Here is a 239412-nt window from a genome sequence, read left to right as displayed (position 1 = left end):
TATGGTTTCTAAATACATTCCACTTCCTATTAAACTATATATCTGACTGCAAATGGGCTATGCAGTTCCTGGGTTCTATCGCAATTCTAAAGCCATTTTCCTGACATCCTGTTTTCTTGAAAGTATAGAATTTCAGAGACATATCTTGAAGAAAGCTGGAGGTGACTTGGAAAAAAATTGTTCAAGATCTGTTGCCTCCCTAGAAAAAAATACGTAATAGGATTTGTATTGCAAGTGCAACGTCCAAGCTTTAAACACCCCGTAAGGTTTGCTTAGTTACTTGTGTGTTTGTCTTGATGAAAAATTAAGGCTTTGGATCCAGCCCAGATCCACTTTGCATAAGACTTAAGAATGCAAGGGAGGGAAGCGAAGGTGAGTTGATCCAGTGCAACTTAGGGCAAACCACGCCTGAGGCTGGCACCTTCAGTGAGCCACCTGGCACTGGTAGCTGAGAATAGCCAGTGCAAGTGACCTATCAATCAGGAACCTCTTCTCCATGAAATGGCTTAAGGCGGGAGCAGCAACAGGAAATCATCAGCTCACTGACTAAACTGGATTAAAGAACCTTTTGCATCACTGCAGTGGCACAAGGGAACATAGCTGGGCTTGGATTCATTTGGAAACAAGTCAGACAGAGCTAGAGCCCTGGCCCAACAGTGGTCCCTTTGTGGGTGGTTTGATTTTGGTCCTAATATCTGTGTTCCTTACATCATCACTGCTATATTATTTTCCACTGCTTGTGTGGTGTTCATTGTTAGACATTCCTTAAACTACTTACCCTCCAGCTCTAATATTCTTTTGGTATCTTTAAAGAGGGGTAATGATGTACCTTGTAATTCTGATTGTTTGGAAAGCTCCCATACGATTCTCATTTGCATACTAACCTCCACTCCGTGAATAGGGATATTGGAACCAAGGGGTGTTTTTCTGTATTCACGGTGATAAGAGCTTATGTTTCATATTTGCCTTGATCAACTGGGGTATTATCATGTTTCAATTTTAGTTTTAACTTAGGCATTTGTTGAAGAAATTTTTTAAAATGTGGTTAAGTAAATTGGTTGTCTATTAATGCAGCTTCTAATAGAAGATTTCCCACTAGGTTCCTAATTCAGTGCTTTAGCATACTTTTGAATCAGGCCATAGGTGGTAAACAGGTTAAAGCTTCAACCTCTTGCTCATAAACTGGGACAGATGGTTTGTGGCAACCAGCACCTTCCTTACCAATATGCAGAATATGCAGCTGCATAGAGCACCCAAAAAGGTGGGGTACCATTGGGTCTTAATATCCACCTCTCCCCCCACCTCTTTTTTTCCCTGTTGGGTGGCTCTGCTTCCTCTGGAGATGATCTAAGTTAACTTAGAAGTGAAAAAGCCTCCCCAATCTATTAGCAGACATTGAACCTGTGGAAGAGCCATTCAAGTGGTAATGAAGCCATTTAACATGCATTTGCCAACCCAAGGTATATACTGTCAATTTCTGAATTTACTGTGTTAATCTACAGGACCTTAGTTTAAAATTTGATTTAAAATATTTCATTAGTGTGTTGCTGAAGATTTTAAAATCACAATTCTAAAATTGTTATCCCTCCTCCCCCACTCCAGACTGCTGTAGGGACACTGTCGGGGGCCTCCCCTCGTGCTTGGGGTTGCCACCCCCATCCAGGGCATAATTCAGCCCACTCAAGCCCAGGCCCGAAGCGCGATGCCCCTTTTTTAGGGGAAATACGGCCTCCCAGGCCAGTCCTTAATACACAGGCCCTGAAGCCTAGTCCCAAAGTCCACTGCCCCTGCAGTAGGGGAAATATTGCCTCCTGGCCCAGTCCTTAATACGCAGGTCCTGAAGCCTAGTCCCAAAGTCCACTGCCCCTGAAGTAGGGGAAATACGGCCTCCTGGCCTAGTCCTTTAGGCTGTGTCCAGACTCAGGGGTTTTTTCGAAAAAAGTAGCCTGCGTCTAGACTGTAGCCACGTTCTTTCGAAATTAAATCGAAAGAACGCGGCTTTTCTTTCAACGGCGGTAAACCTAATTTTACGAGGAAGAACGCCTTTTTTCGAAAGTGCTCTTTTGAAAAAAGGCATTCTTGAATGCAAACAGGGGTTTTTTGAAAGAGAGCATCCAGACTGCCTGGGTGCTCTCTTTCGAAAAAGCGGCTTGCAGTCTAGATGCTCTCTTTCGAAAGAGGCTTTTTCGAAAGTATCTTTCAAAAAAGCCTCTTTCGAAAGAGGCTTGCTGTCTAGACATAGCTTTAGTGTGCAGGCCTTGCGGCCTAGTCCGTTAGCCCAGCCACCCCTCACCGGGGTTCAGGGCAGCAGAGGTAGGGGGGCCCGGGCCCTCCCTCTCCACCAGGCCTATCAGCGGCGGGTGGCTCCCACCACTGGCTCACGGGGGTTCCTCCCCGCAACGCACCGAGCCCTCAAGGGCTTTTCTAACTCCCTGCCCTGGGTTGCTTCCTACCCCCTTCCCCCGGCCCGTAGTGGTCTCACCAGTCGGCGTGAGTCGCGTAGCAGTCGCGGCACTTCCCCAGTTGGCGTCGGGGCTGGGGAGTGGCCGGTCCAGTGCCTGGGTCACGGGGGGGGGGGGGAGGGGTCGGCTAGCAGCTCCGTTGTTGCGGTTGAGCTCGGCTTGGGACTGGCAGTGGCCGATCCAGTAGGCCTGGCAACTCCCTCTCTGGCAGTACGGTCTGCGCCTCATGCCATTGGGCGCTAACTTCAGCTCTGGCCGCGGTCTGCCCCTTCGGAGCAGGCCGGCAGTCTTTCATACCCCAGTCCTCCTAGGAGCATGCCAAGTAGGGCTGTATGGGTGGAGCCCTCTCCGCCCCCGGCACCAGGTGGCTTCCCTGGGCTTGAGTGCGGGGCAGGGCCGCCCCATCACAGACACCAATTTAATAGTACTGTGTAAGGACCCATAAATCCTAGAGACGTCCTTGGTGACAACGGTAGGTTTTTCCATTCCCACTACAGAGTGGAAAGTGCCACCTGCTGATATAGGGTAAGAAAACTCATCTCTTAAATTATCAGAGTTCCCAATCTATTGAAGGCTTGAAGCCCAAGGGTGAGGCCTCTGAGAAGCATAATTATAAGATTAAGTACTTTTCCCATATGAGAAGAAAAGGATTTCAGCCAATCAACTCCTAAAGAAATCGATATTCTCTCAGAAATGACAAAAATAAAAGTATAATTAATACACAATAGGCCACATTTTCTGTGAATGGAGACCAACTATGTATGCAACAGTATAGAGTATGAAAGTATAGAGAAAGCCACCACAACATTTGTTCAGTTATTTATCCCTGTGAGGTAGTCAGGACTCTATACATTCTTCAGCACGTTAAACCTAAATTTTGCACAGAGTCTTCCTGATTTCCTTAGTATACAGGTTATGTTTTGCACCACTGAGAATAATATTGCCACCCTCAAAAAAGCAGCCTCGGAAAGGGTACAGTGAAGCCTTGAACTTCAAAGAAAGAAAAAAGTTCAGTATAAGTAAATTAAATTAGAGAGATCACAATGTGATTTATCTTCTCCATTACTTCAATCATAGCATTATCATGTTGTCATAATACCTTTTATGGTAATGAGACAACTCAGAAATTAATTAACATTATGCCAGATTCTCAGCTAGTGTAAACGGAGACATTTCCATTTAAGTCTATATATATATAGAGAGAGAGAGAATATATAACTATATAAATTATATATTTATATTTATATTTATTTATACCAACTGATCTAGCCCATTGTATTTTTATTCTCTGTTGTATTGAGAGGAAGAGGTTCTGCAGCTCCAAATTATTTATTTTTAAAGTAGTCTATCAAATTACATATATGGTGTGTAATTTTAGTGTCTCCACATGCAAGTAAAAAAATGCAGTGTTCTCAAGTGGAGTAAGTGCAATCTCAGTCATGCTACTGATTTACTCTGTGACCTGAGGTAAGTCATTTAACCTTTCTGTAACTGTCTCCCTCTCTGTACATCTAGGAAAATAATACTTACCTACATCCCAGGAGTTTTGTAGGATTAATTGGTTAATGTTAATAAAGCACTTGAAAATGTAAACCACTATGTAAGTGTTAAATATTATTATTAAATTAAACTGAGATTATGCACAAGTCTTACAGATGATAGTGAAGTGGTGGTGTAAGATCCCAATATGCATATTATAGTGGTACATATATGTAGGACTTGAAAGAAAATTCACTACAGAGAGACGTGTTATTTATACACTGATTTATGTGACCAGAATTTACACCACAGAACACTCAAGGTTTTGCACACTCATTAGCAGAATTACTGGACAATGTTTATTCAAGGCTAAACAATCCTTGAACAGTTTCACAATATGCTAAGTAAAACAGGCTTTCCTTAAGCATCAAGGATTCTTTTCTTACACTGCATGAAGCAGGAATGTCTTTATTGCAGACAATAAAGGAAAACATTCTTTGTTTAACTTCTCTTATCACCCTTTTACTGTGGACAATGGTTTTGTGTTTCATAATGATGTGGAAGACCCCAGTGTCATACTACAACTAATACTGTTTTAATTAATTTTTTATACCTTCATCTTACGTAGTTCTTTTTCCTTGTTAATCTGCCTGTTCTGCTCAGTGTGTTGTGTGCAACTTCACAGCTCCCACATTGTAGAGCTGGTTCACAATGCTGTGCCCCAGCACTTTTAGGTATGTCTCCATCAGTTCTTGAAAACTAGAGAGACACAGGCCTGATGTGTAATTGGATGGCAGGCCGAGAAGAGCTCAGATGCTGCAGCTGTTTTAATAGGCAACCACAGTAAACAGTACTCCCGACCTGTGTTATCACTCTAGATAGATTTGGTGAACTGTGAACTGACGAAGACTGTTTCCAGTCTTCAGTTTCCAGCAAGACTCAAAAGCTCAAATTCATCCTTTCAAAGTCCAAATGCAGGAAGGAATGTATGATTGAAAATAAGGGGCACAAACAAGTATTTACGCACAAAACTGAAAATGTTCTGTGCTTTCATTATGAAACGGTACATTCCTTAAATATCAATAACACTTCATTATTATTCTTTCCTGGCATAAATAGTTCTCATAGGCTGTGTCTAGACTGGCATGATTTTGCAGAAATACTTTTAACGGAAAAGTTTTTCCATTAAAAGTATTTCTGCAAAAGCACGTTTAGATTGGCACGGATGCTTTTGCGCAAAAAGTGTTTTTGCGCAAAAGCATTCGTGGCCAGTCTAGACACGATTTTGCTCAAGAAAGCCCCGATCGCCATTTTAGCAATCGGGGTTTTTTTGCGCAAAACAGTTCTTCCCTGTCTACACTGGCCCTCTTGCACACGTATTCTTGCGCAAGAGGGCTTTCTCCCGAGCGGGAGCATGAAAGTATTTGCGCAAGAAGCACTGATTCTGTACATTACAAAGTCAGTGCTCTTGCACAAATTCAAGAAGCCAGTGTAGACAGCTGGCAAGTTTTTGCGCAAACGCAGATATTTAAATCCCGGACTTCATTTGCAACTCGGGTTGCCTGATTTACCTACCTAGCTCGAATTAATGAGCTAGCGTAGTCATACCCATAGAGGCACATCAAGTCGGCACCTTAGAGTCATAAGTTAGTGAAGGCCCCTAGAATGATTAGAATTTGAAAAACATTATTAAACCTGTAGCATAAAAAGCAGCAAAAGGAAGAATGCAAAATAAAGTAGGCTTCCTGTGTTTTATTTTGTTTCTTACATCCTCCTGTAAGTTACTGGTGAAAGCCAACTGATTCCTGTACCCAGTTATGAAGTGAAAGTCAACCAGCACAATCACGCATGTGTTCAGTCCAATAGGCAAATTTTGTTTATTGCCAGTCCATTCTGGCAATAATACATACCAGATCAGAGCCCTGACAGATGAGGTAAATTAATTTGGATATCCTCATGGCTTAGTCCATAGCAAGTCTTCTGAACTCCAGAGAAAGTGGAAAGTGAGATGCAGACTAGATTTGGGGGTGGACGGGACCTGGTGGAATATTTCTTTTATCATCATTATTAGGTTATATCTGGATTATATTATATGATGGAGATCAAGTTGAACTTATATTGAATATGTAACTTTTTATATAATGTCAAAGATACCTAGAGCTTAGGACAGATGGTCATTGGCAGATATGTTATACAATATATTAAATAATGCTATTATGTGATTTTTACCTCGCAGGTGCTATAGTAATTAAATAAGCTAAGAAGATATATTAATTAGCTCTGGTTTTGATTCTCACATATCTTTCAAGTCCTTTGAATAAGTACAATAAATGTCCTGCTGAGTCATTCCATGGTACTTTGGATCTACAGCTGCATCATTTATGATGTCACATATAAAGCTGGATGGAAAAAAACATAATTATGTTTTATTTCAAATCAAAATCCTCGATCGAGTTTAGGACTTCATTCCTTCCAGAGCATTACAACTTAGTGTAATGGCATATGACAGTATTGGCATTTTTGGCATGACTTCTTCTGGCTAGCTCAACATTCTGAAAAAATGAATAGTGTTTTCCCTCTGTGATTGAAAGGGTTAAATAGTACCAATTCATTACCACTCACAGAAGGATTTATTTTGTTCTCCTAAATCAGTTTTATTCCACATTTTTATTATTCCCTTGGATCAGCTCTTCCAATTGAAATCAATACAAGTGCAAGTGACACAATCAATCTAGATATTTGATTATGGATTTGAGACCCCCAGTCCTGCTCAGTGCTCTTTAGCTAGTCTCTTTCTGATAGCTTCCCTTGAGAACTGAACATTCATATTGGCAACCATGAATTATGAACACAGATTCAGAAACCAGATAATCATTTCTATACTGATGATTTCTCTTGGAAGGATGATGGAGACATTAAAATATAAAGACTTAGTACGCTCTCTCCTGAAATAAAGGGAATTTACAGGACCTCATGGATCATCTATAACCCCCCCCCCCAAATAAATAGATGAAATCAATGGTGCCAGTACATCACAGATGATATAAACATTGTTTATTATTTGCTACTTTCCAGTCATTTGTATACATTTTTGGTTCTCATGAGAGACTAAACCTTGTTGGGGAGGTGGAGGAGGTACAATGCCAAGGCAGCAGTAGATGGAGGCATTATGCTCCCTGTGAAGTGGATGGATTATGCAGAATGTATTGTTAAGCTTTTTTAAAAGCTGTAACAAATTGCCTGTGCTGCCAGTAGATCTAATAGTATCAGTGTCATCTGAAGAAGTGGGTTTTTCCCACGAAAGCTCATGATACCATCTACATATTTTGTTAGTCTTTAAGGTGCTACTAGACTCTGTTGTTTTTTCAGTTTTTCCAGTTACAGACTAACTTGGCTGTCCCTCTGAAGCTGGTAGTATTGTAGATAGTCCTGGTTGGTCCTGCCAATTTATTCACAGAGCAATCAGATTTTTCTTCCCCCCTGCACAGCTTTCTGGAAGACCTGCAACCTCTCATAAGAACATGAGAATGACCATACTGGATTGGGCATTGGTCCATCTAGACCATTCATTTGATGGTGAGCAATACCAGAAGCTTCAGAGGTAATCAGAACAGGGCAATTTTCCAGTGATCCATCCTTTGTCATCCAGTCCGAGCTTCTGGAAATCAGATGTTTATGGATACCCAGAGCTTTAGGTTTGAATCTCTGACTGTCTGGGTAGCCATTGATGCTCCAGGAGCTTCTCTAATTTTTCTTAAGCCAGTTATACTTTTGTTCTATTTTTGGCTATGAATTCCACAGGTTGACTGCAATACATGAAGGAGTGCTTCCTTATGTTTGTTTTTAACCTGCTCCCTATTCATTTCATTGTGTGACGCCTGGTTCTTAAGGGATAAATAACACTTCCTTATTCATTTTTTCTGCATCATTTATGACTTTTATAGACCTCAATCAGATCTTCCCTTGGTGGTCTCTTTTTTCTAAGTTGAAGAGTCTCAGTCTTTTAATTCTCTTCATAGAAATTGTTCCATGCCCTTAACAATTTTTGTGCCCTTCTTGGTACTTTCTCCAATTCTCATGTGTCTTTTTTGAGATGGGGCAACTAGAATTGCATGAAGGATTCAGGATGAGGGATTATATAATGGTATTATTATATTTTAAGGCTTATTATCTACGGGTATGTCTACACTACCACCCTAGTTCGAACTGTCCGCTGCCCGCGTGTTCCGTCGCTTTGCTCCCCGTCCCCCTGGTCTGTAGACCAGGGGGACGGGGAGCAAAGCAGAGCAAAGCCAAAGAGCACGTGGGCAGTGGACAGCCCAGACGCGTCTGGGCTGTCCGCTGCCCGCGTGCTCCGCCGCTTTGCTTCCTCTCCCTGGTCTGCTGGAGACCAGGGAGATGGCCCCGTTCGTAACTGCGGATCCGACGTAAGTCGGATCCGCGTAACTCGGGGAGTGCTTGTAACTATTTCAAAATAAACGTTATTCCCTGAGGAAAGCCGGAATACAGATTTCAAAATAATGGGCTTGGTAGTGTGGTTGCTCTGCTTATTATTTCAAAATAAGGGGGGGTTATTTTGAAATAACTCCCTAGTGTAGACTGAGTCTCAGTCTCCTGCAATGAGGGGCCATATCTCCTTTCTCTTTATTTTTTAAATATTCTTTACCTTTCATTTTAAAAACTATGACATTCTTTAATTATCATCGAAACATGTTAAAAAAGGTAAAAGTGCCTTCAGTTCAAGGATCCTACAAAAGTTGGGGACTATTCACTATTAATAAGAGTAGGTACTCATTTGGGATTGATAGTGGTAGTTGGATTTGCCATTTTATCACCATTAACTTGGAGCAACTCATCTTTTATAAGGAGCTCTTATAACATCCGGCCACCCTCTCCAAACCCTCAAAATGAGAACAAGGGTAGCTTGAGATAAGAGATGCTCTAAATTACAGAGTACAATTTCAAGGCTTGAGACCATGATCTATGTGTATGAACAGCACATCTACCAACTCCAAGAGCAGAGGAACAAATAGCTGCTCAATTGATTGAGAAAAAGGTGGCAGTGCACTCATGTGGAAAAATAACAGTTTGTAGAAAAGAGGAACAATAACTCAAACTGAAAAACAGAAAACTCACACTTTAAAAATTGTTATGTTGCTTGGGAAGGCACTGAAAAAACAGTTATTAGGAAGAGATATCTACCCATACAATGGCTGGGAAGGGAAATATTGTCTTTTCATTTCTAAATGTCATAAAATCAATCTTTTGCTTTCTGTTTTTAATTGTTAAATACTATGCTAGAAATGCAAAGACAGGAGGCCATGATGGAGGGAGGATTTTAGGTGGGAGTAGACATGCAGTGTGGACTTTGGGAATGGGATTGATCAGTGCCGGACAATAGGGTAGAATTAACAGAAGAGAGAACTAAGGGAGGGAGGAAGTCTCCTTGGTCACATTACTTTCTCCAGCAGTGCTCAGTAGCACAGAACCAGGAACAAAAAGAAATACAAGTCTGGAGTTGGGCAGGTGGATTTTTGGTCACAGAGAAAGACAAAAAAAGAGAGAGCAGAGTGAAGGGAAGCAACAACTGAAACAGGAGAGGAGAGCAAACAGGGCAAAGGGGGTCTGAGCTCAGTGGAGAAGTCAGGGGTTTCAATGGTTTGGAGGTTGTGGAAGGGCCAAGCAGGGAGAGAGCTGATGGAAGTTGGTAAGGGTATTGAAGGAGGTTAGAAAATGGTATCATGGACATTAAGAGATCACATAGAGAGAATGTTGTATGAGGGCAAGTTCAACTGAGTGACCATTTCTGTAAGGGGAGGGAGTTGATACAAGGCTTGTGATCAAATGAAGAGGGGAGGTCAAGGAGGCGAGTGGCTAACTGGTAAGGCAGGAGATCCTTCTGGAGGATTGTTGTTGAAGTTGAAGGTGAGGGATTGTGAGAGGAAACAGAGGTTTTGTGGAGTTTTAGATTTTCCTTCATAGGACAGAAATTGAATCCTATGTCATTTATCTCATCATGTGCTTTATATTCACAATTAATTTATGTTGAAGTCTAAATACAATTTAGGTCCAGTATTTGTCTACACCAAAGCTCCATATGCTCAGTAAAGTGTTTGCATTGAAAATGTATTAATTTAGTTATGAAGGACCCTAGTAGTAGTAGTAGTAGTAGTAATAATAATAATAATATGTCCAATGTTCCTTTAGAAGTGTGTACCTACTTGGTAGAGAATGTACTTTGCCATTTTCTATACAAGATGCAGTGTTTCAATTTAACATGTTTTCTACGTTAACGTATACACTTTTATCCAGATGGGGAAGGCTACCTTAAAAGAGACACATTCTCTCAAAAATGCAGTTTTTGAATGTTAGAAGAATATATTTGGTTTATTTTACTTCCTTTCTCATTATAGCCTTAGTCATGAGAATGGTTTCATGTTATGCCATTTTCCGTTCTTGTTACAACCATTGTCAAATGAATAAGATATCAGAATGCTAATGCCTAATACAGAGTATTCTGTGTCTGCTAGTACAATACTGTACTACTGTAACCTTTGCAATATTATGTATTCTGATTGGCTGTCCATTTCACCTCTTTCCCACAAGTTAATAAGGCCGTAAAAAGGAAAGAACTTGAAATGGCCAGCCAGTCAAATTACAGAATATTGAAAAGGTCAGAGCAGTACACCACACAGAAAAAAAATTATGGAATATATGAGGCATTAAAATTCTTGTGACAATGATTATAACAGGAATGGAAAAGGATACCCATTTATGTTATTTCAATCTAGTGAACCCCATAGGATGATGTACCCAGGACAGCATTAATTTACGCACCACCAAGCTGCATGAATTTTATGCACCTATTTACACTGGTATTCAATAAAAAGGATGTGCAGCTGCTTTGGAACCCCATTTGAACTGTAATTCTAATGGTAGAGACCCTTCAAATAGAAACACGCACCAATGAGAATGTTATGTAAAGCTTTACGCTTTTTTTTCAGTGATTTAGAGGAGGAACGCATATATGTTATAAAAGAATGTTTTACTACTCTTTTTCCTGTTCTGCATATTTTTCTGTGCATATGGATTGATATTCTTTTTTTTAAAGAGAAAGTGAGAAAGTAAAAAAAATGTGAACAGTGATCTTTGTACATTTTTAGGACCATTCCATAGCTACCATGTGATTTCTAGCTTTAAAAAAATAGTTCCCTACATATTATTACTACATTCTATCTTTGTGTCAAAAATTATTATTGCTGCACTGTACCTCTGTTTACTGAGTCTTCCTTGTCCAAACCCCATAGACAGATTGACCCCCTGTGTGTGTCTATGATTTTCCTGCAACCACTGGAGCCAATGTCTGTACTCAAGTTGTACTTAATCAGAAAAATGTAGCTCAAATGTCATTTGTATGTGTTGGTACCATCCTCTATTCCCTTCTTCCTCTATTTCCAGCCAATTGTACCAAGCAGGGAATGTGACACTCCACAAGACCTTGCTGAGGCATAATAGCTCTTCCAGGCGAACTTCTCAACTAAGCAAAATTTGCTGCATTGATGGAAAAAAATGACACTTTAAAAACAGGCTGTGGGGATTATACAGAACCAAGTCTTTCTTTTGTACCCTACAGTACATCACATAGCATTTTCTTCCAGTTTTATAGTTGTGTGGGAATCCTGCTCCCACTGAAGACTGGGCATTCATTATACATTGTTGAGATGAGTCCCAAAGGAGAGAAATCTTTAGCTGGAGCAGTTTTGAGTATCATACCAATGACATGCTCAAACACAGAGATGGTAGGGATAGAGCTATATTAAGGCACAAACCTCATGATCCAATGAGGGTAGCAGAAGTAAGTTAAGTGAAGGGACAGTGTGGCTGCATCCACGTGTCTGGGAGGGGAAGAATGATGAGGACTTCCCCTGGTGTAAAAGTCTTCATTTTAACTGATTTTGATATTATTTACCGTGTTTTTGCACCAATGTAACTTCACTGACATTGGTGGAGTTATTCCAGTGAGTGAAGTAACTCCACTGATGCCAGTGGAGTTACATTGGTGCACAACCACTGTAAATGATATCAGAACCAGGCAGGGCTGGGGAGAGAAGGAGCAGAGCATGACTTGAAGATGGTTCTTTTGGGAATGAGTGAGAAAGGTCAAGGAACCTGGGGAAACCAGAGATGGTGAGGAAGAGCTATACACATATGTGTGCAGGGGTTCTCATCTCTTCAAAGAGAGCAAGTCATCTGGAGCAGGTCTGGCAAGCTCTGGATGGAGCTATTTTCTTCCTATCTGATCATGCTCTTCTTGAACCGGCTTGTCAGCAAGGTGACCGTGGCAGTTTTTCTATAGAAACACCAGTGATTGGTCATGCCCTGTACTATGAGGAACTGACTGTTTGCTCAAAGTGAAACAATTGCCTTTAAGGATTTACCAGTGTTTCAAGCAATTGCTTGTCTGGGGATATAGCACCTTCTATAGAAAGCTGAGATTGAAACTGGGAGTGAGGTGGAGGAAAAGACATACATGAAAACTGGAAAGAGAGATGGACTATCTACTTATACTCCCAAATAGGTCTAAGTTGAGGCAGACTAGGCAGGAATGGCATAGGGTGATATGAAATGCTTATCAAGGTAGCACTTTCTGTCAGGCTGAACCAATGCAGCTGCATTTTCCAGCCCACTGAAAGCAAAGTTTATGCAGTGAAAAGTGGTAAAGCTACACATTGCATGTCACACCCAGCAGGAGCAATTTGAGGACCTGCATTTTAAAAGTATTCTAATATTTTATTTTTGCCACTAACCGTAAGTAGCATGGCTGACCATGGCAATACGGAACTCTTCATCCGGGGATATAGTTTAGGTTAGGAAAATGGTCAGTGCACCTCAGTTTTTAAATATATTAAGCAGTGGAGAATGTGAATTACCATGTTGTCTACCTCATTGTAAATGTGTGAGTTCATTTTTGAGCTGAATAAAATGGTTATATAATTACATACTTCTCATAATTATCAAGTAATTATATACTTCTTATAATTGCCGAGTAATCATTCTGCTATAACTAGAACTTAATGTTACAACTAATTGTATAATTACTGTGTATTAATGCTGTTATCCTGGCAACTTAAAATAAAATGTTGCTTTGTTTATTTTTTCCCCACTAAACCATATTTTTAAAAATAAGATAATAATGCTTGTTATCTAGCTGGAAAGAGATTTTTTTTTAAGGAACACAAGTAAATGGGAAGGGAAATCACGTGTGTACATCTAGAGATTGGATAGTATAGCATGAAAAGTGTTAACACATTTAAAAACCCTAGGGTAGACTTAAGGGGCTCGTCTACACTGGCCCCTTTTCCGGAAGGGGCATGTTAATTTCACCTATCGTAGTAGGGAAATCCACGGGGGATTTAAATATCCCCGCGGCATTTAAATAAAAATGTCCGCCGCTTTTTTCCGGCTTTTAAAAAAGCCGGAAAAGAGCGTCTACACTGGCCCCGATCCTCCGGAAAAAGCGCCCTTTTCCGGAGGCTCTTATTCCTACTTTGAAGGGGTCTCCTGGATCCTGACAGCACCCCAATGGACCCCCAGATGGCAGCCTGCAGCAAGTGCAGCTGGGCTGATGGCAACGACCCCACGAGATGCACCGGCGTGCCCAGGGGCAGCTCTGGCTCCATGTGGCCAAGTGCTGTGTTGTCCCGAGTGCAGGCACTCAGGGCACTGCTTTGCTGTCCCTCATCGAGGTAGACAAGCAAGTGGGAAACCCTGAAAACTGTCTGGAGTGGGAGTAGGGTCCCTTTAAGCACAGAGCTCAGTTAGCCTCAGGCAGTAGCCCCACACACTAGGTCCTAATCTGATGCCCTGCCGGCACTGGTTCCAGCCAGCCTTAACTTCTGTTCAGGGTCAACTCAGTGTGGACTTGCTATTTTGAAATAGCAAAACGCTATTTCGAAATAGTTTTTGTGTCTAGATGTGGTATTTAGAATTAGCTTAATTCGAATTAACTATTTCAAATTAAGTTATTTCAAAATAGTGCTGTAGTGTAGACATAACCAAAGTTCAACTGAAAACCCCATAGACCCTTTTGAACACTTCGTAAAATTGATCACATCTGACCCACATACTTTTCAATCAATATTTGCAGTTCTCACATATGAAAATGAAAGTGCTTTGATGGAAGTACAAATTTCTAGGGAGAAATCATGTCCCTCTTAAGTCAATGAGAGTTTTTCCTTTGTCTTCTGTGGGGCCAGGATTTCATCCCTACACTTTTTAAATTATCCTAATAATTTGAACTTGCACTGAAATCATCTCTGAAACAACTGTTAGAACATTAATGACTCCTAAATACTGGCCCATGGCTTCAGCTTAAAGAAATCTATTTTGTACACATATAGTTAGTTCTTCTTATTTTCTTTTTTTTTTGGTATCTTGCAAACATCACAGTCTTGTGGTGAAGAAAGGAGAAAATTGGGCCAAAATATTAAATGTTCAAATGGAGTCATCACTTGCTCCCATTGAAGTAAACGGCAAAATCCCCATTTGCACCATTAGCATCAGAACTTGGTCCATAAAGAATAGGAATTGCAGGAAGCACAAAACCTAACTACTTTTCTCTACTTCTTTATTTTAACAGATGATGCTAATTACACTATTGTAAATGGCACAAGGATCTTACACAGCAGCAAAGAATCCAATGTATGGGTGCCTATTAGAGGACTGATTCCATTTTCTAACTACACTGTAAAAGTGAATGCTTCCAATAGCCAAGGCAGCTTGATAAGTGAGTCCATAACAATAGCCATGCCTCCAGGGGGTAAGTACAAAAAAAGTTCTGTTACGCTGCATGTTACATATATAATGCTATGTTCTGCTATGTAAGGGTACGTCTACACTACAACGTTAATTCGAACTAACTTAGTTAGAATTAGTTAATTTGAACTAAGCTAATTTGAACTAACGGATCTAGACTAAAAAACTAGTTCGAATTAGCGTCTCCGCAGGCTGCCATCTGGGGAGAGGGGGCAATTGGGGGGCTGCAGGAGAGCTTCCATCCCCAGAAGCCCGCAGAGCCAGCCCAGTCCTCCCCATCGGGGGCTCGTGCCCCAGTCCTCCCTCACCTTCTTCCACTTACCCTTCCCTAGCCCCTCTTCTTGATGGACAAAATAAAGATAACGTGTGGACAAAACTAGAAACTCTGTTTATTTAACAAAACTCGGGGAAACTGGGAAAAGGAGGTGGGAGAGGGGAAGAGAGAGGGTGGGAGAGGGGAGGGGGAAAACTGGGAGGAGGGAGCTGAAAGGGGGAAGCAAGGGAAAGGAGGGGGTGGGGAAACTCAAGGATCAGGGGTGGGGGTCTCGCCGGGCCAACCGCCTCCCAGCACAGTGAGGGAGGGGGCCTCGGCGTCCCCGGGGGGATGGGGTGGAGGGTGCGGAGGTTGAGGTGGGGGGTGTGAACATTGAGGAAGAGGTTGTGGGGGTTGAGGAGGGAGAGGTGGGAGGGGGGGCAGGAGTGGGAGGAGGGACAGCAGTTGGGGGGGCAGCAGGCGCAGGACCAGCACGGGGCACCATGCTCTGCAGCAGGAGCTGCAGGTTGGTGCTCAGCCCTCGGAGCTCAGCCAGCAGCTCGTGGTGGACCTGCAGGTCTTCCCTCATCCAGGCCTGTAGTGTGCGGTGCACGGCTCGCAGGGCCCCCAGGTGCTGGTCCCGGTACTCCTGCTCCGTGCTGGCGGTCCGGAGCAGGCCGCGGGTGCGGGAGCATGTCCCGGGCGGGGTGGTGCGCCCTGCACAAGCAGCTGGTGCAGCTGTAGAGAAAGAAGAGAAGTGGTCAGTTCTCCCTGGGGACGCAGAGGATGATGCCCAGCCCCCTCCCCAAGTCCGCAACGTGAGGGTGACCATGTCCTGCACCGTCATAGCCGCTGTGCTTGTACAGAGGCCATGGTCAGGATGTCTGGCTCTCCCCGGGACTGGGAGCTGCCCCAAGACCGCACCCATGTCCCTGTGCCATGTATAGTGTGGCCGGGGCGGCGGGGGGGAGGGGAGATGTCCCCTGCCTCTGTGTAGAGGGGACATGTGAAGGGAAAGCATCCTGCTGGGTCCTGCCCCGGGGTTGGGAGCATGTCACGTCTCTTTGCACAAGCATGTGCCTATTGGGCAATGGCCCCTGGGTGTCACGCAGCTGGAGCCACCTGCCCAAGGGTGGCATGGCACGTGCTCGCACGTGCACAGGTGTCTGCGTGATCCGTGGAAGGCATGGCCCACGCATGCGGTCTCTGGTCTCCCTCCCCCCCCCCCCCAAACTACTTAATTCAAACTACTTACCCGGTACGGTCTCCCTGGACGACCCTGCTGGAACAGCTGGTGGTGGCCCCTCTGGTGCGCCCAGGTCAGGGCCCTCTGGTCCCGGCTCGATGTCCCCCGGGCTGGCACGGACCACCCTGCCCCCCAAGAGTTGGTGGAGGGCAGCGAAGTAGGGGCAGGTGGCAGCCCCTGCAGCGGTGCCGCCCCTTGTGGCCCTGGCGTACCCCTGCTGCAGCTGTTTCACCTTAATTTGCACCTGCTTCTGGGTGCGCCTGTGTCCCCTGCTGGCCATGGCGGCTGCTATGCGGCCATAGACGGCCGCATTCCTCCTCCTAGTGCGGAGATCATGGACATTGGGGGCCTGCCCCCAAACCTCAATGAGGTCCATGACCTCTGCACTAGACCAGGAGGCCACGCGCCGTCTACGGCCCCTGGCTGGCCCCTGGGTGCTTGGGGACTGGGCAGGGGACGGCTCACTGCCACTGGCTACCTGGCTCATTGTGGGGCCACTGGCTCAGGGGCAGAGATTGCTGGCAGGGCTGGCTGACTCCAGTGCCGTCTGGCCAGAGTCTACCCCTTTAAGGGCCCGGGGCTGGGGGAGAGGAGAAGAGTTTTCCTGGTTGTGCCTAGAGAGGCCACCAGGGGGAACCTGGGAAGGGCTAGCCTCCCACTAGTTTGAACTAAAGGGCTACACAGCCCTTAGTTCGAACTAGTAAGTTCGAACTAGGCTTAATCCTCGTAAAATGAGGTTTACCTAGTTCGAACTAAGCGCTCCGTTAGTTTGAATTAAGTTCGAACTAATGGAGCGCTAGTGTAGCGCCTATGAAAGTTAGTTCGAACTAACATCCGTTAGTTCGAACTAACTTTGTAGTGTAGACATACCCTTATTCTGTTGAACACATAGTTTATTGTTGCAACTGAGTATTTGGAGTTCTGAGGAATGTTTGGATTAGCAACTGCTATGTGCAAAACTGTTAGGTTAGGTTATATTACCATATTACAAATTATAAGCTATGAAAGAAGTAGATATCTATAAAATAACCCAAGAATGGTTTGAAATATCCTTCATACCACAGCTGAACAAATACCTCCAAACATATGTGGATACTCACTGAAATGAAGCTTGAATTCACCTCAGATGGGTTTGAGTCATTTTTGTATTGTCTTTACATAAATATTCTAATGAATTACTTTTTTTAGCAGAAATGTTTGCAGAAACAGTAAAACTTCAGTGAATACTCCTAAAAGTGAATTTTGAACCCATAAATGAGAGTTAAACAACAAGGTGATCTAAGTAGTATACTTATGGAACAAAGGAACAGAAACAAGGCAAGGGGCCTACATATACAGTCAAAAGTACCCAACACAGCACAAATATCAAATAATACAACAATATATTTTGAAAAGAGTGTACTGACCAAATGATTTCTAGATAAATGTGTTGCAAATAACTTTGACTAAAGAAAAAATGTAAACTGTGTATGGCCAATTCTTGAACAGAAAAAGTGTGTTACATAATATAGCCTACACTTCAACTAGTAAACTCGTCTTTATCCAACGCTAAGATACAATTTTGAAGGAAGGAAGCAAAACCCTGACAATTTCAGAAAATGAAAAGATACAAAATCTCTGAAGATAGGCAAGGATGTGCACAAGTTTATGATAGCCATTAGGATATACTTTCTTTCATCATTAGATTGTTGTTGATTACAATTAGGAAACTTATAGCTTTGAAATTATCTTTTTTATGACCTTGTGGTAGTTTAAAAGCAATACCTCATTGATTAAATAGGTTTTAGTTCATGCTTCCTTTTACTTAATGATCTGAAAACATATTATCCTGATTTACACATAAAATCATGCTGAAAAGCATGTGGCATTCACTAGAATATGTGTGTTTAAGTAGAATTAAATTAGCACTGAGAGTTATTAAAGAAATCTTCCATACCATTTTCTAGTGGACTGTGATCCATACTGAAATGAATAATAAATGAACCAGTGCAGATGAGAGATGTACTGATATATATGACATTCTCTAATCCATATTTATCTTTCCATTATGCTTTATTATAATCACTGTTTGATTAAAGTATGATAACATTCTAATCCATAATGATGTATTCTAAGTATAATAGCTATTTATCAGTGGGCCAAATACTGTACATTGAAGTTATTGGATGGAATATTGGCCCCATCGAAATAAATGAAAAATTTGCCATTGACTTCATAGGGGCTGGGATTTCATTCACTGATATTAGTGGGGGTTTTGCTTGACCCTGAGGAATGAAACAAAGCTACAGGATATATATCTAAAAGCGGTGGGTCAAATTCTGGTATGATTTATTCCCACGCATGTCCTTGAACTGTGTACATGATGGTGGGATTTGACCCTATCTTTGACCCATCTTTTAACCTCCAGGTATAGGGGTTGAGTCCTAAATATATAAAGATTAATTTATAGTGATTTAGTGGGTGCAGAACTGTAGCATTAACTTTTAAAGAGTACGAAAAACCTCTACTTTTCAAAATATGCATTATAGAGAATACATTATAGTGTATGACCAAAGACCATAAATCAGGTGGAAAGATAGTGAACAAATGAGAATTCTATCTTAATAGTCACAACAAATCAATAGTATTAAATAGTGTGTGTGGTGGTGGTGGGGGGGGGGAGTTTGGTTGCTTCGCTAATTTTCAGACAAGGTACCTTTCTTTTATTTGTTTTGGTTTTTTGTTTTAAATATATTATATTTTAATAAGCTATGTGCTGTTATGCATGTTGGTCTCACCAGTGATTTAAGAAAATATATCATCTTAATTTTGGGAAATGCAGTTCTTTGAATTTACTTAAAATACTAAACCAAGTTGCAATGCTTAAATTCAACTCTTAAAAAAACCCTCTTAGAAATAAAGATTATATTTTATATAAGAGCTAGACTAGAATTGCAATTCAGGTTCAAGAGTTCTTCAAAAAGAATTAAAAAATAAAATAAAAATTGAATCCAAATGTTAATCCATAAATATGAAACTTTCTTTTGACCTTTACCCTGTAGTGGTCTGGAGTTACTAATGGGGTTAGGATTTCAACTCTTAATGGGACTTGGTGCATTAGTGTTTTGTATGCATGGAATTCAGCATTCAGTTTAATAAGTGGTTGACATTGGTGATGTCCCTTAATTTGCTTAAATCTAATTGGCTCTTTTATCAGTCAAACCTGTATGGATTGGCAATTGATCAGAAAGGGTCAGCCATGACTGTGCATGTAGTTAAATGATGGAACCACGAGTTAAAGTCACTTTTGCATAATAATAAGCTGAAACCAGGAGAACAAATTATCTTAGAGTTGGAAGGCAAAGAAAGCAGAGAAGTTTTGCAGGATGTTCAAGTTCAGAACAAAGGCATTATGGAGTGTATAAATTTTAAATACACTGCATTTTGCCTCAAGACCTAAAGCTTTTTTTTTCCAGATGAACTGAAATCTTGTCTGAAACTGTCTTTGTACATCAAAGAACTGCACAGAAAGCAAAAAGAGACAGAAGAAGCATAAAAGGGCATAGTTTAAAATGATTAGTGACAAATTTCATACCGCAGAGGTAGAAACAGATTTCTTCTGAGTTTTATATTTTCCCAAAAAGAATAAATTCATTCTATTTATCTTATCCTAAACTGCTTTTATAGAAATTGTAAAAGGTACTGTGTTAACAAGTCACAGTACCAGTTTGAGGTTTAAACTAATAACAAATGCTGGAAACAAAATTGTTTTAAAATTAATTGAATTCACAAAATGCATTTTGAAAATGATATCAAAAAATAAAATTATAAACTTCAAACAATATCTTCTTTACATGGCATGTATGTATTTATAATTATTAATTATTTGTGATATGATAGAGCCCAAAGGCCTTGTTCAGTATCAGGATGACACTGCGTTAGGTGGTGTACAGAGAGGAAGATGCGTACAATCACTGATGCAAAGAGCTTCCAATCCAGTTAGACAAAAAACAGTTGATGTGTTATGGAAGGTGTTACAATAGCTTGTATTTGTAAAATGGAGACAATAATACTTGTTCTCATTTGTCCGTTGTTTTGTCCCTTTAGATTGTAAGCAAAGGTTCTCTCTTAACATACAATTGTACCAAGCCCAGTCAGTGAAATGATAATAAAAATAATGGATGATTATAATAAATTAAATCATCTGAGCAAAATGGTTAGGCTGGTGGAAGATATTCTCATTGTGCTAGATTTGTGACCTATATTTGCATGTTTGTTTTATTTCTATTGCAAGCACTTTTAAAGATTGTGTTCTTTATTTTTTTTCAAGGCACTTAGAGTTGAAGTGTGAGAGATGAAAGGATTGTAGGAATGAGATAGGGGAACTGAGAGAGGAAATAGAAAGGGAAGAGTGAAAGGAAGAAAGGTGAGCACAGCTGAGGATATGTCTACACTACAGATTTTTTTCAGAAAAACGGCCGTTTTTCAAAAAAAAGCTCAAATATGTCCACACTTTAATTGCATTCTTTTGAAAGAAAATCAAAAGAACAGAGGGGTTTTTCCAACATTGGTAATCCTCGTTCTATAAGAAAGAAGCCTTTTTGTGAAAGAGCTCTTTTGGAAAAAGACGTGTGGGGACGGAGAAGAGGGAGTTCTTTCGAAAGAAGAGGAAAGAGGAAAAAGCACAAGTGTCCTGGTGACCATTCCATCCATAGTAATCACAGCTTACATGCAAGAGAGCATCCATTCAGTGTGGACGCTATCTTTCAAAAAAGCAGATCGCTTTTTCGATGTGCTTTGGCAGTGTGGATACGCTTTTTTGGAAGAAGATTTTGCCGAAGATTTCTTCCAGAAAAGCTTCTTCTGAAAGAAGCCTGCGGTCTAGACATAGTCTGAAAGGCAGAGTGAGCCTGGGGAGATACTGGGTTGTTGTGAGAGAGGGGCAGGATGACTGTCAATGGCAAGAAGTTAGATAAGGAGGAAATCTCCAGAGGGGAGTGAATGGTGATTCAGGAGTTCATGAAGGCTTTTTCCAGGTTGCTGGTGTTTTGTTCCAATTGGACAGAGGAGGGGAGACTAGTTGCTTTGTGTAAGGAACCCACTAGGCTCGTGGGCTCCTTCCAGTTGTTGCTCTTGTTCCCATGTAAAAGAGGGAAGGGAAGCCACTAGAACTGGGTGGAACATTCTCAGTGAAACTGTTCTTCATCTGTTTGACAGCGTATGTATGTACCCCACAGAGGCTCTGGCAGGGTTAAAATGGACTTGAGAAGGAAATTAATAATGTACCTGGCAGAGAGAGAAAGCCAGCCAAGCTAATTGACAATGAAGCCTAGCTAAAGAGGGACTGGTTGCAGAGGTGCTGACTTCCTGCATTCCTTGGGGTTGCTTGACCTCCACTCTGCCCTTGGCCCCACCCCCATTCCACCCCTTCCCTCAAGTTCACCACCATGCCTCCTCCCACCCCTGCCACATTCCCTTCCCCTGCCTCTTCCTGTCCCCCCAATCTCCCACTCACCCTCAACATTTCCTGCATGTCACTGAACAGCTGATTGCAGTAGGTGGGAGGGAGACAGGCTGATCTGGAGGGTGTGGGGGAGCACCAAACTAACAGCAGTTACACATACCAGGCCATGAGAAGGTGCTCCTGCTGTGACCGGCCCCCCTGAACAATGAGGAAATGCCATTTACTTGAAATTGAAACTCTTTATGGAAATATCCCACTCAAAAAAACAAACAAAACCTTTCAGGTAAAGTTTCTCAAGTCCAGGACTGAATGTTTGGCCCAAACCAGAGAGAGAGAAAAAAAAATCTGACTTTATAGCTTTGGGTTAAGGCCCTTTCCTGGGATGTGTAGACTCAAGTTCAAGTTCCTGCTCCAATAAATATTTAGTTAAATTTATACAAACTGGAACCATTCCAACAAAAAGGATTGAGAGAGGCCCACTCTAGAATATCCAGTAGCAGTGGTAGGGGCATTCACTTGGACTTACACTGGCCTGAATCAGGCAGAGCAGACACTTGACCTAGGGCTTCCCATGTTCCAGGTAAATACCTGACCACCAGGCTATTAGCAATTCCAAGAAGGGAACCAGTCTCTGGATTTTTTTATTGGTAGCATAAAAAATTCCTTATTCCATCCTGATGGCAAATGGGGAGTCTTTCGAAATCTCCAGTTTAGCAGCAGATTGTATTTTTAACTGAAAAGCTGTCATCATATAGACTTGTCAGTCCTATTCAACTGTATATAAAAAAGTGCACAATTTGGATGATGTATGCAATTCATATCTAATCTCAAACCAATTTGTATACCCTTTTTTCATTCATTGTAACTTTTTCCGAGACACTTAAGAACTCCTAGTAGTCATCATGCTTTATTTGATAAACTAGCCATGATTCTTGTATTGATACCATTCTACAATAAAAATATTTTAATTCCTAGTGAAAAATATATAGAAAATGTGTGAGAATGCACATCAAGAATTTGTCCTTTCAGCTGTTTCCACCTATGTACAAGTTGTAGGGATGGGAACCTATATTTTATGTTCCTACGCAGGGGTGGATAAGAGTGCTGTGGGGCCCCGGGCAGCACAATTTCACAGCCCCCCCCTTTGACACGGCGCATGCGCGGGGCTTCTGCAAGCACAGGGCCTGGGGCAACCACCCCGCTCGTTCTGCCCCAAATCCACTGCTGTTCCTACGGGAGCATGATTTGAGCCCTATTCTACAAAGCTCTTTTTATTTTATTTTGGACAACTCTTACTTCTGAAGAACTACGAAATGGCATTTTCATAAATTGGGAGTTGAGGCCAATTTCTGGGGTTTGTACTTCCTGCATGAAGGCATCTTGATTGTAGAGGTTATTCTACATATAAAACATTTGACTAAAGTGCCAAGCTTATGCTAGTGAACACAGCTGAGGAAGCTTTGAAGTTCTTCTGTTAGCAGTGGACTTCACCTCTAGCAAAGTTCTGCCAACCTAATATATTAACATATTCTCATGTGGTTTACAGAAGGGGGAAAAAATTAAGGGACTTTCTTACGAGCTTCCTGAGGGCAAAAATAGAAGAGAGGGGAGAAATTGAAACTGCTATTGTATCTCTTCACCAGGGGATAAAGAGAGAGAGAGAGAGAGAGAGAGAGAGAGAGACTGTTCTTTAAGAATCATTGCCATGAAAGAATCTTGCCTTTGTGTCTTTCCTTTTGGAGTCAAATAGCCCCAAATGGATGGCATTCTGTTTTGTTTGGACATAAATTTTTAAAAAGGTATTTCTTCATTTTGGAGTCATGTCTGTCACTGGCTATTGACCTCTCCCTACGTAATTTATCATGATCTTTCTGCTTGTGAAGGAGCTTCCTCAGTGCAGTTCTCTTATGGTTCGCCAGCTGGGCACGCAGGAGAAAGTAAGCAACTCCATGATGAGGGGTGAAATAACTTGTTCCTTTCTCAAGGCAGCAGGGAACCTATGATTGCCAGTGCATCCATGCATTGTCTGGTCTGCAAATATCAAAGCATAGCTAGTCATGAGCCCTTACTGACAGTAGTGGTGGATGCTGACCCCCATGCATCTTCTCATCCTGACTTTCTTTCTGTGCCTGTGTGGTTATACACACACATGAATACATATGAATTACACTTTTGTCTCTGACTTTGTGTCTGTGTGCAGACCCTTACCTCTCTTTCTGACATAAACAAACAAACACACACAAAATCCCTAATGTTCAAAACTGGTCAGGGATTGGCTTTCCACTGAAGTTTCTATCCTAATAACTCATGTTGAGAGAATAAGATAAAGGGGGGAACAGAGTAGTGACCCATCTCAAGTCAGACATTCACTAATTAAGCCTCTGAAAATACACTCTTCTTAAGCAATTGTTCTCACTTTATGGATGCAGATGCTTACCTTCTGCACCAACCTCAGACATGCAGGCACTGGGCTTTCACAGGTCACTAAAGCTGAATTTGGTCCTAGGCCACAAAGCGAGTCAGAGTCTGAGCAGAGAACTCAAATTATTGCCTGATGATAGATTCTCTAGACTCTTCTTTGGGAAGGTGAATGTTGGCACTATGATTGGAAAATGCAAAATGCTGTTGTTTACTGTTGCCAGTTTTGGACATTTACCTGGTGGTTTCATTACCTAACATAATCTTTAATGAGAGTTTACTCTTCAGTGGGGTTACTGCAGTTACTCTTCAGTGGGGGGGGGGGGGTTCTGTTCTCAGATGTTTTGAGGGCTCTATAGAACTATATCTCAGCCAGTTCTTCTTAGGAAAAGTATCATGTTCCAAGTATTGTGTGAAAACTCAGCCAGGAGTCTCCTGTTGACTATAGTGTAAGTCAGGAAGCTAAAAAACCTCCACTATCTTTTTGAAGACTTATTCCTTAAAATCAATGCTGTGGTCTCTTGGTTTCAAAACAGGGAGAATTTAAAAAGTTCTTGAAAAACAATAGAGGACAACTGGAATGAATGTTCTTGTGAGACTCCCTTCCTATAACTTAACCTGTTGTCCTTCTCACTACTGCAGGGTTGGCAGTAGTGCCCTCTGCTTATGTTTTGGGATGATGGGAAAAAATCAGCCAACTTATCTTGGACTTGAATGCATGAAACATTACCATCAATTAGGTGTCCCCAGCCAATTTTTGAATAAGAAACCAGTATGAAAATCCTTTGTAATCAAGGTACAGGCAATCCCCGAGTTACGCGGATCCGACTTATGTCGGATCCGCACTTACAAACGGGGCCCTCTCCCTGGTCTCCAGCAGACCAGGGAGAGGAAGCAAAGCGGCGGAACACGCGGGCAGTGGGCAGCCCAGACGCGTCTGGGCTGCCTGCTGCCCACGTGTTCCGCCGCTTTGCTCCCCGTCCCCCTGGTCTGCAGACCAATGGGACGGGGAGCAAAGCAGAGCAAAGCCGCGGAGCCCGAGGGCAGCAGGACAGCCACGGCGCGTCTGGGCTGTCCCGCTGCCCCCGTGCTCCGCCGCTTTGCTCCGGGCGCCTGTGGTACAGCAGCTGGGGCGCTGCCGGTTGGTCCCGTAGTGCCGCTCTGGCTTCCTGCAGTCAGTGCCGGTTGGTCCCGTAGTGCCACTCTGGCTTCCTGTAGTCAGCCACTGGTCAGTTTCAGCAGCGGCTGACTTGGGGACGCCTGGGGCAGAGCAGCTGGGGTGCTGTTGGGTTGGTCCAGTAGCGCTGCCGCTGGACCAACCCAGCAGCACCCCAGCTGCTCTGTCCCAGGCGTCCTGATTCAGCCACTGCTGGTCAGTTTCAGCAGCGGCTGAATCAGGACGCCTGGGGCAGAGCAGCTTGGGTGCTGCTGGGTTGGTCCAGCGGCAGCGCTACTGGACCAACCCAACAGCACCCCAGCTGCTCTGCCCCAGGCGTCCCCAAGTCAGCCGCTGCTGAAACTGACCAGTGGCTGACTACAGGAAGCCCCTGCCCCGGGCTTCCTGGAATCAGCCGCTGATCAGTTTCAGCAGCAGCTGACTTGGGGATGCCTGGGGTTCTTAAGTTGAATCTGTATGTAAGTCAGAACTGGTGTCCAGATTCAGCCACTGTTGAAACTGATCAGTTTCAGCAGCGGCTGAATCTGGACGCCAGTTCCGACTTACATACAGATTCAACTTAAGAACAAACCTACAGTCCCTATCTTGTATGTAACCTGGGGACTGCCTGAACTGAGGAGCAGATCTTCAATGGTAGGCATTGAGTACAATCTTCTATTAATTTAAATGAAGCTATGACAGTTAGCAACCAGCAGAAGACCTGCTGTTAGCAATGCATTAATGAATATATGGTCTATGTGTAATATGTCTTTAACAATAGAGTATTAATAAATGAATATCATATCTGATAATTGTTTTGAGACGGATGACTAGAAAGCTTTGTAGACACAGTTGTTGATGAGCAAGCCTAGTTCTTCTGCCCCAGAAAACCAGGAACTGGATTATGACTGTGTCAGTCTGCTTCCTGGTGTCAGCCGACAGTCAGGGCAGTGAGTGGTGTGTGTGTGTGTATACTATACACCCGAGACTTTAACTGCTGAGACCAGGGTCCCTTGCAGTGGGCAACCTGGAAGAGGTTGATGGGCGCCCCAATAAGTGTACAGAAAGAGCTTATTATTACACTTCAGATTTTAGCTGCTAGAATCTGTGATTCCTTCACAGCGGGCAGCCTCGGGGAGTCTGAGAAGTGCCCCAACGGATTTTGCCACCTGGGTGTGACACAAATCCAAACGCCCAACCTCTTCCTATACTGTCCCTAATGACTGGCTGAAGTTCTTTTTAAATTGTGCCTGGTTCTGTTACAGCAACTGAAAGAGTCAGGTTAAAACTTAAACATTTACAGGTTTATTGAGGAAGCTTATAAATCATATGGTTGCAATGGCTATTGTTCTATTTCTTAACTGCTGACAAATATATATATATAGAGAGAGAAAAAAAATGGTTACAAAGAAGATAAAGATAGGAAATAGAAAATAATGGTACCAAATGACAACTTAATCTTTAAAGAGCTCTATTCTATGCATGCACTATAACAAAAGGACACAGACAGGTACAATTTTTACCCCCTTCTGCGTCACTCAATCCCAGCGTGTCAGGCCAGGATCGGGCCCTCAATTCCTCAGAAAGACGAAAATACGAGATGGGCGTCCCCATGGAACCTCGGGAGGTCAAACACCTAACCTGACCAGCAGGTAGAGGGCAGATTGACACTCAAAAGAGAGTGTGCTGCTGTACCACCTTATATACCCGTTGGGTCACGTATTTTCTCTTTCTTATCTGTAATGCCAAATGGTGCTGGTCTGTCTTTTGTGAGACCAGCTCTTACAAGGGAGTTGTGAACTTAATTTACACTTGTAAGAGAGAGTTGAGAGGATTAAATTGGAAGTACTGGACATTCTTTTTCTCAGTGGGAAATTCCTCTCCCAGGGACTGTGTGTGTTCGAATCAACATGGGTGCCAGCCGGGCACTTCTTGCAGCCTCGAGCTCAGTTTATTTCCTTAATCATTACTCAGAGTCAGAGGAACTCTCATATCCTGGTCTCACATCAAAGCAGATCAAAGCTTAATGGCTATGCTGATTTTCTTATTGTTCCTTCTCTGCCCTGTATACAGACATCTCAGAGGGCAAGCAAGATTGTTTGAGATGGGGGAGGGGGGGCTGTTTGGCTACACCTGGTTCCCTTTTTCTTCAGCTTATCTAGCCCTGAATTTCATATGGATTATTTCCCTTGGTGTCCTGTCTAAGAAGAACCATATTTCTGTATTCAGCATTATTATTCTTAGATATTGACAATGGCTATGATTAATCATTGGTAGCTCACATGATAATGCAAAAAAATTAATTGTGATTAATTGTGATTTTAATTGTGCTTTTAACCATAAACTACCAATTGACATTTACTAAATATTTTTGGATTTTTTTTTCATTTTCAAATATATGGATTTCAATAACAGCACAGAATACAAAGTGTACACTCTTACTTTCTGTGATTTTCATTACAAATATTTGCACTGTAAAAATGGTAAACAAAAGAAATTGTATTTTTCAGTTCACCTCATGCAAGTCTCATATTACAATCTTTTTATAGTGAAAGTGCATGAAAGTACAACATACAAATGTCGAATTATTTTGGTTACAAAACTGCAGTCAACAAACTTGTTTACATTTATGGGAGATAATTCTGTCCACTTTTATTTACATTGTCACCAGAAAGTGAGAACAGACACTTGAATTGGACTTTTGTAGCCAGCACGCAAAGTATTTGCATGCCAGATGTGCTAAACATTCATATATCCCTTTGTTTTTTGTCCACGATTCCAGAGGACAGGCTGCTGATGCTCGTTAAAAAAATAACATGTTAAATGTGTGACTGAACTCTTTGGAGAGAACTGTGTATCTCCAACTCTATTTTTTCTGCATTTAAATTTCATGCTATTGCAGCTCCGGATGATGACTCAGCAGATGTGGATCATTTTAAGAAAACCTTTGATACAGATAAGTCAAAATAAAAAGAAGGTATCAATGTGAGATTTCGAAAGATAGCTACAACTCTCAACCCAAAGCTTTAAGACTTGGAAGTGATTTCCAGAATTTGAAAGGGACAAGGTATGGCACAAGCTTTCAGAAGTCTTAAAAGAGCAACATTCTGATGCAGAAACTACTGAACATAAGCTACCAGAAAAAGAAAATCAGCCTCCGGCTGGTGGCATCTTACTCAAATGATGAAAATGAACATGTGCTGGTCTACTCTGCTTTGGATTGTTGTGGAGCAGAACCCATCATCATCATGGACACGTCCTCTAGAATGTCAGTTGAAGCATGAAGCGATATATAAATCTTTAGTGCATCAGGCATGTAAATATCTTGTTAGGAAGGCTACAACAGAGTCACATGAATGACTTTTTCACACTTTCACACAACACGGTACGTCTGCACAGCAACATTATTTTAAAATAACTAGCGTTATTTTGAAATAATTTAGTCTGCGTCTACACAGTAGGCAGTTATTTCAAAATAATGTCAAAATACTGCCAAGCTGGAGGACTTCTTACTCCGACTCCTGTAACCCTTCTTGTACGAGGAGTAAGGGAAGTCAGAGGAAGAGTGCTCTATTTCGAAATAAGTACTGTGTAGATGCTCCCAATTTTGAAATGAGCTATTTTGAAATAAGCAGCGCAATTGATGTAACTCAATTTGCATAACTTATTTTGAGTTAAGCCCTGCTGTGTAGAGGCACCCTGAGTGAACAAGAAAATAAGCAGCATTGTCTCCTGCAAATGTAAACAAACTTGTTTGTCTGAGAAAATGGCTGAACAAAAAATAGGACTGCAGGCCCTTGTAGGCTCTTAGGTTTTATATTGTTTTATTGTTGAACAAAGCTATTTTTGTACATAATGCTACATTTGAAAGTTCAACTTTCATAATAAAGAAATTTCACTATAGGACTTGTATGAGGTGAATTGAAGAATACTATTTCCTTGGTTTTTATTAGCGCAAATATTTATAAACAAAAATAAAGTGAGCACTGTCCATTTTGTAATCTGTATTGTAACTGAAATCAATATATTGGAAAATGTAGAAAACATAAAAAATATTACAATAGTGTCTTACTATTGTTTAATACTATGATAAATCACCATTAATCTTTTCAATCATGCAAGTAATCATGATTAATTTTTTAATCGCTTGACAGCCCTAATGTTGATATACTCCTGCAAATTTAACTTACAGCTTCTTTACGTGTGGACCTGAATCTGTTCCCTTCGCTCAGAGCAAGTATTATTTCTCAGAGTAAGTTTCAGAATTTGGTCCTAAATTGTTTTTTTTTCCTAATATTTATTCATTTATGGATACTGACACTGTGATACCAGACTGCATTGTGAGGAGAGCAATATAGCATAATAGTTGGCAGTTTTGAAAAGTGATAAGAATTCTTATTTACTCTGTACATTTGACAGTTTGGGTTTATCAGGCTGGATCTCACTTGTTACATGGGGATCTCACTTGTTACATCACTTGTTACATAAGGATCTCACTTACTACATGAATAAATTATTAATAATTTCTAATAATTACTTATAATTACATTGACTAATAATTACATTGACATTGTGTTTTGCTATTTTTCTAATTGTAACATTACTGTTCTGATCCTACTGTCTGCATCTAGATCTTCTATTGTTAGTTCAGCGTGCCAGTCCATAGCAGGCTTGGGTGACGTAAGCAAAACTGCTCTACAGTATGAATGGTCACTGGTTCTGTTACATTAATTACTCTGAATCCCTGTGATATGCACACATTTTCCCCCATTAGCACTTCATTCACAAGCACATTTTGAGAAGAGAAAAAGCTGCAGAGTGTGGTGGTTTGCTCTTTGTGGAGCTGACTCTTATCACTTTATATCTGAATGTACAGAAAGCTGCTAACAATTGTGATATATTAAATTATAACTGAGAACTAATTCAGGGATCAAAGATGCACTTTGGGAGAGATCACTTTACCTGGTAGGAAAATCATTACGTTTTTTTTCCCAGTCTCATATATTTATACTGTCTGTCTTGGAAATATCATTCCCTAAAGTTTCTGAATCTTGATGTTTAATTGAACACAGAGGTCTTTGAGCAGCACAATGGGAGCAGAGGCCTGGCTTGCTGGTAGAGCTGTGTGGAAAGAAATTGAAGTGTACATGTTTTTTCTCATTTATCAAAGAGGCTCAAGAATATAATCTGACATTTTATATCAAATAAATTATGAACTGTGTACCAATGGGAACAACAACCAAATTAGACGTTTCTTTACAAAAAGAGAAGAAAAATAGGTTCTTAATAAAATATACAATGATTTTTGGTATTTTGTCTGAACCTGCCATACTCTGTAGTTTTCTTTTGTAAGCTACAATATATATACTACTTCAAAGGGTATATGTTTTATAGAGAATTAATTGAAGGTATGTAGGTTAAGATAATTCACAAACTAGAATTTCCCCTTAATATTGTTGTTTTAATGGGTTAGTTTTCAGACTCATTCACCTCTTGCAAGCAGGAAATGATATTCTCAATACTAAAAAATGGAGTTTTTCTGTGGAAAGTTTTACGATAATTTCTTAGTTTCCATTTGCTAAAATAGAGTTGTAATTAAAGGGAGATTTTGAGAAAGCTAAGACCTGGAAGATACTACTAAGCTATGTAGGGGTAAATTTTCAAAGAACTATGCTGGCAGTAGTTTTAGGTGCATGGCTCCCATGTCCATTAAATGGACAAATCTTCCTATGACCAGGGAAAGGGGAGGAGGTAAAGATCCCATGATGTCAATGAGAACCAAGTTACACCAATTTAATGCTGCAGTGCTGTATCCCTAAATTGCAAGGTAGATTGGAAGGGAATAGCTAAAATCCCATGCATTCTTTGGAAATGTACCCCTTCTTCTTTATGGTGCTTTTCAGTATACATTTTTTTATGCACCAAATCCAAGAACAGGCTGTCATTCTAATGCACCAAAAATTTAACTTTACCTAGATAAATTTCACAAGATGAAGGAAGTTGGCATTTCTGTAATCTCATAGTCTTCCTCTTTGTACATCACACAGAGTACTAAATGGGGCCTGGCCATTCAAAGGGGCCTAGAACTCTGGCCATTGCTGCTGCTAGATTCTTGGGCACTTTAAATCACCACTAGAGCTCCATGCTGTGTGCTCCAGGTAGCACTGAGGGCTGACTACCCTTGACCCGGCCCCTTCCACTCTCAGCCCCACCCCTTCCAGAAGTGCAAAGCCAGGCTCCTCCCCACCATATCAGGGAGAAGTGGAAGCTATCTGCTCTGCTGTACCCATTAACATATTTCACAGTATCTGAATTATAGGAAAGCTAAGCTACCTTTATTTCATTATAATACCACCTTGAGGCTCATGAGCCAAAGGCCTGTGATGTGTATAATGCACATTGCACACATTAAAGGATAGTCCTTCCCCTAAAAAACTCACAATCTAAACACAGACCAATATCAATTGGGAAAAAAGTAGTATTGTTCTCCTCATTTAATAAATGAGGATCTAAGGTCAGAGAAACTAATACTTTGGTCCTGAAAACCCTTACCAATGTGCCTAGCTTTCAGTGCCTGCGTAGTGCTGTGAACAGTATCCTCATTGTTATGGTTAAGCACACGAGTAAAGGTTTGTGGGATTGGAGCCCTTCTATCATACAACTTGTGGATACTAAAATACCTATTGCTGCATGCTGTTGAATGCATGATGATCATAAATTAACAGCTGTGAATTACACATAAAGACAGATTAAAGGATTAAAATAACATTTCAAAAATCAATTTTTTTTAGTCAGTGTCCCAGAGGAAAACTGCTACTAAAGACCTCCACAAAATGCCAAAAAAAGAACAGGCAATGACTAAAACAAAAAGAAAGGCACAACTCAGAGAGCAGGACAAGAGGAAGTAGTATCAGCTATGAGTGGGCCAGCAAAGACATCCTTTTCTAAATAATACATTGTGATAGCAGAGGTCAAATTTGGGATCTACAAGTATACGATGGATAATGTGCAATAGTGACACTGTGGATAGAATAAGATGCCTGGGTACATAATTGCAGAGAAAAACCCAAGAATACTGGGGGGTGTTATACAATGAATAAGTGAGATATTTTGATGGAAGGAGTTAAAAGAGAAACCAGAATGTCTCTAGTGCACCTGTGAAGATGAGACACAGAAAAAGCAATCTTCTGTTTTGGCAGGAGATAAAGGTTTATAACTACCGTGCCCTTCTAGTGATGACATATGGCCCAACAACATGGTCTCTCACAGAGTAAATGAAACAAAAACATGTGCCTATACCAAGAATTATGGAGAAAGCAAGGATAGGAATTATTCGGACAGAACAAATGCCAAGGTAACAGGCATGCTTCAGGAAAAACAAGAGAAACAAATGTCAAGGTGCAGAACGTATTGCCAGAAAAAGTGACTAGAATATCATGGTCTTAGAATGGACACCTAAGAGAAAATGAATCAGAGGTGGCTAAACAATAATGCAGTGAAATAAAGGAATGAAGTGTGTGAATTAGATCTGGAAAAGGGCAAGAGTGAACATGACTTAAGGAGACATTCATCCAAAGACACACTGGCAGAAACCGTTATCATTGCAATAGCTCTTCAGTGTTACAGCACAAACTGTGAAGAGCCAATTCCTTCCGCAGTAGTTAATCTGCTGTTACACTTTGCATTCACACATGTATAAGGAAAACATTTGGATGAGAAGCAAATGCAGCACCTGTGTTATTTTTTAATATTTTTCATGTGCAGATGTAGCATGGTAGTAGACTTACATTTGCATAGCTAAAAACTCTTGTGCTTGCTTTCTGCAAATTCAATAGATGACAAGAATGAGGCATATTTCTGATCTCAGTTGCAACCAGAATAAATCTAGAGTAACTTTATTGGAATTGCTCTGAATTTAAACCCACTTAATGGAGATTAGAATATAGGCCTATTCTCATTAAGTTATGTGGCATCGTATTAAAGTGTGATATAATGCAGACCTATTTAATGGATATAATACTTTATCGTTCTGATAATTATGATCACTTTTTTGACTGTACTTGAAAATTCCTTCTGTTTTTGGGAGAGATTGCCCTATGGACAATGGGCGTACTCTTGTAACTGGCTAAATATCTATCAAAGCAGTAGAATCTTTACAAATACAAGAAACATTTACAGTGCAGCTACTGTATAAAGGTCTTTTCATTCTTAGTCATCTCTGAAAATCTTAGAGATCTATCATTAGTTCCTTTTCTGTTGAGAGAACTGAGGCACATATCTTAAGTGACTCGCCAAAGGACACTTAGCAGGTCAGTAACAGAGCTGGGAAGAGAATGGCTATCTTGGACTATGTCTTCACAGCAGTGTTATTTCAGAACATCAGTTATTCCGAAATAACATAGTCTGCGATTATACTGCAAGCAGTTATATTGCTAATGTCAAAATAATGTCATATTGGAGGACTTCTTACTCAGACTCCTGTATCTCTCATTTTATGAGGAGTAAGGGATGTTGGAGGAAGAGTGTTCTTCCTTTGACTTACTGCTGTGTAGACAGCACCAAAAGCCAAAATAAGCTATTTCGTCTCAAGCTATGCAATTGACGTACCTGAAGTTGTGTAGCTTATTTCAGCTTTGGCTCTTCTGTGTAGATGTGCCCTTAGTTCATATTCCTGTGTCTTAGTGTCTGGACAGCATTTTCTCCCAAAACTGGTCTTGCCAGTTTAAGCTATTTATTATGAGTATTCCTTACTCATTTGCTCTCACAATGAAATAATTAAGGTAGACATGCAATTAAAGACTTTCCCTCCATTCTTTATACTATTTTGTGGATAAAGCATGATTTTTTTACCAGGCCAATTCAGGATTTACTGGACAATATGTTGATTCAGTAGGTTGCAAATGGAGTGGTTGCCTCCTGAGGGTCATATTAAAGCTTGAGGGGAGCTTTCTGAGCAACATTGCATCTTAAAGACAATATTTCAAGTTGATAGATACATGGCTCTTCTGTTAAGAATCTGCAGCTGAATTATTGGTGGTCCCCGCCTATTGCTTGGGTTCGAAGGAGCCTTTTGGGGATCAGAGTAAGACAAAAGGGATTAAACGGAGGGAAATATTATATTAAAGATCTCAGTTATGGGAGTAGCTGAAATAACCAGAATATCTTCCATCTGCAATTTAGAATGATCAGGTTGTTTTGGAAACACTTTGAAGTTTTAATGATCAAAATGTGACCAATTTTAAAAGCACCTTTCTTACTACGACAGAGATTCAAAAGTGCTTTATTCCTGTAGTCTTCTTTTATGTCCTCTTTTTGTGTTTTTAACAGGGCATAAAAATGAAATTCTCAGAAAGATCCAGGATATCCTTTATACAAAAGTCATATTTTGCACATGCTAACATTTGAAAAGCTCAAAGGAATATAATTAGCCCTTAAGTCAACAGACCTATGCAGGAGATTAGTTTGGACCCAATTCCTCTACTGTTTCATGGCACCAGGGCAATATCAGATAATTGACCCTCCTACTTCGATTATCTAGGGATTCTAGGCAACTAAATTCATATCTGTATTGTGAATAGTTGACTCTTAAACAGCTACATCTTCATCTCTTGAATACTACCATAATAACTAATAAAGATCTATATTTAGAGTTTATTTGATGCTTTTCATTTTTGATTCTCAATGGACTTACAAAGGAGACAAGTATCATTGTCCTCATTTTACTGATGAGATATTTAAGTCATATAAAGATGGAGAGTTGCCTAAAGTCACACATAGCAGACTATAAGCAGAGTTTAGAATAAGCTCAGTTCAGTGACTCAGCCGATGGACCATACTGTCTCCTTAACAGGTAATATTTTATTTTCATAATGCTTTCCTCAAGTGTAACTGTGTGAACACCAATTTCTTGGCCAAATTATCCTGTAGTTAATTATATTTGCTTACCTGAATTCCCCCTGTGGTAACTAGTGGTAGTATACTCTGGTCTTGATCTATGTAGAGCTTGTGTATTTACTCAAAACAGTTGTTCCATTTCAACGTCAGGTACAATTTAAAATTGAATGCGAAGGTGCCCTACCTCACAGAGAGGTTGTGTGGCTTAATTAGTGAGTGTTTGTAAAAGCATTCTGAGGTCCTCTGATGAAAAGCACTATAGTACTGCCAAGTATTTTTATTTTAATTGCTATTTACTTTTGTTCTCATTTTGTTCAAGGCACTTTACAAATGAACGGTAAAATAATGAATGACTGTATGTCTGTGTACTGTATTTAGTGCAAACAAGTTTCATAGCTTATATTGCATGGCCAAATTCAGATTTTAGTTTATTTCCTTGACATTAATGTCTCTGGATTTACACCAATATATGGTAAGTGAGAGGAGAACTTAATTAATAAACTCTACCAAAAAAGGATTCAAGCATCATGTGGTCCTAATGTCTGTTTTTTGCTACTTGGAGATACCTATTCTTCACATGGTTTACGAAGATCATAAAACTAAATTACAATGTACTGCTTACCAAAGTGCCCAGTTTAGTAATTCTGCCAATCAATTGCAGTTCCTTAACATAGGTGCCAGCCAGCATGCTGCCTTTCAAATGTACTGAACTAGAGATTGATTTACAGCAATCTTTCACGGGCTTGGTACCAGAAAAAGAGACCAGCAATGAAAAGTTTCTATTTGGATGACCACCAAATTATGCAAATGGTAACCACTGAAGCATCAAAGACACAAGCCTTTTACAAAAGTTTAAATGAAAAAAAAATCAAATAGTCCAACATTTCTAACTTACTGAAAATATGTAATTTCAGCATTGAATATACAAATGTCAAATGACTTATACATGGCAGTTTTATGAAGGAAGTTAGTCCTTCATAATGAGAAAAACATAAGGTCGCAATTTTAGCTGGTGTAAATCCACATAACTGCTTTTATTTCAGAGGGATTGCACCAACTGATACCAGCTGAAAAGCTGCCTCAGACCTAGGAATAGGGCTGCATCTGTGATTCCTGTGCCCATACAATAAAAGTTAGAGTCAATCAAATGGAACAAATTCATGTCCAAATTCTCAGATTTTGGTGGATCTATGTTCATTTATACCCAGCTGAATATCTGACATGCTAAATGTTGTATCAAGTTTTTCACGAGAGAAGAGCAGGGGCATTTGAATAAGGTGCCTGACTTCACTGCACTGCTTCTCACAGGGTATTTCTACACTACAAAGTTAATTCGAACTAACAGACGTTAGTTCGAATTAACTTTCATAGGCGCTACACATGCAAACCGCTAGTTCGAACTTAATTCGAACTAGCGGTGCGCTTAATTCGAACTAGGTAAACCTCATTCCACGAGGACTAATGCCTAGTTCGAATTAACTAGTTCGAATTAAGGGATGTGTAGCCACTTCATTTGAATTAGTGGGAGGCTAGCCCTCCCCAGGTTTCCCTGGTGGCCACTCTGGGCACTACCAGGGAAACTCTTCTGCCCTCCTCCCGGCCCCGGAGCCATTAAAGGGGCACGGGCTGGCTACGGTGCCCGTGCCAGGTGCAAGCCTGCCAGTACCCAGCCAGCAGACCCTGCACCTGGCACGGCTTGAGCCAGCCACCCGCTGCCACCCAGCCCTCCGCCTCTTCCCGGGACCAGGCTGGCGGCTCCCGGGAGCCTGCACAGGTCCACAAGAGGCGGGCACCCACCTGGTCTAGTGAGAACATCGTGGACCTCATCCACGACCTCTGCACTAGGCACAGGAAAGTGGCCGTCTAGGGCAGGAGAGCTGCCAGCCTGGCCACCCAGGAGCAGATGTGCATGAAAATCAGGGTGGTCCAGTGAGACCTCTGACCCTGAGCCCTGAGCTTAGAATGGCCGTACTGGGTCAGACCAAAGGTCCATCTAGCCCAATAGCCTGTCTGCCGACAGTGGCCAACACTAGGGACGCTGGAGGGGATGGATCGAAACAATGACCAAGCCATTTGTCTCGTGCCATCCATCTTCCACAAACAGAGGCCGGGGACACCATTTCTACCCCTGGCTAATACCACTCCATCAACCCAACCTCCATGAATTGATCTCACTTCTCTTTAAACTCTGTTCTAGTTCTAGCCTTCACAGCCTCCTGCAGCAAGGAGTTCCACAGGTTGACTATTTGCTTTGTGAAGAAAAACTTTCTGTTATTAGTTTGAAGCCTGCTACCCATTCATTTCATTTGGTGTCCTCTAGTCCTTCTATTATGGGAACTAATGAAGAACTTTTCTTTATGCACCCTCTCCACCCCACTCGTGCTTTTATAGACCTCTATCATATCCCCCCTCCGTCTCCTCTTTTCTAAGCTGAGAAGTCCCAGTCTGTTTAGCCTCTCTTCATATGGGACCTGTTCCAAACCCCTGATCATTTCAGTTGCCCTCCCCTCTCCCACTCTCTCTCTTCCCCTCTCCCACCTCCTTTTCCCAGTCTCCCCAAGTTTTGTTCAATAAAGAGTTTCTATTTTTGAACACACATGTCATTTATTTTGTACATCAGGAAGGGGGGCTAGGGAGGGGTAAGTGGAAGGAGGTGAGGGAGGAATGGGGTACGAGCCCCCAATGGGGAGGACTGTGGTGGCTCTGCGGGCTTCTCGGGGTGGAAGCTCTCCTGCAGCTCCCCAATTGACCCCCCAGATGGCAGCCTGCGGCAAGTGCAGCCGGGCTGATGGCCGAGTGCTGTGATGTGCCGAGTGTGGGCACTCAGGGCACTCCAAGCCAGGACTGCTTTGCAACGGGGAACCCCTGAGAACTGTCTGTCCGGGGTGGGAGTCAGGTCTCTTTAAGCACAGCCCTCGGCTAGCCTGAGACAGCAGCTCCACGCTCTAAGTCCTACTCTGATGCCCTGCCGGCACTGCTTCCGGCCATCCTTAACCTCGGTTCAGGGTCCACTCAATGTGGACATGCTAGTTCGAATTAGCTAATTTGAATTAGTGCGCCCAGACTTAAAAACTGGTTTGAATTAGCGTTTTGCTTAGTTCGAATTAACTAATTCGAACTAAGTTAGTTCGAATTAGCGCTGTAGTGTAGACATACCCACACTGAGTAATGCCGTGGACCCCAACTCAGTGCCCACGGAGGCCATGGCGCCCGCCGGGCTCTTTACATGCGCCCGCGGAGCAATCTGGGCTGGCAGGTGCCAGCCCCGGGCGCATGGCCGGTCCCGCCCCCGGGGGCGCCGCGCGTGCCCTTGCCGGCTCCAGCTCCGGCCTTGGCCCCGCCCCCGGGGGCACCGCGTGTGCCCTTGCTGGCTCCGGCCTTGGCCCCGCCCCCGGGGGCACCGCGCATGCCCTGGCCCCGGCCCCGGCCTTGGCCCCGCGGCGCTTACGGCGCGCCGGACCCGGGCGCGCGGCGCTTGCCGGGGGGCACCGGCCCCGGGCGCGTGGCTATGGGGGGGCCCCGCCCCCGGGCATGCGGCTGGGGGGGGGCCGCCCCCGGGCGGGCAAGTGTCCCCGCCACCTGGCGCCCGGCGGGCGAACGGCCACGCCCCCTGGCACCTGCCAACCTGAAAAGGTTGGGGACCACTGGAGTAATGCTTCCTCGATGAGATGTTTCTTTGACTCCAATGTGAGTAAAATTGGCAGGATCAGGCTCAGAGAGAGAGGAGCTGATAAACTAGGAGGTGAGGAAAAGAAAGTTACATCTAAATTCCTTTTGGTGTTTTGGGGTTGCTCTCAACCCAGTGATACTACATAATAGTGTAATGTCTTAGAAAAAAACATAAAGTAGTAGTTCAGTAATGAAAATGTTAAATTAAATGGACCATGTTAACATTGCTGTTGATCCTGAGGAACAGTTTTTCCAGTATATAGAGCATTTTGATTCCATACAGCATATGTTCTCCACAGTTTTCTCTGCTCTAATTCTTCCATGTTTTTCGACAGCTCCAGATGGCATGCTGCCTCCAAGGCTTTCATCTGCCACGCCGACCAGTCTTCAGGTTGTCTGGTCTACACCAGCTCGCAATAATGCTCCAGGCTTACCCAGTTACCGACTCCAGATGAGGCCTAAGCATTACACTGATGATATTCTAGAGTATGCAAACAATAAAAATACTGTAAATTGATAGTTAAGAGAAGTAACATTTTTTTAGAGATAGCTCACCCCTTGGGTGGCTGTTGTCTTCTCTTCCCCTCCCCCAATTTGTATATTTAGCTTTATAACTTATTCTTCATTTCTTTCCAGGTTATTTTCCTCTCCCTCTGCTTCCTTAAGCTACATAGTCAAAGATCTTCAACCATATACAGAGTATGAGATGAGAATGATAGTCTCCAATGGTTATGGTAATACATATAGTGACTGGACTTCAATGATTACAGCAGAGGACAGTAAGTAGCCTGCAAAAATACCCATTCTGTTCCCACTTATTTAAACATTTGTTAGCAGATAATACAAATGCATGTACTTCTGCTGGCTAAACTACCATTGCATATGATTTCTTTTTCTTTTATCTCATTGTATTAGCTTAATAGTAATAGCATATTTTTCTCCCTGAGAGCTTAGCTACAGTAATAGAACAGCTAAAAATATTGTCTGAGTTGTGTGAACTGTTGATTAAAAGGATAAAAAGGAATATTTTTCAGAGAAATGCCTCATTTCATTATATAATATCTCTCTGTTCACATATGCCCCTGTGCAGATAGAGAAACATATTTATTAGTGCGGATAGTTATATAAAGTGAGGAGACTTGCATATTTTGATCTAGATTCTCATTTAATTTACATCAGTCAATGTATGGAAATAAGTGGTAAATGAAAATAAAGCCTTGTCTTGTTCAGATTGTAAACAAGAACGTTCTTTCTTTTGTGGTCACTGGGTTGATGCCACCTTAGCAGTGCGACAGCTTTCTGTAGAACTTTGTATATTGCTGATTCAAACAAGTGATCGGTAAGAAAATGGCAGAGTTTATCATTGACCAATCCACCACTTCTGGCATTAATTGGTTCCTATTTTGAAAATTTACTCTACTTGCATTTGTCCGACAATCCTGTGCTTTGATAAAGCTAGGGATGTGAATGTAGCCATTTTAACTGGTGGTATATGTTGCACAGATACTAGATGCGATATAAAAACAACATATCTGCAGTTACCAAGCACACAAATACACGTTCCTCAGCTGCTTTTTTCAGATATACCATAGTAGGAAACCAGTGGTTGTATAATGAAGGTATCTAGTAAGCAGAGCCATATGGAAGTGTGCTGTTGCTTATGAAAAATGTTTTGTTGAATTTTCAAATCATTAGCTATATCAGAACAATCAAAATCTTTGCCTATGAGATCCTCCTGTCATAAAACTCTTTTAATAAGCAAGAGAAATTCTGAGATAATATGTTGCAATGAAAAAAAAAGTCCCAGTTTTTTGGTCCTGCTTTCCCTTTTACTCCAGATTTACACTAGTGTGAAAACAGAATCTAGACTTAAAGTAATAGAATAAGGATATCAACTATCCAACATTTGTGGCTCCTCATTGTTCCCAATGTGTGTGGCTCCACATTGTTTCTCTAGTCTGTATTCAAAATATATCTCAAAGAGAATTATATCTTAATATATCGTCAGCTGAAAACATGTTTACAGTTGAGCAAAGAATTCACTAGTGGTAACTTATCTGACAAATTTAGGTCCCAATCTTGGAAACACATGTGTGCTTAAATTTAAACACTGGAGTAGCCTCATTGATTTAAATTGGACTACTCACCTGAATGCATTAAATTCAGTGTATGAGTCAATTTTTGCAAAAAGCAGAGACTTAGCGTCTTTTCTACCTCTGAAGATTTCTTATCAAATCATAATTCTCTTTAATGAGCTTGTTGTATAAAATTACTTACTACATTTTTTTAACACTGGCTTGACCGAACAGTTATCTGTGAATATTGGCTCTTCAGACTATAATAGCTGAGAATGGTCAGGTAGATCACATGGTATTGTTGTTGTTTTTTTCCTGTGTGAGATGAGTGCACATTGAGCTCTGTCATTGATTGATGTATGAGTTTACAATAGGTTTTTGCAAATATTAGTTTGTGTATCTTCTAAATATGCTTTTTGGGTGAAATTCACTCTTGCTCAGAGAACTTTTTCAAGACCTATGGTGCACTTTATTCCCACTTAAGCCCATGAATTGGATGCTACTGGTGCATGGGACTTGTGCCTTCTGTACAGGAGTAAATTTATCTTCTGTAGACATTTTTATGAAAAATGTGATTGCATGAATGTAGGTAGAAGAGACAAAAAGAATGTGATGTGGGAAAGGTGAATTCATTTAAACATTTGCAGAAAAATTAATGGAAAGCTTTCCATTGATATTTGCCCAGCTCTAATTTTTTGAGACTCACTATTCAATGGCTTCTTAAACTGTTAAAGCTACATCGGGATTTGCATCTTGAAAAACACTGTATTTGTAGTGCAGTCATAAACTCTGTCTTCTCAGTGACCATGCGTTTCATTCCCATGCCCTGCTCCATTTGCATTTGTAAAAAATAAATGCTGATATATCTCTAGTAGCCAAAAATTTCTGTGTTTGTAATTTACCTGCACAGCTTGCACCTTTGTGTTGGTAACAGAGGGCTCTGTATTTTTGGTGGCATTATGGAAGACTGCCATCTCTGAGAGGATGTTCAATTCAGTTGACAAAGACTGAATGATTGGCAATGAGCATAAGTAGTATTTCTGTCAAGTCTTCAATGTGTTGCTTATAAAGCCACCTATACTGACAGCTTATTGCCAGAACTACATTTAATACCTGGTCTTTCTAACCAATATCCTCTGACTTTTTAAAGAGCAATTTTGACAGTTGAAATTTCCTGTATCTCTTATCCTGGTAAAATACAGAAATGTTCCCATGTTCATATTTGAGTTTTACCCTACAAATACATGCCTCTGTAGTTTAATTAAAGCACAAAATATCCATAGAAAGATCATGTATTTAGGTATATTAGCCTGATCAATTTGTATAAATTGCTATAACTCTGCCATACAATTACACTAAGTTATACCAGATGAGGATTTGACCATATATATTTTATGTATAATAGCTGATTTCATCTGTCTAGCAAGAAATCAGAAAAGATGAGAGGAAATTCAGTAAACATCACCAGAAAAAGTCTGTTGTCTGAGGGAAATTTGTATAATATAAAGATAGATGCTGAAGAGAATGTTAATAGATATTTCAAATATTTTTTCATTTACATCAGACTGACACCAGTAACTGATTTCATGCATTTTTAAAAGTCTAACCTGCCAGTGCCAAATAACAATAATGTACATTTCCTATGAATATTTTAAAACCTGTTAAACATGTGTTAATAAAAGATGTTTGTTCCAGTGATCTTGGCCAGCATAATGTCAAACTACCAGACAAATACAAACAATTCATGAAGTTTCTGTTTTCAGTTACTAGGGTGTAAATCTGGAGTAACTCTATTAAAAACAGAAGAACTACTCTGGATTTATGGTGAGCATCTGAGATCAGAATTTCATGCACTGCTTTTAAGAATAAAATGGAATCTCTCCTCCTCGAGTATACAGAATTAAGATATTCATCTCATGTAATGCTTTTCTTTCATGGTGAATATTCTGGACAGCCTGAGAAGGGGAGCTGCCAGGGAGTTAGTTATATCTCTTGAAGCCAGTTTTATTCCTGATCTTGAAACCATTTTTTTTTGTTGCCAGCCCCATCCCCCTTCACATCTTCAAAGTAGTCTTAAAAGTATTCCTCCACAGTTTATAACCATCCACATGGAGAGTGGCTCTAACCATGAGAACTTATTGTAACCATCAAGGCAAAATGAGAGGCAAAAAGCCTAAAGAGGAAGATCCTGTTGCACTTGGAATATCTGGCTCTGTCACCCAAAGTCATGTACATCCCCCTTAACAACAGGAGTCGAGCTGAAAAGCTCAGCTTCTCCTGGTTCATTTTTCATTATTTGGCATCTAGCCAACAAGTGTTGGATGAGGTTGCCTGGTAATTCCTTGACCAGGTGGATTTGCCCAACAGGAAGTGAACAGAATTTCAAGTTGGCATCGGTGAGCCTGGAGAGTGGACATCTTGTTGTTCTTCTGGTCAGATGCCTAGAAAGGTGGACACCCAAGGAACAGTTCTATTTTTGTCCAGGTGATCATAGCTCCTAAGGCATATGTCAGGATGTCAGTTGTGGATTTTAGCATTATCTCAGAATTTTATTCACTGAACAGTCTTCCAAAGACTGTCCACATCTCAAACTCACTGCGTGAAACCCTAAGTGGCTAAATCATAAGAGTTATTCACAGGAGCTGATAAATTTCTTCTTTACATACAGGCAACACTGCCAGTGTTATTTACTTGTTATTGACATTCATCTGACGAAGTGAGTCTTTGCCCACGAAAGTTTATGCTCCAACACTTCAGTTAGTCTATAAGGTGCCACTTTTACTTGATATTCACGATCATTTTGAAAAATACAACTCCCCTCTACTGGTAACAACACACATTTGAACATTTCTTCCAGCAGCTTGTCATAAAGACCCATGATCTAGTTTTCTCACAGTGCTACTGAGCTGCTTCACACACACTTCTTTATCTTTCTGAAGGAAACAGCTCTTCAAAGGGCTTTAACCCTGTGCACAATGGAACAATGTAGTTTAATTCCAGTTCACATTCTTACTCCCTTTGAGTCCATGGGGGAAATGTCTTTAAAGCACACCTTTCTTTTGGCCATTCCTTCAGCAGGAAGCTTTCTCTCAGGCAACCTAGCCTCCATTTTTTTCTGGATCAGATGACTCTAAGGCTACCCCCTGATTTCAAACCTAAGTCTCATGCTCATTCACAAGAGGTAAAGGCAGAACATAGCGGTTATACAATAGTTGTTCAGCATGAGATCCCTACAGTGCCTTTGCTTGTGCCCTGGTTTTATGGGACTAAGTGTGGATGATAGATGGAAGGGATCCTTAAGGAATCCATTTTGAGGCACTTGAAAGAGAGGAAAGTGATTAGGAATAGTCAGCATGGGTTCACAAAGGGCAAGTTGTGCCTGACCAATCTGATTAGCTTCTATGATGAGGTAACTGGCTCTGTGGACATGGGGAAGTCAGTGGATGTGATACACCTTAACTTTAGCAAGACTTTTGATATGGTCTCCCACAATATTCTTGCCAGCAAGTTAAGGGAATGTGGATTGGATAAATGGACGGTAAGATGGATGGAAAGATGGCTAGAAGGCCGGGCCGGGTTGATTTAGTTGGGATTGGTCCTGCCTAAAGCAGGGTGCTGGACTTGATCTGAGGTCTTTTCCAGTTCTATGATTCTATGAGTCTATGATTTTACTAATAGCCAGTTTGTCCTTATAGGAAAAATCATTTAATTTGTATTTATTTTATTCATTTAGATAGTGCCTATCAATGTAGGGCTATTACCTCATATGATTATCTGAAATGGCCATGTTCAGATGATCCTTGGTTGAGATTAAGAAAAAAAAATTGTTTTCCTTCAATAATCTGTTATAGTGTCATTGCGGGAAAAAGTCCTGTCAGCATAGGCAAAAGTATTACTCTTCTATATTCGTGACTCCATATAAAGGATCATACATCTTCATATTACATTGTAGCTAAGGGTAAGAGTAAGATAATATCATGAGTAAGGAAGGAATTCTCTGAATCATGCTGAGGCTAATTGACAACGGGAACATGGTCCTTTTGTGGCCAGAACTCGGCTTGCCCCTGGATAGAACCAATAGTTATTGCAGTTTGTAACTGACACAACATTTTATCAATGTTTATAACTTCACCAGCAAGAGGCCTCAGAAAAAAAAATATCTGGCTTACAATGAAGAGGGGTCTATTCTACTTAGGTGGAGGGCTTCCAATCAAAGCATGTAACTCTCATCAACTTTAATGAGCAGTAACCCAGCTACCTCTCCCAGATGAATGGATAGAGCCATATACACACCTGGGTGGGTGAGTAAGCTCCCTCAAATCTGTACAGGTAAGTATCTAAGCACACATGTTTCTAGGCTGGTGATTAAAAAAAGATTAATGACAATTCTATGCCTTCATTTTAAGTAGAGTCTGAACTTTTGAAGTAGATGAACAAAATAGCCTTCCATAAAAGATAATTTCATTTGCCAAAATGAAATTACTATCCAATTGTAATGTTGTAATGAAATGGCTTGAAATATGAATCAGAGATCTTCAGAAAAAAAGATGCTCCCTGTTCCTGTGTTCAATAGTTAGTTCTATAAACAATTATATCTGAGTAAAGAGCGCCATGATTTTATTTTTATCATTGGCAGGCTGAGCTGTGTAGCTGTCATACTTTGCAGTCTTTCCTCCAGTGACAACCACATTGACAACATGTTATACTCCACATTGATTTTACAGTTAAGGAGCTGATTGTGATATATAGGGATTTTAAGAATTCAGCTGAGAGGCTGACTTTTGCCTTTTATCATTCCATTAAAATTTTATAACCATCTTTTTCATGTCATTTCATCCATGAATTCTTACTTTAGAAAGTGATAGCTACTGCTGTGAGCATAACTTTCCTCATGTTCAGAGCTTTTTATTGTATTAGCAAACTACCCCAATTATAGTTAATGCTCATGTTTTACATAATTGTGGTGACCCTTTCAACCAAGCAGTATCATGCTAGTTGATTTGTATATAGAATTAGATGATTTTGCTTGTCATTTAAAAAGAAGCTACACTGCATGTGTTCCGGGGACCGGGATTTAACGCTTCCTTATCCAGTGGGGCCAATTAAGCATCTCTCAAATGTCTTGTCTGAATAGAGAGAGTTTTAAGTCTCTCTTTTTAAAAGGCCAGCAGGGAATGTATAGGCAGATATGTTAGCTACCAAAAAAAGTATTTGTTTGAAAAAAAATTGCAAAATTGAAGATAAGCATCTCTTCTCATACATTATAACAGATTGTCTTTAAGGAATATGTTTAAACTCTGTGGGGGTTTGGAGCAAAGTTCATCTAATTATCACAAATGTTTCACCTATTATGCTAGCAACTTATTCAGTAGAAATAAAAGGCTTATCCCTTCTATCACAACAGAGAACAGGCTGCCTGATTATAATTTTGTTCCCCTGCAAAAGTTCACAGTGTGATAGCTTGTATATGAGGCATAATTAAATAAAATGCTGGTATACAGCTCAGTAGAAAATATTGTATCTTTCAACTTTTAAAAAAGCTTCAATCCCCCACCGCTGATTTTCAAGATCTTAAATCTCAAAAGACAATTCTCTCCTTCCAGGCAAAATGGTTATTTTAAAGAATACAAATTTGCTTTAATCTGGAAAAAATAATAAATTCTAAATTACGTGCTAAAGCCTGCTCCAAAAGACAAACTGACTGCTTTTGCACAGATATAAGTAATATCAGGATGTGGCTGATCCTCAGAGCACATTTTTTTTCATAATTAAGAATGCAAAGGTTCAAATTCATCTTAGAGTACACGAATATAAAACTGGAGTGTTCCACTCAAATGTGACTGAGCAGAACTTGGCCTGTGATCTGAAAAATGTTTAATAGAAATTTCTTTGTGATATAATGGGTGGTGAAAAGAAAACCCTTTCCCCTGTTTTACAAATCTGAAAATGACACAGATATTTCTGACCCAGTTCTGTTTTGTTGCACTGATTTTAATACCAGAATAATTCCATTGAATGTGGTGGAATCACCTTGATTTATGTCTATGTATGTGAGAGCAGAATCAGGTCCCCTGCCTGCTTTGTCTACTCTCCAAAGGTAAAGAAAGACCTATGCTTTGTGCAGATATGTTTGCATTTCATAATTAGCAAGAGTGATGACATCATTTTAAAGCATGTACATAAAAAAAAAATGTTTTTTCTCCATAAAGTGGCTTTTCCTTATGCTTAGGATTTCATTTGCACGTCACTGTGAAGTAAGTGGTTGCATTACAGACAATTGAATATGGAAATCTGTATATGCTAATACAGTAAAACATATAACAGTCACCGATTACAAGAGCTGAATTTTAAACCATTTGGTATTTGAAACTTACAAAAAGCAACCCCACAAATAGCAAAGCTATTTTAAACAATTATGAAATCCAAGTATATCTTTTTATAAGTTTTTTCAATAAAATCTAATGTTCACAGAAAAATCTCATAAATGTCAAAATTGCTGTGGGCAGAATAGAGGGAAATAGTATTATCTTGATCTGCTGTAGCAATTTATAGATTTCAGGATGTGGTTTATAAGAATGCTAAATGTTCTGGAATTACAGCTGTTACTGATCAGTGATTGAGCCAGATTTGTGTTATTGCACCATGTTCTTGCTTGTACCTAGAGAGCAGTAAAGCCTCAATATAATAAAAAGCACCTGCATTTTAAATGAAATTTCAATTGAAAAACTTAACAGCCCTTCAAATTGCAGAATTTAACGCAGCCCAGTAAAGCTTAAATAACACTTTGCCTCCACAGGCTGAGGGTTTTGCATTCAAGGTGACTTGATTGTGTCGCTTGGTGAAATTATTTACAATTAAGGAATTTCTCTGGAGGGCTACAGAGTATTTGCTGTTCCACAACACCTATGCAGGCATATGGTCGGTCTTTTTCTGTATTCATGGAGGCTCCTGAACCTTTATGATAATTGAATCAGTTAGAGTGCTGAGTGGAGCAAGCATAAAACCTGTTAACCTAAAGGTCAGATCTGTGCATTGTTTATTTATCAGTAGGTGAAAGAGCTAAATCGGCAGCTTCTGTCACAGTCACAGTAAAAAATCACCTATAAAATTAACAGGGAGTAGATAAATTGCAAAAAATGGATTAGAATTATAAACAGAATGAACTAAAATATTGGCTATATAATGAGAGTTGCGGAAGAGGTTTATTGAGCTGTAAAATATGCAGCTTTGTTATGACTGTTATTGGTTGTAATTAGTAGCTGGTGCTCTAGAAAATATCAGCAAAAGCTAGACCTATGGTTCTAAACTCTTATGCGGTCTTACATTTTCCCTCCAGGTTAACAGAATTCAACATAGTATTATTGAGAGATCGGGTTTGCTTTTGTGTTTGGGGTATTTTTAATAAGCAACCTGTCATTGAAAAGGACTCCATACACATTCAGCAGAGCCTTTTAAACAGTTGGGCCTACATTCCAAAGGGGAATAGAATATTCAGTTAATCTAAACCTCTTTTGTCATCTGAGCCTTGTACTTTCCCTTGATTGCTAACTCTGCCTTTGATAAATACAACTTTTGAGATTTTTTTAATCTTTAAAAACAATTTTTTTTTATTATAGAGCCTGGTCCTATAGACCCACCATTACTATTGAATGTTAAATCTAGGAAAACAGACATCATCTGGCAGCACCCTTCAAAGCCAAATGGCAATATAATTCATTACAACATTTACCAAAATGACCAACTGCATGCTACGGTGGCAGGAACCTGGTCTAATTGCACTGTATATCACCTGCGTCCTTACACGGTCCATCAGTTTCAAGTAGAAGGCTGCACCTCCAAAGGATGCTCCCTTTCCCCCAAGGCCCCAGCTATACAGACTCTCCCAGATGCACCTGAAGACATCCCTGCTCCACAGCTATATTCGGACACACCAACATCCGTGTATATATCATGGCAACCCCCTGTTCTTCCAAATGGCGTGGTGGAAAACTTTACAATAGAAAGAAGGGTGAAAGGAACAGAACAAGTGTCTACTCTCGTGACTCTACCACATAATCATTCCACAAGCTATGTTGACCAGAGTGCGGCTCTTAGCCCTTGGAAGGAGTATGAGTACAGAATACTGGTGAGCACCCTTAACGGAGGTACTAACAGCAGTGCTTGGACAGCAGTTACCACCAGACCTTCAAGACCTGCTGGTGTTCAGCCACCTAAAGTAGAGGTGCTGGGGCCCGATTCGGTTAAGGTAGGTTTAATTTGTGTTATCTGACAATTTTTACATATTTTCCATATAAGAGTGTGTATTTGACAGGGACAACTACTGGCTGAGCTAATAGATTTTATTGCTGGTGGGGGTGGATGAATGTTAGTTTTGAGCCAGAGATCAGATACTATCTTTCATTCAGCTTCAGTTTGAGACACTTTCATTTTTCTTATGCACCTGAAATATTTGGATTATCGCAAAAGGGATATTTAGTTTTCATCATCTAGTCAGACTTAAATAGTCCAGGAAACAAATTACAGAAAAAAAACTCTGTAAACTTCATTAAAATACTAAGAAAGTTACAAGTTATAAATATTTACACTTTTAATAAAGAATCACAGATCCTTTTTCTAGGGAAAAGGAAGTAAAAGGCTAAGGAAGTAAAAATAACAGCATGAATCCTCCGAATTAGGAAACAAGTAGCCTGACAGGACTAGCTAGGAAGTTTTCAATTATTCACATTGTTCAATTGGGAATGAGCTCTAGAGGACAGGATAACTACCATTGTTTTGGCTTGCATACAAACTTCATTCAAGGGAAATTAGTGTAACCAAACAAGAGGGATTTTTGTAGCTAAGAAGCCTCTTTTGTGTAAATACACACATGCTTCCATGGATTCAGTCTTGTACTAATGCCAAAAGTATTGGTACAGTAGCTTGCTCACTAGAGCACAAAACAAAGGACATTTGCATAAGACTGAAGTTCATCTGTTAGAATTATGGTTTTTGTTTAAAATGTATTTTGTTTCAAAAGGTAAATATAAAGTGGAGTTATCCAGGCAGCATAAATAGTTTGAGGATATGAATTTAACTGCTAATTTTTCCATTCTTCATCCAGAATATGAAGCTTTGATAAGAGTTATCCACTTTGAAACAACGAAACATGAGTTGTTTAAATTATATGTGAGCATCTACGGAATAACATGTTACCATTCACATTAATATACTGGTTATCATAAGAATGAATAATGATTGACCACTGCTTGGATTGCAAAGTGCTGCCATACTCTCTTTTAAGAATTTGTGCTGCATATTTTCAGGTGATTTCAGAGGCAACTATGTACATTTTTAAGACACATCTTAATGATCAACACAATTCATAACAAACGATCCTTTCATGGATTTGCTAGGAATAGGAACAATAAGAGGGAGTAAAATATATTGTACAGGCAATGGTTGTAATTCAGCAAGTTATTAAGCACATGCCTAACTTTGACTTAAGTCTTTATAACAGTAAAATAAGTCGCTGCTTGCCTTTCATGCTGACTCCAAGGACATAAAGTTATACTCCTTTTACATTTGAAATTTCTTTTTCCATTATAGATTCAATACATTCCATTCCATTTTTAAAAATGTATCAAATTATTATTGGTCCTGTTTGTGATTTTCCTTGGAATCTAAGGTACTCACTAATAAGAAATTGAGTCTTCCTCTGTTTCAAATCCAAAATATCAGGGATCTACTGTTCCTTAAAAAACATTTAGATAAGTTCTCTCGTTGAGACCCAAGTTTGATAGCACACACCTGCATTTCATTCTGTAATAATTCAGTTTCAATATAAGAATACTTTTTCAGAGTTTGGTGACTCATCAGACAGCTCAGTTGGGTATTTATACCTTCTTGCTTTCCTAGGGAAACAACACTCCTGGGATCTAACAGTAAGCAAACCCATGCCAGCATGTCTCACTGAAACAGAAGATTCACTGCAATGCTATTTTGAAATAACTAGGGCTATTCCAAAATAACTTAATCCACATCTACATAGCAGGCAGATATTTTGAAATAGTGTCAAAATACTGTCAAGTTGGAGGACTTCTTATCCAATTCCTGTTACCCTCATGGTATGAGGAATAAGAGAAGACGGAGGAAGAGTGCTCTATTTCAAAATAAGTATTGTGAGACGCTCCCTATTTTGAAATAAGCTATGCAATTGATGTAGCTCAATTTGCGTACCTTATTTCGAGTTAAGCCCTGCTATGTAGACCCCTAGTCTCTCATTAACTTTCTCAGCCCTTTAAGGTCTATGTTGTACAGCCTCCTGAATGAGCTGGGTGTATTTTGTGCCAGTTGCTGCTATAGCAGTCTCAGGCTTTCTTTTTCTCTTTGTGAGTCTATTGAATCTTCTGTTTCAGTGAGACATACTGGCATGGGTTTGCTTACTGTTAGATCACAGGAGTGCTATTCCCTGTTTCTGACTTTAAATCATTATTTCAAATGGAGTAGGTCTAACTATGAAAAATAGTCAATAAAATGTAAACGTTCATTATGAAAGATGAAACTTCATTGTGTACGTCTTTTCAAATACACTTGTGTGTGTGTTTGTAAAATCTCTCTCTTAATCCTTCTGAGTAATGTGACTCTTGCCCTGTACCAGTGCTGTGGTGAATTCTTCGGAACCTGGCTGCCTTTTGTGTTAAACACTGTTGAGTTTAGGAGAGTGGAATAGGTGACATAACACAACACAAGTTTTCCACACACAAGACAGAGTCATTCAAGATCTGCTGATTCATACTGGTCTTATTTCTTAGCTGCAACATTATCTGCAGTTCTCTACTGAAGAATACTGTCGAACCTCTTAGGGACAGAAAGCATTTATCACAATATTGCCAAAAGAAATGAAGCAAAATTGTGTAATTAGATACTTGAAGAGCATGCCGCAGTAAATAATTCAAGAGAGCTTGGGCACATCAAATGTTGCTTGCACAAAAAACAGTAGATTTGTTATATCTAATTTAAGGCCAAGTCCTGCACCAACTGAAATAACAGACTAAATGTGATAGCTACTCATTCCAGCAAATGTTTAACATTTAAATACATTTCGGCAGTTGGTGAGTGGTAGACTCAATCTATACAGTTTATAAGCCTACTGTTGTCAAATGTCCAAACTTACCACAGGATTGCTATCTGAGAGACCCAGAGGCTTCTTGCTCTCTGTTCTCCTTCAGAGGAACACATTTGCTGAATGTGGGTGGGGAGGAGAAGGCAGAGATGCAGTTCAGCCCTTTCATGCTCCCACAGCTTGCATAGTGGGGTTAGCACACCAATAAACAGCTTTGTCTGTTGACTACTTTAGGATTTTCATGTAAGCATGGGAAAGGTTTGAAGCCTCTCTGTGACCATTACTGTTGTAGTGAGGTCATATCCTAGCTAGGTGGAGGGGGAAAAAAAGAGGAAAAGCACTTTGGCATGAAGTTGACTTCTGCACCCTTTACATAGCCTCCCGCCAAAACCAACCCTCCTCTGTGCAGCAGAACCACACCAGTTTTGCTGCCAGGTGCACAGGCATGGAGATTGGTTCAGGACTTGTCCCTGAAGGATTGCACTGTATTCTGAAAAGGGGTAGGTGAATCTGGCTCTGATAACTTTACCTTGGTAAACTGAGCCACAAAATCTTCATGAATACTGCAGCAGATTAATGCTCGAAACATGCTTGTGCTGTGTAAGACTCTTGTCATATTAAATATCTACAGTGGCAACTCTTACACGAAGAGTGGAAAATAAGCAATCTCTTCAGAAGTGAACCAGCATGAGACTTTAATTACTTCTTGCCCTAGAGAGAGCTGTCCTTCCAGGGTAGAGCTGAAGGTATTGTAGAAGGGCACAGTGGGAAAGGTTATATTGAGAGGCTCTTTAACTGAGCCAAGGATGTGAATCAATAGAGGCTTTCAGTTGTCAGTGCAACCAATCCCTAAACCACGAGTGCAAATATTTACTTAAACTAGTAAAAAAAGAGAATTTATTATAAAGAGAAACATATTTCCATTCTTTTATTTAGTCATAAAATCAATATAAATGATTTTGTGATGTGAAGAATTCAAAGTGCTGTAACATGGTAATCACTGGAGTAGACAGCTTATTTTCATAGGCGTAAGCCTTCACTGTACAAAAAGGGAAAATGTCAGTACCCCATCCGCTGTCTTGGCATAAACACTTCTGATGCTATATATATTCTTTTTTATATTTAATTTTAATCAGAATGGCCTTATGCCTCCCAATATCATTCTGCTTGCTTTCATTTGTGCAGAAAAAAGTGTAAAGGTGCTATAATTTTTAAATGATGCATTTCTGTGACACCTGCATGATATTCTTTAATATTTGCTGAATTGATAATGTTCATGCGAGCAGAGTATACTGAGCAATAAACTGCTTTTGTGGCTGATTAAATGCCAAAGTGACGTGGAGATATGCAGCAACTGGAAAAGTCATTTATTCAGTGTATTCTAGTGCTGTGAACATTATTCCTGTTACACAAGATTTGCTATTCACTATCTTACAGAAGTGAAAAAGAAATTGGTTCTTTTCTTTTGAGGGTTGCAAATGCTGCATGCCTCATTCTCACTCCTGGTGGGAGAGGTCCAGGTTGGATATTAGGAAAAACTATTTCACTAGGAGAGTGGTGAAGCACTGGAATGGGTTACCTAGGGAAGTAGTGGAGTCTCCATCCCTAGAAGTGTTTAAGTCTCGGCTTGACAAAGCCCTGGCCGGGTTGATTTAGTTGGAATTGGTCCTGCCTAGAGCAGGGGGCTAGACTTGATGACCTTCTGAGGTCTTTTCCAGTTCTATGATTCTATGACTCTTCATGGTGGCATGGCATTGGGGAGTGTATTTAGGTTGATCAGCTTGAGAAGAGTCCTGTTTGCACAGTGAATAATGGTTTAAGGGAGTACTCTGTGTGGATAAAGAATTAAGAGACAGGACACATTGAATTAGATTCCCCATTTTTGTTAAATTATGTTTTCTTGCACTAGATTTCACCCATCTAACTTGCAGTAGGCAGGGGTTACAACTGAGGATGACAGTTTTAACCCCTACCAGAAGATTCACAGGAGATCTGCAAGTAGAGGCTTCTGTGAAAATGTAGCTGCCATCTTGGAGGGCTTTCTGGCTTACTCTAAAAGGTGGAATGGATCCTGTACTTTGCCCAGTTCACTATATCAAAGGGAAGGAATAATGCTGTGCTTTTCTGGCCTGAGAAGCTGAAATTCTTGTCTTACAGCATAGTTGATAGTATAGCTTTGGAATATTTTTGCAATCAGGTAAAATCCCTTCAAGGTAAAAACTCTGTCCCCTATAACACACATTTCTTTCCTCCAAATTAGATCTCAGATGCCAAATGCAGAGAACAATAACCTATTCTAGTGCCAAATATACAGCTCCTCCTTTGGTAGAGGTGGCTCTCTAGCATCCCAAAATGGTTCATTTCTGCCCCATCCCCCCTGAAGAGCACCCTTTACCCCCAAATATTTCCCTGAAGGAAGGGTGTAATCTTTCTTAATTCATCTTATAGTTCTCGTTCGTTATTTGTCTGTCTCTTCTGTCTCAGCCCCACTGCCATCCATCTCTACAGACTGGAAGTAGCTGCAACTAAGAAGGTAGATGCTCTCCAATTGAGACTGAATAGTGAACATTTGGCCTGTCCTCTCGAAAGCAATCTTCCTTTGCACCAGGGTGACCCTTCTTTACTACATAATGCTTCACTTTTTTAAAGTGACCGCTTTTCTAAGGCTGACTACTTGGTTACATTCATATAATTAAACATAAAGAGAAACAATTATTATAATTGTTATTGTTATTATAATTGTTGTTCTTTTTTTGGACTTGAGGAATTTAGTGATCGGGACTCTTAAAATTGCTGCTGTTCTGCAAACAGTCCTGGAAATGAGGATCTCAGTGAAGTTAAATGCTTGCTACAGTTAGACCAATGTTAGTCAGTCCAGTTACAGCTGGCCTATATAAGTGAAAGACAGTTATTTTTCATATCATGGAGTTACAGTTGTATTATGGGGAATTATCTTCCCGTTCAGCTTGGTGCCTGGCTCTAAGACTCCCACCATCCCTTGCTGGGATCATTGGTATGAAGTGCTAAGAGAAGTCCATTGTATGGGGATTCCAAAGAGGAAGCTGGCTCCTGTGGCCAAATTATTAAAATTACATTGTGCCAGTATCTCCCACTAACTGACTCTTCAGTGTTTTACTTCTCAGATCACTTTGTGCCAGATAAAAGCTCTCATGGTCCCATCTCCCATCCCTCTTAAGATCCCTGTCTACCACTGCTTCATTCTCAAATTGCTTCATCCTGCAGACTGCTGCAAAGGTCTCTGCTGAGCTCCACTAGGCTAAAGATAATAATAATCACTTGGTATCTACCCTTGTATGTTACCGGGTTAAAAGAAGATGCAACAAGAAGACCTACAGGTGTCATCTTGGGGGGGGGGGGAACCCTACAGGTCTGTTCCAGTTTTACATAGGTGTGCCCTGTGCTTTGGGGAAATGGAACCAAAGAACCATCAATCCTTGTGTGAAGATTGCCTTGTAATGCTGCTAAGGTCAGTGAGACCTTGGTTTATTTGCCACACAAGTGCTGCTTGAGCAAGTTGAGCTACTGTAACACCCTTAGGAGCACTCTTAACGTGTACACCTGAGATTTTTCTACATTTCAGGGTAGTGATTTCCTTCACAGCTTGCTCATCTGGGGCATGCCATGCAGTAGAGTGACTTGGAAAAAACTAATCAGAACCTAATCAGCATATTCCCCTGCATTGAACAATATTAGTGAAAAAGTATCAGGTTCTGTAATAGTTATATATGCTCATACAGAAATGGTATTTCCATTTCTCTAGTTTTCAGTGTAAGTGCTTCTCAGACCATTTGTACGGGCAACTGATCATTGCAGACTTGGTCCTGCTGCCTTCGTGTATGTGTAGCTCTGACTGAAGTGAATGGAAATTGTGTGTGCATGAGAATTAGAGGAAATAAATGAAAGTGAGTCAATTAAATGGGTGGGATTTCTGTTAAAAAAAAAAAAAAGGAAGTATGGCTGTCTCTGTACCTATAGAAATATAATAGATTTTATTGGAGAATATTTATGGAGTGGCTGATTAGCCTCTCTGAACTAAATACATCTTGTTCAACACAGCAATCCATTTCTCTCCTTTAATCATATTATTGGAGGTAGAATAAAAGAGCTGGATCATTCAATCTGACCAACAGAGTAATTTCAAAAAATTAAGAACTTCAGGGTATGTCTACACTACCCCCCTAGTTCAAACTAGGAGGGTAATGTAGGCATACCACACTTGCAAATGAAGCCCGGGATTTGAATTTCCTGGGCTTCATTTGCATAAGCGGGGAGCCGCCATTTTTAAAACCCTGCTGGTTCGAACCCCGTGCAGCTTCCTATTCCGAACTACCGGTACACCTCGTTCCGCGGGGTTCGAACCAGCGGGGTTTTAAAAATGGCGGCTCCCCGCTTATGCAAATGAAGCCCGGGAAATTCAAATCCCGGGCTTCATTTGTAAGTGCGGTATGCCTACATTACCCCGCTAGTTCGAACTAGCGGGGTAGTGTAGACATACCCTCAGTGTGTTGGTCTGTCCTTACAAGTCTTGCTAATTACCAGAGAGAGATGCATGTTATTGGATGTACTGTACCCTCTTAGACTGAATCAGGATAGATTCCAACTCCTGACACAATTCCACTTTAGTTTTCTTATAAATGAGGAAACAATTTCTAGTGGAAAACTTCCTCACTGTATTTGTTACGAAGTGCTAACATAATCCAGTGGTTAGAACACAGGGCCAGAAATTAGGAGAGCGGGGTTCTATTTACCTATGTCTTGCTATGTGATATTGGATATGACCCTTAATCTCTTTCTGATTTGGTTCATCTCCATACATATTTTAGAGTGTCTGTCTGTCTGAGTCCATCTGTCAGTTAGCCTGTGTGTCTGTGAGTCCATTTGTTCAAGAACTCCTCCTAAACACTAAGAGCTAGAGCTATCAAATTTGGTATGCAGCTTCTTCTTATCCTACCTTAAAGAAAGGTCAGCATTTGGTTATGCCAGAAAAAACATGAAATCCCTGGAATGGGACTGATTTCCATAACATGGAAAGGAATGGGGCAGAGAGTAGAGATGTGATACTCACAGTGGTCACTGGAACATGGGGAGAGAACACACACACACACACACACACACACACACACACACACACACACACACACACACACACACACACACACACACACCCTCTCCCATGTGGATGGGGTGACCGATTGACCCGGCCTGTATTGCTGGCACTTTCTACCCTCCATGTCTGGCTGAGCCCCCAGGACAGACTCATTTCTTCTGGTACCTGGGGTCATGTCTTCCTGAGGTAACATGGAAAAGGATGTAATAATATGAAGGAACAGTGAGGCTGGAGGGTGGGCATGAAGTGGTATAGCATGGAGGGGAGAGCAGGGGATCAAGTAAAGGACTGATGGGTGAGCAGCAAAGGCAACAAGTCACTCATTGCCATCTGGCACCAGCTCACACGCACCAGCCACTGCTGCTTGCAGCTCGCAGTCAGTGCTGGACAGAACTGGGACAGGGGCAGGGTCCAGCTGACTGACAGCTGGCATGCAGCAATGGCTGCACTGATGGGCCATCGGGGGAGTGGATGGCCCCGTGCATTGCAGATTTGTCTCTCCACCACTGCAGATTTGCACACTCACCACCATCAGCCACTGGCTCCACACACCCCTCCAGTCACTGCTGGTGGGTGGACAGCTGGCAAGCAAGGATCAGGCCAGCACTAGGACCCACCAGTACTGATGGGTAGAGGGGAGGAAGAAAATACAGGACAACTTGCCCATTTATAAGAGAAAATTGGAACACCTGGTCACCCTAGGCTTCCTCATCTGCACCCTCTCTCATAGCCTCCATGGTGAGCTGCAATGGATATAAAAACGACTGCTGTTTCCAACATAGGCTGAACTCTTCTGCTCTCATGCAGAAGATTCTGACCACAGATTCAGGGTAAAGAGGAGAGAAGGTCCCATAGTTTCATAGTGAATATAAGCCAGGCTGGCTCTGCCTTCTTTATATATATCACATAGTTCAGTCAGTCACTTGACCTTGTCCTTGATTTGTTATTGACGCGTATAGGCCACTGCTTTTTATGACAGAAAAGTTTGCCTGGGGTGTAATTGCATTGTATATTCTGCTCCATCCTTCTTCCCAGGTGTCATCTCTAGTTCAAGACAGGCCAGCTCCCTAATATACATGAGCATTATCCCAAATTTAAATCCCTCCTTTTTCTTCCATCTTGATTTTAGATAGACTGGCATCCCTAATAATCAATAAAATACTGCTCAGAGGGAATCGGGCTTGGTGAGACTCTGACTCAACTTGGTTTTTCATGCTCCTGAGGACTAACATCATTGTGCCTGGTTTGCAATGTTTCACTCTCTTTGCAATTTGCATTACAAGATAAATTACCTACTCTAATTTAGACAGAGGTGGGATCTTATTCACGTATTGTACAGCATCCAGCACAGTGTCAATACCTAACACATCGTGTAGAATCACATTTTAGAATTCTTTCATTTTCAATAGATAGCACCCCATCAGGGTGAGATTCAGATGCTGACATGTTAGGGGAGCAGCTGTTGTTCCCAGGCGTTCATAACCTCCCATCCCACCAAGGGGTGGGACGTAGCACTGCTCCTGTTTTATTGAACGCGTTTTGTTGTGTGCTGCTAAAGGATTTGTTAACAGTCCGAAGTTCAGCCATGACACACTAGCAGGAGCCTCACCTGCACCAGAACCAGGCTCCTGTCAACCCGCTGAGCACAGCTGGCCCTGATGGAAGCTGTCAGATTGTCTGCACCATCTGATTGGCTGAAGGAGACAGCAGGCTGATACTCAGCTCAATGCAGCAGCAGTCCAGTGGGTGCTCAGTGCCTGTTGCCTGACTTGATCCTGTCTCTATCTCCCACCCGAGCCTGCATCTACTTCTGCTCCACCGTCTTTGGGACCTCCGACTCCCCAGCTCAGACCCTCAGCTTCGCCTTCTGACTGTGATCCTTCAGCTTAGGCTTTGGTTTCTGACTCCCAACCCCAATCTCCTAGTAGACCTTCTGACTGTGATTCTGGGTTGAGCTTTGGTGTTCCTCTCACAGTGACAATCTTTGACTTTGCACTAAGACCCACATCATCTGGATTCAGCTCTGTTAGGCCAGACTGCCCATGACTCAGTCATGGTACAAATTGACCGTTCTGAGGTAACTTCCTGTTAAAGAGAAGTCCTGTTAAATCCTCAGTGTCACCAAAGGTATCATGTACAGTTCTTCTTTTAGAAGTCTACTTCCATTAAACAGCCCAGACTAGTCAGTCCTTTGAGTGCTCATTTAAGACAGTTAAGGTTTAACTTTGCTAATGACTGAAAATAAAGCATTTGAATAAAACTTATTCAATTCTTATTTAGGCAGAACTTAAAGTGAAATGCAGACTTGAGAATTGAGTCCTGAATTAGTTACAAAATATAATTGTGGATGAGCCCCTGAGTCTGGCATGCTGCCTCCTTCAGGGACAAATATGAGTCTCACGTGGAATGTGGACCCCCCCCCCCCTTCTCCTCTCACGCACAATGTATCTGATCAGTTGTGCTGTATTGTTCATGCACATGAGATTAAATGTTCTTTCCGGGACATGGGAAATTACAACACAAAATTTACTAACCTGGCTGTTTTCTACCTAAATTTTAAAATGAAACCTTCAAGTTTTATATTATCCATACTCTTGCACTACTTAAATACAGAGAGAATGTATATCAACTCTCCCAGAAAGAGATTTGGCTTTTTTGCATAAAGGAGGAAAGTAGTAAAAGGTCTTTGAAGTAGATCAACTAAGAAAGATGCAAAATCTTCCTCTACCTTCAGGCTGTGTCTAGACTGCATCCCTCTGCCAAAAGAGGGATGCAATCAAGCACTTCGGAAGTGCAAATTATTTAAATATCCCGGGCTTCATTTGCATACTCACATTATGATGCTGTGCCGATCAGGCTCAGTGTCGAAAGTGAAAGTAAACTGTAGCTGCGGTTCTGCCGCATTACCGCTGACAGTACGGGCTTTTCCGGCAGATCCTGTACTCCTCATTTTTTACAGGATCTGCTGGAAAAGCCCCGTGGTCGGCAGAAACGTGGCAGAACCACGGCTATACTTCACTTTCACTTTCGACACTGAGCCTGATCGACACAGTGTCGGAATGTGAGTATTCAAATGAAGCCCGGGATATTTAAATCCCAGGCTCATTTGCACTTCTGAGGTGCTTGATTTTCATCCCTCTGTCGGCAGAGGGATGCAGTCTAGACCTAGCCTCAGTTATCTGCTAGCATTGTTTGGCTTGTGATGCTATCTTCATTTCCTTAATGAAGAACCAACTTTTCTGTCCCTCCCTGTTCTGGAGCTGAATTGGGGTGGAATTGGTTTCTGGCACAAGTCAGAACAGTGACAGAACCAGTATAATTTACTCTCTAAGGCAGGGGTTTGCAACCTATGGATCTGGAGCCAAATATGGCTCAGTATGGCACCAAACATTGCTCTTTGATCATTCCCAAAATGCATGCAACTTTTTAAATTAACATGAAAAATGAATTCAAAAATTTAAAAACGCATTATTACTTATGTAGCTTGAATGCATGTGTAAGAGAGCTACTGGGTCTAAAGGCAGCACCCCCTTTTGGCTCAATGGGCCACCTGTTCCAGAAGCAGTTCGCCTTGGCCTTCTCCTTCCCCCTGGCCCTCCCCTTATTAGTGTCCTTCTTAACAAAATCCACAGTTCTGCTTGGGAAGAACCATCCAAGCCTTTAATTAGGTCCACAACTTTCCAGCAAATATATCAATTATCTTTTCCCTCCCCTCCCCACTTTTTTCAACAACCAGAGTGGGATCGGGAAGGTAGGGGGACCCGGGCCCGCCCTCACCACCGGGTCCTGACCCAGGGCCCTAAGGGTAGGAGAACACACTCCCTCCACCCCTATATGGTCGATGGGGACCCCGCCTGTAACACGCTGACCCATGGGCCTTTTAAGACCCTGCCCTGGGTCCCTTCCTACAAGCTGTGCTGCACACCTCTCTGCCAGTCTCACCTCTCCCACCAGTCCTCCACCTTCCTTACAGACTAAGATTCAGGGACCCCCGTGAGATGCTCCCCGGTCCCGGCACTCTCGAGGAAGGGGCCGGTTACCTCTCCTCCCTGGCGTCTCTGTGCCAAACCTCCTCATCCCTACTCAGCAGCAAGCCTCCTTTAAAAGACGTGCTGCAACACCACGGTCCGGTCGGCGGTACAGTCCTGCCCCTCCCCTCTTGCAGGGGGACGGGATGTAGGCCTTGTAGTCCTGGCATGCCGATGCCTGCACACGCCTCACACCGTGGTATTGCCTGTTGGGGCAGCATCGGGCCTGCTCACCAGACGAGCTCGCCGACCCCCCCATGCCATTCTCACACGGCCGCATCTCAGCTCCCTCCTTCCCCCACTGGGGCAGTGCCGCTGGAGTGCAGAGCCTGGAGGCGCCAGCAGAGTGTGCGTGAACCTGAATTTGACCAGTTATGATGTAAATTTCAAAGAAATGTGCAAAAACATTCATCAGCAGAAGTTCCATTAAATAAAGTCTGTGGCTGTGTCTACACTGGCAAGTTATTCCGGAAAATCAGCTGCTTTTCCGGAAAAATTTGTTAGCTGTCTACACTGGCCGCTTGAATTTCTGGAAAAGCACTGACAATCTAATGTAAAATCATCAGTGCTTTTCCGGAAAAACTATGCTGCTCCCGTTTGGGCAAAAGTCTTTTTCCAGAAAACTGTTCTGGAAAAGGGCCAGTGGAGACAGCACAGTAGTGTTTTCCGCAAAAAAGCCCGTATCGCGAAAATGACGATTGGGGCTTTTTTGAGGAAAAGCGCGTCTAGATTGGCCATGGATGCTTTTCCGGAAAAAGTGCTTTTCCGGAAAAGCATCCTGCCAATCTAGACACGCTTTTCCAAAAATGCTTTTAACGGAAAACTTTTCCGTTAAAAGCATTTCCGGAAAATCATGCCAGTGTAGACGTAGCCTGTGAGTATAATGTTTCATTTATGCTATTGTTAATCATTATGTCAATTATCAATAACATTACATTGTATATTTTCAGTCATGCACATGGGCATTTTTATATGGCTCTTTGTTAACCACTTGTTCTGAATTTTGATGTAATTTGGCTCTTTGGTTTGCAAAAGTTGCGACGCCTGCTCTAAGGGCATGTCTATACTAGGAAATTATTTTGAAATAAGTTAAATCAAAATGAGGACTTTCGAAAAAACAAAATTTAAATAGCATGTCCCCACTATGGGGGAACATGGAAATTGCTCGGAATTATTTTGAAATAGCGCGTCTACCCTGATTGGAGCTTGCCTCAGATTTAGAGCCCCCAGAATCACTCGGGGAGGGCACCAGAGGGGTGGATACTTCCTGTGGCTGCTTGGTCAGGCAAGCTATAACATGTGCTTTCAGGGGCTCCTCACTACAGCCATGTCTCATGTGCTGCTCCACCACTGCCTGCTCCCTTGTGGAACACAAAACCTAGCCAGTGCGCTCTGTCTGCCCTTGTGGATGCTTTAGCATTGACACCATGGAGCCAGGGCTGCTCCAAAGCAGGGCCAAGCTCATGGGCCTTGTGTGGCACCTCATGGTGCAATTTGTCTAGACTGCCCACCTGCTGCTCCAGCCTGCAGGACAACCACCAGCCTGAACTGGAAGACCTCTCCACCCATGTCTTGGCACTCCTGCTGCAGCAAATGCCCCTCATGCCCCTGGACACCATTGAACTCCACTTCTGGCAGAGGGAGACCAGTTCTGACTGCTGGGACCACATTGTCCTGCAGTGATGGGATAACCAGCAGTGGCTCTAGAACTTCCACATGTGGAAGGCCACCTTCCTGGGACTCTGCAGGGCACCTGACTGCAGCCTGACATCCATGTGCAGAAGGGCTCCATGGAAGTTCGCCATGCCAGACAGCTACTGCTCCTTTGGGAACCAGTTTGACATGGGGAAGTCCACCATCAGTGCCACTCTCCTGCAAGAAGCCAAAGCCATCAAACACATGCTGCTATGTAGGGTTGTCCTCTGGGCAACGTAGACACCATTGTGGATGGCTTTGCCGCCATGGGTTTCCCCAACTGTGGAGCAGAGGGCATAAATGGCACCCATATCCCCATCCTGACCCCCAGTCATCATGTATGTCTACACTACCCCCCTAGTTCGAACTAGGGGGGGTAATGTAGTCATACGGAGTTGCAAATGAAGCCCGGAATTTGTATTTCCCGGGCTTCATTTGCATAAAGCCGGCCGGCGCCATTTTTAAATCCCAGCTAGTTCGGACTGCGTGCCGCGCGGCTACATGCGGCACAAACTAGCTAGTTCGGATTAGGCTTCCTAATCAGAACTAGCTGTACGCCACCACGAGGCGTACAGCTAGTTCGGATTAGGAAGCCTAATCTGAACTAGCTAGTTCGTGCCGCGTGTAGCCGCGCAGCACGCAGTCCGAACTAGCCGGCATTTAAAAATGGCACCGGCCGGCTTTATGCAAATGAAGCCCGGGAAATTCAAATCCCGGGCTTCATTTGCAACTCCGTATGACTACATTACCCCCCCTAGTTCGAACTATGGGGGTAGTGTAGACATACCCTGTGTCTACATAAACAGGAATGATGTTGTGCATGGTGCTGAAGGCCCTCATGGACCACAAGTGATGCTTCACTGACATCAGCGTTGATTGGTGGGGGAAGGTGCACAATGCCCACCTCTTCTGGAACTCATACGTGTTCTGAAAGATGGATGCTGGTACTTTTTTCCACTTTTTACCACATCATCAGGGTCAAGGATGTGGACATGCCCATCTGCATCCTGTAAGATGCAGCCTTCCCCTTGTTCCTTTGGCTTACGAAGCCCTGCACATGCTACCTGGACCAAGGAGCACTTCAACACCAGGATGAGCAGGTGGACTGTACATTGACCGCTAAAAGGGGAGGTTCTGGAATCTCCTCACCTACCTGGACCTCAATGAGTGCAACATTCCCTTCATGGTAGTGACCTGCTGTGTGCTGTGCAACCTTTTTAAGAGCAAGGGGGAGACTTTCCTGTCATGGTGGGGGGACAGAGGATGAATGGCTGGCCAGAACGTACAAGCAGCTGGACACCAGTGCCATTCGACAAGCACATCAAGGGGCTGTTCTCATCCAGAAGGCTTTGAGGGAGAGTTTCAGCCAACACCAGCTGTGAGACTGCCCCCTGTGCCATTATACATGGGATCCCAGCATTTCCCCATATGCCTTTCCTTCCCCCGATCTCTCCCTTCCCCTGCACTACCTCCCTTCTGCCACCCCTCAGAGCAAATAAAAAAGCTTTTTTTTAATTTGAAAAAACAAGTCTCTTTGTTAGGGGGATATAAAACAGGGGAGGGACTGAGGAAAGAACCTGGAATGGGGGAGGCATGAAGAGGGAGAGGGGGCTCAGGGATGGGGCTGAGACTGGCACCTGTCTCAGTCAGCTAAGGAGGTTTTCGCTGGCCTTGAAATCCCACTGCCTCATGTTCTGGGGCCCCCGCAGCTCCTGAGGGGGCAAAAGAAGGGAAGCCATGGGGAGGTGTTTAGGTGGGGAGGTGGCTGGTGGCCCTCTCAATGCACTAAGCCATGTGCTCCATCACCAAGGTGACGGAGGAGCACATGGCCTTATGCTGGTGCACCAGCTAGTCCCAGGTGGCTTTCCACTCCTCCCAGTCAGCCCAGCACTCCTACCGGCAAGGGCCCACTCCCGGCACTTCTCATCAAGCTCCCAGATGAGGAACTGGAAGCAGGACATCTGCTTATACATCAGATCTTCCCACATTTCCTCTAGCAGATCCCACTGAGTTGGGGCAATGGCGTGGAAGGTGGTGGACACATCATGCTTATAGCTGGCCCAGCTATGAAGAAAAGCTATAAGGGAAGTCATCCCAAGAGGCAGGCATTGGAAAATGCCAGCCAGGTCAGAAGCCTGTGGGCAGAATGGAAGAGGTGAATGGGACAGCTCGGCTTCCTTCTGTGTCCGGCACTGGCAGCATCCTGCAGAGAGAACTTCTTTTCCTGCCCGCTAGGGGTAGGGGTTATGGGGTGAGGGATGAATGGCAGATGTTACTTGCCAGAGAGAGTGCTACTGGGGTCTCCTCATCTTCCTCCCCTTAGCAGATTCCCATGCACAAGGTCAGTGTCCTCCAAATCACCACACTGGACCAGGAGCGGATGAAACCTGAGTGTGGACATGACCCCGTGCCATATGTGGCACTGCTGTGTGGTTTCATGACCTCAGACTCCTTAGTGGTGGCTTCTTGTGGGAAGGTGTCCCACCATGGAGGCTGGAATAAGGCAGGTTTCACCAGAAATCTTGTGAGATCCTCGATGAGGTCCAGGATCTCCGCGCTAGTCTAGGCCCATGTCCTCCTGAGTCCCTGGCCAATGGCAGCTGAGGGTGCTGCAGGAGTGCTGGCAGCCATGAGGGGCTCAGAGGGAGTGCTGGCGGTCTGCCATCACTCCCTCTGCTGATGCCATCATGGGGCTGGCAAAGCTCTCCACATGCCATAAGCTCTTTTCCTGCAGCCTGCTGCTTTAAGCTCTGCAGGAGAAGTGGAGCAGTGGAGCTGGCAGGTGTGGCCACAAGTGCAGCTGTGAGAGGCCTCTGCAGGCCAATTATTTTGAATTAGCAACACTGGAGCATCCACACTAACGATATTTTGAAATAACAATTTTGAAATAAACATTATTCCCTGAGGAAAACAGGTACAAGTACAGATTTCAAAATTACCAGCCCCTTATTTTGAAATATGGGCTTGGTAGTGTGGACGCTCCACTTCTTATTTTGAAATAAGGAAGGTTATTCCGAAATAACTCCCTAGTGTAGACCAGGGCTAAGGGTCCCTGTATATAGTTGATAACGGTAAGCCAGCCAGGCCAGCATAACACTTTCATCCTAACAAAGGAATCAGTTTCCTCTTGAGAAAAGCTTACAGTCCACTTTGTACTGTTGCAGTGGAGCAAAGAGGATTTAGTCTGAACCTAGGGCCCATTATTATCTCTATCTGCCTGACACTAGTCTGTGAATTCACAATGCAATCTAGCTCCTATTGGAATTAGCTTGTCCAATGAGAGTTGGTTCAGTCCCGCAGAGTGAATACGGACAAATCTATGTCAAGTTACTAATTAATCAGGCAAAAACAAAAATTATTCACACCACAAGTTAACAAGACTGCAAGAAAAATAGGAATTGTATTTTGTTTTGTTTAAATTTGTTGTCTTGTTAAGACCAATTTACATGTAAAACAACAGATGTAATGTGAAAAGCAGCATGTGAATATAGTTACAACACATTATTGTAGCTTTTACTGAAAAATCAAAACATTAATGGGTATGGGTAGATGATTTCTTTTTGTGCCTTGGTAAGTAAAACTATGAGCTTTTACTGATAGCGTACATAGCAGAATATGGTACACATAGGTACCACCAGTACATTACAATACAAGTGTGTGTATGTGAGTGTGTGTATGTATATAAAATAGTAATTAATCCTGCATTACAATAGTATCTGAGCACCTTGCACTTTTTCCTGAATTTATCCCCAGCAACCCTATGAGGCAAGAGAGTATTATCCCTATTTGACAGATGGGAGGTGGTTTAAGGTTCAGAGAAATTAAGTGGGTTTTTTTAAAGCAAAAACTGCATAGAAGAATCTGTTGTTTGTGTCTCTGAATACCTACCCCAAGAGACAGGCCCACAGTCCAAGTCTCTTAAGTCTCCGATTTGTAGGCCCATTTTAACTGTGTTATTTCTGCATTGCCATTGCGAGTGGGTCTGACTCTAAGAATGCCTTTACTTTCTCAGGTGTCTTGGAAACCGCCTCTCATACTGAATGGAGAAATGCTTAGCTATGAGATCCGCATGCCTGACCCTCGAATTACTATCAACAGCAACATTTCATCAATGCAAAACCACGTGGTGACCAATCTGATCCCTTTCACAAACTATTCTGTCACTATCGTCGCTTGTTCTAGAGGCAATGGTTTTCTGGGAGGCTGCACAGAGAGTTTACCTACATCTGTGACTACCCATCCATCAATTCCTCAGGGCATTAGCCCCTTGTCAGTGACTCCAATAAGTGAATCATTTATTGCCATTTCCTGGCAACAGCCCTCTAGGCCCAATGGACCACATTTGAGGTGAGGTATAGCAATGTGTAACTTAAGGGTGAATAACACTGGATTTGTATCTTCACAGGAGTTCTGGAAATGTGCATGCCCCAAAATGGAATGTCATACCTCTGGAGATCCATGAGGTAAATGTCATTTCCACGTTTAATTCACAAGTGAGACCAGAAACTTCCTCAGCTTACCCATGTCCAGTCCAGAGAGCACACCATGAACAATGACAGCTCTGTGCCATGATTTCCCATTTTTTTGGCTTCTACAGGATCTGAAAAAAAGGGAGAGGAGCTGGCACAGCTCATGCTGTGCTCTCTGGGCTGGATTTAGGTAAATTGAGCACAGCTCTAGTCTCACTTGTGAATTAAACACGGAAGTGACATTTACCTCGTGGTATGGCTGAAAGGAACATCAGAACGTTCCTACATTCTCCTGAACTCAGCCAGCAGGGCAAACCATTTTGGATTAATGTTTGAGTCAGCATTAATTTCTATAGGTTCTGCCTCTACTCTGTAAAAATCCAGTGGGTTTACACCACAGAAAAGAAGGGAACCCTTTGTAGTTGTCAGTGCAGTGTCATCCAAGAGGCTAAACAAAAGGAGGGCAGAATACAATGCAAATCCAGCTTTAACACATATAACCCTGAACTCCCCATGCATCCAGAGTTCCACGCAGATCTCAGGGGAGTCGCAGATTTTGTGGGCTGAAACACCAGCCAATATTTGGTGGTGGTTTGTGGGAACAGACCACCCCTTAGGGAAGAATTAGGAGAAAACTCAGTGAGTATAAACTCAGGGAGCCCCTGTATTTGACATCGGTTTTGTCTACCCAGAGGAAAATAGGATTGTTTATGATTTGGTAAGATGAAATGTGACTGCTTTATGTTGTGTTTTGTTCATGGTGGTATATATCTATTATGTATTTGAAAGAGTCAGTCTCGCTCTCCGTCCATCTGTTTGTTCAAGAACTCTGTTTGGCACTCAGGGCTGCACCCTTCCACGCTGCCCCATCAGTGTATACAAACTCAGATCTGGAGAGTTCTGGGAGAAAGAGGGGATGTTCTAGCTCTATGTTCATCAAAAGATTGCTCCAAAGGCTGTTAACATGACTATGGGACTTTCCATTGATTCCAGTAGCTTTTGGATTAAGCCTCAAATCTTTGACCTCACATTCTTGCCTTTCAGGAGGTTGTACCAGTTCTGCTAGTTAAGCAATAAACCATAATTAAGTTTCAGAGGGGTAGCCGTGTTAGTCTGAATCTGCAAAAGCGACGAGGAGTCCTGTGGCACCTTATAGACTAACTGAAGTGTAGGAGCATAAGCTTTCGTGGGCAAAGACCCACTTCGTCAGATGCATTTGACGAAGTGGGTCTTTGCCCACGAAAGCTTATGCTCCTACACTTCAGTTAGTCTATAAGGTGCCACAGGACTCCTCGTCGCTTTTGCATAATTAAGTTGTAATTTCACCAAAATGTTCTGATGACTTCACCTCCCCAAAGAAATTTTCTCATCAAGGATTGTCAATGTTTGGGAATCCAAGGAGAAAATGTAACTGTTTTATTAGACAAAGTCCTGGCACATTCTGTCTAATATAATTCAAAGGCTAATCATGAGAAATATTAAAATCTTTTTGAACATTGGATGGTGATGGACTGTAAATCACATTCACTGGCAGCTGCTGCTGCTGCAGACGTCTTGCTCCATCAAGCCATATTGAGCAGCTGCTTTCGTGGGGTTTCTGGGTGGGAGCAACATGGCACACTATTCAGGAAATGAAGTTTGCAGATGTAGGTCATGTTGAATTACTTCAATCATCAGTGGTCAAATGGCCATGTTGTCGACGCTACAGAAATGTTCATTGCTTTTCAAAGGTTTTGAATGTCTTTATGTAATAGGGTTCATTCAGAAATAGTGTGTTCTAATTAAGTATTAAGAAAGACAGGAAGGAAGCTGTGAAAAATGCTGTGGTGTAATAATATATGCCTGTAAAAATGTGCTAGGTGGGAAGCAAAATATCGAATTCCTCAATGCATGGACTAGTTTGTGTGATGCCCTGTGCCAGGAGAATGGAGGATGTCAATTTCATTTATTTCATAAATGGCAAAGCATGGATTCAATTCAAATATCCATCCCTGCATGTCCTCCTGTATAACTCCCAAGGCAACCTCACACAGAAAGGAGTTCTCACCTCTTCCAAGTCCTGCTTGCTCTCCTCTGATCTTCTGTCTTGTCCCTGCCCTAAAGGAACCAGGAATCTCGCTCCTTTTCTCCCCCCACTCATCCACAATTTATTTACCACTAGAAGATTTACCCATTATTGCTTGGGTCCTCAACTCAATCAGGCTGCCCTGGGAAAAGAGGACTATCCCAGACCTCTCTCACTGCAGCAGCTTAGAGCCAGGTGAAAAGCGCCTCTCCATGGCCACTGCAACTTCATCAGGCACAGCCAGTAAGGGGTATATGTCCCTCAGCTGAGGCAGATCCAGGTTCGTCAGCCCCCGGAGCTCCTCAGCTAGAGTGAGGAATGTAGCAAACTATGCGCATTCCTCTCACTCCATGATGAAGGGGAACAGCCAGCAGTGGCTAGAGGTACGAGGCTCAGCTTTCGGGGGAGCATGCCCCCAACCAGCCCCTTTCACCTGCCTGGTGATTCTGATTCTTTTTTGCATGGTTTTATGAGAAGCAATCCCATTCCAAGCACAATCAAAGTAATACACATTCTGAATATGAAGAAGTATACTGAATTTGGTCCTAGTTCTTACCATTTAGGAGTTCTTGAACAGACAGACAGGCAGACACACACAAACTCTTAAATTTATAGTAAATTACTCAGGTTTGAAGTGTAGCTATTATTTAGGTTTAAGGTATAGCAGCATGTAATTTAAGGATGGATAACACCAAGTTTGTATCTTCTCAGGAAATGTGCAAATCCCAGTACAGGGAGTCCCCGACTTACACGGATCCGACTTATGTCAGCTCCGCACTTACGAACGGGGCTTTTCTCGCCCCAGAGCTCGCGGGCGGCGGGACCGCCCAGAGCGCAGCGGTCCCGCCACCACGTCCTCCGGGGCGAGAAAAGCTGCTCCGGGTCTCCCTGGTGTGCTGGGGGGGACTCCCCAGCACAGCATGGAGACCCGAGCAAAGCCGCACAGGCGGCGGGGTCCCCCGCCTCTACAGCTTTGCTCCTGTCTCCCTGCTGTGCTGGGGGGGACTCCCAGCACAGCAGGAAGACAGGAGCAAAGCCGCAGAGGCGGCGGGACCTCTGCGCCTCCGCAGCTTTGCTCGGGTCTCCCTGGTCTGCCGGGGGGGAGGGGGCGCAGCTAGTGCACCCCCCCCCAGGAGACCAGGCTTTTGTTGCGGGACATGTGGGGTAGAGCAGCTGGGGTGCTGCCGGGTTGGTCCTGCGGGGACCTACCCGGCAGTGCCCCAGCTGTTCTGTCACAGGAGTCCAGATTCAGCCGCTGTTGAAACTGATCAGCAGCTGATTCCAGGAAGCCGGGGGCAGAGCAACTCTGCCTAGGGCTTCCTGTAGTCAGCCGCTGATCAGTTTCAGCAGCGGCTGAATCTGGAGCCTGTTCCGACTTGCATACAAATTCAACTTAAGAACAAACCTATAGTCCCTATCTTGTACGTAACCCGGGGACTGCCTGTAATAAAATTCTATAGTGACTTGGTACTTTTGAAATTTGTGTTAGACTGTACCTCATTCAGCCAGAAAAGACCAGGCTTGCGTAACTTAAGATGGATCTGAAATGTCTTCTCATAAACCTCAAACACTGTGACAAACCCTGGCTAGTTGCAGAGAAGGCAGTTGGTTCAATAAAATGGTCATACATTAAAACTCTGATTCTTTTTTCTTTCAAAGTATATTAAGTAATTGAGTGTTTTACACCTGGAAACATTAAAAAAATTATCTGCAAAACTTTACAGCTGTAAAAACAAAATAATGTGAGAGTTTAAAAAAATAACAAACAATCCCCCCTAATTTTTGTGTAATAACATTAGTTGAGATAATCCCAGTGTTCTGCTTGTCTTTTGTGTTAGATATGAGCTCCTGAGACGTAAAATCCGGCAACCACTTGCATCAAATCCCCCTGAAGATTTAAATCTGTGGCACAATATTTACTCAGGAACTCAGTGGTTTTATGAAGATAAGGGTCTTAGCAGGTGAGATTACAAAAACTATAAAAAAACCCAAATGCTGGCACTTTGTATAGTGCATGTTCAATAGTTCAAAGTGTTCCTTGTGTCTTTATGTTGTGAACGTATTAGTTGTGTAATGAAACATTCTCTGTCATGTTGGCATTAACCATTCTGACATGCATGAGTTTATTTTCATTTTGTCACTCTTGAATCTTGCACATAGTATCTTGCTGTAAAAGATCAAGTGAAACTGACTATATGAAAGGAATTGTGAGCTTTTACCTGTTCATACAGTCAAACCTTTTACATCCACTGTAAATGCACAGACTGAGTGAATCGCTGAGAAGTTCTAATTCAGATGGATTAAAACTTGGTGTCAGAGCATTATTTTTCAATACTTTTTTAAATTGCTAACATTGATTATTGTCTCAATATTTCCAAACTCAGCAACAGATATGGAAAGCATTCCTAGCTCGAACTTAAATACAGCTTTGTGGTGACTATTTCAGTAGTCTATGCTTATGTCATGGATCCATGTAACCTGGTCCATCCCCAACCTGCAGCCAGTCCCTTGGGAGTGACCCTATTAGTATGCCAGTCCCACATGGCCTACACAGTTCTCTTGGGACAGGCCTACAGCCTTTACAATTCTCAAGCTATGTCTTTTGGTGGCAGAGAGACTTGTTTTTCTCTCTGTAGCTTCTTGCAGCAAATCCAGCCAGGCCAGACCCCTGCAAATCCAGCCAGGCCAGACCCGGCTTGTGTTGTACCCTTCCAATGTGCAATGCCCTGAGTAAGTATTTGCAGCAACACAAGGCAGCTTTTTCTAAACAAGATAATTTATTTTAATCACCTGGGTTGTAGAATCTTAAACCATTAGATTAGCATACAGGAGCAAGGAGCTGCTGTAAAATCCATCTTGGCTCTCTCTCTAGGGAGGCCTACACATGCAATGGTGTGGAGAATGTCTGTACTCTACGGCTGTGTCTACACTGGCATGAATTTCCGGAAATGCTTAAAACAGAATCGTTTTCGTTATAAGTATTTCCAGAAAAAGAGCGTCTACATTGGCAGGATGCTTTTCCGGAAAAGACTACTGGGCTGTCTACACTGGCCCTTTTCCAGAACAGTGTTCCGGAATAAGGACTTATGCCCGAGCGGGAGCAGCGTAGCTTTTCCGGAATAGCGGCTGATTTTGTACAGTAGAGCATCGTTGCTTTTCCAGAAATTCAAGGGCCGGTGTAGACAGCTCGCAGCTTATTCCGGAAAAGCAGCTGATTTTCCGGAATAAGTGGCCCAGTGTAGACACAGCCAACATGTGTAGACCTACCCAGAGAGAGAGCCAAGCTGGGTTTTACAGCAGTCTGACTGGATTTCTCTGTCTCTGCTTCTCTATGTCCAGACACCAAAGCGATAAGGTGCCATGTGGCTCTGAGCTGGGTTTAAGACACTTGCCCAGCTAGCACAAGTATAAATGACCTTGTGTAGGGTAGGTGCTGCTTAGGGGAGTAGAGACATGACTAAACTGTAGAGTATATACCCTATGCATTCTCTGAAGCCGAGTAGTGCTTATACTATCCACACTGGAACTTTTAGCAGTGCAGTGTCTCAGACTCCAGCAAAGAGGAGGCAGTTTCTCCACTGCATTGAAAGACATCGGCAGGGGGCAGTGATGAGCTATGCACTATGTTAGTGGTTCCCAACCTTTTTTATACAGTGGACCGGCAAACCCATTCACCAACTTTTGACAGACTGGCAACGTTGTATTTGCATGCTAGTGTAAATCATGAATATGCATATATGGAAATAGAATGTTACTGGTCTGCCAAAAGCCCCAGCCCCCAGAGTTGCCACGAACAGCTGGCTTCAGCTCCAGCCATCACCATGTGGTGGGTGGCTGCCACAGCTGAAACTGGCAGTTTGTGGCAGTTCTGGTGCCCGGGGCTGGGGTACATGCTGGTCCCCTGAGCCCTCCAGTGCTAACCCTAAACTAGAGCCCCACCCCACCCCTCCACTACCCCCAGCACTAGGCACTGACCCCATAGTCCCCTTCACCCATTCCCCCCATTGCCAGTCTCCCACCCTCAGACCCCCAGTGCCAGCCCCCATCCCAAAAGCCCCAGTGCTATCCCCCCACCTGTTAGTGCCCCCCATCTCCAGACCCCCAGTGCCAGCCTCCTTTTTGCAAAGCCCCACTGCACCCAATCCCTCCAATGCCAGCCCCCATTCCCAAATATTAGCACCATCTCTAGAGCCCCCCACTGCTAGCCCAGCCCCCAGATTCCCCCAGTGCCACCCCCACACTCTGAGCCCCCCAGCACTAGCTCTGCCCCCAGAGCCTCCAATGTCTGCCCCACCCCCGTCATCTAGCCTTGTGCTTCCTCCCAGACACCAGCTGAGTGCTGCTGCCCAGGTTGCAGCTGCTCTAAGGCTGCTGTGCTTAGCTCCATGCAGCCCTTCCACCATGCAGCAAACCGCTCTTCCACATCCGGGCAAAGATCCCAACCTTGCCCGGCACTATTTGGCTTAGAGGCAGAGCAGGGCTCTCCTTTCCCAGCAGCCACAGTGGAGTGGAGTGGAGCGGAGGCGCTGGGTGATGTACCCAAGGCCCAGCAGCCAGTGGTTCGTGGCCCAGCACCAGTCTGCAGACCAGTGGTTGAGAACCACTGCACTATGCACCACAGTGAGTGTGAACTCAGCCTGCTTTTCAGTGCAGCGTGTGCCCTACATGCCTCTGCAAGTGTTAACAAAGGGTCTATCTCTCTTCCTCTGGGCTTGTCAACACTTAACAGTGCTGCAGGAGCACAGTTGCAGCTCCTAGAGAAGATGCTACCTACACTGACAGGAGAGCGTCTCCTCCCGGCCTAGGTTCTCCTCCTTCCTGAGACATGATAGCTATGTCCAGGGTTCCTTTTGACATAGCACTGCCTACAATGTGATGGTCAGTATCACTGAGCCACTCAGGCGTGTTGATTTTCCACTGTCCTGAGAGAGTAATTATACCAACATTATGTGCCTAGTGTAAAATTTCTGCCTTAACTCCAGCTCAGAATCACATGGTACCTCTTCCCTTTGGTCTCCAGCCCAGGGTTTTGCTCTGCTCCCCTGCAGCAAGTAGGGAGGAAATCACCTTCCTTTTGGATGCTAGTCAACGAGGCTGACTGCATTCCAGCCACTGGTGTTTCTGTTCCCTCTGGATATGTCTACACTTGCACTCTCTTTCGAGAGAGGAATGCAAATGAAGACATTTGAAATTGCAAAAGAAGCGGGGATTTAAATATCCTGCGCTTCATTTGCATATTTGCATTATGGTGCTATTTCAAAATAGCACTATTTCGAAATAACAGATGTTGTTAAGACTTGGTTAATTTGAGAGAAAACTCTTCTTTCAAAATAACCCTTATTCCTCAAACAGTGTGTCTAGACTACTGGGTTTTTTCAAAAAAAACTTCCCCTGCATCTAGACTGCTGCCACATTCTTTCAAAAGTAAATCAAAAGAACGTGGCAGCTTTTTCAACCGCGGAAAACCTCGTTTTATGAGGAAGAACGCCTCTTTTTGAAAGTGTTCTTTCAAAAAAAGGTGCTATGTAATGCAAACTGTGCTTTTTTGAAAGAGAGCATCCAGACTGCCTGGGTGCTCTCTTTCGAAAAAGCGGCTTGCTTTTTTGAAAGTACTGCTTGTAGTCTAGATGGCCTTTTTCAAAAGAGGCTTTTTCAAAAGTATCTTTCGAAAAAGCCTCTTTCGAAAGATGCTTGCTGTCTAGACGTAGCCACAATGAGGTTTACCAGTTATTTCGAGAGAAGGGTTTTCTCTCGAAATAACCATGTCTTAACAGCATCTGTTATTTTGAAATAGTGCTATTTCGAAATAGTGCCATAATGTGCATATGCAAATGAAGCATGGGATATTTAAATCCCAGCTTCATTTGCAATTTCAAATGTCTTCATTTGTATCCCTCTCTTAAAAGAGAGTGCGAATGTAGACATATCCTCCGTGTCATCCTCTATTCACAAGTGTAGACTCAGGCCTGCTGATAGAGTTCATAGCAATGCAAACCCAAAAGGGGAAACTAAGGCATGCATAAGACTCATAAAAATATTTCCAAAATTCTGGCATTTGTCACAACTTCAACTGAAAGAGCTGTTAGATAATGGTAGGGAAAAAGGAAAGATGAAACCTGGGTTTGCTTCTCATTATGCTACAATCTTATTGCATGATCTTTGATAAGTCACTTCACCTTGCACATCAGTTTTCCCATCTCTAAAATGAAGATAATATTACCTGCCTTTGAACGGTATTTTGAGAACCTTCAGTAAAAGCTGCTTGTTGCTCCCTAAAAGGATTCACCATGGATGAGTGTGTGTCATAGGCAAAAGTCATAGGGTAGCTGTAGCCTTTATGTCCAAGTTCCCGTAACTTCTAAGGAAGGAGTATGGAACATATGGCAATGATTGAAATGTTGGACATGGTAATTAGAATGCACCAGTTTTTCAAAAGTGATCATCACAACAACTGGTGAGCTTTTCAGAATAGCTTAGCTTTCATTTGGGCATGTAATGAATTAGATTTTCAAAAAGTCTCAGCACAACTAGGTTCTCTTTTCAATAGAAGCTTCTCGGGGGGATTTAGCTCTTTTGAAAATATGGCTTTTTTTTTAGGCGCCTAAATTAGAATTGGTGGGTGCCAAGGTATGTTCAAAATGTGGCCTAGTATCTGTTTTAATACAATGTGTCACAGTAGAGAAAAGAAGCACAGGAAATTCACATTTTTCCAATGCAATCTCCAAATATTCTGTATTTATTGGATGTTCCACTATCATATTGACATAAGTATATTTCATAGTGATGTTATTAAAATCAACATTTGGATTAGATTATTCCATCTTTTTCTAATTATACCAATGTTAACCGTTTTCTCATTTTTATAATACAAATAGCAAATTACAAAACACTACCTATGTATATTAAGATACCTTTTGAACAGCTGAAGAACGAGAGTGTGATAGTTATTTCCTCTAATTGGTCATTGTCAGTTTGGCTTCTAACAATTTGAGTAGGTCAGAGTATAGTTGTAGAGGAAATTATAAACTGGATTTGCAATCTTAGTTGCTCTGGCCCAGATCTTCAAAGGCATTTAGTTGCCTCTCTCCTACTGATTTCTTTGTTACGTTTTTGTTATGGTTATTGCAGAAGGGCAGCGGATGTATTAAGAATAGCTATCACAAGCACTGTTCTGGAATTTGACATTGAATTTTTGAAATGGGGAGCAGCGAAACATCACTGGATTAATCCAAACTTTGGCAATTTGCCACTTTCATAATTACATCCTGAACTGAGCTATATCACATCACCCCAGAAATAATAAATAGGAAGAAATGAAAAATAGTATTTTGTATTTGTTACCATGTTAGTGTTAGCCAAGTATTTTCACCAAACACGCAATGATTCTATTACAGATTTTGCATATGCTCAAATAGTGCACCAAGGTAGCTTTAGAGAAAAAGCAAGGCTTGTCTGACACTGCTTGAAGGATAATGCTGAGTGTTTTGTGTCTGAAATGTGATAAAATCAGTATTTTCTTCTTTTGTGAGGATTATTTTTTTAAATGTCTTAGGTACACAACATATGAGTATAAACTCATAGTACACAATGAAGCAGGATATACATCAAGTGAGGAAGTGATTGGTACTACATTAGCAGGATTTCCAAAGAAGGGGAGTAGCCTCACTGTGCAAACTCTTAATCATACAGCTATAGAAGTGGAATGGTCAAAGCCAAGTAAGTGTACTTAGTATTTGTTACACTAATTAAATATTAACCTGTCATCAGTTATGGCGGTCTGCATTTCTCTCTCAGGACACAAAATCCTTATTTTAATTAACTTATTGCACTCGCTGTCTCTGAAAGGACCCTAAAGAAGGTGGAAAGAACATGAACATTTTGCAAAGTTTGGTCACATTTTTACTACACATTCTTTTAATGAGGGGTGGGGAAAAAAGAGAATTTAAACATGTGAAGGTTCTTTTCAATCCATAAAGGAAGAGTACATAGTGTTGTCTTTATGTATATTTTTGTCTCTTTGTATGGGATTTACAGGTTTCTTCAGCATGAGTGACTTTGTAAGTCTTGCTACTTGCTCACTTATTATTCTGCCTCTTAATATGAAAATCTACTATTACAGAAGTGGAAAACTTCTTCATAACTTATATGCAAATTATTTTGAAAGGACTGCCTGGTGGTGCTTAATAAATATAGGCTCTTTGTTTTATAATTGCATGCCTGAAGTAAGCATGCTTATAAAACCTGACAAACCTAATAGATCTGAAGCAGCTCACTGAAGTTTCATTATGTTAGTAATCTAAATCTCTGACCTGTTGGCTGTAGATAATTCCACCTGGTTTTATTTTCATTCATACTTAAAAAACATTTTCTCAATATCTCTTTATGAATACAAAGGTTTAGCTTCAAGTGAGGGTTAGTAATAGAAAGCCTTGTTGCAAATTATCATCTTACTTCATTGTTAAATATGTTACACTGAACAAATTAACTATTCTGAATCGATATAATATTCCTTATTTTTATAATATTAGTTTCTAAATCTTTTCCTTGGTTTGTCAGCACCAAGGAAGACCTTAAAATAGCTTGCCTCAATATCCTTCTATTAGAGGGAAAATATACTGAGAATGGCTGACTTTTGGGGTGTGTCTACACAGCAACATTATTTCAAAATAACTTAGTCCACGTCTACAAAGCAGGCAGTTATTTAGAAATAATGTCAAAATACTGTCAAGCTGGAGGACTTCTTACTCTGACTCCTGTAATCCTCATTGTATGAGGAGTAAGGAAAGTCAGAGGAAGAGTGTTCTATTTCGAAATAAGTGTTGTATAGACACTGCCAATCTTGAAATAAGCTATTTTGAAATAAGCTACGCAATTGATGTAGCTCAATTTCCGTAACTTATTTCAAGTTAAGCCCTGCTGTGTACACGCACCCTGGGACTTAGAGTCTGATCCTTTACCAATGAAACAGGTGAAAATAAAGCAGGTTCAGACCTTTAATTATGAATTTCTGCCACCAAAAAGAGGCAGTGTCTAATAGAAAACATGTTTGCCTTCAACTTCTGATGATGTCATCATTTTATGTCAGCAGGCCTGGTTGTGTTCCCCTTGAAGAGCTATTGATATTTTTTACTACCCTAAACTACAATGCTGTGTATCAGAAAAGTACCTTATTCCATGTAAAGCAATATATATAAGGATTGGTCAGAATTTTTCTGTTGAACCTTTTTTATTTTATTGTTTTAGTTTGCTGGATGATGGGATAGTGTTGTGACTGATCTGATCTGAAGTTGGGGGCTACGTTAGACTGCCATGATTTTCCACAAATGCTTTTAACGGAACAGTTTTTCTGTTAAAAGCATTTGCGGAAAAGAGCATCTAGATTGGCATGGATGCTTTTGCACAAAAGCACTTTTTGCGGAAAAGCGTCCGTGCCAATCTAGACATGGTTTTGCGCAAGAAAGCCCTGATCACCATTTTCGCCATTGGGGCTTTTTTGCGCAAAACAGGTTTTGCGCAAGAGGGCTTTTTCCCGAGTGGGAGCATCATAGTATTTGCGCGAGAACACTGACAATCTTACATTAGATCGTCAGTGTTCTTGCGCAAATTCAAGTGGCCAGTGTAGACAGCTGGCAAGTTTTTCCGCAAAAGCAAATGCTTTTGCGGAATAACTTGCCAGTCTAGACGCAGCCGTATTGTTTATCATTGATAAGATAATTGCTCCCCTGCCCCTTCTCAGGAAGTTTACAGGAGGTGCATGAAAACCTCAGCTTCATGGCTGTCCCTGTACAATGAGTGTTCCTCTATCTTGCAGCCAGTGTTATTATACTAGGTTTGGAAGCACTGTTACCCACACAAATTTCTCTTGTCCTTCCACACTTCAGGGACACATACCTTTACCCAGTTCCTAGGGCCCAAGGTACAACCCTGTTAATGTAAACACCCCACCTTACCCAATTCCTAGGGCTCAGGGCATAACTTCCTGTGGGTCTGCAGGATCTTTTGCCACTGAAAGAGCCTTACTCAGTAGTATTTTTATTCTCTATTTGTTGACAATTCCCAAGCAAGCAGAATACACATGCTAAGCATACAGTGTCATGCTCACTATTCCTGATAAAGGCAGACAGACATCCCCTGTTGGCTAGGCAAGGTCAGTCTCTCTGGATCTTAGCTGCTGCATGACATAGTCATGCAGAGGAGTTCTGGCAGCTCTGGTCTTAGGCTGTCTTGGAGGTGAGTTCTTCTTCCAGTCTTCCCTCCTTCTTCTTGGTGTTCCTTTCTTCCTTTCCCTTTTCCTTTTCTTCTTTTTTCCTCTTTCCCTTTTCCTGCTGGTCTCCTTGGACCCCAGTTTATTTAGTGAAAAAAGTCCTGACTAGCTATACTTTAACCAATTTTTAGTATAATTTTACTAACCAATTGTAACATACTGTAACAGAATTACCTAACCGATCATACCCCATCACTTCAGTTGATTTACACCTAGCAAAAAAACTTATACAGCAGACAGAAATAATTAGCAACCAGACAGGCTGTGTCCAGACTCGAGGGTTTTTTTGAAAAAAGTAGCCTTTTTTCGAAAAAACTTCTCCTGCGTCTAGACTACAGCCGCGTTCTTTCGAAATTAAATCAAAAGAACACGGCTTTTCTTTCGATGGCGGAAAACCTAATTCACGAGGAAGAACACCTTTTTTCGAAAGTGCTCTTTCGAAAAAAGGCATTCTTGAATGCAAACAGGGCTTTTTTGAAAGAGAGCGTCCAGACTGCCTGGGTGCTCTCTTTCGAAAAAGCAGCTTGCTTTATCGAAAGTACTGCTTGCAGTCTAGACACTCTTTTTCGAAAGAGGCTTTTTCGAAAGATACTTTCGAAAAAGCCTCTTTCGAAAGAGGCTTGCAGTCTAGATGTAGCCACAGAGGTCACACAGACAAACAATAGGAAAGTAAGAACAATAATCATAGAGTGGGGATTACACAACCTCAACTATTGATAACCAGTTTCTTGCCAGATGAAATGCTGTTAAGCTGCGTTTTCTCTGCCCATCTTGAGATCTATTTCTTTGTCAGTGGGTGCCATTAGGACAGGATCTCCTTCTGAACAGCCTGGTGTGACATTATTTTAATGCAATTTAGACAGAGTGTGAGTATGTGACTCCAGGCTTTATAGCTAATGGCTGCTGCTTTTCAGTCTGGCTGCAGAGGAAGGCTTTAGGCCTTCCATTATGGTTACAGGCCCTCCAATATGGCTATTGGAAAACCATACTATTACAGCATAGACCTGTCTTCATTACGTCAAAGAAACATGATAGTATTGGGGGCAAGAGACAATTCAGAGTGAAATATGGCTTATCAATGCTTGTGTAGGAAAAATGCTTAATTGCTCATATATACCCAGCAAGCCACATTAATGGTCCTAAATACTAAAGGCCAGATTCTCATTTATACTAAAGCCCCTTTCCACCTCTCTAACAAATTAAAGGAGCCTTAAAATGGGCATAAATTACATTCACATTCACTTTAAGGTGACTGTGCACTGCCAGAGTGATGTGAAGTATGGTTGGTAATTAAGATTGAAGCCTTATATCTTAAAATAGAACCACAGGAGAGCCTGATTTGGTTCCACTCCTTCAATCCTTTGGTGAGGTGAGGCATAAAACCTATGCACCAACTGTGTAGAAAATTGCACCTATTAAAATTGCTCCTTATGCCACAGGGAGTTCTGTTCTTTTTGATGGGGCTATCACAGAGAAGTATACTATATTTACTAGTCTAAATTAGGATGCAAAATCAAGCAATGAAGCTTTGGAACAAGTATGGGAGAATTCTGTTCTTTCTATTTATATGAGGCAATGAGTAAGCGTATATTTACTAACAGAAACCTACTGAATATGTCCCCTTTAACCTCCCAAAATATTGTTTCATTGACTGATGTTTTTCTTTCCCAGCACTGCAAGAGTTGCAGGGAGATGTTGAATATTTCATCCTCTTCTGGAACTCCACTACTTATAACAATTCTCTGAGCATCCAGGACAATGTAAACTATACTATCATTGGTGACTTGCATCCCAACACCGAGTATCAGGTTTTCATTCAAGTTTTCAATGGCGCCCACAGAGTCAATAGTGAGGTGGTACATGTAACTACTTCAGATGGAGGTTGGTTCCTACTGAAAGCAGCTTGCTTTAAAATCTGAGAATGAAAATGATTGATTTTTGTTAGGGTTGAGATCAGTCATCCTTTCATTATAAAATTTCCGGTATAAAAGGCAAAAGGGCTAAAACGCTAAAATGCTTAAGTGCTAGTTGTTATCAAGTGGCAGATCAATAAAGTGGCCCACTGAGACAAAACACAAAGCTCTAATAGCAGATATTAACCCACTTTGTTCTCATCTTCCTCTGTGTATGACTATCTATGTTCACTAAATTTGGAATTGAGTTCATGTCAATAAATGGGTGAATTTAAAAACAATTAATGGTTTTTAAAAAGATTTGCTCTTTGAGGCGATGTGCGTTTGACATGACAGTCAGACACAGGACCTTTCCTGAGTCACTAGAAATGTAATGTGCAAGTTCAGCCTCTGAGAAAATTTCCCTATGAGTCATTTCCAAGCCAGTTAGCTGGTGGGGAAGAGAGAGGAAAAAAAAAAACTCTTGTGAATCTGAAATGTGTTTGGAATGGTCTTTCTAATCTTTTTGGCTTTATAAAGTCTCATTATAAACATTATAATATCATTATCTCAGAAGCAAGTGTTCCAGGTCATTAGCAAAGCACTTTAAGTGAGGATTCCATTTCCTTGGTGATGCCAAAGGTCAGCACCTTTTGTTTATAAAATAGAATTGATCGCAAGGGCAATTTTTCAACTGCTTAAGATGGGCTCTTAGGATGAAAATAGGTCTTGGCATAGTTATTTCTGACATGCTTTAATAATTGTGTAATTTAACGCTAAGGAAGGTTTTTTTTGGTGTTAGACTTCATCATTACCTATGGTAATCAACATTCAAAACCATTTACATAATGACAATATTGCATATTGCTTCATATTGCTTGACTTACAAGGCTCAGAACATCAAACAAGTTGTCATGTTTCACCAGATGCAATGTATTTTGTGTTAGTTTTTGCTTAAAAAGCAAAATCGCATCTTTTTTGACAGGGGTGGGGAAGCATAAAAATAATAACTGTGTGTTGGCAGTACAGATGGGTGAATAACTTATCATATCCCACTGGTCACATACCATTGAAGATTAACACTATTCTGGTGGTATAAAGCATTTTACCACCAACTCTCATGGTTTCTAACTGAGAGTATAATAAGCCAATTTTCAGAGAACTACAGACTGTGATAACTTCATCAGAGGAAAGCAGATAAGCAGTGAACCCTTTGCTAAACCTAAATTCTAATCTGCATTTGGTTAAACAAGTGCTTTTACAGAGACAGCTGGAGTTTATTCAGTTTCTTCCTTTATTTCTAGAGCCTGAGGGCATGTTCCCTCCAGAGGTTGTCATCATCAACAGTACAGCTGTACGTGTCATCTGGACATCGCCTTCAAATCCAAATGGCGTTGTCACAGAGTATTCTATCTATGTAAATAATAAGCAGTACAAGACTGGAATGAACGAACCTGGTTCCTTTCTTTTAGAAGATTTGTCTCCATTCACTATATACAATATACAGGTCAGAACAATTTTGTTTTCAGTCTCCAGCCTATATTAACTTTACATAAATTATGTATACTTCAGGGCAGAATTGTGATTATAGGGATATACACCTCTGTATGGATATAGAGCTGGAAATAATTTCTTTCTATATTTCTATGACTCAGTGATCAAGAGGTGCCATGAATGCTTGTATCTTTATATAAAAGTACTCATGCATGGTATACATTGGTTCATGTATGTATTTGTAGACTTATTTGTACATACACAATTTTATTTTCAGAATAATTTTGAGTTCATCTACAATTTTCATATTTCCCCTTTTCACGCTCAGAACTCCATTTGCTTTCCCCTAAATTCCCTATGCTATGACATTAGCAAAGTCTCTCTCTCTCTCTCTCTCTCTCTCTCTCGATCTCTCTCTCTCTCTCTCTCTCTCTCTATATATATATATATATATATTACAAGGAGGCAAAGGCTTTACTTCTACTCATTAAAAGAAAATTGCAATTGTTTTAGAAACATCAGGCATGCATAATATATCAGCACAGAGAAATAATGATATCGCATTTGTCATCCTTTTTATCATCTTTCGCCCTCCCTCCTCCCCCCTCCTTTTTCTGTGGAGGAAGCAGCACTGATCCATGAAATCATAGTGGTACTTTCTTATGCTTTTGAGAATGACATCTTTTTTTCTTCCTGTCTGTCTCCAACTCCTTGTCTACAGGTATCTACCAAAAGTCAAAATGGTGAATGCATTTTGGAGAAGAAAAGCTCAACAGAAAGCTTTAAATATTTATCAATTTAGTGAATTGTATTGATGCACTTTAAAAAAAGTGCAGTTTCCTGGCTTCTAATTCTAACTATTCCAGACTTAGTTTACATTATGTATGGAAAGGCCTTGGTAGTTGTCATGTATACTCTGTTCTAAAATTTGCATCCAGTTACCACATGCCATAAATAAATGTCACAGACAGGCACTCCATAACAGATTTCTGTGTTCCAGCCCCTCTGTAACAGCAGACCTCCATCCATGAATACACATATGACTTTCCCAATGATTCTTGGAAACACATTTGTCTTTTCTCAATAGTAATGCAAATTCAGAGTACTGCAACACTTAGGGACTCTTGGTATTAATATACCATAGTCACCTTCTGTTCCTTGCAATATTGATTGCTTTTGTTTATAGCACTTCAGTTTTCCCAGTCATTGTATTGGGCCAACATTCAGACCAATCTATTAGGTAAAATCAGATTGTTCAGCTGGAATCTGGTTTTGATGTATCATTTCTCTCCCTGCCTCTTACCATGTACCTTGGAAACAACATTATCTGTATGTGTGTCTATCTTACTGCTTATCTTCATGTATGATCACTTGTTTGTTTCTGCTTCCGTGTATTGAATGACCTCCATATTGCTAATGCATGGGTGACATTACTATTCTTCACTTGCCAACTTTCTTCTATCTAGATTAGTCACAGGAATAGAAGGTTGCTTTCCTGTGAGATTTTTAATAGTGAAATATAGTATTTGTATAGGATTTTTCATCCTCAACATAAAATACAATCGTAAAATAAACATACTTGGGATGTTTTACTGAGAGGAACCTGTTAAACACAGGAAAGTAAAGTGACTTGTGTTAGGCCAGAAAAGAAAGCAGAGTCAAAATTAGAATTTAGAAGTTTTTAGTCTCCTAATCCTGTGATGATTAGGCTGTACACTTTCTCAGTCTTATGTTCCAGAGTCTACTGTTAAGTACATCAATAAAAAAACCTTCAGTGACTTTATTGAATCCTGTGTAACTCAGACTAGAATTTTGCATCAGATGTATAAATGTGTCCATGCCTTGGACAATAAAGGAGGACACAGTATCTAAGCACTTATCTTAAAATTATATTTTCCTGGATATGTAGAATTCACTGATGGCGAGGAAAAACTAATTTAAGGGAGACAGGAAGGTTAAACTAGTAACAGTGTTAGTTAACTTCTGTAACTGGTTTTGTACAAGTATCTTTCTTTTGCACTAAGGTTGAAGTCTGCACCGGGTATGGTTGCGTGAAAAGCAATAAAACCCAAATTACAACTGTGGAAGATGAGCCAAATGAGCTATCAGCTCCCATAATACACATCCTCAGTCCAAGGTATGGTATTGCATTTGTTTTTTCTTAAATCTCAGCTACTTGTAATCACAGTAAAAAATATAATTTGAGGGCATGTTCACTCGTTTCAGAATAAGGAGCATTAGAAAAATTAAAATAGTTACGGAACTTCTTAGTGGTCATCCTTACTATTAGAGTTATGGCCAGCTGAGCTGCTGAAATAAAAAATCTCTCATCTTTAACTGGCTGAACGAACCTGGTTATTGGTCATCATTTTGTGATATGACTAAATAAGAAGCAAAATAAATGTAAGGCAGTTAAATGAAGGGAGAATGAAACTCAAACTTACCATTCAATAAGGGGAGGAGAATGAATGTGGAAGAGAACCATTTCACACTGATAATGGGATCTAAGGTAACTGTGAGCGAAACAGTCACAAATCATGACAATAAGAATTAATAAACCATCTTAAAAGGTGTGTGTGTGTGTGTGTGTGTGTGTGTTTGTCTGGGCCTCCTGAAATCACTGTTTGCTATCTGCTTCTTCTCTTCCTCCCACCACCATTCATGGGCAAACTTCTCAACAGTAATAATAGTACCAGGCTGACAGACTACAGAGGCAGCCAAGTAGTGACATACACACTAATTCTTTTCTTTAAAAGATCCATGGTGGGAGCTAACATTTTCCAAAAGAGAGACTATAACTAATGGACATACAGTGCCAAAACATTTATCAAAATTACACAAACAATAAAACAGTTAGCCTCATATATGTATGTTATTGTTGATGTGATTTTATTACACTTCTGGGCCTGGAGTTCCTGTTAGCTATGTTTCTTTTGCAGAAACAAAAACACAATTTTTTTTTACATAACAAAAATCTAACATCTAAAACTTCAGAAATAATCAGCAGAATGGATTTACTCTCCAATATTTAAAAGGAACTTTAGTTTGCTGTTTATCATTTCTACATTTCCTTTGAATTCTATATTTGCTTGTGAATAAGCTAATCATTGGGTGAAATTAAGCTTGCTATTTTTCTGTCACACATACAGATACAGTCAAAGCTTGTTTGATGATAAAAACTCAATTCAGGATCTCATCTTTTTTGCCCTTGGCTTTAACTTTATGTATGTCTTTGTATTTTCTGTACTGTAAACATTTATGCATGTTCCTGCTATTATTTACAAACTAAATATGTCATAACACATGAGTGCAAAAAGATCAGAAATACCTTCCAATTTTATAATCTGCTCATCCAGAAACAGACTGTTTCTACATTGCCTTTCCCTACATGTCATATTATCATCAGCTGTTCTTATATCCCAAAAGAATACTAACTACTGATCGATTGCCCGGACATGTCTAGCCGTGGCCTACATGTGCCCCGGGTAGTTCATTTATTTGCCACGGTGGATTTGCTAGAGTGGAATTTAATCAATAGCTAATTCATTAATTCTGGTCCTCGAGTATGTAGGGACTGTGCAGTATAAGAATGGCTGGCTGGCTTTAGCTTTGATTGAAATATGACAAACACAGCAGCTGACAGCTTCAGCAGGTGCTGGACTGAATATGAATTCTGCTTATTTATTTCCCCATAAAGGAATAAGCTTAAGGGGGTAAATCCAGTTTGTATAAACAAAAGGATATTTTAATATGTATCTGCAACAGACAAAAAAGGCATTTCTAGAGTACAGACTCATCAGAAGGACAAGCTATAAAACAGCGCATGTAGTTTATTGTCCTTAATTGGAACCTTGGCTTATTCTCCACTTCTGAATTAGTTGGGGGGGGGGGGCTATTATTGATGAGAAAGCTGTAAGATAATGTCTGTATAGCGTTCACAAATAATTGTTTTCAAATTTGCCTCTAGGTGCCATATGACAAAAATTATAATTTCATCCACCAACTTTTTAGAAGTCTTTCTGATAGCAGCTCTACCCAGGCTGTTCTAATGAAGGTTATACCACCATCGCCTTAGGAATGCTTTCTCTCTCCCAATAGTTAGTAACTCAACTTCAGGCTGAAACTTGGTACTAAAGGTTGTAGTCCATGATTTATTTTCTTTTTAATGCCAGTCTTGAAACACAAAACCCACTCATGAACCCACTCATGAAGTCCTTCTTGAAGTTTTTTCCCCCCAGTTCTTGTTCAGTCATAATTCCCATTGCCATTAAGGGTACAATTTGCTTGTGTAAGGATTTCAGGATTAATGAGAGCCCATCAGCTCTTCTTTCACTGTACCATGCCACACTGTGTGGCTGCTTACAGGTTTGCTTAATGACAACTCTGACCCCTTCAGACAAGTAAGGCACAGTTCAGATGAGCCCTACCGGTGGGTTCCATCCTGTTTTGAAAGAAGAGGTTGGTGGCTGTTATAAGGAGCCTGAGGGCTAGGGGCCACACACAGAGGGCCCCTCAGAGCTGTCTGAAAGAAATGGAGAGTCTCTTAGATGTTTTGGGAGGAAGCAGAACTTACAGGGTTGTAGAGCTACTATATCAACCCAGACCAGGACAAATCAGTAGGAAATGTTTTGAGGCTCTGTCATCTTCAAGCAAAAATTGTCTAATAATAAATATTTAGCTGTATACCACTTATAACTTGTTGCTGTTAAGGAGCTACACTGTCGGCAGACAGGATACAGGGTTAGATGGACCTTTGGTCCGATCCAGTATGGTCGTTCTTATGTTCTTGGACCCATAAGGAGCAAACGCTATTTACCTGATTCCTATTCTGGGCAAAGCTGTGCCTTCCTTACCTCATCATACTGTCCCTAAATAGTACTAAGTACTATTGTCCTTGATACAAAAGACTCTCTCTGCAAAGAAGTAGTAGTTATGGTGGTTTAAAGAGACAGTAATTCCATATGTGCAATTCCTTGTTAGGAATTTTTTGCCCCAATTATATTACTAGTAAGAATAATAACAGTCTTCCCATCTTTTACCATTTTAGTGTGAATCTCATAATTGTTTATATTTTTCTTAAGCCCCTATTCTCAAAGTCAGTTGATTATATGGAATTTCAGATTTAATTTTTTTTAAAGGAAATATGTAGCTCCTATCCTTGTGGAGAAAATCTTAAAAATATGAACCCTAAAGTCTTAACACCAGAACTCCCAAGTTTAATGTTGGTTTTAAATATCACAATGTTTAAGGCAAACTTGTAATTTTGGGGATGGGTGGATTTTTGGATCCTAGTGGTTATTGATACTATACTCAAACTAGTAATCCAAGATCTGATCAAAAGTCATAATTATCAAAAGTTTGTTTTATTCTCTCTCAGGACAAAAAGTTGAAATATTTGTGGAATAGAAAATTCTGAACATGTTTGTTTAAGAAATGTCTGATGAAACATTTCTGATCCGAGTGAAATATTTCAACATTCTCAAATCAAAATGTTTCATTTCAGTTTGCTGAACAAATCAAAACATGTTGTTGAGGTCAGTTTGTAATTAATGTGTCCTGAAATACTTCAGGGGCACCTGGGAATTGTACTTCTGGTGCCTCTTGTCATGACTCTCCTTTTTGGACCAGGCTCCCCAGCTGGTCTATATCTGCCATGAAGCATGGATCCCTGGTTCAACCCTTAGTGCATCAGCATAGACAAGAGCTGTCATAGATGTGGGGATTGAACTCTGCTGGGCCTCAACTGCTTGGAATGACTTTCTGCTGACCGGAGATGTGTAAACAATAGAGCATTCCTGTCTGTGCCAGTCCAGATCATGTTAGAGTCTGGCTCTTTAGCTGAAGCAGTGGACACTCAAGAATCTATTGCTGTGGAGGCAGCCAGTTCAGTCCCTGGTGTGCTGGCCAAGATGATGTTTGTTGTGCAAACACAAAGCTTATGTGCAACCTAAGTCCTAGTCAAACCCATCTGAAAAGTCTTAAATGGAGCAAAGTCCTTGCACTGGGGAGAATTTTACCTAAAAAAGACTCGCTGAAAGGCATGAGAATGTCTGAAACAAATATATTAAAGAATTTGGATGAGTATTTGCAGTTATTTTAAATAGCATTCACTTAGCTCTAGTTGTGTGTGTGTGTGTGTGTGTGTGTGTGTGTGTGTGTACATAGAATAATAATAAGTTGGTTGGGTTTAAAACAATAGTATGCATTGAGCCCTGCATAAGGGATGAAATGTTCAAACCATTGTACAAGGTTTTAAACATGTGATTCTAGTTTACTTTAGTGAGAAATGTGGCTTGCAAACCTGTAAAATCCTGCACGATGCCTTGACAAGTTACCCCGAGGGTCTGAGTGAAACTCTTGAACACAAAATCATTCAGCAGTATGACTAGTAATGCTGGCTTTGGCATGTTATTGCAGTGTACAAAGACTGGGAGGGAGTCCCAGTGAAATGAAGTGCTAGACTTTCTTTTCTTTTTTCCTCTGCTCTTCAGCTTTCTCCATATATTTTCTTTCTTTTATGGATTTAAATCAGACCCCGGAATGTTACTTAAATGTAGGAGGAGTGGGTTTGTTTTTTTTTGATAGTTGAATATGCAGTGAATACAAAATAGCCATCTACAGAATGTGGAATTAATTCAGCGAGTCAGATGAAGACCTCGGAATAATAATGGTGACTCTACAAGTCACCTATGAAGTTATTCCTTCATCGGTGACATTAATTCTCTCTCTGCAGGTGCATACTGCTATGTGTGTTCCTCTGTTTATACCTTAAGGAAGTGAAATAATAGTGCGCTGTTATTTTTGTTCTGTTAAGATGTCAAAGTTTATCTTGCTGGCTGTTGTTTGAGTGAAACTGTCTTAGTTTAAATTAATGCTAATTTATGATGTCACTGGCATTCTGACAGCAGCTGTGTAATTGGGCTATGGAGATTTTTTAACAATTGTATTGTGGGAATAGTATTAACTAGACAGTTTTATATATTGATAGAAGAACTGGTATGTAGTAGTAATCCTGCATTGCAATCTGTTTCCTAAGTGAGGATGTCACCTGATCTTCAGTGAGAGAAACACCAAACAGCCTGAATACGTGTAAAGTGATTATTGTGATTGTGTGCTAGAATATGCAACTTTAAGTTAATATAATTTTCTTCTAAATATCTATGTGTAAAATGTTTTAATAAGAACATTTTTAGGGGTGAGTGTATTTATATTCCTCTTAATGACAATTCTTTCTTTTGGGAAAAAAGGCATGCTACTTTTAGTATTGTTGGGTCTGATCCTGGAGATAATACTCATGGCTTTTGAATCATGACTAGTGTTCTACAGACTATGCTGATTTTCTTTTCTTTAATGCACTCACTCTCATCTAAACTGAATATGAAAATCAAGGTCTGGCTTGTCCATTGTAAGCACTATGTTGGGTATGGTGCAGAATAACACCTTTCCCATGGCAGATCCAAGAGATCTGTCGAAAATAAGTGAGTGTGGATGCGGGGAGGCCATTTTTTCGAAAATAATGGCCTCCAGGAAGAAGCCCTGGTGGACAATCTGGGGCATGCCTTGCATGTCTCTGGTTCCTGTCTGCAGCCGTTTCTTAAAGGGACAGGCACCCTCACAGCCACTTGTGGCAGCAAAGTAGCCAGAGCACACGGCTATTTAAGTGCAGCATGTCCCAGCCCCAAGACCCTCCTAGCCCTTCTAGTGAGCCTTCTGGGGACCCAACCAGGGGCTCCGAATGCCGGGCACCATCATGGTCTGGGCCAGAGCTCAAGACCCTTCTCAAGCTCTGGGGAAAGGAGGAGGCCTTACAAGCCCTAAAAAGCAGTCTCCCTTCCCCCAACCCCAAACTGTGACTGTCCCCAGACAATGACTTACCTCCATCAGGATGTATCGAACAGTAGGCCTGCCCAAATTGGTGTCCCACGGAGCGGTAGCTGTCGGGGGTTGCCAGCGTCCAGAGGGCAATGGCGACCCTCTTTTCCACGGGGATAGCGGGCCGCAGGTGGGTGTCTTGCCGTTGCAGAGCAGGGGCGAGCCAGGTACACAGCTCCTGGAAAGTGGTCTTTCGTATCCGGAAGTTGCGTAGCCACTCTTGGTCATCCCAGAGCTCCATCACGAGCCGGTCCCACCAGTCAGAGCTGTTGTCAAGACTCCAAACATGCCTGTCCACAAAGAAGTTTGGAGGCAAGGGCTGTGGGGCTGCATGACGGACGATCACTTCGTACCTCTGGTCTGGGTCCAGATGGGGAAGTAGCCTCATGACTGTGTCATGCAGATGCAGCAACACTTGCAATATGATGGCGTGGGGCCATCGCATGCCCAGGGGCAGCTCTGGCTCCATGCCGAAAAAACGGGTCTAAAACAGAAAAACCTCCAAACAAAAAACCTGCTGGGGTGTCCCAGGAAGCTGAGCATTCCAAACCAGCACTGCAATGCCTTGCTTACCTCCTAGAGGGACAGCAAAGGCAGCTGCAGAAGCAGAACAACGGGTGTTCAGGGGCGTCCTTTTAACCACGCCTCTCTGCAAAGGGCAGGCAGCAGCACCCAGAAGGAAATGCTGCCCCCATGCCCTGGCAGAAGCGGTTCCGGGTGGCTTTTAATTTCGAAAGAGCGTCCAGCAGTCAGGACGCTCTTTTTCGAAATAGCGGATTGATTTTTCCAATCCGCGTATTGTAGTCTAGACGCGCTTTTTCGAAAGAGGCTTTTTCGAAAGATACTTTCGAAAAAGCCTCTTTCGAAAGAGGCTTGCAGTCTAGACATCGCTCATATGACCAATGTATGTAGACATGACTAGAGACTTCTAAATAAATGTGAATGTCAACAGAAGCTCAGCTAAAAAAGGAAATAGTAAATTAAGTGTTGTACATTAATTATTCCATTTGCTGTAGATCTCTTCAAATTGACTGGGCATCACCAGGACAACCGAATGGCATTATTCGTGGATATGAGCTCTTACGTAAAGCCTGGCAGCAGTGCACTGCAGTGCAGCAGCTACCAATGGACCAGATCAGTGAACCATGCCTCTCACTGGAATGTGAGATAGATGAAAACATCTGCGGAGACCTGTGCTATCATCCAAAGTCTAAGGTACTAGCAATTGTGTATATTTCACTTAACACATGCAACCTCATACATTTAAATAAAAAAATGCAGACTGTACCCTGGAAAGTGATGATACTGAAAAGCAGTTAAGGTTCATAGTGAACAAACAACATTATTGCAGTATTGATGAGAATGATACATCCTGGATCCAGCTATGGTGCCCACATTTTTAAAAGGATGTCAAAAATTGGAGAAGATGGAGAGGAGAGTCACAAATATGATTTCAATGGCTAGAGAAAATGCCTTAGAATGAGACATCTAAAAAATTAAATTTACTAAATTTATCAAAAAGAAGATTGAGAGTTGATTTGATCAAGGTGTCTGTATATCTTTACAAGGCAAATCTATGAGGGTATGTCTACACTACCCCGCTAGTTAGAACTAGCGGGGTAATGTAGGCATACCGCACTTGCAAATGAAGCCCGGGATTTGAATTTCCCGGGCTTCATTTGCATAAGCGGGGAGCCGCCATTTTTAAAACCCCGCTGGTTCGAACCCCATGTAGCACGGCTACACGGGGCTCGAACTAGGTAGTTTGGACTAGGATTCCTATTCCGAACTACCGGTACACCTCATTCCACGGGGTTCGAACCAGCGGGGGTTTTAAAAATGGCGGCGCCCCGCTTATGCAAATGAAGCCCGGGAAATTCAAATCCCAGGCTTCATTTGCAAGTGCGGTATGCCTACATTACCCCGCTAGTTTGAACTAGGAGGGTAGTGTAGACATACCCTCATAGATTTGCCCTGTAAAGATAAACAGACACTGTGATCAAATCAACTCTCAATCTTCTTTTTGATAAATTTAGTAGATTTAATTTTTTAGATGTCTCATTCTAGGGCATTTTCACTAGCCATTGAAATCATATTTGTGACTCTCCTCTCCATCTTCTCCAATGCAGTGTAGTGTAGTATGCCTACATTACCCTCCTAGTTCGAACTAGGAGGGTAGTGTAGACATACCCTGAGGTACTAAAGGGCTCCTTAACCTAAGGAGGAAAGTTATAATAAGAACCAATGCCAGGAAACTAAGTTAAGCCAGAAAATTGGGGTTTGGATTAGATGACTGCCAGAGGTCTCTGCCAACTCTTATCTTCTATGATTCTATGAAATTCAAGTTAGTAATAAAGCACTGTGTTTAACAATGAGGGTGATTTACCAATGAAACTACCAAGCAAAGTGGTGCATTCTCCATTTCTTGATGTCTTGAGAACAAGACTGGATACCTTTGTGGAAGATATGTTTTAGTCAGACATAAGTGATTTTGCTTTACAGGCAACATTGAGTGATATCTTATGGCTTGTGCTAAAAAGGGAGGTCAGCAAAGATGGTCTAATGGTCCCTAATAGCGTTAAAATCTATGACCATATGAACATTTTCTCTGATAAATTTTCCCTGGAACTTATACTGGAATGCTCAGCTGTGTGTCAAAGGCCTTATAAGGCAAATAGCTAAAGAAGATTAGCTCTATTAGTTCAGTTAGTAAGGACCTGTACATTTTGAAGAATATGAGGATCTAAGTCCTTTCATCACTGTCACCATAGAGTTCTAAGTAATTGTATTGTGAAGCATAGAGACCACTGTGAAATTTCTAGGTTTGCAATTACACTATAATACACATGTCTATTTGAAAAACCTATGGGGAAAGGTTAGGTCATGAAACGAAGCTTATAAAGCTTCCTGGTATACATTTAACTCTTATCATTCATCATCATTTTCATGGCAAATATTAGTTTATTGGGATGATTAGGCACCTTTCAAATTCTTCTGGTTGAATGACTTAATTCTGCTTTACAGCAAACCTATTTAGATTCAGATACAAGTGGGTGGTTGTTTACATGGCAATAATGAGCAACACTGAATGAGATGCTCATGATTTATCAGGAATATTTTTAAATTGTGGTCATTTTCAGATTAATCATCATATTAGTTGCTGTTCGGGAGTTGGATCAATAGTGCAGCCAGACAGTAGGAGTCTGTAAATGGTTTTTATTGACAAATGAGGTAGAAAACTCTTAGTTTGTGGGTAAGATTTAATGTAATGAAATAGTGTTGCTATTTGTCAACAGCATCATCTCGCATTCAGTGTCTAAAGCTAACTGTGTATTCAAAAGATTCACTGTCCAAGGAGACAGTAATTAAGAAAGTGAGTTATTTGAGGGATTCAGATCAAAATATAAATTATTTCAGCTGACTCAGGTTTAGCTTTAGATTCCATTCAGGGAAATACTATGTACCTAGTATTTGTGAAACTATACTTCCGACTTAAGAGCATGATTTTGGTCCAAAATGTAAATGAATTTATGGGAGGGTTGTTTGTTATTTTTTGAGAAACCAACATAAACATTTAATCAAGTGTAGTATATCGATAATATTTAATACTCATCGGGATGATGTAAAGAAAAAATGCATCTACTTTTGCCTGCACTATTTAACACTGACTTTATTTTTTTTTCTTGAATGCAGTTTTCTTTGTTTTTTTCCTTCAGTATTAGGCCTTGTCTTGACTTACTGGGAGTTTGACTCTGAGGAGGTCTACACTACCGGGGAGGTTTGGCTTAAAGTACACAATTCCAGCTATGTAAAAAATGTAGCTGGAGTCAATGTTTCTAAAACCGAGCTTCAGCGCAGGCCTCACAGCAGGAGGGAGAAATGCTCCTGTTGACTTCCTTTACTCCTTGCAAAGAATAGGAACACCAGCACTGACAGGGGGCACCCTCAGAATTTGATTTAGTGGGTCTTTACTAGACCCGCTAAATCGAATGAAGGAAAATCGACTGCCACAGTGTTGATCTTCCGAGAAGTGGAGATGTAGCCTGAGAGTACTACAACTAAATACAAGGTGAAATAGTTTGCTTAGTGGATGTAGCTAAGAGACCATTGAAGTGGCCTGATAACACTTCTCTAGTTACAGGGTAACAAGGATGAGGAGGGATAGTATCTGACGGATTGTTGTAATCAGACATAAATCCAGTGACTTTATTTAAGACCATTATTTGTAGTATCTATCAAAGTTATGAATTTAAGATCCCAGGCTTGTCTTTTGAAGGTATTTTGCTGGTTTCCTTTGAGGACAAGGACTGAAAAGTTAGATAAGCAGTGTTGGTTTTGTGAAAAGTATTCGCCCATTGGGGACGTAGTGTTTTTGTCTTTCATTATTTTTATGTGTGAATTAATTTGTGTGTAATGATTGATCGGTTTCACCCATATAGCTGCTATTGGGGCATTTAGTGCACTGGATGAGGCACACCACATAATGTGATGTACATCAAGAAGAGATCTGAATAGCTCAAAAGATTCTCTTTCTTTCACCAATAGAAATTGGTCCAATAAAATATATTATCCCACCCACTCTGACCCTCTAATTTATTGAGATCAACGTGGCTACAAAACCACTTCAAAGAGTCTTATGTAGATATTTGCATTTTCTATTATTTTGTGTCTGTTTTATTTTGCTGTGCTACAGTGTTCATTGCTGTTCTAACTGAGCGCCTCTCAAACACTAATAGATTTAGCCTTATAACTGCCTTCCTCCAATGATAGATAGGACCCTTCATGTCGGTAAGATCTACAGTTATTTACTGCATTCTCTCCACCAGAGGCACTATTAGGTATTGGGGTGGCAGGTTGCACTATGGAAGTGCTCAAGAGTCCTAGGAGACCCTTCTTTTTCTTCAGGATTTGGTCCCATTGAGCTAGGTGCAATACAAGCATTTGTAGGAAACATGTATTACTATTGTTCTGGGAGGAGAGCCCTAGCAGGAATTTAACACAGACTGTAACAAAGTGCTAATAGCTTAGAGCTGACCCCGAATTCTAGTCACTAAATAAGAGTACATCTAAATTACATCCCTTTTTCAATACAGGGATGTAAATTACACGTATTGAAATTGTAAATGAAGCCGCAATTTGAATTTCCCATGCTTCATTTCCATAATGGCGTCTGCGGCTTTTTTCGAAAAGCCGCTTTTCCAAAACAAAAAAAAAAAGTGGTCAAGATGGGGATCCTTCGACAAAAATGCCCCATTTTGAAAGATTCTGTAACCCAAAAAATGAGGGTTACAGGATCTTTCAAAACAGGGCATTTCTGTTGAAGGGTCCCCGTCTTGACCGCGGGTTTTTTTCGAAAAGCGGTTTGTTAGGAGTCAGCTCCCCCAGTCTTTGTAACCCCCTCCTCACCCAAGTGCCTTTAGTCCTGTTACTAGGGGTTGGTTCCCCAGTCCTTGCAACACCCTCTTCACACAAGTGTGTTTTAGTCCAGTCTCAGCACTTCTCCTTGGTATCAGGGTCCCCGTAACCTCCGAGAGGAAAGGGGGACCTGGACCCTCCCTCTCTCCAGGTCCTAGCCCAGGACCCTAAGAACAGGCGTGAATGACATCCTGTTCAGCTGGGGGAGGGGCAACACCGCAACTCACCGGCCCATGGGCTGTCCTTGGCCCCATCCTGGGCTGCTTCCTTCCCTCTGGCCATGATCCGTCTGGTCTCTTCGGTCACCTCTTTTCACCCTGCTGCCTGGTGCCTCCCTGGTCTTGGCCACTTGGGGTCTCGTTGGCCTTTGGGACCCCTACTCGCCTGCCTCACCGGAGCTTCCTGCCGCCACACTCCCTCCTCCTCCCAAGGGCAGGTGCCCTCCTTTTCAAAGCCGGCACCCTCTTCCTGGGACGCCGGCGCATGCGCTCCTCAGCCCTCCGGTCTATCTGCTGGGGGAATCCCTCTGCCTATGCAAGTGGCTGTGGCTGAACAGGCTCCACAGAGCTGCTTGCACGCCATGGCACCGGGGCCAAGCGCCCCTCGGGTGTGGGGTGTGGGGCTTATCCCTTCCACTCCTGCCATCCCGTTACACGGCTTTTCAGAAAAAAGCCACGGCTGCCATTATGTAAATGATTCACGGGAAATTCAAATCCCGACTTCATTTAAATTTTGATATGTCTAATTTACATACCTTTATCGAAAAAGGGATGTCATTTAGATGTACCCCATGGTATTATCTATCGCCATCCCTTGTATTCAAGGTAAGTGGGGGAGATGCATTCTTAATGGCTTAATTTGGCAAGGGACTAGTGAGCTAATAGGTGTGTATGTTTACACTGGGATAAAACACCCATAATGTGGCTGCAGCTGGCCTAGGCCAGCTGACTTGGGTTCCTGGGTGTTGGGCTACAGGGCTACCAAACTGAATGCAGACCCTGGGGCTTCAGCTGGAGCCCGGGCTCTGAAACCATGAAGAGGTGGGTCTCAGAGCTCTGACTCCAGCTTGAGCCCCAATGTCTGTACTGCATTTTTTAGCTCCCAGCCCAAGTCATCTGGCTCAGGCTCTGAGGCCCTCTGCCATGGTTTTTTCATTGTAGATATAGTCAATGAGAGCAATCAGTGTATATGACTATAACTTAGCTCTAGTTAGTGTTATAGTGTTATAGTCTCTCTTTTGGAAAATGTTAGCTCCCACCATGGATCTTTTAAAGAAAAGAATTAGTGTGTATGTCACCTGACTTTATTTCCATGTACTTCTTATTACTTATAATATAGGAGGGTAAAGAAAAAGGAATGAAAAATGGAAGAGGCGGGAAGAGTGAATGTTCTTTTTCTTGTCTGGGTCCCCTAGGGAGGGCCCCACAATGGAAGCTGAACGCAGGGCCCCACTAACTCTAAATCCGCCAGTGCCTCCTGCATGAATGCGACTAGTATTCACTGTATAACACTGTAACCTGCTGTCTAGCCTGCACATATGTCATAGCCTTCTGCAGGGAAGAGATCTCAGACCCGGTCAAGTGTTTGGACTACTGTGTCTGATTACTGTAAGGATCTCCAATTGCTGGGCAACATTACGCCATCCAGGATGTGCTGCCGCACCAAGATATAAGAGGATGAGATAATAATAACCTTTAGTCATTAATTTCAGTGCCTTTGCTGATTTGGTTTGTGACATAATCCTAACGCTACTTGAATACATTTTATTTTATGGCTTGCTAATGCAAATTCTTTGAGCTTAATACCAATGCAAATAGTAACTGACTGTCTTTACAATGCTGCCAAAAAAGTGCTATTTCACAATTTACAGCTGGCTGCAGAGGCTGTTATGTAGCTACATAAAAATAGCACCAAGTACATCAATTGGTAACGCCAGATAAAAAAGTCCAACATGTTTTAGCGCTAGCAGGGGATTTTTTTTTTAAGTTCTGCGTGGAGTTTTGGGACATCCTGACAGGAAGACTTGGTAAGAATTTGGAGCTACTGAAGCTCAGAGTACATAGCTGGTTATTTAATGGGATCTCCCAAGGGAGTTCAGCTGGGAAAGAAGAAACATTAATAATTATACTTTACACTTACAAATCACCTTCCATCCAAGGGTCTCAAAACATGGTAAAATGAGTAAAAAATTGAGTCTCATGATATTTCTTTGAGGCATGTGGAGTGGCTGTGCCTAGTCCACTCGAGGCACCGCTTGAAGGAAGACCATCAGCTGAGCTATAAAATGGCTACTGCAGGATGCAGTACTGGCTAATTCAAAGATTACCAGTACCTTTTTTCTGGAGAAGCTGGGGGGAGGGAAATATATATGGATAAAGTTCTCACTGCTTTTCATTCTGGGTGACAAGGAAGCAGTGACAAGCGACTGAAGCTTGTGACAGAAACCAGTGAAACCAAATGCTATAGATTACAAACAGAAGCATCATCAGAAGGGACTACCAGCTGGAAGGAGAGAAGGGTTGAAGAATAGGTTTTAGGTCGTCATTTCTTTGTGTAGCTGGATTATATACTGCCTCTGTTGTCCCAAGAAAAGGGTTATGAAATGAGGCACAGAGGATATCCTTAGGAAGACTGAAGAATTTCTAATTCATAAAGTCTACACTGGGGCCAATGATGCACATATAAGCTCTTTCGATAGCATCAAGGGTACTTTGAGAAGCCTGAGAAGGTAGAGACACTGCATGTAATCTTCTGGATCCATGTGATGGCAAATGTGAGTGAAAAAGGAAGACTGTCTTAATATTGACCAGACTTCTTGCATCTATATTTGTAAGTAGCAGTAACCAAGAGTCATTTCACCGGGGCTGATACAGAGCATCCCCTTCTCAGAAGAGCCCTGGGTGGCAGAAGGAGTGTGTCTATCACTATACTCCTTGATAAGGTGAGCCCATCCTTTACAACGCTTCAATCATCTCTCCTCCTCAGGGCATTGTGTGGTCGTGTAGGGAGAGAGAGATGGATCCCTGTTTTTTGTGAACCACAGAAAGTTAGGGACAGTGGTTCCTTACTTTCTATAATTCTTTAACCTCACGGCACTGCACACCCCCTTGAAAGAAGGAAGGATATGGCGATCAAAAATATACAGGATAATTGAGGGTATGATGTATTTTCTTACATGGACAGTAAGAGAGAAGGTGTCATGTACATAAGATAGTAGCACAGTGCAGAAGGGCCTGGCTGCATGGGGAAGGGTGTTAAATGTTATTTGTATGGTTTTATTTTTATTAGTTCATACCACTTGGTCCATCATTTCACAAATATTTCATCTGTTAATCTAAGGAGTCATCCATTCTACTTTGCTTAATTATTTTATTTTGTTGATGAATAATGAATTTAAATGAATTAGACAAACGAAAAATCCTTTTGAACAGCTAGATGCATTCTTTTTCTTTCTTTTTTCTACTCTTTCTTTCTCCGTGGATGTGATGAGCTGAACTAGAATGTGGTTATGGCACAGCGTCAAGAGAAAAAAAAGGGATGATAGAGATTAAACACTTGTGCTATACTGCCAACTGCATTTTCTGTCTAGCCACAAGAGGTATCCATTCTAACTAATATAGCTGCACTGAACAGGTTCTGAGGTTTGCTCTTCACTATGATTCTCCCAACTGTGCTATATGATTTGTTATGTATACAGAATGTCAGTCTATGTTCACAGGAGTAAGCGTACAAATAATTATTTGATTGTTCAAGCGTATAATTTCCTCTACAGTACCTGAAGAGAAGACCACAGTTAAAAGACCTTTTCAAAATTCATTTCCATGTAAATTTTATTTTGAAAAAAATATATAAATTATATTCTCTTGAGATCATATTGTCTGAAGAATTGTGTTAATAAATAAGTGATCATATGATATAAGAAGAAAACTACTTATTTTAATGTGAAAAGGAAGACCAAGAGCTCGTATTGGTAAATCCTGTTTTTCTTAGTGATAAGGTTTACAGATCAGATATCTCATGAAAATAAAAATTGAATGTGGGAAGGTGGGGTAGATTATATCTATATATCGAAATCTATTTCACACTGAGAGATTCAAGCAGTCTAGAGAGTCATGTGAAGACAATTCATATTAACGGAGTATTTTATTAAGGTGCAGCATGGTTGAAGGCCACAAAATCGCAGCATTCTGTCACATGAACAGTAGTTTATTGAAGTCTAATAATGCTGGAGGGCATAGGATTTTAGCCGTGTTGCATTTTGTTTGTCTGCATTCATATTAGCATCAGAGAGAGGATTTATTGTACACATTTTTCATAGACATTGTTTTGTCAGGGAGTGCATTATGTTTTCTTTAACTGATATTGGCTTCCTATTTTTTTAAACTACTTTTAGGTGTGTTGTAATGGGATTCTGCACAACAATAAACCTGGCTTCCAGTGCTGTGAGGACAAGTACATTCCATTTATTCTTAATTCATCAGGGGTTTGCTGCGGTGGTCAGATACATGCTGTGCAACCAAAGTATCAGTGCTGCGGTAGCTATTACACCAGGGTATTAGAAGGTAAGAGGCAACTTCTTTCAAGCATTTGAAAGAAATAAAATTGCACGGTATTGTTGGTGTATCCCTTAAACCAAGGGATGTGAGTATGTATTAATATATTCAGCATTTACAGAGGTTTTTAGGTGTTGTTTAGAGATGAGCAAGGTTCTGTGCCTACATGGAATGGGCAATGAGAAATTGCCCTGATATTGCCGTCTAAACACAGTCCACTCCACATACACAGGAAATACGTAACTGATAAATCCTTCTAATTGGGTCATTTCCCAGGGAATGAATTTTACCTGAATAATACTTAACAGCAATAACTGCTGCTTAATGGTGGTGGGCGGGGGGGCATTTTTGCTTAATAGATACGCTGTCAAGCCGTTTCATGGTGCTTTGTTTTTTTTGTGTGGCTTACTCTTGTGCTGGTTTTCCTGCCTGCTCCTGCAGCAAGAACGTTCACTTCCTGCATATCTGTGATAAGGCAGAGAGGTGTGGATAGCTTCATCCTACCTGGTTCTACCTGGTTGCTTGCTCTTTCTGTTGAAATTATATATGTTGGATGACAAGCTCGACATCTCTGTGGTGCTGCTTGTGTTCCCTCCCCAAATGCAGAAAGCCCAACATCGTTTTAATCAATGGGACTATTCAGAGAATCTCTGCAAACACTTGGACAGAATCATGACTATCAAAATGGTGGGGGGGGGGCTTTCTGAGCAAAGAATTCCTACTAATCTATAGATTTTAGCAATGTGCATCTGTCTGTCTATCTGTGAGTCTGTTTGTGCAAGAACTCCTCCTAAATGGTAAGAGCCATGCCCACCAAATTTGGTAGGCAGGCCCCTCTTATCCTAACTTAAAACAAGGCCAGGGGTTGGTTGTGCTAAGAAGATGGGAAGTGTCAGGAATGGGGACTATTTTCCTGTTCTGAGAGTGGCCACAGGGGACAGCCACATCACCAAGAGAATAGTAAGCTGGGGCTGGGGATCACCATTTTGCCTGCCATCAGACCAGGTAAGTTGCTCCTTATCCCAAACCCTTCCCAGACCTCCCTGCCCCCCCTTCCCTCAGCCCTTGGCCATAGTACCGGCAGAGAGAGAAAAGACCCCCTGGGGTTAGAGGAGTCCGGGAGGGGTGATGGGGGGAGGGAGAGGGAGAGAAGGCCCCTGGACATTCAGTAATGGATTTGAAAGTAGCCATACTTCTACAAAAGAATTTTACAAACTGGTTACAAAGGGAAACAGCTGAACTAGAATTCATTTGCAAATTCAAAATAATCAATTTAGGGCTGAATAAGGATCTCAACTGGTTAACACATTACAAAGGTAATTACCCTTCTCTGGCTATTCACATCTCCACACCAAATGCTGAGAGTGACCCACTGTTACCCTGATTTGGTTAGCTTCATTAATACAAGCAACTTCTCCCTTCTCTCCTGCTTCTGTAACTTCCACTCCAATTCATCTTTTGAAGTGGGTTTTACCCATGAAAACTTATGCTCTAGTAAATCTTTTAGTCCCTAAGTGGCTATAGGACTTCTCGTTTTTGCAATTACAGACTAATACCTCTATCCCTCTAAGACATTTCAATAGTTCTTGTTGCTCCTGACTGTTATATCTTAGGTCTCCAATTCATTGACTGAATTATATTGTATGCCCATCATCCTTATCTACAAACTTGGCAGATTAATAAAATATCAGTACTAAATAAACTCCACCATGCAGAAAGGAAAGAAACAGTCCCCACTCAACCCAACTCCACTGAAAAAAACTTAAGAGGCTCAGACTTACTCATGACATGCACATCTGACTCATTTACAAGAAATATTCAGGAACTGTATCCATACACCAGCTTCTTCCACAACACAGCTCTGTTTCCTAATTGTGTTTGCATGTGTGCAATCTAGGAAGATCTGGGCAGCTGCCCCATACTGCCACTTTTGTGGAAAGAGGCTCTGATCCTTCATCGTGAAAGTAAATGCAAGGTTTGCTGTTGACTTCAGTGAGTAGAGGTCTCGAACCCTGTGTGCCAGAGAGTATAGTACAGAGTTACACCAGAAACATATGAGGCAATGTTATGGAATATTCTGGAATGTCATGTGATGATACAAATCATCATTAGAACCAACTATGTTGCTAATTAGTTGCTGTATCTGTCTAAAATTAAGGTGTAATGGAAGTCTACATCTAAATAAATATCAGATATTCTGGAACTTATGCGGAGAACACCGTAAACTGTAGACTTGTTGACTGAACAGACCATCACCTCAAGCACCTCAAATGCTCTGTTAGGTAAAGAAGTGGTGTCTCGGCAATGTACCAGTGTTCCCACTCACTTTCATTTAGAATTAGGCTGTAAAACACAACTGAAAACATAGATACTCAGCTCAGGAATACTGTGTTAGGAAAAGGGGTTCTTTGCTGCTAATAATCTATTTGCCAAAATATGTGTCATCTCCCCACCACATCCCAGTTTTCTGGCATAGAAATGACCAAAGCAGATAGCCCCTGTGCAATATTGTAATGTGCTACGATAGGCTGCTTTTCACACCTTTTCTGTTGTGTTTATAAGACAAAATTTGAGCTTAAAAACCCCAAAAGTGTTTTTTTTTTTTGGATGAAATATGACTTTTAAGTCTTTTCCCCATTGAGGTCACTGATTTTTATTCAAATACTGTAGGCCTGGTAGCCCTTGAAAGGACTTTTTGTTGGGTGTTTAGTACGCAAATCTTTTTGCAGCCAGTTGACAGGTCAGGAGCTAAAATGCTTGCATTACCCATGAGATGTCATGCACTGTCTGTGCTCAGAAGTACTTGAATTTCTGCCAAAATGTTCAGCACGTTCTGAGCTCCAATCCCTTGAAAAGGAATTCATATATCACAATATTAGAATGTCTACCGTGATGTCATCAGAAAAATGCTCTCACGGAAAAACCAGAGAAAAGTATTTTGCTGGCTCATTAATCTCAATGTACTGAAATGGGAAGATTATATTCTGTGACCTCTATCCCCATCCAGTGGTCTGTGTTAACTAGCTTAATGTTGTTTACACCAGGAAAGAAAAGCATGGTGACATAAACCATCTTGTATCTGAAAATGGTTCATGTTCAATCAGTAGTCCTCAAATGTAAAGCTGTGAATATTTGTACATGATTTGCAAATATTTTTTTCTAAATATATTTGGTGTAGTCTCCCTCTTTTTTCTTTTTCTAAAGGGCAGCCACATGAAAAATGTTGGTCACTTTTCTTTCTTTTTTTTATAAATATGCTAATAACCCCAAGCTAAATGTTAATGTGGGTCATTCTTTGATAAGGATAACAATTAACTGGTAAGACTGCATGGTAGTTTTCAGAGAGAAAACATTTTCAAACCTAGCTTGGAATGGATCCCATTTTGAGAGGTTAATGAGAAGGTTACTGATCCTTTGTGTCTAATGTCTAATAGTCTTTTCCAAAAAAACAGTTTTATTTCCAACTGATATAACCTACATTCACTGTTTTAAGGCCTATTGCTATGCAGTCACTAAATTAGATTCTGCGAAATGACGGAAAATATGGCTAAGTATCTAAACAGATTATATCTATTATACTGGAAAGGTTTGTTCTTGTCTTTTTTGTTTATTATTGACTTTATTGATAAAGATATTTATACAGAGTACTCTCCAAGCATACATATTTCCCACATGTTCTTTGGCCAGCTTGAAAGAACTAGATGTACAGCAGCATATTCTGCTATTGGCATGAAGATTACAAATTAGGAAGGCAGGAGCCTTGTTTCTGTGACACTAGAGCAGACTGATGTGCCAAAATGCATCCCAGAGCTAAAATGGGAAGATGCACTCTCTAACCAAAGTAAAAGAAACAATGCTAGTACCCCTCATATGCCACGTTGTCTACCAGCATATTGTGAATGAAGAGAAATGATTCTCTGTCTTGAATGTCCTCTGTGCATATTTTCTGTCTGGCAATCACTGCATGGGGTTTAAACTCATTATTTGAACACTCATGCTTTCAGAAGGACTGGATTTGAGCTGTGTCTGTCACCGAGGAATATGAAACTAAAAGGGCAGGAGAAAATTGCAATAAAGTAATGAAAGTTCCAAATATTTTGTCAGTATTGCTGTCTGTCCTGAAAAGCAGAACACTGTCCTCACCACTATTCCTACTTCTTTTCAAGCCCTGCAGTATCAGCATTCAGGCCACACCAAATATTTCAGTTTAGGTTGATACCACAGAACACCTCTCTCTCAGGTCACTATTTCAAACCAAAATGGTAGTGAATGAAAACGGTTACCATTTGATAGCTTGTTTGTGTCCTGTGTTGAAAGAATTGGCAGTCGGTCCATTTCTGGTGCACAGTTAACCCCATCAGAACCCACCAAATGGCAGTAATTGGCAGCCTTCAAAAGTCAATTCTTTGTTACTCTGTGGCTGCCTTTGCTACAACTATAAAACCAATACTAATCTAGTTTAACATTTTGTACAACTTTTTGAAAAGTATATTGCTTCTTTATGCAGACTCTGTCTTGTTTCTATTGCAATAAATGTCTGAGGAGCCACATTCTCAAAGCGCTCTAGCTTAGCCTCTGCCTTGCTGTATTTGTGGTGAAGTGGTTATAAGCATTGCTGTTACAGCATTCTGAAGTCTAGTAAATGACTCTGTGCACAAGAGTCTGTTTTCATGTGCAATGGTTTGTGTGTAAAGATAGTAGGCCATGAGCCCAATCCAATATCCACTGCAGTTTGTGTAAATTCTCTCACAGATTTCCATATGCAGGAAATCACCACTTTTATTCTTTTAAACGAGCAGGGGAAGTGTGCTGCCCTAATGAAGAACAAAACAGGGTTTCGGTTGGAGTTGGTGACTCTTGTTGTCAGGGGACTCCTTATTCCATGTCGGGGAATCAGATCTGCTGTGGTGGGTCACTCCATGATGGCTTCAGTCGTCAGTGCTGTGGTGGACAATTAGTAAGCAAGGACCTGATCTGTTGTGGTGATGGAGACCAGGGAATGGTACACCGACCTCTCCCAGGTAAGCTTTTACATTACCACTGAAAAGGTACCGTATAGCAAAATCAAGGCTGGGCATGGATGACTATTCACCTTCCCAGAGCTAGTCCAGCATTGACCACTCTGCAATAAGTCCTGTAGATGTATGATAGATGTGTCCCTTTCATTAAAAGGAAGACTTAACACCTTCCTCCCCTCGCCCTGCTATCTGGAGGAGCAATCAGGAATGTGGGTCATTTTCATTCCACATACTTTTATCACCTCACTTGCCTTTGCCTTTTGAGAAAAAGTTGTGTAGTCTGGTATTAAAATACAGGGCTCTGTTGTGACACAAAGCCAGGACACAGTTCTAGCAGGTGCTCCAGCTGTGCTTTAAGAAGCGACAATACATCCTGAAGCTTCAGGAAACCAAGAGGAGAGCACCATTCTCTGTCCCTGGCCCCACTCCATACCTCTCCCCATCCCCTTGCAGATACTTTTGCTCTTAGCCTTGCTAAATCCTCATGCTGCTCAGCACAAGGATTTCAGTTTTTCCTGGGTCATTGGGTGTCAGCAAATAGGAAGTAGAGGGGATGAGTCTATTTGGACTCTCTCCCTCATTCGTGTCCCCAGTATGTGGGGGGGGGAGACTTTTTTAAAATAATCAGCTGTAGTCACAAGATCACGTTACCTGTCCCCATCTGCTGTACCCAGCCCATCTCTCTCATGGGGTAGGCATTCCATTTGATAGAGTATATTCAGCCCATGTGTCAGTGGAACAGATAGTTTAACAGTTTCACATAAAATTGTAGTAACCTAACATTAAGATCTTAAAGGGCACAAAAGGTAAAAAACAAAGAAATGGGTCCTCTGGTCTAGCTCTTCACAGGGATGAAGTCAAGAGGGATGTGAGCAAAAGTGAATCAGTCACTGAGTAAGACTCCAAACTCCTGGGTTCTCCTCCTGGCTCTGCCAATGACTTCCTGTGTGACCTTAAGAAAAACACTTCACCATTGTGTTTCCCCAGCCTGTAAATGAGCAAAAATCCTGAATTCTTTTGTAAAGCAGATTCAGATGCAATAATGGAGTCATAGGGCAGAAAGAGACCTTGAGGGATCATCTAGCCCAGTCCCCTGCATGTCATGGTGAGACTAAGTATTATTCATAGACTGAAAAACTAGTTATTAACAACCATAGGTGAGTATTCCAATCCAAATATTCTTCTTAACACAGTATTCAGAGGAAAAGTAAAAGCCCATTAATCTTAGGTCTTTTCAGTCTGAAGACAAATATTCTCTACTAAATGTTGTATAGAAATTGGGAAGCCCAATTTTTATAGATGGAAATAATAAACTCTTGCACCCAGTTCCATTTTTGTGGGCTCAGATTGTTACTGAAGTGACTAAAATAAAGATTTGGTCACCAACATGTTAGTGAGAGCAGTTAGCTGTGGAATGAGCACCCCAATTTTGATACCCAGATTTGAAAATCGAGCTTATGGTGTCCAGGATCATTGAGTATAAGTCTCCATGAGCCCTTTGGGAAGGGGATCCTGTACCCTTCCCCACCAAAAACAGATCATCCTTTCTTCCCCTCAGTTGTCTCACTTCAACCCCTATGGTAACATTATGGTAACATTAGATGTAGTTGGAAAAGGGCAAAGCAAGATGGAAAGAGCTGTTGTTCTAACAGTTTGCTCTGCCTTTGTTCCATTCCAGTGGTAACCACGCAGCTAGCATCCTCTTTCTCCCCATCGCCCCAATCCTTACTCGCCAGCTACACAGCATCAACAAGGAAATCACACAATATCACTCCTGAACCAAGCCCTCTTGCACAGCAGCTCATTGTGCAGCTGCCACAAGACGGGGCTGACTCGTAAAACATCTCTTTATGTACTTTATTACTTAAACTCTTTTATTTGCCTGCAGGAGCCCTTTAACAAAATCACATTGAATTGACTTTCTCACACCAAATCAAATCTCCCTGGTCCCAGTTCAGTTGTCTTTGTCAATATGTATTTTATAAATGGAGTGAATTAACAGATGCTGTTGGAACAGAACTGCTGGGGTAGCGTTTATGTTTTTACTGCTCTCTCTGGGCAGATGAGTTGTCTAAAAGTGTAATACAGGTATCTTGGGATAAAAGTCATGTTCTTCATTTCACTGTATATGTATTCTTAAGAGGTTTTTTTCTTAATATATATATTTTTAAAGCCTTTAAACATTTTTTATTTTTATATAAGTGTTTGCCTATATTGCTCTATCATTTATGCAATGTTTCTTGAAAATGGGACAAGATGACATTTCCTGCTTTTAAAAAGTAAAATAGGCAGCTTTTTCATCACTCATAGATTGGCTGTGAGGACATTATGCTGTAAGCCAGCATAAAACTGGACACACACACATGTTTGAAAGACAAATGTGTTCAGTGATTACTCAGGTTTTAACAATTCTTATTTTTCTGAATTAAACATAAACTTTGTTTTCATATATCATACTCAGTACTCTTGGTGCTTAATTTCTTATGGCAAATCAGCCTTGCAAAACCATCAAGAAAACATACCAACCAGCTTTACAATCTACTTGTCTCCTAGCCCATCATGCATATGATTGAAACAAAAAAAATATTCTCACACAGAAAAATATAACACACTTATCTTACATAAATAGGAATTGTTCTTGTATAATGGTTCCATTGTCTACTTGGCTTTAATCTGGAGCTGAAATGCTATTGATGCTATGGTTTTTACCTCTCCAATGCATGTTTCAAAAAGATAACTGACTTCAAGTGAGGTTTTTTTTTTTTATTTGAGAGTTTTTCTGAAAAGGATGATAGAAGCAAATCACAGTCATTAAGGGTCCCAATGCTGCAAATATTTGTGCATATAATAAACTTTACACACTGTTGAAATCAAGTATGTTTGTAGAATCTGGATCCACATTTGTGATGTATGTTTGGCTAAGGTCTTGTGTGTTGTCAATGTAAAATTTCTTTCTATGCAAGTTTTTTGGAGACTTATCCTGTTGCAAAAACTGATCCTTTCCATCTAAGATTCCTGTGAACTTATTTTCCTCCTTGATTTCTTATTTTATTTTTCTCTTTCTTATTTTGGCTCTTTACTAGAAGGGTTAACCATAGAGACATCTACTGGCAAAGACTGGCAATGATGCCACTACATACAATAAATCCTCCCCTAGTCTCACAACTGCATACAAGCATCCAAAGTTTTCTTGTGCTGGTTCTTAGGCATCGAGTGACCAGAAACCACCTCATAATTTCCCCTACTTTCCCTAATAAATGACCTCTACAATCCCAGGCCAGGATCTCAAAATGTGCTATTCCTGCACAGCTGCAATTCTCACTCTGTGGTAGCTGAAATACCCGCCTTCAAGCCAAGGATTTCAGGAATAGCTTTCAGTGTACACTGGCTCTGTATTTTGTTGATCCTCTATTGTGGCTCTGGAGCTTAAGCCTTTTAATTCTCACTCTTCCTTTTGAAACCATCGGTTTTGCAGATTTACCAAATTAGTCATTCATTACTCAGCTTCGTTTATAAATACTTTTGCTTGTGGGGATGAACACGAAATAATTGTTGACAAAAAATCACGATGAATAAGAAATGCTTTTTCAGCCCATATATTTTCTCATTGGTGTACTGCGTTTTCTGCCCTTAAAACATACATATATAAAATGTGATACATGCTATGATTGATTTGTAGATAAATATTTACTATTCAGTATTTTGGTAAAATCAGCAAATAGTGTAAAGGAAATTCTCCATCTTTAGGTAATTGTATGAAGAGGTGTTGGAAGGTAAATCAATCCATCAATATTACATGGCCCTATTTGTTTTTCTTGGGGCATATTTAAAATTGTACATTCGTGGTGTCAAGGTTCAAGAGTCAAGTGCTACATGTGATAAATTAGGAAGGGGTCAAAGGCTATACAATGCAGTTTCAGAAGATTGTCTATCTCTGCATTTGCAGCTCATTCATGCTGAAGTGATGCACTATGGGAATTACTACCAAACTCTGCTCTGCAACATCTGCTCTCCCTAAGTGAGTTAGTGCATGTCAGACATCTTTATGTCAGAATATTGCAGTGATGGATGCAGTCTTCAGAAAATGCTGCATAAAAATCTGGTGTGCCGTTCTGGCCATTAAGTGAAATTACTATTTAAATTAATGGCGCTGTCACAGTTTATCTGTGCAAAGAATGAACGCTGATTAGGGTATTAAGTAATTAGCAATTTATCACACTGGAACAAGGTTGATAATAATTAAAGAAGTAATGGTTTACCAAAGAAACGAGAAAGGGAGTCACTTCTTGTTATGTGAGTGAAATCTTAGCTGAAAAAATTTAATTCAGTTAAACAAAGATGAGGTTCTCAGTGAAAGAATGAAGACTTGGGTTGTTGGGTTTTTTTCAGTATGAAACAGTTCATTATCAAAATTTTAGTTTGCTTGTCAAGAGTCCCTCAGAGCTATCAGATGACTAGTTATTAATATTGAATTGGCTCAACGTCTGCATTTATTTATTTAGAGGAGAAAGAAAAAATATTCAACTCTTAGAAGTCTTCTGGTTTTCACATTTTTTTGCTACGTAAGGTCCCAATCCTGCAGATAGGTAGTGTACCAATTACTTATTTACAAATAACTATACTACCTTAAGAACACCTAATGATTTGAATGGGATTACTGACATGGATCCTTTGAGTATTAGTCCCTTAAAGAGCAGTGTGCATTGTCTACAGCCTGTTGTAAGAGAACTGCTGCAATAAATGGCGGTGAAGAAACTCAAGGCTGCATTTAAATCTCTGATTAGGAGAACGCAGAGACCGAGACAGATATGAATTATTTAACTATACCTTTCATTTTACATCATGGTCCTGTTTTTTTTTTTTATTTCTGGCCCAATTTATGCCATCATGGTTGAATCAAAATTGACATTTCCTAGTGTACATCTCTAATTTTAAAGGATTTTCATAAAAACTTGCCCAGAGATAAAATTGACACATTACCTTTTGGGAAGAAGGGATAATATCAAAAGAAATATTTTATAAGAGAATAATTGTGCATGTAAAATATATGAATATTTGCCCTGACATTGGATTCTTTTTATGTTTTCATCACTCAAAAATATTTTACATAAAAAAAATATTTTAAAACATTAGGGAAAGAAAATGAGATAAAGCTTGATTATTAATTTCAATATAGAAATGAAAAATAAGAAAAGATGTTAAAACTTTTTTAAAAGAGAGAATTGCAACATAGTACAGGCTGAATCTCTCTAGTCCGGCAAAATCCATGGTCCAGCATTATTTTAGTTAGCTGGATGTCAACTTATCCTCGGTGAAGCCAACTTTCCCGTGATCCCATAAAGTTTGTTTATAGCCACCAGTCTTGGCTCTCCATTTTCTGTATTATTATTTAGTTGTAATGTAACACTAACTGTCTTCAATGTACCCCGTAAGCATTGGAAGTGGTGGTAATGCTGCTAGACAATATTGACCTTCTCTCATTCAGCAAATTCTCTAGTTTGGAACCAGTCAGGTCTCAAGGGTCTGGACTAGAAAGGTTCAACCAGCACACAGTAAAATTTGACAAAATAAGTTATGAAATGTACATCTCAAGTTTCTTTAGAAAGCTATCTTTGTTGATATCTACCCATTAGTTAACTAATTATCCCTACCAATGGCTACTTAAAGGTGAACAAGCTATATTTAGTACACGTGTGCCTAAAAGCAAAAGAATGCCATCAAAGGATTTCTAAATTCCCTCATTCTTGATTAGCTGAATATGTAATGTACCATACATGGTACTTCATAACAAAGCTCACACACCAGCTCAGGAGACGAGAGCTGATTCTAGAGGACCCCGGTCTGATTTCTCTATTTTTTAATTATTTTCAAGCATGTATGGGAATAAAGACTCTCTAGTCAGTCACCTCATATTTAGACCTGAATCACATTTTTTCCCTCTCTCTGCACAATTCCAGCAGCTGCCTCAGTTTGACATTTTTATGCTCAACTTTATACTATTCTCAGTTATTTCCCTTTCTCTCCCGCTGCCATTTTTAATATTTATATATAATGTTTTATTATTGCAGGGATGTTCTGTTGTGGGCAGGAATATGGGAATATGTCAGATATCCTATGTTGTTCAGCTTCCAGTGGTGAGTCTAAAGCGCATGTTAAAAAGAATGACCCAGTGCCAGAAAAATGCTGTGAGACTGAACTTATTCCAAAGAGCGAAGAATGCTGTAATGGAGTTGGATATAATCCTTTGAAATATGTTTGCTCTGACAAGATTTCAGCTGGAATGATGATGAAGGTAATTGATAGAAAACCTCTCAGTGGCTCTGATTTGACAATGGACAGCGAAATACATTGTTCATAACTATTTTTCTAAAATAGGAATATAAAAACTCCTGTGTGCATTATTCATTTTCACATTACATCCATATTAATACCGAATGAGTTCACCATGATTGATGTTATTGCAATGAATTCTAAAGGAATTAATAATGATTAGCTGCTTCTTGTGAAGTGTTGCCCGGCACTTCAGATTAGTACAGGGTCTAAAAGTTGGCATGCTAGCCAGGTTGGCATGAATAGCAAATCTGAGTTGTGTGACCAGTGTTGATCCTTATTGGCACTACTTGAATGGAAATAGAAACAGAAGTGACTAAAGATTTATTATCGAAATACCCTTATACATCCAATTTGGACAGGGCACTTGTTTATTGTTTCTGAGTATGAATCTTTCTGTAGCAATTTTTTTCCTATAGCTAATAACATGCAGCTGTAAAATATGGTTCTATAACATACCAGCTAACATTACACACAACACTGCTGATATTTTTTCCTGGACTCAATCTTGTTCCTGTTGAACTCAATGGGAACTTTGGCATTGACTTCGTTGGGATGATGCGGTTATGATATCTATTTTACACCTTCCATCTCAAGATTCTCAATACATTATATTAATTAATTAATCTATGCAACACCCTTTTTAGTAAGATAATTGTCAGAATTCACAGAAGCATAAATTGAATCTCAGAAAAAATAATTATGACATTTTTAGGAATGGCTAATGATTTGGGGTATGGACATCAGACACCTTGTATGTAGCTTTCAGAGGTGCTGAGCAACCATAATGTATGTGCTCAACACTGCCAATTGGGGCCTTGGAGTCTTAGTTAGGGTACCGCAAAAACAAAGGCACCAAGACTCACTGGCCACCTTTGAAAATTTGACCATATATGACTTGTGCAAGGTCACACCATAAGTCAGTGATAAAGTTGAGACCAGAACACAGGAATCCCTACTTGCAGTCTTGAGCTGTGACCACTAGTTCACATTCCCTCCCAAGGGACATGAATGGAAATATGAAAAGCCTTCTGTCTAATAGAATGTTAAGTGAAGGTGGGAGAGGTCAGATGAAATGAAAAGATGACTCAAAAATGGCTAAATTACTAAAATCCATGTATAAGTGGATTTAACAATAAAATTAACAGAAAAATAGTGTGAATAACTTCTAACAATAACAGATGGAGGATTACCATGAAATGTATAAATATATAAACCAGCTGGACCAGATGTCATGCCTCTTAGGGTGGGTCTACAAAGAAGGGCCAAAGTCGGAATAAATTACACAACTTCAGCTACGTCAATTGCATAGCTTAGGTCAAAATAGCTTAATTCTGCTTTTGGTGTTGTCTACACAGCAGAAAGTCGAAGGAAGATCACTCTTCTTACTCCTCATGAAATAGGAGTCAGAGTAAGAAGTCCTCCACCTGGACATTATTTTGAAATAATGGCTTACTGTGTAGACACACTCTTTGTTATTTTGGAATAGCGTCAGTTATTCAGAAATAATGCTGCTATGTAGACATACCCTTGGGGTGAGTCTACAAGCAGGGCTAAATTCAAAATAAGCTATGCAACTTTAGCTATGCTAATTGCATAGGTTAAGTCGTAATATTGTATTTAAAATTTGGATACATCTACACAGCACTTATTTTGAAAAAGAGCACTCTTCCTCTGACTTTCTTTACTCCTCACAAGAAGCCCATTATTTCGAATTCTAAAATAACGCTGGTGTATAGATGTACCCTTAGTGTCCTTATCCATGGGAATCTGCTTCTGGATTGGGGTGGCAGAAATAAGAAAATTAGCTATTGACCTTTTAATAACTAATAACGGAATATCATTGAAACTGGAGAAGTGCCAGAAAACTGGAGGAAAGCAAAGGGACAAAGAGTGATCCTGACAATTGATGATCCATAAGTATTATTTCAATCACTTGCAAAATAATGGAAAAGGTATCAGGAGAAAACAGCTAACCCAGTTCTGCAAAGCACTCTGTGTAGGCTGTAGCCCTAAGAAGCAACAAACTGTTGACCCTTATAGCTTCATAATGCTCCATCTTGTAACTCCAATGGGAGTTAAGGGCTCCCAGACTCCCACAGTTGCTCAGTATCATGCAGAATTGAAACCACAGGGGCTGTTTAAAATCCACTGGTTTTAAACATTTACATCTTGCTGGAGACACAATTTCAGTTTCTTATACATCGAGAAAGCTGGTTGAAGGTCTATTAATCAAATTGTATTTGTTCCAAAAAGGACCTTTTTTGAAGAGAAATTTCACATTTTTTATATTTCACAAAATGTTGGCTATAAAAAGGTATAGAGATTTTAATCACAACTTTCACTGAAAACATCAGAAACCTTGACAAAAAGGTTTCAATTACTGTTCTGATTATAAAAAAATAGGAACCCTTCAAAACCAATTGAAACCCTTCAAAACCAAAACTAGTTAGAAATTATTAAATTTTTCATAACAGGAAGTGCTATTTAAAACGTATGATACATCACCTGCTAAATATTCCCCTTAGCAGATGTTCTGGTGAAATTATGAAGGGTTTGTCATTCATGAATTGGTAGAATTTACATTAAAGTAAAACTACAGGAAACTTATGTATCTTTCTTTCACTATGGATGGCAATGATGAAATATAGTATATGTATCTTTTCTTTCACAAGGGATGGCAATTTCTGTATTGCAAAGACAGTAACACTGATATTAAAAGGGTTGAAATTAAGGGTCATTTATGCCAGTGGTTCCCAACCTGTGGTGGCTGGACCTTTGGAGCTCTCCAGTGGTACTATAGAGGGTCTGCAGAAAGTTTAAAATAGAAATTAACATAAATGTACAGAGCTTCTAGCAGCCAGCACATCCTTCAAACCATGTAGCTTCCTGTGGCTCGGAGCCTCTCAGCTCCCAAGGCTGGAAGCTAAATGCTCTGTGCCAGCAGGCAGTATGTCCCTCAGCCCACATTGCTTCCCAAGTGGGCTGAGGGATGCAGCTCAGGAAGCACCACGGGCTGGGGGATGTGTAGGTTGCAGGCGCACCTCTATTTTGGGGGGGGGTCTGTAAAATATTGATAGGGGTCCGTATACTTGAAAAGTTTGTGAGCCAGTGATTTATACCATCTAAGGACCTAATCTGTGATACATATCAAAGTAATTTGTAAACTTTATCTAATATTTTATAAGCATCCAGCAAATAATTGTATAGGGTGAAACAAGGATTCATCAGATTTATTATCTACTTGGGCCAGTGCCCCCTGCTTGCTGTGCTTGCCAACACTCCTCTCTGGGGGCAGGCAGCTGCAGACTGTGCCCAGCTGACGGAGAGGATCAAGTTGAGGCTGCCCCAGACTCTTTTCTTGCTACCCACCCTCTAGAGGCCAAAGTTGCCCCGGCCCTTGCCCCCTGTCCCTGTCTCTTTGCACTCCAACCCAATGAGAGGGAGCCCAAGCCTGGCCATGATTCTGACTGCAAGGGTGGAGGCCTCGTGGCTCCCAGGCCCCCAGAGGGCACTCGGCTCTGGGCACTCTCCCACCTACAAGGGGAAAGGCATGCAGCTCCCAAACTCCCTCCCCTCCTGAAAAGGGAAGGGAAACGACTCCCAGGCTGCAAAAGTTGGGAAATGTAACCTAAGGAAACCACAGAAGATCCTGTCCTTTCTGTGGTCTTCCAGTCACCCCCACCCCTGCCCAGGGCCGTTATAAGGGGGGGGTAGCTGGGCAGCTTCCCGGGGCACCAACCCATGGGGGGCACCTAATGGCAGCTGTTAGGGGCGCCATGCACCCGGGGCTGGGGCCACGTGGCACCCCTTAGAGCTGCAATCAGGCGTCACGCACCTGTTTGCAACTGTAAGGTGCACAGCACGCTGGGGGCCAGCCCTGCCCCTGCCCTGCCACGCCCAGCTTCTTGGGCTTCCTCTGAGTAGGATTTGGTGTTGTTTTAGAGCAAAGCAACCAGGACAATCCCAGTGCTCTTGGAAAGTGCCATGGGAACTGTAATATCCACACAGAACAGACAGGCCCTGTGATGAAACACACTCTCACACTGTACGCAGCATGGTACTCAACATGGCTCCACTGCTGAGTTAGCTTTTTTATTATTATTTTAACCACATCAGGATTTTTGTTCAAAGGGCCCATTGAAATGGTGTCATTGTCATTGTCAGACCTCATTTTTGGGAAGTAAGTAAGGTAGACTAAGCTTCTTTGTATGTCTTGATTTAAAGTGGTGTACATTCCCTAGGTAAAAGAAGAATGCAAAGCTAACACCCTGTGCCCTATATCCATGAAAACAACAGCATATTGCGGACGGTGTGACTTTAACCCAAGCATCCACATCTGTGCTTGGGTAAAAGGCTCTCAGAATGCCACAGAAAAGAAGGCAAACGGCAGCGTATGTCCAACTGCAGAAGAGACAGTCTACAGTGGAGGCCCAAATAGATATTCATTTACAGGTAACAGGAAATGGGATATAGCTGTGGGTTTGAAATCACTCTGGAATGAATGATTCTCCCCTGGGCTCCATCAGCTGTCTAAGTTAACGTGAAGCTGTTATAGCGAGGAAGCTTGCTTTATAGCCAGGACTTGAATAGTAATTTAGGCTTGTGAAACCGATGGTTAGTTATAAGATGACTAAACACTTAGGGCTCAAATCTGCTCTCACGGACACAATGAAAGTTTTGCCATTGCCTTCAGTGGGAGCAGAACTGGTCCTTATTTAGGCCCTGACTAATGAAAGTACTGAAGCATGTGCCCATCTTTAAGCATATGTAAAGATGGATGCATAACATTTCTTTGTGTGTATTTTAATACAAAATTGAGATGACCAGTGTCTAATTTTCTTTTGTTTAGATCTGAATCTAGAGCCCTATGTTACATATGAGTACAGGGTAGCTGCATGGAACAGCTATGGAAGAGGATTCAGTGAAATTGGCAAGGCTAGCACTAAACAAGATGTGCCTCAGGGTGTAAGTGCACCCAAATGGACCAAAGTTGAAAATCGGGAAGACATCATATTTCTGAATTGGAAAGAACCTCTTCAACCAAATGGTATTCTTAAAAACACAAACTATATCTTCTGCTATTCAACATGACATTAGTGAAATAGGTTAGACCAATTGTTCACTGAAACCTGCCTCAAATATATTATCAAGTTAATCATCATCAAAATGTACATACTCTTGCCTATACTGAGTAAACGTGGTGATATTATTTTCACACTTGATCTTCCTCAGACCTTTGCTCTGGTTTGTCTGTTATGCTCATTTGCCACAAATAAAGTTAGATTATAAATTCGTCAGGAAGAGACCTGGTTTATAATCTATCTGTAATATCTATCACAACCACAAAAAACATGTTGCAGGCAATGAAATAAACCTTCTCCATGAAATCCGATCTTCCCCTTGCTTCTGGGAACACCCTCACCTACAGGTTCCAAGTTGCAAGTCCCTGCCAGATTGGAGGAGGGCAGGCCTTGTCCTTCCCCTGCAAGGTTGCTCTTAGAGGGAGATCAGGAAGCTCCACTGCTGGGCAGTAGTCCTGATGGTTTCTGCACCTGAAGAAGGTTTGCTGACATGGCTCTGATCTCCCCTGCTGCTGGAAGTGCCCCAGACAGGGGTATCCTAGCTGCAAATCTCCACTGTCAGAAAAGCAACCCCTTTGCAACACTGTGAAACTTCAGATGTAAACAGCTGAAAACATGAAACTGACCAGTTTTAAAATCCTCTGGCCATGAAATTGATCAGACTGGAATGTGGTTCCGCCCTCTCTATCCGTAAAGCACACCACACTCTTTGGGGTACAGCTATACTTATAATTAACTAACAGAGGTAGCTGGAATGTTGTGTCAGTTTCACATAAAGTCAAAATATATCAGGAAACATTTTTCAAAATGAATTTTTGATAAGAATTTTATGTTGATATTTCAAGCTTTTGAGACATTTTGACCAGATCTAGTAATTAAAATGACTACACAAGAGATTTAAACGATTGTTTGCCTCAATGGGAGTGAGTTTTTAAAAAGACAAAGAGAACCATAACAATCATTAGGCTTGGGTTCTTTGAAACAACCTCTTCAATTAGGTGATTGCCTGACAATGACGATGTCCTACCGATTTCATTGTCATGTTTTCTGTGTGTCCTGTTTCTGTGTGAAATGCTATGATCCTGTGTTGTTCTGCTAACCAAAACAGAAAACTTTCTCTTTATAAGGCCTTATTATTCACTATATTCTTCTCCGAAATGGGATTGAGCGTTTTAGAGGAAGAGACCTGAGCTTCACAGACACAAGTGGTATACAGCCATACCAAGAATATTTATATCAGTTGAGAGCCTGTACTGTTGCTGGTTGCACAGACAGCAGTAAGGTGGGTGAATTGATCTTCACAGGTATGGTAGTAGAATTTTAATAGCTGTGGAGGTATCATAACAAGGACATTTGAAAGGCGCTTTTTTTAAAGAATTTAATATTATAGATCTAGTTTACACATGTCCTGTTAGCATGACTAAGTAGCCAGCTTTTACCATCATTGAGGCCAGCCACTAGGGGGTGACACCCTTATGCTAGTGTGTTACATAAGGCATGTATATGCTTACCACATAATAAAATTCACTTACTGTGACATTAATAAAAATACATGATTCTCTAAGAGCATGGACTGTGATTCTCCTCTCAAATCACAGTAAATCAGAAATAGCACTATCAAAGTCAATGGAGTTACATTAGTGTAAAACTGATGTAAGGGAGATGAGAATTGGCATATATATTTTTAAATTTTTAGAAAGATCTTAGTGAATTCTAAATTATCTCAGGCTTCAGATTTCTTATTTCAGATTTCTTCTAGTCTCCATTTAATTTGAACTGAATTAGCTCATGATCACTCGAGCCAAGGTTGTCTCCTACAACCATTTCATCTATGAGGTCCTCGCTACTTACCAAAACCAAATCTAAAATAGCATCCCCCCTTGTTGGTTCAGCAACTACTTGATGAAGGAATTCATCAGCTATCACATCTAGGAAAATCTGAACCCTATTATTATTACTAGCACTTGTTCTCCAGTCTATATCTGGAAAGTTGAAATCTCCCATGATTACGCAGTTTCCATGAGTATTTACTTCATTAAAAACATTAAAGAGGTCTCTATCCATATCCAAATTGGATCCTGGTGGTCTATAACACACCCCAAGCACTATCCCAGGGGAGGATCTGATAGTTTTCTTTCCCAATGTGATTTTTGCCCAAACAGACTCTGTCTTCTCCATTCCATCACTTTTTAATTCTTTACAATCTACCTCATCTTTGATATACAATGCGACTCCACCACCTTTACCCTTATTTCTGTCTTTCCTAAACAGCACATGCCCTTCAATACCTGTACTCCAGTCATGCCTAGTATTCCACCATGTTTCTGTTATTCCTATAATATCTGGTTTCACTTCCTGGACCAATAGCTCTAGTTCCTCCTTTTTGTTACCTAGGCTCCTTGCATTCATGTACAAACATCTTATTTTTTGCTGTTTGGCCTCGTTCACATTCTTTACCCAATTTGGCACAGACATTATACCTCCAATATGACCTATTAGACTAGTATCCACCCCACCCTTCCTCATGTTCATTCTCCTACCCCCAGCTATATCCTTTCTTACTTCGTTTCCCCCCCTCTCAGTGTTAAAATCTGGCATAGAGATTACCTGGGCATCTCCCAACCATCTCCCCCAAATTCCTAGTTTAAAGCTCTCTTAATCAATTGAGCCAGCCTCCATCCTAGAAGTCTATTTCCCTCCCTACTTAGGTGAAGTCCATCCCTAGAGAACAGTCCTCTGTCCATAAATTCCTCCCAGTGACCATACATCCCAAAGCCCTCATAGCACCACTGCCTAAACCATCTATTGATCATCATAATCCTATCACATCTTAGTTGCCCTTCTCTAGGAACAGGCAGAATCCCACTAAAAATCACCTGAGCCTCAATTTCCTTGAGCATCCTCCCCAGCCTAGCATAGTCTCCCTTAATTCGTTCCAGCGAGAATCTAGTCGTATCATTTGTTCCTACATGAAGGATGATCAATGGATTCCTTCCTGCTCCCTTAATAATCCTCTTCAACCTCAGTTCCACATCTCGTATCTTAGCACCTGGCAGACAGCACACCCTTCTATTCTCTGGATCAGCTCTGGTTACAGGCCTATCTATTCTTCTCAATAAGGAGTCCCCAATCACATAGACCTGCCTTTTCCTAGTGACAGTAAAATTCTCTTGTCTATCTCTAGCTTCCTCTGGCTGCAAGTCCTTGCCATTCCTATTTTCCCTTGTAATCCTCTGTAACCCATCCTGTATCCTCCTAATGCCTAATGCCGTCCTATAGATGGCTACATTCCTGCATCTAGTGTGAAGATCGTGGACATTGGAGGCCTCCTCCCAAACCTCAATGAGATCCACGATCTCTGAACTAGACCAGGAAGGCGCCGACCTTTTGCAGCCGCTGGTAGGCTCCTGAGAGCTGCTAGCCTGCTCCTGGGGAGCGGTGAAGGGCTGGGTGCCAGTGGGTTGCTGGCTGATGCTGGGCCAGGTGCATGAACTGCTGTGCTGGCAGGTTTGCAGCTGGCACAGGCACTGTGGCCAGAGTCTACTCCTTTAAGGGCTCTGGGGTTGGGGGGGGGAGGAGAAGCAGAAGAGTTTTCCTGGTTCTGCCCAGAGTGGCCACCAGGGCACTCTGAGAAGGGCTGGAGGCCCCCTATTTCGAAATAAGCATCTACACATCGCTTATTTCGATTTAGCTATTTCATGGAGGTTTACCAAATTCGAAATAAGCGCTCTGCTCACGCTGAACTGGTTGCTGACGGATTGGTAACTATCCAGCATGGAGAGCTTCCAGAGGGTGATGGCCACACACTTGTGGAGGGGAATGGTAGGCCTCATGTGCATGTCCTGTTGCTGCAGAGCAGGGGCGAGCCACTCACAGATCTCGAGGAAGGTGTCCTCCTTCATCCTGAACTTCTGGATCCATTGCTTGTCTCCCCAGCTGGTCTCTCCAGTGCTCCAGGATGATGTGGTCCCACCAGTCGCTGCTGGTGTCCAGATGCCAGATGCAGCGGGGCATACTGGCATCCAGGCGCTGCTGCTGCTCCTCCCAGGCCCCCAGGGGAATCCAGAAGATGGTCTGGGGGTTGGGCTGCAGCAGATGCTGCCAGGCAATCTCCAGCAATTGCAGCCAGGCTTGCAGCAACACGTCCAAAATGAGCACCAAAATGCCCAGGAGCAGCTCTGGCTCCATGGTGCCGAGTGTTGTGGTGTCCCAAGTCAGGGCAACCAAAGCAGACAGAGAGAAAAATGCGTTGCTGTCCCTCAGCGAGGTAGGCAAGCAAGGAGGGAAAGCTGAGAACCGGCTTTCCAGGGGGGGTCCCTTTAAGCACAAGCCTCAACACAAAACAACTACTGACCTGATGCCCTGCTGGAACCGGTTTCAGCTGCCCTTAAATGTGATTCAGCATCCAATCAGTGTGGACACACTATTTTGAAATAGCAAAATGCTATTTCAAAATGCATTTTGTGTGTAGACGCGTTATTTCAAAATAACTTATTTTGAATTAACTATTTCAAAATAAGATATTTTGAAATAACGCTGTAGTGTAGACATGCCCTGTGTTTACTGGTGCTTCAAATACATGAAATCAGGCTGTTAAAATGCAAAGACTCTGGCAAACCATATGGAAGAGAGTTATTAAGAGTTCTCTAGCAAGACATTCTGCTATCTAGAGGTTGTTGTTTCACCAGAGCTATACACTAGAGCTGAAATGTGGTGAATCTGTTGTGATAATTTGTAGCTGTAGGCTTATTTAATGTCTTCAAGGTCAGATTTCATTTTGTAAAAACGGGGAGGGGGTGAGAGAATGTAACTAGTTCTTCAGACCCTTGGTAATGATATGCCAGACCAAGCAACAGTGTCTTAAAACAAAAGTGACATTCTCATTGATCGTAGTATCTAGTGTACTATTACAGTAAATTGCTGTTTAATTCATATGTCTTCAGGTAGTTGCAGTCACTGTCCAAGGAGTCCCAGAGAGCGTTCAGCCACCAGCAGTCACAGCTCTAAGCTCAACAGCATTGCATTTGAGTTGGATAGTACCCGGCAAACCAAATGGCATCATCAGAGAGTATCAGATCAGTCAACATGGGAAAGGGCTTATATACACAGACACTGCAGGCAGAATGCAACACACTGTATCAGGTAAGGATGGGAAGCTCTTTGAAAGACTAATGCCCTGTTGCCAGATATAAGACACTCCTCTCCTAGTGGTACTAGCTCTTGTCACTAACGTTTAGGTTCCCTCTTTTCACATAGTTCAGAAATGCCTTAGCTTGGTGTCAGAAACCTTAAGCTGTGTTGGTCAGTCTTATTTTGTCTAGGTGGTGTTTGTTCTCCACTGTTAAAATGTGAATGGATCTAATTTTGTAATATTAAAATAAACCACATAGATTTTGATTCAAAACATACACTTTGTGATGGGTAGAAGAGTGCTAGAGAAATTCCATAGGTTTGATAAACCTTAAATCAGATTCTGTTCCCGGTGTCAGGCTAAAACAAACTCAAGTGAAATCACTAGAGTTACCCTAGATTTGTACCAGTGTAAGAGAATCCATCCCCTGGTATTTAAGATAATAAACATTAGAAATAGTTCAGTCTCAGCTGGAGGGTGGACACTCAGACTGTGCTTTGTAAATCTGAGCTGTTTTGCCTATAACAGATTTTCGAGTAGGAGACTTACGGGAGCAGGAATAATATCTTCCTCTGTCTTTTTCCTCAGGAAAGCTTCTTATTGATACTGAGTTAGTAATACTATTCAGAATCCCATACATTACTTGTAAGAATTTCCCACCAATGCACATCTACTGTAAAACCTTGTCTTGAAGAAAGTACTAAAGAAGGAACAACAAAGAGGGCTTAATAGAAGACTTGCTATTATTTTAAAAGGGGTAGTTTTCCATAAATTACTCTCTTTGTAACATTTCAGTGATGAAACAAAACTCTACTTAGAAATCTTTGCTGTGAGCATAAGAGGAAAATGGTAATTTTCAGGTAGCTTTTGTTTTCAGATTGTACCCAAGATGTCAGAGGCTCAATCTGGCATTTTAATTTTTCTAGAGGAAATATTTAAAATATTTTTCTCTTGCTTCATTTTGCTGCAAACCTAAAGGCACTTATGTTACAGTCACTGCCCTACCTGCTGAGAAATATCACCCAACATTACAGAGTTTTTATTCCCTGTTAGCAATAGCATGTACAAATATGACATCCACCTAGAGTGTATTATAACTGGGTCAGTGTTCAATGCACTCTAGTGACATATCTTACTTAGTACATCAATTTGATGTACATTTTTCAAAAGCAGTATAGATTTCAAATCACCAGAAAAATAAGATCACCACACAAATAGCTGCTACAAATGCATAACATAAAGTTCACTGGAAAAAAAAGGATTGTTCATTTTGGAGAAAAGCAAAAAAGTGAAAATAAGCTGGAACTGTTGTTAAACTGATTCTATTTCCTCCAAAACAAGACAAAACAAACAGAAGAAGGAAGAGAAAAGAGCAGCAAAGATAGAAAATGTAGCTTCTATGTCTGGCATTGATGTTCACATGCAATCTCACTGCTGGAGACAACAAAGCATGTCACATAGGGTATGTCTAGACTACATGGCTCCATTGATGGAGCCATGTAGATTTGTTTATTGGGCAAAGGGAAATGAAGTGGCGATTTAAATAATCACCGCTTCATTTAAATTTAAATGGCTGTCGCGCTGAACCGACAAACAGCTAATCAGCTGCTTGTCGGCGCAGCGCACTAGTCTGGATGCTCTGCGGTCGACATCAAAGCCCTTTGTCGACCGCCCCGGTAAACCTCATCGCACGAGGAATAACGGGGCGGTCAACAAAGGGTTTTGATGTCGACCGCGGAGCATCCCGAGCTGAGCCAACAGACAGCTGATTAGCTGTTCGTTGGCTCAGCGTGGCAGCCATTTAAATTTAAATGAAGCGGCGATTATTTAAATCGCTGCTTCATTTCCCATTTCCCTAACCTACATGGCTCCATCGATGGAGTATGTAGTCTAGACACAGCCATACAGTCTTATGAACCATTCTACAACCTGCCAAACTTGTACCAGCATGAGGTTGTTTAGGGCCGTGATTTTATCTGCCTCTTTCTGGTGCTAAGCTTTTACAGTAGGGTTGCACAAAAATATACAGCCTTGGCTGACTAAGCCAGACTCTTATTAAATAGAAAAAAAAGGAGGGAGAGAGATAGAAGGGGTGGAAGAAGAAATAAGATGCGGGAAGGAAAAGAATACACAAGAGGGTTAATCTCTCACACATACAGATGTGCATGCACACACTTCCTCACACCCCAGGTGTTGTTTGGCACTCAGCAGGAGCCTGGAGAGGTGGTGATATCATCTAGCATCTTCTCTCTGGCCCAACCTACTGTATATCTACACTGCAGAGTTTTTCTGGAAAAACGGCCCTTTTTCTGGAAAAACTACACTTACGTCCACTCTGCTATTGCATTTTTTCGACAGAAAGTCGAAAGAACAGAGTTTTTTCAGAAAAAGGCATGTATGGACATGGAAGAGAGGTTTTTTCGAAAGAAGAAGCCTCCAGGGAAAAGCACAAGTGACCTCATGGCAACTCCATCCACAGTAACCACAACTGAAATGCAAGGTAGCGGCCACATTGAGTGGATGCTATCTTTCAAAAAAGCACATTGCTTTTTTGATGCACTTTTGCTGTGTAGATGCTCTCTTTCGAAAAAAGGTTTTCTGGAAGATCGCTTCTGGAAAAGCTTCTTCCGAAAGAAGCCTGCAGTCTAGACATAGCCCTAGTCAGGACATCTCTCGGGATCAGAAGGAGAAAGCTCAGGGACCTAAGATACAGTGGGGGAACCAGCCATTATGATGAAGTTTGCTTCTTCCCCTTCTCATCTTTCAGTCTGCCCATCATTGTGATAACCACCTTTCTCCGCCACAAAGATGCTTTGTAAAAACCCTGAAAGGGAGTGATGAGTGGAATAACATTTTTATTTTATTAAATATTTAGGGCTAATATCTAATGCTTCAATTTGGGTTCACTGATTTTTCAGTCCTACACTTTTCTTATTTATTAGACAAAATTTTATCACAGTCCTGGAATTATATCAGGAGGCATATTTTTGACTAATTCAGTCTTTTTCTCACTTTTACATCTTTTCCCATCAGTGTTCTAAGTCAATGTTTCTCAAACAGTGGTACGAGTACCCTTAGGGGTACTCGAGAGAAGTCTGGGGGTACGTCAACACAACTGAAATTTGGAGAAAACTGAATTTTTGTTTTAAGTTTTACAGCATTTTATTATTTTTGTACTTTTTACACCCAAAGGTTGTCAAAACAAATGTGTTGCAATGGTAGAAAAAATGTTGTGTGTCTGAAAACTGTAGATACTGGGGGTATATATATATATATATATATATATATATATATATATATATATATATATATATATATATATATATATATATAAGGGGTACTTTATAAAAAAAAGGCTGAGAAACACTGTTCTAAGTTATTGTGACAAGTTATAAAACATCACTCACTTTTTACAGTTTTAGGCCCAGTTATCCAAATGTGCTAAAAGTTAGCCATATAAATCCATATTTATTTAGAGATCTATCAAAACTACATGATTTTCAACAATGTTGAGAACTTGTAACCCAGGCTAAAGTAAAATGATTTAGTTTCCAGGGACAGTTAGAAGAAGTTAATATCCGCAGTTTCTAACCTGAGTAACAAAAGACGGACAAACTCTGCCACCGCTTCCAATTGTTTTTTCCTAGCTTATCAGCATTATCTCAGTTTTACCCAGACTAGATCTTAGATTGCTCCCCAGCATCAAAGCCCCAATACTGGTTAAGTGCTGGATAAGCAGGGAAACTGCACCATCTGGGTCTTGTGAAAAAAAAATTAATATCTTCACTATATTGAAGGCACAGCAGCCTATACTGCCTCCCTTGAGAGTGCATCTCCACAGCAGCGTTATTTCAGAATAACGGCCATTATTCCAAAATAACAGCACAAGCATCTACACAGCAATTCCATTATTTCAAAATAAATGTGAAATAATGGACAGCTATTCCAACTTCTGTGAATTTCCTTCCAAAAGGAATAATTCCTCTTCTGAAATAGCCATTCTGAAGTAGCAGGAGTGTGGATGCTCCACTGCTGCTATTTCAAAATAGCTCCTCACCAGGGCCATTCTAAGTAATTCCTCCGCAGTGCTTCCGGGAGCTCTGAATCGAGATAGCACATATATATTAGGGAAGCCTGTCTCAGACTAATTTTGAGGCTTCCCTGCAGTGTAGATGAATTATTTTGAAATACAGGCAGTCCCCGGGTTATGCGGATCCGACTTATGTCGGATCCGTACTTACGAACAGGGCTTTTCTCGCCCTGGAGGACGCGGGCGGCAGGACCGCCCAGACGCACCACGGTCCCGCCGCCCGCATCCTCCGGGGTGAGAAAAGCTGCTCCGCGTCTCCCTGGTCTGCTGGGGGGGGGCCCATCAGACCAGGGAGACGCGGAGCAAAGCCGCGGAGGACGCAGGTGGCAGGACCGCCCAGACGCGCCACGGTCCCGCCGCCCGGGTCCTCCGCGGCTTTGCTCCGCATCTCCCTGGTTTGCTGGGGGGGGAGGGGGCAGTAGACCAGGGAGACGCGGAGCAAAGCCGCGGAGGACCCGGGCGGCGGGACTGCAGCGCATCTCGGTCCCGCCGCCCACGTCTCCCTGGTCTGCTGCTGGGAGGGGGGGGTGCAGCTAGTGCATCCCCCCCGCCAGCAGACCAGGCTTTTCTCACGGACGCCTGTGGTAGAGCAGCTGGGGCGCTGCCAGTTGGTCCCGCAGCACCGCTCCTCAGCGCTACTGGACCAACCCGGCAGCACCCCAGCTGCTTTGCCCCAAGCATCCTGATTCAGCCGCTGCTGGTCAGTTTCAGCGGCTGGTCAGCGGCTGAATCAGGACGCCTGGGGCAGAGCAGCTGGGGTGCTGCTGGGTTGGTCCAGTAGCGCCGCTCCTCGGTGCTACTGGACCAACCCAGCAGCACCCCAGCTGCTCTGCCCCAGGCGTCCCCAAGTGAGCCACTGCTGAAACTGACCAGCGGCTGACTACAGGAAGCCCGAGGCAGAGTTGCTCTGCCCTGGGCTTCCTGGAATCAGCCACTGATCAGTTTCAGCAGCAGCTGACTTGGGGACACCTGGGGTAGAGCAGCTGGGGTGCTGTTGGGTTGGTCCCCGCAGCGCCGAGGTGCGGCACTGCGGGGACCTACCCGGCAGCGCCCCAGCTGCTCTGTCCCAGGCCTCCAGATTCAGCTGCTGCTGAAACTGATCAGCGGCTGATTCCAGGAAGCCCGGGGCAGAGAAACTCTGCCTCGGACTTCCTGTAGTCAGCTGCTGGTCAGTTTCAGCAGCGGTTGAATCTGGACGCCAGTTCCGACTTAAGTACAAATTCAACTTAAGAACAAACCTACAGTCTCTATCTTGTACGTAACCCGGGGTCTGTCTGTAAGCTAATTTGGAGTATTTCTTCTGGAATAGCTTATTCTGAAATAAGCGTGTAGTGAGGACGTACCCAGAATGGCCTCTGTACACATCACAAAAGTAGCAGTCAGAAACAGAGCCCTGTGATTAGCAGTAGCAAAAGCATTTGGTGAAATACAGTGGTTTTTGTCCATTGTTGGGAAGAGATGAGCCACCAGTGAGACCCGTAGTTTCCATACCAAACCCAGATCTAAAATTAAAGTGACTGGGTTTTAAGAAATCTCGCTATTCCTCATGGTGCCAGAGTTGTTTTGCCTCAGCTTTCTTTTTATCTTCCCAAATAAAGCATGATTGGGGATTGGGAATAATTAGAAGATTCTAAGCATACAAAGATGGCTTCTTGAACAGTTATCTAAGAACTGCTTCTTTGAGAGAGGCTGGCAACCTGCCTCAAAGAAGAGTTGCTGATAATTTCCACAACATATCTGGCTGAAACTCAAATGGAAAATACCTCACATATGTCCTTCTCCCATCTGAGAAATAGGCAAAGTTGTTGAAATTTTGTTCCTCATGCAAACAATACAATTCTTCACTGCACAGATGATAGGAAGATTAGATAAAGTTGTCTCTTCATAAACAATCATCTGTTTTTCATTAGTGTGACTCTCTCAATAAGTCACTGTCCATATTGCCATGATAAGGAAACAGAGAAGTGGGTAATTATGACTTCTGTCCATACAAGTCCCTTCTTAGCTTAGAGGGAGACTTCCTTTGGTCAGTGTTGAATTCATGACAGTGTGCATGTAGTTAATTGTTACTCTCTAAAATTGTTCAGTAAACCAAAACAATCAAACTTAGTTCACATGTAATTTCAAAGGTTTGAACTGTTGTCTCAGCCTCATGTATGTATGTTTTGGTTTTTCTCTGGTGTTCCCAAAGCAACAGTTGAACAACAATGAAGCTATAGTATTAGTCTTCCCAGAGACTTTAAATCTAGGGCCTTACAAGTAACAGACAAGTGGGCTAGCACCTTGCCACTACTCCATTGTCTTGCTGCTTATTTTTAATTACATCAAAGCTTTGGAAACATGATCCCATAAATGCTTTGTGGGAATAGTGGGGAATGCGTTCATCATGTGAAATCCATAAATTGCTTATAATCCTCTCAAGATGTTAAAAAAAGCATTAAGTAATTGAAGACAGGAAGTCCTCAGTTAATTATTTAGAGGTGTTATCAATGCTTTAAGTAAACTGAAGCATTTTCTGCTATCTCACCGAGTTGAATGCCACTGGGACCTAGGGGCAGCAGCCATCATCTTCTCATATTCTCTAATGCAAACAGCACATGGCAGCTTGTCAATAAAGGACCTTTTTATATCATTTATTACTGAACACTTCCACTACCCTGTACAGAACAATTTGGATGACAGTTATGGCATTGTTTCACTTTGTGTTACTACTGCTTTACAAATGGGCCTGCTAATGCTCTGTGGTAGGGGGAAGGATTGACTCAAATAATTAGTGGCATTGCTGTAAAGAAAGCTTAGAGTGCCCTCTTCAGCAGCAGGTATGATGATTATAATGATTTTTCTTAACTCTGTTTATATTTGACTAAAAATCATATCCAAAATAATGGACTTTGTCAAAAGTTTCTGCAACTAATCACATTTAAGAAAGGGCCAGAAAATCACTGGCATTGAGTTTAATGAATGAAATAAGCCTCCTGTATATTTTGTGATAGGGTGGTTTGAAATTATTCTACATATGCACACGCACACTGTAATTAAGGCTAATGAAAAGGCATGTGATTCAGTAGTAGTGTCATTGGACAGCCCTATTTCCAGACTGTAGTAACTCATTAGAAATTTGTATTTATGAAAAAAAAATGTGATCAGCAACTTGACATCTTCCTGTGTGAAATCCGTATAGTGGCCTAGGACTGTCAGCATTGGACCCAATTGCTGACCTTGCCGCAGTCAGGACTACAAGCAGAGACAAATGGTATTGGAAATAATTGATTGATTGATTGATAGGATAATATGTTCTTTAGGAGTTTGGCAACTACTTGTAAGAACAGTGGATGACACAGTAGTCTAGTTGACTGCCCATCATACAATAACAATTACAGAATCAAATTCCAAGGGAAATGTCTGCTTAAATTAGTATCCAGAGGGGGGATATTTTGAAAGCAAACTATAGTTAGCATTTCAAAATTATCATATTATGTTTGTTATTTAGTATTAATCAACATGCATAGATTTGTACAGCAATTTCCAAAATATGCACAAGATTCCTATAGCAGAGAGCTTATAATCAATAGAAATTCAACTACATGTATGACTAGAAGTTCCAGGCCTGAGAATTTTTCAAATAAATTTAGTGAAACCATGCGCTCTCTTTTTAATGCCCATTTTTCTCTTTAAAGTGTAGTTGTAAATGAGTATTGCTTTATTATGCATGTTTCTTTTCAAAGTGAACATGACTCCCTTTAGGGGAATTCAAGTAATTTGTTGCCACAGTAATCTTTCCTATCCTGAAATGTTAAATTATTGGCTTTCCTCCATGCCTTTGCTTCTGTCTAGTCTACAACTGTCATTTCCTCCCCCTCTTACTTTTATACTGAGCATTCAGATGATTTTTCTTCTCTTCCAGTTCATGATTAGGTTACACTCAGGGCTGTCCCCCTGAGTCATCTCTTTATTTTCTCTCCTTCACATCCTGTTCACTTTGTGAGCAGCTTTCGTGTCTTCCATTCATTATTTTACCTCTTTGACTGTCTCCTGCTTGTGACTGCTCTGTATGTACAAACAATGTCTTTTAATAACGAAAATATTGCTTAACTGGCTTTGAACAAAAACTTTTCTCCTAATGCTTTCCTCTTGTTGTGGGACTGTATTTTTTAAAATAATTACACTTACCTATATACACTGTCACATAAATCTTGAAAGGACTTTATTAAGATTGCAATGTCAAGCACTCAGAAGTAGGAAATTTCTAAATTAAAGTTGTCTGTGTAACCCTTGTGATACGATCACATACTATTTTTTCCACAGGACCCCTCCTCATTCAGAATGGGTAGCACCCACTGAGAAGCTAGTTGATTTTTTTTAATCCTCATCGCAATATGTAGCTGCTTGTCATATTTACTTCATGCCATTCCATTCCTGATTTGGAGATGGAATCATTAGTTGCTTTCTGGTGCTCATCACTATATCTGAAGACTTTAGAAAAAAGAATTAATCTTCACAACACCCCGCTGAGATGAGGGAATTTTACAGTTGTGGACTGAGGCAAAAAGGGATTAAGATCAAAATATCCATTAATTTTGGGTGCCAAATTTGAGCAGAGAGCATCTGGCATTATATGGCACTTAATATAGCTAACGCATAACTCCCATTGACTTCATTTACAGTTGTGAGTGCTCAACTCTCTGAAAATCAGACCCCCCAAAATCTCTAGTTGGCCTTCCAGAAAATGAAGGGCACAAGATTAGTGACAATCTCTGAAAAGTTTGGGTTTTAAATGAGTTGCCCAGCATCACACAGGCACTCTGTGACAGATCCAGGGATAAAATCCAGTTTCTGAGGGCAGCATTGGCTGCTTAACCATGAGACCCTCTTTTTTCATGGAGTCCCCTGATTGCTTCTCTATCCAATTTCTGCAACAAATAAGCTAGGGTTTGCATAGCTAACAGCCTCCTGTATTACACTTCCCTGATTCATTCCCAGAATATGTCCATCCTGAATATGAGGAGCCAATTGTGTGAAATAAAACACTATTATAGCACATAAACACAAAGGAGCCAAATTTAGGATGCACCTGCAAACTTAATTTGGGAGTTCCTAACTTTTGAGTGTTTTGATTTTGCAATTTTTTTAATATTCTTCTAGCACTGCACTTGTGTGCAATTTGCTAAGTTTTTTAAAAAGCAGAGTGAAAAAAAAGAGAACAAATTTCATCCTATAACTTTAGATTGACATTAACATGGATCATCACCAGGTTTGGATTCTTGGATCTTTGTGCCAATGGCGTAACTGACAGCACAGTAGACTGTCCTCATCTATGTAGATCAGCAGGAGAGGGGGCTGAGATGCATACTTTATCAGTGAGTTTCAAAGGTACTTGCTGCCATCAGAGGAATAGGGAAACTCAGGAATCCTGGGTTCTATTCCAGGATCTGGAAGCTAAGTACCCTGTCTTGTGGTGTAGATGTAGCCAGTGATAGAGTTACAGTAGTCTCTGGAATTTAGTCACTTTCTTTGTTTCATTATGAACCTTTGGCTCTTCCTCGTTCTGGCTAGAACCCAGGACAAAAGTGTAGGATGTTTTTCTGATTTGCAGACATCTCAAGTTGGCCAAATTGCAGTTGTGTAAGTTTTTGTGAATACTAACATGATGGGTGCCCTGCACAACCCGTCCCAAAGCTGTGGGCAGAGCATATTTCCACCAGTGGGGAGGAGGTAACAAGAGCTGGGTCACACAATGACAGAGCCTCTTAGCATGATGGTGGTGTGGCTCCCACTCTTAGTCCTGAACCAAATATGAGCCAGCAGTGTGACATTGTTGCAAAAAAAGCAAACATGATTCTGGGATGTATTAACAGGAGTGTTGTGACCAAGACACAAGAACTTCAGGGGATACCTGAGTTAGTCTGTTACAGAAAAAAACAACAAATGGTCTGGTAGCACTTTATAGACTAACAAAACATGTAGATGGTATCATGAGCTTTCGTGGGCACAGCCCACTTCATCTGAAGAAGTGGACTATGCCCATGAAAGCTCATGATAAAAGACACAAGAAGTCATTCTTCCGCTTAACTCTGCACTGATTAGGCCTCACCTGGAGTATTGTGTCCAGTTCTGGGCACCACATTTCAAGAAAGATGTGGAGAAATTGGAGAAGGTAAAGAGAAGAGCAACAAAAATTATTAAAGGTCTAGAAAGCATGAACTATGAGGCAAGGCTGAAGGAATTGGGCTTATTTAGTTTAGAAAAGAGAAGACAGAGAGGACATGCTAGTGGTTTTCAAGTATCTAAAAGGGTGTCACAAGGAGGAGGAAGAAAAATTGTTATATTTGGCCTCTGATGATACGACAAGAAGCAATGGGCTTAAATTGCAGCAAAGGAGGTTTAGGTTGGACATTAGGAAAAACTTCTTAACTCTCTGGGGGTGTGTCTAGACTCCATGCCTCCTTCGACGGAGGCATGTAGATTAGCCAGATCGGAAGAGGGAAATGAAGCCGCGATTAAAATAATCGCGGCTTCATTTAAATTTAAATGGCTGCCCCGATCTGCCGATCAGCTGTTTGTCGGCAGATCGGGAGAGTCTGGACGCGATGCCCCGACAAAGAAGCCTTTCTTCATCGACACAGGTAAACCTGGTTTCACGAGGCTTACCTGTGTCGATGAAGAAAGGCTTCTTTGTCGGGGCATCGCGTCCAGACTCTCCCGATCTGCCGACAAACAGCTGATCGGCAGATCGGGGCAGCCATTTAAATTTAAATGAAGCCGCGATTATTTTAATCGCGGCTTCATTTCCCTCTTCCGATCTGGCTAATCTACATGCCTCCGTCGAAGGAGGCATGGAGTCTAGACACACCCTGGGTGGTTAAACACTGGAATAAGTTGCCTAGGAGGGTTGTGGAATCTCTATCACTGGAGATATTTAAGAGCAGGTTAGAGGGACATCTATCATGAATGATCTAGACAGTACTGGATGTGAGGACAGAGGATTGGACTTGATGACCTCTTGAGGCCTCTTCCAGTTTTAGTGTTCTATGATTCTATGACTCCACTACATGAAGATTCATGAGGTACATATGAACTCAGGTATGAGACTTGAGGAATCTGACTATGTATTAGAGTGGAACTGGGAGGTACAAAAAGTATCATGAATGAGTTTAAGTGAAATTACTTCAGTGGGACCAGGATTTTGCACCTTATGCTTACGAGATTTCCAGGGCAGACTTTCACACTTTGTAGGGCCTAATTCTTTTTCCATTTGCACCAGTTTAACAGTTATGTTACACCATGTACTTCAGTGGAATTAGTCCAGATTTACACTAGGGAAAATGAGTTACAGGGGCAAAACTCATAAGCTGATCATTCAAATGTTTTGCTACTTACTTGTATGGAATCTCCAATTTTATGAAGATTACACATAATTAACTCTGAGTGGTTTTGCCAGACTTTTTAAAAGAAGCCAATATGTAGCTCCATGCCTTATTTATTTCATGCTATTCAGTTCCTGCTTTGAAGATAGAATCATTAGTTTCTCTATGGTGCTCATCTCTATATCTGAAGACTTCAGATTATGAAATTGCTTTCATCTTAATTTGCAACGATGTTAATTATTTCACTGTTTATGCAGACTTAATGTTTAATAGCTTCATTCTTTGAGTGCACAACATGTGTGTGCAAATAACTGCAGTCACAACTGCATTGTACTGGTGCACATGATTAGACCTCTCAATTAATGTCAACTACTCAATTTACTTAACACCAGATACTATATTTCCCCTTCCAACTGTGCTTTAGAAATAGAGATCTTTTAAAGTTACCTATATCTGATCCATAGGTTTTGTTATTTTCCATCTACAATCATAATTCTCAGGATGTCTAAAGTAATCATTTTATAATAATGTTTGTTTTGTTTCTAGGTCTCCAGCCATACACTAACTACAGCTTCACACTTACAGCATGCACATCTGCTGGATGTACCTCTAGCCAGCCAATTGCAGGCCGAACCTTGCAAGCTGCTCCTCGAGGTAAAGGCATTCCCATAATATTAGAGGGTATCATTGGTGGGGGCAGAGGTGGGGGGAAGGGAGCAAATGCTATGTAAATGGGGAAAACACCATTGACATAGATGGAGCAGTCACTTACCCCAGGAATTTTTTCTCCATGGTGTAATAATGGTATTATAACCCCATCTCTATGCTGAAGTACAAGGTTTTCTGTTTTTTGTGAAAATAACTTTCTGGTGTCATCTTGAAGAAAAATATTTTAGAGGCAGTTGTAAGAGGCACATTTTTATAAAACAAAAATACATGCTACACCTCTGAGTGTCAGCTTTTAAGTCTGATTCTCCATTGACCTACATCTTGGATATTTATATGTCAGCTAATAGAGTGCAAAATATGTGTGTAAAACTCTCTTTCTGATCTGGTAGTGGTCAGATCAGTTTGCCATACTCACTTTGCATTGGTGTAAATGACTCCACAAGGTAAGGTAAATAGGGAATCAGGACCTTTTACATTTAATGTTATGATATGGCTAAAACAATGGTATGGTGATGTTAACAGGAGTTTGGTTGAAACCACATCATATCCTAGTCAGCTCAACAGGGGTGGAACTCTATTGGAGTGAACCAGAAAAACCCAATGGACTCATTTCTCAATATCGCTTGCTTCGTAATGGAGAACAGATTTTCCAGGGTGGCAGTGGAGATCTGAATTTCACTGATGAGGGCCTGCAGCCCAACAGTAGGTAAGACCTAATAAAGATCTTTGGTAAGTTTCAAAGAGTGCTTAAGAATTAGATTTTGCAGAAGAGTGACATTTTCAGAAGTATCTAAGAGTAACCTAAATCCAATTTTCAAAGTGCAAAACCTTCCAAGTGCTTTTGGAAATCCTGCCAAACAGCTATCCATACCTTTAGGTGCCCAAATACCTTTGAAAATCTGGCCCTGAGAGCATGACTCTATTTTTAATGGGGAGTAGACTCTTAAGTCACTTAAATGCTCCTGAAAATGTTATATATAAACTGCTAGAATAATTAAAAGAGAGAGAGAGTTTGATTCTGTTCCTTAGTCACTAGAAAATTGAAGACCTCCTTTAAGAGGCTTCAGGTGAAGAGAAACCTTCACCTGACCTCCTACCCATTGTAGACCATAGAATCTTTCCCACCCACTCCTCTTATAGATGGTAACCTCTGGCTGAGTCCTCATGATTTAAGTACTTTAAGTTACAGAGAATACATAATTCACACTGCTTTGACCCATGCAGAGGAAAGCTTAAAAAAAACCCCAAAAATCGTGGTCTCTGCCAGTCAGACCAGAGGGTGGAGAGATTGCTTCCTGACTCCAAATATGGCAAACAGACCCAAAGTATGAGAGCAAGATCCACCAGGTGGATGCCTGGGAAAGAATTCTCTGGATTAACTCAGAGCCTTCCCCATTCAAGTGTTCCATCTCAAGCAGCTGGGGATTTTTTGCTGCTGAGGCCACCAATGTGCCGCATGTTGTTGTGAGCAATACCTGCCTCAGTATCATTCTTTGAGCTTTAACTATTCTGGTTCATAGTTTCATTTTTCTTCTTTGGTGTGGCTCCCAGAAGTTGAAATTCTTTACACAGCAGACTATGCTATGTGCTGGTGCATGAGAACATATCAGGTTGAAAGTGGAAATCCCTAACAGCATCTCCTCATATTTTTAGAAGGCAATTCTAAAATTACTTCAGTGCTTCATGTGGTCTAAGTGTTTCTTATTTTATGATGCTATGAAATGTAATATAAAAAGTATTAGTTTGATTGGAAAAAGATGTATCTCATCACTAGAGATATTTAAGAGCAGGTTGGACAGACATCTATCAAGGACGATCTAGATGGTGCTTGGTCCTGCCGTGAGGGCAGGGAACTGGACTTGATGACCTCTCGAGGTCCCTGCCAGTTCTAGTGTTCTATGATTCTATGATTATATGAAAACACATAATTTGAAAATCTATATTTTGATATAATATATGTTACACACTTTGTGGTGTCTGCTTCCTAAACTGGTGCAAAAGGGAAATCCATTCCAATGTAAACATCCATAAAGAATGTAACCACCCTTTCTATCACTGCTGTTTTTGTGTTTGTGCAGATATGTTTACCAGCTGGAAGCCAGCACTGGAGGTGGCAGCAGTACTAGTGACAAATACATTTTACAAACACCGGTAGAAACACCAGAGAAAATTCATCTCCCATATAATGTCACAGTAATAGATGCCTATTCCATATTTATGGCATGGGACACTCCAGGTAAAAACATATTTTTGAATAGCTCCTTGTGGCAAATCAAAGGATATGTTAACTAGAATGGTGACAATAATACATTGAGCAAGTCTGCTGTTTCATTCTGGGTTCTCATTCATATTTGCTGTGAAAAAGTGCATCTATGAATTAAATACCTGGAATCTCATGCTGATGATTCTTATAGAGATTTAATATAATAATAATATTGACCCATATACCTGACTGCATTATTCTGAGGATTGATTGTCTGTACATTAGTTTAAACATGTAAACTATTATGTAAGTACTAAGCATTTTGAAAGAAACAATTCAAATAGCTGGATGTCAGAGAAAACTGAAAAGAAGTTTCTTTCGTTTGTGTTTGCTGACACAGGATTATTGACAAGGAATATGCATCATGTGTTTGGTGATATGAATTCCTATATTTTTGGAGCCTTAAAATGCCACTTAACTGGCAGGAGGAACAACACTGGGTTTTTGTAACAAAGGCACTCCTCCCAGTCTAGACTACAGGGTTTTGTCGACAAAAGTAGGCTTTTGTCGACAAAACTATACCTGCGTCTACATTACCACCACGTTCTGTCGACAGTAAGAACGCGGTAGTTTTGTCGACAGCGGTAAACCTCATTCTACGAGGAATAACGCCTTTTTTCAATAGTACTCTGTTGAAAAAAGGCGCTATTGCATGCAAAATGTGCTTTTTCGAAAGAGAGCATCTAGACCCTCTTTCAAAAAAGCGGCTTGCTTTGTCAACAGTACTGGTTGTAGTCTGTATGCTATTTTTCAACAGAGGCTTTGTCGACAAAGCCTCTGTCAAAAAAGGCGTGCAGTCAAGACATACCCTTATGAACTACACATGAAATGGCATTTCCGCTGTCTCTTTCCCTGCTTAGTTTTGATGCTCCTGATTTTTCAGTGTTAGCAACTAGTCATAGCTTTGTCTTGCTGTCATCATGATCATCCTGATAAAGAAGCTAATGTGGTGAAGTCAGCCATATCCTGAACTAGAGACACCGGGATGGCTTACATACAGGACATGGAGCAGCTGTGCTCAGTTGTTACCAACCAAGGCAAATGGAGTAAGAGAGAAGGGGGCACCAATGTCCTCTATGTTGCCCTGGGGCTACTGTCCCCTTTGCCCCTCTCGCCATCAGCAGGCCTGAGAGTGAGCCATGGACTAATCAGGTTATGTATCTTGAGACAGTATTGCAATTAGAGATGACCCTGTTAAGCAATATTGAAAACTACATTTCAAACACTTCAGAGTCCGGGAGGCCTTCAGATTCAGCCTTTCAGATTATGACCATCTTTAGTTGCAAAATTTGCATTCTGATGCTTCATCATTGGTGATTTACATCATCCCATTTTATTCCCACTCTGGGTCATAGACACAGGAGGAACAGAATCCATGGAATGCTGAAGATGTACATGAGGTCCTCACCCCAAGCAAAGGGGACACTGTTTCTGTGGAGAAAGCATACGATTGCTGGGCCTCCTTCCATTGCTTCCAGCCACTTCCAGGAGTTCTTGGTTGGGTGTGCAGATGTGTGAAGCAGGAATTAGACCTCCCCTGATAGTTTAGCCTACTTATTAGATTAACAAAATCTGAATAAATCCATTGCAGGGTGGATGAGTAGCCATCAGGATTTATGCAAATGTTTGTCACTCTTGTTCCTTCTGAGATGTGGGGCAAACAGCTTCACGGGTGATTAATCAGCCCCACTCAGTTAGTCAGCTCCCAGCCCTGAGCCTGTGACTGGGTGGAGCTGATTAATCACCTGTGAATCTGCGCAGCTTAGAGGTAATATTGTCACCCCATGAAGAATAAGTGTTATAATGAGTCAGTGCAAATCATGGCTTCCTTGGCATGATAAAAATCATATGATACAATATTTGGGAATAAATGTTAACTATTAATTAAGTATAAATGTTAATTATTGTGGAATAATGTCATGGATAGAAACAGAAATATACAGAGAGTGATCAGTATTTCCATCTAGTACAATCTCCAGCGGGAACTTTTACTTAGACATCTCCATAGAAATAGAAATGTAGCCGTGTTAGTCTGGTGTAGCTGAAGCAAAATGCAGGACTATGTAGCACTTTAAAGACTAACAAGATGGTTTATTAGATGATGAGCTTTTGTGGGCCAGACCCACTTCCTCAGATCAAATAGTGGAAGAAAATAGTCACAACCACATGGGATTGAACAAAGATCCCAACTACCTTACCCATTACCAAGATAGCTTCCCCAATTATCACCTCTAATACCATTAGCTCACAGACATCTAACTTTCCCCACCTCTAATATCATTAACTCACAGACACTTACCTTCCTTCCTCCCCCCCCCTTGCATCCCCCTTCTGTTCTGAAATGTGATTTGTCCTTTTCATATGTGTTCATTTTTTTTAAATTGTATCCTTTGGTATATATGGTTGTGACTATTTTCTTTCACTATTTGATCTGAGGAAGTGGGTCTGGCCCATGAAAGCTCATCATCTAATAAACCACTTGTTAGTCTTTAAAGTGCTACATAGTCCTGCATTTTGCTTCATCTCCATAGAAGTTACTGATAGGCATATGTTCATCATATATTTATATTTGTTAACAACACAGTTGCTATGACTGCACTTGTATTTTTTGTCATATTTGGAGATCACAACCCCTAAAGCAGATGACTTGTCACTTAGTGGATGAGCAGTTGGGATTATGAGTGTGTCATACTGTTTGTGTGTGTGTTTTTCTATGTGCTTTCCAGCGCTGAGCAAATAGCTGGTTCAGCAGATCTTGATAGTACTACCTAGTTGTTAAGTGTTGAAAGCTGGAACGTCCCTGTCTTGGTAGTGTGGTTTAGGTTGTCCAGTGCTTCCGTTCCTGAAGCTTCAGTGTTACTACTATTAATAGCATAAAAGGCAGCCTGTTCAGTAAACCTCTATGTTGCTTATAAAAAAAGATTAAAGGCACGGTGTGGTAAGAAAGGCATTTGGCCAGGTTTATTGCCCCCTCAGCCCAGTGTCAGTGTCCTGGCTGTGTGATTATAGGTACACTGGCACATGAAGTGCCTCTGTCAGGAACAAAATTATCTACTGTCCTTTAGGCAACACAAAAAATTTACAGCAAAGTATCCCAACATTTATAGGCTAAAATTGACAATTAGGATACACAACTTTCACCCAACTTGTTTATAGCATAACATGTGTTTGTTACCTTCTCTTGTTCCTAGTGTTTTAAACTAAATCATAATGTCTCTGTACTAGTTGAAACATTTACGTAAGTATCTAATGCACGGCTACTCAACATGTGGCCAGCCAGCCACATGAGGCCCACAGCCCATTTGTTTGCAGTCTGCAGTGCAGCATGGGTTTATGCGGGGCTCAACACGTGGCCTGCAGGTGGAATCTTTCAAATATAGCTTCCACTGGGAACACGCTTCACAACAGTGAGGCATCTCCCAGGCGGGGTGAGCACTGAAAGACTCAAGCAGATGGACTGGCTGGAACATAAGGGTACAGGGTGTGAAAGAAACTCTTCGCATATATATTTGCATGTATATGCAACCACACTTCAGTTGTGGCTCTCGGCATGTGCTGTGAGTATCATTGTGCCCCCCTCCCCGGTGCTTCCAAAGTTGAGTAGCCCTGATCTAATGCCTACTACAGTAGCAGCAACTTTGATAATCTCATGTACTAAACATGAATCTATACATATCTGCTTTAATACAAGGCCTAACTTGGGTTCACAGTCTCTGTTTCTGGACTTAAATTTTGCACCAGCCCATCTTGCCCTACTACACTTGCCTTTTTAATGAAACACATTAACGTGTTTTCAAATATCTAGATAGTAGATATTTTTCAAGTGAAAATTTCTTTTGACATTGGTCTTTGAAAAACTTTTGCAATGTGTGTTTTCAGCAGGAAGAACAGTGTGAGGTTTTTCAATTAACTCTTTTTTTTATGTCCCTTCTTCCTAATTATGTAAGACATTCTCACCTTGCGGACTAGCCACTGGCTACAAGAAAGTCAAAGGGCATTGACAGTAACCCCAGCTAGAAAAATCATTTTGTATTAAGGTATTGCTTTGGCGATGCTTGATGCAAACTCTGCCCATTTAACCATTGGCTACTAGGTCTATAATACCCTGAGCTATTAATCTTTTACTTTGCAGAAGCACAAAATACAATATAGAAATGCTATAATATATGAAAAAGATTAAAATCTTAACTTAAACTTTTTCCCCAACTGCCCGGAAGGATTTAGGGCCTGCAAGAAGGGAGGTGAATTTGACTTGTGTGTAATCCACAGTTGATTTTATTAAAAACTCTACTATAGTTTTGGTAGAAGGTATTGTTTAAAGTCCTGAATATTCAGTAACATTAGAAACACTTGTTAAAACATAAGAAAATTCTTAAATGGTGAACAAAGACTTGCAGGAACGGGGTGTCCTGAGAAATGTTTTTGATACAGACTCTGGATCTTTTTATTTGTCTGTTTGAATCCAGGTAATTGGCAGTAAGTTAAAAGCTGGAGAATAAGGCTCTAGTAAGTCAATAGTCAGTGTTTGATAATTAATGTTTGACTACATTCCTCTGACTTCCTACTCCCCGCTGAGTCCCAGTTTTCGGCTCTTAAAGAGGATCCGACTTCCTTCTTTTACCACAACATGGTCTTTGAGGTGGGCAGTGAGTTAGCTGCCACTGTTTCTTCAATGAAAGGATCTTCAAGTGTGCAGGATATATCTGTTCTTCCCATCCCAGTAGAGCAATAGCAATAGCAGGAAAATGCTTCTGCTGCCAAAACTTATGCTGCACACAGGGTAATCGATTCATATAGTACCAGATCCCTGGTCTACACTAGGATCTTATTCCGAAATAACCTCCCCCATCAAGGTCAAATGTATAAGCGGTGCGTCCACACAATCAAGCCTGTTATTTTGAAATAACAGGCCATGGAATTCGAACTCTGTACTCCTGCTTTTTACAAGGAGTAACACTAATTTCGAAATAACATTTGTGTGGATGCTCCAGTGCCGCTAATTTGAACTCTTCGGTCTCCGGGAGACCTCCCACAGCTCCCCAGAGTGTTTCCTGGGCTCTAAGCCTGAGGTAGCGTATCCACATTAACGGAGCCTGACTTGGACTAATTTCTAATCTTCCTTGTAGTGGGGACATACTAGTTCACATGTATTAAATCTGGAGTTCTTAAGATGAATTTAGTCATTTCAAAATAGTTTTCTACTGTAGACATGGCCTAAGATATTAATGGATGGTAATCCTTTGTAAACATAAATTTGGAATTATGGTTCACCTCAGGTGGTCCATGCTACAAATATTTTCTTACGGGAAAATGGGGGTTCCAGAGTTTAAAATGAGAAGGTGGAGGTACTCCTTAGAGGCTCTGATCTGGTGAGGTGATATGATCGTCTGTGAGTAAAACCTATAGATCCAGCTGATGTAGTTCAGAAAGCTGAGACCTGGGAAGCACTCCGAACATATAACTTAGCTTCAAAGGGGCTGAGTGACTAGATTCCTCTGACTTCCTACTCCCTGCTGAGTCCCAGTTTTCCACTCTTTAAGAGTATCTGAGTAACTTAACCTAACGCTACTTGTGACCCTTATTCACTTCATTGTGCAGGATAGTCTTATTTTCTGTCAACAAACCCTATCAAAATACTGCAGATATCCTCTTTCACATTCAGAATTGGACCTTTATCATAAGGGTTGGCAGTGACTCTCCCACTGAAACAATCATTTTAATTGATATTGTCTCCTGGAATAAACTGCATTTTATTAACAAGTTTCGATGAAAGGGTAGTTGGTCAAGATATTTTCCTGTCTATGGACAGTGGGACACTTGGGCATTGGATCCGCTTATCTGCTATGATAAATTTGGATCAAATATTTACCCTGGAGATTAAATATGGATATCTTATCAAACAAATTCTCCTTTTTGGGGTTTTAAAAATTATGTTTCAATGCTAGTGTTGTATCCAAATTCCATATCTACAGAGATATATAACATTTTAAAACTCCTGACCCAGCTAAATGGCAAGGTGGCTGAGCAGTGGTTAAAATGACGGATTCAGAAAAAAATGACACACCTCGCTCGGTAAGGAAAATAGGGTTTTATTCCTGAAATAGGTATCCCATTATTTTTCTGTTACATTGCATCACTGCACAGACCTCAAAGGTACGGTACATTTCACTGATATTCCACAGAAGGATATGTTACAGTTGCTATGGAACAATATCAATATCATAGATAGAAACAAAACCTCAATGGGGGAAAAAACATAATATTCTCCAGGCATATTCATAAATGTTATTGATAGTTAGTCAAATACCCATCCTACCTTTAAAATCATTAGCACCATTCACCCTGCCAAATGCCTTCATTTGCTATGAACTTCAGCAAAAGCAGACTTCCACCAGAACCCACAGGCTCACATTCTCTGTCGCCACATTGCCCATTTCACATGCTAATGAGCTCATGTCATAAATTTCTATTTCACTCCATCAGAGTGTGCTTCTTTACAGACTGCATGTTGTGTAGAGCATTCCATTTTCTACCTACATTCGGTCTGGGGCGCCACCTGGTATTTTATACCAGACTTAGGTGATGTGGTAATATGATTTCTCCCCCTCACCTCCGTATGCCTGATATTGTCTCAGTTCTTGGTAGTAATAAGTATGATCCAACAGATAGATCTGGAGATTGTAATTCAAAGGAATCCATTCTCTAGATAGATCAGTTTGTTTTCTAGGATAACTCAGTGTTTGTGATATGCACAAAGCTTGTGTGTTCAATTGTCTTTGCTCCAATCAGAGCAGTGGTTACTGAGCATTTTTCTCAGGGCATTTAATGTAGGTGCATACATATGAATTTAAAATACTTCACATTAGTTTTCCAAGTATTCTAGTTCTGGTTGTAACGTGTGGTACAAGTTTGTTGTTCAAAATAACAGTTATCTGGCACATTAACTTTTTACTTAGGTTTTAATAAAAGACACGACTCTTGTTTTTAAAGACTTGTTGAAATACAACAAGAAAATACAAGAAGAAAACTTATATTATTTGGTTTTAATGATAGTTGTATTTCACATCATATTGAGTAGTTTTACAGCAAGTGACTTCAAATGGACATTTGATCACCAGTCTTTAAAACAAGATTGTGATTTTTTTTCTTTTTTAAATATATTTTGCTGCAAATTCTACCTTATGAGCTTCCCTAGTTTTGAAGTAAACAGGACTGTCAAACCTAATTTGCGAAGGGTTTTGGTTTTTTTCCACAGACCTGTCCATTATACATTATCCAAATACAACAGAAAAAGAAAAAAGATTTAGTTTGATTGACTTGTCCCATTGTGAAGTGTGCACCTGCTGTGAAATGAAGTCGCAGAGGAAAAAAGTGGAATAATTTAACTTTTTTATTTGTAAAGATAATCAGGGTTTTTCTGATTACATCTTAACTTCATAAATGTTAAATAACCTATCAGCATCTAGTTGTTGTAAATTATGAAAAGGAATATTGCTGAGAATATTAACCAACTAAATCTTTGTTCTTTAGTGAACATGAAAATGTGTTATGGCAGGTTGTCATTGTGCTCATGGTAACTTTGACACCAAATAACAAAACTGCCATTTGCACTTAGGGTAAATTGGTTCACTTGTGCTTTTACTGTTCCTTTTATTCTGACATAAATTTATGAACTCTGGAACTAACCAAGTCATGAGGTTTCCCAGCTGATTATAACAAATATGCCCATTTCATTTCATTCAGTCATCAGAACACCTGGGGTAGATCATTTTAAGCTTGCTACAGATCTTGTAGGGTATGTCTGAACATACAAAGTTCTTCATTTCACATTTCCATGCATCCCAGCTATATTTTTTTCTCTTTCAAAGGTAAAGTGATTTCTTGGTGTTAGCACTCAGTGAATACTGGGAAGAATTTCCATTTAATATTCTTTAATATTTGACAGTGTACTTGCTTTGACATATTTGCACTTTTGTGTTCACTTCCTAAGATAATCTTCAAAATGAGTTTACTAGCATAACTAGTCACCAACAAAGTACATTTTAAGATCATATTGTGGACTATTCATGTAAAGTGAATTTTGAATCTGTGATCATGAGCAAATACATTGTAACTTCAGGGGTTATACTCAGCCAAGGAGCATAAACTTATCATGTGACTTGAATATGAGATGTATATGTAAATATAGTTTATACAGTGATACTAATGTACATGATGGTTTGTGAATATAGAATGAAATAGCTGGGGAAAAGGACTTACTTCATATAACTAAAAATGATTCACTTCTATCATGGCTATATCCTACAGTATAACACTTCTTAAAAATCTTATAACTATACATGTATACACATAAAGAATGTGAAAAAAATATACACAGAAAGAGTGAGAATTTTAGACAGTGCCCTTCATTTTTTCTAGGCCCATATAATTGTGAGCACAGTCATGAACCTGCAGCATGTCTCACTGAGATGTGTAAGGCCTTGATTTGTTATGAGTTCTGTCAGAAAGGGTACATCTAAACTACATCCCTTTTTCGATAAAGGGATGTAAATTAGATGTATCAAAATTGTAAATGAAGCCAGGATTTGAATTTCCTGCACTTCATTTACATAATGGTGGCCACAGCTTTTTTTCGAAAAGTGTTTTGAAAGATCCTGTAACCCTCAAAGGGTGTGTGTAGACTACACCCCTCTTTTGACAGAGGGATGTAAATTAGGCACTTTGAAATTGCAAATGAAGCCAGGATTTGAATTTCCCGTGCTTCATTTGCATAATCACATCATGGCGCTCTTTCAAAAAAGCGCTATTTCGAAAGTAAAACCGTAGTCTAGATGCAGGTCTTTCAAAAAGGGAAGGTTTTTTGAAAGATCCTATAAACCTCAAAAAATGAGGTTTACAGAATCTTTCAAAATGGGACATTTCTGTCAAATGATCCCTGTCTTGACCCCCTTTTTTTTCTAAAGCGATTTTTTGAAAAAAAGCCATGGCCGCTATTATGTGAATGAAGCACGGGAAATTCAAATCCTGGATTCATTTACAATTTTGATATGTCTAATTTACATCCCTTTATAAAAAAGGAATGTAGTTTAGATGTACCCAAAGGTAAAACTTAATTCTTCCCGCTGCCGGCGTCTATCTTACGTTAGGGCGGGTGTGAAGCAGATTAGCTCCAGAGCAGAAAAAGCAACCAGAAGCTGCTCTAACTTGTAGGATTTGTCAGGATTCAGGACCGCGACAGCAATACTTCCTGCCATCACTGATAGCCCTTTCCTGCCATCAGAGATTTCAGCAGAAGCAGGACAGAACTAGTGGGGTGGAGGGGTTCTACGGCTGTCAGAGGGTTCTTGAGTTGGAGAAGCACATCAGGGAGGCTACTTTCCACCAACTTAGACAATGCAGGGGGGATTCCCCTCGCCCCCACGCTACTGTCATGTAGCGCACACTGTGCATGGGCTAACCCAACTTGGCACGTGTCGAGTAAGTGTGGGTAACAATAACCATGAAGATTGCACAGTGGGCTTCAGTAACCACATAGGCTATGTCTAGACTGCAAGCCTCTTTTCGAAAGAGGATTTTTCGAAAGATACTTTCGAAAAAGCCTCTTTTGAAAGAGAGCGTCTAGACTGCATGCGGAACTTTCGAAAAAGCAAGCCGCTTTTTTGAAAGAAAGCAGCAAGTGAGTCTGGATGCTCTCTTTCTAAAAAGCCCTGTTTGCTTTCAAGAACGTCTTTTTTCGAAAGAAAGGCGTTCTTTCTGAAAAAAGGCGTTCTTCCTCGAAAGAGCACTTTCGAAAAAAGGCGTTCTTCCTCGTGCAATGAGGTTTACCGCCGTTGAAAGAAAAGTCGCGTTCTTTTGATTTAATTTCGAAAGAACGCGGCTGCAGTCTAGACGCAGGTGAAGTTTTTTCGAAAAAAGGCTACTTTTTTCGAAAAAAACCCTGAGTCTGGACACAGCCAAAGATACCCTGCTCTGAATTCCACACCACTCTGTTACCCATACTAGCTGGATCCAAGCTAGCTCAGGTACGCTAGCACAACCTTAGCTCTTCAGACAGACCCTTATATGTGTAAGAGTACCCTGCTTTTGAACCCTGCTTTAACTGAGTTTTTGAACCCTGCTTTAACTGAGCTCTTATTTTTGTGAGGATAAGCAGAAGGAATGGTCTTGTTTTCCAAAGTTTCAGAAAGAAAAAGACATAAGTCATAGCTTATCGTGTCTCAGGCAGCTGCCATTTACTTCCTCTTACAAGTAACAATGGAGACAGCCTAATACTGCAACCTTCAGAAGCTGATTCGCTTGTTATTGAAACTATAGTTTTCTCTTTTTTAATCAGCCATGTTTTTAAATTGTTTAATCCTATTTCATTTTAGCACCTTGAACATAGACACTAAGAAGTATTAGGCTATGTCTACACTACAGAGTTTTTTCAGAAAAACAGCTGTTTTTCTGAAAAAACTTCACTTTCGTCCATGCTGCAATCCTGTTCTTTAAAAAAAAAAAATTGAAAGAACAGAGGGGTTTTTCTGACATTGGTAAAACTCTTTCTACGAGGAAGAAGTCTTTTTCCAAAAGAGCTCTTTTGGAAAAAGGTGTGTGTGGATGGGGAAGAGGGAGTTCTTTTGAAAGAAGAGGAAAAAGGAAAAAGCACAGCCACTCTGTCCATAGTAATCAAAGCTTAAATGTGAGATAGCGTCCATTCAGTGTGGATGCTATCTTTCGAAAAAGCAGATTGATTTTTTGATGCACTTTTTCTGTGTAGATGCTCTCTTATCTCTGTACTTTAACAGTGATCATCAGACCCCAGTGGTTCAGGAGCCAAACTAGAGAGAAGCACTATCCAAAATAGCCACAGTAGTGTGATTTCCTTGCTTCATTTATTACAGTACAATATATTTACATTTAAACACTATGAGGGAAAATATTTTAGTGTTTTTATTTACATATGTAAACCAATCAGGATGCTTTTATAATGTTATTAACCAATTGCAGTTGATAAAAATTATAATATTTGGTTAGTCATTTTGTAGTGAGAAGAAATATATATCTAAATAATGTTATGTAAGTAATTATTCTCACAGCAAAATAGCTATCCATGTGTTATTTTATCAACTATGACTGGTTAATAACATAGTAAAAGCATCCTTGTGGTTAATAACTTAGACTGATTAATAATTAAATCGTGCAGTGTTTCAATACTATGTGTTGCAAAGAGCCACGGGAGACAAAATGAAGAACCAATTGTGGCTTGCAAGCCTCAGACTGAGTATTACTGGGCTAGAATGTAGCAGAATGAAGAATGGGAACAGCCTAAACCTGATTCATTTATTACACTGAATAACAATGATTTTATGAATCACTTGGGTTCCACTCTCACTTGGAGACTGACATGGAAAATACTATAAATATGTAGAGACCCTTTGACCTGAGGCATGATGGGACTGGTAACCAGGTCTCCTACAGGGCTGCCAAAGAATCTGTACTCCATGAAGGCAGGCCAGATATCCCTATGTCAAGGGAGTGTGTGGAACTCATTTTGGGGGATGTGGAAGGCGGGAAGAAGAGAAGAGTCAAACAGGAGGCTCGGGAAGGCAGTCCCAGAGGAGTGGTGGTGTGCTGAACCTATCCTAGGATTTCCTAGAGAGAAGAGGTCAGAAGTCTTCTTGCAGAGAGACAGAAACAAATCTGCATGCGCAGATCGCCCAAACCCGGCTCTTCTGGAGTGCAATCTACTCACCACGGGCGAGTATGTTGTATTATTTGTCGATCCCTGCCCATAGACATCCTGCAAACACCAAGGGTACATCTACACTATGCAGCTATCCCATATCTTAACAAGTCGTCAGTTCTTTTGAAATATTTTTCAAAATAATGGGCACGCTATTTATCATCTCTGTAGCCTTCCTTCCATGAGGGTTAAGGGATGTCTCGAAATAGTGCATTATTTTGAAATTTGGCACTGTGTAGACATGCCAAATTTCAAAATAGCTATTTTGAAATAGATTAGAAATAAAATATGCAATTTGCATAGTGTAAATTGCATATCTTATTTTGAGTTTATGGTGCTGTGTAGACACACCCCAAGTGAGGTTCTGCATGAAACAGATTTACTGAAGTGTATATATATTTTCAGAAATTTCCTGTTCCCCACCTTTTTCCTGTTAGCATCTGCAGCCAGATTGTATTTTTGTGTATATTTAAATAATTTTGGCTTCTCAATGGGAGCTTTTACACAAAGTTGCAGATGCTCACTTCTTAGGATTTAACTCACACTGTTATTAAACTTAAAAAAACAACAAGTCCAGTCATCTGAAGATGTGGGCTGTGCCCATGAAAGCTACATGTTTTGTTAGTCTATAAAGTGCTACCAGACTATTTGTTGTTTTTTAAGTTTATCCTGCACAGACTAACTTGGCTACACCTCTGAAGCTGTTATTAAACTGTCATTATCACATGTACTATTTTCTATCCTATAACAGGAAGATTCAATACCAATATGCCTTTGGAATATAATGTCTTACTAAATGCCGGCAGTACCTCACCATTGGTAAGGCCGGTAGGTCGGCCTCATTTTGTCCTTATGGATGGCCTGGATCCATACACAGAGTACGAGATAAGGATACAAGCTTGCCAGAATGGTAAGAAGGCTTCAGATGATTCACTTGCATGATCGATGGAGAGGGCAAATTTGCAGAATAGATTCAGTTCAACAAAATAGATATCTTATTTCTAAATGGAAGTGAAATGTTTACTCAGTAAAAATAAAGCCTATCATTGTGGAGCTTTATACATTTCCCTGTATTATATCATAAATATTTTAAGTGGAGATTAAAATGTCTGTATTTTGGGAAATATATACTGCTTCATCAAATGCTTTATGGGAATAGCTTAAGTATTTTGAAAGCTCTTGCTCCAATGGTGGTGGTTGCTCCTATTAAGAGTAATAAACAACAAGATAGCTGGAGAGTCCGGATATTTTATAGAAAACAATCGCTTATTACTTCCTTACTTAATGTTCCTGGGAATGTTCGCAATCTCAACTGAGAGAGAAAATCTTGTCAAGTGTCACACAGGACCTGTTTCTTTTCTCCCTTATGCTGGTGTAAACCAGGAGTAACTCCGTTGAATTCGATGAAGTTACACCGGTATAAATTAGTATTAAATTATGAGAATAAGCACTCATTTGAGATACCCGTTTATTTCCAATACACAAACTTGCCATTATTTCATTCCATAACAGACTGAAAATCAGCCTTAAAGAAAATCATGGAAGACTTATTACTGCCTTCAGTGGGAGCAGAGTCAGGCCAACACTGAAAACTTTTGAAATTCCCTTTCAAAGTCTTCAAGGTTCTTCCATTGCTCTTTTTGTTATTGTGTTTTTCATTATGAGACCTTGTTACAGGTTCTGAAGTCCAGTCTCAGAGAGCTGGATTTAGGCAGTTTGACAGCTATCGTGTGACACACAGGATTTAAACATTCATATTAAATATTTTTAAAATGGAAAATGAAACACTTTTTACACCTTGAAAGCTTGTATCAATGCTACCTTTATTTCATATCATGATACATTCTTCTTCCTTATGACTACCACTTATAAATTAGAAACCTCTTCTTTTAGTCACAGAAAATAGCCACTGCATATTCAGAGTCATGAACAACCTTTAGTTCTTACATTTTCATGCTTCACACAATTGAAAGATCACTTTTTTCATTGTGGAAAATGTTAACCTTTTAAGTTAATTCCTGATTTTTCTTCCCAGGTAGCTGTGGAGTAGGCAGTCGAACTTGTGCAAGGACTTTTGAAGCCCCTCCTAAGGAACTGAGCCCACCTATCGTTAGGGCAACTGGATCTGGAGCAATTTCAGTAAAATGGTTACCACCTAGGAAACCAAATGGAATCATAATGAATTACTTTATTCACAGGTAGACAGTTTTTTATCCTCTTGCATTTAGTCTTCATAAAACATTTAATGAAGTAGTCCAAGCACTACTGGTGTATGAACATAGCATTTGAAAACATGTAGCCTGCTGTATGAATCACGAAGTGAAGCTTTGTCTGATTTCTGGCATTTTGAGCGTTAACTAAGGAAGATGCTTGTCAATGAATTGACAAGTTGACAAGGATCTTCATCACGGTTTGTAAACTTGCTCCATGCTGGAGCTACCATAAATGACCTGCAGGAGGTAGAAACCCATTTTATAAAGATTTGAATAAGTGGATGAAAAGAATGAATGGACTAGACTTGTAAAATGCCTTCCATCCATGATTATGCAGAAGATGGCAGATGGAAAAGAGATGGTTTTGATTTGGGTAGGAGGTAGAGTGCATCTGAGCCAAAGTCACAAAGATTTAGTTAGGTTTCTAGGTGAAAAATGAAGTTGGACATAGGAGACAGGTAGTCAAAGACTTAGAGGGGACATGGAAAAGCACGCAAATATAAATTAATGTATAATATGTGTCTGCTTAGAAGCTTAACTAGGAATAGGTGAGATGCTAGTTATCATACTAGGCAAGGCTATTGGTGAGTGGGCCCTCTGTTTAAACATTTAAGATAATTAGGGCAATTTGGAAACCATATATATTATTTGTCAGAAATAATGACATTGGGTAGTATTACTGTGCTCTTCCAGTTAAATTACATGTACAACTCTTGGTGTTAACTAATGTCACCTTGTCAGTCCTCTGCTCTGTAGTGCACTGGCTCCCCTAAGACTGACTGGCATGTCCTCGTTGTGCTCTGGATCTCCCAAGCCCAGCATGCAGCCTTTTGTACCTAAGTTAGCTGTGTTTGGGGGACCTAACTTGGACATTTGCACGGTACAGACCCCTGCAGAACCAATCAGCTTTGTGGAAGTCAGCTGGTAAGATCCTTAATAATGCAATATGGGTCTTTGGGACTCAGAGCAGAACTTCTGCACTAAAGCCTGCCGGCTCTGAGGAAACCAACTAGCATGCTAACCTATCAGGGAAGATGACACATCAGGCTTTGAAGCCTGATTTTCAGATCATCCCATCTCAGAACTTCCTGTCTCAAAGCCTACAGAGCTGGATGCTCCAGTTTCCAGAAGCCATTTTTTTTCTAAAGCTTCAGGTGTTCCCTACGTCCTTTGAATATTAGGAGATTGCATTGCATTGCGTTGTAGTGCAGTTGTGTATAGGAAGGAGGCATTTCCAAAAGCAAGTAAGCCACATTCCTCTTAGCAGATTCTTGAATGTGTAAGAGTCATTAATGTAAATTTACACTTGCTTTAAATGTATCAGCACCGAGTTTCTGAAAATGACTGCTCACTTGAAAAACGTTTTTCAGCTGCTAATTGTTTGAGAAAAAATACATCACATTCCTATGCCAACTGAAAGGAAATAAAGTACAGGTTAGACCTCTGTAATCTTAATTTCTCTTGCCCGGGAACATCTGTGGTCTGACATGCATGGGTGCTCTGGGGCTGGAGCACTCATAGGGAATAGCTACGGGACCTGTGCTCAGCAACTCCTTCCCCAAAGTTTCCAGAGTGCTGCCAATAGCTCATTTACTGCATTCAAGCTCAGGGAAGGAGGGGTAGGAACAGGGACACTGAGTGCACTCAGGAGAGGACGAAGGGTAGTTTAGAGCCCTGCAGCTAGGGGGCAGGAACACAGCCCTGTGGCCAGGCGCACAGTCCAGAGGCCATGGAGCTCTGCCACCAGCCACAGGACTCCACATCTACCTTGCCTCTTCCTCCAAGCACCATCTCTGCTCCATCAATTCCAGCCTCTTTGGTGCCACCAGAGCAGAGCCTTGCAGCTGGTGGTAGCAGAGGGGCCAGCATTGACCTCCCTTAGTCTGGCAAATTCCTTGGTTTGGGATTGGTCAGGTCCCGAGGGTGCCAGAGCAGGGAGGTTCGATATGTATCTGTTTTAGCCCAAGATAGTGCTTCACTCTGCTGGTTTTGTAAATAAAGCGGATGATTACGGTTGCTATTCCATGGCAGCCATAGAAAGGGAAAACAGGAAATATAATGCAGAAAGCCTGCTTCAATGAAAAATACTGTAAATTGAATTTGACAGCATTTGATGGCATTTGATTATTCTAGTCACAGCCAAACAATGATATAAAGAGTAATATGAAACAGAATGTGTTACTGCCTCGCAGACTCAAAAGCAATAAACCTTCCTCCAATGTGACACAATCACTTCACAATCATAATTGTAGCCTGTTTGATACCTCTGAGTACAGCAGAAGGGCACTGACTGACATAGATACATTTTGTTTTTTATTTAAAGTGAAATGAAAATGGCGCACTGGGGCTCCAGATACAATCGTTATATTCACCTACATAGGCATGAATCACTTGGCAGTTATTTCAGTTGAAGTTTAAATGTGCTTAGACAACAACAATATCAAATCTTTCTCAGATAGCAGCAAAAATATCAGAAATTTGTAAGGACAGAAATGGGATGTAAGCATATAGTTCTTTGTCATTCTGTAGCCGCACATACGCTTATATTGTTATAGCAACAAGACTGCAGTATTTCTGGGGGAGGTTATGGCATGTAATTTCTTCTTCATCATTTGTGTCTCCCTTGCTGTATCTTCACCAAAATAAATTAATTTAACTCCAAACATCGAATGTTGGGGAAACCATCATGTGGAGATCTTTCCATTACCATTGCAGGAGTTTTACTCGCATATAGAATTATAAAAGCGCTTACAAAATAATTGTAATTCTGCCAAAAAAAAAATGGATGGAGGTGTGGAAGTGGTTATATTTTACCTCTGCCTGATGAGGCAGCTGTAAAAACCTCGTAAAATAGAGGAAGTCACAGTTTTTTTCAACAAGGACCACAACTTAACAATTATTGTCTCATGAACCACATCCCCTTTCATTTACTATCATGCAATCCACCTCCCCTTGCATTCACTGTTAAATAATATCCTAGTGACAACCATAGCGGTTGCTAGCCTGGCAAAGGAATATTAGGGAAGCAGTTCGATGTATTCGTTGCTCTCTTTTAATGAGATGTAGTAACTGGAAACAAGCCAAGCCAGTGTCATGTGATCACCAGTCATCAAGTGCCCTGGGGTCCACAGTTTAAGAACTGATCTTATGGGAAAAAATACCTATAAAATTATAAATATGTGGGCTCCAATTCAGGTCTGTTTTTAGCTGCTGCAACGTCAACAGACGTATCTCAGCTAAATTCACCAAGGGTGCATTATTTAGAAAATAAATGTAAGTGTGACAATAGTGTAACTTGCACCTACCTGGTGTTCAGTGAGTGCACAAAATGAGACATGGTGGGAGGGGTTTAACAGAAAAATTAACAGCATTAATACAGCAAATGCTATGAGCTGTTGACAGCTGTGAATTGCTCTTCCTTTGTCTTCCCTTTGGAGTGTCAGTTCTGGCTATTTTTCACATTCACTGTATGCCCATTTAGTGTTAGTTATACCATTTTACTACTCCCTGGTATTGTTTACACTCGATGCACAGCTTACCAGGCACTCAGATATTAATGTGATACCAAGACCTATATCAATGGCTATATTGATCTATGTGAGCCCTGCATTTGGTTCACGAGTATTATAATTTTATCTATAATTAATTATAAGTTATGGTCTAAAATGTTGGTTTCACATGCACCCAAATTCAGCTCATGTCTTTTTTTTTTTTTTTTTTTTTTTTGTATATTCTTCCTACCTCAAAATCTGTATTTTTTTTTTTTAAAGGAAACACAGTATACATTTCTGGAGATACGTCATGACTGAATAATAAATAAGGCTACTCTATTGCACTGTGTGGAGGATAGTAGTAGGGGGCATAGGGAAGCACATTGTCCCAGCAAGAATTCATATTGGGCATTTTGCATCAGGTCTGAACAATGCTTCCAGAAGTAGACCCTACTCCCTGGGCCTAGGAACAATATGCAGCACTAGTCCATGTCCTCTTCTGACTTTGTGAGGATTAGTGTCAGGATGGGACATAACTCTGAAGGAGTATTCTGACCCTAGCCTCAGAGGCAGAATTGGTGAATCCAAAAGTACAAGGATTTGCTGACTTTCCTCTCCCCTCCCCTACATGTAAAGGAGGAGAAGAGCAAGTGCTGTAGTGACTGTTACAGCTGTGTGGTTACAGTACAGGTTGTTTCTCCAAAAACCACCATTCTCTGGTCCAGCAACATCCATCATCCAGCAGGATCACAGATGCTTCTGGACCAGAGAGCTTGGGAGCCTAAGGGCAGAGCAGTGCTGGAGTCTCCTGACATTCCCCCCCCTTCCCCAGGAGTGCGGGGCTGGGACACTGCAGCAGCCCCCAGACGTATGGGGCTGGAGTTGAGCCCCATGGCAGAGACAGGTCCAGAACCCCGCAGCTGCCCACTGGAGCACAGAGCCTGGTCCGGAGTCCTGCAGTAGCCCCTAGAGTGTGATGCCGGGGCGAGAGCCCCATGGCTGCCCCCTGGAGTGCAGGGCTGGGGCCAGAGCCCCATGGCTGCCCCCTGGAGTGCAGAACTGGGGCCAGAGCTCCATGGCTGCCCCCTGGAGTGCAGGGCTATGGCCAGAGCTCTATGGCTGCCCCTGGCTGCTCAGGACCAGGGCCCTGTGGCAGGAAACAGAACCTGTGCTGCCTAGAGAGCCAGCAGCATCTGGGCAAGCAGCCCAGCCAAACTGCGGGTGGGGGAGGGCGAAGCAGAAGGTGATGGGCTTAGGGGCAGGTGGCAGGAGGCAAATTCTCTCTTTCAGGGCCAGTCAGGTCCTAGTGGCGCTGGACTAGGGAGGTCCAACCTGCAGTAGCTGTGTAGTCATATGGCATACAGCATGATGCTCTCTCCTCCAGACTCCTGCCAGGGCTCAAGGAATGAATTACTGTTATAACTGATGCAGCAAGCCCAGAAGTGCTGGGGCAATGTCTTGCCAAGCCTGGAGGTGCTGGCACTCAGGCCTGGCAAGCCCTGGAACAAGCTAAGTACTGGATTTGCCCTTTATAAAATAACTCTGAGCATCTTTAAATTGAGCATAGGCAGCAAATCAGTGTGTGCAGTCTGACACAGCTTCCAACTCCTGAAAATGTTATTCTTCTGTGCAGCTCATTGTACAGAAGAAGCACTTCCAGTTAAATGAGCAGTTGAATCTTAAATCTTAAGTCGATTGAAATGATTACAAACTGTTCACCCACTTCTGTTCAAAGTTTATTCATACATGAAGATGTTCTGGGTTTTAGCACCACAGATGGAACCATTTACCTAACCATAAGTTTCATTCATTAAATATTCAGTAGTAATAAGATCTAAATACTTAACCAGACTACAGTGTTCAGCTTTGCTTGCGGCTGAGTTTATGGTTAGTGGCATATCTGAGCTTTCCATTGGAGTAGCTGTTTCTCACAGAATTTCTAAAATGCTACTAAGCATAAATTTGCAAACTCTAAGAAGTGCTTTAATGGTTAATTAAATGGCTGTACAAAGCAAGCCCAGATGTCAGGTATTAAAGAAAACTTTATTACATTTGAAATGACACCACTTTTTAACTTCTATTTAGGAATATTTTTAAATACATTGGAAGGAGACCACATTTACTTATAATTGTTGTGACATAAGGTGTGCATGACACTGCAGCTAGAACTGTTACAATCATGTAGATCTGAGGATACTAGAGAGACAAAGTGGGTGAGTCAGTGTCTTTAATTGGACCAACTTCTGTTGGTGAGAGAGAATTTTCAGTGAAGATAATTCTGCAGACTTTGTGTCTGTTGTTTTGGAGGGACCTGGTGTCACTTTCCTTGTTGTATGCTGGTCTGTGGCAACATGCCTCAAATGATGAGCTTGAAAAGGTTGAGATTGGGGGAGGTTGGGGGAGTTGTTTGAAGGGAAGAGGAAGTTCAGGAAAGATTAATTTCAGAATGGCAGCTCCATCAATTGCAGGTTGAATTTCTTTGATGATACAGCATATGGTGTATCAGTATGTGGTGCATTCAGAGCATATTTTACTGTACTCATGCAAGTTTTCTTGGGCTATTTGAGTGTCTCATTTCAGGATGGGATCTACTTCTCTAGCAGAGTGTTCTTGTTTGGTGACGGTGGTTTTGAGTGTGTTAAAGTGTATATCTTGGACATTCTCCTCAGAACACATTCTGTGATAACAGTGCCTTACAATAAGTAACAGATTGCTTGTTAAGTATCAGAGGGGTAGCCTCTGAATCTGCAAAAGCGATGAGGAGTCCTGTGGCACCCTATAGACCTGCATCTGACGAAGTGGGTCTTTGCCCACGAAAGCTTATGCTCCTACACTTCAGTTGGTCTATAGGGTGCCACAGGACTCCTCATCGCTTTTGCAGATTGCTTGTTGAGTTTGGGGTGCAGAATATGTGGTGATCCAGGGCGTTCTGTATAAAGATGTCTGTTGGGTTCCATGCCTGAAGGTGGCTGTGATATCCAAGAAGATAATGCAAGTGTGATACCCAGCTTGTCTTACTACACATAGATTTGCTACACTTGACTTCAAAAACCTGGGGACAAATTCTTTGTCTTCTCACCTATCTGAGGTATTTCTAAGATGCCTGTCATGTAGCTACTTAAGCGCAGCAAGAAGGAAATATGCCTTACAATGTGGAGTGAGAAAACCACAAAGAAGAGGAGAAAGGGAAAGTATGCATCCATCATTTGTAGAGGTCCACCTCGTGTTGATAAGCACAGTAAATGACAGCTGAGTGATAATTCTCCAAGTGTTTTTAATATGACGTGGAAGAAAGTATGAAAATCAAACTCATGGTACTCAGCTGCAGAACACATGATGAAATATGGTTCAGGGGTCAATGTATAGGTCCACTCTCTTACACCTTATCAAAGGCTCCCACTTCTGTTGTTTTAGGGGTAGCTAGAGAGTCTGATCTTCCTCTTCTTTACCCAACACCATCACCAAATCTTTAGTATCAATATGGTTTGTGGTTTGCTTACTTCCCCAATCTGGAGGAGTGAATCGCAGATATGCACTCTGCTTTTCTCTGGGGTTGTACATCCCAGGGTGTGCTGGAATTCTTCAGTTTCTTGCAACTGGGAGAAATATAGCGGTGTGTGCTTGTGTACATGTCTAAGGGCAGATACAGCTGTGTATATACTTGTGAAAATATGTGCACACACCTATGTACATTATTTATGTTTATATTTGTTTAAAATAAAATGTATGGAGTCTACTATTATAAACACCTGAGATTACTAGTTTTTTTAATAGTCCTGTTGATTTTTGGATCCTTAAAAATAGTGGCTAAAGTTGGACTAACAAAATAAAAACTGACAGAATTATTGAAATTCATATTTTTATCTTGCCAAAGAAATGTTCTTCAGCCAATGTGTATGTGAAACTGTGGTGACACCTGGTAGCCAGACAAACCAATTCCACTACTGGGAATTTGTTGTATTTGTGACACTTGTGACAGATAATGTAATTTGCTTTTTTGTTTGTTAGCATGCAGGAATAAAATTGTTTTATTTATTGTGAAGGCAAAGGTTTCAGTTAAAAGTAAGGAAAATACGTAAATCTTTGTAAGGTAGCATATAAATTTCACTGAGATTTATCAGAGTCTTCAAACTCCAGGATTCATTCCAGATAAATATTTTTATTCCTAGTAAAGATAAGTGATTTGACATCTTCATCCAGGAACTTATCACCTACATTTATCTATCAAATTTAAGTTGACATCCCAGTGGGGCCAAACTGTGAAAGAGAAGCCGATCACTTGGACCTCCACTAAAGCTGAGGAAAGTGCCTCAAAATATTTAAAGTAGAAAAAACCCCAGTTATATATAAACAATCCTTTAAAACTGTTTATATATATATATATATGAATGAATTGTTTGTCTATTTTGCCCTTTGTGTTCTAGGCCCACGGTTCTCAACTGTGAGGCTGTAAATAGGTTTCAGGGAATCCACCAAAATGAATCAGAGAGTGAGGCTGACATTAGACTCATTAGGCCCCAGAACAAGGCCAAAGTCCCACACAAGCCATTGCATGGGGTCCCAAGCAATTGCTCTGCTTGCTAGCTCCTGATGCTGGCCCTGGCTTTCAATCCACTAGATATGCAGAAAAACAGTTGTGCCAATGGTGGACATGGAGTTTTTATAGCATGTTGGAGGGAGTCTCAGAAAGAAAAAGGTTGAGAACCCCTGTACTAGAGAACTGACTGCTTTCAATAATAAAGTAGAGCAAAATCTTCAGAACTGAGTGTTGGCGTTAGACTCCTAGGTCCTGATTTAAGTACCTACATAAGTGTCCTCATTTTCAAAAATGTAGAGACTTTGCAACACTTGAGAAGTAGATAAATCATTTTGGTAGCTAAATATGACCTTGTTTTAGGCACTCGTCTTGAAAACCTTGGGCCTGGAATGTTCCAGAATAAAGGACAATGTGCAGTGCTAATGCTATTACAGTACTATTGTTTGAGGTTTTGCAGTTTTCTCCTACTCAAGGGCAAAGAGAAATTAGATATCTACCTTTTTCCTTGAAAATGTTTTCAGTAGTCAATTTCTGACATAGGCTGATGACTTATAAGACAACATAAGGAGGGCAGTTCCTTGCCTGTAAAATATACAGACATAAGCTCTGTATGGGTATGTCTACACTTGCAGCCTATTTCAGAATAGGGCTGCAAATGTAGGCATTCGGAATTGCAAATCAAGCCCAGGATTTAAATATCCCGCGCTTGATTTGCATCTTCCCGGCTGGGTGCCATTTTTGAAATTTACAAGCCCGGAATAACTGCCCGTGTCTACACACAGCAGTGAAACGGGCATTCAAAATAAAGCCCTATTTCGAACTACCTGTTAAACTTCATTGCAGGAGGAATAACAGGTAGTTCAAAATAGGGCTTTATTTCGAACGCCCATTTCACTGCCACATGTAGACGCGGGCAGTTATTCCAGGCTTGTAAATTTCAAAAAATGCCGCCCGGCTGGGAAGATGCAAATCAAGCCCGAGATATTTAAATCCCGGGCATGATTTGCAATTCCGAATGCCTACATTTGCAGCCCTATTCCGAAATAGGCTGCAAGTGTAGACATACCCTATCATTCTCAATTATTGTCTGAATTTAGCACTTGAACTTCAGCATCATCTTCCTGTGTTTAAGTCACTGTAAGTTTGACATGGACTGGTTTTATTTGAATTTCAGACGTCCAGTGAACACTCAGGAGGAGCTTCTATTGTTCATCTGGTCTGAAGGAGCCTTGGAATTTATCGATGCTTCTGATGCATTGCAGCCATTCACCATCTATGAGTACCAAGTCAGGGCTCAAAATTCCAGAGGTTCAGTGGATAGTATGTGGTGTTCAGCACAAACTTTGGAAGCTCCACCTTGGGGCATGAAAGCCCCTGCAGGGCAAGCTACAAGTGCATACTCCGTGCTGCTGAATTGGACCCAACCTGTATCTCCCAATGGGGTTATTTCTCAGTACCGTGTGGTATATCAAGAGAAACAAAGTGATCCAACATTTAGCATCCCAGCTATTACAGCATTAACTGTAACGGTAAGAACTGTATACTAGAACTACCAGCGTCTGATTGTTTTGTATTACGTTTTGACCTGTGTTACTTTAAATGGTATAGATAGTCATTTTTTTCCACTTGGGTCCCTGCAGTTAGCCTGTGCACACCTAATGTATACTCAGATACATATCCTGTGTGTGCATAACAGCTACCCATGCAGATTTCTAATAATTGATATATAGATACTAATGTCTCATTTTGAGCACTAAGCAGGGTGTGTGTGTGTGTGTGTGTGTGTGCACATACTTACTTTAAGTATCTAACTTTGAAAATGTGGTTCTAAATATTATATTTAACTGTTCATAGAGTTCAAGGGCAGAAAGGACCATTGTGATTATCAAATCTGACCTCTTGTGTAACACTATCCATGGAACATTGCCATAATAATTCCTAGAGAACATAGGCACTGACTTCCCCCAGGCCAAGTGGGTGCTTGGTCTCATCCTTTCCCCCAATTCCTTGTCCCTTTCCTGAGTGCAACCCATCCCTTTTCTTCCTCTCCTTCTCAGAGCTGTCTGTGGTAGGTGGCAGGCATTAGGAGGGACGGGGAGTAGCTGATCAGTAAGGAACATCTACAACGCTGGGCTAAAGTCAAATTAAGCTACTCAACTTCAGCTATCTCAATTACATAGATGAAGTGGAAGCGGCTTAACTCAGCTGTTGGCGCTGTCTGCACAGCAGGAAGTTGAAGGAAGAACACTCTTCTTTTGACTTCCCTTACTTCCTCATGAAATGAGGGTTACAGGAGTTGGAGTAAGAAGTCCTCCAGCTCGATATTATTTCGAAATAAAGGTGTGTAATGTAGATGCGCACTATGTTATTTCAGAATAACCTCAGTTAATCCAAAATTATGCTGCTGTGTAGACATATCCCAAAGGGCCTGGTGGGAAGGAGGCACAGGTGTGGGAGGTGGCTGCTGGTATGTCCTAAGAACCTGCTATTTTTTTCCATAGGGGCTCTAGCCCCAGAGCACCCACAGAGTCAGTGCCTATGCTAAAGCATATATTTTAAACAGCCATCCAATTTAATTTTTATTCTTTTATTGTTTTAAGAAGTTGGTAATAGCAAGTTAAACAGAATCAATCCCGCTTGGATTTAGTGTTTTTATTCATCTGAAATCAGTGCTGGTTTGAGCATGACATAAAAGTTATTGTTGGTTCTACATATGTGATTTATTTACAGAATCTATGAAGATTTGCCTCATAACTCTTCAGAATAAAGCACACAAACTTTTACTTGTTGCTGAAATCCGGCACACAAAATATGTAACAATAATAATACATATATGGTTCAGTTCACATCAAAGTGCTTTACAAACATTAATTAATTCCCACTGAGGTACTATTATCTCCATTATGGGTAAACTGAGGCACGGGTTAATGTTACTATAAACATCATACTATAAGTCAGTGGCAGAACTGGTACTGCTGTCTGCAACTACTGACTTGTTCTCTCCTCTAATTATTCACTTAAAATCTTTCCATAAAGAAAGCTATTGCATTTGACAGTCTTCTGGAAACAATCTTTTGTGATATTCCAAGAGTCTCTTGTGCTGGTATAATTTAAACTTGGTATAATATAAATATTATTTAATTTAATACATAAGTATAATATAAACTTGAATACCTTAGATATTCTGACATTACTTTTATCCAAAATGTGGTCATGTTCCAAGAGCACTGTCCAGTTACATTGAAAACCCGAAATTATTCAACATGCCATTTATAATCAGATAAATCAAGTTGTACATGGTGGTGTGCTGAAATTTAATATTCAATAATAAGGCCTTATAGTAAACTTCCTTAAAAAAAATCCGTTTGCCATAAAATGAATGGGCTCCACTGAGGAATCTAAGATACTACAGGTAGATGTTTATGTTTCTAAAGCAGCACTTTATCATTCCCAAAAGCCTTATATCATTCCCAGAAGGGGAGACACTATATCATTCCCAGAAGGGGAGGGATAGCTCAGTGGTTTGAGCACTGGCCTGCTAAACAGAGTTGTGAGTTCAATCCTTGTGGAGGCCATTTAGAGATTGGGGGCAAAAATTTGCCAGGAATGGTATGTGGTCCTGCTGTGAAGGCAGCGGACTGCACTTCATGACCTTTCAAGGTCCATTTTGGGAGATAGGCAATCTCCATTAATTTTATTTTATTTTATTCTTAAAGCATTAGACTTATAATGCCTCTTACTGTGAAAAATGAGGTCCTGCTTTAAATGACAAGAATGTTTGCTTTTGTCCACTGCGATCCATTGTTTCAGAATTGTACAGCAATCTGGGTTGTAAAAGTATAGTCTGGGACTTTTCAAAGAAGCCTACCTTCCATTGAATTTCCATGAATTTTGGTCACCGAATTTCTTTAGGTTCATTTGAAAAGCCCAGCCAGGATGTGTGATGTGATGGCTACAATTTCAAAATGGAGCAATGTCAGTAGCTCTTTTTAACCTCCAATATGTTGCTGAGAATGAGAATTCTCTTGTCCAGTCATGCACTGCTGTGTCTTCTAGACATGCCAATAACACCAGAAAACATGCAAGATGGTTGTACTGTGGATAATCAAATCTTCTAAAATGGCCTTTTAAGTAATGTATCTACAGTGTGTTTCTTTAAGAGCATCATGTAAAAGCCTTTTAAATTAGCAGCTATTGTTGGTTGAATTCATATCTTTCTGGTTCCAAAATGCCTTTTTTCTTCTCTCCCAAACACCAACTGAAATAACAATTACATTAGTAGCATATGCAAAATTTGCCGACAAATGCTAAGATTTAGTTGGAATTGGTCCTGCCTAGAGCAGGGGGCTGGACTTGATGACCTTCTGAGGTCTCTTCCAGTTCTATGATTCTATGATTACAGCGACTTACACTTTTTTAAAACTTTTCTGTGTGTTAATATTACACTGCGTTTTGGAAATAAATCTCTGCACTTAATTTTCCTCTCTCCTATGCTTGTTTTATATTAGGGCAACTACATTGTATTCAGTGAAATTAGCCCAGATTTATACCAGTGTAACTGAGACCAGAATCATGCCTTTTGTGTTCTGAATATAATGTAACCACTAGAGCCTTGAATCAAAGATAATGACACAAATGCGCTGAGTCCTGTTATCAAAGCTATCCTGAGGGTAGGTTTATTATTACAACAGGTGAAAACCTGGCCACGAAGTTTCAAAGTTACAAGCCCTTGGAAATAGAATTTTATCATGAAATTGCTGATACACCCTTAACTGTAGCTTTTGTGAATGAGACACTTTAATTAAAATGTAATTTTATTGAAGGAACTAGCATTCCAATGATTAAACTTCCACAGCTTTAAAATATAGCTTTCAGGGGTACTAGGCTAAATCATTTAATCTCCTAAAGCGTTTCTATTGGAGGTCCCCATGGGATAAGCCATTAGTCATTCTCTCACACAAGCTTCCATGTTTCAATGCAAGACCAAGTATTGAGCAAGCAATGAGCTCTGTCCTTTATTTAATCTGCTAGACTGTTCTTATCACATTCAAATATTCCATGAGGGGGGGGGGGGGGGGGGGGGGGGGGGGGGGGGGAAAGGAAATGCCAGTCTTGTAAGGTTCATGCTCAGACATGCTTTTGTTACTCTCACCTTTGCTCCCTGCCTATGAGACATGACATGGCCAAAACATGTTAAGTTTGACCAAAATAATACATTTAAGGCCTTTATGGGGAACAGTGATGCATAATAAAAAATAGAGGCCTGGTAATACCACTGCAGGCTCCTTTGTCTTGATTATTTTTTTCAAACCATTTCCACATCCAAATGAGATTTGCCTTGTTGGTTTTCAAAACACTTCATAGGTTTATTCTACCTCGCTGAAACATAGCATGTAAAGTTGTGGATATTTAATTTAATATGTATCAAATCTGGGGCCTAGAACCTTAAAATTCTCTCTGACCACTTTAAATTTTATGATGCCAATGGGACTAGAATTTGAATCTCTACATTCTAAAATCACTAACTCCTTCCACCTGAACGAAAAAAGAATCCCCATTAGCTGCTAGCAGCATAGGAGATATGATCCACAGTGAAGCAATTTTGATTCTCTCCAGTAGAGGACAATGTCCTCAGATTACGCATGACAGACTGACCACATTCTGTAATATTCTAAACAAATCTTATGGAATTAAGATAAATATGATTGAATTAAGTTAACTTTATTGAATAGGTTAAATATCTCTCAAGTACAATTCATTAGACATGTAATTGTGTACGTGTTGTTCTGAAAATGTACATTTTGTAAGGCATCTGGTGTTAGCATGATTCCTCTGGTTACAATTACTTTGAAACCACTCTCTAGGGAGGTCTGCATGTAATAGTTCAAATGGATTCTCCAGGGATCAACAGACAGAGTAAGGGATTTTGGATGAATAGCCTGGTTTTGAACTAGCCAAACATTTCCTGATCCGGCAAATGGACAGGAGCCCTGGTCTGGACAGTCTTAGTCCTTAGAGTAAACTTGCAATAGGAGCAGGGAAAATATGGCCCATTGGCCAGATCTAGCCCACCAAGCCTTCAGATCTGGCTCACCATGTGTATGTTTACACTAGCCCCCTAGTTTGAACTAGGGAGGCTAATGTAGGCATTCGAAGTTGCAAATGAAGCCCAGGATTTAAATATCCCGCGCTTGATTTGCATCTTCCTGGCCACCGCCATTTTTAAATGTCCCTTAGTCTGAACTCCATGCCCGCGGCTACATGTGGCAGGGAGTAGGTAGTTCGAATTAGGACCCCAAACTCCACTCAGAGCTGCTGGGGCCACACATCCTGTGGGGGTCTCCATGCGCTGCCCCCACCCTCAGCACAGTCCTCTCAGCTTCCACTGGTGGGAGACGATTTTGATATGCCCTGTGAAGGTTCCTGTGGTATTCATTACTCAGCCACCCCAGAACCTGGATAGGGGATATCAGCCCAGAGCAGTCTGGTCCAGGGCTGAAGGTCCACTGTCTGGTGGCGTGGAGAGGGTGCTCAAGGCTTCTCTGGGTGGGGAGAGCTTCTGGCTCCAGCCAAGGGAGGAGGCACAGGGCCTGCATTCAGGAATTACTGTCAGCGGGCCTGAGTAAATGAGAGAAGTTGAGTATGGTGCTCTGCACATGTATAGAAGACATGTGCCATCAAACTCTGCTTTATTTGAGATTGTATAGTCCCTTGTTTCTGCACAGATCCCCACTGACTTCAGTTGGACTCTGCGTGGGCTCTAGCAATGTGCTTATGATTGCAGGATTCGGACATTTGTGTACTAAACCAGTTGCTCCTCAGTAGAGAGTAACTAAGGGTACTATGTATATTTCAAAGGACAGAATAAAAGACTAGAAATTCTCATGTAATTGATAGATTTTTAGTTTCTTAGGCCCCGGCCCTGCAAACACGCGTACACTTAACTTTAATCATGTGAGTAGTCCCCTTGAATTTTGTAGGATGAGAGCTTCTGATTTGCATCTGCATATTTTGTCTTCATGTAACTTGCACAGAGAGGGTTCTCCCAGACTATTTGTACCAATATAATGTATACAAATTTTATCGCATGAATAAATACACACTGTAAATATAAGGATGGGAAAAAACAGAACAATATCAGTAAGAGTTTTCCTATACATATAATACGTAATCTATTCAAATGCCTTGGGAACCAAGGATATGTTTTAAGGATACAGGATGAAGGAAAATGAAATACTGACGCATATCATAAATTCAGAATATGTGCCACTTAGCAGAGACCAAAAGCTGTAAATGGCAGTGGAGGGCAAAAGTTAATTGAACTGCTGCGCAGTTGTTAACAAGTGGGAAGAATCTACCACTAGAATCAAGATGGCTGCCCGAAAAGTGCCCCATTACAGCCAAGAGATCATATCCTTAGCTCTGCAAGGGCTTATGGGTTAGGGGGAAATCATACACAGATGACTAATTTTTTTATGGTTCACAGCCGATCAAAGTGAAATTCAGCAGCTGTTCAGGACAAGTGACCACTCTAACGGCTGTAATATAACCCACTAAATAGAGAGGGAATTGCATGAGAGCAAGAGGTTAGCAGTGATTATCGGCAGGTGAGTGCTTTATTGAAGTTGAAAGACCATTAACATTGATGGAGTAATTATTTCAACTTGAAAGTAATTACCTTGATGGGTGATAACTTCTCTAGTGTTCCTAGATTTGATTGGACTAAACAATTGTGAACTCTTGAAGCCTAGAAAAATATTACAACAATATTGCAACGTTTAAATTACTGAAACCACTGCTAGAGTATTTTAATTATGCCTAACAGTGAAAAGAATTTAACTTACAACATCCAGTGAGTGACCTCTCAAGTATAGAGACATTTGCTTTCTAATTCAAATGAAATGACCCACACCCACCACATGTGTAGCACATGTGATTGTTTTACTAATGAACCATTTCTTGTAATTCAGCTTTTAAAATGTAAAAGCTTATCTGCAGAATTTCAGAATGGGGCTATACTGGAATTCTTTTCAGTTTTATTTACCTATGAACTGGGGAGGCCCCAAAATAGAAAATGTTTTTCATCTTTTTTTTCCATCTGAGTCTTGTAAGTTTGTATAACACGAAAAGAGGAATGTACCCGCACATTCTGCAATATGAATGTGTTGTCTTCGACACAACAGCTGTGTGACTAGGCGTTTAGATAGGCACTGACACACACATACAGAAACTGAGCAAGTGTTTCAGTGAGCCCCCGCTCTGACTCAAAGTACCTAAGGGTGGTAGGTGATCTAGAGTTTACGAGTTTCATATCTCACGATCAGCCATCTGAGCCATTCAGTCCTTATATTTTATTGTACCAGTCTGTGTCACATGACTAGTTTAAACAGAGATAAAAACAGGAAGTGATAATTTTCCTGAGACTCTCCTTTGTGGGCAGTTTTTATTTCATAAAAACATTTTTATTTTGTTTTAATTTAATCTTACCACCAACTCTTCAGAAATCCTTCTGCTGATGTCTGAATTGTTTTTGGCCATTCTGTTCTGTAACATGACCTCTCTTTTCTAAAAGGGTTAATAAGAATTAGATGTCTCAGGTTTCCCTTGTCATGAAGGATATGGTACTTTTTAAAGAAATTAGACCCCTATTTGAAATTTTCTAGAATATTCTTTTATTTTTGTGTCCTATACTGTAAAGGGCCTAGTATTTTACATGTTCTGTGTGTGAAACATTTATACCCTTTATTGTGGTTCCATATGTCTCGCATTTGAGCAAACTAATCAGTCAGCTTAGTAATATATTTGACTGAAAATCTGATTGGTTTTATAACCAAAATAAATGGTTACTAAGGGACAGTCAGTCCACAATGTAATAAAAGAATGTTCCATCCCAATATTCTATTGGAATGTTCCAATTTGTTACATTGTCATGTTTGGCAAATTTTGGAGGTAAGTATATTTTAAAGGAAGAATTCTTAGTCAGAGTTCAATAGACTTTCTTACAGAGCTCAAATACATCTATTGAAATTAGCCACACACAAAAAAGATGTACAGTGGGGGAAGAAAAATAAGTTTATCAGTTAACTTGTCCATATGTAAGTTTTTCAAATTAGAGTTATTTAGGTAATAGAAAAAAATAATTGAATTTGAGTAGATTTTTAGAAGTAAATTAACCCAAGTTCCACCTTGACAACATCAGGTGTTTGCAAAACCTCTGTTTGATACATTTATTAAAATGTAGCTCTGTGAAATATCTTGGCTACTGGAGTTCCAGATCTGAAAATGTCAAAAGCTGTTTACTGATTTCCAATTATCTTGTATTCATAATGACTGGGAATTCTAATCTTGTATTTTTGTATCCTAATTATTTTTTTAATTAACATGTAATTTTGCAGAAAGAGAAATATTGCATCTGTTTAAAAACAAATGAGCACTAGGTGAACGAAGGGTTTGGTAAAGATATTAAGTCTTTTACTTCCAAGGAACCAATTTTAATCCAATCCAGGTCAGTAGTATCCAAAAGTCACTCTCATCAAACAGCTGAGTGGGTGGGTTCACCCAATACTTATAATGCTCTCTTATTTCCTCCCTCTTTCTCTTCCTTTTGTCCTTGCTGAAAACACCACGAGAGCTTGTATAATCTCATTACACTCTCCATTTCTCTAGTGTATTGTCCTCATTTATAAATATATAAAGCTCTTTGGGGCAGGGAATGTGCTGTGGTCTGTTTATAAGGTGCCATGTTAATGTCCAAAACTACACAAATATCATTGCAATTATCATAGTAATTACATTGAATAGTAGCCATATCTAGAAGGCAGTATTTAACAGACTTAAATGTTACTTTTTGAGAGGAAGCAAGCAATGAGTTCTATAGTACAAGTTCCTATTGGATGATTATGGTCCTGAGTTTTATTTTTGTTGAAGCAATTACTAATGTAATGGCTGGATACTTGTGCCCACTAGAGCCTGGTTCTGTGATTTTTTTAGGATGGTTATTGATCTCTTGCTGAGCTGAGATTTCAGTTTTATGCCAGATAGCTTGATTAATGGGTTGGTTTCTGTAAGTGGACTGAATGGGGGTAGGAATCATGGGCAGCCCATACTGCCAACCCTAAATCCGTCAAGTCGCATAGCTCATTATGAAACAGTTATCAAGTGTACATGAAAAATTAATTGGGCTCAGTTTGATTCTGAAAAGAATCAGCTTTCTACTTGGCGGTCCCCCCAATCTTTCCAGATGTTATGCACTAGCCCCTTGAGAAGCAGCAAAGGGAGATGTATTAATACATTGTATTGATTAGATCAAGACCCCTGACAGTTATTTGTAGAGATACCATCTGGCAGCTGTTAGAATTCCTTCACCAAAAACAGGACGTGACATGTTATTAATCTCAACTCTCTAACTATAGACCGTTGCCTTTTCTGCTAAGCCGCATTTTACCATTCGTAGGAGATGAAGGCAGACCTGAAGGGTGCTGAAATTAAGGTTATTACACAAATTGAGCCATATGGTCCAAATATTTCAGCAAGAAAATTGCCAGGCAATAAAAATTGCTCCTGCCTTCCTAATGGTGTAAATTACAGTTTAACCATGGCTCTAATGATGTCCTTCTGCCGCGCTTAACTACTGTTACATGAAGGACATTGTTTTAAAAATATAAAAAAACAAGTAAATGCCAGCAGTGTGTTTTACAATCTGTTAGTGTGTCATTAAGAACACTGTCAGAATTACATAAACATAATGGCAGGCAACCTAGCATACAAAGGAACAAATATGGAAATAGAAAGTGTCTTGAAAACTCCTTTAGCTCTGTAATGTCAAGAGCCCTTTCCCTTTTGGAACTTTTCCAGTCTGAAAAGTCATGGCTTCTTATTTATTCCATTTCTCACACAGACGCTGATGGAAACTTAAAAACAGATGTATTGTGCATATGTAATAATATGGGAGTAATTGTGCCTACATGTTATAACAGAGCTATAGAGAGAGCTGATTGTATAGAAAAAAACCCTGAATATTTTTGCAGTAGAAAAGCTGATTTTGATCTCTTGTGATTTGTGGCTTCATATTTTTTATTTGCAAATATTTGGAAAATGGCAGGGTATTCATGGACGTGTTCTAGAAGCCCAAACCTTTCATCAATTTTTAGCACCAAGGATATTGATCTTAAAATTCCTATAAAAAGTGCCTTTTTTCTCTTATTTTTTATTAATTTTTTAGAAAAATTTATTCATCCAATCCAGGAGCTCAAATGATACCTTGTGACAGTCAGACAGCACAGAGATAAAATAGTGAATAATTAAAGTGAACATTCACATATAATATCTTATCTAGAAATCATTTGTCCAAACTGTATTGTGAATACAAATAAGGAATAAACTTCAAGAAAATCATTATGGGTTAACATAACAATAAAGTAATAAAGGATATACATTCATAGCAAATAATACTCATAATGTCAAGTTTGGTCAGCTCTAGTTTAATTGGTATGTAAATTTTCATTCAACATATGGATATTTTTCCATTGGATATTTCCTTTCCTGATGGATGTCAGCATAGCTCTGTTACGTTCAGGATCTGGCCAATTGCATACATATGTCCTATATAGACAGGAGAAAAAGAAGCACAGGGGAGGTTAGCTCACTAATTTTGATAAATTATTCAACTGACACTGTGTTGTCAACATCTGCAGTTTTGTCACATCTCTAGTAATATTTGATGTTTTTCTTAAATCCTTTCCTTCAGGAGTCATGTGATTATATGACAATATCATCTTTCATTTAGGTTGACCCTTTTTATGGGAGGAAAAACATTTTCTTATGAATGTCAAACCTACATGCTAACGTGAAACCAAGCCCGAACTGGATATTTATCAGACTTGATCTCAACATTAAGATCACTTTACAATTTTCCTTTTCATTTTCAGTTGCCTTTGCAACTTCCTTGTGCAAGCCAGGACCATAAGTGGAAGTGCCAAAATATGTAATCCTTATTATATTTCCAACCCAGTTGAAGGCATGAATTAGTAGAAATCTCATGAGAGCTTCTTCTAAGGGTTTCTGGCCCAAGTGTGCAGCTGCACATAGCTGTAATGTGATTGTGGTTGAGCATCCAGGCTTTTCAGTACTTAAACACTGTGGTGATGGGCACATTATAAAGCAAGGAAGTCCCAACCTGTTGAGTCTCCCATCATAAACTGTATCTCTCAGCCTACAAACCTGTCGATGTCTGGAACAACATATCAAAAGGTCTGACTAGTGATTGAAATGTTGAGCACCTGGGTTTTGCTGTCCATCATCCCATAATTGATGGATTGGTAGATTTTAACTATGAAACCAGGTTTAAGGATGTTCCTTCACTGTTACTCAAATAAACCAGTTTTCTGTTAGTGTGTTAGGGAGAGTGATCTTGCCTAGGTTGCTCAGAGGCTGGAGAACTGGGGGAGATATCCTAGTGAGGATGATTCTCCGTAGTGCCAGAAAGCAGAAGGCCCAAGAGAGAAGGGTTAGTCCATGTCTACACAGCAGGCATTTATTTTGAAATAGCGTCAAAATACTGTCAAGCTTGAGGACTTCTAACTCCAACTCCTGTAAACCTCATTGTACGAGGAGTAAGGGAAGTTGGAGGAAGAGTGCTCCATTTCAAAGTGCTGTGTAGATGCTCCAAATTTTGAACTAGGCTATTATGAAATAAGTTGTGCAATTGACATAGCTCAATTTGCATAGCTTATTTCAAGTTAAGCCCTGCTGTGTAGACACACCCTTAGTGAAATAATGAAATGTGGGTTCATGAGTCTTTTTGATGATAGCTTTCTCTGTGCTCTTACCCCATAGAAAAAGTTGTTTTACACTCATACAAATGAAATCAACTTTGCAGAACTTTTAATTTTAACTAGGAGTTTTATACAAATCATAATGAGTAGTATGGAAAATATTTTCTCCAAATGGGCATTTTATGTCTATCTGTATTTCCAAATTGTTGTTTGGGTGGGGTTTTGTTTCTGTTTTTTTTTTTTTTTTTTTTTTTGTAAGGGGGAGTAAAGGTGGGTCTGTCTGGGTTTTCAAGTCAAATTTGTGTCTCATATTGCTTGGATGAATATCAATGTTATACCTAGATTGTTTCGGTCTATGCATATCATCAGTGAGACTATACAGACCTGTAGATGTATTTCTCCTTTTTATGGGATGATGATTATTTATTTGTACAAAAGTAAAAACTTGAAACCTCGAACAAGATGATGTTGATCACTGTACATACACATGCTAAGAGAAAGTCCTGTCCCAAGGAGCTTTATGATCTAAGCAGTCAAAGGAAACAAAGTGTGTGGGGGGGGGGGAAGAGAGATGAAATGACTTGCCTAAGAACTGATTATGGCTGGGATTGTGCCCCAGTCTTCTGATTCTCAGTGCAGTGGCCTCTCTCCTAGACCATGCTGCCGCAAGGCACATGCAACATCAATGATAAATGGAGTCTTGCAGTCTAGGTGGTTTTAAAATAATTCCTGAAACGAGAATACATGATACCTATTAGTGTTTTGTTATCTGGCTCCCTTCCTGTTCTGCACACATGCACACCACACTCACAAACAGATTATTTATAGATCATCTTTAAAGCCTTTTGCTGCTTGGTGCAATTCAAGGGGTTGTCAAGGAGTTTTAAAGTCACACTCTCAAGTAGAATGATCCCAGACAATGCAGAGATTTGCAGATCATTGCTGACACCTGGCATTGTACCTGGCAATGAATTAAAAGTCAGAGCACAGAATTGTACATCGGTGGCTTTTAGTTTCTCGCTATATTATGCATTCGCAGTTATTAGCTCTCCAGAGTGGTCTTAAGTAGTCTGATTGGGGTAGAGAACAATGCGAAAAACCAAAAAAAAAAAAAAAAGTGATTTGTTTGTCTGTATTCTAGAGCTTTAATCTGATATTATCAGGAAAGGAGGGAGCAGACTTCAGCTTAATGCTGTGATTCTTTTTTTAAAATATGGGTTCCCTTACGCTACATTTCCATCCCTTCTCTTCCTCAGGTGTATCAGCATTTCTCTAATGAAAAGTGGTGAAGAAGGTTTTTCTTTTGTTTACCTCAAAATGCATCTGCTCTAGCCGGGATCAAAATCTGGGCCCTTCTGGACTAAGAATTGGCAAGCCTATTGAGAGCTATCCTTACTTCAGCAGTATTTCTGTGCAACATTCACAGTTGTTCTCCCATGCACATAAGGCTTGCTCCATAGCTCTATGAAGCCAATGGAAAAAGTTCCACTGACTTAAATGGATTTTGGATCAGACCTAGAGAGAGACTGCAGTCTAATTTGACAGATACTGGAACTTGATTGCATATTTTGCATAAAAAAACAGGAGATGCATCATTCTCCCCTCTCCAATTTGCTAATCAGAGGGTTCATCTACACTGCACTGTAACTTGAGCTGTGCAAATTGTGTATCTTATTTTCATGCTATTTTGAAATAGCTTATTTGTCATTTGGGCTGTGTCCAGACTTGAGGTTTTTTTCGAAAAAAGTAGTCTTTTTTCGAAAAAACTTCCCCTGCGTCTAGACTACAGCCGTGTTCTTTCGAAATTAAATCGAAAGAACGCGGCTTTTCTTTCAATGGCGGAAAACCTCATTTCACGAGGAAGAACGCCTTTTTTCGAAAGTGTTCTTTCGAAAAAAGGCATTCTTGAATACAAACAGGGCTTCTTCGAAAGAGAGCATCCAGACTGCCTGGGTGCTCTCTTTCGAAAAAGCGGCTTGCTTTTTCGAAAGTACTGCTTGCAGTCTAGACGCTCTTTTTCGAAAGAGGCTTGCAGTCTAGATGTAGCCTTGGTGCTGTCTACACAGTGCCAATTTTCAAAATAAAGTGCTATTCTGAAATTCCCTTACTCCTCATAGAATGAGGTTTACAGGGGCATCAGAATAGCGAGCCTGAAATAATTGCCTTGCTGTAAAGATGCGGGATAGCTATTTCGGGATACGCAGGTATCCCGAAATAGCATTGCAGTGTAAACATAGCCCAAATGATTACTGCTAACCTTACTGAATCTTTTTCAAGACATAGATCAACTGAACAAAAGTCACAAATTCTAACAACCAAAGGAGGAAAAAAATCATTTGCAGTATTTTTGGTCTATCCACGCAGTATATAGAGGCATAGGGATGACTGTTTAAAACAGCATTTAAGTGAACCAATAGGCATCTGTTGGGAATTTCAAAAACACTGAAGCATCTAACTTCTGCTGAAATCAGAGGGGGTTTAGGAGTCTGGGTGCTTTTGAAAATCCCTTTAACCACCTATCTGCATCTTCAGATGACTAGATACCTTTATAAATCTGGCCCATGATGACTAAATCTCTGTGATTTCATTTTGTTTTCTCCTTTATAACACAAATAATGCACATAAATTATAGATGCTACTCTGCAACAATGAACTTACAAGTTAATATTCTTGAGTCAATAAATGTGCTATAAAAATTTCCCAGTCCTAAACACAGCATAATTTGTTTTGCTCTAATCTGGCTCTGTGTCTACCGACTTAATGCCTTATTTTAATTCCCATATTAACTGAAATATCCAAAGAAAAGACAAAATCTGAAATAAGCCAATAATTTTTAAATAATTTTAAAGTATAACCCAACAAAAATGTATTAACTTCTCTTTGCTATTAGCATCTAATTAGGACAGATCATAGGATGATCAGCTAAGAGAAAGTGAATCAACTCCTTTATGCTCAGACCACCTGTTCTGTGGTCAAAAATGAAGTTTGCACTGGGTAATCCTGACTCACAGCATAAGGGTGTGATGCAATTTTTTTAACAGACAAAAATATGTGGTTTTATAATTTCCAGACTTGCGCAGAGGAGCGTTTAATAAATAGAAACACACATAAATTAACCTCACAATATTGCTTGTGTTCCTACTTCCTTGGTCCCTAGAATCTCTGTACACCAGATTATCTACTGTTCGTTTCAGAGCAATTGGATTATCTGTTTTTACATATATGTGACTTTATGCACAGAAAACTGAAGTCTCCACTTTGAAGAACAGGGGCAGCATACCTCTCTTCATTGCCCCAACAACCTACTTTAATCTTGAGCAGAAGGAACTACAGCTGTAGCTATAAGAACACCACAGGGAGATTGGAAGCAAAACCCCAGTTGGAGAAGTGAATTTAAGCCATTCACACCTCCTAGGGAAGGTGTCTTCCCATCACACAAACACGCCTTCCTGTTAGCATGTTCTACTGTTTGCTGGGAATTGTGGAGCTTCCTTTCTTAGCATACTGTTGCTAAGGTCACGTCAGCATTTCCTTGTTGCTGTAATGAGCCTTATGGAGCAGTGCCAGAAGCTCAATGGAGAGAGGTCTTTCCTCTCGTACGGCTGAAGAATAGTGTTCAGGGCACTTTCTAGGACCCCAGCAGGCCTTTAGGATTAAACAGCGATCCAGAACTGAAGCCATATATGGGGGAGTGTCCATCAGGTATGAGGGAGATGTCAGCTGCCGTACCTCTCCTGAAGGTAGCAATGTGTGGAGGGGAGAGAGCATGGGTTGATGAGGGGAGGAGCAGCTGCTGAGGATGGCAGTTGGTTGAAGATTGGGTGAACTTCCTCTGCTAGGGTTCACCCAAAATATTGAACCTTGGTTGACTTAACTGAAGTGAATTCAAGGGGTCACTTTGTTCAGCCCAAAGCACTAATGGGTACAAAAGCAGTCCAGGCTCCATAGCCACCAAGTCCATGGGGCTCTGCTGAGAAGAGCTGCCAAACAGGGCACATTTCTATAGTGTGGTTGTTTTTTCTGATGTGAGCACATGTAACTGGAGTGAGATGCAACTCATGTCCCGTCCTCTGAACCATTTGACTGCCCTTGTAACTGCCACCAGGCAGATTTGAACCTGGGACTTCAATGCATGACTCACTATAAAGCCAGCTGCTGCTCAGCTTAGGATGTAGAGCACACTCATTCTTATCTCTCTGCTGTAAGTGGATAAGTGCCACTATATGGAACAGTGAGCCAAACCCACTACGTGCGTGGGTTACACCATTAGAACTCAATTGCTTTCATTCTCTATCAACCAACCTGGATTTGAACTGGAGACTCAGAGGTGGAAGGCTCTGTGTCCACATTACCAATCCCAGCACCTAGATATTATGCTTTCCTCTGGGGGATTGATTAGTTAAGCCAAAAACAGACACATTTAAAATCCTGAAGGAAGGACTTTAAGTGTCAACTTGTCAATGCAATATTTGGCCTACAAATTTTGAAAATGTTTATTTAATTTTAAGGGCCAAATTGTGCCCTTGGTTGCACATATGTGGTTCTCTTGAACTTTAAATGGAGCACACATCCCCAGGCAAAATACGGCCTTTAACATTTAGCTTGAAATCAGTTATTTATCATTGTTTTATAGCATAGGATAGAAGTGACAGAGCTTTTGGCAGGTTAGGTTTACTTGGACCATTCTCTGAAGGGCAGAGGAAAAGAATAATAAAACAATAGGGAGTAAAAATAGTTTATTTCCCTTTAAAATTTAGCATCTATTTTTCTTTTTGTTGATGGGGAACAGGGATTTAAAGTTGTGAATTGCCTTGAGGCTGCGTTATCTTCCTCTACTTAACAGCAGTTAGAGCTGCTCTTTTTCTGTGTGTTGGGTGAAAGTGCAAGGACTGAAAGCGATTGAGGAAAGGGAATAAAATAAGGCTGTGATTAATAATAATATGACTGCCTCTTTTAGCAATATAAAATAGGAACAACAACAATAATACTTTTGTAGCTGCAAGCATTAACTTACAGGGATGTTGTGAAGCTTAATTAATGTTCATAATATGCTCTGAGATCGTGTGTGAATGTCTAATATAATTGCAAAATTGTCTTATTTTTAGTGTGCACAACTGACAGGCTGCATTTTACTGTCCCTCATACAGTAATAATGAGAGGACAGCCAAAGAAACCAATAAGCAACAATGTAATATTTACCAAAGGAAATTTTTACACAACACATACAACTCAGGGTGCGTTTACACTACAGGGCTTAACTCAAAATAAGCTACACAAATTGAGCTACGTCAATTGTGTAGCTTATTTCAAAATAGGGAGTGTCTACACAGCACTTATTTCGAAATAGAGCACTCTTCCTCCAGCTTCCCTCACTCCTCATACAATGAGGGTCACAGGAGCTGGAGTTAGTAGTCCTCCATCTTGACAATATTTTGACACTATTTCAAAATAACTGCCTGCTGTGTAGACATGGACTAAGTTATTTTGGAATACCGCTAGTTATTTCAAAGTAGTGTTGCAGTGACACAAGATATCACTGAAGCCAGGAGCTCAGTCAAAATCACATTAGACATTTGTATGGATAATGAAAGCATCCTCAGTTACATTATATAGGATTTTAAAAAGACAGAAACCCTCATGCTTTAGGACATAAGCCAGCCAAGTGCCAGGGCTTACCTCCCCAGTAGGCAGATTATTCCAGTGTAGTGCATTACTGAGATCCTTGTACCTTCCTCTGAAGAACTTGCTCTACTCCTGTCTGCTCTAGGAAACAGGATACTGGGCTAGTTAAATCATCACAGTGATCTAGCATGGCAAGTCTTATGTTCTAACAAAAAATCCTAACCTGATCCTGGCCATCAGCCAATATTTCTAATGAAAATTATGATTCACTCACTGTATCAGGACAAATTTAACATTAACCCTTAACACCCAAATAGTGTACTCAGATGCCTAAGCACAAAATCACAGTAAGACATGGTTGCAGCAGTCATTATTCTTATTTTTCTTAAAAGTGCCATAGATCTTGGTGGCACATGATGGATAAATTGGAAGAATTGGTTGGGGCTACATGTGACGGTGTTTGCAGGATTGGATCTAATGTGGGTTCCAGCAAGTAGAATTCCCAAACTGCTCTAACAAGACTCTTTACACACTATATTTATTCTACACTTGCCCCCTTGCTGAGGTTCAGCTTTGGTCAATTCAGATAACATAAGAACATAAAAATGGCCATATCGGGTCAGACCAAAAGATTCATCTAGCCCAGTATCCTGTCTGCTGACAGTGGTCAATGCCAGGTGTTTCAGAGGGAATGAACAGAACAAGGAATCATCCCCTGTCACCAATTCCCAGCTTCTGACAGAGGCTAGGGACACCATCCCTGCCCGTCCTGGCTAATAGCCATTGATGGGCCTATCCTCCCTAACGTTATCCTCTTTTTTTAACCCTATGGGTATGTCTACACTACCCCGCTAGTTCGAACTAGGGGGGTAATGTAGGCATACTGCACTTGCAAATGAAGCCCGGGATTTGAATTTCCCGGGCTTCATTTGCATAAGCCGGGCGCCGCCATTTTTAAATCCCGGCTAGTTCGAACCCCGTGCAGCGCGGCTACACGCGGCACGAAGTAGCTAGTTCGGATTAGGTTTCCTAATCCGAACTAGCTGTACTCCTCATGGAATTAGGAACCCTAATCCGAACTAGCTACTCCGTGCCGCGTGTAGCCGCGCGGCACGGGGTTCAAACTAGCCGGGATTTAAAAATGGCGGCGCCCGGCTTATGCAAATGAAGCCCGGGAAATTCAAATCCCGGGCTTCATTTGTAAGTGCGGTATGCCTACATTACCCTCCTAGTTCGAATTAGGAAGGTAGTGTAGACATACCCTATTATAGTCAAATATATGATGTTCAGCCTGACCTATCTGCCCAGATTTGTCTGCTACTTTCCGGAAAAGCAGCCTGCCAATGTAGACACTCCTTTTCCGGAAAAACTGAAAACGGAATAGTATTCCATTTTAAGCATTTCCGGAAATTCATGCCAGTGTAGACATAGCCGATCAGATGGTCACCCCTTTCAGAATGATTGTACAGATTCAGCTAGATTAACATTGCACTAGTTTAAATTTGGTTAACTTGCTAAAGGGTTTCTTTACAGCTACCAGGACTAGAACCCCAAGGCTGTGTCTACACTGGGCCACTTATTCCGGAAAATCAGCCACTTTTCCGGAATAAGCTGCGAGCTGTCTACACTGGCCCTTGAATTTCCGGAAAAGCAACGACGCTCTACTGTACAAAATCAGCCGCTATTCCGGAAAAACTATTCTGCTCCCGCTCGGGCATAAGTCCTTATTCTGGAACACTGTTCCGGAAAAGGGCCAGTGTAGACAGCCCAGTAGTCTTTTCCGGAAAAGCAGCCTGCCAATGTAGACGCTCCTTTTCTGGAAAAACTGAAAACGGAATAGTATTCCGTTTTAAGCAGTTCCGGAAATTCATGCCAGTGTAGACACAGCCCATTGCAATAGTATACAAATGAAAACTTACATACAAGATCATGCCATTTGCTAGAGGAGTAGAATTGCAAAATATGTGGGTTAATTAACATGAGTTAATCAATAAAGAGTTCAAGGACAAGAACATATTGGTGGATGGGATTCAGGCAGGGAGTGGCTTTTAAGAAGGAACTTGAAGGAGGAAATATGGAGGGCACCTGGAGCATACAAGTAGGAGTGTGCTGCAAGTGACGTCCAGGTGAAGGAGATCATATGTGATATGCACCTCAGTGCATGATAAAGAGGTAAGGAAGTTTAACTAGAGAGACGATTGAGAGGATAGAGCTGGCTGAGGAATAAAAGGGGATATAGGCAGGAGCTGGGGATAAAGTGGAATCATTTGGAGTCTTGAAGAGAGGAGTTTAGAAAATAACTCAGGGTATGTCTACACTACCCCGCTAGTTCGAACAAGCAGGGTAATGTAGGCATACCGCAATTGCAAATGAAGCCTGGGATTTGAATTTCCCGGGCTTCATTTGCATAAGCGGGGCGCCGCCATTTTTAAATCCCCGCTCGTTCGAACCCCGTGCCGCGCGGCTACACGCGGCATGAACTAGGTAGTTCGAACTAGGCTTCCTACACCCTCATGGGGAGTAATGGTAGTTCGAACTAGGAAGCCTAGTTCGAACTACCTAGTTCGTGCTGCGTGTAGCCGCGCGGCACGGGGTTCAAACAAGCGGGGATTTAAAAATGGCGGCGCCCCGCTTATGCCAATGAAGCCCGGGAAATTCAAATCCCGGGCTTCATTTGCAATTGCGGTATGCCTACATTACCCCGCTTGTTCGAACTAGCGGGGTAGTGTAGACATACCCTCAGATACTTTCCTGGTGGTTTCTTTTCTAATAGATAACTTGTGTTAAATTCTCAGTGCCTGAAGGACAATCTTCACTCATTGATATACAGGATGAACCTCTAAAATCTGGGACTCTCTGGTCTGGCAACATCTGTGGTCCGGCAGGACCATGAATATCATTGGACCAGAAAGCCCCATCTGGCCAGGTTCAAAAGCACTGTGGGAGGGAGCCCAGCCCCAGGAGAGCCAGTATGGCAGAGAGCCCAGCCTTGGTCAGGGCTGGCAGCAAGAAAAACAGCCCCAGTTAGGGCTGAAGGTAGCAGGGCCAGGGTAGCAGCCCTGGCCAGGTCTGGGGCGGTGGGGAGCGCCTCATTTGGCAAATGCCATTGTGTGGGACTATTCAAGTCTCATGGGTGCCAGACAAGGGAGGCCCAACCTGTATTTGATCTCTGCAGCCATCTGTAAAATTTTCATAAGTGATATACCAAAACACTTAGGGTCAGTGTGCCCTCTAAAATTTTCTATCCATGAGCTGAGGGAGTTTTGTCTTGTACACCGGTATTGAGTTCATTACACTTGTTCGAATGTGAGCCACCACGGCACCTAAGTTATTAATAAATATCTTATAAACCTCATCCTTTTCTCATGTCTCCCACCCTCCCCTTACCCGCTCCCTTTACCCTCTCCCTTCCTCCCCTGGTGCCTGCTGCACCCCACCCCTCATCCTTCTCTGATGTCCTGGCTCCTGCCTTCCTCACTCCCCTCAGCCCTCCTGGGACATGCCCCCCTTCTCTTCCTCTCTAACCCCTGAACCTACCCTTCCCCCTGTGCTCACCCCTTCTCTACCTCCCTTCCCCATCCCCTCTCCTAACACCTCCCTCTACCCACCTGTCCTACCTCTCTCCTCTGCCTTCTGGTGCCATACCTCCCCTCTACTCCCCTCCCCATGTCAGCCTGTCTGCTTCACCCCCCACAATACCCCTGGTATCTTCCCCTTCCCTTCTCCCTTTCACCATCCTGATGCCTCCCCTTCCCTCACTGCCCCTGCCCTCCCAACACCTGCCCTCTCTGTCCCTAGTGCCCACCCCCTCACCATCCTCTGCCCCAGTTCTCTTCATGCCCCTCTGCACCCTCAAATATGACTTATTCCATCACCTGCCTTCTTCATGCCCACCCCTCCTTTCAATCCCTCTTCTCCCGGCATATACTCCCCCCTTCCTTCCTTTTGCTCCCATTGTCCCTCTTTTCACCCAGCATCACCCTGTCCCCTCCCTTCTCTCACCCCCACTGACACTTTTCCTTCCCTCCCCCTCTGCTCCTCCTGCCCTTTCCCCTCATTGTATCCTCATGACCCCCTGGCATTTGTCTCTCCTCCACACTGCTCCTCACTATGCAGGCCATGTGGTGGCTGCCCAGCTGCTCTTGGATTGGGCAGTCACCAGGCATGTGGCCCTGGCGCAGGAGCAGCTGGTGCTGCAGCTCCATGACTATGCTGAGGGGGTGGACGAGAATGAAATTCTTGGTGTGCACCCATGCAGATACACACCTTACAGGAAACTCTGCTAAGGGTACATCTACACAGAAGGGCTAAAGTCAAACTGAGCAACACCTCTTTAGCTACGTAAGTTGCGTAGCTTGAGTTGAAATAGCTTAATTCAGCTTTTCGTGTTGTCTATAAAGCAGGAAGTCAAAGGAACAACACTCTTCCTTTGACTTCCTTTACTCCTCATCAAAGTCCTCCAGCTCAACATTATTTCAAAATAAAGGCTTGTAGTGTAGATGCACACTATGTTATTTCGGAATAATGTCAGTTATTCTGAAGTAACACTGCTGTGTAAGTGTACCCTTAGATGCTAATATCTCAGCTGTACTGTAAAAATTATTCCCTTAATTTTGGGTATTGCTGATTATGTACTATTTGTATACTTTTGTATTTATGAATAATCTAAGCACTATCCGAGATGAACAGACACTCTTTTCTTAACCTGTGTATTATATACATTTGTAACATTAGCTTTAATAAAATTTTAATACCTTGCAAGTGGGTTTTTTCCTAAGCACTAAATCATAGATGAGGACAAATTCAATCAAAAATCAATGAGAATTGTTCTCCTCTGTCACTTATGTTAGGCTCCTAGATGCTTTTGAAAATCCCACTCTGCCCCTTTTACACTAATGGGCTGTGTCCAGACTCAGGGTTTTTTTCGAAAAAAGTAGCCTTTTTTCGAAAAAACTTCACCTGCGTCTAGACTGCAGCCGTGTTCTTTCGAAATTAAATCGAAAGAACGCGGCTTTTCTTTCGAGGGCGGTAAACCTCATTGCACGAGGAAGAACGCCTTTTTTCGAAAGTGCTCTTTTGAAAAAAGGCGTTCTTGAAAGCAAACAGGGCTTTTTAGAAAGAGGGCATCCAGACTCACTTGTTGCTTTCTTTCGAAAAAGCGGCTTGCTTTTTCGAAAGTTCCGCGTACAGTCTAGACGCTCTCTTTCGAAAGAGGCTTGCAGTATAGACATAGCCATGTAGAATAAAATTTCCAGATCTGGGTGTTTGACATTATGTTCATAAATCCATATGTAGGTGCCCAACTATAAAGAGCTTGATTTTCAGAAGTACCAAACACCTTCAACTCCCATTGACTTTATTGTGCGCACCATGCCTCTGAAAATGACTTCAGGTTTCCAAGTTGGAAAATGTTGTTCTTGGTCTAAAAACAAGCAGCCATTTAATTGTTTAATATTCAGGAATAAATTCATGTAAATGATTATAGTTTACACACCAATATGTAAAATGGTCAGGGTCTATGGTCTCCAGTACCTGATGATCCCTCCAGAAGCCCTGTGCCCCAAACCAACCCCAAGGACCCTCGTCCTCCATTCTACCATGCTGGTAGCGCTGCTTAAATGAAACTCTATACAATGTTTGATACCTCTGGAACTTTACCAAGTGAGATTCCATGGACAGGTTTCTGGAAAGGTAGCATCTTTTTATGAGATGCTTCGCTGATGTCTGGTGCAATGTTAAACACTAAGGCATGGATCCCTGATCCACTGGGGTTCATTGTGTGTGTGCCGGGTGTGTGTGTGGGAGGGAGTGGGGGTTGAAGGAACCTGGTGCTACCAAGCAGAGTAGGATATTACTCGTAGAAGGAATGATCTGGCTTCTTGACATTGTATTGAAGAAAACCGAGGAACATTGGGTGATGTAAAGTGAAAACAGAGAAAAGATGAGAAGATGAGAAATAATTTCTTCTAGTATATTGAAAACAGAAATAGTCTTCATAGATAATTACCATAGCTGATTGATTACTGTCTGCTTTTTGATGATTACTCCCAAAAGAAGTGATAAATATCCATATTACCTTATCGTCAGTTCTCAAATGGTACAGCAGCACTCCAAATATGGCAATTATTTTTCAAACTCATATCCTGAGTCTTAGGCAGTGGGTAAGTTGGGTTATCTTAAAATAGAGTACAAAGTGCTGGATCATCTGATCAATAGATTCAAAGATGAGTAGGTTGTGTGGCTTTATGCAGTTTAAACATTTGTGCAGAGAGTCTACTCACACGGAGTATTATTGACAGCTACAGATCAATGCTAATTTTTGATCATTTTCAACCTACAAAAACCTCTTGACCCTGTTGTCACCTTTGGGGCACTTCAAGTAGTCAAAAGCAATCACAGTAGATAGGGTAAAACTGTCAGAATTCTTAAGACTCTGAGTAGGCTTGACTACCCCCCAACTTCCCTTCCCCCCTCCCCAAGCAGGCTACTCAGAAGAGGTTAGTCAAGAAGCCATGCTCATTGCATTCTGTATGCCACTGCTTTTCAGCTGCCTGAAAGACTATGTTAATTTGTTTCTGGACTTTAAGTGACTTCAGTGCTCATGAATTAAAAAGCAACCAAACAAGAGTCAATCTGAAGTGAGTCTAAATGCATACATTATTCATGCGTCATATCCCTCCTTTTATATTTTGAAACTATGTTACAAATGTTTTATTTTAAATAACTTTTATCAGAGTTTACAGTCGGAACAGTGAAATTAGCTGGACAAAGTATCATTATCTGTTTGTATTGCAATTTAAAATGTGCTAGACACTTTGCAGCAGCGGTTCTCAACCAGGAGTATGCATATCCCTGAGGAAACAAAGATCTTCCAGGGGTACATTACTTAGATATTTGTGTAATTTTAAAACAGGGCTATGTAAAAACCACTAGCAAAGTCAGTCCAAACTAAAATTTCAGAGACAATGACTTGCTTATACTGCTCTATATTCTATATGCTGAAATATAAGTACAATATTTATATCTGAATTAATGTATTTTATAATTATATGGTAAAATTGAGAAAGTAAGCAAACTTTCAGTAACAGTGTCCTGTGACACTTGTATTTTTAAGTTTAATTTTGTAAATAAGGTGACTACACAGGTGACAACAGGGTCAAAAGGTTTTGTAAAAAGGGTGACTTTAAATAAGCTATGCAATCTGAGTTATACAAATTGCATAGTTTATTTTGAGATAGCCTATTTCAAAATTTGGCACTGTCTAAACAATGTTAATTGCGAAATAGAGTGCTATTCCAACAAGTCCCTTAATATTCGTGCAACAAGGTTTATGGGATGTTAGAATAACAAGCCTGTTATTTCAAATATATTTCAAAATAACGGGCTTGCTGTAAGTTGTGCAGAACACTATTTTAGGGTAACGTCCATTATCCCGAAATAGCACTGTTGTGTAGGCATACCCCATCTGTTCTGATTTTATTGGGGCTTTTTCTTATATAGGCACTTATTACCCCACACACTGTCACAATATTTCTCATTTGGTATCTGTTCGCCCTATTTGTAAGCATGTAGTTTTTAGGAGAGGTGAAAACTTGGGAGTAAACTTGGGAGACCAAAGTTGTTGGGGAAAAAAAGGACCTCAAGAATTATTAAGCAAAAATAAAATAAAACAGCATTAAAACAGCATGGCCAATTTACGTGCTAGAGGGGAGAGGTTGAGCTAAGACCCAGGGAAGGCATTGCTTCCCCTTGCTTCCCCTTGCTTCAGCTCCTCGGGCTTTTTGCCAGCAGCCATCTTGTTTTCTTGATCGAGGTCCCCCAGGTAAACAAAGGTTCGAGGGGGAGAGGCCAGGGGTGGGACCCAGTTGCTGAGTGTGTCGCAGGGTTGCCAGGTGTCCAATATTTTTGCCTCCTGGAAGGGGACACATTTCAAGTGTCTGGTATTTTCTGAATTTTTTTACCAGACAGGAGTCGAAAATACTAGACACCTGGCAACCTTACTCTGAGGATATGTTTAAGCTGCAGCTGAGAGATGTGATTTTCACTGCTGCTAGACAGCCTTACACTAGTTCAGCTGGAGCCAGCATGCTCTGGTGTTGACTTGCTCTTTGAACCTCGCTGCTGTAAAAACACAAGCACAACATGTCGTTTTATCAGCTACTTCAAAACCTGGAAAAAACGTTCCAGCTTTGGACTTTTCAGGGCATTGTCTTAGCTGCCTTTTTTGTCACAGGCTTGTGGCACAGTTCCAAAATATACCATCTTGGCCAGCTCCTCCAAGCACCTCTTAGACAGAAGAAAAAAGAGAGATAGGAAAGAGAAGAAATCAAGTCAGGAAGGAAAATGATGCATTGGAGGGAAGAGAGAGACAAGTCCCACATGTTCAGGATTCAGTTGGCAGGCGTGGTGATGTTATCAGACTCCTTTTTCCTGGTCCAGTCTGCACAATCTCTCTCAAGATCAGAAGGCTCAGGGGCCCAGGAGATGGTGAGAGTGGCGGCCGGGATGGTAAAGATAGCCCCAGTAGCCAAGTTTTCTCCTAAGGTCTCTTTCTTTAAAGGCCCCAAGAGGGAGTGATAGTCAAATAGTCCATCCTCTGATTATTTTGTCCATGAATTAGTTCTCATATTTCCAGCATATCCATTTTGGTTCATGGATTTTTGGTCATACACTGAGTTTGTGAGGCATGATTTTAACAAAGTCCTTGAATTATATCAGTTGGCCTTTATGTTTGGGTTGATCTAGTCCTTCTATCTCCCTTTCATGTATTTTTCCATCAACATTTATTGCAGATTCTTGTGGTAATTTATGAACTTGCATTTCCTTTTAAAAGTTGAACTCACAATTACAATAAATGTATAGGCCCTTTTAGCATAACAAGCCCCAATCCTTCAGGAAGGGTTGGAAGGTTTTCACATGCTACTAATTAGTGTACACTAATTAGTGAGCCCGGTATGCTGTTAGCATATGTATAGAAACATTTATTGGGTTTTTAATGTTTTCTCAGTAATGATTTCATCTTAAGAATAAATGTGCTTGCTTCAAAGCAGCTGTGAAATAACTTATAGCTGTAGGCATGAGTCTGTTGAGACAGTCTGGCTTGCTGGGATATTGCAGTGTAAGGGAGGGAGTTGTGCAGCCTTAAAATTCCCAGCAAAGAGAAAGAGAGATACAGGTGTCTGTGAAAGAAAGGGAGTGACTAGGAATTAGAAACCTTTATGTGTGTATTCTTGAGGGACCATGGATAGGGGAACACAGGTGCAGTAACCCTGAAACTGTGACAAGGCTCCTAGAGGGAACATTTCATTTTGAAAATGCTAAATGTGTTGGTGCTTCCAAAATGATTTCCCTCCCCTCCTTCTGATTTATAGTTTTTGAAAAAATTGGTTTTGGTCCAGTTGGGCCCATTGGTTTTGGTCCAATTCAGAATGAAGCTAGAGATTGATAATTTGAAAACAACAAGGATGGGAAGAATGATTACATCCTTCAGATCTCATGTTTACTCAGCTATGGTCTGCAAATATACTGATATTTCATTTAAAGTTTTGTTTGGCAGTTTTTAATGATGAATGAATTCACGCCGGGTAGGCAACATGGAAGCATTGTATATTTAGGGGATTTGAATGTAGGGTAGCTTTGCAAGCAAGGATTGTGAGGGTGTTCCATGCGATGGTCTTGACCCTGCAATCTGATTCACAGGTGTTGACTTCTGGTCTAGAGAGGTGGATTCTTATTATGATGCAGAAGAAACAATGAGTAGTCCTTTACTACCTCAGGGTACGTCTACACACCAGTGTTTATTCAGAATAACTAATGTTATTCCAAAATAACATTGTCCACTTCTACACTACAAGCAGTTATTTCAACATAACGTCGAAATAATGTTGCACTGGAAGACGTCTTATCCCGACTCCCATAACCCTCATTTTACTAGGAATAAGAGAAGTTGGAGGAAGAGTGCTCTTTCTCGAACTTCCTGCTCTGTAGACAGCGCCAAAAACCAAAATAAGCTATGTCAACTTGAGCTACGCAATTGATGTAGCTCACGTTGCACAGCTTATTTCGACTTTAGCCCCGCTGTGTAGACAATATGTATAGTATCATGAACTTTCATGAGCAAAATCCATTTCCTTAGATGAGCAGAGTAGAGAAAAAATGGGGGGTAGGGGATCCCTCTATGTAGCAGAAAAAGAAGGAAGAGGGAAAGGGGTAAAAAATAAAAGTACCTATTGATTGTAGTGTCGGTGCTAATGAGGCTGAGTGGGCTGGAAGTGTCCCATGCTTAACTTTTGATGTCTGTTGGGTTTTCAATATAGTAACCCATCCAGTTCATGTCTTTGTTCGGGACCTTTCATACGAAGGCCAGTTTCTCTCTGTAGTTGGTTTTTTAAATTCCTATGTAGAAGAGTGGCTACTTTCCTATGTAGAAGAGTGCTTAGGTAAGATAAAATTTGCTCCTACAGGTTTCTATGTGTTACCATTTCTGATGTCAGTTTTATATCCTTTAATCTTCTGTCATAGAGACTGTCCAGTTTGGCCAATACACAGTTTGGCAGAGGGGCACTGCCAGCACATGACAGTATAGATCACAGTAGAGGATATACAGGTGTATGAGCCTCTGATGTTGTGGCTTATGTGATTAGGTCCTTTGATGGTAGCACTTGTATAGATGTGTGGACAGTGTTGGCAATGGGGTTTATTGCAGGGGTAGGTTCCTAGGTGAGTATGTCTGAGGTGTGATGTATGGTTGCTGGAGAGCATTTGCTTCACATTAGGGAGTTGTCTGTAGGTGAAGATTAGCCTGTCTCTCAAGGCCTGTGAGAATGAGAGATCATTACCCAGGACAGGTTGTAGATTATTAATGATACACCAGAGGGGTTTAAGTTGGGGGCTGTAGTGGTATCTGTGATTTTCCTTATTGGGCCTATCTTAAAGAAGCAGACTCCTGGGTACTCCTTTAGCTCTGTCAATCTGGTTTTTTTACTTCCCCAGGAGGCCTGTAGAAAGTGGTGTTGGTGAGTTGTCTGGCAGCCTTCTGTTCATAATCTGTTCAGTTCATGATGACTACAGTGCCTCCTTTGTCGACCTCTTTGATTATAATGTTAGGATTGTTTTTGAGGCTGTGGATAACATTGTGTTCTGATGGTTGAGTTTAAATGTCACATGTGGTTGTTTGTTCACAATGTCAGCCTGCACATGTTTGTGGAAGCAATTGATGTGGAAGTCCAGACTCTCATTGGGAACATCAGGAGGCATCTGATGATGACGCAAAATTCACTGAAGCTGATTTAGTTCTCAATGGGTTTACCTGTGCGAATCAGATTGCAAAGTCAAGGCTATAGGCGCCATATGGAATTAGACCCAGCATTAGGTGAAGTGATGATAATGCTGTCCCTGATTTTAAACCTACCTCTTTCCGTACCTAAATATCCCCAGAAATTGCAGTGCTACTCTCTGAGGGTATGTCTACACAACCCCGCTAGTTCGAACTAGCGGGGTAATGTATGCATACCGAACTTGCTAATGAAGTTCCGGGATTTGAATTTCCTGGGCTTCATTAGCATAAAGCCAGCGCCGCCATTTTTAAAAGCCGGCTAGTGCGAACCCCGTGCCGTGCGGCTACACGCGGCACGGGCTAGATAGTTCGAACTACGTAGCCGTTCCACGAGGAGTACAGATGGTTCGGAATGGCTACGTAGTTCGAACTATCTAGCCCGTGCTATCTATCATTAGCAAGTTCGGTATGCATACATTACCCCGCTAGTTCGAACTAGCGGGGTAGTGTAGACATACCCTGAGAGGTGTAGCATGTTTGACCATTATTATAGAATACCATAATATTTGTGAACTGACAGTCACATGGAAGAACATTAAATAACACTATATTAAAGCCATAACCGTGAAAATATTTATTCCACTCTCTTTCCAATGTTATAAAGATCAACTTTTGATTTGAGTCATTCATGGAGGCTGATGTGGACGACAAAGCCCTAGAAGCAAATGCCAGAAGAACTTCTCCCAAGCATTCTTTTTAAAGAATACCTATAAACATTTTGCTCTTCAAGAAGTAACAAGGAGCTAGGGATAAAAGTCATCCCTGAATGGTTTTGACATTTCTACGGGATAGGTAGGAAAATCCCTCCATCTCTATTTCAGTTCCACCACTGATGAGGATTGTAAATAATTAAACATTAGGGCTGTGTCTAGACTGGCAAGTTTTTCCACAAAAACAGCTGCTTTTGCGGAAAAACTTGCCAGCTGTCTATACTGGCCGCTTGAATTTCCACAAGAACACTGACTTCCTACTGTCTGAAATCAGTGTTTCTTGCGGAAATACTATGCTGCTTCTGTTCAGGCAAAAGTCCTTTTGCTCAAAGCTTTTGCGCAAAAGGGCCAGTGTAGACAGCTCAGATTTGTTTTGCGCAAAAAAGCCCCGATCGCGAAAATGGCGATCGGGGCTATTTTGCGGAAAAGCACGTCTAGATTGGCACGGATGCTTTTCCGCAAAAAGTGCTTTTGCGGAAAAGCGTCTGTGCCAATCTAGATGCTCTTTTCCGCAAATGCTTTTAACGGAAAACTTTTCCGTTAAAAGCATTTGCGGAAAATCATGCCAGTCTAGACGTAGCCTAGGAGTTACTGGGAAAGCAATAGAAGATTACTGGAACTGTGCAATTTTTCCTTTTTATTTAAGGAAATTCTTTATTTTGTAGCATTGTTGCTACTAGAATCTGCCCAATCGTGTGGTTGACAAGACATGGAGCCATTGATTTTTGCCTCATGCTTGTATTCCTGCATTTGAAGCTTTGTGTAAAAACTCAGAGGCAATAATTTAGTGTCATGTGGTCCCTCTTCTCCCCACCCCTGGAACCATGGAATGTAAATTTTAGGCTTTTAAAAGTTCTATTTTTAAAGGCTAATAGATAACTGTCCTTATAAAAACTATTAATACGGACCACAACCAATTGTAAAGCTAATTTTAATCATGTTTTGTGCCAACATAATTTCTGATGCCAGTTTTTTATGCCAAGCATGAACTTCAATTTGAGCTTTGTACTTTTAACCTACAGTTCATAATTTTGCATTCAGCTGTATAGGGTTTTGGCCATGGCAATTTGAATGCTTCCACTTTAAAGGATCTAAGCCATAAATGTTTATTAAAAGAATCTATAATGAAATCAGTTTTGTTATTTTTTAATGGCTGCCTTGAATATGTTGGATGACTGAATGCAGGTTGTTAATCATTAACTACGCATGTTACAAAAAGTGTTTGATAGTATTGCCATCTAGGGGCTGAACTAAATTCTCCATACTGAAATAAACTGTAATTGAACAGGTGCTGCTATTGACAATATACATATGTTTTTGCTTTATAGCCCACATGCTTTCCATGTTTCTTATGACAAAAAATATCTCTAAATGTCCCACAGCAGCCAACACTTTTTTATATATAATCTGTTCGAGGAGATTATTATTTGCATTTGAGCTTATCCCTTTTTTGGCAGTGATGACTGGGAATTCCTAACAAAGAATTATATATTTTTTTGCATTATTAATCTTGTCAGTGTTTGCCCTGTTTAACAGGAAAAAGGAATCATTTGTCAGAAAAGTATGTTTATAATCTGTATTTGTGTCATCTTCAGATTTAATATTCACAATGGTCATTCAGATGTGATGCTATATTTATCTAAAGCACTAACTCATTGTGGGGAAATAACTATTTAAATATTTATTATCTAACTTTGAATATTTAAAAAAGAAATTAATATTTCTGTAAAATTTGTGTCAGGTTCTGGTAGCTCAACAAACACTTAAATATTAAACAATTTCAAGCGTTAACATGTAACAACTTAATATAACTTATTGAAGCAAGGAAATTGACCTTTTTTATTTATATATTTTGCTATACAAAAGAACCTAAATTATCAGTCCTTTTTCCTGGCATCTATATAATCAATGAAATTGCAGTATTAAATGTATTGGCCAATGGAAAGACTCACACTATTCTTCTCATGAACTTTATATCTAAATTAGTTAGCCCTGCTTATTTCCTGTCATTTTTTCTTTAAAGTGGTTTGTTCAAATTGTTGCAAGCTAGACAGACCATCTTTTAAGAAATGCAGAGACCTCTTTATCTTGGGAACTAAATGAGTAAATGTTCTCTATTTTTGCTGCAGGGAATGGAGTATCAGGCTCACTTGTTTGGACTGGAACCCTTTACTACATATCACATTCACATTGTGGCTGTAAACAAGGCTGGCCAAGTTTCAAGTCCCTGGACTTCTGTGACCACCCTGGAAGCTTCACCAAGTGGTTTGAGCAACTTCACTGTAGAAAAGAAAGAGAATGGCAGGGCATTGTTAATTAAATGGTCAGAGCCTTCCAAAGCCAATGGAGTAATTGCGGTAATCTTTACCCTGAAAATTTATTCATCACAGTTTAAAGAAAAGCAAAATGCCAAATGTCATGTCTGAAAACTTGCTAAAATCACTAGATTTTTAAAAGGAGCTCTTTGGAGATACCCTGCCCCCCAACACATGCAAACTGTGCAAGCATGATATGATGAAGAAATTATCTGAGCAATGGTTATTTTATGTATAGTCAAATTCAGATATTTATGATTACTTACGTGCTTTCTTGCAACTATTATGAATATCTAGAACACTGAAGAAATCCTGCCTTTCAAAGTATTTGAAAGTATTTTTTAAAGGCCATGTTTACAGGCCTAATGAGTTGAATATTGTTCTTCATCTCATAGAACAGTGTCTATTCAAGAGATACTTTCAGCTTAATTTAACCTTATACTCCACGTTAGGTTTTCTTAAACTAAAGCTCAATAGATCCATTTTAAACAGTTTTTATTGGGGTGAAAATATTAACCTACGAGATTTGTAACCCATATTTTGTAGTATTTGAGAGCCCTATAGTGAAACTGGCAAGAAATATATATAATCTAAACTGAAATTGGCCATTTTCACACCAATGTGAGTGAAATGTAAAAAGCAAACAAATCAAAATTTCACTGTTCAAGATGAGTCAAATGCAAAAAGCAAACAAGTCATAACAAACAGTATTCATTGTGAAAATTAGAATAAAATATTCTTTAAGCATTGACAAGCTAAGGAAATTAGAATCTGGGTCACAAATTAACAATCCTCATTAAGTTATGAAGATAAACATTGTAGCTAAATAAGTATCTTACCTGGAAATTCATTTGCAAATTCTCCAATTGATTATTTTCTTTTCCTTTTCCCCTCCCTTCCAGATGTACAATATTTTTAATGATGGTAATTTGGAATACAGTGGCTTATCTCGTCAGTTTCTGTTTAGACGCCTGGAGCCTTTCACGCTCTACACTTTGGTACTTGAGGCTTGCACTGTGGCAGGTTGCACTCGCTCTCCACCACAGCCAGTCCAAACAGATGAAGCACCCCCTGCATCTCAGATGGCACCTATAATCCAGTCAGTTAATTCCACCACCATTGAACTGAGCTGGTCTGAACCAATTAATCCAAATGGAAAAATAATTCACTATGAAGTTATTCACAGACGTACAAAAGAAAATGCTTCAGGGAACAGAGGAGCAACAGTAGAGGAGGAAATTGTTTTCACAGAATATAAAACTAATAATAATACATTTATATATAATGATAAAGGTTTACAGCCATGGACAAGGTATGAATATAAAATACGTGCATGGAATTCAGTGGGCTATACTGATAGCTCTTGGTCAGTAGCAAAGACTAGTCAAGCGGCCCCTAGAGGTCTTGCTCCACCTAAATTAACCTATGTATCTGTTAACCCCCATCAAGTGATCGTTTCATGGCTCTCCCCAGAAGAACCAAATGGTATTCTCCAGTCATATCAGCTACAAAAAAATGGGATTTTCTATCCTTTCAGCTTTGATGCTACAACTTTCAACTATACAGACGAAGACTTACAGCCTTATTCAGTGTACAGTTATGCGATAGTGGCTTGTACAGCAGGGGGCTGCTCTACCAGTGAACCAGCCAAAATCCAAACTCTAGAGGCTGCTCCCGCTTTAGTAAGCCCCCCATTCCTGCAGGCTCTCAGTGCCACTCAAATTAATGTGTCTTGGTCATCACCTCAGATTCAAAATGGAGAAATCACTAAATATGTATTAAAGTTAAATGATGAAGAGTATTATGCTGGGAGAGGTTTGTCAAGACTGGTTTCAAATCTACAGCCTGACACACAGTATGATTTCATGCTGGTTGCCTGCACTAATGGAGGCTGTACATCTAGCATACCCCAATCTGTTTTAACAATGGAGGCTCCACCATTAAATATGGAAGCTCCCAGGTTGCTAGTCAAAGGATCAGAGACAATAGAAATCACCTGGAAACCCCCAGCTAATCCTAATGGTAAAATTAGTAGTTATGAGCTGAGGAGGGATGGAGCACTTATTTATTCAGGTCTGGAAACTCGGTACCTTGACCTCCCACTAACATCAGACAGGGAATACAGCTACGCCGTGACTGCAAACAATAGTCAAGGAAGCACCACTAGCCCATCAGCTAAAGTTAGAACCGACCCTTCCGCTCCATCTGGAATGGCACCACCTCAATTGCAGGCATGGGGATCAAAGGAGATTTTGGTGGTTTGGGATCCGCCTGCAAAAGTCAATGGTGATATAAAAAATTATACTATTTCTATTCATGAGCCTGCTGAAATGGGAAAGAAAACTGTTCACTTCAACACCTCTCACATTGCTTTTGCTCGACAGTCCTATGTTGAAGCAGACCTAAGACCCTACCATAGGTAAGTGCTGAATGCTTGGTTTTGTTGAGTGAATTTCACATAATAGTTTGATAAGTTTGAGTCGGGGTTAGTATTTAAATCTTTCCTAGAGACTGAAAAATAAGGTCTGGGGGCGGAGAAAATGTCTCAAATTTTCTTCAGTTGAACAGATGGGTCAACCTCCGAAGTTCTCATTCCTGCAAGTTCCTCACTAAGACAAGATAACATCAACTCTAGAAGCAGCCCTGGCATTAGTGAACACTCCATCTCTGAGTATTAAGTTGGGAGAGGTTAACTTTTCAGTATAGTATGTGCAACACAAGGGACAGCTTGGGGCTCCTTTGCAGACTCAAACACGTAGCCTTGCCCAAACCCAACAATTTTGCTAGTCCATTATATTCAAAAAGAGATTTTCTTTTTTTATTAAACCAAATTTCAAAATAAAGAAAAGATCTGTAGGCCAGTTCATCACTGCTGTATCTGCACTAAGGACAGTTGATATATTAGGGATGAATTTGGGAGTGGGAGGGGGGTTGTGTTTAAAGCACAAACATGCTGTTCTAGATTTTAATGTAAACTGTATTTAAAATAGTGTACCAGATTTAGGTGAGAACAGACTTGCTTGTTTTATATTTTTTTTCAAATTGCTGATTATTTAATCACACATCTCTGATCTGCTTGTGTAGCAGTTCATTTTTATTATTTAAATTGTGGACAACTCTTTCCCCAATGACCTGTACATAATCTAAATCCTAAAAGAGACTCATAATACAATATAGTTAATGTTTTGTAAAATCAAGGCAGTAGTCCAGAAGGACAAAGATTACATGGCTCTCCAAATACTTTAGATTCAGCTATTACTGTAATTTAGTGATGTTGACCATTTGATCTCCCTGTGATATTATCTCTGATATGTAAAGAAGAAAATGGAGGCCTCATCAGCGTATAATTTCTTGGAAGCTTTGGAGTCTGGTTTACACGCTTTAGTTTGAGCAATTCCCTGGGAATTCTGCTGGGCCATGTTAGAGCAGCAAGAGGCCAATGACTTTATGCTAATAAATCCACTTTGTGATACAGAATACCTCCAACCTGGCCTTCTGTAACCAAAGACAGCCCTTTCTGGCCAACATTAACCCAGTTACATGCTGGTTTATCAATCATCAAGATGCCTCCAATGCAAGCCAGAAAAATTTTAACTCACTCAATCAATTATTTTTGTCTTGGAGCTGGTCTCCTGCCATTTGGAATGGTGCATCTGTGTGTCTCTATTTGATTAATGTTTTCTCTCCTTCCTCTTTTTTAATGTTATTGGTTTGTGTCTTTAATACTCTCCCCAGCTGATCATTTACAGAATAGCTGCCAGTCAGCTTGGGAAAGCTGTTCCCCCTCAATGCTGCTGACCTTTTAGCACATGTTCAGGGAAACTTAGCACTACCCGGCCTCACTCTCCAAACTTTGGACCTAAAGGAAGTAGAATGTAAATTCTATCTGAGTGAGGTAGCTTGAGCGGAAGATTGCTGTGCTCTGTGACCAATGAAGGCATTGTTGTCTCCCGAGTCTGGATGGCACCAGATGGGTCACAATGTACATGTAGTTTCTCTGGCGAACACTTGTGGAGGACATGTTTTCTGCTTAAAACAAAGAAAGAGCAGATTTAGAGAAAATAAAAGTAGACATTTCACTTGAATGAATTATGACCCTGCCCAACAGCCCATACTTGTATGGGTGGTCCCATTTATTTCAGTCACACAAATGAGGACAAGCACATGAGGGTTGCAAGATCAGACCCACAAAAAGAAATTACATCATCCCTTCACCAAATAATAGAAACTGACTTTTTTTTTTCAAAAACATGGACAAAAATAATCAAGGAACACTCTTTCTAAACAATCTTATTTGATTCTATTCTTATGTGTAGTACATGTGCACATTTGTGATGCTCTTCATGACGGGTTTTTTATTTGTTTCCACAGATACGAAGTGCAAGTTCAAGCATGCACACTGCTAGGATGCGCTACTAGTGAATGGGCTTCCATACAGACACTGGAAGCACCTCCTGAAATGCAGCCTTCCCCTCTTACTGAGGTGCAGACAAGCTCTGATGGATTCCAGTCAGTTGCATCCATTCTGTGGGCTGGCCCACAGCAGCCAAATGGGAAGATTTTATATTATGAGCTTTACCGAAGACAAGCAACTCAGACACACATAAATTTAGACCTGGTACTTGTTTATAATGGGACTTTAACATCCTTCAAAGACGCCAAGTTGCTGCCTTATACAGAATATGACTATCAGGTATGAAATGAAGTATGTTCGCTGTGAGGTATATCGGTATAATTAAGATTTCAATAAATATAAGAAACATGAGGTGCTTGTTCATTATAAGTATAAAATAAAATGTTTCAGTTGAATGTTAATGGTATTGTTGTACTTAAATGATTAATGAACATTTATTTTAAATAGATCAGATCTTAAAGAAAATATTCCAAAAGGAATACATTCATTCAATTCTCTTTTTTTCATTTCTTAATCAACATCATTAATTCCAGTTTGTGGGCATTTGTGTCCCTTGAAAACCAGAGCTTTTCATCACTTTAGTTGTACCAACCTATTTAGGAATGTTGCTTGCTAAATGTTAGCATGCTCTTGTTAGTGGCTTATTTCAAATATGCAAATATTTAATTTTCACTCTTAGCTTTGATTACCTTTTATGGAAGGAGGATGGCTAGTTTTGTTGGTGGATTATTTTATTTTAGGTGATAAGATTCAAAACTTAATTCATTGTTGGTGGGTTATTTTTATTTTGTGTGTTCATATTCAGTTTGTACTTGTTATTTTTCTTTTGAGAGTAAAGGTGTGGTTGGAAGACCAGTTCTGCAGCTCTTAGTGAATTTGAATAGTAGTTTTCTCAGTATGCAAATACTCCTATGGAAATCAATGTCATAGTTTGCAGACTAAGGAACCATTCAGGGAGTATGAGTAAGGGTTGAAGAAATGGTCCCTGTTTGATTGCAAAAGTCTTATGATCCTGCATTTCTGTGGCTGTTTTCCATTAATGTTTTCCATTAATGTCAGTCGCAAATTCCTGGATATTCCTTTATCACATGGGATTGCTAATAATCTGTGGCCATATTTGATTTCAGATCTGTGCATGAAGCTACCTCAGCGATGTATAATTTTCTGAAGTTTATGTTTTCATGTGAGCTCTGAGTGTGTTAGCAGTCAATGTAAATATGTGTAGTTTCATAGCAAAGAGATCACATTTTCACAGATATGAGCCAGTACTCTTCCCTCTCCCACAACAGAACACCATTGGGTCCTCACTCTTGTTTACTGTGAGTTTTTAGATCTTCACCTCCCTCTCTCTCTCTCTCTTTCTCTCTCTCTTAAGTAAACTGAATTTTTGAACTTCAAGAATTGTGTTGATTTCAGATGTATGAAAGTGGATGTATTCATAATGACATACTGTTAGCCATCTGTTTTGCATATCAGACCTTTTCCAGCTCTGTGCCACTGTTACTTCAATGTTGTTCTTGCTAGACTGGGCCCATATTGATTTATTTCTAAAAAAAAAACCTACATTACACTAGACAATCTTTCAAGACAGCCCCAACCATGTCTTGGGGCCTGGAGGAAGGAGTATAATGGGGCAGGGAAAGAATCCAAAGGAACTATGGCAAGAATGATGGAAACAGGTTTGGAATGCTAGTAGAGAAATGTATTCACTCCAGTGTTCTGTATTCCCAATGATGAGCTAGATAATCTTTTCTTTTTTTCTCTGATGTTCTTGAGAGCAGCGAAAGTGAACCTTGATGGCCTCAGGTTGAGAAATGAAATGACTTTCACTGGTTTAGTTCTTAAGAAAAGCTCTGGTATCTCTGAGAAGAGTATTTCCAGTCATGGATGATGGTATTCCAATTACTTCATTTCCTACTGTTACTAATAATATAACTCCTTAAACTTCAGTGAATGGAACAACACTAGGGACATTGCAAGGGTTCTTTCCAAAATAGAATACACCACTTAGAGGCTGGAAACTTTTCACACTTAAAATGCTTGAGGGAATATTTTCCTGCAATTAGTCCTTTTGTGACCAAACTGTTAAACCTTTATTGCCAGCGGTGCGTGTGTCAGGGATGAAGTCCATGCATTTGTGTGTCAAGTATTGGTTTGTATTCAGGTATGCCTTTTTCAGATGTTCTTCAGGGCCTCAGGGACCCATATGTGGGTCCATAGTAATGTGAAATCTGTTCTCCTCACGCTATATTAATTTCTTGCTAGTAAAATTGCTCTAAGAATACCTGATCTCATCACTTACAATGGCTCTGTGTGTGCCCTAAGGCATTACAAAAATTCTCCAAAATGGAAACCCAAGGGCAAGAGCATGTGTGGAGGGGAGGGAGAGGAGTTACAATAGAAAAGAGTGGCTGTTTCCTCTAGATGAGGAATTAGAGCCCTGTGTTTTCTGAGCTGAAAGTCCTAGGCTCTGTTCCTGATCCCACAGGTTAGCTGATTACCATGTTGCCTCTATGTTTTGTCTCCACAGGTGCATGAGAGGGATATCCCCTTGCTTTTTCAAATGACCATAGTTCCACCTTACTTAATCTTCTTCCCCCCATGCTAGATCCTGTCACTGCCTCTTTATGCTACCAACACTTTACCAAACATTCTTGAATGCACGTGGTGTTCTTCCTTGCACCAACTTTTAATGACTTGGTATCTCAATCAGAAGCTCAATCGGGCTGGCTTTCAGGTTGTTTTTCCTAGCACAGAGACTGAGCCAAGGGTCTTAATGGTTTATTGATGATGTCTGACTCAGATGGTCTGTATGTTCCAATTTTTCTGGACCAAAGTGCTTCACTTGAGGCTTGAAGAAACTGTATCTTTTATTTTGGTTCCACTCTGTAACTGGCCTGGGCTCTCTGGCAAGGCCCTGAATTGGTTTTGTTTCTTCTCAGCCAGCAGCAATTTATTTTGTTTCAGTGAGAGATTTGTGTGCGTGTGTGTTCCTCTTCTGCTGATGTCACTTGTGCATCCCTCCGGGATCTGCTCAGAGCCCTTCCATTGTTGACAATTTATATGTTGCCTGAGAGACAAATTATTCATAAGTATAGGGCTTGGCTTTCACTATTATGCTGATGAAACCCAGATTTATATTTCACTTAAGCACAGTATTGATTCTGCTGCCTCTGCATTGGAGGCTTGTTTGCTGGACATAAAACTTTAAATGCAACTCAATTTCCTCCAGCTGAGTGCAGATAAAATCAAAGCTCTGTGACTGGGCTGTCTGTAGCACTTCCAGAAATGCTGTTAGCTGTGAGGGCTCTGTTTGGTGGATATAACATTAACATATAGTGTGAAATCAGGCATTTTGGTGGCATTGCCTTTTCTGCTGAGGGTTACAGGAATCGGAGTTAGAAGTCCTCCAGCTTCACAGTATTTCGACACTATTTCAAAATAACTGCCTGCTGTGTAGATGCTAGTTATTTTGAAATAATGTTGCTGTGTAGACGTACCCGTACAGACATGCCCTGACCTAAGCCATCTGGGATGAGCACATGTCAGAAGGGGAGCTTAGTTCTTTTCCTTTTGACAGCAGAGTTATCAGTGTACAGTAAAACTCCAATAGTCCGGCACTCCTGATAGTCCGGCATCAAAATGGCAAGAGCCTAGTGAGTGAGCTTCGGCAAAAAATGAGTCACAAGGTAACAGCGGCAGCAGCTGAACTGAGCAAAAAGGGTAAAAAAGGCTTAAAAAACTAAAACATTACAGTATACTGTATACAGTATGTACAATAAAAAGGGTTAAGAACACTTTATATACAGTATATAATGTATGCAGTATATATATAACCAGCTTATAGTACCTCCTGATAGTCCGGCATATTTGATAATCCGGCACCACCTAGGACCCATAGGTTCTGGATTATCGGAAGTCTACTGTATAATGTAATTGTTCTGTTCCTGAGAGAGGATTATTGGCCCATCTCTGCATAACTCCTCAATTTTGTAGGCGATCCAGGACAGATACTTGGGAGTTCATTTTTCTGTCTCCTTCCCTCCCCTTAATGTTTCTTTGGTAGCTTAGGGGAACATCCTGCACTCTTCTGCAAATCTTGACTATCCAAAGGACATGAGAAACAACATTGTTCAGCTGACCCATCAAGTTGAAAGGAGTCCTTTCTATGGACCCTTACCCCCAAATATGGAGGTGTATGTACGCTGTAGGGAGTACACAAAGGGTGTTGGGGGCTGCTGGGGCTGCACCTATGAAGATACATCAGCCTACCAGTTTCTCCATGGAGGAAAGTTGCAGCAGCCACTGAGGATTCCATTCATCCTGACCCCTGCATAGTCCGCTTCCTCACAGGCCACTTACTGAGGCTAAATGAAGGGTCCAGGAAACGTACTTTGAGGAATACCTGAGAAAGAGAGGAAGGGTGTTTTGGGTGCTCCTACAGGATTCTCTAAGGTAGATACTGCTGCTTTGTGGTGCTTCATGACAAATAACTAAATGATTCTCCTGACTTAAAATGGAGGGAAATAAGGGCCAGCTCTATCACTGGCCAGCAATGGATTTTCATCCTTCACCTTGTGTCTCACTTCTTCCCATCCATCCTTTCAGCTCATCTTTTCCTCTTCCATCCCATCCAGAAACATTCAATAAAATGTGATGTCATACATTAAATAAAGGCTTTTTCGCTTTCTTTCTTTTTCTCTCGTGCTCCCTCCTCCCTCAAGAGAGGAGATTTAGTTATAAGATTTTCGATACTTCCTAGTTCCCGGTGAACAGTGTGTTTTATATTTTAGATTTTAGGCTTCTGGTGTCTCCCTAGACTTGGAGTTAAGAGGTATGTGATAATGATTAAATAGCTACAACAACATGACCATAACTATGTTCCCCTCCCCCCAGAAAGTATACAAAAAGTAAAAATGCAGGTTGTTTCTAATTTCACCCAGACCAGTTTGTCTCTACTTAACTCTAAGAGTCTCAGCACTTACACATCTTTTGTTAGATGTCTTCTGAAAAACAAAGGGTGATTGGGACCTCAAAGTCAAATGAAAGGACATTTCCTTGAGTTTTTGTTCTTTATATTCCACAGTACCCATGCTACAAAATGTCCAGATTGGAAGTAAATTAAGTGAACGTTGTGATTTTAGTAAATACAGAGTAACTTTATTCTTTCATTGATGTAACTGAGATTACAAGTCCAGGTACCTCTTACTACAACATAACATGTCCTTCTTCTTTGTAGGGCTTGTAAAAAGAGAAAGCAATTCTGCAACTACATTTTTCCACATTTGGAAAACTCACTTGCATGCCATGGTATGGCCATAGCCACACTGTGTCAAAACCATGCACACAACTCAAGTGTTTATGAATGAAGCCTAGAGATGTGTTCATTAAACTAAATAATGGTATCAGATCAGATTTATTGGCTTCGCACATTAGCTGTGAACCTATTAAGATACAACTCTGGCCAGACCTTTTTTGGTATATTGTAATTCTGACATATTCAAAAGCTATGACAAGCTATCCTTTAAAAAGACATTAGCGTGAATACCATGGGAAAATATACCCCAGAGCTGTAGATGAATTGGTATGATTTCCTTGATTGTATCTTTTTATTTATGAGGCATAATTTATGAGTACTGAAAAGCAAACTAAAATGAGTGATGACTAACTACAGCCAAAGTAATAAATCAGTAGCAGCGAAAAGAGTGGTGATTTTGATCGAATCTATTGAATTAGCTGTTGCCCTTAGCCATTACAGGTATTAGAAAGACCTTTTAATATCTGCTTATCTCTCTCGGGGGAATGGGATAACTATATCATTATATACCCATAGGAAACAAATTATTAAATTGTCTGCTTTTTAGAGTTAAACCTGTTTACATCTCTTATTAATTACTGGTTTAACCAAGCATTATATGAAACAAGCTTCAGTTTCATTTTGACAATATGTTTTTAATCCCAAAACTATTTGCTGGTATGATATTTTCCACCAAGAATGAATTTAGCACTACATGACTGTTAATGTTTTAATAGTGTTATGTGATTATTAGTCAAGACACACAGTAGTGTTAAGAGGATCGAACTAGGCCTAACACATTACAGAATCATTAAAACCTATAGGCCTGAAATCCACCCAGCTTTATGAATGTGATCTAAAGGCCTTTACTATGAATGTTAATGAAATGCCCGAGGGGAAGGAGGATTTTGTGACTAAGGCACTGGACAGGCACTTGAAAACATCTCAGTTAATTTTCTGGCTCTGACACAGACAAGTCACTTAATCTCTTTGGGTATATCTACACTTGCACCCTCTTTTGATAGAGGGATACAAATGAAGACATTCGAAATTGCAAATTAAGCCAGGATTTAAATATCCCACATTTCATTTGCATATTCACATTATGGCACTATTTCGAAATAACAGACGCTGTTAAGACACGGTTCTTTTGAGAGAAAACTCTTCTCTCTAAATAACCCTTATTCCTCATACAATGAGGTTTATCAGTTATTTCAAAAGAAGGGTTTTCTCTTGAAATAACTGTGTCTTAACAGCATCTGTTATTTTGAAATAGCTCTATTTCAAATTAGCGCCATAACATGAATATGCAAATGAAGTGCAGGATATTTAAATCCCGGCTTCATTTGCAATTTCGGATGCCTTCATTTCCATCTCTCTATCGAAAGAGGGTGCAAGTGTAGACATACCCTTTGTGCCTTAGCTCTCCGTCTGTAACATTGGGGATATGAGACTTCCTTTTCCCTCCTTGCTATCTCTTTTTTATTGCAAGTAGTGTGGAGGAGGGATTTCTTATATGTTTGTACAGCACCTAGCACAATGGCTCTCCAATATTATTTTGGACCTCCACCTTAATACAGACGATGATGATAATGTTCTATTTCTTTGGGCTTTGTCTAGGGAGAAGCTGTCATATCTGAAAGTAGCTAGGAAGAAAATGACACCCAGTAGTAACAGCTAGTTTACCTCACTTTCTAGGGAAGGTTATACAGTATCTGACTGTACATAGAAGAGACAATGATTATTCTGCCTACTATAAGCAGTGCCTCCTGGCACTGTCCTACTTACCTGTTACACCAGACCATAAGGCAAAATACTATGCAAGTGGGACCTTTGTCCCAGTCACTCAGTAGCTTAATATTTGTTACAAAATTCTTCTAATTTTTATCTTAGAGAGCTAATCATTTAGTTTATTCCCAGAATTTAGGTGCTCTAGTTAAAATGCACTCATCGCAAGAGACTCTTAGCATTCTGCTTGCCAAACGTGTTCAGTGACTTTTTGTGCCTTGATTTTGGGGGTCTCAGCTTCAGACAGCTAAGCAGAGCTGCCCAGCAGCCCCACCAGTACTGAACTTTGAAAATAAGGCCCCCTTCAAAATGTCTAAAGCAGAGCACTCAGAAACCGAGAGACCCCAAATCAGCAGTCATTTCAGAAAATACTGCCCTAAGCAAGGGCCTCATCCAACTCTCTTCACATTCAACAGTCAATTTGAATGGACTTTTAATGGGAGCAGGTTTGTACCCAAGCCCCTTCACACAGTGAAACCCCTGCAGTTCATGGATGCGGGGCAGAGCATCAGAATTTGTACATGGAAGGGGGGCTCCCTGGTGGTCCTGTCTATGCCAGCGCAGAAGTGTATTAGCAGTGGACCTGGAGAAGGATTATTGGATCTGCACTTATGGGCTACATCTACACTGGCATGATTTTCCGGAAATGCTTTTAACAGAAAAGTTTTCCATTAAAAGCATTTTCGGAAAAGCGCGTCTAGATTGGCAGGATGCTTTTCCGGAGAAGCACTTTTTCCGGAAAAGCGTCCGTGGCCAATCTAGACACGCTTTTCCGCAAAAAAGCCCCGATCGTCATTTTCGCGGTCGGGGCTTTTTTGCGCAAAACACTACTGTGCTGTCTACACTGGCCCTTTTCCAGAACAGTTTTCCGGAAAAAGACTTTTGCCCGAACGGGAGCAGCATGGTTTTTCCGGAAAAGCACTGATGATTTTACAGTAGATCATCAGTGCTTTTCCGGAAATTCAAGCGGCCAGTGTAGACAGCTGGCAAGGTTTTCCGGAAAAGCAGCTGATTTTCTGGAATAACTTGCCAGTGTAGACACAGCCCTGGGGTGGCTGGAAAGACCTAAATAGGAGACATGAGGCAGGAGTGGTCATTACTCCAAAGCAGTGATAATGGAAGGCAATAGAAGTGATACATTGTGGTCCTGCAGTTTGCTTCCAATAGGCATGTCATTTTGTGTGCAGTAAAACTAGATTAAGAAAGATCTGAACATTTCTACCACTATGCAGAATAGTTTGACATTTTTGGTAGCCACAGAAATGCATGGGTACTGTGGGCACGGGTGCTGATTGCTATAATCATGGGCACTCGCTAAAGTAGCCATTTCCAGATCCTTAGAAACACTCCGCTTATGTCCTTAAATCTATGGCAATGGTAAATGATTCCCTTCCATTGCTGATTGCTAAGCTGAATGATGCTTAGCATAAGGAAATTTCAGCTTCAATAACTGGTACTTGCTAGGTAGAGATTGTCACAAGCCATATGGGCATCTGCATCTGACTTTATCAAGTTAGTTGAGGTTATCTATTGTATTCTCAGAGTACGGACTTGGATGATCCCTAAGGAAGAATTGATCAGTTGGTTTTGTGGTTGTGTTCTTTAACCCACACAGCTTGGGTCATTAGGGCCGCAACACTCGAGCATCAAGATCTTCAGTCTGAAGATTACAGACTATTAATGTATCTATTGAATTAAGAACCATTAATGATAGAGGGATTGTTCAAATGGCAGTGAATGCATAGGATTGCAGAGAATCTGGGGTCTGAATGTCCCCTTGGAGACTAAATATCCCTAGTCTCCTAAAATGCATGAATAATTCAACAAAAAACTAGGCCAAGATGTGGCTGAAAGAATGAAATGGGCCCCCGGTTATAGGAAAGCTGAGCCAATGCTATAGGCCCAACTAAAGCCAGGTGGTTCTTGCGGAACCAATTTGTTATGTCTTGATGTTTGCCTTCTAGTAGCTTTGTGCTGTCTGGAAGCAGTGGGCAAAGAATGGTCTTGCTGACAAGCCACTGCACTCAGGCAGTCTGGGTTCAATTTCTGTCTCTCTCAGACTGCCTGTTTGACCTTGAGGAAGAGTCTTAATTACTCTGAATTAAGTTCCCTATCAGTAAAGTTGTATTTGTGAGGTTACATTAGTTAATGTTGTGAAGTACATTGTTGCTAAGTAATAAGGATCATGTAAGTACCTACATAGAAAGACCTCTTAGCTCCCAGCAAGTCCATCACCTTCACAGTTCAGAATTTCTCTTACAGTTTGTTTTCCAGTGTTTTATCCAGTCTAGTTTGAAAATTCCCAAATGTAGCTCTCCCTTAGGGGAAACCCAATAGATCTGAAAGGCAGGAGGTTTCCCCTAAATCTTTCTATTCTCAATTTCCATGTTCAATCCTACTCATACTCCCATGTGTATTTCCTCTGTATCTTTGATATGAGCACTTCACAAGTATTAATAGACTGTGATAGCCATTTCTCTTGTGGCATAACCAACCTCAATCTAGTTAGCTTTCCTCAAAAATCAGTCCCTCCAGTGCCAGGGACATGTTATGTTGCTTCTGAACCCTTTGAAGTTTATCACTACCTTTTTGTTAAGGGGTGGCCCAGGAATGACTACAATGTTACAGGCACACCAGACCTGTAGAGAGATGGACTGTTTTGTACTGTACTCTGCAGAAACAGTCCCAATTATTTTGGCTGCATTGTGGCCACTTAGAACTTGTCTCCACTACCAGGAGCTTGACACCATAGCGATCAATCCACTGGAAGTGGAGTTAGCAGATCTAGGGAAGACTTGCTAAATCAACAGCCGAGCACTCTCCTGTTGACTTCAGTACTCCACCTGAATGAGAAGCATAAGGTAGCTCAATAGGAGAGTTCTCCCATCAACCAAATAATGAGTCAATCTAAGCTACGTCGATTCCAGGTATGTTATTAACGTAGTAGAACTGTGTAACTTAGGTCAACTTAATCTCGTACTGTAAAACCTGCTCCTAGTTGCAAGAATGGCTCATGAGTGCCAGTGCAGCTGTGTATAAAATGAAGTGCCCTTGAGAGGGCTCTTTCTTTCTTATGCTAGGGTCTAGGCAGGCAAACAGAGCCAAGAATAGAGTAAGTGCAAAGATGGCTTGAAACTACCTGTTTCTTTTCTTGTAAATACCAATGCAAAGGCACCATCGCAGAAACCAACATTGAGCCTTCTGTTTTCAAACATTGCTAATATGATGAGCAGGGACTTAATCACACAAGCCCCATTACCAGTATTTATGCAACCTAAGACAGGAGGCTGATTTCAGGAAACTGAAAAGGGGTGACTAAAGCTGGCACAAGATCGCTGACAGGTTCAGGGAGCTGAGGGGAAGTACAACCACTGCATCGCTCTTGAGGAATGCTACACAGTCCCCCAACAGAGGCTATCTTTGCTGGCACATATAGAGAGGTGCTCTAGGGTCATTTTTAGAAAGGCTAGCAACGGTACTACATATGTGCACTCCTGTGGGCTTATTGTATGCAAGGACCATAACTATGCTTGACCCCTCTGCAGGGCGAAAGGGGTGGGTCCTTGCATCCTTTCTGTGTCTTGTGCATCCATGCACAGGTGTGCTTTGATCTGGCCTTCTATTTCTTGCAGTCACATAGACGACCGAAGGACACTAAATCTCATGGCAGTGTATGCTATGACTCTCCAGTTTAAGATGAATCCTCTTCAGTACTGAAAGCTGTCTCGTTTTAGGAACCAACAAGATCAAACTAGCTAGAGACATAAAGGATACCAAAATAACATTCTACAACTACATTAGAAGCAAAGGGAAGACCAAGGATAGGTGGGCCAGTTACTCAGTGAGGGGGGAACAATAACTGAAAATGTGGACATGGCAGAGGGGCCTAATTACTTCTTTGCTTCGGTTTTCTCTAAGAAGATTGGTGGCGATTGAACATCTAACATAGTAAATGTTGGTAAAAATGAGCAGAAGCAGAGGCTGAAGTAGGGAAAGAGCAAGTTAAAATTACTTAGACAAGTTAGATGTCTTCAAGTCACCAGGACCTGATGAAGTGCGCCTTGGAATTCTCAAGGAGAAGACTGAGGCGATAACTGATTCATTCACGATTATCTTTAAAAGGTCATAGAAGATTGGTGAGAGTCCAGAATACAGGAAAAAGGCAAATAGAGTGCCAACTTATAAATAGGAAAATAAGGACAACCCAGGGAATTTAAGACCATCCCCAATGTCTAGGATTCTGTGATTTTCATCCGTACCTGATAGCCAAACAGACTTAATTGCCTTCAGTGGGAATTGTTGGTATTCAGCTTTGCTGAAGAGCTGGTCTTGAATTTGGGAAAGTAAGTGTGCTAGAGAGTCCTTGGATGTTATTGCAGGTGGGTGTTAATCCAAGGCAGGCTTATTGTGCTAGAAAGAGGAAGCATTTGTAACATGTTTCTGCCACCTCTTATGACTGAGGTATGTAGGACAGTCACTTATAACACAGCCTTTGCCAGTTTTTGGCTGTGCTGTCAGACTTGGAAGCTGCCATAAGATCATTTTGGGTGAGTGTAGCTTGATGGTCTCCAAGACTGAAGGTTTATGGAGGCCCATTTATGAAGGGGAAAGCAAACTTACTTACCTGAAGTGGAATTTGCTAGTTCTCTGAATATATTACTTCCAAAGAGCTTCTTTCTCTCTGACCCTACTTCAAAGTGCTGTCTGGGCAGATGGCCAACAAATTGATGAAGAGATCTAAAATATTCCTTCTGTAGATGTTTTTGGAGTCCCTTCATGGCTTTCTTGAGACACTGCAGCTACTAATGGCTACACAGTTTTGGCAGGGTTCTGAGCCCACGCACTATGATGTAAGACTTAATGAGTATTGAGGCAATACATTAAAAGAGTTAAAGTAACAAGTATCTTATTTTGACAATTTTCTCCTCTCTATACACTGCAGTCCTCCATGTCTCCCCACTTATATTGGTAGTCTAGAGCAGCGTTTCCCAAACTATGGGTACAAATAAATATCGGGCCTCAGTGTGGCTGCCAGGAGGAGAGCAGAGCAGGGCGGGCTGGGAGGAGGTGTGTGTGTTGGGGGGGGGAACCAGCTGCTGGGAAGCAGGGTTGGCGGCAGTGGGGCTGTCCCACAGAGATTGGGGTAGGTGTGCGGGAGGGCGGTTGAAGCAGGGTTGGGGGCAGCGGGGTGTCCGGTGGAGATCAGGAAGGACGGGCAACGGAACCAGGGCTGGACGGGAGGCAGGCGGGCTGGCCGGGGAGATGGGGACGAGGAGGACGGGAGAACCAGCTGCCGAAAGCAGGGCTAGACGGGGGCAGCAGGGCTGGTCGGGGAGGGGGGGGGTCATCAGGGAGCAGGGCTGACTGGGGGAGATTGTTGGGGGGTGGGGGGAACCAGCCACCAGAAGCAGGGATGGACAGGGGCAGCAGGGCTGAACTGGGGAGATCGGGAGGAGAAGGAGCGGGGAGCGGGACTGACCCAGGCACATGCAGTCCCAGGTACACGAGAGTCCAGCCCCAGAGATTCCATTTTGCCCCCCCCCCCCCCTCCCCGCTCCACATACCCTCTCTCGAATCATTGCGAACTGCCTGGCTGGTAGACACACTCACGCAGCATGAGCACATCTACCAGCCAGGCAGTTCGCTTCTAAGGACTGATGCACCTAATTATAATAAAACGTACCTAATTAGAAAATACTGCACATTTTATATGTCTGGTATTTTCTCAATTTGTTTCCCAGACAAAACCCTCAAATACCAGACTGTCCAGTACAAAACCGGACACCTGGCAACCCTACCCCTCCTTGCACCCTCCCTCCTAGCCAGATACTCTACCCCCAATCTGCTCCTGCTCCTGCCTCCTGGAGTGCCCATGCGGTGCCGGGTCCCCCAAGCCCTGACCCAGGCTGGGCGGAGGATGCAGCCGGGTGAAAACTGAAAATTTATTCATTTTTAATTCTTTCTTTATATGTGTTTATATTTTTGGGCTGCAAAAAACAGTACAGAATAAAAACAGGTTCCAAAGTAAAAAGTTTGGGAAACCCTGTTCTAGCCAGCTTTCTATCCATCTTACAGTCCATTTATCCAATCCATAGTCCCTTAACTTGCTGGCAAGAATATTGTGGGTGACTGTATCAAAAGCTTTGCTAACTCTGGCACTGGGGGCTTTGGGAGGACAAGAAACAACTTATTTGAATATTCATCATTTGCGTAATAAATATGCAAATGAATGCTACCGGTCCTCCAAAAGCTCGTGAATGGATTTACTGGTCCCCATGTCAAAAAGTTTGGAAACCCCTGGTCTAAAGCCATAATCACTTGCCCCACACACTTACCCTTGTTCAGCTCTTGGCTAGCTTATTTTTTTATGCCTTTCTACAATGTGTAGAGTAAGTAATGTTTCTGTAGGTAGAGTCTTATACATGTTATTGCATGCCCCTTCTGTTAACTGCATCACACCTCAGAATGATGCAGAGCAACTGCAAAAGACTTTCCATTATTGTGTTGGTGTACAAAAATATAGCAGATAGCATGACATTAAGGGTGTGTCTAGACTACAGGGTTTTGTCGACAAAAGTGGACTTTTGTCGACAAAACTATACCTGCGTCCACACTACCGCTGAGTTCTGTTGACATAATGTCGACAGAACTCAGCAGTTTTGTCGACGGCTGTAAACCTCATTCTACGAGGAATAACTCCTTTGTCGACGTAGTTCTGTCTACAAAACAACAGTGTGGACGCAGGGGAAAAGTTATGTCGACATAAAAGGCCTCCAGGGAGAACCCCTGGTGGACACTCCTGCCACAGCTTTCAACTCTATTGTTCCTGCCCGTAGCCATCTTTAAAAGGCACAGGCACCCAGGAGCAGCACTCTGGCAGCAAGCGAGCTCCAGAGCAGATCAGAACTGTACTGCTCAATTGTGGGTGAGCTATGTCAGAGGGACCAGCCCCCCCAAAACCCCTCCGGCCCTTCCAGGGAATCATCCCCCCGGGAACCCCGGGGCTCGAAGCGCCGGGCACCCTCCTGGTCATTGCTGGAGATAAAAGCCCTCCTGGGCCTCTGGGCTGAGGAGGAGTCCCTCCAGGCCATGCAGTGCAGCAAGAGGCGGAATGCCGACATCTTTGCCAGAATGGCAGAAGAGCTGGCCAAACAAGGCCACCATCCCCGCACACTGGAGCAGGTTAGAGCGAAAGTTAAGGAGCTGAGGCAGGGGTATGTCCGGGCCCGTGAGCAGAGCTCCCGCTCTGGGGAAAAGCTGTACTCCTGTGAGTACTACAAGGACCTGGACAGGATCCTGGGGGCAGGGCATCCTCTGCCTCCTGAGAGACTGGTGGAGTCTGGGCTCGAGACCCCGGTTGTACAGCAGCCGGAACACCTGCTGGGGGACCAGGAGCTCCAGGAAGAGGCAGACAAGGAGGACGGCACCCAGAGCACCCAGGAGCCAGGCCTCGAGACACAGGAGGCCTCCCAGACCACCTCGGACCCCAGGGAGGGAACATCAGGTGAGTGCTGTGAGGGTCCAACACACACAGGGCAGGGCAGGGCAGGGCAGGCGGGAGCAAAGGGGACGGTGCAGTGCTCTAACATGTCATGCTTAGCAAGGGCCGGGGGAGGGAGAGGGCACAGCCATGGCTGCCCTCAGGGAGGACCGTGCTACCCCCCTACATCCACACGGCTGCTAGGCACCGCTTGTTCCTGCAGGCAGGGATGCCACATGCAGGCATGGGCTGGAGACGCTGGGACAGCCTCACAGCTGCAGGCCTCTCAGCACTCAGTGGGAACCCCGACCGTGGCCCGACACTCATCCGTGTTGCTCAGCCATGGTGGATGCGTGGGGGCGAGGGGGTATGACGGTGGCCTGCACACCGCCTGGGCCAGGCCGCACCATGCCTTACTGAGACACACATGAGCAGCCTCTGACCCTAGCACAGGCACTGCCTGCTGAGAAGAAGGAGGGCAGGCCCTCTCAGGGAAAGGGTGAGCATGCATGACTGACGACTTTTCCTTCTTGTCCTCCACAGCCGGACCAGCTGACCAGGATGGGGGCGCCCCACCTGCCCGACCACCCAGACGGCCGCAGGACACCCGTAGGCACTGGCGCACCTATCTAGAGCTGGTGCGCCAGCACGTTGGAGTCCTTCACGAGATGAAGGACTCCATGGAAAGGAGGCTGGAGGCAGATGCCGAGTGGCGCCGGCAGTTGCTGCTAGAATTTAGGCAGCAGCGCAGGGACATCTGCGCTGCCATCCAGGGGGCCATGGCCTTCCCCGGTCCTTTGCCTGCTCCTGCCCCTCCTCCTCAGCCTGCCCCCTCCTCTGCCCCTACCCCCTCCTCAGCCCCAGCCCCACCTCCTGCTCAGCCCCCTTCTGTGGCATCCCGCGCGCGCAGCCGGGTACGACAAGGCCGCCAGAGCCAAAACAGCAGGAGCTCGGCCTCCAGGCAGCCCCCTCAGCCCTGAGCCTCTCTCCCCCATTCCAAGTTCACATTCCCCCTTCCCACCAGTGACACAAACTGAGGGAAGCATTTTTTTAAGTACTTTATTTTCTAAAGCAAACATTTTTATTTTGTCTCTGAATCCAAGAGTTATTTATTTTCAATTGTTACAAAAAAACAGTTAAATAAAGTGTACTGTATTTTTCAACATCACCTGTCTCCATTCTCACTGAGTGGGGTCTGAGTAGAATGGGTGAATGTGGGGCAGGGAGGGGTTGCAGGGAGGAAGGCACCAGGGGTATGGGGCAATCCCACATGTGGAAGGCCCTGGGGACAATCAGGGGCCTCCCTGTGAGAATTGCTCCCTCAGGGCTTCCCGAATGCGCAGGCCCAGCTGGTGGGCTTGCTGGGTGGCAGCTGTCCGGGGCTGCCCAAACTGCCTCCCCTCCATCTCCATCTGTGTCCTCCACGCAGGGAGGAAGGCCTCCCCTTTCCTCTCTACGAGGTTGTGCAGCACACAGCATGCTGCAACCACATCAGGGATGTTGTGTTCCCCCATGTCCAGCCGCGTCAGCAGGCACCTAAACCTGCCCTTCAAATGGCTGAAGGCGCACTCCACCTGGAAGCGAGCCCTATTCAGGCGGGAGTTGAACAGTTCCCTGCTCACGTCCAGGTGGCCGGTGTAGGGCTTCATGAGCCAGGGCATAAGGGGATAGGCCGCATCGGCCACAATGCACGTAGGCATCTGCACATCCCCGACAGCCAGGTTCCTCTCTGGAAAGAATGCCCCAGTCTGCAGCCTGCGGTACAGGTAGGAGTTCCTGAACACACGGGCATCGTGTGCATGGCCTAACCACCCGACACAAACATCCGTGAACTGTCCTCTGTGGTCGACCAGAGCCTGCAGCACCATAGAGAAGTAGCCCTTCCTATTGATGTACTGTGCCGCTCGATGGGGCGGGGCACGGATAGGGATGTGGGTCCCGTCCAGTGCTCCACCGCAGTTTGGGAACCCAAGCCCCGCAAATCCAGCCAGGATGGTCTGCAGGTCTCCGAGGCGAACGGTCCTGTGGAGCAGCTCCGCATTGATGGCCGTCACCACCTGCAGAATGGGAGAAATAGAAACACACAGCACAGGACTTTAGAGGGATTGGCTCACCTGATGAGAAGTGCTCCCCCCTTTGTCTCCCAGACAATCCCTTCCCTGGCCCTGCACCGTGGCAGGGGGAGGCTGAGAGGGCTTCTGCCTGTGCCACCCTATCCCCAATTCCCTGTGCCTGGTCCTGACTGCCCCCTGGACTGTCGCCGAGAGTGACTTACCTCCATCAAGACGGCCCCAACGGTAGACTTCCCCACACCAAACTGATGCCCCACAGAGCGGTAGCTGTCGGGGGTGGCCAGCTTCCAGAGCGCAATGGCAACGCGCTTCTCCAGGGGGATGGCAGGCCGCAAGTGGGTGTCCTGGTGTTGCAGGGCAGGGGCGAGCCAGGTACAGAGCTCCCGGAAGGTGGCCTTCCACATCCGGAAGTTTCTGAGCCACTGATCGTCGTCCCACTGCTGCAGCACTAGCCGGTCCCACCAGTCTGAACTGGTGTCCAGCCTCCAAACCCGCCTCTCCAGGAAAAAGTTGGGGAGCAAGGGCAGCAGGGCTGCAGCTGGATCCTGAGCGAGGGGCTCAAAGCTGGCCTCAGGATCCAGCTCTTCTGCAAAGGTCAGCATGCTCTCCTGAGCATGAAGCAGAGCTTCCAGCAGCATGGTGTGGGGCCATCGCCTGCCCAGGGGCAGCTCAGGCTCCATGCCCAAAAAAGCCAAAATAACACACAAACAAAAGACCAAAACAAACAAACGCACACAAGAACAAAAATACAAACAAACAAAAAAAACCCAAAAAGTCTAAACCCAAGCAAACAAACAAGCAAACACACACAGAAGCAAACAAACACACAAACAAACAAACAGACAAACCAGATAATACACAGCTGTGGTGTCTGACAAAGCAAGGCAACCAGAGCCAGGAAAACTGCAGCAGCTTTGCTTTCACTGTAAAGGTTGGCAAGCTAGAAGCAGGAGTAGAGCAACGGCTATCCAGGAGTATCCCTTTAAGCACGCGTCTCTGCAGAGAGCATGCAGCAGTGCCAGGGCTTTATGGCTGCCCTTGTGACCTTCCAGAAGCACTTCCGGATGCCTCCTTCTGTCGACAGAGCGTCCTGCAGTCTGGACGCTCTTATGTCGACAAAGCTAATCGCTTTGTCGACAAAGCGATGTAGTCTGGACGCTCTATGTTGACATAAGTTTTGTCAACAGATTCTGTCGACAAAACTTATGTCGACGTTAGCCTGTAGTCTAGACATACCCTAATAGTGTAACAAGCTGCAATGGTTCATGAGTGCCATATGAGGCATTCTTGAAGGGATCACAACACAGCCTTCAATTTTTAATAGGTGCAATTGTCTACATGTGAAAATGCTAATATTGAATGCATAACTGTCTGATTTGCATATTCATTCAGGTAGAAGTCTAAATAGTAGCATTTATGTCTGCAATGAATACTTATCTCTTAGAATCTCAAGATGCTTGCAATCCCTAATTCTTACAGCACTCCTCTAAAGAAAGAATTTTTATGTGCAGTCACCCTTTTACATCTGGCCAACCTGAGACAGAGAGAAGTTTAATTATTTGTTCATTAAGTCCTCACAGGCATGTTCCCATAGTTCATAGAATCATAGAGCTGGAAGAGACCTCAGGAGGTCATCAAGTCCAGCCCCCTCCTCGAGGCAGGACCAATCCCAACTAAATCAACCCAATCAGGGCTTTGTCAAGCCGAGACTTAAACACTTCTACGAATGAAGATTCCACCACCTACCTAGGTAACCCATTCCAGTGCTTCACCACCCTCCTAGTGAAATAGTTTTTCCTAATATCCAACCTAGACCTCACCCACTGTAACTTGAGACCATTGCTCCTTGTTCTGCCATCTGTCACTACTGCGAACAGCCTTTCTCCAGCCTCTTCGGAGCCTCTTCAGGAAGTTGAAGACTGCTATCAAATCCCCCCTCACTCTTCTCTTCTGCAGACTAAACAAACCCAAATCCCTCAGTCTCTCCTCATAGGTCATGCGCTCCAGCCCCCTAATCATTTTGGTCTCCCTCCACTGGACCCTCTCCAATGCGTCCACATCCTTTCTATAGCCGGGGGCCCAGAACTGGACAAAATAATCCAGATATGGCCTCACCAGAGCCAAATAAAGGGGAATAATCACTTCTCTGGATCTGCTGGCAATGCTCTTCCTAATGCACCCTCATATGCCATTAGCCTTCTTGGCTACAAGGGCACACTGTTGACTCATATCCAGCTTCTCATCCACTGTAATCCCCAGGTCCTTTTCTGCAGAACTGCTACTTAGTGATTCAGTCCCCAGCCTATAACAATGCTTAGGATTCTTTCATCCCAAGTGCAGGACTCTGCACTTGTCCTTGTTGAACCTCATCAGATTTCTTTTGGCCCAATCCTCTCATCTGTCCAGGTCACTCTGGACCCTATCCCTGCCCTCCAGTGTATCTACCCCCTAGCTTGCAAACTTGCTGAGGGTACAATCCATCCCCTCATCCAGGTCATTAATAAAGATGTTGAACAAAACTGGTCCAAGAACTGATCCTTGGGGCACTCCGCTTGAAACCGATTGCCAACCTGACATCAAGCCATTGATCACTACCCGTTGGGCCCGACAGTCTAGCCAGCTTTCTATCCATCTTACAGTCCATTTATCCAATCCATATTCCCTTAACTTGCTGGCAAGAATATTGTGGGAGACTATATCAAAAGCTTTGCTAAAGTCAAGGTATATCACATCCACTGACTTTCCCATATCCACAGAGCCAGTTACCTCATCATAGAAGCTAATCAGATTGGTCAGGCACGACTTGCCCTTTGTGAATCCATGCTGACTATTCTTGATCACTTTCCCCTCTTCTAAGTGCTTCAAAATGGATTCCTTGAGGATCCCCTCCATGATTTTTCCGGGGACTGAGGTAAGGCTGACCGGCCTGTAGTTCCCTGGATTGTCCTTCTTCCCTTTCTTGCCTTTTTCCAATCATCCGGGATCTCTCCCAATCTCCACGAGTTTTTAAAGATAATGGCCAAAGGCTCCGCAATGACATTTGCCATTATTCAGTATAAAATTCTGGAGCATTTCTCCTCAAGAATGGCATTGAGTCAATATAGGTGTATCTCTTTGAATCACATCCTAATATAAGAACATAAGAACGGCCACACTGGGTCATACCCAAGGTCCATCTAGCCCAGGATCCTGTCTGCCATCAGTGGCCAATACCAAATGCCCCAGAGGGAGGGATCACAACAGGTAATCCTCATGTGATCCCTCCCCTGTCACCCACCTCCAGAGAAACAAAGGCTAGAGATACTTTTCCTACCCATCCTGGCTAATAACCATTGACGGACCTAACCTCCATGAATCAGTCTAGCTCTTTTCTGAACCCTGTTAAAGTTCTAGCCTTCACCGCATCCTCTGGCAAGGAGTTCCACAGGCTGACTGTGTGCTGAGTGAAGAAAAACTTCCTTTTATTTGTTTTAAACCTACTGCCTATTAATTTAATTTGGTGACCCCTAGTTCTTTTATTGCGAGAATAAGTAAATAACTTTTCTTTATAAAAAATATTCACTTTTTCCACACCAGTCATAATTGTATAGACCTCTATCATATCCTTCCTTAGTCTCCTCTCTTCTAAGCTAAACAGTCCAAGTCTTTTTAATCTCCCTTCATATGGGGCCCATTCCAAACCCCTCATCATTTTTGTTGCCCTTTTCTGAACCTTTTCTAATGCCAATATATCTTTTTCGAGAGGAGGCAACCACATCTGTACGCAATATTCAAAATGTGGGCATACCATGGTTTTATACAGAGGCAATAAGATATTCTCTGTCTTATTCTCTATCCCTTTTTAAATGACTCCTAACATTCTATTTGCTTTTTTGACTGCCACTGCACACTGAATGGATGTTTTCAGGGAACTATCCACAATGACTCCGTGCCTAAGAATGTGCCATGCATAGAGAAAAATACTCCTTAAAATGATTAACTATTGTCAAATCTTTGTATCAGCAAGGATTTAACCCAGATAAAGTGTTTTTGACCTATTACAGTAGACTGAAAGGAGTTTGACTATGAAAACTTCTCTGCAGATTTCACTGAGAGAAAAATATGCTGTACAAACTTTTTGGTATAGGCTCTCATTTGTAGTAGAATAGTATTATATGCTAGAAAGCGTATGAGAAAGTAACTTTGATTCTTTGACTTTAGTTAACATCCACAGTTTTTGAGTCACAACGCTTAAGGCCTTTGTATGTTTCTGGTTTGCTCCTCTCCTGACCTCTTTTAAAATGTCCTAAGCTCCCTGAACATAGCTGTTGTAAATTTAGAAAAGTAAATGTTCTTCTGGGTCTGTTTTTAAAAAAGCAAGATGAGAACTTTAGAAAAAAAAACTGTCCAGAAGACAATACGTGAGAACGTGTTTTACTGTAGTTTGAACTGCTCAACATGAAAGCTTACTAAGGAATACTTATACTAAAAATCACTCAGACAGTCCTCTCGTATTGCCATTTAGATCTATCATTCTGATTGATCACTATGTGGTTGGCTATTATTGAGCCTAATTTAACCCTATACACTCGCACATCCATCTATTCTGTCTATTGTACCTGACAATCTACAAATTACTTACTCATGCAAATGACGACCTAAGGCAACCTTTTATGATATTCGTGTTTAATTATACAAATGGTTTTTGATAAATAAGATTATACATCCTTCCATATGTTTATGCATTCCTTGATGAAAGCAAAATTTAATTTTCATGCAGATTTGTTGGAGACTATGTTTAATAAGTGCTGAGTTTTATGTAGTCTGCAGATCAGTCTGGTTTTGGGAAGCTGACAAAATCAGTAGGCATAGTTCATGGAGACATGCAGTTTTTAATCAGGCCTAATTCAGGCTGCTGTATTTTGAAACCTGGGAACTGGAAACCAATCTCTTTGTGCTAGTATAAGAAAGCAAATGTTATTGCAAAACTAAATGAATACAAGTAGAGGTGCTTTCTTATACTAGCTTTTCAATGTGTTTTATTTATACTATATTTTGATTTACTGATGTTCTTGCCAAATGATTACTTATCTTGAGGAATTTAGTAGAGTGGGGTCCCTTAAAAACTTGCCAAATGCCTTAAATAACTAAGGTGTTGCTCCTGTAATTGGATCCCTGCAAGGGGAACTTAAATCCCATGCAGAGCCTCATTGACTTAATTGTGCCTCTTCACAGGCACAAAGGCATAACCCCCAGGATACAATAGCAGAATCTGGGCTAGGTCAATATTTGCATTTTGCCCTTGGCATTTGCAATAGTCAAGGGAAAGCTGCCTTTTCTTACCTTATTTTAGGTAAGATGTGGAAGTTTTCTGGAGCCTTGTCTGAGTATTGAATTAATGGCAAAGAAAAGTCTCTGTTCTTGGATCAGGAACCTCATGAAATCCTACTAGCCCACCTAAATCATAATGGTAAAAATATTTTATTCCCTCTGAAAAAAGAATTGATTTGAACCAGATGGAGGAACTAGCGAAATGTCACAACATTGTCTTAATGTATAGTGCAGTTCCATCCTGCCACCAGTAAAGCTGTGTTAGTGCCATCAACTCAGCACCTCGGCTTGCACAGATGGTTGTTTGTTCTGTGTTTTCAAGGTTTGGTCAGTGAACTCCGCAGGCCGGACTCCTAGCAGCTGGGTGCGCTGCAGAACGGGCCCTGCCCCTCCAGAAGGACTCAAAGCACCCCTGTTCCATACTGTGGCTTCTACATTAGCTGTGGTAAACATCAGCCCCCCTCTTAAACCAAATGGGATAGTTAGCCTCTACAGGCTGTTCTCTAATAGCACAAGAGGGACCGATGTGGTGGTAAGTCTTCATCAAGCGATTCTATTTGTATTTCCAATTAAACTCTTGACATTTTTAAAGGATTTTGAGTCCATTGGTCTTTTGGGTTTTTTTCTACTTAGCAGTGCCCTCTTCTGGCCAAAGCAGGACTGATGTCTCCATTTAGCTAAATGTTGTGTTTACAAAAGAATTAATCTTGACTCTGGTCTCTTTATTAGTGTGTTAAATAGTGAGAAAATGTGTGGAATGGGGGAGGAGGGAGGGAGAATCCAATAAAATGTTCATGTGAGGTTTTTTGTTTATAATGATATGCAAACTCTCAAAAAAAATCTGTTCGCCCCAAAAAGATCAGATAGAAATTACAGCTGGTAACAAAATAACTGTTCCCTTTGGACATTAACTTAAAGTTTTAAGGCCAAAGTGGTTGCCTTAAAAACTTGCCACTTGGCACAGGGATAATATTGTGTAGTAGTATAGAAAGTATTAGAAACACCTAGGCATATTGTAAACAGTGTGGTGATGTTATCTGTTGTACACTGTAAAACTGAAAAATGTATTATAACAACCATTGTAAAGGCATCAGAAAGTACTGATGAAGTCCCCATTATTATGTTATAGCATTTAAGATTGCTTCAGTTCCCCATTAGGTCTGCAAATCCTACAACAGAATGTTACAAGAACTGGTAGGAAGAGAGCAAGAGGCTTTCACTGTGTGTCACAATGAATATGTAACAAAGGTATATATGTCAGGCTAGAAATATTTGAGCCACTTCTATGACCATCCTCACCACAGCTGCAGGGGCAACTGAGAAAGGTACATCATATAGAATGACTAAGGACTCTCATCTTCATCTGCTCCGTTTAGCCCTATGGAAACTTCTCTGCTGCATAACCCCTGCATAACCCCCTTTTGTGACCTGTTAGATTCCATATGGAAAATAGAAATATTGAGGGGGGGAAACCACGCACTCAGTGATTTGTTGTCATCATTGTTCTTGAATAAGCAGTTTTGGGAATGTAATGATAAACAATAAAAGACTAGATGTTAGGTTTTAAAAATCTGATGTTCCTTTGCTCAACAGGCATAAGCTGTACTAGAAAGCCTAAGGCCTTGAGGCTCTGATAACACCCTCAGTGATCATCTGACAGGGGTTTTATTTTGTTTGGTTTGGGTTGTCTCAGTTCTTTGCTGCATCCAGGATTGTTCTGAAGTTTAATCTCAGTAAATCAGCTATGTAGGCAACAGTTTGGAGTCTGCCTGTCTGTTTGCACATACACAATCTGCTAAAAGGGGAAGGAGAGGCAACTCCAAAGGAGCTGTAAGTGTGACATGGAAATAATGGAAAATGACAATGTAAATGGCAGATCCAACACCATCCTCTAGCTGTGGAAGGCCCAAGCGCAGTTGCTTATGAACAACTTTGTGTTTGTTCATCTGGTCAAAATGGAGGGACAGGACCACAGAGCCCGTGGATGGTTCTGGACCCCTTCCCTCTCTCTGCAGAGTTACACTCCGTGACATCTTCTTGCTCGTTAGCACACAAGGGTCCTTGGAGTTAGGGACACTTTGCAATCTACTGCCCATTCCCCCATATACAAAGAGAGAGTCATTAGACAAGGGGACTGCCACAGGATTATAGCTTCACTGAGTCGGTAGAGCAGCTCTGTTACTTCTCTGACGCCTGTTATGCAGCCGTATCCAACCAAGAGCAAGAAAGGACACCAGATAACTTTGCCATGTCAGGAAATCTGCATTGTTTACTTGGGCTTGAAAATAAACCTTGAGCCAGAGTCATAGGTAGTGAAGAGTACCTGCAGATATACGGTACAAATCAAGGCAAAATGCCACACATGTCTGAGTTTACTAAAGCTGCTATTATCATCTTGCAAGAGCTGTGCAATTCCATGGCAAATGGGAACCTCCATCCTTCACACACCCCATTTCTTGTGCTCAGTTTTCTCTGTGCCTTTGTGTCTATGTCATCACCACTGCCACGGCTTAACTGGATTCACCTTCTATAGAAGTATGTGGCCATTCTCCTAATCCTGCATCTTCATCTGGCACAGAAGTGGCTGGGAACACTGTCTTCCTTGCTTGTTATTGCTGTCTGTTAAGCATGAGCCGTCTACTGCGTACGGATTACATGGCCTGTCCTTACCCCACTTCTGATGATCAGTTGGGTCCAAATCTACTTCAGCCTATATGTTCCTGTCATTGTCCTTTCATCTCTCCATTGTCTCTCTCCTCTCATCCCCTCAGACCTGCTGTGTGTCTGCTGTGCCCATAGGGTGCCTTGCTTCTCTATCGTCAAGTGAAAGACATTATCAAACTCTGACTTTGTGTGCTTTCTGTCCTGCCTTGATGCTCTGTTTCCTTGCTGTCCAACCTGGGACTTTGTGGCCTGTACCTTTTGCCTTGCTTAATCACCACAGCAGGTGTTTACTGCAGCTGAGATTGCTTTTTTCGACATGCTGTGTGGATTTCATTGGATCTGGAAACCATACCCACAAATAACCACAGTGAAATGGAGACAGCAGCTCCAGGAAGCAGCATAGTTTGCTTTTTCCTTAGCTATTTGCTGCCATAACTTTCCACGCAGCTCCTATCTCCTATTTCTTGATGCTATTTATCTCAGCTTCTCTTTAAAGGCTGATGGATTAAGTTTTGCTGAGAGGGTTTCCTATGGGATGAAATAGAAGATGTATCCCTACTGTGACCCTTGTGCAAGATATTAGGCCACAAAGCTCTCCTGGATGTTCCTTTGACAGCGTTCACCATCTTTTTCAGGGCTAGCTGTGTGAGCCTCATAACTCTGTATGTAGGGATGTCGAGGGGTTGGTGCACAGCCGCTTCACTAGTGCAGTCCATCACAGGACTTAAATGATGGGGCAGGCTTTGAACAGACTCACTGCACTGGGTGAATTTCATCCTGTCTGACTAGATGATGAAAGATAAGGTCAAATCTAGATTCCCTTGACACGCCACATCAAAGATCCAACCACTGAGAACATTTAATTAATCTGACTTTGCACTTATAGTGCCTTGTGCTGTGTAAAACTCTCTTGCCTCTTGCAGATGTCTGAAGGGACTGCCACCCAACAAACAATACATGGTCTTAAACCATTCACCACCTACTCTGTTGGCATAGAGGCCTGCACATGTTTCAACTGTTGCACCAAAGGACCCATCGCCCAACTAACCACTCGACCAGCTCCACCCTCTCAACAGCCCCCTCCACATATACATGCTGTAACTTCAAGAACTGCTTTCTTCCAGTGGAATGCACCTCAGGTACCCAATGGAATTGTGGAAAGGTAAGAGCCAGAATCTGATTTAGACTTAGACTTAGCCAGCTAAGAGATTTAGACACATTTATATCATTTATATCATTGGAAGTTGTGTGGCTAAATCCTCTAGTCATTTTAGATAATCTTTTGCCCTCTTTTTAGTTGTCTTGTATAAAAGTGGTCCAAATTGGTATAAATTCCATCCAGAAGAAATCCTCCCAATAGGGGCTTGCCCTCTTAGGGCATCTTTTCTCAAGCAAACATTATACGGGTAACAGAACCTTGCAGCGTGTCCTAAATGTTATAAACGTGGATCTTGTTGGAGCAATAAGGGGAGTGAATTCCAGAGTCAGGGGCTGTTACTGGAAAACTTCTTATCTCTACCACTCAGCCGTTCATTTTGTGTGTGTCTTCACTGTATCCTTAGCTCGAAATAAGCTACACAATTTGAGCTACGCAAATTACATAACTTATTTCGAGTTAATTTTGAAATAGCTTATTTTGTAATTTGGCACTGTCTATACAGCACTAAATTTTGAAATAAACCACTATTCCTAAATGTCCCTTCATTCTCATGGAACAAGGTTTACAGGGGCGTCGGAACAGCACACCTGTTATTTCGAAAGATATTTCAAAATAAAGGGCGCACTGTCAAGATATGGAATAGCTATTTCAGGATACTGGAAGTATCTCAAAATAGCACCATAGTGTAGACGTACCCTTAAAGAGACTGTTGCAAAAGCCATAAAAATCAACTATTGTGAGGGGAGGAAAGGTGGAAGAGCAGTGTTCTCTGGACTACAAGAATAGTGTTCCCTATATGATGAGCACATGGGCAGCCATGCAGGAGAGATTTAAATGCTGCCTAGCCTAGTAATTAGCAGAGCGCCCATAGCTAGCAGCATGTGTTTCTAGTGGTGGTGCACATCTGCACATGCCTCAGTGCAGATAAAATTTATTCCACACATGGTAGAGGGCACATTGGACAGGACCCAAAACCGATGTTTTTTATAAATCAAAGTCAACACCTTCATTTGCACCTTGAAGCCAATTAGTTACCAGTGCTGTTTATGGACTGTGAGTGTAAATTTTTCCATGTAGCAAGCCACTCAATAAGAGTCCATTTCATTTGAATCACTGGGAGTTTTTTCCACTGAGCTCACTGAACAGAGGCAGGCAGGCAGGCAGCAGCATTATGCACTACTTGATGCTTCTGAGTGTTTTTCGTTGGTAGTCTCAAAGTGCATTGTACAATTTGAAATTAGTCTGTATAGCATCATGAGTGTACTCACACCAGAAACCAGATGATTCTATTGTGTGTTTTGGATAAAATTAATAGGGATTAATGTCTGAGCCTGATTTTCACAAGTGCATTTGTGCACCAACAAATAGTTGCACTTACTGTTTCGCACTAGTAGCTTGAGAGCATAACTGTCATCACACAGATATAAATTCTTTATAACTACCAGATATCAGTAGCTAGATTTAACTACTTAATTTGCAAGTGCAAACAGTTAGATTTGAGTATATCCACAGTTTTATTATAGGCACAAAATGGCAGGTGTCAAACTACAAGCATGATTGTTTGGGGGCATGGGATTGGAAGTCATGGCCCTAAAATCAGGGCCAAAATATTAGAAATTGAATAGGATTTAGAGTGCCCAACAGCAATGGAACTGAGGTCCATCTTGTTAACTTGTAACCATACATCTAGAAGCCAAGGTTAAACAGTGCTCAGTGATTGTTCCTGTGTTAAGGCTTTAATCAAAATGTCAATCTTTTTCTCTAGCTATGAACTTCACATGTACACCGTTTGCCCTCCACATTTACAAACACAGGCAAAGACCTGTAACCCTGGGCCAATTGAAGTGAAGTATACTGGTAAAGGGCAGAATTCCAGTGTGAGTGATCTCCAGCCTTATACAACCTATGACATGAGAGTGGTGTCTTACAATTCTGCAGGCAGCAGTGCTTCAGAATGGACCAGCTTCACTACCAAGAAGGAGTGTGAGTATACTGTGACCATAAAGAGTATTCATGAGTCTGCAGTTCCCACCTGTCTAGTCCGTGGAGCTGAATAGCTCCAGAAAAAAAAAACTGTGGATAATTTATTGTGATCCCATCCATTTCACAGAACTAACGACACCATTCCCACTAGCACACTTTCAAAACTGTTCTGAACATCTCCAGTAATTATGTTTCAGCCACCCCTACCTGGGAAGTCTATTTCACAGTTTTGATTGCTCTTACTGGTCAGAACTGTTTTCCTGACAACTAAGACTAAACTTTCCCTTTTTTTAGTTTGAGCTCCTTGTCCTTCCATTCTGAATTCTGTACAATGGGAATGCATCCTATCAAGTCAACCATTGAATGAAATGAAATATGCCCAATAAAGTGGTAGATGGTGTTTAATAATGGTTGAAGCAAACAAAATAAATGGGGGGATAGAAATTTTAGAAGAGGAAGTAGTAGTTCTTTTGAAGCCTAATCCTGTAGGCTTTATGCAGGCAAAACTTCTACTGAAGTTCACATGAGTTTTTCTGCAGTCGTACTTTTTGAATTGGGCCATTCATGAGATCTAGCATCTTTAAAAATGAAGCGAAGACTTCCTCATTATTAAGCATTCCTATACAGTGTATTGTAGAAGTTTAACATCTTCCTAAAAATGGGGGGATGGTAGGTTATTCAGGGCTTTCTTATTTTGTTCTGATAAGCAGAGGATCATATCCAAAATATTCACATAATGACTATTATGGGTATTTTGCCTTGGCAATCTATATGCTGTAACCTGGTAGAGTAAATTTTCTTGGCTCATCTGTCCCAAAAACTTATTAAATCACATGTCTAAAAAAAATTGAGTTCACAGCAATAGTAGTTCAGTACATAAATTATTGAAACCTAATTCAGTAAATAACAAAACTTCTATACAGTATAACAATAAACATTAAGGAACTCCACAGTTGTCCTTAGGCTGCACACTGCAGTCATTCTGAACTCCACAGTGATACTGAAGACTGAATTTGCACACTCTTCCTCCAGAAGCATAGGTTTCTACTACTTGAGCTAAAGGAGAATCTTCTTTAGTTCTCAGCGGTACATAGCCCATGATAGCGAACTGAACAGTACTGGTTTGATCTAGTAGAGATCAGTTCTATGAATTAGTAAGTTAATTACAATATTGATGTATTCCACATCGACCCCTCCATGCCACTAAAATGTTTGCATTCATTATGGTTCATTTTATCCCCTTCTTTGGAAAGACCTAAAACATTTAATTAAAAAAGGAGGCAATGGTTTATAGGCATTCTTTGTTGTAAGTGCAGTGCCAAAAGCATAAAAAATGAATATGTCTGCATCTAAGAATATTTGGGGACCAGGACTTGATTATATACTAATGTAGTGCACTACTGATTGATTACTCAGGGTAGTGAAATATTGCACTTGAATTACTGTTTGTAAGGTTGTTTTTTTTTAACTATCTCTGAAAATAAGCTAATGGTTCAAGAAAAAACTTTAAAAATGAATGGGTGCCAAAAGGACATAATTCATTCTTAGAGCAGTTTGATTTGGAGAACAAATATATTAATTTTGTCCAGTGTTTTTGGCTTAGTTGTAATAAATATTGGTTTGATATGAAAAATAGACTCCAGTTATAATTAATAGTACTAAAGATACTTTACCTGTTAAGGGCAAGAGGGAGAATGCAACAAAATAGGAAATACTTCCCTCCAGGAGAGACTCACTAGTGGTGTCTCCATGAATAGCACCCTTGTATGACAATCAATGTTTGAAATAGGGTTAGGGTTAAGAGTTAGGGTTGGAAGGTCACAGATCCAGCAACTAAAATTCCAGTTGCTCCAGCTGCGTATGCTCATTTCAGTCCTGCCTAGAGTGAAAAAAACCCCTTATGATTGGCTGCTTCCCTACTTGCCTGACTTCTGGGATATAAGCAGCCAATGAAAGTAGTTGTGGACCCAGGCAAAGCCCTCTGGAGTCTATTCCATTTTCATGGAATTGGAGGAAAGAGGAGAGAAATGGGATGGCTCCTTTGTTCCTCCCTACTCTGTTCTCCTTCCCTCCAGCACCCACCCACTGCAATCTGAGGGGAGAAGGAGGAGCAAAGGTGAAGCACTGTGAGCAAAAATATTTGGGGTAGGAGGAGAAGCCAGGGTACATCCAGTGTTTTCATTTCTGTAGAAGATGACAGGCACCCTCCTCCCGCTCCACATACATTTTGTCTTCATACCACTTTAAGCAGTGGTACCAGTGTTGTTATTTACCAGAACATGTTCTCGGCCTGTTACATTGGTGTAACCCAATGCTAATGAGCTCCAGTAGAGTTTGGTTTTTAATGTTTGGAAACCATTGTAATAGTTATTATTAATTATTATCATTATGTATTACAATAGTGCCTGCAGCCTCCAATCTAGCTGGTGTCCCCATTCTCCTAGGCATTGAACAGTCACATAGTAAAAAGACAATCCCCACTCCAAGGAGCTTACATCTGAATTTTACACATTTTCCTTGTAGGCTCTGCATAGGATGCAGATACAATATATTTCAGTGTAGGGGGGCCTCCTCTTGAATCCTTTTCTTGTTTTGTTTCATACATGTGTAGTATCTGAGAGAGCCCGTATCATTGATCCATTTATTTTGTTCCCCCGTGGAGAGGCCTATCCTTCATAATTGTTTTGGTTTGGTTTGGTTTGCAGTGCCTCAGTACAAAGCTCAGTTTTCTGTTGTCAGCAATTTATCCATGGTCTACCTAGACTGGAGTCAGACTTTCCTACTCAATGGACAGCTGAAGGAGTATGTGTTAACTGAGGGAGCCCAGCGTGTCTATAGTGGCTTTGACACCACACTCTATTTACCAAGGACATCTGACAAAAGTTAGTTTCAATTTCACATTTCTATATCTTAAGGACCGTATTATCTAATTGTATTACACATTGCATTTTATGAAGTTGGCCAGGCAATGCACAGTACTGGAACATCTCTTTAAATTTCCACTTTCCTTGAAAAGTTGATGTTCTTCTTCGAGAGATGTCCCCGTGGGTGCTCCACATTAGGTTAGTGCACTGTCACTAAGCCTTAGAATGGAGATTTCATGGCAGTGTCCCTGGGGCCGTGCAGGCTGCGGGCATCGCGCATGCGCGAGTCCCCCTCCCCCCCGCAGTTCCTTCTCTACCGCCTCCAGCAACAGACAGACGCAGCAGTGCTCCCTAGCCTCTTCGCATCTACATGACTATACCTATTAAAAACAGTTAAATTCATTATAATTGTTAATTAGTGAGCTTTTAAATAGTTAATTACTTTGTTAGTTTAAAAAAAGAGAGAAGAAAGGAAATTAGGTTCGAAGTAGGAATAAGAGATCCTCCAGAAAAGGGCTTTATTCCGGAGGATCGCGCCAGTCTAGACGCTTTTTTCCGGCTTTTCCCCAAGCCGGAAAAAAGCGGCGGCCATGTTTATTTAAATCCCGTGGGGGATATTTAAATCCCCCGCGGATTTCCCTATTCCCAAGTTCAAAATTAGCATGCCCCTTCCGAAGAAGGGGCCAGTGTAGACGTAGCCCCATAGTTTCCCTTCCTAACGGCAATGTCCTGTGCCCCATCAATCCACTTACCTTGCGTGAGGGATCTCCTTCTTCATCCGGGCTCCCATGACACCCACCTGAAACTCCACTCATTGCATCTGAAGGCGTGGCTCCTGGATGGTTCTCTGACCTAGAGTTGACCTGCTCACTGCAAGTACAAATGCTCCCTCTACACAGTAGGGCTCAGAGCACCTACAAGACTTACCTTCAGAAATGGAAAAGATTCTGACACAGTGTGCTCATCAACAGCTGGTTCCCCCAACATCCCCCTTAACTTCCATCCTCGACTATCTTCTGCACCTGAAACAAGTGGGCTTCACCATAAGCTGCATTAAAGTTCATCTTGCGGCCATTGCTACATTCCACTCCAAGATAGACGACTATCCATATTTGCTCATCCACTCACCAAGAGGCACTTTATCCAGATATTAATCCACCAGTGCAACCATGGGGCCTGCATTTAGTATTGAATGCTCTAACTAGGCTGCCCTTTGAACCAATGGCGACCACCTCATTATTACAATTGGCCATGAAAACTGCTTTCCTCATAGCTATTAACTTTGCCAGACGAGTAGGAGAGATTGCAGCCCTAATGGCAGATCCCCCATACACCATCTTTTTTAAAGACAAGGTCACTTTATGTACCCATCCCAAATTCCCCCCCAAAGTACACTCATCCTTCCACATCAGTCAGATGATACACCTTCCCACCCTCTTCTCCAAAACACACTCCAACTCTTTTGAGATGAAAATGCTCATTCTTGATCTCTCCCATTGGATCGCAGATTGCATCAAGCTTTGCTATGCACAGTCAGACATGCCGCCTCCAGATAGCATAACGGCACACTCAGCCAGAGCCATGGCTACCTCAATAGCATTCCTCCACAAAGTACCCATAAGAGACATCTGTGCAGCTGCCATGTGGTCCGCTGACCACACATTTGCAAAGCACTACAAACTTATGCAGGGACCTCTTTCTACCCTGAAACTAGCTAAGACCATTCTTTCCACCGCTTTTCTGCCAGATCCGAAGTCTCTACTTCCCTAAAGGGAAATAGGTTTGTAGTCACCAAGGGTGTGTCTAGACTACATGCCTCCTTCGACGGAGGCATGTAGATTAGCCAGATCGGAAGAGGGAAATGAAGCCGCGATTAAAATAATCGCGGCTTCATTTAAATTTAAATGGCTGCCCCGATCTGCCGATCAGCTGTTTGTCGGCAGATCGGGGGAGTCTGGACGCGATGCCCCGACAAAGAAGCCTTTCTTCATCGACACAGGTAAGCCTCGTGAAACCAGGCTTACCTGTGTCGATGAAGAAAGGCTTCTTTGTCGGGGCATCGCGTCCAGACTCCCCCGATCTGCCGACAAACAGCTGATCGGCAGATCGGGGCAGCCATTTAAATTTAAATGAAGCCGCGATTATTTTAATCGCGGCTTCATTTCCCTCTTCCGATCTGGCTAATCTACATGCCTCCGTCGAAGGAGGCATGTAGTCTAGACACACCCCTAATGTGGCGCACCCACGGGGACCTCTCTCTCTTGAAGAGGAGGAAACGTACCTTGATAGTAACTGACGTTCCTGTGGGTGCTCCACAACCCTCTCTTCCTCCCGTCTACTTCGGGATCCTGGTCTTCCCAAGCCATGATTTTGGGGTAGAGAAGGAACTGAGGAGTGTGTGTGTGGGGGGGAGGGGCTCACACATGCATGATGCCTGCAGCCTAACAGCACGCAGCTGCTGATGCCCACATGCAGAGCCCAGGAACACTGCTACAATATCTCTGCTCTGAGGCTTGGCGGCGGCACACCAACCTAATGCAGAGCACCCACGGGGACACTCATCTCGAAGAACGTCAATTACTATTGAGGTGAGTGAGCTCTCTTGTATGCATAATACGGTACTCTTGATCCTGATGACTGAATACAGTTTTCCATCAAAATCACTTTAGTACCCACTGTAATTTATAGGAACAGTGGTTATTTGAGGTTCAAGTTCAGGTGCGTGTGTGTGTCAGGGTGGGGGGGAGGGGGAGGGAGGAATTGATTATGTTTCTGAAATAAATTCTGCCTATCCCATGGTATGGGTATAGATGCCTAGGAAACACTGTGAGGCTGACCTGAGAGAGCTTACTATAGATCTTCCTCTTGAAAGGAGGAGTGGACAAGGATACAATGTGCCCTCTACCCTCCACCATGACCCTTTCAGGGCCTGATTATGCAAAGTGTTAAAAATATGCACATCTGGCTGAAGTCCAAGGAAGTACATGCTTAGAGTCAATCATAGTCTTATGTATTTTGCTGGATAGGGGTAGGGTGCTTATCACTTGGCAGGATTGAGCCCTGGATGAATCATGGTGCAGAGTTGAAGGCACATCCTCCCCGCCTTCCAAATATTTGGGCGTCCCAGGGAAGAGAGTCCTAATGCCATGGAAAGCTATCACCTCCACATTGCATCTGTTGCTGCTTCTATAGATGCAATGTGTCTGCACCGCTCCTACTGGAACTATACTGCTCTTCATAAAGTGCCATAGGCCTAAGAGAACCTTTCTGATTAAGCTGTTATGTTGTGATAAAACTCAAAGTGCTTTCAAAGGAAATACAGTCCCTCCCAATCTGAAACATGTTCAAGGCTACAAAAAGCATTCCAAGTAACCCAATTTGATGGGGCAAGGGACTACTGTGCTGGGCAATGAATGCAGACAATATGGCAGCATCTGGACAAAACTTTGCCCAGCTGTCTCTTGACAAGTTTTAGTTTGACCTTATCTATGTGCTTGCTAGCTGTGCATGTGGGTACAGTGCATCTCACCTCCTGATGAGATAAAAAGACCACTGCCATTTTCAAATGCTCCTAAGGAAATCAAATAGCATTTCCTAGTCCTCGAGGAAATTATGGCTGAGCAAAACTTCAGCCTTCAAACTTCAGCCTTTTTTGCTAGAATTACTCCAACAAGTTTATTTAAAAAATGGGAAGGTTTTATTTGGGGTTTTGTAGTCTTCCTATTATAATAAACAGGGATTTTCTCAATGTTTCTTGACTGTCATTTGGGAAGTTATGAGCATGTTAAAAAGGGGTGATATGGGAATGTAACGATAACTGCTAACATGACAATATACAATTTCATATTTGAATATTAGTAGATTACAAGGCTTCAGAACTGTACGGGGAGCGACTAACCTTGACTGCTGGGCTTGTGGGGAGTTCCATTGTGATTCTGCTTGAATGCAGCCATACACATTAGTAGATCCTGCTGGAAGATTAGGGCTGAAGTGTTTCAATGGTCCCAGTGAAGATTTGCAACTCTGTATTGCCTTCTTTCTTCAGCCTTTTTCTTCCAAGTAACCTGTACCACTGATGAAGGGAGCGCCAGCACACCAGTGGTCAAATACAGCACAGCTACTGGACTTGGTAAACATGCACCTTCTAATTATGTGTGAATTTGTGCTGAGCAACTGGGTATAACACGTACTGGATCAGATCAAATTTTGAAGTTGATCTGGTCTGAGTTGTTTCTGGAACCATTAAGCTATGTGGAAGATGTATCTCTCCCCACCTGAATTGGTTCAGGAAGGGTTTTTTGTTTTTTTTTTTTTTTAATTGAAGCAGGAGGCTTCTTGGGCTAAAAGAGAGAGAGGCAGACGCACACACAGTTCTTTCCCTCCCACCAAAAAATTGATCAAATGCAAAACCTGCTAAAAATGTATCTCAGTACAACGGCAGGGATGCTAGCTTACTGCCCATGTTAAAACTGAAATAGAAACTAAATCAACCCCCTTTGAGCCCTTTGCTACTCATTCAGAATGGGTGTGTCTAGACTGGCAAGATTTTGTGCTAAATCATGCCAGTCTAGACGCAGGTGTATAGGAACAGCTTCATGATATTTTTAAAATGTTACATGATGAGCTTCTTTTCATTAAATCTTAGAAATAGCAAGTCCTGACTAAGGACGTTAAGGACTAGTTGACTATCTGATAAAATGCTTATTAGATAGTCAGTCGACTAGTCAATTCCCCCCTACTTGCTGCCTCTATCAGATAGAGGCAGCAAAGGAGGGGAGAAGGGAAGGAGAGGGAGTATTTCAAAGCGATATATGGGGAGTCCCCAGCTGGTCCAGGTTCTAGCGCAGCATTTTAAAGCAGCAGTGCAGCACAGAGTTGGGGACTCTTGTACATTTCAAAGCTGGCATGCCGTGTGCAACCTGGAGTCAGCAGGACTTCCTGCTGGCCCCGGGCTGCATGCAGAGTTCCACATTCCTCCTTTGAAATGTACAAGAGCACCACGGTAGGCAGATGTGGGCTAATCCTCTCCCATGTTAGGTCTTAGCCTGGCCTCTGACAGTTAGAAGCTGGCTTAAAATCTGAAATACAGAGTTTCAATATTCTTTTAAACCCCTTTTTAGCAGTAAGCGTTGTAACGCTCTCTGTTCTTATCCATAGAAATGTTCACTCCCTTTTTTAATCTTGCTGCATTCTTAGCCTCAACATTCTGGGGCAGTCAGTTCCACAGCTTAATTGTACATCCAAAAAATATTTTTTTATCAGTTTGGATTTCCCACTGGTGAATGCCATTGAACGTCCCCCTTGTTCTTGTGTTGTGTGGCAAGGAGAACAAAGGCTCTCTATTTTTTTTCTCTAGACCAATCATTTTATATACTTGTATCATGTCCCCCCATATTCATCTCCTTTGTAAAGTAAAGACTCTATCTTTTCAATCTTTCTTCCTCTGAGAGTTTTCCCATGTACCTCATCACACTAGTCACCCCTTCTTTGCTCCCCTGCTACTGGTGCAATATCCTAGGACCGTAACAGTACTCCAGCTGAGGCTGTAATTTGGGTTTGTACAAAGGCATTATACTTCCCATAGTATTCTTTATCACTTTCATTCTGAAGCCAAATATCTTGTTCTCTTTTTTGATCCCTGGTTATATCTCAGACACATTAGCCATGAGACAGATCAGATTAAGGCAGAACACCAGATTTCTGAAGAGAAATAAGGGCAATTCCTGAAAGCAGAGCCCTGGCGGGTGTAAATGATTACGAATAGCCATGGGAGCTCTTTCCGCAAGTGCTGATACTGGCATTCTCTGGGGCACATCCAAGTTTGTATTAAGTCAGTCTCATATGCAGGTACAGAGGAGCAGTTGCTAGGACTGTCGAATGCTCAGACTTTGTTGGCTGCATAGCTGCATATCCTGCAAAGCTGCAACTGCTGCAGTACCCCTCTCCCCCCAACCTATTGCTATTTCTAATCTGTGCAGTAATGTGCTCCACATGCAATGGAAGGAACAATTGAAAACTTTGTCCCTATCTTAAGCTTTTTATTTGGCCTCTCTGTTCATTCTCTTTAATTGTGTGGCTTTATTGTGTTATAAGCTGTGCTGCAGTGCCCGCAGAAGCAATCGTTTCTTGTGCTGCGCTAGAATGCTGCAAGAAACATCCTGCCTGTACCTCTCTGAAATTACCCATCATTGTTTCAACTGTTCAAGGTTACTTTGATAAACCCTTTTTGAATTCCCCCCTCCTCTTTCCTGAAGATGCCAATGCAGTGGTGATTTCCAACCTAGGCAGCAGTGCCAGAAACTTTAAGCATGGTCCCTTGAGTACCATAAGCTTTTTATTACAGCCCACTAGCATATTGAACCATTACACCACCTTGAACATAAGTGCAAATAAGCATATTGTGACAAACTGCTTCAAACTTCTTTCTAATTTATTATAAAATAAGGGCACAATCTATTACCAAACTGCTTTCTAAAATAATGTTTTCCTTTTACCTCCCTGGATTGTACAGGTCCTATATTAACAACTCCTGGAGAAAAGGATGAAGCAGAGAGTAAACATGCACAATTTTACACTGAACTATGGTTTGTGATATTAATGGCAATTCTAGGTTTGATCCTCTTGGCTGTTTTTCTGTCCTTGGTTCTACGAAGACAAATTAAAAAACAACGGTATACAAGAGAAAGGCCTCCTTTAGTACCACTCCAAAAGCGGACATCGCCAATGACCGTGTACTCACCAGGAAACACCCACATGGTATGTCATGCAAAGCACAATGATGTGTATTTTTATTGTACAGAGAATTACTGTAATGTAACAGATATTACAAAGGATAATATAGCAGACTAAGGACATTAACATACAGTTTAAATATAGTAAAAAGAAAAAGGTGCATATTGCTTCAGCTAAAAGAGTATCTGTATGCCCCAAAACTCAGCTGACTAAGGATACATCTGCACTGCAACACTACTTCGAAATAATAACTAGTGCTAGAACTTAGTCCGTGTCTACACAGCAAAGCAGTTATTTGGAAATAGTGTCAAATACTGCCAAGCTGGAGGACTTCTTACTACGACTCTTGTAACCCTCATTGTAAGAGGAATAAGGGAAGTCGGAGGAAGAGTGCTCTATTTTGAAATAAGTGCTGTGAGATGCTACCTATTTTGAAATAAGCTATGCAATTGACATAGCTCATTTTGCTTAGCTTATTTTGAGTTAAGCCCTGCAGTGTAGATGCACCCTAAGTGGATCTTTGCCCATGAAACTTACTGCTCAAACAAGTCTGTTAGGATACAACTAGACTTTTTTCCAATTTTTTCTAGACTGGGCCAAATGTTGGAAAAAAAAAACCTCTTTTGGAAGCCCCCTTCTTCCTTGTGGAATGAGCAATACAAGGGCTTCCAAAAGAGCATGTTTGCTCTTTCACAAAAAAAAAGTGGAAGAGCAAACACGTTCCCTGGATGTGGAAGTTTTTCCGGGATACCTCTGGTATCCCAGAAAAATTGTGTAGTCTAGACATACCCTTAGTCTCTAAATGGCCACAGGACTCTGCATTGTTTCTACGAAACCCAGAAAAAAGTCAAAGTTGTAAACTGGGAGTAAGTGGCTATTATAATTCAAATACGCATTAGAATTTGGGTGGTTTTTCTCTTGGTCAGATACCAACAGTGATGAATGTGATGGGAAGACTGTGTTTAAATCTTTGAATGACTCAGGAACAGGACAGCTTCAATTTTATTGTATTACTGGGATAGAATTGCTTCAGATCACACAGAAGCCTGAGGGTATGTCTACACTACCCTCCTAGTTCGAACTAGGAAGGTAATGTAGGCATACCGCACTTGCTAATGAAGCCCGGGATTTGAATTTCCTGGGCTTCACTTGCATAAGCGGGGAGCCGCCATTTTTAAAACCCCGCTGGTTCGAACCCCGTGCAGCGCGGCTACACGGGGCTCGAACTAGGTAGTTTGGACTAGGCTTCCTATTCCGAACTACCGGTACACCTCGTTCCACTAGGAAGTCTAGTCCGAACTACCTAGTTTGAGCCCCATGTAGCCGCGCTGCACGGAGTTCGAACCAGCGGGGTTTTAAAAATGGTGGCTCCCCGCTTATGCTAATGAAGCCCGGGAAATTCAAATCCCGGGCTTCATTTGCAAGTGCGGTATGCCTACATTACCCTCCTAGTTCGAACTAGGAGGGTAGTGTAGACATACCCTGGGTTCTGAAATCAATCACTCTCTCTCTCTCTCTCTCTCTCTGTGTGTGTGAGAGAGGTGTGTGTGAGAGAGAGAGGTTACATAAAATAGCAACCCTGACAGTCTGGAAAATATTTTTAACCTGTACAAGTAAACATAGCAATAGCATGAAGCCACTCAAATCTGTATTTATTCCACAAGTCACAATAATGCACATTGTGATGTCAATTTCAACACTGCAAGTGTGGCTTGTCTTTGACTAAACAACTGACAAATCTAAATGTAGCAATGCTGTTGACTCTCCTCCCTTTTTAATCTTAGTTTGATTCTGTTGCTGAAATGTCCGATTCTGCAAGTAGCGTTACTCTAAAAGGTTTTACAATGCATTTTGAGGTACAGTTAATGAGTGGTGTGTGCAACCAATTCTGAAGTGTTTTGCATGAGTTTCTTGCATGCTGTGTTTTATCATAGCACAACTGTTAGTAGTTGAAAATTCTGTGGCAGATGATCCAAAGTGGTGTATAGCTGCCCCTTTAAGAGTATAGTAAAGCAAGTACATGGTTGCATGTTACTGTGTCAAGTTTGTGAGAACCATTTTAATGCGTTGTCAATTTAATGTGATTTTTTTTACCCAACTTTTTGGAAAACCAGAAAGCAAAAAAGGTCAAAGGAGGTTGGGGACAACTTAGTTAAACAAGATCACTAAATAGTTTCTGAAAAGCTAGTTGCTAAAATTGCCAGAGATTGTCCCATGGCAGATAAGTCAGGTACCACCTACCCTTGAAAGTGTTGCATTAGTTATCTAGCTCTTGGTTCTAAAATGGAATGGCAAGTACTGTGGTGATATGTATCAATTGCATGCTTAACAAGAAATCTTCAAGAGATCACCTTGTTAAACCGCATTGCAGCAAGCCATTGTTTCCACAGGGAACAATAGCTGAAGCTAGTGTTAATGATATCCTGTTATCAGCCTTCAAAAGTCTACAATTATATTACTTTACTCCTGAAATTAACTAATGTTGTAGTAAAGGACTTTATTTTGCAATAGTGAGATTTATTTGTGCTGAAATAGTAATCAAAGTTAAATTATTCCTATTCCAATCCATTACATTTTCTGTGTAAATCTCTCTCAAACATATCCCACCCACCCAATATTCCTAGGGACTTGCAGATACAAAAATTCCAGGACCCAGCTCTCCTCTGAGTAATCATAGCAATCAAAGTACTTCTGTTTTACGGATACCAAGTCAAAGCCAAATGAGTCATACCTGCTCCCAAGGTTCTTTGCATCGCAGTGTCAGTCAACTTATTGATGTCTATGACAAGAAGTCCCTAATAGAAGATTCTGTGTGGGATACCATTATACATGGTCACGATGGTAGTCTGGTAAGTCCTTGTTTCACAGTTCCATTAGCTAACCATGAACGCATTCACATTTAGCCTTATCTTAGAAACTGAACATTTACCAAGATGTTGGGCAAAACTTCCAAGAGCATCTAGGCCCAGATCCTCAAAAATAATGTTAAGTGCCTACATTTCTTTGAAGCTCTAAATCCTATTTTCAGAAGCAGCTAAGTCACTTCTGAACATCAGACTTCAGCTCATGAATCACAAAGATGGTTTTGAGAATGTTACCTGTTATTTTACAGAATTAAGCCACTGTATACACTGGACACTTTTATTCCATTTTGCATGTGACAACAGCACAGAAAACATGGCACTCACTGAGTTGTTTCAATAATCCATTAGTTATGTGACTCATGCACAGTTTTTAAACTGATATACCTTAAAACAGTACAATCCATTAGAGTGGATGTAATTAGACCACAATGAAGGTGCGTACACAATTCCTGGTTATTAACCTAAACGTATGGGAATAAATAGCTTCCATACCGGGGAGGGGCAGGAGGAAGGGAAGAGGCATTAAATTAAACTATACTCAAAGCCCTCACCAAAATAGTAAAGGGAGTACAAAAGCTGCATATAAACCAGGTCTCAGCATGAATCAGTTCAATAATGTTGTCAAGTAGTGTGACTGTGTATAGCAAGTCTATTTTCACCAAATGTGTTATTCCTGGGTCTGTTTATTTTGATCTATAAATAGGTCAGTATTTATCATTCTCTAAATTTTGACTTAATTTATTTGCTGTTTTTCTCCACCTAGTACATGGATAATGAAGACCTTGTGAATGCCATGAAAGGCTTCAGTACAGTAACTAAAGAACATACAACTTTCACTGACACCCACTTGTGATACTTATTTGGAGTAAGTAACCCATAGAAGCTGAAGGAGCACAAAATCTTGGCTTTGTTCATCTTGTAGACATCTACTTCCAATACAATAGTTTGGGGATTATGTTGTAAAAGGTGGGTCTAGTGGAATGCAGTATGAATGCATTTTCTAGGAGTACTGTTATAACAGCCAAGAATACAGTTATGTATTGTAAATGTGCTCTCTAGAGTGTAATACATTTACTACAGCTATTGTACAGTAAATTTCAAAAGGGGTTATTCTATTAAGTGTACATTGTTATGTTATAGTACTGACAAAACTTTAATAAAATAAATTATTTACATTTAAATAACCAGTATAGTATACAGAGAAGTTTCACAAACACTTAACTGCTGCACATATCTAATCTTGAAACTTTAGTCATGTTTCATTGTAGTATGCTGGGATGGAAATTTATTTTCAGTGGAGGAAAAGAAACAGATTTTTGTCAACAGCATGTATATAAAAATTGAAGTTGCAACATAGAATAAATTTAGATCTGTTCTTAAGAACATCACAACCCCGTTTGATTATTTTAATTTAAGACAACAAAGGAGAGTCAGTCAATTCTGTCTATGAAATATTGCTATAGGTGCAAACTCACAGAAAACGTGTGTAGTTGCCCATCCAGTCATAAACTCTAAAATGTTCCTGTACATTTCAATCTACTTTAATTCACAACTGACAGGAGGTTGATTTAAAATCACTGAAGCTGTGATCCGGTGACATTTTGATTACTCTTTTTCCCAAAATAAGAATTGAGGGTATTCAGAACTTCCCATCAGACTGTGCAAAAGTACATTTGAAATTTATTAAAATTTACCAGCTCTCTTATGTTGACCTTACAGAAATAAAACAGGCTGCTAGCACTACCATATTTAAAGAAAACCCTCATTCTTATTAAATCTGTGGAGGATCAGCCACTTCAACATTTAGCATTGTGATGAAGCCTCTCCCCGGTAACACCCAAGAATAGTTATGCATTTGGCAGATCGTTATATTTTGCAACTGGAACTTGCTTTTAGAAATTTGAAACGCAAATGTTACCAAATTCAGAAAGAATGTGACAAAAAAGTGGTAAAAACCAACCTATACAGTAAGCATCATTGGAAAGAACAGAAGAGCTACAACTTTGCTTTAAACAGAGTCTCATTTGATTTTATCTTCTGTCCAAACAGCTGGAAGTAAGACTGAATACCTTCAAACTGAATATCAGGGTCACTAGAGGAAGCCTGTTTGCTGTAATGTGAACAATGATTGCGAGTGTTTGTTTGATCAGACCTTAGAGCAAGGTGGGCAATAATTTTTGCAGAGGGGATCATTTCACTAATTTTGGTAGCAGTTGTGAGCCAGCTCTGCTTCTCCACCCCCAGTTAAAGTGGGGCCTCAGACAGAAGAGGTGTGGAGCAGCAAGCAAAAGGGGCAGTTCCTCTAGCCCCCACGGATCTCTGGCAGGGGAAGGAGACTTCATGCACTCCCCCACTCCCAGGACAGTCAGGACCTGGAGGTGGGGCAGTGTGTGAAGACATTTGTTCAAAATGTGTGGTTGCTCCCTCGGGGCACTGTGCACACCTGGCAGGAGGAGAGTGCCCCCAGCTGCTTTAAACAGCAGATGACTTTGCCCACTCACATGCCCCCTTAGTCTTAGCTGAACTGGGAGTGGGCAAAGTGGCAGAGTAGGCCACGGGCTGGATCAAACAGCTTGGCAGGCTGCATTTTGCCTACTTATACCTTAGGGCTAGACAGGATTCTGCTCCTCCCTTCCCTATGTCAAACTTTAATTTACATGAGGACTATTTGTAAACAACAGTAAGTAAAGCTTCAAAATAAGTAGGGAGGCAGAACTCAAGTAGTGGCTGTTCACGTTCTTGCTACAATGTAATCAATTATATAATACTTGCCATTACTTACAGGCTGCGTCTAGACTGCCAAGTTTTTCCGCAAAAGCATGTGCTTTTGCGGAAAAACTTGCCAGCTGTCTACACTGGCTGCTTGAATTTGCGCAAGAACACTGACGATCTAATGTAAGATTGTCAGTGCTCTTGAGCAAATACTATGCTGCTCCTGTTTGGGAAAAAGCCCTCTTGCACAAATGTATTTGTGCAAGAGGGTCAGTGTAGACAGCTAAAAACTGTTTTGCGCAAAAAAGCACCGATGGAGAAAATGGCGATCAGGGCTTTCTTGCGCAAAACCATGTCTAGATTGGCAAAGAAGCTTTTCCGCAAAAAGTGCTTTTGCGAAAAAGTGTCCGTGACAATCTAGACTATCTTTTCCGCAAATGCTTTTAACGGAAAAACTTTTTCGTTAAAAGCATTTGCAGAAAAGCATTTGCTGGAAAATCATGCCAGTCTAGACGCAG

The 239412-nt window shown here is 41.3% G+C and overlaps 2 protein-coding genes across 2 annotated transcripts; both read left to right on the top strand.

The window, feature by feature from the left end:
- Positions 1-47711: 47711 nt before the first annotated feature.
- LOC102451796 (usherin) lies at positions 47712-150308 on the top strand. Its single transcript, XM_089777170.1, has 21 exons — positions 47712-47828; positions 48527-49155; positions 66875-67209; positions 71235-71357; positions 76949-77112; positions 81332-81541; positions 82857-83059; positions 85071-85183; positions 91935-92133; positions 100727-100895; positions 105686-105907; positions 111973-112196; positions 116479-116689; positions 117087-117284; positions 118446-118600; positions 122262-122460; positions 134450-134557; positions 135095-135278; positions 136651-136808; positions 149312-149470; positions 150238-150308. The coding sequence occupies exons 1-21, from the start codon at positions 47816-47818 to the stop codon at positions 150306-150308; spliced, it is 4047 nt and encodes a 1348-aa protein (XP_089633296.1). The 5' UTR covers positions 47712-47815.
- Positions 150309-150601: 293 nt separating this feature from the next.
- Positions 150602-237084, top strand: LOC149525175 (usherin-like). The gene is made up of 13 exons (XM_089777450.1): positions 150602-150758; positions 159976-160330; positions 191371-191598; positions 192459-193975; positions 195928-196249; positions 218239-218448; positions 221504-221742; positions 223505-223722; positions 226428-226604; positions 230632-230715; positions 233098-233342; positions 235943-236167; positions 236946-237084. Exons 1-13 carry the CDS (start codon positions 150739-150741, stop codon positions 237033-237035), a joined length of 3930 nt encoding a protein of 1309 aa, XP_089633576.1. The 5' UTR covers positions 150602-150738; the 3' UTR covers positions 237036-237084.
- The last annotated feature ends 2328 nt before the right edge of the window (positions 237085-239412 follow it).

Source organism: Pelodiscus sinensis, chromosome 3 (genome assembly GCF_052426305.1).
Source record: "Pelodiscus sinensis isolate ZL-2025 chromosome 3, ASM5242630v1, whole genome shotgun sequence".
NCBI lineage: Eukaryota > Metazoa > Chordata > Testudines > Trionychidae > Pelodiscus > Pelodiscus sinensis.
This window is presented reverse-complemented; position numbering and strand designations above follow the sequence as displayed.

Excerpts from the sequence above, each read along its gene's own strand:
- LOC149525175 (XM_089777450.1), top strand. The coding sequence starts at position 150,739 with ATGAATTACTTTATTCACAG. Across the intron at positions 221,743-223,504 it reads CCCAATGGAATTGTGGAAAG|CTATGAACTTCACATGTACA; the intron begins GTAAGAGCCAGA and ends CTTTTTCTCTAG. Across the intron at positions 223,723-226,427 it reads CTTCACTACCAAGAAGGAGT|TGCCTCAGTACAAAGCTCAG; the intron begins GTGAGTATACTG and ends TTTGGTTTGCAG.
- LOC102451796 (XM_089777170.1), top strand. Across the intron at positions 77,113-81,331 it reads AGTGGAATGGTCAAAGCCAA|CACTGCAAGAGTTGCAGGGA; the intron begins GTAAGTGTACTT and ends TTTCTTTCCCAG. Across the intron at positions 83,060-85,070 it reads TCACTATATACAATATACAG|GTTGAAGTCTGCACCGGGTA; the intron begins GTCAGAACAATT and ends TTTTGCACTAAG.